This window comes from Homo sapiens, chromosome 17 (genome assembly GCF_000001405.40).
Source record: "Homo sapiens chromosome 17, GRCh38.p14 Primary Assembly".
In the NCBI taxonomy this organism is placed as follows: domain Eukaryota; kingdom Metazoa; phylum Chordata; class Mammalia; order Primates; family Hominidae; genus Homo; species Homo sapiens.
In genome coordinates, this window is record NC_000017.11 from 67,065,627 (window position 1) to 67,313,416 (window position 247,790).

Genomic DNA, 247,790 nt, shown 5'->3' on the forward strand with positions numbered 1-247,790 from the left:
TGTTCTCAGGACCTCCTGAGGGCTGTGTCATGGGCCATGGTCACTCAAATTTGGCTCAGAATAAATCTCTTCAAATATTTTACAGAGTTTGACTCTTTTTGTCGACAGGGAGGGTTCCTTTTTGTTGTTGTTGTTGTTTTGGAGACGGAGTATCGCTCTATCGCCAGGCTGGAGTGCACTGATGCGATCTCGGCTCACTGCAACCTCCATCTCCCGGGTTCAAGCGATTCTCCTGCCTCAGCCTCCCGAGTAGCTGAGATTACAGGCACGTGCCACCACGCCTAGCTAATTTTTGTATTTTTAGTAGATACAGGGTTTCACCATGTTGGCCAGGCTGGTCTCGATCTCTTGACCTCGTGATCCTCCCGCCTTGGCCTCCCAAAGTGCTGGGATTACAGGGGTGAGCCACCGCGCCCAGCCTCAGGAGGGTTCCTTGGAAGCATAGAAGGGGCATGTGGCCTGGCACTCTCTACCCTACTTGTTCTGCAGGGCCCAGCTCAGACATTATAAGGTGAGATGTTCTCCATCTCCTCAGGGCAAAATTCATGCTTCTCTCCTATTTGACACTTTGTTCATATTTCTAATACTTACCTCATTGTAGTATAGCTCATTGGGCCACATGCTTTGTTGATTATAAATTCTTTGAAAGTAAGGCCTGTATTTTCTGCAGAATCATCCTGCCAGCTAGAATCACCCCCTCCCCACAATCCTTTTGCCAAATCCTCTGCACAGCAGCACACGGTGGCCTCAGGACATGCTAATGCAGTGAATAAGCTCATGAACTAAAGTGCTGTCAGAGAGGGAATGGGCAGGAGGGACGCATGCAATGATGCTACAAAAAAGAATCGGCGCTGGATGCATGGCTCACGCCTGTCATCCCAGCACTTTGGGAAGCCAAGGCAAGAGGATCACTTGATCCCAGGAGTTCAAGACTAGCCTGGGTAACATAGCAGGACTCCATCTCTACCAAAAACAACAACAACAAAAAAAATAGCCAGGCATGGTGGTACACACCTTTGGTCCCAGCTACTCAGGAGGCTGAGGTGGGAGGATTGCTTCAGCCCGGGAGGTGGAGGCTGCAGTGAGCTATAATTGCACCACTAAACTCTAGCCTGGATGACAGAGTGAGACCCTGTCTCAAAACAAAAACAAACAAACAAAAAATAAAAGGTCGTGGGGGAATCCACACCATAAGAATACTTCAAGAAGCAAGAAAAGAGTACACAAGAGCTCATTCACAATCCAGGTCCCTGACCTCAGGTGTTGGCAGCCAGAGTGGCTTGTCCCTGAGTTTTGCTTAAGTCAGATCAATGTGACTGAGCCAGCTGTATTTGGTACAGCAGAGCCCACAGCTGCACATCTCTGAGATGAGACGATTTTATGAGCTAGAACACATCAGCTGACAGCCTTTAAGAACAGAGAGATTTCAGGCAAGGTGCAGTGGCTCACATCTATAATCCTAGCACTTTGGGAGGCTGAGGCAGGCAGATTGCCTGAGCTCAGGAGTTCGAGACCAGCCTGGGCAACACGGTGAAACCCTGTCTCTACTAAAATACAAAAAATTAGCCAGGCGTGGCAGCGTGCACCTGCTGAGGCGCACTCGGAAGGCTGAGGCAGGAGAATTGCTTGAACCCAGGAGGCGGAGGTTGTAGTGAGCCGAGATCGTGCCACTGCACTCCAGCCTAGGCGACAGAGTAATACTCCATCTCCAAAAAAAAAATAAATAAATAATAAGATTTCTAGAAGTATAATTACACTAGATCACAGTTTATTTTTTTCCAAAAAAGTTGACCTTCCACTCTGTTAGCTGAGCCAGCCCAGCAGGAATTGTCTGTGGTCCTCGACAGCCACACTGAGACTTGATTCGTCAAGATGAAGCCTATTCCCTCACCCATCTCCCAATCATCTTCTGTTAATTTTGTCCCAAGTTATACAACTTGCTTTAAACCTGGTTCTAAGTCTAAGAGGATTGAATCTGCAAAACTTCGTCTAAGAAAAGGAGCCTAGAGCACCCACGTCTGTTTAGCTTTGGAAAATCACGCACATCCCTGAATTCTAAACAGATGGAAGACTTAACCAGCAGGTGGGTTTGGGGACCAGGCATGAAGACAAGGCCACCTACTGCTGTGACTTCCGGACCTTCCATTTAGGCTCCCGTGTATCTTTTGCCTATAAAGGAAACAAAACTCAGAAGACTAATTGGAACATTTCCGAGTTTCCTTTGCAAGGTCTCCAAAACTTTCAGGCACTCCCCTCCTACATCCAAAATGGCTTGTCATCAGTGTTTCTGTTCAATCTGGGAGCAAATGACATCAAAACTCCATCCTCCCACGGCTCCGTGTGCAGGGGAGCATAGCATGTGAGCCGAGTGTCCAGCTGGCCATGCCTACCTTCAGAGTCCTTCACTGGCTCCTCCAGATCACCTCGCCAGCACCACTTTGTTCTCAGGGAATTGCAGCACAATTTCCTGAAACAAAGGTTCAAATCAATTTGCAGAGCAGCAGTTTTAATGAGCTAAGAGTGGGATAATACCATAGGTTTTGCAAGCTGCAGCTTCTATTCAATTTAATTACCTTCCCTTGTGGATTTCAAATCAACCAGAGCTTCAGACAAAGGGGGAATTTCATCACATTCCCAGAACACTGCATGGCAGGTATATGCCTACAGACCAGAATGTGCTAAAGTAGGCAGCATCCATCAAAACTGACATAACCATGGTGAAGCTGTCAGGTGAAGGGTTCTAACAGTGATACCAGGCAAGACAGAAAATACTCATGAATGCTAACGCTTTGTCACTGCTCGGAGAACCATGTGGAATGGGCAGAGACAACACCGGACAAGACAGCTTACTCCTCCTTCATCCCAAGCCATCACTCTCCTGCCAAGTGTTGTCATAAGGCCACACTGTGTGGGCAAAGAATGTCAGGCAAATAATGTCAACGGGGAGGGGAGAGCATCTTTAAGCTCTTCTCTCGATCAAACCCCCAGATCCAGTTCAGCAAGCGTTCATCGAAAGCCTGCCATATAACAGGCACAGAGCTGGTGCTGGTGGTTTAGAGGTCTGAGGACATTATCTCTGCTTCCCAAGAGCTCTTAGACTCCCAACTATAACACAAAAATGGTGATAAGGGAGATATAAAGCTTAATTGCAAGCACAGAGACAAAAGGGCTAATTCCACCTGGGTAGTGTGGGAGGTGACATTGGGTCTCGACTAATCAGTATCCCTGAGGAGTGGGAGTCTGAGAGCTGATGGGCATGCTCCAAACAAAATTGAGAGGCCGGAAGATCAAGGGTTTGTTCAGAAAGTGACGGTGACTGATCTGCTACAACCTGGTATGTGCAATGCTCAGGAACATGCCTTGGGTGCCTCGAAATCCAGCTAAAAAATGTAGGATGTGATGGAGAGCCACTGAAGGCTTTTCAGCAAAAGAGTGGTACAGTCTATTTCAGAAAGGGAAATGGCTGCAGTTGGTAGCATGAACTGAAAGTGAGGCAATGCAATCAACACAGGGCTCTTCAAATCTTAAGAGGATTTCCACCCATTAGGGAATTGATTTGTTAGGACAATACTATGTAACTCGAGCAGCAGAGTCAATTTCAGACTAAGTGCTCTTTGGCTGTTCAGAGCTAACCACAGGAATATCTGGATGCTCCAGTTTAAAAACGGCTGGGATGCCAGCACTGCTTCTGCTAACCAGCTTTTGCTCTTCATACTTGACCTGCACTCCACATCGAATTTCCCATCTTGCAGTTTTGATGAAAGGAAGTGATTGTTTTATCAATTACATTTTCACACGAACTTTCATACCAATACCATTCTCAGAAAAATGCTTCAAATAGCATCAATATGGCATAGGGCTAACACCTGCGGCAGTCACATCTGCATTTTCCCAGTGACAGTGGAGCCTTGGGGTTATTTCATCTAGAGCAGGGAACAGCTCAAGGAGTCCCCCAAATCCATTTGATTTATATGGAGAGAAGTTTTTATTTCTTAAGTCCAGATTTGATTGTCATATCAAATCATCTCAAAGCGAGATACCTAGCTTAAAATGGATTCACCGCAATGAGTACAAATGGTACATTGTCCTTAGGAAAGGCTGACCGTCCCATCTACTTACATTTACAAACTTGAAGCACAGTACATTCAAGCTAGATTTATGGTGCCACATTAATAGGATGTTAAAAATAAAATAGCCAGGGCACACAAAGCCTTCTGTGACCTGCTAATGCTTCTCAAAATCACATCATGGCAGATGCAAAGAATTATTTCCCCAAGAAAAACAAGACCTTGACTCAGGGCAATTTTCTGCACAACCAGCATTTTTTTTTTTTTTTGGATTGTTGAATTAATGTTTGGCACGCATTACTGTGAAGTGCATGATTATACCTACATAATATATCACTACAAACTAGGTTTATGAGTTCTCAAATAAATTCTGGGCCGCATTAACAACTAAGTGACTTGTTAAGAGTAATTCAGGATAATTTTCTTAAATTTGTAAGATATTTGTTGAATGACTGTTTGAAAAGGGCTTATTTTCTCACTGACCACTGGAGATCTTTAAACTTTCAGGTAACACGTTTAAGTCTTAAAAGCATTACTGCTGAAGTTAGGGGATTTAAGCCAAGTCACAAATGTCTGGAAAGTAGAGTTAGAACTTTACAAATTCACACTGAGTTCTCAGTTACATTCGTTTTACCATTTACTATTAGGAATAAAATCAAAGGGCTGTGCTTAACTTCAGTCAGACCTTTGACCTTAAGGGCAGAAGGAAGCAGAGAATTATAGTTCACACATAATAAACACATCTCCAAATTATTAAAAAGGCATTTTATTATAAATACATTTTAGTTGTAGCAGTAAAATACATTTTGTTACCATGAATCTTTGAAAACAAAAGAACTTCACTGAGACAATGAGCACACTGTAGGAACTGTAGACCCCAAGTTGAAAACTTGTTCTATGGAACCAAAGTAGCTAACGTAATTCCAAAACTAAGTTAGAAAAGATAAAGACAAAGAAAGAAGAAAATAAAAACCCTAGAGAGTGGCTTTGGGGTTATTTTATGGTACAAAGTCACTTTTACTTTTAAGGATAAACTCTTTAGGTATTAGAGCCTCTTAGATGAGGTATCATTTACTGCAAAGAAAAAAAATTGTTATAATTTTGCCATAAGTTATGCCTATTTAGATGGCTGTATAACTGGTACTTTGAAGAGATGAACCTGACCACCTCAGTTTTGTACAGCTTCCCTCAGGAAGACTTCCCAAAATAAGACTCAGTATGAATTTGCTAAGTAACTGATCTATGAAGTTAGCTGAACAAGTTTAGATAAGAACTATATGTATGAAGCATTAAAAAAAAATCCTGTGTCACTAATAACAGGACCCTTTAATAAAATGCAAAACTCATTATCTTTATAATTTAGAAGAGAAGTATTTTAATCACCATATTTACCTAGGATACAACTACTACATATAGCCAGTACCTTTATGGGGTTTAAAGAATCAGGTCAGATGACTGGCACAGAAATCAGATACAGTACAATGTCATATACATGGATTTATAGGAAGCAGGCATGGTCTGGATTTATGAAAATCCAGGACCCTTCCTCTGTAAAGGGGGAGGCTGAGAAACATTCTCAGCTGCACTGACACTTTGGGACTTCAACCAGGACAAAGAGCCCTCTGACCTACTGAAAGATATAAAGAGGTCTTCGCATACAAGTTATCGTGCAAAGCAAAGTGTAAATAAACCGAAGCTCCCCTCTAAGTTGGGACTGCATAAAGGAACCCAGGCTGAAAATATAAACAATCCTCTCCAAAGGTGAGCAAGCCTTTTCAGTAGGAAGGACTGTGTCTTAAGAAAACTCCAAAGCTGTATATTCTACGATGGTCTTCACGTGTACTTTTACACCTAAGTCATTCTGTATTCTATTACCATAAAAATAGCTTTTTTTTGTCTTTCTAGTAGCTCAGTAAATTCAAAGGCAAACTAAAAACCAGAAGCAGAGCCCAGTACCCCCCAAGATGCAGTCCAGATAAAACAGCAACAACACACAAATTAAACAATACCCAAAGACCTGACAGGTTTATTATATTATAGGCAGTTTCTTTCTCAAAAATAACTTGCTCATACATGTGCACCTATGACTTATGAATAATTCATGCTGTGTAGGTGGTAGATCCCCCTAGGCTGTTTTGCAAACACATATAGATTTTTTTAAAGGTAGCAAAGTAATCAGAGACATTTATTTTCTGCCATATGTAACACTTCAGGCTCTCTCTAACACCTGCTGGCATGGCAGAGAATCTAAAATAACTTTGTTAACCTGAGAAACACATAATTTGAAAAACAAATCCTTTGCCCTCACCACCCTCCCCCACAAAAAAAAAAAATAATAATAACCATAAAAACTAAAACATTTGCCAGGCGCAGTGGCTCATGCCTGTAATCCCAACACTTTGGGAGCCCGAGGCGGGCAGATCATGAGGTCAAGAGATGGAGACCATCCTGGCCAACACGGTGAAACCCCGTCTCTACTAAAAAATACAAAAATTAGCTGGGCGTGGTGGCGCATGCCTGTAGTCCCAACTACTTGGGAGGCTGAGGCAGGAGAATCACTTGAAGCCGGGAGGCGGAGGTTGCAGTGAGCCGAGATCATGCCACTGTACTCCAGCCAGGGCAACAGAGCGAGACTCTGCCCCGAAGAAAAAAAAACAAAACTATTATTTTATTATTTAAGGATTATCTGTGGTTTTCGATGCTCCATGTCACTGCCATCTTAGGACAGGGACTCCTGCACTTAGTGCCTCGATACATGCTAGGTGCACTCTCATGGCATTCTGATGGCTTCTTTCCAGGATTCTCACTTCCATGCATGTGGATCAAGATTGACCCTAAGCACACCAAACAAATGCACAGCTTCCAGACTGATGTCCAGGCAGCAGCGTACACAAAAGCAAACTCACCCTAAAACCAAAGAGCTCCTTCACCCTACTGCGGAAGAGCAGTGCAGACCCCAGCAGGGGTGAGAGTGAGGAGGGGTGGTGGCCAATCCAAAGGGCCTGTCGCTCCATGGAGACCTTTCTCCACAAATGTTCCAGTCATGGCACCAGATTTATAAAAATGTCTCCAGAGATCAGTTTTTTACACTGAGTAAATAAATACATGGTTGAAAAGACGTTCAGACTCTGAAGGTCTCTGAGACTTTCAAACTGCGAGAATCAGACCCAGTGATTTTCAAAGTGTGGTTCCTGGACTGGCAGCATCAGCATCGCCTGGAAACTTGTTGGAAATGCAAATCATCAGGCTCCAGACCAAAATCAGAAATGCTGGGGGTGGGTCCAGCTATCTGAATTTTAACAAGACCTCGAGGCAATTCTGATACTGGCTGAAGTTTGAGAACCATTGCTCCATCCTGTTCACAATTCTCAAATCTTAAAACAGGACAGATCTGTAAATAGTACTATGTGACTTCTACTCTGTGTTGCAACCTATGTAATTTGCCACCCTTTCCCCTTTACTTCTCAAACATTAAAAAAGTATTAATGAAAACACTTCATAAAATCAAAAATTTCTTAAAAGGTAATATCGATTTCCCCTCCTCTACATAGTTCTAAGGCAGGCAATCACATGCTAGTATGCAAAGTAAAATACAGAAGAGACCTCATATATGAGGTAGAAACAGTTAAAAAGACTCCCCACGAACATAATGAAAATTTCATAATATTGTTTAATGAACTCATAGAATTATATAAAACTTACTATGCTTTATGCTTAATATCTGTATCAAAATAAAATCTCTCTGTTGAACAAATTGCAAATAAAGTCTGGTCTAATACTCTGATAACTGAAACTATATGAATGTCTCTGGGTTTTCTTAACACTCCAGTTTTAGACGCTTTAGACGACCACTGCGGAACTGGGTTTGGTATTTAACCACAGTTCACATTTCTAAGTCTAGATTCTTCTATTAGGTACCTCCCTCCAAAAAATTTTTAGAAACTCTGGTGACTGTTTCCTTAAACTTCACTCCAAAGTAGACATTCTCAATTGGTTCAAAAATTTTAAACGTTACATTAAAATTGTTTTTAAATCTCTTGAATCTCATATTCTAGTTTAAAGTAATAACAGGATGTGTTTAGTAAGATTCACTCCTTGCAACAATGGTCTTGACATTACTGATTAAAAAGGTATGAAAGTAGAAAGTGTGAATTTAGCAGCTTTAAAGTCTCAGCTAATAAATGTCCATCCTCAAGCAGATGGGAAATGTGAGGAGCATATCATAATGAGCATTTTCAAGACTAACATGCCAGTTACTCTTTCAAGATGGAGATGGTGTCTTTGTAAGTGATTGGCACCACTACGTGATATTTTGAACAAGAAATCGTAGATAGAACATTACCTATTCTTTCTAATTTCTAGGCGGTTTGAATGTGGATCAGATGGCAAAGAGTGGAGACAAATCAGATCCATTAAGACATTTATACCTTGAGATTCAGGAAGACATATAGCGCGGCAGTAGAAATTAAGGATTTTCATATGTTAAGGGGATGGTGAGCAAGAAATAATGTACGGTAAATCATAAAAGACAAATTACTACCATTGAGGAGCTGGAGGGAAAAAAAAAAACACAATGGCTAGCTTACATGACATTTGAAAGCACCAATTTGTATCTTTCAATACATTTAAAGTTTTAACCTTGTATTTTTATAGATTCTTTCTGGGATTCCCTTTTTAAAAATAACTCCACTATAAAACAATGCTATAGAAGGTGTCTGTTTTTAAATGAGTATTTCAGTAAGTCTAATTTTCTTAATAACAATGGTTGAAATACTAAAATTTATCTTGAAATTGTTCTTCACACCCTGACTCTTAACAAAGGTGGCTCGCTCTAGCTAAGGGGGCTAGAGAAACATCTTTTACGTCTGCAGCTTTGCTCTTGACATGAAAAATATTAAACACATAAAATCAACTACACTAGAGCAACACAATACTATATATTAATTATCCCAAAGTTGGGAAATTCATTAGCTTTCTCAGCAGCTCCAATGCCTCCATAAAAAAGGAGAGTATTTTCATAAATTGGTCTTAGATGTTGCTATGTTTAATTAGGTAATGCTTATTCAGTGGGAATTCTGCTTATTTTACTTATTCTGCAGTTCTCTGAACTGAAAAGACCAGTTGATGTTTACATTAAACCTAAACTTATTCTAAAATCTGATGATTTAAAAAAAAAAAAAATCTACACAAAGCAGTTTGTTATTTCACGTGTAAAAAATGACCTGGATAGAAAGCACATCTGTGTGAGGAAAGGAAAATTAAGGTCATGTTAGTTTAAATGGTCAATAATTAACTACTGATTAATCAAAAACAAAGTTCTGCTATAACAATTTGGCAAAGCATATGCCCAAATGACAACCAAAACCCCCTTTAAAGACACACAAGAAAATATCCATGTTACACGGAATGAGGTTCTTCAAATCGTAACAAAAGACCATTTTTAGATCATGAAAAGAATTTTTTCAGCATGAAGGCTCACTTTACAAACTCTATCATCCAAAATATCGTCTTTCAGGTTAAAAAAAAAGAAAATCTCAAGTAGCACTGAAATTAAAAAGTGAAACAAATATTCTGGCAAGAAAAAGAAAACTTCAGAGTGATACAAAGGACAAAGATGTAAAAAGACATTATGTGAACAATTAACCTCACTTAGAAAAAAATCTGCTCTGAAGAAATGGAAGCTGGTAATACTTGGTATTATCTGAGAGCTATCATCAAGTTTTCTGGAAAAAAATTTTATATACATATACTATACATATATATGCATATATAAGGGTTGAACCTAGCATATAAGTTATGTTTCATAAATCTGATTTATGGGTACTTGCTACTACTACTCAAGTAATACCCAAAGAACATCAGCTGTACTCAGAAGACACGCCTCATTTTGATGGAAACTTGCAATGATTCTTACACAAGACGTGTTCAAAATGTTATAAGATACTATGCGTAAAGAGCAGGTTCTTTAAAGCATGGTTGGAAAGATGGCATTATGTAATGCTGAGGAAGAGTAAGCTTGTTGTAAGTCAAAATAAGCATTTGATGCAGAATCTAAGAAGAGTATCAGATGGAAGCAGCGTTAGAATCCTTGACTGGCTATGGAAATAAGGAATGAGAAGTACTCATATACTCACAGCAGAGCGGTGGGCCAATAAGTAGCTATTATTTTTAGTTTTTAGAAATAACTGCTTAGAACAAGGATGTCATGACAACTTAATAGCTTCCTTATCCAAAGCTTCCATCATCAACATATTTATATAAGGTGATGGGGTGCATACACGACCCCATGACCCTTAACTAAATATAAATATAAATAATTTAAAAACTGATATTTTTTAAAGATTCAAGTATAGAAAACAGAAAATTAGGCAATAACCTCATGACAAGGGGTCAACTGAAAGCCCTGACTTGACAATTCTGTCTTCATATTATCAGATTGCTTTTGAACATTTATCTAGCTTGCGTTGTAGTCCTGTATATGGGGGCTGGGGGGTGGATAATCACTGATGGGAAAATTATTTTCCATAACATCCTCACATCAGAGAGATCTAATTTTCATTCGGATATGTCTTGAGTTTTGTCACAGACTTAAAAGCACATAGCTACGTGGCAAAACTTTTTCTTCTTTTCTTCCTACTAAAGAATGTTGAGTAAAATTTGACATTGCTAAATGTGGTGATCTGACATCATACAGAGAAAGAGTGGTGCTGTAACTTGCCGGCTCAGTTTTCCAGCTGTGATTTATGCTAACCATTAACACGTCTGCAGTTTACAAGTCTATGTCTGCCACCTTACACAGAGACCCACAGCCTGGAACGCAAAGCCACACACAAATGAACCGCACTCTTAGCAGAAAGGTAGAGCTGAATACAAGAGGCACGCAGCGCTTATCCTGGAGCTTGCTAACCATTAACCAAAGGCACTCTTTTATCCCAAACTGTCTGAGGATTAAAAGGGGTTGTAGCTGGCCAACATAAACTAAACTCCAATCATAGAAGAAATGTCAGTAATTTTTCTTTACCTTTGCCATTTTACAACCTGATTTTAAAAATGTACTTTGATTATAGGATTGCCTATCGAAAGTGGTCTTCCAAAAACCTGTTTTTGAATGGATCATCAGGAAGATTGGGTTCATTCGAAAGGTTCCCCAGCCTCATCTTATTTTTTTTTAAAAGTTTATATTGTAGTTTCGAGATACCTCTGAAATATAAAAGTAGTATTACAAGGTCAGGAAAATAAGGACATATATTGCTTTAAATGTGTGACAAGACCATAAGTTTCAAGAGGGTAAACATCTTCCTTTGGATTTTACCAAAATTCATTCAAAGCAATTTTTAGATGGTAGAATATTTAAGATGGCTATTTAAATTTTATATTGTGTACAAGTTCAATAAGGGGTATTTTAGAAGAATTGAAAGACATGAAAAACAAGGGTAGTTTTCTGCCCCAGATTCTGATGAATTTTGATACATTTTTGACAAACATTATATTTCTTCTTTAATGGTGTTCCTCAAACAAGACAGCTAGCAAAATATTTGAATTGCCACGTATAATGTCACATTTTAATGTAAACATCAAATAAGGTACCAAAATTTTTACTGGAGAGAAAAAAACCCAAACCTTAAAGCGGCACAATTCTTTATACCACTGGAGAAGAGGGAAGCCAGGTTACAAACATTTACACATGCATAGTGAGAAAAAAAGAATTTTACTAAATTCACGCATTTTTAAAATAGTTATCAAGTCTACTAAGCACCAACAATCCTAAAAATTTTTCAGCTTCTTGATTTGTTTAAAAAAAAAAACACACACTATCAAATTAACATTAAAAACAAGCTTGAAGTGTAGCTTGTCCAAAAAATAACTAAGTATGCCAACGTTTTTTTCACATTTCAAAAAACAGTGGCATACAAAATATGCCTGCAAAGAATGCCTTTAACTCTATCCTATGGTGGATGGAGATTACAACAACACATCATACATAGTCTAAAACTATAAAAGTTTTAGAATGCAGCATCGTGTCACCAAAAAAAAAAAAAAAGCTGATAAAACTTATTTAGAAGATGCTGCCCCTTTATTTTAAAAAAAATTTAAATGAATTTAAGCAAAAATAACATACATTTGTACATCAACTGGCCATTTCTGGTACAGAAACCCAGCATGTGGTAATATTATTGAATAAATGTAAATGCTACTTACAATTTTTTTTTCTTTTTAAATACATTTTAGACAAACTTTTCTTTTTTTTTTTTTTTTTATAGTTGCACAATTAACCTCTTGGCTGCTAGCTTGATGCAAACATATGTAACAATACACAAATTTAAAAATTTTTTTATTCTACATAAAAGCTGTCAAAGTTTTGACACATCAAAAATGCAAAATAATGGAATATACTTTAAAAAAATTAGTTGCAAGTCTAGCAGCAAAGCAATTAAGTGAGAACATATTTAATATTAAAACAAAGGGAACTGTGCATCTATAGATGAAGTCCAACTACCTTAATTCTACTGATACAAACAGAAATTAAAACATTCTCCCTTGAGGGAAAAAAAAAGTGATTATTTAAAATATGAGTAAAAGCCATTGCTGCCAGATGAGCTCCCTAGGCTCAGTTCCTGGAAGAGAGACAGAGGGTCGCTACTCTTCTTGGCCTGCTCAGGAGGGGGCCTGGGCTTTGGAGGGGCCCGCAGAGCGCTGGCATAGGACATGGCGGGCTTGCCCCCCGCAGAGCTCTGGGGGCTACTGCTATTGGCCGACTCCGCGATCTGCTTGTTAGGCATAAGGGGTGGAAACTGGCCAAGATGCTGCAGCACACTGTAGTTGAAGGAACTGGACACCTCGAGGTTCTCCGACTTCAGTTGATCCTCAGGGGGTTTGACAGTCTTGGGTGGCGCTAAAAGCAGAGAACAGTGACACAGATTTAAGGATGAGCCCAGCAATGTTCATGTGCCTCATTCACTCAGTGTGTCAGAACTGGCTCTCATCTCCAGGAACTCAAGGACAGTATAGCCACAAGGACAGACACCTTCTGCCATAGAATGCTGAAATCACAACACATCCAACCAAACGTCCCTATCTTATAGACACATAAAACAGCCATGAGAAGTGGAATAGCTAACATATAAAAACTAAAGTTCAAATCTGAAGGCTTGCTGAAAAATAAAAAACTAGTTTGTGTAACTGTACACTTTGATATTTATTCTAGTAACTGCTCATAGTTTGTAAACAGGCACATGCTCTCTCTTAAATAAAAAGGAGCTGCATATCCAGACTCTTGGTCAAAACAGCTTTTATTACTGAGCTAAGTAATAGTGCCATGGGATTCCATTTGTTTACAATGCTACCCTTCCTTGTATTATATACTGAGTAACATGGAATAAGGGGTGCGTGTGGAGACTGTAAATGACTTCACATTTCCTATAATGTGCCTGACTTTCAAGGTCCCTTAAAATTTGACTCCATCCTTCCTAACCAATTTTATTGCTCACTAAACCATAGCTTGCTTTCAAATAACTGCTTTTCTTTTCAATCTTTTAAAACTTTATGTAACATTGTACTGGATTATAAACATAATACAAATTCACTGAGGACAATTGGAAAATTTCAGAAAAGTCCAAAGAAGAAAGTCATTCATACTTCTAAATACCAGAGATAAGCCTTAAGTTGTTGTTTTATTTTTCCCTAAGTACTTGATTTAGAGTATTTCATAACTTACTTATGTAATGTCTCATTTTTAGAAATTTTCATTATCACCAATTTTTCTCTTCTCTAGACCGTGATGTTCCAGGTCAATATTTCTAAATATTCACGGCTCCTTCCTCAGGATAAGTGCCTAGGTGTACAATGGGATGTACGAGCCATACAAATTCATGTATTTCACAGCTATTTCCTCAGGATAAATCCCTAGGTGTACAAAGCTTCTGACAACTGTGGCCAAACCACTCTGCAGGAAGATGCTGCCCATGTGTACTCAGCCAGCCATATTTGCCCATTGCCTTACCCAATCACAGCACTGGCATGATAACTGTTTAAAAGCTTAGCCTATTTTATTAAGTAAATAATTATCTTGTTGTGGTTACAGTTTGCATTTCCTTGATAGCTGGTGTGTATGAACAGTTTTCCTTGTTTATTACCTATTTGCAGACTACCTCTGTCCATTATTCTATTGGACATACTATTCTATTGTTTTTTCCTATTATTTTGTAGGCACTTTTTACATATGAAGAATACTATTCTTTTGTCATATGTTGCAAATATTTTTACCTGTTTTGTGATTTCCCTTTTAATGTTATTTATAATGCTTCCACTTTGTCAGCAAATGTTTTAGATTTTACTAAGCAAATCCATGAACTAGTTTCTATGCGAAGTCAGATATTTACATCTTTTTGTGAATCTTTAAGGGTTTCCTGTTTTAAGTTAAAATTTTATAATCTATCTGCAATTTATTTTATTATGTGGCATAAGGTAAAGATATAACTGTTCATTTATTTTTCCCTTGAATGGTTAATTAATCATTTATTGAATAATCCATCCCTTCTATACTGATCATACTTTTATTATTACTAAATTCTTTTGTGCATTGAAATCTGTATCTGGGCTTTCTAGTCTTCCTGTTCCACTGAACCGTGTTTCTATTTCTGTATCAGTATTAAGTTTTTTGTGGCCCTATAATAAATTGTGTTCTCTGCTCTTTGAAGTCCTCCTTCTTTACTTTCCTCCTCTACCTCTTTTCAGATAAATTCTGGATATTCTCACAGACCTTCTATTTAATTAAACAGGCAGGTGAGCCATGCTCAGTCTGCTCTTCCTGCTTTCTCACAGGTTGCTTCTCATATCTGGAATTTGCCCATTTACCCATCCAAAACCTTAAACTGCCTTCTCAATCCAATAAATATTTATTGGGCACTTACTATGTATTCACTGCTGTGCTAGACCCATGAAAGTATACAGTTGGTTAGAGCAGCCCTTTGTAAACTTATCATTTTATTGTGGAAATAATATATAATATTCAGTCATGGCATGGCTAAATAACAATAGAAGTGGAACAATGAAGGCTGATATGTCCTAAGGGAGTTCTGGGAGAGCCAGGAGGGAATCTACATAGAGAAGATGAAACCTGGGATGAGTCCTGAAGGATTTAAACAGGTGGGGAAAGACTAGGAGGGCACAGGAGAGACTAGTAACAATCTCTCGGTTTCTGTGCTTTCCCTGCTTCCTTTTAGGTACAGAAACCCCACCCATCACACTAAGCTTAAATTGGACACGTAGTTGCTCAGCTAGTGACTACATTTCCCAGCTTCCCTTGTAGCTGAGTATGGCTAAGTAACTAAATTTGGCTTAATTAGATATGAGCAAAAGTGTGCATGCAATTTCTGTGTCATCTCTAGCTTGAAGATAAGCCACTTGCCTTGAAACACTGTCATGGCAGAAACCTAGCTTTGACTATGCAACAAAGACAATCCTTCAGAGGACAGTGGGACACAGTAGAAGGACCTTGGGCCCTTCAATGACTTTGTGAAGCAAAGCTACTCAGATAGTGTGAACTACCCAATTAGGTAAAAGAAAAATAAGTTTCTATCTTATTTAAGGCACTGTACTTTGGGGTCTCTTTGGGACAACAGCTTAGCCCTTACCCTAACTGATACAGGTAGAAGAGGACAAGAATGGGAAGCATTTCCTCATTAGTCTCCTCTGAACACGGTAAAAGGTTAATATTAGACAACAGAGGGCAATAACAACAGAGAGGTGAGTTAGTTCCTCTTGTACAAAGTTTTCTCCCAACTATTCCACCATCTTTAAGGGTACAGTGTCTAAACTGCACATTTAGCACTTGGTTTTATGTCCTTTAATATTGATTGTTATTGCTTTATGTATGTTAATCTTATTTCCCAAACTAGATAGCTCCTTGAGGGAGAGGACCATGCCATCTTTTTCACTGAGCTCTATGAGTATGGCACTCTGCTTCTTGATGGCCCTGTGGTTAGTGGGCCACAGAAACTGTCTCTTCCTTCCTTGTGTTCATGTCTAGAAGGAAGTGTCCCATTGGAACATACCTGATTTAGATTGGGCTGGATTTCTTTTCCCAGAAATTTCTGTATGTGTATGTGGGGCGGGGCAGGGGGGTGCAGGTACAGACAGAGAGGGAAAGTGAGACCTTTAGCTAGATTACTTTGGAAACCAAAAGACACTTAAAAATACATAGAAGAGCAGAGTGATCAGAAGACCAAGAGCAGAGTGATCAGAAGACCAATTTACAAGGAAAAGCAGGACGAAGGAGCAGGTACACAGAGGAAGCCATAGGCCCTGGAGGGAGATGCTGAGACCATCACATCTAGTGGCTATTTACCATGGGCCAGGCACTTTGTGCTATGCACCTTCCATGGATTAAACACAGTGACCAGAAAACTATCCGGCTCCCCTCATCAACCCAGCTGGCTCCCTGGATCTTATTTCCAGTAAAACTGTTTTTACCTGAGCTACTTTGGGTTGGTTTCTGTTTCTTGCAATCAGATGTAGCTTAAGACAATCATCAAATAGAATGAACTCAGACATTTGATCTTCAGATATTTAGTGAGGTAGCTCTATCCTTGAGTTCAAAATAAGTAAAAAACTGAAACCACAAGAAACCCCACTAATATTTCTTTTTAAAACCCAAACCACAATGGTTCATTTCCTCTAAAACACACTAGTGACACCTGATGGAAGCTACTTCACACTCCATATGACAAAGTTTCAAAACCATGTTAACATCAGCAATACAGCTGTCCAATATAACATAAAACTAGAATTCAGAAGGTGAAAATATTTCACGTTTTAGCTTTAGTATTTTATTTATTCAATATGCTAATTTTATAGTACTATTTAAAAATTTTAAAAATTCATAAAATTCTTCAAAATGATTTTAAAGCATTTAATATCTTTCTAGTATATTTATCACTTTTCCCTTTAAATGTCACTGATTTTGTGAATAAAACAATGGCTTTCAAGAACAATTAGTTTAACAAATATTTCAATATAAGTGTTTTTTGCTGTCTAAAATAATATATAAAATAAACATGGCTTTCATTGTTCAAGAACTTACTATTTTTATTTACTTTATTAAGACTTATTTAACCATGTTCTCAGTTTTATAGCAATGTAATTAGTTTTAACTGTTTTTTTTTTTTGTTTTTTTTTTTTTTGAGATGGAGTCTTGCTCTGTCGCCCAGGCTGGAGTGCAGTGGTGTGATCTCGGCTTACTGCCACCACCACCTCCTGGGTTCAAGTGATTCTCCTGCCTCAGCCTCCCAAGTAGCTGGGATTACAGGCATGCATCATCACAACTGGCTAATTTTTGTATTTTTAGCAAAGAAGGGGTTTCACCATGTTGGCCAAGCTGGTCTCAAACTCCTGACCTCAGGTGATCCACTCGCTTCGGCCTCCCAAAGTGCTGGGATTACAGGTGTGAGCCACCATGTCTGGCCCAGTTTTAAATGTTTTTAATTAAATAAATACTTAGAAAATAATAGTTTAGAGGCAGTTTAACCTAATGCCTACATCCTTGTCTAACCATGAATACAAGATTGCTACTAATTAATCATGTATATATTCCCAATAAGAGAAAACATTCTCTGAAACTATGAATTTCACTAGTCTTACAACTAATATTTTTCAAAATACATATCTCAGCCGGGCACAGTGGCTCACGCCTGTAATCCCAGCACTTTGGGAGGCTGAGGCGGACAGATCATGAGGTCAGGAGTTCTAGACCAGCCTGGCCAACATGGTGAAACCCTGTCTCTACTAAAAACACAAAAATTAGGCGGGCGCCTGTAATCCCAGCTACTCAGGAGGCTGAGGCAGGATAATTGCTTGATCCCAGGAGGCGGAGGCTGCAGTGAGCCAAGATGGTGCCATTGCACTCCAGTCTGGGTGTCAAGAGCAAGACTGTGTCTCAAAAACAAAACAAAACAAACAAACAAAAAACACATCTCTAATCTAAAATTTTCAACCCATGCATTAAAAGAAAATGTCTGCTAAAGTATGTCTTGTCACCAGGTAAGTGAACAGAAACCAAACATACCTGTGTTGGAGGAGGGATTCCCCACCCTCTGCAGTGCAACTGGGTCACCCCCTTAATTGCACAGAATCTAGTTTCATTATCTCCTTTCTCCACAAGCATTTACTAAGAGCCTAAAGTGTATTCAGTGTCAAAACGGGAAATTCAAAGTTTAAAAAGGCCAAAGATGGGGTTTCTATTTTAGGCTTACAGTTTAATTGTAAACTGATATCCATATCAAACACAATCATCTTTTTAAAATTTCAAACCAATATAATATAAACAGTTTTCTTCAAGCTCAAGAAATAAATCTCTAACTTCAGTAAGAAGTCTCTCATGTGATTATTTTATGTCTGATACCACTACTACAATTCTCTAAAAATAAAAAATTGATAAACAAGAAGTTGTGCTTCAGGACACTCGTGATTTGAATTAATTTTTTAATGCTAAACTAAGTGATACTTTCAATTTAAAAATACTACACTCTGTCTCCAAGCAATGAAGAAAATAATGACTTTATATTTGCAGAAAAGATACCACAAATGACATGAGCATTTGCTCAGGAACTTTCTACCTTATCAGCTTGGGTCAGCTTTTTATTAATTTCAGCAAAAAGCTATCCTAAAACTTAGGTTAAAAAAAAGAAAGAGGCCGGGCGCGGTGGCTCACGCCTGTAATCCCAGCACTTTGGGAGGCCGAGGCGGGCGGATCACAAGGTCAGGAGATCGAGACCATCCTGGCTAACACAGTGAAACCCCGTCTCTACTAAAAAACACAAAAAATTAGCCGGGCGTGGTGGCGGGCGCCTGTAGTCCCAGCTACGCGGGAGGCTGAGGCAGAAGAATGACGTGAACCCGGGAGGCGGAGCTTGCAGTGAGCCGAGATCGCGCCACTGCACTCCAGCCTGGGCGACAGAGCGAGACTCCGTCTCAAAAAAAAAAAAAAAGAAAGAAAAAGAAGAAGAGAAATGATGTTATCGTAAAAAAATTATAATAAACAAAACCACCAAAAAAGTAACAAATTATTATCACTGATTTGTAATGTAGATGTTTGCCAGGAAATTCAAATATGATAACATGAGTGAGTGTATTTATCCTAGACCCTGAAAGTGACAAGGCAGGCTCACACCTGTAATCTCAGAACTTTGGGAGGCCAAGGCGGATGGATCACTTGAGGTCAGCCTGGCCAACACGATGTAGCCCCGCCTCTACTAAAAATACACAAATTAGCTGGGCATGGTGGCAGATGCCTGTAATCTCAGCTACTCGGGAGGCTGAGGCAGGAGGAATCGCTTCAGCCCGGATGGCGGAGGTTGCAGTGAGCTGAGAATGCACCACTACACTCTAGCCACGGTGACAGAGCGAGACTCTGTCTCAAAAACAAACAAACAAAAAAGTGACAAAGCAGCCAGGCATGGTGGCTCATGCCTGTAATCCCAGCACTTTGGGAGGCTGAGGTGGGCAGATCGCTTGAGTCCAGGAGTTTGAGACCAGCCTGGGAAACATGGCGAAACCCCATTTCTACAAAAATAAACACGAAAATTAGCCAGGCATAGTGGCACATGCCTATAGTCCCAGCTACTTGGGAGGCTGAGGCAGGAGGATCATTTGAGCCTGGGGTGTGAAGGTTGCAGTGAGCCGAGATTGCACTACTGCACTCCAGTCTGGGTGACAGAGCAAGACCCTGTCTCAAAAACAACAACAAAAAGACAAAGCAACCCGAGGCAAAATACAGCGGTTTACTCCTAAAAGGTACCAAAGAATGTTTAAAGATTAAAATGACAATGTCTTTTGCCAGGAAATAAAAGCAAAAGCTTTTAAATGTTTTTTTTTAATTTTTTTTACCATGTCTATTGTTCTAAAAATATGCTAGCATGGCACATACTCAAAAATGGGCCAGTTACAGAAACAACAGATTCACATTCTAAAGATGAACAAAATTTGTTTCAAATAAAAAAGTTGATGTTACTGGGCAAAAATTCACCACACAAAGATCTCAGACTTGTTCACAAAGATCAACGTCTACAGCATACAAAGAGAAGGAATTAGAGAATTCAAGCAGTATAATTAGTTTCTTTACATTCAATATAAAAAAGAGAACAGAGGAAAGATCAAAGCGCATTCATCTTTAAGGCTAAAGAGGAAGACTCTAGATTTTCCATCATACAAGTTTAGAGTGTCTTATCCATTCCGATCCCTTTCTATGCCTTTTTTGTTTTTTAGCCATGAAGTTCTACAGTTTATTAGAATAAAGGAATAAACAAGGATTCTTAAATCTCAAAATGTCAGACTTTACTGGTCTCTCTCGTGGCCAAACTCTATTATATAGCAAATTGTCAACACTTTACTGACAACAAATCCTTGAAAACATTCATCTAACCAGCTCCCACTCACCCCCCTCAGCCCTGAAGGAAAAAAACCAAAAAGCAGAAAACAAACTTTTCCCAAACAAAGGTGATTCTATCTATTCAGAAACATGTTTTAAGCTCCATTTCTTCTTTCAATCACAGGTCAAAATGATCAGTTTCCAAATATGGATATATCTACTAACCTTCTGGACATAAAATATGGAACTGGCCAGGTGCGGTGGCTCACGCCTATAATCACATTTTGGGAGGTCGAGGCGGGTCGATCACCTGAGGTCAGGAGTTCGAAACCAGCCTAGCCAACACGGTGAAACCCCATCTCTAGATACAAAAAATTAGCCAGGCGTGGGTGTGTGTGCCTGTAACCCCAGCTACTTGGGGGGCTGAGGCAGGAGAATCACTTGAACCCAGGAGGTGGAGGTTGCAATGAGCCGAGATCACACCATTGTACTCTAGCCTGGGCGACAAGAGTGAAACTGCATCTCAAATATATATACATATATTAATATATATATATAAATAAATATAAATATAAATATATATATATATATATATATATATATATATAGAATCAATATAGTCCTAAATTGCACACCTATGAGCTATTAGCATCATTAAATATTGTTCAAAGATGATAATGCAAATTGGGGGCAGGTGGTATAGAAGAAAAACTCCACAGATATCCGGGAGCTGAGGAGTACAGATTAGTTTTAGCCACCAACTCTGTCTTACCTATCAACTCTCTGGGCTGAGCTGTCCTGCTGGATCCATTGCACGGAATGTTCTGATAAGGAGTAGATGAGGTGGTGTTTACCCAGGACTCCGGGGATGAAAAGTTGAAAGAAGATTGGTTACTGTGGTCCTGAAGCTCTTTACACTGAGCCAGACTGTCTTGAGGAGTGCTTACTTCTTCAGAACAAGGTTGAACTGAGCTAGATGAGATTCTTCTTTGGTACAAGGGCCGACCAGGTCCTCTGGGCTCATACTACACAAAGAAAAAGAACATTTCATAAATCAGTGCACCTTGTGCCATAGTCCTCTCTCTTTTCACTCCATAGCAATATCTCACTATATAAAGTAAAAATTGTCAAGAATATACTGTGACTGTGAAACCCTCCCTCCACCCTACTCCCACCAAAAAGAAAAAGGGCGGGGAAGGGTACAGGCTAGGCTCTGGACATGGTGTCAGAAGACCTGGGCTCAAAACTCAGTTGTGTTCCTCACTGCATAGTCCTGACAATATATGTCTGATTTCTGATTCTGTTTTCTTATCTGTAGAATATGGGAATTGAAGTAGTTGTTTTCAGTTCTAAAATTCTATTGACATTTTAGATAATAGTAGATTAAGAAAAAGCACGAAGGAGCAAATCCGCTCAAAATTAAATGGGTAAAGTATAGGCAGTTGAGTCATGGCCCTCTTGAGCAGAGTCAGCTATTCTACACTTATCTCTTGGGCCCTTCCTTCATAACATCATAATTTATTTTTCTTTAGACCTGATGGCAAGATGTGATTCCTCCTGTCCAACGTAAGTACTCTTGACTGGACTCCACTGCATTTCTTTTAGTCAAACGTCAAATGACACAGCATACTCATTCATTTAGTCAAAAAATATTTTATATGTTTGAAACCCAATTAACTTAGTATATTTTCTCCTCCCTAAACTCCCTGTATTTGCACAACCCAAATTCCTTTAACCCTTCCGACAAGATCTATGTGGCAGCCATGTCAAGATTTTTTTATAGTTACCCAAGTGCTGTTCAATTTGTTCTTGCCAGATACTTGTGATCAATATTCAGAGTCAATTCTAATGGCAAGGCAGTGTAGAGCAGTGGTTAGGTATCAGCCTCCATCTAAGGCTAGACTGTCTGGGTTAGACTTCAGGCTCTGACTTTTATTGGCAGTGTCACCTTGGGCAACTGATTTAACTTCTTTGTAACATGAATTACCCACAGTCCCCATATCTTGGGATTGTTGGGAGAATTAAATAAGGATGCATAGCATGTACAGCAGTTCTTGGCACACAGGAAGGGTTCATTGCTATATAATTATTTTAATGTAATATATAAAGATAAGATTCCACGTTCCGTCTCAAATGACAGAATGGGATTGGTGTTTCATTGCCCCTTTCTTTTTCCTCTTTTCTTTTTTGGATAGCAAATGATAAATCTGCTGTTCAGTCTGTGGTCAGTTATGACTCTCAGAAATTGTACTTTCACCACTGTTGTTAGCAATAATTGGAAATCAGGAACTGGAGGCTGGATTAAAAAGAAGGCAGAGAGATGAACTGGCATAACAATAACAGGATGGCTTCTGGAAATATAAAATAGCACAAGCAGACATTATCAAGCCAATTAAATGTGAAAATTGTGGGGGTAAGCACTGAGAGTATTAAGTTAAAGTAAATGGAACCACTAGGATGTAAACTAGGGAAGAAAATGGGTCTGGACTGGCTGCCCTTGTGCGGAGAGGCAGGAAAGCCGTGACGAGAGCAATTCTCTCGCTATTAAGTTTTGAGTGCCTCCATTTCCACAGTCTTAGCTATTGAATGGAGGAAGGCAAGAGGTAGTACTGCCATCTGGTTAATTTCTTTTTTCATATAATTTTATAGATCTGTTTCTAAGCACAGTATCTCAATTCATCTTTAATTTTACTCTGCTTTAAAGGCAATTGTTTTCAATGGTCAAATCATTATGAATTTGATTTGGTTTTCTAGAATGTTAACCATCCAAATTAATTTAGTGTCAACTAGGAATGTAATCAGCACAATTGAAATTTCTTTGTCTAAGGCATTCAATTACGGTAGTGAGTAGAATAAGTAACCTTTCTAAACTGCACTGTGTGCTCTATGCCTGACAACCCTGGATCACAATGGCTGCGCAGCGTGTCTTTTTTTTTAAATCAAGGTTTGTAATGAAGACAATTAGCTCTTAAAATTGAAATGTAGTATTTCTTTCTATGACTATCCCGAGTGTTTAGTCACAATCTTCAGGGGATTACATTCTAAAGTTTTCATATGTGAATACTAAAGTACAAAACTAACGTTGGGTATGGGCTCAGAAAGAGCAGATTATGATAACCATGTCTCCTGGTGATACAGAACACTAAATATACTCTCATGAATTTCAGGCGTTAACTTTATAAGCCCCTTTTCATTAAATAACGAACATACACAAACCAGTAGTATAAACGATAACCTTTTTACAATGAATAGACATATGAACCAGAAAGCTTAAAGGAAGAAAACGAAAACTCAGAAAGAAATGGAAGGCTGATATAAGAGAGAATATTCAATTAAACTTTACAGAAAATTTATATCATTTGTATCTTCCAAACTGAAATCCAAAATAATCACTCAGTTGACATGCACAGCAGGCTCCGGGGAAGTATTGTATAACCTATCTACAGCTATTGACAGAGATAAACATGTAGATAAAATATGAAATTCAATTTCAAATTATGTTATGAATATGATTAATTTTTTATGTCAGAAAAGCAAAACCGAAACTGGAAAATTTTTTAATGCTTTTAAAATTAGATCTATTGGAGATTTTATATATATATATATATATATAGAGAGAGAGAGAGAGAGAGAGAGAGAGAGAGACAGAGAGACAGAGAGAGAGACAGAGACAGAGAGATTGATTGATTTTTGTGTGTTGACCTTGTATCTTGTGACCTTGCTAAATTCACATTAGTTACAGGAATCTCCCAAGGAATTGGGAGATTCCTTGGGCTTTTTCTATACTGACAACCATGTCATCTGTGAATGGAGACAGCTTCATTTCTTCCCTCCCAATCCCTAATGCCATTTATTTTCTTGCCTTATTGCACTGGCTAAGACTTCCAGCACAGTGTTGAAGAGGAATGTTGAGAACAAATGTCTTGCCTTATTCCTAATCTTAGAAGCACTAAATCTCTCACCATTAAGTATGATGGTAGCTGCAGAATTGTTATAGATGCCCTTTAACAGGGTGAAGAAGTTCCTTTCCATTTCTAGTTTACCAAGAGTTTCATCCTGAGTGGACCATGCATTTTGTCAAATGCATGTGGTTTCTATGTCTATTGATATGATTGTGTGATTTTTCTCTTTAGATTGTTAGAATGGTGTATTACATTAATTTATTTTCAAATACCACACCAGCCTTGCATTCTAGAGATAAGCCCCCCATGATCATAGTATATTCTTTTCATATATTGCTAAATTCAAATGGCTAATGTCTTGCTGAGGATGCTTACATTGATATTCATGGAAGTGGATCTGTGATTTTCTCTGTTTGTATTGCCTTTATCTAGTTTTGGTATCAGAGTAATGCTGGCCATATACAATAAATTGAGAAGTGTTCTATTCTCTGGAAAAGATTGTGTAAGTTGGTGGTTTTCTTCTTCACATTTTTGGAGGAATTCCATGCTAAAACCATTTGGGCCTAGAGATGTCTTTTTTGGAAGGTTTTAATTACAAATTCAATTTCTTTAACAGTTATAAGACTGTCCATATGCCATCTATTTCATCTTTGGTGAGGTTTTAAGGAAGTGGTTCATTTTATCTATGTTGCTGAATGTATGTGCACAGAGTTGTTTGTAGTGCTCCCTTATTACCATCCTTTCAATGTCTACTGGGTCTGTAGTGACCCAGTCTCCTTCCTAATATAGGTAGTTTGTATCCTCTTTTTGTCTTTGTCAATCTTGCTAAAGGTTTATCAATTTTACTAATCTTTCCGAACAACTAACTGGGTTTTATTGATTTTCCTTTATTGCTTTTCTGTTTTGAATTGTATTGAATTCTGTTCTCATCTTTGAAATTCCCTTCCCTCTGCTTGATTTGAATTTATTTTGCTCTTCCTTTTCTAATTTCTTGGGGTATAAGTTTTGATTATTGATCTGAGATCTTACTTCTTTTCTAATAAAGCTTTTATTAAATTCTAATACAAGCTATAAATTTAAATTCTAATATAAGCTATAAATTTCCCTCTGACATGGCTTGAGCTGCATTACACAAATTAGGACAGGCTATATTTCCATTTTCACTCAATGTAAAACATTTCTAATATTTCTAATGAAGAACCTTCCATTGGTCAAAGATAGGGGACAAGGTGTGAAAATGTATAAGGACTACAATAAAGTAAAAATTCAAATACATAATGATATCAAATAATAATATTCAAAGTGAAAAAAGAAGGGGAAAAAAGCCTCAATGGTCATCCTGAGGCCTGCTAAGGCCTCAATTCATTACTCTGAAAATTGACTAATAAAGGGCAAGGATTAAACATTTATCCTTCCCTTTCTACATAGACTATATTTTAGGTAGTAATTAAATATTCAATGAGGAAAAGTTCTCCTTTATAAAAGAAAAATAAATACAAAAGAAATTCAAAGAAGTTTTAAATAATCATTTTGCCATTCTAATGAAACAATAGATCTAAGCAACAACCATCAACAGCTGCTAAAATCTGAAAGGTTGCTAGAAATTTTAACGTCAATAGATCAGAATGACATCATCTGATCACTGAAACATACTGATCAACTTAACATAGCTAAAGTGGGAAAACTGGATATTATGTACATCTTTAAACATATAATTTAAAATGAGACATTACATACTGCCTGGTAATTTTTCACTGAAATATCATAGGTATCTTTCCATGTCATGGACACTCTTATAATATCAGATTTAATAAGCTGCATTTTTTTTCTTCATTTACTTAAAACTAATCTATTTAATTTCCCCAAGATTTGAGGAAGAAATCCTTGATTATAGAACACTTAGGGTCTACTAACTTATTTCAATTTAGCTCCCCCTCAAATTATCATTTTCTGCTTAAAGCAAATACGCTACAGTTTGGTGGATCAGTACAGTTCCCTAGAGAGAAAAAACTAGATGGAGCAAGGAGAGGACTATCACTATAAGACTAAAAATAATCAATTTATTAACAAGCCAGATAACGTGTGATGAATAAACTGTAGTTTACAACAGTAATATCTGTGGGTTCATATCTATGGGTTCATGTGATGTAATCTATTGAAAAGCACTTGATAAATTACAAAATCATTTTTTAAAAGCATGATTCCCAGTTAATGGTGGCAACTGGCCCAAGACTCCACTAAAATAATAATAAATGAATATTATAGATATACAACAATCAAGACCATGAGCCTCGTCATCAATAGAGGACACATTTCCAGAATACATGGAGACTGGATGGAGGAATGGTGTCTGTGGAAGAAGAATGAAATTATAGCTACCCCCCAAGAAGGGAAACGATTCACCTAGCAGAATTCCACAGAGGCTTGCCAACTAATATAAAATGAAAGGAAGATGAAGGGATAAAATTAGGGGGGTTAAATGAAAGTCTATACAGGAAACAGCTGGACTCATACTCCTCCCCGCAACAACAGTGGGACACAGCCAGCCAGGTACCTACAATACAGACAAAAAGATAAGGAGACAGACAAGCAAAAATCCGGGAAAAACGAAGGGCTCCACATGGATTCAAGCACTAAAAAGTCCCCAGTGAAAGGCCTGCCAGGCAATACATCCTGTGATATACACAAAACTCCCAAGTTGCTTTTTAGTGAAAGATAATCAAGCGGCCAGGCGCAGTGGTTCACGCCTGTAATCCCAGCACTTTGGGAGGCCGAGGTGGGTGGATCACCTGAGGTCAGGAGTTTGAGACCGGCTGGCCAACATGGTGAAACCCCATCTCTACTAAAAATATAAGAATTAGCCGGGAGTGGTGGCGGGTGACTGTAATCCCAGCTACTTGAGAGGCTGAGGCAAGAGAACTGCTTGAAACCGGCGGGGGGGGGAAGTTGCAGTGAGCCAAGATTGTGCCACTGCACTCCCACCTGGGTGACAGAGCAAAACTCTGTCTCATAAAAAAAAAGATAATCAAGGATTACCAGACTTTTAAGGAAGGTCTCCAGCATAAAAGATAGTCCCAGATGAACAAGTTGAAAAAAGGGAGGCCCGGAAAGAAACAATAGTGATGTTTTAAAAATATTTTAGAACATTGTTTTAGTTCTTATTAAAAATCAAAAACAAAACAACAACAAACCCTCTAACTGGTGTTCTCAGAAAAGGCACTGCAGAAAACAAGATGTTATGAAAAAGGAAAAAGCTCAGAATAAAGAACTCTTGTGAGTTTAAAACCTGAGGGCTCAAATATTAAATGCAATAGTTCTTGCAGATAAAATCAAGGAAATCTTCCTGAAAGTAAGAAAAAGTACAAAGGTATCAAAGTATGACAGGAAATAAAGATTTGGAGAATCTAGGAGGCCCAACATCTTATCAAAAGAAGTTTCAGAAAGTGAGACATGGAGAAAAATAATGCTAGAAAATTATCAAAAAAGATTAATAATAATAGACAATTTCACACAGTTGAAGGATATGAGTCCTTCTCTAAAGCAATGCTGTCCAAAAACTATTTCCTGTGACGATGGGAATGTTCTGTGTCTGTACTGTTCCATAAGGCAGCGCCTTGCCATGGGAGCTCCTGGTCAGTCAAAATGAGCCTACTAGGACTGAGGAACTCAATTTTAAATCTTATTTCATTCCTAATCATAACCTATCCATCAAGAATTCCTCTAGGTTCTACCTGCAAAGTAGATCCTGAATTTATTTCTTACCATTTCCACTGCTACCCCACAGTCCAAGCCACAATCACCTCTTGCCTAGATAACTATGACATCCTTCACTATTTATATTATTTTTAAAACTCTAAACAAATAAATTGCATTATTTTCATACAATTTCTAAAGTAATTTTAATGTCATTTTAGCCTTATAAAACTCAATCATAATGACAGAAGCAAAAATTTATCTTAGTTCCCAAAACTATAGTAGATTTATTTCTAGGTTTTGTTGTTTCCCTTAAAAGATACAGACCAAACTCCCGCAACATGTAATTTACCCATATAACAAACCTGCACGCATACTCCACTGAACCTAAGATAAAAGCTGGAAACAGCATGTAGTCCCAGCACTTTTGGAGGCCGAGGTGGGCAGAGTGCTTAAGTTCAAGAGTTCAAGACCAGCTGGGTGACACAGGAAAACCCCATCTCCACCAAAAAATACAAAATTTAGCTGGGTGTGGTGGCATGCATCTGTAGTCCCAGCTACTTAGGGGGCTGAGGTGGGATGATCGCTTGAGCCTGGAAGGCAGAGGTTGCAGTGAGCTGAGATCATATACTGCACCTTGCGCCTGGGTGACAGAGGGAGACCTGGTCTTGAAAAAAAAAAAAGAGAGAGAGAGAGAGAGAGATACAGGCATACCTTGGAGATATTGCAGGTTTGGTGAGAGAGAGAGAGAGAGAGATACAGACATACCTTGGAGATATTGCAGGTTTGGTGAGAGAGACAGAGAGATACAGACACACCTTGGAGATATTGCAGGTTTGGTTCCAAACTACTGCAATACAGCTAATACTGCAATAATGTGAGTCACGTAAATTTTTTGGTTTTCCAGTGCATATAAAAATTATATTTATACTATACTATAATCTATTAAGTGTGCAATAGCATTGTATGTTTAAAAAAACACAATGTATAAAGGCAAGCATGGTGTCACATGCCTGTAGGCCCAGCTACTTGGGAGGCTGAAGAGGGAGGATCATTTGAGCCCATGAGTTTGAGGCTTAAGTGAGTTATGATCACACCCATGAATAGCCACTGCATTCCAGCCTGTGCAACATAGTGAGACACTCTTTAAGACATTTTTTAAAATGTATATGGCTTAATTTTAAAATAATGTATTGCTTGTGATTCTCTGGCTAAAAAACTTAATCACAAAAAATACATACTGTATTGCTAAAAAATGCTCACTGACCAGGGTGGTGGTTGCTGAAGGCTGAGGTGGCTGTGGCAATTTCTTAAAATAAGACAATAATAAAGTTTGCCGCATCAGTTGACTCTTCTTTTCACAAAAGATTTCCTTATAGCACACAAAGTTGTTTGATGGTATTTTACTCACAGAACTTCTTTCAAAATGGGAGTCAATCTTCTTAAGCCCTTCCAGTATTTTATCAACTAAATTTATGGAATATTCTAAATCCTTTGAACTCCTTTGTTGTCATTTCAACAATGTTCACAGCATCTTCCCAGGAGTAGATTCCATCACAAAAAAACACTTTCTTTGTTCACCCATAACAAGAAATTTCTCACTGGGCTCAGTGGTTCACGCCTGTAATCCCAAAACTTTGGGAGGCCAAGGTGGGAGGATCACTTGAGGCCAGGAGTTCAAGTCCAGCCTGGGTAACATAGTGAGATACAAACAAACAAACACCAAAAACAAAACAAAACAAAAAAATTAGCCAGGCATGGTGGTATGTGCCTGTAGCCCCAGATACTGAGGAGGCTGAGGTGGGAGGATTGCCAGGGTCCAGGAGGTCAAGGCTGCAGTGAGTCATGATTGCACCACTGCACTCCAACCTGGGTGACGAAGCAAGACCCTTCTCTTCAAAACAAAAGGGAAGAAATTCCTCATCTACCCAAGTTCAATCATAAGATTACAGCAAGTTAGTCATATCAGGCTCCACTTCTAATTCTAGTTCTCTTGCTATTTCCACCACATCTGCAAGTTACTTCCTCCACTGACTTCTTGAACCCCTCAAAGGCATCCATGGTGATGGAATCAACTTCTTCCAAACTCCCGTTCATATTGATATTTTGACCTCTTCCCAACAATCACAACAAGAAAGCGTTTTTTAGCAATACAGTATATATTTTTTGTTCTTAAATTTTTTAGCCAGAGAATCATTAATGGCATCTAGAATGGTGAATCCTTTCCAGAAGGTTTTTAATTTACTTTGTCCAGATCCATCAGAGGAATCACTGTCTGTGGCAGCTATAGCCTTACAAAATGTATTTCTTAAATAAGACTTGAAAGTCAGAATGACTCATTGATCCATGGGCTGCAGAATGGATGTGTTAGCAGGCATGAAAACAACATTCATGTCCTTGCACAGCTCCATCAGAGTTCTTGGATGACCAACTGCATTGTCAATGAGCAGTAATATTTTGAAAGGAATCTTTTTAAAAAATCCCACCCCCCCTCCCCCGCCCACCAGCAAAGCAGTAGGTCTCAATAGTGGGTTTAAAACATGGGTTAAACCATGCTGTAAATGGATATGCTGTCATCCAGGCTTTATTGTTCCATTTATAGAGCACAGGCAGCATGGATTCAGCATCATTCTTCAAAGCCTTAGGATTTTTGGAATGGTAAACAAGCACTGGTTTCAACTTAAAGTTCACCAGCTGCATTAGTTCCTAACAAGACAGTCAGCCTGTTCCTCGAAGCTTTGAAGCCAGGTATTGACTTCTTCCTCTCTACCTGAGAAAGTCCTAGACAGCATCTTCTTCCAATAAGAGGCTGTTTTGTCTACACAGAAAATCTGTAGTTTGGTGTAGCCATCTTCATCAATGATCTTAGCTAGATCTTCTGGGTAACTTGCTGCAGCTTCTATATTAGCACTTGCTGTTTCACCTTGCACTTTTATGTTATGGGGATGGCTTCTTTCCTTAAACCTCATGAACCAACCTCTGCTAGCTTCCAACTTTTCTTCTCCAGCTTCTTCATCTATCTCCAGCCTTCACAGAATTGAAGAGAGTGAGGGTCTTGCTCTGGATTACGCTTTGGCTTAAGGGAATGTTGTGGCTGGTTTGATCTTCTAACCAGATCACTCAAACTTTCTCCACATCACTCAAACTTTCTCCACATCAGCCATAAGGCTGTTTCATTACATTCTTATCATCTGTATATTCACTGAAGTAGCACTTTTAATTTCCTTCAAGAACTTTTCCTTTGCATTCCCAGCTTGGCTAACTGTTATAAGAGGCCTAGTTTTTGGCCAGTCTTAGCTTTTGACATGCCATTTTCACTAAGCTTAACCATTTCTAGTTTTTGATTTAAAGTGAGAGGCATGCAACTTGTCCTTTTACTTAAATAGAGGCCATGGTAGCATTGTTAACTGGCCTGATTTCAATACTGTTGTGTCTCAGGGAATAGGGAGACCCAAGGAGACTAAGTGATGGGGGAACAGCAAGTCAATGGAGCAGTCAGAATACACATAACACTGATTGCTCAAAAACAATCACAATAGCAACATCAAAGATTATTGATCACAACAGATAAAGAAATAATGAAAAAGTTTAAAATACTGTGAGAATTGTCAAAATGTGATACAGAGGCACAAAGTGAGCACGTGCTGTCAGAAAAATGGCGCTTATAGACTTGCTCAACATGGGGTTACCATAAACCTTCAATTTGTAAAAACTATAATATCTGTGAAATGCAATAAAGCAAAGTACAATAAAACAAGGCATGCCCATATACTGAAATAAATGTGACTTTGCAACACAGTGCATCAAAATCAATTTGGGTCTAAATTTTAAAAAATGCCATTTGAAGCATCTCAGAGGCAAGGGCACTTATAATTTACAAATAGTATTTTCCTACCAAGCAATATTATTTTCCTATACATCCATATACAAGGTCATAGAAGGGATACCAGAACGAATACAATATTACATCTCAGAGAAAAACGTCAGGTTCACTGCTGTGACATTTGGAGCTACCTTGAATCTATCTGACTCTTGTTTACTGTTCTTGAATATGAAACAGTGAATTAACAATTATAGAGCACAACAGCTCTTACAATGAGCAAATGTTGGGGTGGATAGGAAATAAAATAGTTTGCAGTAAAAGTTTACTCTTTGACCCACAACTATTTGAATTTTCTCTGAAGATTCATAATTATTAAAACTAAATAAATTTTCCAGCTTTTGGAAAAAATGTAATGCTGGAGAATGTGTTTTATTCTTAAAGAATGTGGAGAAATTAAGTACATTTCTGATATTTGAGATCTCTAAATTAATCATTTGAGCAGTCAAACATTTAGCAGCTACAACTGGATACAATTCAAGAAATCAAGAATTCTAAAATGAACTAGCTCCCTTTCTCCCCACCACCCAGAAAAAATAAAAGGCAAATTTTACACAACTGAAGATTGAATTCTTCACAAGAACATAATTTTGCTTTTCCCCCACATCTAGTTCTGTGTAATTGCAATCATTTCTCATTTTCTAAGAATAAACCTTACTCATGGAATAGAGATCTGAAGAGCAGTGTGATGCTTCAGAAACAGCATGGGACTGTCAGGAGTCTCCACTCCCTTGAGTTAATAACTGCTTAAGTTACAAGTCCTTTAATATCTTTGTGCCTCGGTTTCCTTTTAAAAGGGGGGAGTTAAATGATCTTTAAGGCCTGACTAGTTCCAAAGTTACAAGATTTAAAGTCTTTGATAAATCAAAGTCTTTTTCAATAAGAATATATTTTAACTTTTAATTAAAAATGTCCAAACAAAGCCAGGCGTGGTGGCTCACGCCTGTAATCCCAGCCCTTTGGGAAGCCAAGGTGGGCGGATCACCTCAGGTCAGGAGTTTGAGACCAGCCTGGCCAACGTGGTGAAATCCCGTCTCTACTAAAAAAAAAAAAAAAAGAAAAATTAGCTGGGCATGGTGGTGGGTGCCTGTAATCCCAGCTACTTGGGAGGCTGACACAGGAGAATTGCTTGAACCTGGCAGGCGGAGGTTGCAGTGAGCCGAGACTGCACCACTGCACTCCGGCCTGGGTGACAGAGCGAGACTCCATCTCAAAAAGTAAAAATAAAAATGTCCAAACAACATCTATCATCTTTAACAACCATCAACAATTTGATAGACTCGCTAAAATATTCCAAGTGTGATGACAAATCCAAGCCTATTTATGTGATTTAAATCCAGAAAACTATAGGACATGCTAACTGACTGCAATGAAATGGATTCTGGGCAACAAGTTTAAAATGTCCTTTTTTCCTCTGCCAGAGGGTACTTCCTATACAGTAAAGGCCCCCAAACCAAAATTTTAGAAAAACATCTGTAGCCTACAAAAGAAAAATATTTCTGACAGAGAAATCCCTTTACATCTCTATCAACACTGTAGCTTTGTGGGCCCCTAGGCTGTTTAAACATACTTTCCTTCCTTTCTGTTCTCATTTCTTATTTATTCTTGTTTCTATTCTTATCTTTTATTTTCTTTTCTTATTTCTTGACTTTGTTTCCTATTGCTTTCGCCCAGTTCTGTTTCGGGAAGTGAGTATTCCTTCTACATACATCTTCAGCCAATCAGATTGTTCCTTTATTTTCGGATGGCAACCCTACCAATGACTGATGCTCAGGTTTAATTTTAGAGTCCTCAGGTCTTAAATAATTTCATTAATGTTGTTTAAAGGCTCATTTACCCTGCCAGAGAGATTCTTAAAGAGATTCTGTGAAGTTCAGTATCAACTCCATATATGATTGTGTGTTTATAAATATGCTTCATGTTTTACTGTGAGATTATGGTACTACACATATAATCACGATTTTCAAATTCTGCTAATATTTCTTTCCAAATATTAAAATGTAATGCTAACATTTCAAAAGCCATTTAATACAGGAAATCTAAGAAAGAAGGAAAAAACTAAACTACAAAACTCATGTATAAATTTTTACTGTTAAAGATAGTTTTAGTTTGAGTAAAAACTCCTAATTTGCTTACCACTGTCTTATAAGATATACCTCTAATATATGACGTTATCAAGCCATTTCACCTGTGTGTATATAAATAGATAACTGGGGAAAGGTCAGCAACTTAATTAATAAGGGCTCTATTTATAATTATGCCATCAAAGCTAATCACCAAGTAAGAGCTAAATACACTAGTTGAAATTCTAAGTCTCATTAACGATGGTGCCAGAAATTTTAATTAAAATAGAACATCTCATTTAAATGATTAGCTTTGATAATTTAAGCATGAATAGAGGTCTAATTTATTAATTTGCTGATCACTGTTACATGCATTAGATGGTTTATTAGATATCATACATTAATGATCTCTTTGAGAAGCTATGTCAGAGAAGACAGCAATATTTCTACCTCGTTATACAACACAAGTCATAAGCTATCACCATCTATTCCTAAAGTGAGAATAGGCAATAATCAACCAAGATTATAATCTTCAAGATACATCTGTACAATACTTTCCTCTAAAAAAGAGAAATTGGGGGAGTCACGATGATTAGACAACAGTATGTTGAAATTAAAATTATCAACTAATTTAAAACAAGAGTTGTTTGAAAGAAAAAATGAAAATAGATGGCTCAAAGTGTCTCTGTTGAAAAACCAACACACAGAACAAGAAATAGTTCAAAGCAGACACATCACTGAAACATGTATGTCATCTCTAAGATGATGTAAGTAAATGTCGATTTACTGAAAGCTGATCAAAGTAAGTGACTTACTAGCATTCCATTTTTATCAGAAAGCCATTACAATATCACAACACAAAAATGAGCCATTTCACAAGCCAACTCCGAGACTTTTACAAAGATGCCTTCAAAAAGGATTTTCTATTTATTCCTTATGAGCACTTTTAATCAAACTACTCCATAGTGAAGCACATCTTAAATGGCAAAAGCTTTCCTTTGCACCAGTATCAACATTGCTACATAATCGTTTTGAGAATTTGTCCCTGAAGATAAAATGACTGAAAAGTATAATGGAAAAAAAAGGTCCCATTAATAACAAAAACAAAACAAAACACATCACTCTAAGAATATTGGAAATACTCAAGATTTAAATGAAGATGCTACAGATTTTTGAAGAGGAACATTCAAAAAATAAGAGAGAGAGAGAAAGAAAGAAGAGAGAGGCCAGGCATGGTGGCTCACACCTGTAATCCCAGCACTTTGGGAGGCTGAGGCAGGCGGATCACGAGGTCAGGAGATTGAGACCATCCTGGCTAACATGGTGAACCCCCGTCTCTACTAAAAATATTAAAAATATTAAAAAATTAGCTGGGCGCAGTGGTGGGTACCTGTAGTCCCAGCTACTCGGGAGGCTGAGGCAGGAGAATGGCATGAACCCGGGAGGCGGAGCTTGCAGTGAGCCCAGATAGCGCCACTGCACTGCAGCCTGGGTGACAGAGCGAGACTCCGTCTCAGAAAAAAAAAAAAAAAAGGAAAAATAGAAGAAGAGAGAAAAAGGGAGGGAGGAAAGAAGGAAATAAATTAAATGAGAAGTATTTGTAAAGATAAAATTTCCCTCAATTTAAGCTACAAGTTTAATGTATTTCAAATAAAAAGCCAAGAAGGGTGTGTAGAGGTGGGACAGAGGAGGAGGAAAGAGTTCATAAAGTTATTTTAAATTTTTTTTTAGTAGTAAAACCACAGAATGACCCTCCTCCCCCATCCACTCCATGCCCCACATATAGAAACTGGAAGGGAAAAAGTAATAAGGGAGACTTTAAACTACTGGGTTAGAATGCCACAAAATCTCAAAACTTAAAACAGTATAATTCTAGCACAGAAACTTATAGATGAAGAAAAACACAAAGTCCAGAAATAGATCACAATATGTAATGAAGAAATACATCTTACTCAGAGGTTAGAGTATTAAATTATCATGCAAAGTGAAAAATCCCACACAGATAAAAATTACCTTTGAAAAATCCTTAATCATGCCAAAATTACTAAAAACTGAACTTTTGGAAGCTCAGAGGTCAAGAATTAACTTCTGTTGTTTCTCTCTGCATTTCATTTTGCACTACCCCCACCCCTCGGAGCAAGTATGATACAGTGCTATTGCAAAGAATTTGGAAAGTGACATCTCTTTAGTGAGAATGTAATAATTCCAAAAAGACAGGAAGACAACTGGCTAAACGTCTAGAGAAAATGTAAACACTAATCCCAAGCTTACACTGGCATTTAAAATCAAATTGGAGCAATTTATCAATCTATTGGCAATTGGGGATGGTCTACTGCCTGGCTCAGGAGAAGATGGCACTTTGCCCTTTGTTGTCCTCCTCATCCCATCACACCTGTAAGGACCGGAAGTGGGAAAGGATGCAGGCAGTACTGCCAGACCACAATGTCCAGCCTTAGCCAAGCAGCCAAGGGCCATGGCTTTTGCTGCGTTTGAGGTGGGGAAGGAAAATCCATGGAGTTAAGCCTAATTATCTACATGAGAATAGTCTAAAAATTGAAAGTAGCAAAAAATGTTACAGAATGGGACCAAGATCCCATTCAGTGGTGATATAGGTGGGCATAGCAATTGGGGGAAGGGCAGAGAGAAATTGTTTCAAGTTTTCCCAACAAATAATCTCCCTCCATTAATGGATCATACATTCACATCTATAAATGCTAGGAAAGGCTAAATGTTATAGTAGGTATCTTTGTCTAGTTAAATTATAAATAATTTCTCTAACTTCTACATTTTCTGTGCTGGCCATGTATTTCATTTGTCACAAGAAAATCAAAATTACTATAAAAAGAAAAAACAAGTGAAACATAATGTAACCAACCATTTCCATTTAAATGAACTGTTACACTAACATCCAGATATCATCCCACAAGATTAATCTACTAAGTTTTCTGGGAATAAAAGGATCCATAGTGGGAGGGAAAAGCCTTTTCTTTGTTGTTAACGTTAAAGAAATTATTTTAAAAGGTTGGAAATAAACAGCAAGCACATCAATCATTCACTTTGTGAGATGATTCATGCAAAAGCATTTTGAACAGACTAAAGTTACCCTAATACACTGAAAATGTGAAAATCTGCAATGTGCTAAAAAAATATTATCTTTGTCAAATAAATTTTTCAGTGTTGTCAGTAAATCACTCATTTGTGAATCTCATGCAACAAAATAAAACTGACCAAATGTTTTTGCAAAAGTAAATTTCACTCTAAGAACCCACTGACAATGAAAGGTACTTATTCACACACAAACAAAGATAACAGAAATATCAGACATTAAGAGCACCAAGGTACAAAAAGCTTAAATTCCAAAATTAAGGCCCATTTAAAAAGATCAATGACTAAAGTAGATTATTCAATATGAAGTATTATTTAGTAAAGTACAAAACTTCATAAAACCTATAAAAACTTTGGCACACAGTTCCCCCTCATATCATGAACTCATTTGGCAGGTTAAATAAAAACATCATAAGTGATATCAGCAAAAATGGCAGAGTGAGAAACTCCAAAGTCCATCCCTCCATAAAAACAGAAAAAAATTGGCAAAAGCTGTCATAATCCATTTTTTGGGAACCTAGAAACCTAATTAAAAGCTTGTGGCAACCAGAAAAACAATCAAGAATTAAGCAAGAAAAAGAAATAAAAGGCATTCAGATTGGAAAGGAAGAATGAAACTATTTTTATTTGTAGATGACATTATCTTCCATATAAAAAAGCCTAAGATATCTACAAAAAAATCTGTTAATAGAGTTCAGCAAGATTGCAGATACACAATCAATATATCATCATGTGGTTAAACACTAGCAATGAACAATCAAAAAATGAAATTAAGAAAACAATTCCATTTATGATAGCATGAGAAAGAATAAAATGCTTAGGAATAAATTTAACAAAAGAAGTGCAAGACTTATACTTGGAAAATTACAAAATACTGTTGAAAGAAATGTTAAGCGTCCTGAACAAATAGAAAGATGTCCATGTTCAGGTACTCGAAGACTTAATATTGTTAAGGTTGCAATACTCCCCAAATTAATCTAGAGATTTAAAGCAATTCTTTTTTTAAATGTCAGCTGGCTTTTTTTCTGAAGAAATTAGTAAGCTGATCCTAAACCTCACATGAGAAAATTCAAGGAACCCAGAATAGCCAAAACAATCTTCCAAAAGAACAAAATATAAGGACTCATACTTCCAATTCCAAAACTTACTACAATACTACAGTGTACAATACAGTGTGGTACTGGCAGAAAGACAGACACACAGATAAATGAAATACAATGGAGAATCCACAAATAAACCCAGCATCTACAGTCAACTGATTTTTGACAATGTTGCCAAGACTATTCAATGGGGGAAAGGAGTCTTTTCAAAAGCGGTGCTGAGAAAACTGTATGGCCACATGCAAAAGAATGAATTTGATACCCACCTCACACAATATACAAAAATTAACTCAAAATGGACCAAAGAACTAAGAACCAAGTGTAAGAGGTAAAACTATAAAACTATAAAAAGGGGCCGGGTGCGGTGGCTCAAGCCTGTAATCCCAGCACTTTGGGAGGCCGAGGCGAGCAGATCACGAGGTCAGGAGATTGAGACTATCCTGGCTAACATGGTGAAACCCCGTATCTACTAAAAAAAATACAAAAAAAATTAGCCGGGTGTGGTGGTGGACACCTGTAGTTCCAGCTATTCCGGAGGGTGAGGCAGCAGAATGGCGTGAACCCGGGAGGCGGAGCTTGCAGTGAGCCGAGATGGCGCCACTGCACTCCAGCCTGTGCAACAGAGCGAGACGCCATTTCAAAAAAAAAAACAAACAACTATAAAAAGGAAATGTAAAAGTACATCTTTGCCATCTTGGATTAGGCCAGGGTTTCTTGGATATGACACCAAAAGCATAAGCAGCCAAAGAAAAAAATAGATAAATTGTAGTTTAGCATCAAAGGACACTATCAAGAAAGTGAAAAGACAACCCACACAGTGAGAGAAATAATTGCAAATCATATATGAGATTAAGAGTCTGTACCAGAATACATTAAAAAAAACCTCTTATAACTAAGTAACAAAAAAATAACCATTTTTTTAAATGGCTGAAGCATATGAATAGACATTTCTCCAAAAAAGATACAAATGACCAAGAAGCACATGCAAAGATGTCAACATCATCAGTAAATAGGGAAATGCAAATCAAAACTACAGTGAGGGCTGGGCGCGGTGGCTTACGCCTGTAATCCCAGCACTTTGGGAGGCTGGGGGCGGATCACCTGAGGTCAGGAGTTTGAGACCAGCCTGGCCAATATCGTGAAACCCCGTCTCTACTAAAAATACAACAACAACAACAACAAAATTAGCTGGGTGTGGTGGTGGGCGCCTGTAGTCCCAGCTACTCAGGAGCCTGAGGCAAGAGAATTGCTTGAACCTAGAAGGCAGAGGTTGCAGTGAGCCAAGATCATGCCACTGCGCTCCAGCCTGGGCGACTGAGTGCGACTCCGTGTCAAAAAACAAACAAACAACACTACAATGAGATCCTACTACACACCCATTAGGATGGTTATAATTTTTTTTACAAAGCGAGTATATAGAGAAATTGGAATCCTCATACATAGCTGTGGGAATATAAATGTGCAGAGAACACAGTTTGCAGTTCCTCAAAAAGTTAAACATAGACTTACTACATCACCCAAGAACTCCACTCCTAAGTTACAGTGTGGATGCACTTCAAAAGCCAGATATAAAAGGCCACATAATGTATGACTCAATTTTTATGAAATGTCTCCATAGACACAGAAAGTAGATTAGTGGTTACTAATCTGAGAGTGGGGAAATTGGGGTGTAATTGCTTAACAGTTATGGGGTTTCTTTTATGGGTGATGAAATGTTCTGGAATTAGACAGTAGTGATGACTGTATAACATTGTGAATACACTAAAATCCACCAAATTGTACAATTTAAAATGGCTAAAATGGTGACTTTTATGTGAATTTTATTATAAATAGCTAAAACATCACTTAACTGAAAATTACATTACTGATCAGTTGTAAAACTACTGTTCATTATAATCTGAAAGACTGTCAGATGTGTGCCAAATTTTTGTAAAGTATGGTTCCAAAATTCTAGATCCTCACAATACATATATGTAGATACCAATTCATCTTTATTGTGCTTCTAACTTACTTTAAGAGCCTAAAATCACAGTAAGTTGTTTTAATGACAGCTATACAGAATGAGCCAATCAATGAATACTGGGACAATTTGAACAGACTGCCTCTAAATCCCTACAAATAAGACATACAGCTTTCCCTATGAATCTTGACTTTTAATTAGCATCTATAGCAGGCAACTTGTAAAATGTGAATCAATTATTTCTAATGGCCTTTAGATATCATTCTGAAACTGCCAAAATGAAGCTAATATCAAAAAAGTATTTTTCATATATCAAAATTAGAAATCTTTATCCTGATTTAAGATGTCTCTGTCTGATATGACTACAACCGGCTTTACACATTTTTATCTTTAATCACTGCAAATTTAATGGGATCAGCTAGACATTTTTGTAGCCTACACCACATGGTACTGCTTTGGAAGTTTTATAACCTGGAATTACTAAGTTTTTCATAGGAAAAAAAAGTCCATAAAGATGCTCTTTAGAAATATCTAAGTATTTTACTTTATTTATTTATTTTTTTTTTTGAGACAGAGTCTTGCTCTGTCGCCCACGCTGGAGTGCAGTGGCATATCTTGGCTCACTGCAAGCTCAGCCTCCCGGGTTCACGCCATTCTCCTGCCTCAGCCTCCCGAGTAGCTGGGACTACAGGCGCCCGCCACCACGCCCAGCTAATTTTTTCTATTTTTAGTAGAGACGGGGTTTCACCGTGTTAGCCAGGATGGTCTCGATCTCCTGACCTCGTGATCTGCCCGCCTCGGCCTCCCCAAGTGCTGGGATTACAAGCGTGAGCCACTGCACCCGGCAGAAATATCTAAGTATTTTAAGATAAAATTCAGTTTAACTTAAAATGCTTAGTTTAGCACAGTCAATTTTATGTTAAAAATCTGCAAATTCTGATATTTGGGAATCAGAGTCCCTGGGTCTAACAAAGCACCAGGCTGAGTGGCAGGAGAAGGAGCACAGCACTTGGAGCTGGCACTGGCTGAAAAGCCAGCATCTTTGGAAAGTTCTCATTAACAAATTTATAATTAACACATGTAACTTAAAGCGAAAAGAAGAATCACTAAAAGCCATTTCCTCAGATTAAAAAAAGACAAAGCTCCTTGAATAGAGTCCTCAGATATTCAATATTTTCTTTAAACAGCAATAAAAGACTTTTAAGGGGCTTCATGTTTCAACAAAAGTGTCCACTTTACAAAACCTGAAATACAATAGGAGGGTGGCAATTAAAATAATTCCCAAGAAAGGATTATCTTTAATACGCTGTTAAATTCAATAAGATCTGTGCCTTCCTATTATCAAATCAATAAATACTGATATTTTTCACAATCAGCTAATAACAAAAGGAAAATAAGAAGACATTTACCTCTTCTAAGCTAGGGAGCGAAGAAGAAGATACTGTTCGAGATGACAATGGGTGAAATGGCTCTTGACCAATAGCATGTTGATGATTCTGTATTTGTACAAAAGGGTTCTGCGGTGGCCTGTGAGGCAATGGAGGTAGGCCATAGGGAAAACCTGGCCCCATTAGGTGATTCTGTTGCAAGTTAGCAAAAGTCCATGCTCCATCAGGTGCCAGGTATTTCAAGGGAGGAGGGGCAAGGTGTTCAGATGGCAACGAGAAAGGTGAGTTGAATATCTGGGGTGGGAGGCGCTGTGGAAATGCTGGGTTGCTGGCTACTTCAATGTCTCTGCTGTTATCATTAAAGTTAGAAAAGTGGCTACTGTGGTCTGTACTGGATGGGGGAGATGGGACTGCTGGTGGGCTTCTACTCTGTACTTGTCTATATTGCAAAAGTCTTGATTGAGGTGGTGGCATTTCAGCTAGTTCCCGTGTTTCACTTTGATCACGATGAGACAGTTCTCTGATTAAGTCTTGAAACCTACATGAAAACAATAAAATATGAGGAGAAAACAAAAGGCTCCATCACATTAAGGAAAGCTTAGTCAACTACACATGTATTTTCAACAAACAAAATCATAGTACTAATAACTAGAACTGGCATTAATTCATCTCAGATGTAAGCATTAACACTCAATAGATGCTGAGGTGAAGAAATTAAATATGCTCAATTACCTGATTTCTTTCTGTTCCCATTGTATTAAAAACATCTGTCCTTGTCTCTATACAGCTTTGACAACTGGAAGTTATAAAAGGTCACCATGATGGTGGACCTTATTCAGAAGGGATTAGGAAACACTTCAGAGCATTCATGTGACACTGGCCACAAAAACAAGCTTAGAGTTAGGACCAAATACTCATATGTAGCTGGAATTATAGGAATGTAGAATTCTGTGCCACCATAAAAATAATTAATGATATAATTTTTAGCTTTTAACCACGAATTTACTCCTGTCTTTATTCATTCTTTGCAAGTATTACTACTAAATAAAAAAAGCTGCTCACAGTGATGGTATGTTTCTCTCGCAGAAAAGACCACAAAGTAAGGGAACAAGTTAATTTCCAACCCATAGTAGATCATCCATGCCTAAATTTGTAGAAGAGTTACTTCTAAATGAGTTTTCTGTATTTTAGAGTCAACAAGAGAACTGTGTAGCGTGTGCTTGGAAGGCCAGCATCCAATTTCTCTGAGGCAATATTCCAGCTTGAAGCTAAAAGGACTACAGTCAAAAAAGAGAACAGTGAGGGGGTCGCATTCCAGGGGCTATTTTCAGTCCGCTGGAATACCTTGAGTATGTGGTCTCCACTTCATCTTCGGCACTGCTGGTGAGCTTCCAGTCTGCCCTCACTGGCGGCTGATGTAATCCCAGGGGCGGCTGAGGAAGATGCTGGAGGTGAGGATGGTGATGGTGTGGGTATGGAGCGCTGCCCTGACTGAGAAAGGCATGATGCTCGCTCCACTGCTGGAACCGTGCCTGCTGCTGCCTTAATGTTTCCAGAGCGACACTCCCATGTATACGATCTGCAAAAATATTTGTGAAAAATTTTTTATGAATTTGGGGTTTCAAGTTCATTATTTAAAGTTTTTTACTAACATATTTTCTCCACAAAGACAAAGGACGTAGCTACAAATTTGGTTTTGGTAAGAAGTAAATGTTTTCTAAATTTGCCAGAAATCAGTTATGGTGATGATGATGACAACTCTTCCTCACTTACATAATGATGATCCTGACATCCACTGGATACTATCATACAGCATTTAGAACTAGTTTCTGATTATCACACTAAATGGGGGGGTTTTGCTAGCATTATTTGAAGAAACAATTCAATCTTAACCCAAAATGATATTATACAGTCCAAGTCATGTTAAGTAATCTCTGAATTTTCACATCTGGCAGTAATAGAACTTACCTAAAGCCTCCCCTATAGGTAATCCCGAGGGGTTCTCATCAATGAAGCTATTCAGATGTGAAGGAAGAATGGGGCCGGGTTGTGCAATGGCTCTCAGAGGACTGTGGCCTTCTTGCAGCATGGGAGGGGGCTGCTGCTCCGGAATTACAGCTTCTGCAGGAGGAGACTGTGGCCGATGAGCAACTGCACTATTAAAAAAAGCATTGTTGGGTCCCGCCTGATATGCAGGAGAAAGCTGAGGAGGTGGCTGCTGAGGCTGCTGATTCAACTGACTTTGCTGCTGGACTACCTGATTTGGCTGAGGTGGTATCTGATTTGGTTGTTCAGGCAAATTATTCTGCTGCTGATTTAACAAGGTGTGCTGCTGTGGAATTGGAAAGGGTGGTCTTGGTAGCTGGGGAAGGGGATGAAAGTGGCGATTAGGGATTGCATACTGTGCGTGGGGAGCAGGAAGGGGAAGATTTATGTGTCTTGGGTTGAGATTATCTTTGCGAGGAAATTTGGTACTGGGATAAACAACACTAGGACGTGATTCAGGACTTCTGTTCTGTGGATTTGATTCCAAATCAACCTAGAAAAAAAGAAGAAGCCTTTTTTAACTGCAGAAGATTCAAATTCAGTTGCTCTCCACCTTTTCCCAACCCTAACACATCTAAAGGATATGATACATTGATATCTTCCAGCAGGAGAGCTGAGTGCTCAATTATTTACTTTCTCACAATCAAATAAAGGAAATTTTTTTTTAATTTAAAAAGATGACAGAAAAAAAACAGCATATTAAATGTGAGTCATAAGAAAAGATACTGCCATTTTATTAGCATATCTACTTTAATTCCTTTCAGGGCATTATTTTTAATTTCACACTTTCTTCCTTAGAAAGATGGCCATTTATTTCATTCTGATATAAATCATTAAAATGTGTTTTCCTTCTGATTTCAGGGTGGGTTTGGGTTTTGTTTTGTTTTTTTTTGAGACAGAGTCTAACTCTGTCTCCCAGGCTGCAGTGCAGTGGCACCATCTTGGCTCACTGCAATTTCTGCCTCCTGGATTCAAGCAATTCTCCTGCCTCAGTCTCCCAAGTAGCTGGGATTACAGGCATGCACCACCACGCCCAACTAATTTTTGTATTTTTAGTAGAGATGGAGTTTCACCATGTTGGCCAGGCCTGGTCTCAAACTCCTGACCTCAGGTGATCCGCCTGCCTCGGCCTCCCAAAGTGCTAGGATTACAGGTGTGAGCCATCACACCCAGCCTGATTTTATTGTTTTTATATATCTAATATATTTCCTCAAAAATATCTATGTTAATAAAAAGATGTATCTCAATTTAAACAACTTTGAAATGAACAAACAAGTACTATATCACCTTTGTATATAACTAGTTTGGTTGTCAATTTTTCCATTACATATTGACATTCTTTCTTTAACATTTATTGTGGCCAAACAATACACTGTGCCTGGTGTTGGAAATTAAACAGGCAATAAGAAGACTCAGCCTACACATCAAGAGCCTAGTGCAGGCGTCTATATACCATGCCCCCACTCCAATGCCATTTCCGGCTCACCAGGTTTTGTAAATAAGGTTTTCTTGGAACACAGTCACACTCATTTGTTTACATGTTGTCTGTAGCTGCTTGTGCACTATAATGATAGAGCAGAACAGCTCCAACAGAGACCATGTGGTCCCCAAGGCTAAGATTTACTATCTGGCTTTTTACAGAAGAAGGTTGCTGACCCCTGGCCTAGAGTTCAGTAGAAGATAACAATATGTAAACATATCACTAGAGGTACTGTAAGAGGATGCAACTGTAGTGCCTGAGAAAATTAAGGAAGGTTTCACAGAGGTCATGACATTCGAGTTGAATCTTACAAAAAGAGGTGGAATATTCCAAGGAGAGAAGGACATGCTAGGTAAAGGTAACAGTTTATGCAAAGGTTGAAGAAAGGAAAAGTATGGCAGATTCGGACAGCATGGGAAGTTTTGTGTACGCAGAGCTATAACTTCACTTGTTTATATATTAGTTTTCCCTTTTCAATATCAGAGGAAACTACAAGAGCCCAATCACATGAGACCCTGAATTATTCAATACTGAGTAATTGTTTTTAATTCCATAAACTGTGATAACTACAAAAAGTTTTTAAGCTGGGGAGTGTTGTCATCCTTCTGAAATGTAAATTTGATCATAAGTGATGACAATGTGAAAAATAAAATATAAGATGGAAAGAGGCAATTTTTCTTTTCCGGCTCTGTCAAAACACTCCATGCATTACTTGGAGTGTAAATAAATTTGGCACGTCAATCTCCTTACAAGTTTCACTGATGAGCTAGTGACTGAGGATTGCAGAGCACTTGCCTCACCCTAGGCTCTTAAATTAGCCATAGAACTGACCACTCCCCAAAAACAGAACAAGCAGCTTGTTCCTGAGTTGCAGCTGGGGTACACTTGGTGACCAACCTGTTGCAACAAATGGTTGTGATGCAAATTGTGTGCCAAGTGCATCCTCATCTCTAATCATCTAGCTCAAATGGATTGCCATTAAATTTGGCCAATTTTAGGCCCTTAAGATTACTGAGTATGTATAAATTATCTACAAAAAGAAGTGAGAAGCACGACAATTCTATCTCAGTTTTCCCAAGTATGCAATGCCTGCTCTTCAGATGTCTCAGAACCTGATTAAGGTTCTTCATAAACAAACATTTTCCTCCATAAATCTCCATCTTTTCAATGACTAAAATTATATTCAGCTGGGATATACTTTTTTCCAGAAGATATTGTTGATATGCATAGTTTGGTCACATGAAGGAGGTCATAATCAGGTGTCAAGGTTGTTTATGAATAAGTTGCTATCTTAATTGTCTCTATCACTTCTGACCCTGACATTGAAAGGAAGCTAGGTCTGCGTCACAGAAATTTAGATAAGGACTGTGCTATTCTACAATACTACAATTGGCTCCCTAAGCAAGGTAGAGAATGGTAAGAGCTGAAGAAGCCTGCATCTGCTACTATCAGAATCAGATTCTCCTCTATCATTTTCCTCTTAATACTGAGGAGGCACTGAGTCAAAAGAACCAGGACTAGTTCTTTTATTTTTCCTGGGCCCCAAGACAAAGCATCAGGGTGGGAGAGAAAACAAAACATGTCTTCAGGTTGCCTAGTTCTCTAACAGAGAAGAATCCTAACAGAAATTTTAAAACAAGGACATGAGAGACACTTAGATATCTTGGCTTCAGTTGCTCTGAGAGCACCTAAGACTCGTGCGATTGGTTTCGTCCCAAGCTGCCTCTGACTATATGTGCTGCTGGTGCAGGTGCACCATCCTGACATGCCACTCGTTCTCTCTCTGCACCACTTCCCAAACACGTACCACTTCAGCTTTCACTGCAGCCCCCACTTATCTATCAGGAGGTTCCCTTGGCTGCCTCATTTGTACTGCAGCCCCTCCAGTGGGTACTGAATCCTTCCATATATAGAAGCTGTGAGTAAGAGATGCTTATGTGATATAAGTAACTGAATAAAGAGAATAGCTGCTTAAATAAAACTAGGCTGAGGTTGGAGATACAGATTTGGAAGTCGGTATCATGAAGTGGATACTTAAAATTATGGATTGCACTGGTTTATAGTAAGAAACCATAGAATGCAAGACAGGTGGGACTAGGACAGAACTCTGAGAAATCCCAGCTTAAGGACTAGAGACAGATGCTTGGGGAGGCTGAGCAGGAACTTTTTAAAAAAGACGGAGGTCATGTTAGAGAGATTGTGAAAAGTAAAAATGTGTCAAAGAAAACGAAAGAAACAAGATGGTCAAAGACAGAAGTAGAAAACAGTGCCTAATACCAAGAAAAGTCAAGTAAGACTACATTTGAAGTATGTTCGTAAGAGCACAATAGTTTTAGTGAAATGTAGACTATGTGGATTAAAGAGCAAATAAGAGGTGAGGAAGAAAGGAGAAATGAGGCAGTAGCTATAAAGGAGATGAAGGTTAAAGAAATTATCTTTTTAAAAAAATATATCAAGCAATTTGCTTACTTTAGGCTAAAAGAGATCTAAATATGCTATAGGCTGACAGGGAAGAACGAACAGCTGGAAAGAATCCAAAGATAAATGAGGAGAAGGGACAAGGTCTATGTGGTAGTTGAAGAGGAGAGATTAATTTTTTTTTTTTAGACAGAGTCTCGCTCTGTCGCCCTGGTTGGAGTGCAGTGGCGTGATCTTGGCTCACTGCAAGCTCCGCCTCCTGGGTTCACGCCATTCTCCTGCCTCAGCCTCCCGAGTAGCTGGGACTACAGGCGCCCGCCACCACGCCCGGCTAATTTTTTTGTATTTTTAGTAGAGACGGGGTTTCACCGTGTTAGCCTGGATAGTCTCAATCTCCTGATCTCATGATCCACCCGCCTTGGCCTCTCAAAGTGCTGGGATTACAGGCGTGAGCAACCGCCAAGTAGAGATTAATCTTAACGGGAACTCTTCCTCTGAGACTGGTGATCAGGAAGTAAGGGTGCTCAGGGCTATGGTAAAAGTGCTAAATTTAAGGTTACAAATTAACAAGAGCAAATCCTGATGAGGTCAGTCTGAGGCAAGCCATCCAATAGGATAATAGAATGTGGAAGGTAATCAGGCTTGAGAAGAGTCACTGAGACAACTGGGCAAAGGAAGTGAGATACGTGTGAAAGAAATGCAGGGGAGCCCTGATGGTTCCATTCAAATTAGAAAACAAGAACTTCCAGTGGCACTAATTCAACCAGTGACTTGATTTTCTCTAAGTAGTTTATAAGCACAGAAGCAGAGAAAATAGATGAATGGACAGATAAAGAATTAAGGGCTTAGTGGGTATGATGAGAGAATAAGGTGAGGGACCTGAGTAAGTCTTCCCCTCTCTGAGGAAGAAGTTCTCCTTCTTCACGATAATGACACACTTGTAATGACACACCTGTAGCTCTGTCTTCATTTACTACCTTATCATAGAAAATCTCTAAATTCAATTTTATCACTGAATAACAGAATTTGAGAAAAGTATACTGATACATGAAATAGCACAGCCAAAGAAAAGATGAAGAAAGAGAAGGCAATATGGCTCACTATATCCCTGTGAAAAAATAAACATAAAGGATAAGTGTACAAAGGGAGGTATTTTTCTTTAAAACATCAAGATTCCAAGATGACCAATCAGACTAAATCCACTAGGACAACACAGTAACTAAGCAGCATACCTGTTTTGGTTCTGTTGGCTTTTTCTCTGGTGTTCGAATCTTATTAATTTCAGGTCCGGAATTATTTGTATCACTTTTACCTAAGAAAATATTTAAAAATCCTTATAAGTTTTCTCCAGTGGATATGACACTTCCAATGCTTATCCAATATTAGAGAAAGAGGCAGAATACTTTAAACACTTTTCACCCATTATGATCAGTGTATGACTACTTGGGTTTTGTTCTTAAATTTTCAGAGTTACAGTTTCTCTGCAAGAAAGAAAACTTACAAATGAAGCAAACTTCATTGACAAGGCAAAGCCTAATAAGGGAAAAACCTTAAAGCATCAAATAATCCCAAAGGAAACTACCCAATCTCCAGGAATTACAGCCTCATTTGCTTAAACTAGATGTGTTAAAGGCCTTCGCCTTCTTGCCTATTTATAAAGGCTCAATGCTTTGGTCACTTATAAATGCAATTAAGCAAAAATCTAAATAACGCCTCAATCTAATTTAGTAAAGGAATCTAAACATAATAAAGATATTCAGAAAGTAATGTAGTTATACTGCTTAAAAGTAATAGATATCAAACCGTGTATAAGTGGGTGATAAATAGTAGAGCAGGCAAAATTAAGGTTTTAAAAAAGCACAGTTATAATAGACAATTCATACATGGGAAAGGCTTTTAATCTACAAAAGAATTAACCACTGGATAGTTTAAGTTCCTTGAAGGAATCCTTGATTTAGGTTCTTGTTCCAAAACATTCTTTTTGGAATTCCACTGGAACTTTGTAAAATGAATTATCATGCCAGAATTACCTTACCATTAAGCTTCAAGAAATGAAAACTATAGTATCGGAGATGAAGAAAGCACTGAATGGAATTACCAGCAGAATAGACATTACAGAAGAAAAATCTGGCAAATTTGAAGGCACAGAAATAGAAACTACCCAAAATGAAACATGAAGAGAAAAAAGAATGTTAAAAAAATTAGCACCCATAAACTGTGCAAAAACTTTAAGCATCCTAATATATGGGTAATTAGAATCTCTGAAGAACAGTGGTAGGGGCAACACAGAAAAAAATATCTGAAAAGATATAAAGTTTAAAAATTTACATACTTGATAAAAATTATAAACTCAGAGATCTGAGCAACTCAACAAACCTCAAACACAAGAAACAGGAAGAAAACTACATCAAGGCATATCATAATCAAACTGATAAAACCAGTATAAAAAGAAAATCTATAATGCAGCCAGGGAGAAAAAGACTTGTTACATACAGAAAAACACAGATAAGGATGGCATCAGATTTCTCACTGGAAAAAACGCAAGTGAGAAAATGGTAGAACAACACCATTAAAGTATCAAATGATAAAAACTGCCAACCAAGAATTCTCCACCCTACAAAAATATCTTTTAAAAATGAAAGTGAAATAAAGACATTTTCAGGCACACAAAAGCTGAAAGAACTCATCACCAGGAGACCTGCAATACAACAAATATTTTTAAAAAGTCTTTCAGGCAAAAGAAAAATTGTATCAGCTGGAATCGTCAATATACAGAAAGAAAAATTACTAGAAATGGTAACACATGGGTAAATACTTAAGACTATTTTTCTTATAATTTAGAACTCTTTTACTTGGCTGTTTAAACAAAAATAACAATTATGTTTTGGGGATTTGTAACTTATGTAAAAGTAAAATACATGATAACAATAGCATACAGGCTAGGAGAGAAAAAATAGCATACTTTAAGCTTCCTTTACTGTAAATGAAGTGGTAAAATATAAATTGGAAAGTAGTCTGTGATAGGTTAAAGATTTATACTATAAACCCTAAAGCAACTAGCAAAATAATAAAACAAAGAGTTGTCACTGATAAGCCAATGGAGACAAAAAGGAGTCATTAAAAAAAAAAATACTCTACCAATCCAGAAGAGGGCAGAATAAAAGGAGAAGGCGGAAAAATCAATTGGACAAATTGAAAACAAATAGCAAGATGATAGAATCAAACTTAACTGTATCAACAATCACATTAAATGCAAATGGTCTAAACACCCCAATTAAAAGGCAGAGACTGTCACATTAGATTGAAAAATATCAAGAGCCACCTATATGTTATCTAAAATAAACAAACTTTAAATATAAAGACACAAATAGATTAAAAGTAAAAGGTAAAAATACACACACACACACACACACACACACACCATGCTATCACTTGATAAGAGAAAGCTGAAGAGGCTACACTGATATCACACAAAGTAGATCTCAAACCAGAGAATATTTTCAGGGACAAAGAAGGTCATTCCATAACGATAAACGAGTTAATTAATCAAGAGTATGCAATCCTAAACATTTATCTCCTAATAATAGAACTTCAAAATTCATCAAGAACTCACAGAACTTAGAAACCTGAACATTGAAAATTAGACAAATACCAATTATATTGGGAGATTTCAATACCCCTCCTCAGTAATTGATAGAAAGAGTAGAATCAGCAAGGATACAATAGACCTGAACAACTCTACCAACCAACTTGACCTAATTAACATTTGTTTTTCTTTTTTCAAACAGAGTTTCGCTCTTGTTGCCCAGGCTGGAGTGCAATGGCATGAATCTCGGCTCACTGCAATCTCCACCTCCCAGGTTCAAGCAATTCTTCTGCCTCAGCCTCCCGAGTAGCTGGGATTACAGGCGTGCACCACCACACCCGGCTAATCTTGTATTTTTAATAGAGATAGGTTTCACCATGTTAGCCAGGCTGGTCTCAAACTCCTGACCTCAGGTGATCCGCTCACCTCAGCCTCCCAAAGGGCTGGGATTACAGGCATGAGCCACCATGCCCGGCCCCTGATTAACATTTACAGAGCAATCTATTCTTCTCAAGTACACACAGAACATTTACCAAAATAAACCACATTCTGGGCTGTGAAACAAATCTCATTCAAAAGCATTCAAGTCATACAAAATATGTTCTCTTAACACAATGGAATTAAAGTACAAATCAGTAACAGAAAAATTTCTAGAAAATCACCAATAATCAGCAACTAAAGCACCTTTCTAAATAATCCATGGGTCTAATTTCAAGAGAAATTAGGAAGCATACTGAACTAAATGAAAATAAAAATACAACATACTGGTCTTTTTGGAATGTATTACTGAAGAGAAAAATTATAAATTAAATACTTATATTCATTTAAGCTTTCACTTTAACAAAATATGTGCAAAGACTGTATATACTGAAAACTTTTTTTTTTTTTTTGAGACAGAGTCTTGCTCTGTCACCCAGGCTGGAGTGCAGTGGTGTGATCTCGGCTCACTGCAACCTCTGCCTCCCAGGTTCAAGCGATTCTCCTGCCTCAGCCTCTCAAGTACCTGGGATTACAGGCATGTGCCACCATGCCCGGATCATTTTTATACTTTTAGTAGAGACAGGGTTTTTCCATGTTGGCCACGCCTGGTCTCGAACTCTTGACCTCAGGTAATCTGCCCACCTTGGCCTCCCAAAGTGCTGGAATTACAGGCATGAGCCACCGTGCTCGGCCTGAAAACTTTTTTTAATGCTGAAAAAAAAATAAAGACCTAATAGAAAAAAATGGAGAGATATATACTCCGTTCAAAGATCAAAAGAATCAGTATTGTTAAGATGTTAATTCTCCCCAAAGTGACCTAAAGATTAAACACAATGTCAATCCAAATCCCGGAAGGCTTTTTAGTAGGAATTGACAAGCTGATTCTAAAATACATAGAAATGCAAAAGACCTGGAATAGACACTTTTGAAAAAGAACAACGTTGGAGGACTTACACTACCTGACTTAAAGACTTTTACAAAGCTATAATAATCAAGACAGCATATTTGGTGTAAACATAAACATATGCATTAATAAAAAGTATCCACATATAGGATCAACTGATTTTCAACAAAGGTGCCAAGGCAGTTCAATGAAGGAAGGACAGAGTTTTCAACAAATAGTGCTGGAATCACTGAACATACATATACAAAACTAAAACAAAATAACAACAAAATCTCAGTCCTTACCCTTACACTATATATAAAATTTAACTCAAAATGGACCTAATTAATGTAAGAGCTAAAAACTATAAAACTTCTAGAAGAAAACATAAAAGAAGATCTTGGGTTAGATATATTTTTTTTAAGACACAACACCCAAAACATGATCCATAGAAGAAAAAATGGATAAAATGGACTTCAACAAAAATAAAAGCTGCTGCTCTTTGAAAGATACTGTTAAGAAAATGAAAGCTAGACACAGTGGCGTGTGCCTGTAGTCCCAGATACTCAGGAGGCTGAGGTGAGAGGATTGCTTGAGCCCAGGAGTTCAAGGTCAGACTGCCCAACACAGCAAGACTCTGTCTTTAAAAGGCAAAAAAAAAAAAAAAAAAAAAAAGGCAAGCCATATCCTGGGAGAAAATATTTTCTAAATATATATCTCATTAAAGATTAGTATCCAGAATGTATAAAGAACTCTTATAACTGAAGACAATCAACCCAATAAAAAAGTGGGCAATAGATATAAATAGAGGTTTCATCAAACAAGATACACACATGGCAAATAAGCACAATAAAAAGATACTCAACATCACTCATTATTAGGGACATGCAAACATGTAAATTAATACCACAATGAGATATGATTAGACATCCACTAACAAGAGTAAAATTTAAAAAAAGACTGAGCATACCAAGTGCAAATGGTAATCTGGAACAACTGGAAATCTCATACATTACTAGTAGAAATGAAAAATGGTTCAGCCACTTTTGAAAAATAATATGGCAGTTTCTTATAAAGTTAAATATATATTTATAATATGCCCAGCAATCTCACTCCCAGGTATTTACCCAAGGGAAATAAAAACATGTTCACATGTATGTTCACAGCAGCTCTATTCATAAGGGCCAAAAATTAGATACAACTAATAGGTGTATCAAATGATGGATGAATAAACATATTGCGGTACATCCATACAACTGAATACTAACGGTAAAAAGGAACAAACAACTGACACATATAATCTGGTGGAACAGCAAAAGCATTAAGCTAAGTGAACAAAGCTGGACACAAATAATTATAGAATTCCATTTTTATGACATACTAGAGAGTATGGGACAAAAGTCAGATCAGTGGTTGCTCAGGGCTGGGAGCTGGAGGATGGGATTGCAAAGGGTGGAAAGAAACTTTTTGTAAATATGTAAATATCTTGTATCTTGATTTTGGTGGAAGTTAACAACTCTGGATATTGTTAAAACTCATCAATGTACGTTTTAAAAGGGTGAATTTTACTGTATATAACTCATACCTCAATAAACTTGAATAAAAAATACAGTAATTTTTCCTTGTAATTCTAGCAGACTTGTAGTAAAAATAACCTTTATATCAACAATCCCACAAGATTAATGCTTAGTACACCACAAAAATATTTCGAGTTAACAAAAATGTTTAACAGGAGAGGACCTTCCATCTCAATTTTAAATGACTACCATTTTAAAGTACTCTAAATATTCAAATTTAATATTTTTTTCAGAAACTCAGTGACACCAATCATAAGTGGTAGGATTTAACCTAAAGGACCCTCTGAGGTTACATCTCAATTTTGTGTCTGTGTACATAATTTGTATCTTCTGGAGAGAGGATCCATAGTTTATATGTTAGATTCTCTCCCTTTTCTTTTTTTTTTTTTTTTTTTTTTTTTTTTGAGATGGAGTCTCACTCTATCGCCCAGGCTGGAGTACAGTGGCGTGATCTCAGCTCACTGCAAACTCCGCCTCCCAGGTTCATGCCATTCTCCTGCCTCAGCCTCCCAAGTAGCTGGGACTACAGGCACCCGCCACCATGCCCGGCTAATTTTTTTGTATTTTTAGTAGAGATGGGATTTCACCGTGTTAGCCAGGATGGTCTCGATCTCCTGACCTCATGATCTGCCCGCCTCGGCCTCCCAAAGTGCTGGTAGATTCTCTCTCAAAGAGGTCTATAATCCATGAAAAAGTTAACAATCATACTGTTAAAGGAACTTTCTATGTGGCTAAAACTTTACCTGTCATCAGTTTATGAACAGGAGAACAGCGAAGTACAACTTACCATTTCGATTTTGCTCATGTTGATCCTTCTCCTGATGCTGATTTTGTGGCTGGCCTATGGTGACAGGTGGGTGATGTCCAAGGCCATAAGGAATAGGAGATCCTCGTCCATGTGTCTGTAATAGGTTCATGTTATAGGCCATTGCTGCCTGATGTGTAATAATTCGAGGATCAACTGCAAACCTACCCTGGTATCCTGTCCATGGTACCTAGGTTATTAAAAAATAAAATACATGCATTAAGTATATTTTGGAAGGCAAACTGCTAGAGTGCTGCTGATTAGGGAAAAGCAAACATACAAAGACATACAAACACACACACACACAGATGTTAATTTTCTCAAAATAAATAACTACAAAGTTGATGCTAATACTAACAATTGTGTCTTAACTGGCTAAAAAACAGCTCCCTGCACCTTTAGTATGTAATGGAAAATAGATCATTTTTCAGATTAGGAAGAAACTGAGGGCTTAAAATTGGTAATTATTCCTTGAGGCATTAAATCATTTTATAGTATTTACTTGTTTCCCCTCCATATGAATGTATACATGTCAGATTACCATAAAAATAATCTTTTAAAGTCATAATTGCATAGAAACATAGTTTAATAGACAGGGGGAAAAGTTAAGGAAGAACTTAGCCTAAGGAGTCTCAACTCAAAAAACTGGTATTCCAACTTAATATGAGTAACCACATCATTTAATGTTCATTTATTATAGGTAAAATTCAAATAGGTCATCTGTGCTTTTAATTCAACTCCACCTTAAAATACAAAAACAGAAAACTTGTTTAAGTGTGTCTAGATATATAATCTCTGCATATTAACACAAAAGGAATAAATACAATGACATCTGAGCTACTGCTCCTATTATTTTATTATAACTGTTAAATGCAAACTCTCAGAAATCTTACAAAATAGAAGTCTCTTTGACCTAGTAAAGTGAAATAAAAATCCTAAGGGACTTACTATTTAAAGCAGATGATGTATAGTGTTGCCAAGCTGTCTGGAAGAAATAACTGCTAAAATCCAAAGTCTGAAGTCTATGGGGAGTGGGCATGAATTACGTATTTCTCATTTACAGTCATTCTCCTTGGCTGTCATGATTGTGAACTATCCTGACCAACGTGGCTGAGAAATGTTTGCAGCTAAGCATTTTCCCATTCTGGAGTGTGGGCAAGGTTGCCAAAAACCTTTGGCAATGATCATCTCAGCCTGAAATTACAGTGCTTGCCTTAAATGAAAGAAATTGTTTCCAAGGCTAAAACTCCTGAATTGAAAATACTCGTGTCAGCAAATTAACAAAATATTCAAAAATTCTAAAGAAAGAGAAAATGGGTTTATATACAAGACGGACGGCCTCTAAAAATCTATAGTCTTACAAAGGATAGAGTAATGTTTTTAAGTAGTAGTTAAGATTTCACAAGATGTGGAATTTCTCAAATCAATTTAGATCCAAGTGAACTAGACTAATCCAAGCCTGTGTCCTGTATTTCTTGGGAACAGTTTTTGACTTATACAAAAATAAAAAGATAAAATGAAAACATCACTTTACAAAATGAGACCAATTCATTAGCTCCGTTAACTTTTAGCTCAATTTTCCTCAATAAAATATTTTAAAAGATTACAAATTAAATATTTAGATTTACAAATTAAATTTTAAAGATTACAAATTACAAATTAAGATTACAATTAAATATTTTAAAAGATTACAAAGGTGGCCAGGCACAGTGGCTCATGCCTGTAATCCCAGTGCTTTGGGAGGCCAAGTCGGGTGGATCACCTGAGGTCAGGAGTTTGAGACCAGCCTGACCAACATGGGGAAACCCTGTCTCTACCAATACAAAAAATTAGCCGGGCATGGCCAGGTGCAGTGGCTCACACCTGTAATCCCAGCACTTTGGGAGGCCAAGACAGGCGGATCACAAGGTCAGGAGATCGAGACCATCCTGGCTAACATGGTGAAACCCCGCGTCTACTAAAAATACAAAAAAATTAGCCAGGCGTGGTGGCAGGCACCTGCAGTCCCAGCTACTAGGGAGGCTGAGTCAAGAGAATGGCGTGAACCTGGGAGGCGGAGCTTGCAGTGAGCCAAGATCACGCCACAGCACTCCAGCCGGGGCAACAGAGTGAGACCCCGTCTCAAAAAAAAAAAAATTAGCCGGACGTAGTGGTGCATGCCTGTAATCCCAGCTACTCGGGAGGCTGAGGCAGGAGAATCGCTTGAACCCAGGAGGCAAAGGTCACAGTGAGTCAAGATTACACCACTGCACTCCAGCCTAGGCAACAAGAGCAAAACTCTATCTCAAAAAAAAAACAAAACAAAATAGTACAAAGGTTTCTAAATTGAATTATAATTTCTTCACAGTCACTAGTAACCTAATAACAAATTGTAAGCAACAATTCGTAATTTCAAGGTTAGAGGTAACATTTGCTTTAAAAGAAGATTATCAGCACTGAAAATTTTTTTTAAAAAAGAAGTTGGTAGAATGCTATTTGGGATTAGAACCATTTTAGTGAAACCTATTTTACTTGATTCAATAGAAAGTATTTCGAATGTCCACTTACAGGTAAAGGCACCGACATAACTACATTCCCTCCATAGACAGCAGGTACATAAAGAATACTTGTCCCAGTGTGAGGATCTATTCTTTGAACAGGGCTTGGAGATTTTCCCAAATTTGGGTGAGGTCCAAGAGGGGGTGGAGGAGTATATGCTCTAATAGGATTGCCAATAAGTACAGAAGGATTGGGCTGAACTGAAAAATAAACAGAAAAAGGATGCACTCAACAGCTGTACATAGTCATCCAGAAAAAATAATTTAAATCATTCAACAGCAAAATATATTTCCCAGGTTTGCCTAAGATATCTTATCATCAAAGAATTATCAGTGTGGAAAAGTAAAGCATATTACAAAAAAAAAAAATTTTTATAATGCTCCCTAAAATTAACTTGAATTATACAAAGCATTCCTTTTATAAACTAGCATAATTTTAAATATTTTCTGAGGAACTCAGGATGTGTCTTTCAAGAGAGAAAGCTATGCACACACTCCTAGTAAACAGTCTTCTATCTAAAAAATTATACAACTCTTCAGAATAAAGTTTTGACTTACAACTGTAACAGAACCACATACAATATGAAAGTTAAGGAATTATTTTAAAAGCACGACTATGCAATATTTAAAATAATTTAAGTACATTTTTTATCTTGAAATATTTATGATCTGATATTTGTAGGACATAAATATTTTCTGAAAATTTATGTTGCATAAAAGGCTTAAATGTTTTTCCTCAAAACCTCTGGATATGTACATGAATACCTACAAAATTGCCCCTTTTCAGAAATAACATATCAATGCACTGATAAAACCCTAAGTGTTGAATAAAAAAATTGAGAGGTTCCAAAGTGACTGTGTGTGTGTGTGTGTGTGTGTGTGTGTGTCAGAGAGAAAGAGAGAGAGAAACCATCTCCCCACCCTCCTCTTTCTTGTGGTGAAATTTGGGGAAAATCTCTTACATCATAAAAGCAAGTTTTCATAGGGTAATTTTTCCACTTACCAATTCCATCATTCTGGAAGTGATCATTCTGGGTATGATGAAGACTTTTCCCCTTTAAAGAAAAACACAAATGTATAATAATTTAAGCATGTTTAGTATTAGAAAACAATAACCATTTTCCTAATCATATGTAAATTAATGTACACATCAATAATTAAAATCTAAAAACTGTGAGTCTATAATTAATAACCATTAGACTGCTTTGAGCCAATTTTCTTTTTAAACATTATGTCACAGCCATCTCAAATAATATTGCTGGGCCTCAAGTTTTCTCAGTTTCAAATTAAGGGTATCTAAAATTCCTTTTTTATGAATATTTTTCATTAAAATGAAATACGCAATCAACATGATTTAAATTTTATTCCTTTGCAGAAATAGAATTGCAGTTTCTCTATACATTTTCTAACAAATCACGAAACACAGAGGTTGTTTTTCAAAGTAAAAATGTTAATCTTCAAGATGAGAACCTTTAACGGAATAAAAAGAATGCAAATATGGCTTAGGATTTATGACGTTTTGAGTATAATTCATGCTGTGTTAAAGTATAAAATTTACTTTAAAAAAACAAAAACAGGAAAAGGGGAACTGTCATTATTTGCTTGTGAGATAATCTAGCTAACTGCTAGACAGCAATATGGCAATACATATCAACAGCATCAAAAATGTACATACGTTAACCCAGTAAGTGCACTTCCAGAAATTTATCCAAATGAAGTAATCATGCATTTGGGCACAGAGAGCATGGTTTATGTGTGTAATAAATGTTAACAATCTACATGCCCATCAGTGCAGGATTTATTAAATAAGCAATAGCAAATTCACATAATGGTATATTTAGTCTACCATTAAAAATGATGACATTTGGGCAGAAACAGTATTTGAAGAGACAATGGTTCTGAATTTCTGGATTAAAAAAAAAATTCTCTCTTCCCATGGGCTAAAAGTAACACGTATCAAGCCAATTGAGGAAAAGTAGCACATTGCGCAACTTACCTTTAGACACACACAAATTTGTAAATTTGTAAATTACATCTGAAAACTAAAGAGGGGATTATGTCTACAGCAGGAAAAAAAAATCATTCTTGACAAAAGCAAAAATACAATGATGTTTGATTTACCTACCTATCTAACTGTTGGAAAGAGCAAATATTCAGATCAGCAGTAAACACAGAAGGTTTAAGGTCAATTGGTTATGAGTGAGGAAGGGCAGCTGAAGTCAGAAAGTCATAAAAAAGCCTCATGAAGTCAGAAAAAGACCCCCTAAAAAATCATAGTTGGTCCATTAACCTCAAGAGAAAGCATGTTCACAGTGATTGGCACCAACTATATATATATATATATATATATATATATATATATATATATATATATATATATATATATACTTGTGAGGAATAGAGACGTGATAAGAAAAGCATACAGAAAAAAGGAGAAAAAGGCAAACATCAAGATGGCAAAAGTATAAGATGAGAAGCAGGAGCAATTAGAAGAGACAAGATCAGCCAGTAGCACACACACTGACAGAAGAAAGGAGAGCCAGTGACACAAACAGCAGATAAGACAGTTCCAAAACGGTGACAAACCATTTAGATTTCTTATCCTCCAGACCTATCACTAATTTGCTAATGACTCAACAACCAGGGACAACTGCTTAGCATGTGGAGGAAACACAGCAATTTAATCAGAGTGTGGCAGGCAGAATAGCCCCTGCAAAGAGGCCCACATCCTAATCCCTGGATCCTGTGAATATGTTATGTGGCAAAAGGGACTCTGTGAATATTAATTAAAGTTATAAATTTAAAACAGGGAGATTATCCTGGATTATGTGGGTGAGCCCAATCTAATCCCATGAGCCCTAAAAGCAGAGAAATTTCTCTGGCTGGAATAAGGGAGACGCAGCGGAAGAGGAAGTAAGAGAGATTCCCAGGGAAAGGAGGATTCAATGCACCACTGCTGGCTATGAGATGTAGGGGACACAGTTGAGAACTGGTAAAAAGCCTCTAGAAGTTAAGAATGATTCCCAGCTGACAGTCACCAAGGAAACAAGAACATCAGTCCTATAACCACAGGGAACTGGATTCTACCAACAACCTGCATGATCTTGGAAGCAGATTCTTTCCAGAGCTTCCAGGTAAGGGCCCAGAAAGCCAATATCTTGATGCTGGCCTTGAGAAGCCCAGAGCAAAGAAACCAACCAAGCCAATTCAGACATCTGACTCATATAATTGCCAGGTAATCCATTTGTGTTGTCACTATGTTTGTGCTTATTCATTACAGTAGCAATAGGAAACTAATAAATAGTAACCATAATCTAGGGTAATCCTACATTGTAAAGCTGGAAGAACGCTAGACAATATATATCAGCACTATGGGTACTGTGTAGTATACTAAATTAAAAAAGCAAATTCGGGCCTATGGAGTAAAAAGATAGTGGCATGTCTACAAGTATAACTCAGCATTCCACATGGTTCAATACAGGATACAATCCTCCAGTCACTGTATTTTGTATTTTGACTTAGCAAGAAACCATAGAACAGTAAATTTACTTAGTTTATATAAAATATACAGTGTTTGGTAGCTTATTAACAAAATAATAATGTAGCAGGCTGGACACAGTGGCTCAAGCCTGTAATCCCAGCACTTTGGGAGGTCAAGGCAGGCGGATCACTTGAGGTCAGGAGTTTGAGACCAGCCTGGCCAACGTGATGAAACCCTGTCCTGCTAAAACACACACACACACACACACAAAACTACTGGGCATGGTGGCGCTTGGCTATAGTCCCAGCTAGTTGGGAGGCTGAGGCAGAAGAATTGCCTAAACCCGGGAGGCGGAGGCTGCAGTAAAAGTCAGATTGCACCACTGCACTCCAGCCCGGGCAACAGAGCAAGACTGTCTCAAAAAATAATAATAGTAATAATAATGTAGCACTAAGCTAGAGCTAGCTATGTATGAAAGTCATGTCCCCTGTTCTCTTATACCGGGAGTCTTTTGTAAAAGCTCTCTTAAGCTTTACTCATTCATTTAAAAAATACTTCTAAGTACCTATTATGAGCCAGATTTTGCTCTAGGCACAGAGGTGAGAGCAACAAATAATACAGGCAAAAATCTCTGCCTTAAGTGAGCTTATCTTCCAGTTTTTGACATGTTTCCCCAATCTCCCACTACCTCCACCCACCCAATAAACTTCTGAACAAGATCTCCTTGGTAGAAATTGCCTTCAATTTACTTCCTCTTCCTCTCACTTCCTCTCACTTCTCCAACATGGCCACAGGCGGACTCGGGGGCTAATTTGCTACTGTGCTCCTTTAGCACCTACAATAACATCTGGCACATAGAAGTAACTTAACTGATAAATAAACAGCTAATACATTAATAGTATAAGCTTGAGAAATCTACAAGATTCATTTATGTACAATGTGTGATACCCTAAAAATGCCAAATCACAAGTATTATTGCACATTAGGTCCATTTTTATTAAACTAAGAATATACAACAGTATATTAACACAGAGAATAGTTCTCAGCTGAATACCTATTTAGCTAAAAGATTTTCAAAATATTAAACTCTTAATTACTGCTTACACATTAAGATTTACATTTTTTGGCCTGGTGCGGTGGCTCATGCCTTTAATCCCAGCACTTTGGGAAGCCAAGGCGTGCAGATCACCTGAGCCCCGGAGTTTGAGACCAGCCTGGGCAACATGCTAAACCTTGTCTCTACGAAAAATACAAAAGTTAGCCAGGCGTGGTGGATGCGCCTATAGTCCCAGCTACTCCAGAGGCTGAGGCAGGAGGATTGCTTGAGCCTAGGAGGCGGAGGTTGCAGTGAGCCCAGAATGTGCCACTGCACTCCAGCCTGGGTGACAGAGATCCCCTCTCAAAAAAAAAAAAAAGATTTACATTTTTTAAAGGAAGTGCAAAACTGACATACTCTTTTAATTCTTATTGGTAACTTTAATATGCTGATGATTATAAATATCAAAGAAAAAAAACAGAACAAATACTAAACATGCCAGTCTCAGAACCTTCTTTTCTAGATGGTAAGTGCAAGCATCTTTTTCAGGCACTCTAGCAAATAAGCCGGCTGTCTCTGTCCAAAATAACTATAGTTCAAAAGTGGAAATAGCCTTGACTCCCCTGCTCCACTCCCTCTGACTGGAATGCTTCTATACAAAAAATATGTGTCAAAATCAATTAAAGTCATCTTCAAGAAGTCAGCCAAATTTTTTTACTCTGTCAAATACCACCTCAAATAAATTGGTCATCAGTAAAGGTTCAGAATTATTTGCTTTATACAAATATCGTTATTATAACATTATTCCTTATAAAGAATATAAGGACATGTTTTAGTAAGTGTGATAATCTTTTAAACTTCTTTGTTTTATTCACATCTCACTAAAACAACTCTATCAGTAGAGAGGATTAGAAGGTTATTTTATATAAATGATACCAGAAGTTATCAGTATTAAAAATTGTTTGAGAATGATCATAACATTAAGCATGACTAAACACCATACTGTATTTTCACTTACATGTCCACACTAAACAAGCTCCTTGCAGAAACCGCTTGCCGCCAAATGTAACCTTCAATTCCAACACTTAAAGTAACTTGCATCCCAATAAACCTTTGGCACTTCTGCGAAGTTTTCTCCCTTTAACCTCTTCAATTTCATTAACAGAGGCTTTACCTTGGGTGGTGATTGCTGCTGTTTGTTGGTACTTCCTGAATGCTGCAGTCTTAGAGCCCGGGGGATAAATTCAGGTGCCAGCGGATTCAACACATATGTCTTCTTTAGTTCTAAAGCCTCTAACTGGGCTTTGATCTGTTCAAAAGTGATTCCATGTAGGCTACTGTTTTCATGACACAGGGCAATAAACCGTTCCCAAAATTTCCTACAGAAAAGATTTACAAGATCAGATTACAATTCAATGGATGAGATCACAGAAATGAATATAAATAACTAAAGATAATCTCAAATTCCACCCCCAACCTCAAATCCTTAAACCCAATAGTCATCTATGATTGAGATAAAATCTTTCTACCAGATCACAAGACTCCAGAAGTTTGATTTTGAAACTACAGTCATACCTTGTATTATAGTACATATAAAACAGGCTCTCCATTAATTCTGGCTCAACAATGCAAGTAATATGGTCAGTACTCACCTATCCACACTAATTCAAAATGATCTTTTTTATTACCCATATAATAAGTTTTCAAAACTGATGGCAACTCATTTCACACAAAATTTGTACTTCTAGGCATACTTACTACATACATATATATACTATGTATATAAAATTCAATATAATGAATATAAATCACATAATTCTAATTTATATACATACGCATATATACATATACACGCATGTATATGTGTATATATGCACATACATACACATATATACACATACACATATATACACACACATAGATACCACATGTATGTGTAATCTATGTGTGTGTGTATATATTTGAATTATAAGGCCAAAGTAGCCTAGTGTTAGATGACTAAGAAAAGCCAACTCAAGACATAAATTTGAGTCACAAAGTACATAATCCTCATGAGGATTCTTAAGAAATAACCAGCTACTCCGTATTTTTCTCTTAATTAACAGGTGCTTGTTACAAGCACAACTTATACCATTAACTAAGTTATAAGTGTTAAATGAATTATGAAAAATATGGGAAGTTGGAATGCTAATTTTAATGTTGATTATTCATTTCTTAATCAAATTCATAAGTACTAAAGGAGAACAGTACATTCAAAACTTGTTGCATTTACATACCGTTGTTTCTAGGTTTGAAAATTGATTTCTAAATATTAAAATTATTAAATACATATTACAAAAGACAACATATAAAGTTTTTAAATTTTAAATGACTATTATAAATATGCATACCTATGTTTAATATGAGAGGTTCAAATAATGTTTTATTATGCTATAAAAGATATGTGATATGGTTTCTTCCCAAGTTGGTATCCTTGTGTCCAGGTGGACAGCAGGTAATCAAGATGGCTTCAAGAAGCATAAATGAAAAGGTTTATATTATAAAAGTTAGTATATGAATGGGAATTGGGTTATTAATATATTCATAAAACTTTGCAGAGTTTAATTCCAAACCGTGCTTCTCTTACATATGCCTTATATCCATCTTTCCTAGTTTTTTGAAGATGAGTTTAAGAAATCAATTGAGATACTGGAGATTCAGAAGGTAGCGGGGTGGGAGAGGGGTAAGGAATGAAAAACTATCTGTTGGGTACAATGTACACTACTCAGGTGAGGGGTACACTAAAAGTCCAGACTTGATTACTATACAACTTATCCATGTAAACAAAAACCACTTGTACCCATAAAGCTGTCGAAAAAAGAATTTTAATAAAAAAAATTAAAAATTTTAAATGGAATGAATAAATAAAAAATAAGCAAATGGGTTCAGAAAAAATTTTAGACCTATATGTAAACAACAGAAAAAGTAAAAATGCTACAAAATATTAAATATGTACTTCTGACTATAAGACTAAGGCTAATAAGACAGTCATGCAGTTGCTGGAAATGTGTGTTGCCAGGAAATACATGCTGAAAAGCTGTCCTTTATTTTTATTTTTAAGAACACCAATGAAGGAATTGTGCTTTTTTTCTCATCATAACATGAGAAAATATAGGGAAGGACTATCTTATATAGCACTCAGGATCTAAAATCCATCCACTTTCCCACCCTTTTAATAAGAATAGCCACAATATTCAACTGCATATTTATCAATACAATTCTATTACATACTACATTCAAAAGAAAGGTCTTTTTAGTCTAATTGATAAAGTATCAGTTTCACAGAGTGGCATTTCAGGTTTGCGTTGGACTTCAAGACAAAGCAAAACGCTAAGGAAAGAATGGATTGACTTTTACTCTGTCTAGTTCAGTTATTTGTTTTTTCAGAGACAGGGTTGTGCTGTCACTCAGAGTGAAGGGCAGGAGGGCAGTGGCATGATCACAGCTCATTGTAACCTTGAACTCCTGGGCTCAAGCCTCTCGCCTCAGCCTCCAGAGTAGCTGGGACTGTAGTTGTGTGCCACCACACCTGGCTAAATTTTTAAATTTTTTTGTAGAGATGGGGTCTCGCTATGATGCCAGGGCTGGTTTCAAACTCCTGGCCTCAAGTAATCCTCCCACCTTGACCTCTCAAAGTGCTAGGATTATGGGCATGAGCTACTGTACGCAGCCTCTAGCTCAATTTTTAATATCAATTTCTTATTACATTTTTCATTTCCAGCTTTCACAGCCAAAATGCTAGAAGTTGCTCTATTTTTAAGCTACTTTTTAAAACTCCATACCCTGTTCCTATATCACCCTCACTGACCTTGACCGCAATGAACAGAATTTGAAGTAACATTAAGTCAAACAACCTCACACTTCACAAAAAGCTGGAGCTTGGTGACAGTCTTTGCCTACCAGAAGATTCTAGAGATTTCAAAGAAATAGCCTTCGAGTTAACGTGTACCAATTTAAAAGTAACATTAACTACTTACTATAAGTTAATCAAGTTAAACTGGCTCCAAAAGTGACCTGAAATTTGCATGTTAAATCTGACCTTTTTTTTTTTTGACACCATTGATATAGCAAAATGGTAAAGCACATGGATTCTAGAACTAGCCTGAAATCTTGACTCTACCATTCAGTAGCTGTGTGACTTCGTGCAGATTACTTAGCCTCTCTTTATATCTCAGTTTCCTCATGTGCAAAGTGGGGCGCCAGCACTACTATTATTATTATTCCTTACTATTGAAATGACATTTGTGTCTCACTTCTAAACTTTCAGGGAAATGCTTCTTTCCTTCAAAAATTCTTAGTTTTAAAGCTAAAATTTTTCCTTTTTTCTCTTTACACTGGCCCTTGAACTCCCCAATACCTTACCAAACTACTATGCATACAATTATGAAGCATTTCTGAATACAGATAATTGACAGATCACAATAGAATGAGGACAAGAATTCACCACTCTGGTTAAAGATTTCATCAATTCTCAGCCCCCTCCCTAAAACGTTAACATAATATTATGTTACCCATTTTTTTAGTACTATTGGTTTAAAAACCCAAGTGTGTATTACACTGTAATATAATTTTAGGCATTTCAAAGGATGTAACCTTATTTTTAATCACTGCCTGAACACAAAGTTTGATTTTCTTTCTCTGTTAACCTTACTTCTAGGATCACTGATAAAACACTAAAAAATCACTTGGTGTCCTTAGGTCACTGTGTGTGTGTGTGTGTGTGTGTGTGTGTACACAAATATACATATATCTCTACACATACATGAAATATGTTTATATTTTACAGAGTAAATAAAATGTGCTAAATGAAGAAATTCAGTTCAAGGGAAGACCTTCTCCAAACGCCTTGGTTTGAAAAAAGGTTATCACTCTCCTTTTAGCCTCCTGCCATTCCGTGCAGATTTATCTGAGCATATCCATCATTTCTGGGAAAGGCAGCATAACCAGAGAGAAGAATGTGGGTTTTGAAGTCAATCTGACACCTGTTTGAGTGAACCACATAATAGCTATGTGACCCTGGGCAATTTAATCTCTCTGAATCAGGCTGCCCATTTAAAATGCAAATAAAATACCCACATTATAGGGTTGTTAGGAGGAGTGAATGAGGCAATGTGTGCAAAGCACATAAACCAGCACCTGGCTCAAAGAAAGCTGTCAATAAACAGCAGCCACTATTAATACTTCTTAGCTTGGTGAGAGAGGGGGAGGATCTTCACTATATCCATTTTTGATTAACAGAAAAAAATCTGTTTAAAAATACAACAAAAAAGAATATGTAACTGATTGACTTCTGAACTGGTATAATATACACAGTAAGTATTCCTTAAAAACTTGATTGATATTTGGGAATATATTAGTTTTTTTGAAAATATTAAATGAAAAAAGCAGGAAAACAGTCCTAATGAACTCAAACTACAAAGAACTCACTCTTCCATTTTTACAGGACCCAAGAATCATATTATATTCTCTGAGCTTACTTGTACTGTGAGAGTAAATTAATATCTAATTAAATTAGTGAGATTAAAGCTTAAATATCCATATGCCCCAACTATCAATTCTTGGGCTACAGCCATGATTAAACTGTACAAATAAAGCAGACAATCAACATTGCCATGTAACTATGAAATGTATGTTTTTTTTTCACTCAACATAATATATTTACTTCCCTGAAAATATTCTGCTTAGCTTATCAATTAATGTATATACCTTGACACTTCCCAGCTGAGTAGTAAGAAACAGGCAACTGCAGACTCAGCTTTGAAGTTAAAAATTAGCCCTGGATAATTCTGAGAACATGGCCTCAGGAAGAATTATTCACCCATTTGCTCTAAGAAAGTAATGATTTCTGTCAAGACAATGGATGAAAAATGCTGATCTCATGCAATTCACAGTATAATATGATTCTTTAAGAAAGGGGTAATGGTTTCTTTAAAAATATTCAGGTTGGTAAATATATTTGGAGTTATTTATAAGGAGAGCCCAAAACTAATGTGGCTTGACACTATTCTTTTTTTTATTTTCTTTGAGACAGGGTCTTGCTCTGTCACCCAGGCTGGAGTACAGTGGCGTGATCACTAGAGCCTCAACCTCCTGGGCTCAAACGATCCTCCCACCTCAGCCTCCTGAGTAGCTGGGACCACAGGCACATGCCACCACACGCAGCTAAAGTTTGTATTTTTTGTAGAGACAAGGTTTTGCCATGTTGCCCAGGGTGATCTCAAACTCCTGAGCTCAAGCAATCCGCCCACCAGGGCCTCTCAGAGTGCTGGGATTACAGGTGTGAGCCACTGCGCCTGGCCGGAACACTATTCTTAAATCCATTTACTCCCCTAATAGTTTCTAGTTGTTTTCAACATGTGCTTTAATATATTACATTCTAATCAAATTGTATGTGCTGTCTCACTTATCAAATAATAAATACAAGCAAAAGTGGTAAAATACCACAAGCAACATTCTAAACGAAATATACTTACAATGACTAGTAAAGTAATATAAAGTAAAATTCTTAGGATGAAAGCAAAATTAGTAGACTTCTTGATATACCTGGTTCTTCTATTCATTTGTAACTCAGAATTAAGGTATTCTCGACTAGGCGCGGTGGCTCACGCCTGTAATCCTAGCAATTTGGGAAGCTGAGGCAGGCAGATTACCTGAGGTCCGGAGTTTGAGACCAGCCTGACCAACATGGAGAAATCCCATCTCTTCCTAAAACACAAAACATTAGCTGGGCGTGGTGGCGCATGCCTGTAATCCCAGCTACTCGGGAGGCTGAGGTAGGAGAATCACTTGAACCCAAGAGGCAGAGGTTGCGGTGAGCCGAGACTGCACCATTGCATTCCAGCCTGGGCAACAAGAGTGAAACTCTGTCTCAAAAAAAAAAAAAGATACTCTCCCCTCTCCAATTTGTCATTAGTGACTACAAATGCATGGCAATATATTTTTAAAGTATGAAATTAAAGATGTTACAACAGAATTGTTTACAGATAAATAAGTTACAGACCCTTCAAGCTTTGTTTTTTAAAAAAGAAATTTTTTTTTCATAAATTAAAACTCTACTTGATTCCTTTGATGATAGCTTTCCCCTATAAAGGATATTAACTTTTTGAGGGGTCTTAAATTCTAATATATGAAACTTATTCTTAAAGGTCCCAAATAGTCTCCCTTCCCAGAATTTTTCTTCCTGCTAGAACACAAAAATAGATAATAAAGTGCTGTCATTATCTATATTGTAAGAAAAAAAAACCTGATTTAAAGAGTGCCATGTCCTAATAGTTTTGTCTACTTTAATTCTAACATATCAAAAAGAAATAATTACCCAAGGCAGATTCAGGACTACCTACATCTCTTTTTACTATTCTGAACTTCCTATGACAGGTACTAGCACACTTATAAAATTTTAAGTAATCCCTAGTGTATTTCTTTCTTTTTCACAAAAGAATATTATAAATAACTGTTCGACTGCTTTTTTTTTTTTTAATGCTAGCACAGTTCTTCAACACTCAAAAGGCCAAATCTTCTATTACTGGCTTTGTACAGTTAAAATTCCAATTAACTGGTATAAGTCACAAGTGTATAAAGAAAGATTTTGGTGTGTAGGTTGATATTTTAACCATATTTAGTAGAAACTGTTCCTTAAAACTAAAGTCTAATGAATACTAATAATGCTACCGAAAGACAAGTAATGACCACGTCTAACCCCCTAATGTTAAGATCTTCTGGATTAACCAGATACAAAGAATTATCTACATTGAGAAGCCTTGAGAGAGCAAGACTACAGAAGGAAATTCATCAAAAATTAGAACAATTAAGTGAAAAAGTGAGGCACTAAGGGATATAAAAGTTAATATCCATCAAAGACAAACACATGCATGAAACCAGCTCAGGACCCCTGCTCTAGTTGTTGCTTCTTCCTGGAGCACTTTTAACCCAAATAGCTTCTCCCTCACTTCCAAGTCAGCTTCTCAGTGAGGTCTGCTCTCACCACGCTATTTACAATCACAAGCTAGTCTGCACCGTCCTCATCATTCCTAATTCCTCTTAATATTTTCCTTTCCATTCAACTTACCATGTAAAATACTATATAATATTCCTATTTAGTTTACGGTAATCTTCCTCTCCTTACCAGTAAAAAGTAAGCCCCACCAATAAAATGTAAGCCCCACAAGGGCAGAGATCTTTGTCTATTTTGTTCACTCATGTATCTTCAGAAGCTGGAAGAGTGCTTAGAACCTAGAAGTCACTCAGGAAATATCTCTTGAATAATGGCTCAATGAATACACAATTATGCATACAATAAATAGATCCAAAGTAATATGCTTTTGTGTTCCCACTGGATATCAGGCTACAATAAACCTGTTTTTAATTAGCCAGAAGGTCATATGAATAAATATACACATAGGGATACAAATCATGTCACATTTCCCCTTTAATGTCTCAACATTAACACATAATTACCTGCATCTTCCAATAGAGCACAGAGCAATGGGATCACCCACCACAGCAACCAGGGATTGTGCTCTTGTGATGGCAGTATTGAGAAGCTTGTAGTTAGATAAAAAACCATAATCTAAGTCCTCTGTGGAATCTTCCAGAAGTTGCTCTTTCTTTTTAATTGGTGTCTGTTTATGTTTACAAGTATGTCTTGTACGTACTGTGCTAAGAAACAAAACTCTGAATTGCTTTCCTACAAAGAAAATTTTTTAAGAAAAGACTTAAGATTGTCATTCTGAACCACTGATATAATAAAAGCATTGCATTTTTTAAAATGTTATTGCTAAATAACAAACATTGGCGAAGATGTGGAGAAACTGAAACCCTTATGCACTGCTGGTGAGAATGTCCAATGGTACAGCTGCTGTGGAAAACAGTGTGGCAGTTCTTCAAAAATTTAGGCAGAGAACTACCATATGATCCAGCAATTCCATGCTTACATACATACTCAAAAGAACTGAAAGGAGTGACTCAAACAGATATCTGTATATCCACGTTCATAGCAGCATTATTCACAATAGCCAAAAGGTGGAAGCAACACGAGTATCCCTGGACAGAGGAATGGATCAACAGAATGTGGCATATACATACAATAGATTATTCAGCCTTATAAAGGCATGAAATTCTGACACATCTTACAACATGGATGAACCTTGAAGGCATTATGCTAAGTGAAATAAACCAGTCAGGAAAGGACAAATACTATATAATTCCATTTATATGAGGTAGCTAGAACAGTCAAATTCATAGAGAAAGAATGTAGAAGGGTGACTGCCAGGAGGGAAGGAGGAATGGGGGCATTTAATGCATACAGAGTTTCAGTTTGGAAAGATCAAAAAAGTTCTGGAGATGAATGGTGATGACTGTTGCACAATAACGTAAATGAACTTAATGCCACAGAACTTATGTGCATAAAAATGGTTAAAATGGTCAATTTTACATCATACGCATTTTACCACCATAAAAAAATTTTTTTTAATGATACTATTGGAACCAACCTTAAAATTATCTAGTCCCAGGTTCCACCCAATACAAGGACCCTTTGTTGAAGCAGTCATCCAGTCTCTGGCCAACGAGGGCACGCACAGCTGATTTCATAAAGAAGTCTACAGAAAGTCTAGGTGTATATCATTTTTTCTTACGTGCTTCAAATAGTAACATATCTATTCCCTCACCCTATGACAAATCTCAATACAATGCTGATGTCAATCTTTAGTCTTCTCCTCTCCAGGCCAAACAATCCTAGTTTTCTCATGGCAGTGTCTTGATCATTCACTACCCTAAGTCTCCTCTGGGTGCTTTCTAATTTACTCCTAATGTTCTTTCTAAAATGCTCACCTAAATTCTGTATAATCTGGACAACACATGGTACAGTAGAACTATTTTTTGCCCATGCTCTTACTGCTGTATATTACTCTTACTGCTGGATATTACCATAAAACCTAACATTGTATTAGGCTTCAATTAGAGTTCACATCAGAGTGTTGCTTCATATATTTAAAAGCACAGATTTTATAGCAATTAATTAAATGAACATAATTTAAAAGAGTTGCTGTTAACTATAAACTTAGAAAAGTCTATACATAAAAATCTTTATGAAGAAATTCATCCTCAGATACCGTATAACAGCAGAATGTGTTATATACTATTATGACTGTAATTCACAGCATACATATACTATGTGGCATTGATATAATTATGGTCACAGAAAAGGTATATTTGTTAATACTTATTTTATTTGGATATAAAAACTTAATAAACATGTAAATGAATTCAACCTTTAATTGCCAAACCTGGCATTAAAGAACTTGATATGAAATGAACACATAACTTCAGAAAAGAGATCTTGAGTACTAAAAATCCAATGTGAACACACTTTAGATTTAAGCATTTGAATGACTGAATTCATTTCAATTGACACTTACCTTGAACATTTAGCACCCTTTCTACATTAACATCAGATAATCTCTTTTTTCGAAGTTCAGCACGTATTCTAAACACTTGATCAGCATATGGAGTCACCACACCAATACTGCCATCATCTAACTTCCCCCACGCTACTGGCCACTTCCTTCTTAACTCTTCTACACGTTCCACCACTTCAAACACCTTTAAAAACAAACACACACATACATATTAAAGTTATCACCAATGTTTGGAGAAAATAATATCGTAACTAAAACTGATTTATAAAGGATCCCATTTTAGCAGATGTCATTTAAAAAAAAAAAAAAACTACCCCTAAATGGGAGTAATGCTTTGCTGATGTGAACTGAATGAGAATATAAATTTTTCATTTACATTTTAAACAGTAAAATTCTCCAATAATACAACCAGTGAAAACATGAAAATCAGGGACAATGCTATTGGCCCCCAAGTTCCTGTGTAGGGAGGAACAAGCTCAAGTTCCTGTGTGGGAAAAAGACAGGCCATGATTCTAGGGAAGGCAAGTTCTCACAGCCCCAGTAATTCTCAGTCCACTCTCTCCAGATCAGGCCAATGAAACTAACCAACCAACTAGAAGCTTCCTGTCATCAGTGACATCACTAAGTCCCAGCAGTACAAGGTCTAACATTGTCCCCTTCCTCACTGATATAACTAAGCAGACCAGCCAACAGCCACCAATTGACAACAAACCACAGCTGGGACTAGGCCACATTTGGATCACAGAGAAAGACTTTCAGAATTCACTGCCTGCTAGTGGTACAAGTCCAGCCAAGCCATTTCATTAACCTTGCAATAAAGCAATGCCACAGTTTATGCAACTGAATTTTTCAGACCCCAATTACTGGATTATGATAGGGTTTTTAGGATAGTTTGTTCTATTTTAATTCAATGAATTGATCAAACAGTTTCAATGTCTGGCACAGTGGAGAAGGTACAAAAGTTAATAAAACATGTTCCTTGCCCGCTACTTACTGAGAAGAACTTATGGTTTATTTAGAAAAGAGAGTCATAATAAAAAAAATATATAAGGCAAGCACAAATAGAGGGTCAGTCAAGAGTCCAGGGGCATACAGAGGAAGGAGGTGTGTTTTCAAATGTCTTTAAGTACATCGTTTCTTTATTATTTACTAACAGTATCTATTTTAATTTATAATATTAAATATATTTAATAAAAATTGACAATTTTCATCCTTTGAAAAACTTGAGGTTACTGACTACGAAGCAGTTCCCATGTCCAGATACAAATTCAGTGAACTACAGAGGTAAGGACTACAGTCATCCTATCGTTATTATGATACAGCAGCAAGTGTATCACATACACAGACTACCCAGGGAAGGTGAAGAGCAAACTGGACTAAAGACATGGCATTCTCACTATCAGGAAACAGAGTAGACATACTCAGTCTACTGCAATAAGGAATAAGAAAAAGTTATCTTTACCCATGTGGTTAGATGTGGGGATAGATGAGTTGGGAGACACCTCTGCTGCGCCCTCCCACCCCACAGAGTTCCCACCTCTAAGCAACACACAACCATTTCTGCACTTTATCCTCCTGTCATGTAGTCAAAAAACAGACTTAGAATGATGATATGAGTCATTCTGGGAAACCTCTCTCCCAGAAAAACATCTTCTAAGCTGGTCAAAATTAGCAAAGACAATCATTCAAAGTCTCTAAAGACAGATCAAAGAGGTTACAAGAAATTGAGAAGCATCCATCTATTCAACAAAACCTGTAAAAACTCACTGAGAACAGTGGAAGGTTGAGGCCTACAAGCTATGGACTGCCCCCTTTCCCCCACAGCTCTTACAGAACTGTTTTAACGGCCAAGGGGCAATTCCCATCGCCCTAGCTCCCTCCTATTCCAGGTACTTTTGGCAGCTGGTAAACATTGGCAGATTTCATTTTTCACAGCTTTGTGCTGCAGAAGGCCTATGATAAGCAGTTGGTAGTAGTCAGGTGGTACCCAACCCCCATCTCCTGCTACATAGGGAGTGGGACAGTGGGTGGCAGTGCAGTCCCTCTTTCCCACATAGCTCTGCATTGCAGGAGAGCTGATCCAATGGCCTTGGCAGCCCATTGACAGTTTGCATTTTCTCTAGCTTCCTAGGACAGAAGACCTATGCTGGGTAGATTCAGCAGCCAATGAACATCAGCAGATCCCAACCTCCCCTGATGTGCACTGCAGAAGAGCCACACTTGGTAGCGGCACCAGCTGGATGGAAGCACCTGGATGGCAGCATGGATTACACACAAACATACAGCATACACAGAGCTCCTGCTCCACAGGATGGATGCAGGTTGGGAAAAGCAGTGAGGAGCAAGTTCCATGTCCTCCCCCAACAACTGCTCCATAAGTTCTGCCCAGGAGACGGTGAGCGGAAGGCTCACAAACTGGCAAAATTCTGCCTCCGCCAAGAGACCTACGGCAGCTGGATCACACCGTGGAGCAATTTATGCCCCCAGGAAGTGAAAAAGGAAAAACATTGAAATGAAAAATTTATTGCCAGGAGTCAATTGTAGATTTGAAATAACAGAAGCATGAATCAGCAAACGTGAAGATACATAGCGGTTATGCAATCTGAAGAACAGAGAGAAAAAGTAATGCAGAAAAAATAGCCTCAAAGAAGTGTGGAACACCAATTAAGCTCACCAACATGCATCTGATGGGAGAACAGGAGGAGCGCAAAGATGGAAAGGAGCAGAAAAAAGGTTCAAAGAAATAATGGCTAAAAATTTGTCATATTTGATGGAAAACACTAAGCTATACATCCAAGCTCAATGAACTTTGAGTAAGATAAACACAAGGAGACCCACACCCAGACAACCATATTAAAAACTAAAGTCAAAGACAAAAATAAAATCTTGAAAACAGCAGGAGAAAAACAACTCATCACTTACAAAGAAATTCCAGTAAGACTAACAGATTTCTCAACAGAAACAATAGAGGCCAGAAAGCAGTAAGAAAACATATTTCAATGTGCTAAAAGAAAAAATCCAACCAATTCAACCAATAATCTTATATTCTACTTTTCAAAAATGAGGGCAAAATAAAGACATGCCCAGATGAAACATAACCTAAGAGAATTCCTCACTTGCAGACTCCCCTTATAAGAAATACTAAAGGAAGTTCTTCAGGCTGAAAGCAAGTGATACCGGACAATAATTCAAATCCACACAAACAAAGAATCTTGGTAAAGGTAATTATGTGGGTAATTATAAAGACAGTATAATAACATATTTCTTCTTTCTCCTCTTAACTGGTTTAAAAAGCAACTGCAAAAACCCATATGTATATAATTGTATTGTTAGGCTATAATATATAACAACGTAATGTTTGACAGTAACGGCACAAAGGAGGTAGGTAAAAAATGACACCAGATGGTAATTCAAATCCACAAAGAGAAGTGAAGGTTAATACAGCAAACTCCATAAATATGTACTTGCCACCCTTCTCTTAGAATTTTTAAAAAACATAAAATTATATAAAGTAATAATTATAAAAATATATTGAGTTTGTTATATATAGGTATATTATATATAATAGCACAGGTTGATCTCCTGTGTCTTCTTTATTGCCTTCTTTCGTATTAAGTGCATATTTTCTAGTGTCTAGAAATATAACCTTTCTATTCCCTAGAAAGGAAGGGGGAATAGAGCTATGTAGGAGTATAGTTTCTATAGCCCATTGGAATTCATTTAATAAAAATTTGAAGTAGATTCTGATAAATTAAGATATATATTGTAAGCCCTAAAGAAACCACTAAGAAAATAACTCAAAAAATATAATTAAAAAATAATTAAAAGAAATGCCTGGGCATGGTGGTTCACACCTATAATCCCAACACTTTGGGAGGCCAAGGTGGGTGGATCACTTCAAGTAGGAGTTTGAGACCAGCCTGGCCAACATGGTGAAACCCTGCCTCTACTAAAAATATAAAAATTAGCCAGGTGTGGTGGCAGGCACTTGTAATTCCAGCTACTTGGGAGGCTGAGGCATGATAATCACTTGAACCTGGGAGGCGAAGGTTGCAGTGAGCCAAGAACGTACCACTGCACTCCAGCCTGGGCAACAGAGTGAGACTCTGTCTCAAAAAAAAGAAAAAATAATAATTAAAGGAATTAAAATGTGACACTAGAAAATATGCACTTAATACAAAAGAAGGCAATAAAGAAGACACAGGAGATCAAAAACTACATGAGACATAGAGAAAAAAAGGGCTGAGGTAAATCCAACCATATCAGTAACATTAAATGTGAATGGATTAAAAACCCCAATCAAAAGGCAAAGATGGCTGCAATTCCAGAACTTTGGGAGGCTGAGGGAGGTGGATCGCTTGAGCCCAGGAGTTCAAGACCAGCCTGGGCAACATGGCCAAACTCCATCTCTACAAAAAATACAAAAATTAGCTGGGCATTGTGGCATGCATCTGTAGTCCCAGCTACTTAGGAGGCTGAGGTGGGAAGATCACCTGAGCCCAGTGAGCTCACGGCTGCAGTGAGCCATAATCATGTCACTGCCTTCCAGCCTAGGTGACAGAGCAAGACCCTGTCTCAAAAACAAAACAAAACAAACAGGCAGAGATTTTCAAACTTTTTTTAAAAAATCAAGATCCAATAATATGCTGTCTATAGAATATGCACTTTAGATTCAAACATGTAAACAAGATGAAAGTAAAATAATAAAAAAAGATATACCATGCAAACAGCAACTATAAACAAGCTGAAATTGTTATACTAATGTCAGACAAATCAACTTTAAAACAAAAAGCTGTACTAAGATAAAGAGGGATATTTATTTATTTATTTTATTTTATTTTTTTGAGACAGGGTCTAGCTCTGTCACCCAGGCTACAGTGCGGTGGCACAATCTCAGCTCACTGCAACCTCCCCCTCCCAGGTTCAAGCCATCCTCCCACCTCAGCCTCCTGAGTAGCTGGTATTACAGGCACCTGCCACCATGCCCAGCTAATTTTTTTGTATTTTTTTTGTAGAGACGGGGTTTCACCATGTTGCCCAGGCTGGTCTCGAAGTCCTGAGCTCAAGCAATATATCGACCTCAGCCTCCTAATGTGCTGGGATTACAGGCATGAGTCACCGCACCCGGCCAAGGAGGGACATTTAAAAATGATAAAAAGAGGTCATCCTGTTAGGGAGATGTAACAATTATAAATATAGATAATTAATTGCAGATTCTCAAAACATATGAGGCAAAAACCACATTCTCCTCTATGCCTCAGGTCCCACCAAGCCCAATGAATTCATTTTGTATATCTGTACAACTCTGTCTACCTCTCAGATCACACCATCTTACGGTTATTATCCATAGCTCCTCCCTTCCAACTGAATTTTTCAAGGTTAAGAACTATACCTTGGCCCGGTGTGGCTGCTCACACCTCTAGTTTCAGCATTTTGGGAAGCCGAGGTGAGAGGATCGCTTGAGCCCAGGAGTTCAAGACTAGCTTGGGCAACATAGTAAGACCCCATCTCTACAAAATACATTTTTTAAAAAAAATTAACTAGGCGTGGTGGTGCGTACCCATAGTCCCAGTTATTTGGGAGGCTGAAGTTAAAGGATCACCTGACCCCAGGAGGTCAAGGCTGCAGTGATCACACTACTGCACTCCAGCCTGGATGACAAAGAGAGACTCTGTCTCAAAAAAACAAAGAAAAAAAAAAAACATATCTTTGGTGCTTAGTACTTAAATTGTACTTTTTTTTCACCTTGGCATTGAATTGAAACCATTTCATTACTGTGGGATATAAGTTCAGAATCAAGAAAAAAAAGAATGATCTTTCTCAGTCTCCTTCTACAATTTTAAGCATGTGAAAGAAGACACAATTTCAAATGATGTACAAAGCACAAGATACATAAAATAAAAAGCATGTTGTCTAAACAAAGGAGAATTACACACAGCACATATGCTATGAGTATTCCTTCAACTTGAGGTTCTTGAACTTATAATTCCAAACTTTTTTATTTAGGTTCATTTTGATTTTAACTCTATGTAAGACTATCTTATTTTCCTAATAGTGGAATGTAAACTCTTTTCAAATGCCCTCCTAAGTATTAGTCAGAATCTTTATAAAAGATATCATTTTCCCCTACGAATGTAACTGATGCCACTTGGTCTGCTTGTTCTATAACACAAAATAGATTTGAGTTTCACCTTTAAATTACATACCATCAAGAAAAGCCCAGAGCTTCTAAAATCATCTTACTGTCCAAATAAACCTATATTAGTATCCAAATATGCCTATACTGGTATTCAAAAATTCAAAACGCCTACACTGGTATTTAGCTGAGGTGAACAGGGTCAGTCCTTGCCCCTTGCAGGAAGAGTCCTGGAGCAATGTGTCTCAAAATTTTTGACTACAGTAACTTATGGGGCTGAAGACACTGTCTCAACAACCATGCTCTGGTGAAAGTCAAGGTGGTTTGAAATGTCTCTAAAGTTACATGTTTAATATTTAAAGGTCACACGACCTTTAAAGTGAGCTGTCTTTGTGATCTTTTAATACGAACAAATATTAAAAAAAAAAAAAAAACCTTTGAGTAAAACTGACAGTCCATGAACCGGCACCTTATTTATCCTATAGCTTATAGGTTTCCTGGGAAACACACCAGGTCACCGTGAATGAACAAGTAACCCAGGCTGAGAAACTGAGTCTCTGGCAAACATCAATCCCGCCTCAGGATCAAGGATCAGGGCTCAGCTCTGATCCCTGATGTCACCGCAGGGCCACCAAGGCTTCTGGACAGGCCCTGGTTGCCACTTCCTGTCATCCCTCCCACCCATACCATGGCTAATTTCTAGGCCAGTGGTTTCCAACTTGAGTGCAAAAACGATAAAGGAGACCCCTAAAGTTATTTTCAATATTTCAAATATTTAAAGAAAAGTTTACCTTTTCCTAAAATTAAATGGCACAGACTAACCAAAATGTCAAGTTTCTTTGCTTTTGGCTAGGATTTTATCAAGTGAGTACTGATGATTTTTTTGTACTGACTTCTAACTACAGGCCCATGAGCAATGTCTTAACGGAAAAATGAATTCCTACTACATAATAAAAGCCATTTCTTTGTAAATAATATGGGTAAAGCATGGAATTCAAGGGCAGTGTAGACTGGAGATCAAGAGCCATGCCGCCCCTAATGATATGCCATCCTCGGGCTTCCTGAAGTCCAGAACTCAACTCCCTCCTGACGGACAGAACCTTAACTCCAGGGTTTCTGGTTTGTTAGCCCCTGAAGACGTTGCCATTTTTTTGGTCTGCTGCCTGACCTGACCCTTCAAACTACTCACATGCTCTCTGAACCTAAAAAGTCAGAAATTGCAAGAGAATTATATAAGTTGGAGCACATCATGGAATTGCAACATCGCTGTCTGGGTCCCTGTGATCTCTTTGGAGCATAGAATTCTGCAATTCAAGTCTTATTCATTTAAAATGATACACCTCATTTGCATATGCACTATAAAACTTACTCAGAGTCTATTTTAGATACCTAACAATAATGATCTAATTGAGAACAATCTTGGTTTTTCTTTTGAATGAAATCATGTATTTTGTCTTACCATAAGACAAAATGTAAATCAAAGTTTTTGCTTCCCATAGGAGATTCATCTGAACAAATCAATGTTATACAAGAAAGAATAAACTTTACATACTATTTACATGTAAATGAAGTCAATATGCAATACAATGTCAACCCAAAACTTTAAATAAATGCTTAACAAAACTAGACGATGTGACTGAGAAAATGTTAACAATTTACAAAAAGAATTAAGGTACCTCTGCATTATTATAAAAAGCTGTGCTATTTTTTTCTTGTACATCTTCTCCTCGTGCTGTAAAGAAAGTTAGTGGGTAGAAATCTTTGTGTGCTGGCTGCTTCCCACTGGCCATCAGTTTGCCCTCATAGAAAAGCTCAGAGGTATAACTGCAGTAAAAGACAAAAAGAAAAAAGGGGGAAAATCTACATCAAAATTAATTTCACCCATAAGAAAAAAAAAATCAGTCGATTCTAATAATATTGCCTTATGTCCATGATTAATTTTACTCCAATCATCTAATACTTGTGATACCAAGAATTTCTCCATAAATAACAAGAGTAGGGTCCTGGCATAATATTGTTAAATGGAATGATTTTGGTAAGGTACGAAGCCAAAACAGGAAGAAATGATGACAGTTCAATACAAGATGAGACTTTATGAGGAAATTTGCTAGCCTGTATATTTCCTTGGTTAATTTTTTTTTATTTAAATGAGTCACATACAATCATGTACCACATAATGATGATTTAGTCAACAATAGACAGTACATATGATGATGGTCCCATAAGATCATAGTACTGTATTTTAACCATACTTTTTCCATGTTTAGATATACAAATACTTACCATTGTTTTACAATTATCTACAGTATTCAGTACAGTAGCATGCTTTGTACAGGTTTGTAACCTAGGAGCCAACAGGCCATTTACACCATATAACCTGTATGTGTAGTAGGCTATGCCATCTAGGTTAGTGTAAGTTCACTCTGTGATGTTCACACAACAACAAAATCACCTAATGACACATTTCTCAGAATGTGACCCATGATTGTACTAATACATGCAAACACAAAGACATACAGATGCTGGAACAATGTACACAACTGAAAGACAGTCAAGCCGTCAACTGTAAAATGAATTCGCTTTACTGATGAAGACACCATCTAGTACTTGACTCATCAGTGACTGTAGCAAATGACTGAAAATAATAAAAGAATCACATTTTGAGAGATACAATTATATCTATCCAATTGCTTTCAGGGAAACCTAAAAATGGTTTTCACATGGCTGACATAATCAATATTATTAAATTATACTAAACTTTTTTATAGTGTAAGTTTCTGGTCAGGGTAGTGACTGGAAAGGAGCACAAAGGGGCTTTTGGAGCACTGGTCATGTTCTGCTTCCTGATGTGGATTAGGGTTACATGCTGCACGCAGGTGGTGACAATCCACTGAGTTGTTGAGATATATACCTTTATAGATGCATACTATAGCTAACAGAAATACTTTAAAACTTATTAATAAGTTTCATGGTTTTGTCCCTCCCTTTCTTTCCTTTCTTCCTTTCTTTTAAAGCAGATTACTTGTACAACATAGCCAAAGACATAAGCAAACCATCATGCTGTTTGTCAATATATTTATTACAGCATGTAGCTTTTCATATAGATTATATATTTAGTCACAGAAAAACATATGCATAGCTAACAGAATCTAAAGTTTTGGTTTCCAGAATTGCCCCTGTGGTGTTATTTTATTTGTATGTGTAGATATATATAGATATAGATATAGACATAGATATATAGATAGATATATATTCATCCACAGTTCCTGGCTCATAACTACCACAGCTCTTGTTACAGTCTTTTGTTATAATTTGGGTATGTCAGGCCTCAAGAAACAGAATCTCTCTGGCCTTCTCCTGCCTTCCTTTCACCTGCCCCAAAGCAGGACTCTAATCTTCCCCTGCCTTTTTATTCTTATTTTTGTTTTTGAGACAGGGTCTTGCTCTGTCGCCCAGGCTGGAGTGCAACGGCATGATCATGGCTCACTGAAGCCTCAACCTCTTGGGTTCAAGAAACCCTCCCACCTCAGCCTCTCAAGTAGCTGGGACCACAGGTGCATGCCACCATGCCCTGCTAATTTTTTTTTTTTTTTTTGGTAGGAAGGGGGGGTCTTTCTATGTTGCTCAGGCTGGCCTCGAACTCCTGAACTCAAGCAAATCTCCTGCCTCGTCCTCCCAAAGTGATTGTGGGTCTTAAGACCCTCCACAGAGAGGGTTCCACCCTATACTCTGAGGGAAGGAATGCTGACATCACAAAGCTTCCATAAAAACCCAAAGAACTGGGTTCGAAAGCCTCTAGAAAGCTGAACACGTGGAGGTTCTGGATGGTGGCGCACCCAGGGAGGGCATGCCAGCTCTGCGCGCTTTCTCCCATACCATGCCCTAGGCACTCTTCATCTGTATCCTCTGTAATATCCTTGATAATAAACCAGTAAATGTAAATAACTGTTTCCATGCATTCTGTGAGCCACTCCAGCAAATTAAGTGAACCCAAAGACCCAAAAAGAGGGTCGCAGGACCCTCAACTTGAAGCCAGCCGGTCAGAAGTAAGGCTCAGGCTTGTGACTGCTGGGGGGCCGGGAGGGGGGCAGTCTTCTAAGCCCTCAACCTGTGGGATTGGACATTATTTCTGGATAGATGGTGTCAGAAGTGAAATGGAGGACACCCAGCTGGTGTCCCCTGCGGAACTGGTTGCTTATTTGTTGGTGGAAAGGAATTCCCTACATTCGATCATACAAGTCTTCTGTGTTAATTGTTGTGAGAGAGTAAAGGAAGAACATGATTTCAGAGTTTTTCCCAAAATAGCCCTATTCTGTGAAAAATTACAACTCTGACTTCTGAAGTTTTCTTTTAAAGACATAAAATTAAACATAATTTGCAAGACTAGGGACACTATGTAAGTGTGTTGGGAATCATCTGTCCCTAGCAGCAGTGCTGTTTTGAGTTCCCTCCTACTATCAGACCAACGAAAGTATGACACGGAGGGGGCAGTTCACACCTACTTGATGATAGCTTCATGGGAGCGGTAGTTCTCACACAGGAGAATCCTACATGGGAACTCAGCAGGGTAATGCTCATAGAGTCGGTCAAGTAATGAAACGTGAAGGTTTCTCTCCCTGGCAAACTCGCTGTAAACAAAAGGACTGAGCTGTAACAGACAAACATACAGAGAAAGTTTAACTGAACATACAAATAGTATTTTTTAACCTACTTATAAAAAATCCACTATGCTAAAACTTCTTATATACAAAACTTCAACATGCTAAATGCTGGGACAAGCACAATCAGTAATATTTTCTCTGAACCATTACCACTACTAAGAACTTGGCTAAAATTTCTAACTTCTCATTGCAGTTTACCAACACTAACCCAGAGTTTCTTTCTACACCTGACAAAGGGCTCCCCAGCATAATAATGAATAGCTACTACTTCAGTGATTCCAGGCATGCAACCCACTGTATCACTGTGGGAGTCAAACAGTTATTTCACTAAAATTGATTAATTATTTTAAATGATGAGCTGGTAGGACATACAGCCTACCACTAAAAAATCATTGTTAATAATTAACAAAACAACCCTCTTGATCTTATGAAGTATAAGGAGCCATTCATGGTTATGCCTTTTACTACTAAAGAACAAAATTAAACTACTTTAGGCAAAGAAATGAAAACAGAGCTTGTTCCTCTACATTTAACTCTCTCCTTGATGTCCCGACAGCTATATAGTATGATGTAGGTCCAATCTTAACTGCAGCAGGAGACAAAGAGCCCCAAACTGCAACCTTGTAAAACAGGTATCTTCACAGAAAAACTGTATTTCTCTTTCCTACATATAGATATTCAAATATATAAAATCACACTCTTTGACATTTTGGCTGTAATTTAAGCCCTCTATTTCCTAGTTTTCTATTACACCAAAAAAAATTACTCCTTCAGGTAAACAAATAATAGAGACAGGAGCTGGGGAATTACAATTCCCCAGGATCCTACAGGAATGATCATTTAAATTTCACTTCACAAAAAAAAGTAAGAATCAGATATTCATACTATAAAGAACAGAACTTAAATAAATAAACATGAAAATTATAACAGTGACAGACTATCCAAAAAAGAAAAAAGAGTAGCAGAATAGTAATTTTTCTTCAGAAATAACAGTATTTTTCACTATTAGTACAGAACTATTTGAAGTACTAAAGTTATAATGCATGGCATAATGTCATAGGATGTTTTAGAAATAGAATATTAAACATCAAAATATAATTAAAAGTTACTTTCAACACAGCAACTCAGAGGGCACTTACCTGCATGTGATCACCAGCCAAGACAATCCGAGTGTTTTGAGTTGCTAATGCTAGAGGCATAATGGTTTCACACTCCATGGCCTGGGCAGCTTCATCTAATAGAATGTGTGTAAAAAACCCTAGAAAATGCAGCATAAACACAGGATAGCACGCTAGAGCAGCAACAAAGGCAGAAGGACTATAGTTATTTTCTTTTCTGCTAAGTAAAGAGTTTAGTTTGCTAATCTAAGAGTATTGAGTACTTTTATTTATTTATTTTCTTTCTTTTTTTTTTTTTTTTTTTTTTTGAGACAGGGTGTCACTCTGTCTCCCAGGCTGGAGTGCAGTGCTATATGATCACAGCTCACTGTAGCCTCGGGCTCAGGTGATCCTCCAACCTCAGCCTCCCAAGTAGCTGAGACTACGGGCATATGCCATAAGGCCTGGCTAATTTTTGAACTTTTTTGTAGAGATAAGGTTTCACTGTATTTCCCAGTCTGGCTGAACTCCTGGCCTCAAGTGATCCGCCTGCCTCGGCCTCCCAAAGTGCTGGGATTACAAGCATAAGCCACCACGCCTGGCCCCAGATTTGTACTGCTTTTTGATGGTTAAGTTTTGCCATATTTATCAGAACAACTTCTTGACATCTTACATCTGTACTTCACATAACACTAGTTTGATTTTACATGGTTCCTGTACTCAAATATAACAATCTTAATAACATGCCATAATAAAACCTATCATAATTATCATCTCTACAGTATATAATGCAAAAGCATTTTATAACAAAAATCTGAGAAAAGTGTAAAAGAAAAGGAAAACACCAACACTCTCCAAATTGGAATTCTTCATATGATCAATAATAAACATCATCTGACCAACTAGAGAATAAATGGAATAGCAGTCACTAAAATGTCTGAACTAGAGGCTGGCAAATTTTTCTTCAGTAAAGAGCCAAACAGTATATATTTTAGATTTTGTGGACCATATAATGAATCTCTGCTGCAACAACTCAACTCAGCCACTGTAACACAAAAGCATCTATAGACAATAAATAGGTAAATAAATGAGCCAGTAAAACTTTATTTACAAAAACAGTCAGTGAGCCAGATTTGGCCCACACACTGTAGTTTGCCAATCCCAGTCTAAACTGAATTCATAAGCCCTAAACTTGTGAGACTGTGTCTTGAGTCAGCATACCAGGTTCAAGGTCCAACTGACAGAGGTACTGGGAAGTATTCAAGGTAACAACCACCACTCGATGTTTAAGAATATCTTCTTTCTGGGGCATCTGAAAGGTGGAATGTGCGCTTGAGATCAAACAGTACTGATGCACAACTGGGTGGACAGTCTTTACCCAGCGATTTCTGAAATATACCCTGGAAAAGAAGAAAATATTTCTGATTTACATTTACTAATTTCTTAACAGTATCTAGTTATTAAAACACTGACATTGTTATTTTAAGATGGTAATATCTGAAAAGTTACAAATGAATCTGGTAACCGTTAGCACTCTATTGAATTAGAATTTAACACACAATTGCCACTATAACCACTGTGACTCTCTACCAAAAAAATGACAGACATAGAAAGTATATGCAGTACCACAAAATAAACACCTAATTATTTTTAAGTGTTCAGAGTAATCTTGCAACAGAATGGCACATAAACGTAAGATTTATAAGCACTACAATTTTTTAAGTTCAAAACATTCCCATTCTGGAATTATCTTTTTCTAGAACGTTCTTACAAAAATACATTGACTCATATTTTAACTATTTATGCTAACAAAAAACAGTGAATTGCATACTTATAACAGGAATTCAAAGGTTATTTTCATTTTATTTTAGAATATATTCTTATACCTATACTTAAGTAGACCTCTGTCTGAGGTTCTGGAAATTTAAGAATAAATTTAAAGTTTGAACAACTGGAAAGTCTTAAGTACTTCCATTATTTGCAAAAGAAAAATATTAATAGGCCTCACGCAATGGATTATTAAAATGACACAGAAATGACTCATCCATCCATCTACTCATCCACCCACCCATCTCTAACCTACCCATGTAACAAAGATTCATTAGGTATCCACTATGCTCCAGCACACAGGCAGATCACATAGGGCTTGTGAGCAATCCTTGGGTTTACTCTGAGTTTGATGAAAAGCCAACAGAGAGTTCCAACAGGGCAGTGACATGACATGACTTATTTTGTTAAAGGACTATTCTGTTTCTCTGGGCAGAACATATATGGTGGGGGTGGATAGCGGTGTGCTGGTAAATATTTTAACACCCGGCTCCAGGGCTAGGAAGGGGAGAGGATTCCGGTTTGTAGTGTTTGCTGATTTTTGTGGTGTAAAACTGTCATGGTAATTTCAAGCTACCAGCATTTCACTGAACATGAACCTGAGAAGTCGTACACGTGATTAGCTCTAACAAACCAATACAAGTTGGCTCCAACACAACACTGAGCGGCACGGAGGAAGGAGCAGAGGGTAGAAGCAAGGAGACCAGTTACAAGGTTACTGTTAAGAGTGCAGACAAGAGCAGATGGTAGCTTGGATTAGGCCAACAATAGAGATATGAAAATGGTCAGATTCACTAGGCATTTCGAGAGTAACGCCAACAGAATTTACTGATGAACTAGAAGTGGAATTTGAGAGAAGGAATGATTCCACGCCTTTGAAACTGGATAAATGGTGATGGCGTTTGCAAAGGTGGTAAAAAAGAGGAACGGATTTGGGGTGGGAATTCAGAATTTCGTTTTGGGCATATTCAGTAGATATCCAAGTGGATATATCCAGTAAGCAAGGCAATACATAAGTTTGGAGTTCAGGAGAATGCCTGGGGCAAGATAGCTACAATTGGGATAATACTAAACCTTGAGACTAGATGAGATTACCTAGAAAATAAGAGTAGATTTAAAAAAAAAAAAAAAAAACAACTAGTGGAAGGAAGAATGACTGATGGACCTCTCCAACATTCAGAAGCTGGGAAAGGAGCCTGGGAAGGAGCAAAGAAATAGGAGAGAATTCAGGAGAGCATGGGGTATTGGAAGCAAAATGAAGCAAGTGTTTCAGATAGAAATAGGAGTAACTGTGTTAAATGCTGCTAAGAGGCTACGTAAAATGAAGACTGACCACAGGACTTAACAACAAGGAAACCAATATGATGAACCTCAATATGATGGTTTTAGTGTAAAATTACAGATGGAAATCTGATTAGCTTGAGCTCAAGAAAGAAAGAGAAGAGAGGAGGTAGTGCCAGGGAGTATATATAGACAACTGTCTGGATAAGTTTTGCTTAAAGGCTGATGCAGGTCGGGTGAAGGTGAGTTTTTGTTTTGTTTTTTTAAACAAGACACAATAGTATATTTTCATGCTGTACAAAGAAAAAAGTATGCAGGAAAGAAGAAGCTGTGTATCCAGGAAAGGATGAGAGCTCGTTCACAAGAGGAGAGGTTGGCCCCTAGAAAAGAACAGTTTAGAATGGGAGGGAAAGTAGTTACTAAGGAGATGCAAGTCAGATGCTCTATCAAAGGGAAGATGTGGGCATTCTCTTCTGATGGCTTCTACTCCGTCAGTAAAATTACAAAGATCATCAGATGATTGTTATTTTCATCACTATTATTCCTCTTCCCTAGTTAGGAAAACCAAAGCCCAAAGGGCTTACAGCCAGGATTTAAACCTGTTCTTCCCCTCTCTAAGCTTCATTTCTTATTTCCAAAATGAGTATAATAATTCAACTTCTTAAGGATTTGGGGAAATCAAATGAGATAACAGATGTATAATATGTAGCATAATGCCTGGCACCAACAAACAGAAGCCCCCCCACTTCCCTTCACCCACAGCAAAGCTGAAACTAAAATCAGCATTTCTAAACACTCAGTTAATATTCAATGTACACTGCACAAATGCAAAAAGGTAGCATCATGATATGAATATAGGCAATCAAAATAATTATTTAAAAGGTATGTTGTTTACTCCATCTAAAAGCACATATTGTGCAAAGTATTTTATTTAATAAGTCATCATATGGAACAAAAGGATAATTTCTACTCAGCTTCCAAAAAAGTTTAAGAGCAAAATCTGGTGCTTAATTGGCATGCCTTCAGTTAGTCTAAAATTTTGGTAATAATTTCCTTTTCTCAAAGAGCCACCATTTGTTACTAGGCTCTTGTCTCTTACTTTGTATTAATGTTTCTCAATTTTATGGCCTCTGCACATTTTACTAGAGCAAACTTAAATTATTTTTGGAAGCAAACCAAAAAGGTTTTTAAAAAGAGTAATTATTAATATTTTGGCCAGGCGTGATGGCTCACGCCTATAATCCAAGCACTTTGGAAGCCTGAAGTGGGTGGAACACTTGAGGCCAGGAGTTCAAGACCAGCCTGGCCAACATGGCAAAACCCCGTATCTACTAAAAATACAAAAATTAGCCTGGCATGGTGGCAATGCACCTGTAGTCCCAGCTACTTGGGAGGCTGAGGCACAAGAATCACTTGAACCCAGGAGATGGAGTCTGCAGTGAGCTGAAATCACACCACTGCACTCCAGCCTGGGTTACAGAGTGAGACTCTGTCTTAAAAAAAAATAATAATAATTTAAAAAGTAAAATAAAAGAGTAATTCTTTTTATTGTCTGATACTAATTACTAAGTAATTTTTTGTTTCTTTGTTTTTCTTAGACATTGGAATTCTATTATAGTAATAAATCTTGAAAATTGCTATTAAAAGTCAGCTTTAAATATTGATTTCTTAAATAAGAAAAATACAAGCCTGAAGTTGATAATCATTTTTTATTAAAAATCATATCAAAACATGTTTTTAAATTCTTCGAACCAAAATTGAGTTCATTTTTCCATTTTTCATTCAATTCAAGACCATGCTTGTAAGTGGTATTTGGTGAGGGGGAAATTTTACACAATGTAGATAATCTAGACTTGGCAGAAGAATTATAACCTCTATATCATAAGCTATGTATAATCATTTTCTTAAAAGGCAAGCACTGGCTCACATAAAAACATCTCTGGATGCATCAAAGTTAATCATGAAAAAAATCCTAATGATTTCTGATCCTGGCCTACCTGTCTAAATATCAACTTACTGGTAAGCAAATACTAAAGAAAAACTATGCAGTTATGAGCCACATTTTAAAACTAAAATTCCACCCATCCCCCAGATGAGCTATTAAATCTGATAGTAGAATAAAGGCATTTTCAGATATGCAAGAGCTAAAAAACATTACCTCTTACGAACTTTGTCAGAAGGGTTGAAAGCACTAGTTAAGTGTGTGTACAAAAGGATGTGCACCATCAAAACAAGGTAGAAAATCAAGAAAGAGGAAGACCTAAGATCCAGGAAATGGGATCTAATATAGGAGAGAAGAAAAAGAAATTCCAAAATAATGGCAAAGAGAAGTATCAGCATAACAAAGAACAACCAGTTCAGAAAGGAGGAGCAAGTGAAATCCAGAAGGGGAGTTTCCAGGAGAAAAAAACAGCACTGACAAATTATCTAAGAGCTGTAACAATGAAGACTTGTTGTGGCAGGTATTTACAGGGTTACTTAGGGTGTAAAGACCTGATTAGATGTTCAAAGAAAATAAAGCAAATGAAAAACAGTAAGTATTATTAATGCTAGAACAAATCCAAAAATGTATATGAAAGGAAATATGCATATTATTTGTTAGGAGCAAATAACTTACAGGATCATAATAATAAACACTAAAAATGAAGCTACCATACACTTTGGGAGGCCGAGGCGGGCAGATCACCTGAGGCCAGGAGTTCGAGGCCAGCCTGGCCAACATGGCAAAACCCTGTCTCTACTAAAAACACAAAAGTTAACTGGGCGTGGTGGCGTGTGCCTGTAATTCCAGCTACTTGGGAGGCTGAGGCAGGAGAATCGCTTGAACCTGGGAGGCAGAGGTTGCAGTGAGCCCAGATAGCCCCACTGCACTCTATTTTGGGCAACAAAGCAAGACTCTGTCTTAAAAAAGAAAAAAAAAAAAGAAGCTACAATAGAAAGTCAACAAATATCCAAAACCAAATTAAGACATAACAGTTGATATATGTATGTGTGTGTGTATATATTATACATATATACACATATAATTTTTATTTTTATGTATTATATATTCATAATTTGTTATATAATATATACACACATAATTTTTATATATTATATTTATAATTTAGAAAAATGGAAGTATCAAAAGAAACTGCTAAAAAAGTAAAAAATTCCCTTGGGAATGATATTTGGTGAACAATGGCTAGGTTAATTAAAAAAAACAAAACATTTTTTGCTACCAACTTTAAAATACAACATGACCTTTTGTAATAGTGTATGCATGTGATTTTTTAATAAATATAAATACTAATCTAAAACAAAAGCTAATTATTTGAGTCATTATGAGAAAAAAAATTACCAATATTTGAATTTAACCTGTCACTTACAGGTGGCTTTTTAAAATTAAAATTATCTAGTTTCTCCCATATAAAAAGAATATTTACTTAAATCCTCATATTCTCCCAGCCACTGCCCAACCTCTCCCCTCCTTTCACAGCCAGGCTTCTTAGAAGTATTATCCAGATTGTTCTCTCCAGTTACCAACCTCCTATTCACTCCTCTAAACATTCAACATGGCTTACCCTCCATCTAATCAAGGGACATAAACAACTTCTACATCACTAAATCACATCGATGTTTCCAGGCCCAGCGAGTTACCTGACTTGGCAGCATGCAAAGTTCCGCTGTTGCTCCCTCCCAGGAACTCTCCCCTCAGCTTCCATGACTCAAGCTTTCTCTGCTTCCCTTCTAACTCTCCAGCCCTCCTCTCCCCTAACAATCTCATCTATGCTCACGCTTCAATCACCACCAATACCCTAGTGACTCACACATTTTCTCTCTCCAGCCAAGACCTCACCTCTGAGCTCCAATTAATATTTCATTGTAAAATTGAAAAAAAAAAAGTGGTTTTTCAAATTACTCATTTATATAGTATGGATATTTGTTCCCATCAAAATCTCACGTTGAAATGTAATCCCCAGTGTTGGAGGTAGGGCCCAGTGGGAGGTGTCTGAATCATGGCGGCAGATCCCTCATGAAGGGCTTGGGCCATCCCCTTGATGATAAGTAAGCTTTTGCTCTGAAATCTGGTCTTAAAAGTGTGTGGCACCTCCCACACGTACACTCACTCTCACTTGCTCCTGATTTCACCATGTGACATCCTGCTCCCCCTTCGCCTTCCACCACGATTGTAGCTTCCTGAGGCCTCCCTAGAAGCTGAGCAGATGCCAGCACCATGCTTTCTATAAAGCCTGCAGAACCATGAGCCAATTAAACCTCTTTTCTTTATAAATTATCCAGTCTCAGGTATTTCTTTATAGCAATGCAAGAACGGCCTAATACACTCATCAACTAACTCCAAGCACCTGCTTCTTCCTCAAAGAGGGGGGAAAAAAAGAAAGAAACTGAAGTTCTAAGTCTCACTGCTGACGTTTTCACAATTACCTTGGAAAGCTACCTCAAGTTGAAGCTAGTAAGAATACAAAGCTTGATCGCTGAGCCAATTTTCTTGAAAGCATAATATTCTAGTCCCAACTTTTAAAAGATTTTAAAATATTCTCTGTACTTTCATTTTGTGCAACATTTAAGTTAGACACTGTCTAAAAGATTATTTAAAACACAGCCAACATTTTTTTAAAATTGGAGAATTGACGGTAACAAGACAGTTTCAAGTTCACAGTATAAAATATAAGTAATACCAATTAAGGAATTTACATATTTTCCAGAAAGAAACCAATCCACATATCCCACACGAATTATAAGAGAGAGTCTGGTAATATATAATTTTAATTCACTGAAATTTTATTCCTGTAGTAAATTTATATGCAACAAATAACCCCCAAAATGTTATTACTTAAAAGACTATGAATAAGAATGACCTGATCACAGAAGAATATGCTTCTTTGAAGATCAATATAAAACAACAATTACCTTCCATTTTCCCAGAAAGCAGGAAATACACCCCTCCATAGATGACCTCTATCTGCAAAGCCATAAATCTGCCAGAACCAGATACTGATCTTGAGAACCACACACAAAAATATTTTCCCCTCTATTCCATTTTAAAATCTTCTAGTTCTAGTGAAGAAGTAAAAACTGAAACTAAACATGATCTAAAATGGTTTCTAAAATCTCCATCTCCAAATATTTTAAGTTCAGCTCAACTCCTGGCAACTAAAAGAATTTTACAAATTTTAACCATGAAGTATGTATATTTAAGCACATTTACAACTGTATTCACTATGTAATGTTTTGACTATTTTCACACTATAGCACTTTCCAGGGCCTGTTCCAGCCTATATCATGAAGAGAGCAAACTCTTCATGAGCCTTGCTCCCTAGAGACACCCATCTTCATGGTCATGAGCAGACACTTAGTGCCCTCTTGTGTTCTTTCCTCTGCATCCTGGGACAATTCAGATAAAGCTAATCTTCCCAGAGCACTCAGTCATTCTAATCTTCTCTATTCCATTTCACATGCCTCCCATGTTTGTTGTCTATTAGAAAAATTATAAATTAATGAGTTAATGTAATAATAGTGCTAATAAATCTGAACTCAATGCATGAATATTCTTAAGAAATACATTTGCAAGTTAACACCTTTCCCAAAGAGAAAAACTATGGCAAAAATGCAGGACTACATAAAGAAAATATTTGGGAAGTCAGGCTTTTTCTTACTTTATTCCATTTACTAAATGAAATCACATGAAATTTGCATTTGAATATATTTATAAATGTTTTTCCATCTTGGGCTGAACCACTTTCGAGACTTACAGACAGGTGTAAGTCTCTCTGTAAGTTAAAGGGCGAGTCTCGATACTTGGGCCACAACAACTATACATGTACCCTACTGAACATAACTTCTTATTCTGCATATCTAGATGCACCACATGTTTGATTATAACCTCCAAAAAATAATTTTACATGGAAAAAGCTAAATATAAGCTAGTCGAGTGACGGATTTAGTGTTCATCAGCAACAGCTCTACAGCCCCAAGTGTCAAATGACCTATGCTAAGTCGACCGAGATTTGAGGGGGCTTTACTCCACTGTTTTCACACCAAGTACACCACGATAACTGAGAAGGTCACACTTCCTATGTAACACACACATGCTCACTCTACCAACAATATAAGTGAACAAAACAACTTATATCATTAAAGTAAGAACACCTATAGCAAAAATGCTAACTACTCAACTTTCACTTACAAGCTCAGAGATTAGATTCTGAAGCAAACTATTTATTGATGAATGCATCCTTCAATAAATACCATGTTTTCATTTACAGTGATAGTGATTGTATATATGTAATATTTTCTCATTAAATACAACCAGATTCTATTTAAAATAATTACTGCTTCTTAATCTTCCAAAGTAAAAATAAAATATGGCATAAAAACCCGTGTTAATGGGTCACACCACTTTTTTCCTCTTTTGTTTTTTTAATGGAACTCTAAGATCATTCAAACAGCTTTGGTTATGATTACTGAAGAATTAAATAACATAATTTCATTTTTCCATGCTTGAGCTCAAGTAGAAATAAAACGTTAGTGACTTATGATTCAAAAGTGCAGTTAGAAATTAATTTATAAACAATTGTATTCAAACAACCTAGGGCATGACATATTAGTTTGTAAAATGGCAAAACTAAACATTAATTCATATAACAATGAAAGCAAATGGTATAATAAATAACAATTTGATGATTCTTTATTGTTTTCTGAAGAAAAGGATTTTTATTCCCCCATATCCTATATTTAAGTACATTTCATGTCCATATATACTCAGAGGACCTTTCTATATCAACCTTAAATTTTCTTTGACACTTTGTCTCTTAAATGGTAGCAAAAGTTGTTAAATACCAGTCAAGTACATTTTGTTGCAGAAATCATTTCAGTATTTCATGTTTATCTAATGTGTAGCTTCTATGAAATTACCTGCATGATCACAGCCAAAATTTTATTTTCATAAAGAACTGTCCACTGCATGACTAATCTGCCATGCAAAATATGTTAGAATTTTTACTGAACTAGATTTAATTTAAGTTATCATATTTATATTATTTCATCATACTAGCTTTTAGAGGTACATATCAAAATCTACTCAGGTTGAAACAATACACACAAAACTTAAAAAAGGATGTCTTTCTCTTACTTAATGTTTAAGAAATGAATAGTCAAAGATTTTTACATTTTTCCTTAATTTAAACAGTTTCTTCAAAAGACATAACCTCTAAATGTCAATGCATAAAGACTTTGGTATTTCCAAAGTTACTAAAATCTTTACAGACACCTTTTCTTAAGAATAATAAAGTATGATACAGATACATAATAAGCCTTAAAAAAAATACCTGAGAGGTCTTGCCTGGGGATTGCCTGCTTCTACATATGGATGTAAATAATCCTTTATGTAGAGATCAGCAGCACTATTAGAATGGGTGCAAATGAGAATCCTGCTGAAATAAATGGTGCAAATAAAAAGAATGATAAAACACAAAACTATTCAAGCAGTATAATACCAAAAAAAAAAGCAGTGGCCATCCTAATATTATACAATTCCCTTACCCTACTCAGTAATCCCTAGCATTATTCAGTGATACCTTTAGGAAATTACACTACTCTTTAAGTTAAAAAGGAAGTACCCCAAAATTATTTTTAAGTCTATCATATAAAATATACACATATATTTAAACCCAAGTCTTCTGGCTCTAATAGATACCACAATTCCATAGCAAACTTGTTCTGATGGCTATTTAAAAACTATTTTAAAACTTACTGTCTATACTACCAATTCTAAAAACAGTATGTTTTAAGAGAATTCAAATTTTTAGTGCTCTGGGGTTTGGATTTACGGCTTTTCCTTTTCTCTTTTTTTCATGTTTAAGAGCTGCATGAAAACTGTCTTGCTAGCCCTCATTGTGTATTTAAAACAAGAACAGAGGTAGTATCCTACCAGGGAAATATGAGCACGCTTCCCACCCTCTCACCTAGTCTCCTGTTGCTGCAGAATATGTTTGACAGCCTGAGCTAGAGTGAACGTTTTGCCTGTCCCATAGGGTCCGATGATAAGCACAGGCGGCAGCTGGATTGCAAGTGGAGTGGTAATGGCCAGAACAGCCTCTTTCTGTTTTGCATTTAGTCGAGGATCCAACTGTTCATCCCATTGTCTATGGAAAATAAAAATTTATGTTAAACACATGCATCTCGTTAATAAATAGAACATAACACACGAGTATCGTGAATTTCAGTGAACCATTAAAACCACTGAAATAGCATAGCATCTATAAAAACAAATGCTTATTCTAAAGCTACTTTTTATAAAGTTACCCAACAGAGTCAGTGTAGAGTGTTTTAACGTGTAAATCAAAATTAATTTTATCTTGTCCTACACTACGTACAAAAAGATTTTGGTAACTAATCTAAGGAAATCACATACTTCGAATCTAGCTGCTGCCAGGTCTTTAAGTAGAAATGGCAATGTTTCAAAAATGTAATTTCCCTCTGTTACAAAAAAGCATCAGAAAACTTTTTACTGATATTAATTAAGTAGTAGGTTTTTTTGCATAACAAATGAAATGCAATAGGGAAACTATCTGAATTTCAAATTCTAATTATTTAAAAGATCTGTTGGTAAGGTTTAAAACAAGAGGAAAAGAACAAATCTGTATGTCCCTGGTTAAGAGATCCTAATTTTTACAAAGATCTTAATGTAGAAAATATTAAGTTTTTTAAAAAGGCATAAAAAGCCAAACAAAATAAAATGTTTTTTAATATTTTTGCACACACACACAAATAATACACATATTATATTGGTCAAAGTAGAGAACACCTGTCACAGTCGCACAGATGGCTACTGTAATGAGATCTATCTTACTAGTGTCCCTTCTATGACTTGGCTAAGTTTTGAAGATTTAAATGGACAGCAGATACTGAAACACATCAAACTGAGTGGAGAATCAACAGCATTCTTTCTCACAACTACCGTTAAAATACTATACGTCACAACAACTATGGTAAAAATGAGAGGGATGTGAATCAAAATAGTAAGGGTGTGTAAAGAAACTCTTAGAAAATTTAAAATAAAAGTGCCTGCAAAATAACCCTCAAATAGAGGACAGAGTTTAGACAGGAAAATTCTCTCTGTGAGGCTATATTGTACTTAAATCAGAAGGTGGTTATTTTTGAAAAATCTTAACGCTTTCAGTTTTCAAGAAATTATAACCTGGCCAGGCATGGTGGCTCATGCCTATAATCCCAGCATTTTGGGAGGCCAAGGTAGGAGCGTCATCTGAGACCAGCAGTTCAAGACCACCCTGAGCAACACAGCAAGACCCTATCTCTACAATATATATATAACTGTTATATTATGACATATAATCTCAAACCAACAAAATTCTCCTTAAAAAATGTAAAACCTTAGAAAACAAACTTTGACCATGTAATCATGCCAATATTTTTTCTGAAATTTGCCATTTGCTAAATCTCAAACATTTTATTTCAGAGTCCCTCAGCATTAACCGGCTTATTTATTCATAATTCTGCCAGTATCCAGCAATTTTCCATCTTCTATAAATGAAAAAACTGCTTCAGGTGATGGCTAAGTCCAGATCTAATGTATGTAGCATTAGATGAAATGGTTACCCTAAAACCATCCGAGGAGCCTTCTCCCCTGCCTTACTCTACTGTTGAGCCTAGCCAGCTCTAATGCTCCATCTCCCAGCCTCCTTTGCTACAGACCCAATTCTGATCAATTAGATGCAGGAAGAAGTCCTGAGAAGGACTTCTATACCCAATAAAATAAAAGCAAAGCCTTGCTTATTGTTAATTTTTTTTTTTTTTTTAACTAAAGAAAGGCCTTCTTGCTCTTCACTTCCTTCCACAGCTGACCAGGAAAAGTAAATAAACTACAGCAGCCATCTTATATTTTGCATGAGGCAAAACACATCAGGAAGAAAATGAACATGCCCTACATAGTAGAGGAGGGTGAGGTGTCTGTCCATGATGGCCCTGCAGAGCTCCTGCACAGCCCTGGACCACATATCTCTAGGCTGATAACTCCACCTTTTAAAGCCACAATCAGTTCAGTAAACTGCTACTTCAATCTATACCTGACCACTGTGATTCTATGATACCTGCCCCCAATGGTTCCTTTATCTGTGCATGAAGATAATGACATTTGCATCAGATGGTTATTTTAAAGATCAAGTGAGATAATACATGTAAAGCTGTTTAGAAAAATAATTGAGCAACAAAAGCTCAATTAAGGTTAGCTTGTTACTACAATATTTTATAGAGATTACAGAAAAATGAGATATTACTTGACTAGTACATGCTTTCAAAGCAAAAAGTTCTTAAAACATCCTTTCATCTTTCAAATCTGAGGACTTTAATGAACTTAAGAATGAGACAGATATCATGATAAACATTTATAGAAAGCCAATGAGTGGAACAACTTGTATTTATTTATCAAATTCTTAGAGACCCAACTTAGTATCTTTTTCTTTTTTGAGACAGAGTCTCGCTCTGTCGCCCAGGCTGGAGTGCAGTGGCGCGATCTCGGTTCACTGCAAGCTCTGCCTCCAGGGTTCACGCCATTCTCCTGCCTCAGCCTCCCGAGTAGCTGGGACTACAGGTGCCCACCACCACGCTCGGCTAATTTTTTTTTTGTATTTTTAGTAGAGATGGGGCTTCACCATGTTAGCCAGGATGGTCTCGATCTCCTGACCTCGTGATCCACCCACCTCGGCCTCCCAAAGTGCTGGGATTACAGGCGTGACCCACCGCACCCAACCTATTTATTTCTTTATGTATAGAGATGGGGTCTATGTTGCTGAGGCTGGACTCTAACTCCTGAACTTAAGCAATCCTCCCACCTCGGCCTCCCCAAGTGCTGGGATTACAGGTGTGAGCCCATTACCATTACAACTAATAGTTTCTCAGTATGTTCCTAGACCCAGATACCTTTTAATTGCTATTTAAATTACAGTGGTATAAAAATCTTTTCCTGCTTGAAAGTTTGCTTACTTTTGCAGTTAAAACTTACAGTCAGTAGTATTTAAATATACTACATCATATACAATGTAATTTTCAGAAGTGAGCATATCAAGAAAAATGCCTAAAAGCTTACTGGTATGGCCTTACAATTGAAACTTTTCTTCTTTAAACTCGAAATTCTTATGAACTTAAATGTGCCGAATATGAATAATATGTAAAACCCTGTTGGTATTCAAAGAAAAATAAGACGCAGTCTCTTCCTGTACAAAGCTCAGAGTTTACCCAGAAAAACTGTCTAGAAATGTTCACGAATTAATTGATAAACTGAGAGAAATTATGCTTGAAAACACAAAACTGAGCCTAGCGCATGTCAGGCACTCAATAAATAGTTGTTAAAATATTGACATGGAAGGGTCAGGTTCATCTGCTTGAGGAAGAGAGCATATGAGCTGGACTCAATCTTAAAGGATAGAGAGATCTTCAGTGAATTAACATTGGGCAAAGATTATATGAGAGACAGAAAATCACTTAAAGAGGAGGCAAGGCTGCAGGAAGGGGGAAATGAGTTGTCCGATGGGTGTATAGTATCAGTTCTGCAAGACGAAAAAGTTCTGGAGATTGCACAACAGTGTGACTATATTTAACACTATGGAATTGTACACTTAAAATGGTAAAGAGGGTACATTTATGTTATGTGGATTTTACCACAATTAAAAACTTTTTAAAAAGAATAACATAAAGATAAGGAGGCAAATAAGTACAGGGCAAATTAAACAAACTTCAAGGTAATTCAACATTGCTAAAACATGAGAGTTTAGAGGGAGAAAAGGAGTGTCAAGTAGAAAAAAGTAGAAGAAATCTGAAAGGATACTGCTGGAAAGCACAGTCAACGAGGCCATACACAGGCGCTTTGGCTTAGACTGCTCACCCTTTATCTACATATCAAGGAGAAGCCATCAGATTTGTGAGCAGTGAAATGACATGATTATTTTAGAAAACTAACTCTGGGAGAAATATTTGTGATGAGCCAGAAAACAGGGCCACAGACAACAGGACAAAAGGCCAACTAGAAAGCTACTGAAATAGTCCGGGTCTAAAAGCAGCACTGGCTCTGAGAATGAAAAGAAAAGGAAGCATGAAGAGGAGCTGAATCCGAAGAGAACTGGGAGATGTCACTGGATTTTTACAATCAGTAGATCACCAATCACTTTCAGGATAGTACACAAGAGGAAAACAGAGGTTACAGAGTGAATAAGAAAGAATACTGGAAACACGCAGACTATTCCCTCTCAAGAATTTTGGCACTAAAAAGAACAGAGGGGACTGCACAGTAAGAGTAAGCAAAACAAGGGAGAAATGACTGAGGTTTTGTGTTGTAACGCATATTTCGTGTTGTTCTGTTTTTAGGACCAGAAGAAATGGAATGTGAGGGGAAGTGATATATACCACTCCTAGGCCTGGCCCATAAAAGCTTCCCACGTGACCCTCCGTGCTCACTCTTCCCCTGTCGGCCAGCTGAACGTCAACACCCAGGGTGACCCTGGAAACCACTTACTAAAGATCCCAGAGGCTCCATTAGTCTTGGAAAGGGCCATCCTACCATGATTGAATTGACACAGTGATAAATAAACTTCTATTTTGTAGAGCCACTGAGATTAAAAAAGAAACAAAGGTGTTGTGAGTTGAGCATGGGCAGGTGCTAAGGGCATAAAACCCAGTGAAGAGATGAAAAGACAGATGCAGGCATACAGCTCTCACTGTCATCCATGCTTATAACAAAATGGAAGTACCTTCTTCATTACATGTAAAGACATCCCAAAAAAATTTAAGCAGAACAATATTTATACGACCATTAACTGGAGAGCAGTTTCTGAAGTAGTTTCTTCTATCGTACTTCATCCATTTTGATAATTTCTAAAAATCTCTCCTATCTTTAAAAATTATTTTAAATTAGGACATGTGTAGTAGCTCACATCCCAGAACTCTGGCAAGATAAGGCAGGAAGGTCTCTTGAGGCCAGGATTTCGAGACCAGCATGGACAAGACAGCAAGAACCTTGTCTACAAAAAAAAATTTTTTTTAATCAGCCAGACACAGTGGCATGTGTCTATAATCCTAGCTACTCAGAGGCTGAGGCAGGAGAGTTGCTTGAGCCCGGGAGTTCAAGGCTGTAATGAGCAATGATCATGCCACTACACTTCAGCCTGCATGACAGAGCAAGACCCCAACTCTAAATAAATAAATAAAAATTATTTTAAATTAACTACTGGAACCACTTTAGAAAGGCCCTAATTTCCCCATTCAACTTCTACTTGGAAATATTCCTAAATTGCTTGGCATCCTATCAAATTAAGGCTGTTGAGAAAAGCAGTAGAATTCATTTAGACTCTGAGAAAAAGTAATGATGAACCTCAAATGTTTCATTTTAAGTGTTCTTTTACTCTCCTTTCTAAACCAATATCTCCTGAAAAGCAAAGGCAAACTTTCTTATAAAAGTATGCTTGAGTTATTTGATACAGATATTCAATTTAATATTAACCTAACTTCCTTTAATAAGATATCGCCTTTTTGTACCTGTTAGGACTCCATGGTATGGTGGGAGTCATACTGATGTCTGGAAACAAAACCCCATTGTCCTTGATCCTGTCTAGTGCATAGTGCATTTCACAGAGGGGTAATCGATTTAATTGAAACTGAAGTTCAACCTGAAAGACAAAATGAATGTTTTAAAAACTGCATGAAAGCAAACATCAATGCTGGCAGCTCACTAGAATACTTTGGGAGGAATCTGTTTGGGACAGTAAGTTTAGAGATTCTTTTAAAGTATAATCATAGTCTAATCATAATTATGATGAATAATATTTGCTTTGTTCATTTATAACCAGGCACTGTAACAAGTACTTTACTATGGATTATCTCATTTAATAGTACCAATGATATATATATACTATTATTAACATCATTTTACATATTAAGAAATTGACATATTTGTAAGTTACCTAATCTCTAGTTAAAGGCTACTTTATTCTACCATTCCCATGAAAATACTTTTGCAAAAGATCAGAACATGTGAAGTATCCAGTCGTGAGAGATGATTAGCCCTGATACTCTATCAATTTACAATTAATAAATAATGTTCACCAAGTTTTATGTTTAAAAAGAGAAAAGATTAGTCTTCCAGTTAAATATGGCAGACTGAAGACATAATTCACCTAAAAACCCATAAAGATAGAACAGGAACAGATACAACTGCAGATGAGAGATGTCCCAGGAGGTAGCTTACATAGTTTCTTTTCATCTTTTCTTCCATTGCTGATTTAAAACTCTAATCAGAAAGCTCAACCTTGTATAACACTGGAACATTCTAAATGTTACTTATATTTAAAAGAATCACTTTTCTCTGGGAGTTACTACAGGTGCAATTTTCAACCCACCACTGTAGACTTCAAAGTCAGCTTTGCTTTTGTTTACGGCAGAAGAAAAACTAAACCAGAGGAAGACTACGAGCTGATAATGAGGCTACAGACCACTATGGTTAAGCTGCAACCTTCAAACATACCTGTGTGTCACAGTCAGGCCGAAGATTAAGTTCTTCACAGCATTCCCTAGATAGCCTTAAAAATATATATTCCTTTGTTTTTTCTTCAATAGTAGCTTCATAAACCTTCTCTTTGGTTCCCTGGGTCTGTACTAACTTCTGTTTAGGGACTGGTAATAAATAAACAGCATTGACTTTGGTCATCACCAGTCGTCCAGCCAAAGTATCTTCAGAAAGTGTTTCAGTAAGCTTAAAGCGACCAAAAAGTTGTCCATTCTGAGCATACTTTGCACCTCCAGAAACACCAGTGAGCATGAAGCTTGCCAGAATCTGCAATTGCACTTTAAGGTTGAACCTAAACCAGAAGTAGAAAACTAGTTTGAATATTTTACATCAAAAATATATAAAAACTAGAAGAGTGAAACAAAGTAAATCAAATATAAACATACCAAAAATTAAACCATTATATCAATTCCACTTCATTGAGCTAAAAACTGTATTTTTCTGCCTTTAATACAAGCTGGAAACAACAAAAAAAAATTTTTTTTTTTGTTTTTTTGAGACGGAGTCTCACTCTGTCGCCTAGGCTGGAGTACAGTGGCACGATCTTGGCTCACTGCTACCTCTGCCTCCCAGGTTCAAGAATTCTCCTGCCTCAGCCTCCCGAGTAGCTGGGATTACAGATGCCCACCACGCCCGGCTAATTTTTGTATTTTTAGTAGAGACAGAGTTTTGACATGTTGGCCAGGCTGGTCTCAAGCTCTTGATCTCAGGTGATCCACCCACCTCTGCCTCCCAAAGTGCTGCGATTACAGATGTGAGCCACCATGCCTGGTCAACAAAACTTTTTTTTAAGTGAATAAACTCCCATGTAAGTTACATAAAGATACAAGCTAAGTTGTGTTGAAGAATATGCACATTCAAAAAACACCTGAGTATTTAAAATGAAACTAAATGTTGTTTTTTAAGTAACATGAAATATTATATACTAATTAATATAAAAGTCTGAACACACCACTGGGACAATAAAGACTTTAAAATCACCTGGAACCAGAAGGAAACACATTGCATTGAAAATTACAATGGACTTTAAACCAATTACTTTCCAAGTAGATCTTACCAGCAGATTCTAGCCATAAAATATCTCTTTCAATAATGTTAATGAATAACATTTAAAATAAATTTTCATTCATGGCTACATGGAGGCAGGTCTCATGCAGGAATTATGGCAAGAGAAGTTAAGGCCTATCTTATCAGACAATGGTTGGTATACTCCCTCACACTTCCATGTGTGCACGTGAGTATGAGAGAGTATGTGTAAAGGCAGCACAGAGAATCAAGATTAATTTACACAGTCAAGAAATATGGAGCCGGACATGGTGGCTCACGCCTGTAATCCTAGCACTATGGGAGGCTAAGGCGGGCAGATCACCTGAGGGGGGCAGTTCAAGACCAGCCTGGCCAACATGGTGAAACCCTGCATCTACTAAAAATACAAAAATTAGCCAGGTGTGGTGGCAGGCACTTGTAATCCCAGCTACTCAGGAGGCTGAGGCAGGAAAATCACTTGAACCCAGGAGGTGGAGGTTGCAGTAAGCCAATTATCACATCACTGCACTCCAGCCTGGGCAACAGAGTGAGACTCTGTCCCCAAATTAAAAAAAAAGAAAGAGAAATATGAAGTGAAAGAAAGATGTAAACTAATTAACAGTTCTCCTTTGCTGTTCTGAAATGGTGCTGTAAGAGGTAAGACAACATGGTAAGAAATGGTGGCAACATTTTCTCCTTTTTCTTAGGTTTGTCTTAGTCTGTTTTGTGTTGCCGTAACAGAATACCTGAGACTGGATAATTTATAAAGAACAGAGATTTATTTCTTACAGCTCTGGAGAATAGAAAGTCTAAGATCAAGGGGCTGGCATATGGTGATGGTCTTCAGGCTGCATCATCCCATGGTGGAAGGCAGAAGGGCACGAAAGTGTGAGCAAAAGCAATGGCAAGAGAGGACTGAATTCACTCTTCTAACAGCCCACTCTCATGATAAGGAGCCCATTCCTGTATAATCACATTATCCACTCATGAGGGTGGAATCCTCATGGCCTAATCACCTTTTAAGAGTCCCACCTCTTAATACTGTCCCAATGGCAATTACATTTCAACATTAGTTTTGGAGGGGACATTCAAACTACAGCATTCTGCCCATAGCCTCCAAATGCATGTTCTTCTCACATACAGAATACATTCATTCCATCCCAATAGCCCCTAAAAGTTTTAACTCTTTCCAGGATCAACTCTAAAGTCCAAGTCCAGAGTGTGAACTAAATCAGATACGGATAAGACTCAAGGCACAATTCATCCTGATTCAAATTCCTCTCCAGTTGTGCCTGTGAAATTAACGAGTTACATGCTTCCAAAATACAATGGTGGGACAAGCACAGGATAAACATTCCCATTCCCAAAGGGAAAACTAGGCAAGAAGAAAGGAATAAGTGGTTCCAAGTAAGTCCAAAATCCAAAAGGGAAAACAACATTAAGTCTTAAAGCTGAAGAATAATCTCCTTTGCTTCCACATCCCACATCCTGACACACTGGAACAGCAGTTGGGCCCCCAAGGCCTCAGGCAGCCTGGCTTCTTTGGCTTTGCTGGGCTCAGTCCCCCAAGAAGCTCTCACAGATTGAAAGTCTTATATAGCTTTCCCAGACGAGAGCTGCATAATGCTGACCCTTCAGTTCTGGAGTCTCAGGATCTAGCCCACTCCCAGGGCTCCATTAAGCACTGTCCTAGTGGGGACTCTGCACAGTGGCTCTGCCTCTGCACCAAGTCTCCGCCTGGGCCCTCAGACTGTTCAATACATCCTTTGAAGTCTATGTGGAGTGACCATTCTGGCCAACCTGGTGAAACCCCGTCTCTACTAAAAATACAAAAATTAGCTGGGCGTGGTGGCACATGCCTGTAATCCCGGCTACTTGGGAGGCTGAGGCAAAAGAATTGCTTGAACCAGGAGGCGGAGGTTGCAGTGAGCTGAGATCGCGCCACTGCACTCCAGCCTGGGCAACAGAGCGAGATTCTGTCTCTAAACTAAATAAATAAATAAATAGAACAGGAGGCCAGGCATGGGGGCTCACACCTGTAATCCCAGCACTTTGGGAGGCCGAGGCGGGAAGATCACTTGAGGTCAGGAGTTCAAGACCAGCCTAGCCAACATGGTGAAACCCTGTCTCTACTAAAAACACAAAAATTACCTGGGCGTGATGGCCCGGCCTGTAGTCCATAGCTACAAGGGAGGCTGAGGAAGGAGAATCACTTAAACCCAGGAGGTAGAGGCTGCAATGACCTGAGATAGCGACACCGCACTCCAGCCTCAGTGACAGAGTGAGACTCCATCTCAAAAAAAAAAAAAAAGAGCAGGAACCCTTACTTATTTCATGCTTTCTCAAATGAAGTTAAAATTTTACTTTCCTTTTACTACCTATATAATATGCAGAGTTTAGGGGTCATTAAAACTTTCTCAGAGGGAGGAGATTACTTATAGTGCAAGAAATTCTTGATTCACAAAGAATCATAGCAAAAAGAATCTTTTTGCTAAGATGATGTACAGTTTTTTTTTTTTTTCACTATACAGTCAATGTCTTCTACCTTTGAACTCCCTCTTCCAAGGACTTCTGTATGGTAATACTCTCCTAGTTTTCTTCCTACCTCTCCTAGCTGCTCTCCATCTCCCATCTAAGCACCAACTATTTTCTATAAGCTCCAGCCTGCCTTCCTTCTACTCTGTAAGTTCTTGATAGGTCACCCTCTCCCAGATCTCCCAGCTCAGGGCTGTAAATCCAACTGTCAAATGGACACTTTTGATTACATGCCCTTTAAACTCAGTATATGCAAAACTGACTACCTGACCTCCCCAGTGTGACCCAACCCAATCTTCCCATGTATTAACAACTTAGAAAATGGCACTGTCATCCACGTAGGTATCCAAGCCAACCAAAAATCAAGTCATCCTTGACCCTGCCTCTCTTACCAACCTTCATTCACACATCACAGAATCACTGTGCCCTGTTACTTCCTCATAGCCCTGTTAGTTCCCCTCCTTCCTAATTCATCTGCATCCCAACATTTTTAACTTGGATTACTATAATAGACTTCTAACATGACTTCTTGTCTCAAATCTGTTCTCCACACCCCCATCAGAGGATCTCTGAAAAATGCAAATCTGGTAAGTAGCTTTCTATAGCTCTGAGGACAGAGTTTCTCTCTCATTTACCCTGTCCCCACCACACAAGCACCCTCCATTGCAACTATAATAATCAACTGGCAGCTCCCCAAAACTCTATGCTCTTATTCTCACATCCTGTTTCCTTTAACCAAATACTTTTGTCCTCCTTCTTTTGTTTTGTTTTGTTTTTTTTTTTGAGACGGAGTTTCACTCTTGATGCCCCAGCTGGAGTTCAATGGCCCCATCTTGGCTCACTGCTACCTCCACCTCCCGGGTTCAAGCGATTCTCCTGCTTCAGCCTCCCGAGTAGCTGGGATTACAGGTGCCCACCACCACACCAGGCTAATTTTTTGTATTTTTAGCAGAGACAGGGTTTCACCATGTTTGCCAGGCTGGTCTCGAACTCCTGAACTCAGGTGGTCCACCCACCTCGGCCTCCCAAAGTGCTGGGACTACAGGTGTGAGCCACCACACCCAGCCTTGTCTTACTTCTAAACCTGACAAATCTTACCTGTTTTTCAAAGTTCAACTTACATTCCATCTGCTTGAGAAAGCAGATGTGAGCCCCTCCTTGACTACCCTCCTTTTCTCCACTAAGATGAGAAAGTGCCTCTTCCATGGGGCCCTTGTGCATTCCTCCAGTGCAGTGCTGAGCACATTTTATTATAACCCTGTATTTATGAGTCTGCCTCCACTACTGGATTACAAACTTTTGGGGGACAAGGAAACATATTTTGCTTGCCTTAGAAATCAGCAGTGACTAGCATAGAACCTAACACCTTCAACATTCCATAAATTTTGTTCATTGAATTAATTTTATGTTTTTCTAATAATCTGATTTTTCCCAAGCACCATATTCCCACTTTAGCCACTTTATATTATTTCCTAACATATTCTTGAAATCCTGTCATATATTTCTCAACTATCTTGGGCCACATATATTTTTTAATAGTTTTTTGTTTTGTTTTGTTTTTTGAGACAGGGTCTCACTGTCACCCAGGCTGGAGTGCAGTAGCACAATCTTAGCTCACTGCAGCCTTGACCTCCTGAGCTCAAGCGATCCTCCCCTCAGCCTCCTGAGTAGCAGGGACCACAGGTGCACACCATCACGCCCAGCTAATTTTTGTATTTTTTGTAGAGATGGGGTCTCGCCATGTTGCCGAGGCTGGTCTCAAACTCCTGGGCTCAAAAGACCTGCCCACCTGGGCCTCCCGAAGTGCTAAGATTATAGGTGTGAGCCACTGCGCCCAGGCCTTAGGCCATATATTAAAGTTTCACTCATGTCTATTTGAGAATCACCATCCCAAAACACTTGATCACAATTTAGCAGGCATGAAAAGTTAATCTCACAGTTTAGAGCAACAAGAGAATCCTCTTGTGACATTGGTTGTGTCTTGCAACAAAATTCTTGAGGTAGAGGCACCAGAAGTGCTAAGAAATAAAATAAAATAAAAGTCCTAAGAAATGCAGCTTTTCCCACAGAAAATTCATCACATGTTCAAGATGCAGACATTATAGACTTTCTAGTAAAGGTTATAGCTATACTAATAATTAATTTGTATAAAAGATTAACAGGCTAAAACTAAAATTATGTTAGTAATCTTAAATATTAAAATATGTACTTTTTGAAATTTAGTAACTCAGAAATACCTAAACTAGAAAATATATCCTACAATTAAGAAAGATATTTCTTAATAAGAAGAAAAACCATCTTTCCATTGTTGCATGCTACATTTTAAAATCATCCTTAAAGTTTACATAATTCCCTAACCTTTTAGGGAATGACAGAATTACAGCCAACTGAACACTCAATAGACTGAAAAAGATACTTCCATGCTAATGAGAAATATGGCTCTATCAACCTTAGTAACAATTCCATCTCTTGAGTGCAACTTTCAAAAAATTTCAAACCTATATAGGGTTTTCATTTCATGTGATTTCTGACTATATGAACAATAAAAATCTAACAAAGTAATAAAACAATCCCTGAGTTTACTAAAGCAGAGCGACAGAACTGAGGTGTCACCAATAGAAGCAGCACCCATCTAATGATGAAATGTGCACCCCACACTAGACCTGTCACCAACAGAAGCAGCACCCATCTAACGATGAAATGTGCACCCCACACCCATCTAACGATGAAATGTGCACCCCACACTAGGCCTGTCACCAACAGAAGCAGCACCCATCTAACGATGAAATGTGCACCCCATACTAGGCCTGTCATGCCAGCTGTTAGCACTGAGAAGCCAGGCACAATGACCCAATGAGGCATGCACAGTTTAATGGACACAATAGCTTCAGCTAAAGCACATTTCCTTTGAAAATGTATCTCTTAAAATCAAACAGATTTCACTTCAAAGTAGAATCATTATTGAACACACACCAACATGTGACTGAGGATAAGAGAAGTAAAACAAATCTCAAAAGAAAAGCATTTTCTAAAACTTATATGAAATATAGTATTATCTTTATCACGTACACACATCTCACACTAAAACAACCTAAGAAGAAATTTCTGGACTGCTTTGAAAAAAATCATCCTTTAAAAAAAAAAAAAAAAAGATAGATTATTAAATCCAGTCTCAAACCAAAATGTATTTTATCTAATCTTGAGAGCCTTTTTTCAATCTACTTTCTAGGAAGAAATGCTAAAATGACCATGTAAAAGGCACAGTCTGATGGGATCTTGCTCTGTTGCCCAGGCTGGAACACAGTGGTGCAATCACAGCTCACTGCAGCCTCAAATTCATGGGTTCAAGTGATCCTCCTGCCTCAGTCTCTTGCAACCCTTACCATCAAAATGTAAGAAACTAGTATGAAGCCCCTTGATACTACTTTCGTGATTAGAAATATTCTGCTTTGGCCAGGCATGGTAGCTCGCGCCTGTAATCCCAGCACTTTGGTAGGCCGAGGCGGGCAGATCACCTGAGGTCAGGAGTTCAAGACCAGCCTGGCCAACATGGTGAAACCCCATCTCTACCAAAAATACAAAATTAGCTGGGCATGGTGACACTTGCCTGTAATCCCAGCTACTCAGAAGGCTGAGGCAGGAGAATCGCTTGAACCCAGGAGGCGGAGGTTCTGGTGAGCGAGACTGCACCATTGCACTCCAGCCTGGGCAACAAGAACGAAACTCCATTTAAAAGAAAAGAAAAGAAAAAAAGAAATATTCTGCTTAAACTGTCAAAGTTCACAGAGGACTCATACATTCTCGGGACCTTGGGAAATATCCTACTAATTGTGTGGCAGCAGATCTGACCACGATGTCACAAAGAGGCAAACTTCAATGTGTTCAGAACACACTTATTATTGTCAATACATGTCCAAGTCATTTAGAGAGATGAGTCTATATAAGCATACCATTGTCTCCTACCTTTAAATTGGGTCTCAAACCACAACAAAACATTCTTCATGATTCTAATGGTGATTTGGGTTTGCTCTGATGACTGGTATTGATTGAACAGACAAGCAAAATGGCCCAGTCACACACACTAGAGCACAGCCCAAAGATGTGCCCAAAGCCAACCTTCAAACTGTTTCCGTATAGCCCTTAACTGACAGTGGATTTTACAAAAACAAAAAAAGAAGAAGAAATGCAACCAGGCCTGTATGAAATTCTCAAAGCCTAAAATATTTATTATCTGACCCTTTACAGAAAAAGTTACTGAGCCCTGCACTACACCATAGCTTAGTAGCTGCATAGACACCTCCCCCAAAATTTTCAAAAATATATCTTAGTTATTTTATTTATAAAGAATTAACAATCAAATGTAAATTAAATTCAAGGCAACATTAAAATGCATATAAATATTAAGTTTAAAGAGTGAAGAAGAAAACAAAATACTCTTTTAAGCAACATATGAATGTCTGTCACAGACTTTTGAAAATCTTCACAATCTATGTTTACTTGCTTATAGATGCATTCTGAGAACTCTATCTAATTATTATAGGATCTGTTTCTTTGTATGTGTACCAATTCTGCACCACACTTCACTAACATTTATAGGCCTGCCAAATTCAGAAATTTAATTTACCAGCCTTCATATCCAGGGTTACCTTTAGGTGAGAGTATCACCAGAAATTCCAGAATTCTCTAGCACAGTAACTACTTGTCACATGTTAGGCAGGTCGCAATAAATTATCAGTTATATCTTGAAGATCCTTCAAAACTCTTGTGTAGTTGTGTACAGAACACATCAATACTGATCCAGCTGATTTACATTTTGTAAATATCCCTATTTGAGTCAATAAATATGATATAACTTTAAAGATTAAAAAAACAGAAAGCTCAGAAGTTCCTATAAAAACACTCTACACTATCTTACCACTGCCGTACCACAATCTCTTCTTTTCATACCTAAGGGCTTTTTTACACCATGAGCAGCAAGTGTTGCCACTAATGATGTACCAGTTTCCTTTAAATTTTTTTAATTATAGGAGGAATATATGGTCATTATGGAACATTTCAAAAGTAGAGAAAACTATTACAACATAAAAATCAGCTGTTAGTCTACCAACCAGAACATTTTGCTTTCATTCTTTCCAACATTTTTATACACAAATACATACACGTATGTGTATAGGCATCTATAAAAAATTAGAATGGCAATAAGGTATTATAACTAGCATATTTTCTTCCCTAATATTATATCATGAGCATCATCACTGCATTAAAAATTCTTCAAGAACATAATTTCAAGTTGTATAACATTCAATCATATAGCTATATCATAATTAACTTATTCTTCACTACTCTTTGCAAGACATGTGTCCAGACATCTTTGACTCTGATTATTGCTTATGATCCCCCATATGTGGAATTTCCACACCAAAAGATTCAAACTTAAGGTCCTGGATACAAACTGCCAAACAGCTCTCCAGATAGATCACACAAACTGGGCCAGGGGCGGTGGCTCATGCCTGTAATCCCAGCACCTTGGGAGGCCAGAGCGGGTGGATCACTTGAGCCCAGGAGTTCCAGATCTTCCCTGGGCAACATGGCAAAATCCCATCTCTACAAAAAATACAAAATGAAGCCGGTATGGTGATGCACACCTGCAGTCTCAGCCACTCAGCGTCTCCAGTTAGGCTGGAGATGATCACCCCAGCCCGGGAGGTTGAGGCTGCAGTGAGCCAAAACCATGCCACTGCATTCCAGCCTCAGTGACAGAGTGAGACCCTGTCTCAAAATAGTAATAATTTTTTTTAAAAAGATCACACCAACTTAGTTTGCCATCAGTGCTAATATTTTTAAGGCCCTCTCATACTGGCTTTGAAAGCCTTCGCAAGGTACTCATAGAGTGCACTTTCAACTATTCAGTTTCTCTTTTTTTTTTTTTTTGAAACAGGGTCTCTCTTTCTCTCACCCAAGCAGTGATGTAATCATAGCTCACTGAAGCCTAGACCTCCTGGGCTCAAGCGATTCTCCCACCTCAGACCTCAAACTGACCCACATCATGCCTGATTATTTAACTTTTTGTAGAGATGAGGTCTCACTATGTTGCCCAGGCTGGTCTCAAACTCTTGAGCACAAGCAATCCATCCACCTCAGCCTCCCAAAGTGCTACAATTACAGGTGTGAGCCACCACACCCAGCCTTAGTTACTTGATCAGTATTTAACCTCTACAATTTTGTAGGGTTTCTCCTTTTTTCCATCCAGACAAGTTTCCACTTTTAAAAGATTATTTTGAATATAATAATACTAAGCTTTTTAGGCTTCACATGCACATTCTAAAGTAATGGAATGATTTATCAACCTTAATAAAATATTAAACAAATAAAAGTTAATATATAATTTTTTCTGAATTCCTACTATGATACTCAAAAATAGTCTCCAGGATTCTGGTAAGCTTTTAAATTATATTTAATCCCAATATTTACGATTTATCATGGTGTTCTTTCCTAAGAAAAAGGAATCCATGATAATATAAATAATATAGATGATATAACCCACTGTCCTTCTTATTTAACAGCCTACAGACACAATTGATAAAAAAAAAAAGCCTTTTAAGACACCATCAATGGGCCAGGATTTAAAGTCTTAGAGTAATGAAAAATAGATTCCATCTGACTTTGTAAATTTTACATGTATTTAATTTGAAATTAGGTATTTTCAAAAGTTAGATCATAACTAATCTATAAATAGGGTGACCAAAATATCTATAAGTTTTCACTTTCTTTTCCTTTCTGAATATACTCTTAATGAGTGTTCAGTATTTATTAATAATACTAATGATAAGGAACCATAAGGCATCCTGGAGAAGAAAAATATGCTGGTTCAGCTGTATTTAAAAGTAAAACTACTTATAAAAATGTATTCAGGTCTCATAATTGTGGTTCAGTTTTTAAGGCTTGTCTCCAGTTTATCTAAAATATATTAATAGAAAGCTACTACCAAATACAACTATTTCACTAATCTTCCCTCACTCTAACTTTCTTTTCTGAGATTATTTTTCCTAAAATAATTCAAATAAGCTTTTGATTTAAGCACTTGGTCTTAACCTGTGGCATATGGATAAAATGTAAAATATGTTAACGTATTTATAAACTGCTATAAAGCTGTTTTATTAACCCGTTTTCCTGAAAATCTAAATAATTTCATTCCTAAAACAACTTTTCAAAATATGTGGTCTCTTTCGGTTGTTGTATATCTGTTCAACAAATACTCATTCAGTGCTTGCTATGACTACCATTGACTGAAAGCTTCTTAAGAGCAGGAACCACGGATTTATACTCCCGGCATCTGGCAAAGAGCTTGTCCCCTAATAGATGTTTAATAAGGTCTTATAGAAATGAACTATGTGCTAAATAACAGGGATACCATGGTGAGCATGAGACAGTTCTTGCCTTAAGAAGCTCATATTTCCTTTAAAGATAGAATACAGTTATTCAATAACAACCATTTACTACCTGTCTTCACTTAGGCACACTTTCATTTTAAAGATTAGAAATACCATCCAAAGGGGAGATTTTTTGTTTTAAAGTGTTTCTAAAGTAACTTACTTGCTGATTTCTTTATACTGGGCTATCTCCTCAATATAAAGAAGGTCATGTAACCGTGACTGATAGTTGCTCTTGGTCAATGATTTGTCTAAAACGGACTGAGTAAATAGCTGGTCAGCAGAGAGGGGAATTTGGTATCTGATAAGAAGGCTCTTCTCCAAATCAGTAGTTTCATTAGGTTCAAAATCTATAATAGTCTTAGAGGAAGAATCCCAACGTTTAGCTGTGGTTACTAGCTGCTGTTTTGCATGCATCAGGTATTCGAGATCTAAATGGAAACAAAAAACACATTTATAAAGAAACAGAACATTAAAATTTTTAAATAACATTAAAATTCTTAACTATATTACATATTTTTGTATGAGAATTGTATATGCTAGAGCTCAAATTCTTAAAAACAAAACAATGCAAATACCCATTGACTATTTCCCCCATATCAAAAAACAAAACAAAACAAAATAACATTAGTATAAATCCATGTTTAAAAAAAAAACTTTTTATCAGGCTAGGACATACTAGAAATTAACATTTTTAAAATACAGATTAACATTTAGAACTTAACTCTTCAGTCAAGAGAAATTTGAATCTGCGTGAAAAAGATATGATAAATTCTTCATAGGTTTTATCAGATGATAATCACTTTCTCTTCCTACTACCAATACCCATCCCATTATAGAAAGAGAAGATCAAAAACTGTAAAAGGTTAAATCTTTTCTTGTGTGATAAAGCACAATGAAACTACAGTATCTTTAAGTCAACTTACTATAAACAAAAATCTTTTCGAAAATATTAATGTAAAACACTGCTAAGTCCTTATTAAAATGCAGTACAATGCCATTCAAATGTCATTTCCAAAAAATCCAGGTTAGCCTTCGTTAAATTATACTGTAAGTAGGGCACAATGTCAAAACAAATGACTGTTCAAGTTCTGACATACCAGGGGAAAAAAAGTAGCACAATACCAGCACAAGATGAAATCCATAGTAACATAAACTCTGAGCACTGGGTTGGCTCACTCTATATGTAGTGCGTATTACTTTTCTATTGAGTGAAACATACATATACCTAAAAAAGAAAACTTAACCAAAAGAAAAAAAAAATGTAACCTTACTGATACATTACACCAAGACTTTGACATAACATAATTGGAAAAACGGTTTCACAACTCAGATTAAAATTTTAGGAAGAAATAATTAAAAGTTAGACAAAGATCAGTCTCCAAAGTACAAATTATCCTAAACTATCTTTGAAATGACAACATAATGCACAATTGCCATGTCTTTTTTAGTGAGAGATTTGGCAACATTTAAATGTTACATATATATTATAAACATGAGCCTAGTCATTCACCAAGATTAATGTCTCAATAGTGGCAAATAGCTTATCCAAATAATCTTAGTAATTTCTAACCTTTGCTCCTTGAAAAGCCATTTTCACATGCCAGTTTTATTTCTCAAAGGGCAACACAAATACCATTATAACCATCAAATGTAAAGATGGTCTGCTTATTAAAAACTTGCACTTTAAAAATACTCTGGATTGGGGCTGCGCACAGTAGCTCCCGCCTGTAACCCCATCACGTTGGGAGGTCAAGGCAGGAGGATCGCTTGAGGTCAGGAGTTCAAGACTAGATTGAACAACATAGTGAGACCCTGTCTCTAAAAAAATAAAATAAAAATATACGATAAAATTAACTATCATTAAAAAAAATACTCTGGATTGATGGTCTGTTTTTGCAATAGCCTCACAAGCAGAAGTTTCCTAATGTACACTAACCACATTTTCTTCCTAAATCACTTTGACAGCCAGGCACGGTGGCTCACGCCTATAATCCTGGTACTTTAGGAAGCTGAAGCGGGAGGATCACATGAGGTCAGGAGTTCCAGAACAGCATAGCCAACATGGAGAAATCCTGTCCCTACTGAAAATACAAAAATTGCGGGGCACAATGGCTCAAACCTGTAATCCTAGCAGTTTGGGAGGCTGAGGCAGGTGGATTGTCTGAGCTCAGGAGTTCAAGACCAGCCTGAGCAACACGGTGAAACCCAGTCTCTACTAAAATACAAGAAATTAGCTGGGCGTGGTGGCGGGTGCCTGTAGTCCCAGCTACTCGGGAGGCTGAGGCCGGAGAATGGCGTGAACCCGGAAGGCGGAGCTTGCAGTGAGCGGAGATCGCGCCACTGCACTCCAGCCTGGGCGACAGAGTGAGACTCCATCTCAAAAAAAAAAAAAAAAAAAAAAAATTTTAGCCAGGCATGATGGCATGCACGTGTAATCCCAGCTACTTAGGAGACTGAGGCAGGAGAATCACTTGAACCCAAGAGGCAGAGGATGCAGTGAGCCAAGATCGCGCCACTGCACTCCAGCCTGGCGACAGAGCCAGACTCTGTCTCAAAAAATAAATAAATAAATAAATACTAAACTCTACATAATAGTAAGGAATCTATTTAGTATGTAGCTTTTAAAGGAGGTCTAACTACTCTTTGGTGGTGGGGAGATTATATTTCATAATTTTATTTTACATTTCACTTTAAAAAAATTAATTCAGACTGTGCCTAGATTACTATTATGTTCATATACTTTAAAAAGTCACTAGTTATTCCTAACTGATGTTTAAGTAGCTGAGACAAGAACAAACCTAAAATGACAGAGCTTTCCCTGGAAAATGCTTTTTGATTCACCTACCTAATATACAAACAAAATGCAGAAAGCTTTTCTACTCTGGGTTAACAGTATTCAGGCTTTTGGGGAAAAGTGGCATGAGCAATAGCAGTATTTGTTTTTCTCATTATCTATATAGTACCCTGATTCCCACCTGGATTTTATGAAACTCTTAAATGCTTGTATCAAAATATCACACATACTTCATAAATGTATACAACTATTATGTATCCATAAAAATTAAAAATTAAATGTTAAGTGTCTTTAGCAGGTAGCACAGTAATTTCAAAACAATTCTCCAACAATGCTAAATTTTATTCCATTTACTTTTTTTAATGACTTTAAACACAGTGCAGGGGAAAGGAAAACTAGGGGAGCAAAAAGAATCTTGAAAAAAAAATCCACATATTCCAGCAACAAAAAGCCTACAAACTACTGATCTAAGTCTTTAACTCGGATGTCAAAAATGAACTATGGCCAGTGACTACTACTAAGGATACGGTATGCAAAACCCATTTCTCTTTCCCTACTTCATCTGAATTTGAGTCAAACTTCCAGCTCCATTCCTCTCACTTGTACAAAGAAACTTACTAAACTGATTTAATGACCCACCTAACTTACAGTGCTTAAAGGTCACCTCATAAATAGCAGAAGGATGTGGGTCCCTTATGGGGACACTGGGCATGACTCCTACTGGGGCTCTTTGTCATCTCCACCTACAGCACATGCGTACCTGCTAACACCTCAGCACTCAGGGCAGCCTGAGCCAGTGCATCCTTGGCATGCGTTTTCTTCAGCCTAGATTAGGCTAAAGTGAAAAACACTGGAAAATTGAGAAGTGGCCAGGCGCAGTGGCTCATGCCTGTAATCCCAGCATTTTGGGAGGCCAAGGAAGGCAGGTCACCTGAGGTCAGGAGTTCAAGACCAGCCTGGTCAACATGGCGAAACCCCATCTCTACTAAAAATACAAAAAAAAATAGCCGGGTATGATAGCTCGTGCCTGTAGTCCCAGCTACTCCAGAGGCTGAGGCAGGAGAATCGCTTGAACCCAGGAGGTGGAGGTTGCAGTGAGCCAACACTGCACCACTGTATTCTAGCCTGGGTGACAAAGCAAGACTCAGTATCAAAAAAAACAGAAAGATGAGAAGTGAGCAGGTTAGGATCAATATTCATAAAACCATTTAGGAATTTAACTTTAACAGTGACTTATTAACCAATTCTTACAATAATAAATCTCAAAGCAAACCTGACAGAAATTACAGACCTATGGAATGTGTTACCCTGAGATGTGCTAGGCAAAAACTATAAACAGATTTTAATAGAAATCCATAAGTTAAAGATAATTAGAATACACCTAATCTTTTGAAGATAACAGTCTTTTGAAGGGGTTCCGCTATCAAAAATAGAATTCAAGGTTGAAATAACTACTCTAACACAAGATACATTTCCCAACTTCCCTTGGCCTTCTGACCCTGAGAATAGCAGTGCTTGCATTTCAACCACATCTTTACTATTCTAATAAAGCATCCAAAGGGTGGGTTTGTTTCGTCTTGAAGTATATAGTATAGCAGACTTGAAAAATACCTTTAACAGGACCTGGAAGGTAGATAAGAAGAAAATAAGCGGTGGGGAAATCGAGTGTTCTAAGTACCCAGCACAAGGGTTGACATGTAAGAGGCAGGTAATAAATGGGTGTTAAATATGGAATTTATTAAAACCTGCTATATTTATCTAGGACTTAGAGAATGAGATGAAATGCTTCCTAATTCCAAAATCAGATACCACACTCTTCCTTAGAAAATATTTTGGTATGTGGCTTTACAAATCTTGACTGCCCAAATTAACAATAAAATAAAATCCCACAGTAATCCCAAACTACTGCTTCAGTGATCCATTTCTATATCCTTTCTTTCACCCAAACTGCCACATGGAAGCAAGGTGAATCTCTCTCAGCTTGCCTATGTTAACTGTCCCTATTTCTCTCTCTGAAAGAGGCTAACAAAAAGTTAAAACAGCAGAGTAAGAGCATTAAGAAATACCTCATGCTTTTTACATACTTCTATTCAGTTTCTTTTATTGACAAACTATTTAAGTCTATTTTTCTATTACTTTTCTGATCATGTAACAGTATGTAGATATATAATATGTTCTTAACTTACCAACAACTTTGGTAGTTGGGAATACTTTCTAAGATAGACTAAATTTTAATGCTAATGTTAACATAGATAGCTAGACTCAAACTAGAGAAATAAATGATATCAAGTTTCCATATTTAACTCCAAGAGTTCATTTTCAGCATGTTGCTTCCAGATATTCAAAACAGAATTCCAAATCAATTTTGCCAAACAAAAATTTTCCATTAATCAAGTTGTGGTATAAACCATAAGAATGCAGTCTGTTTTCTAAACAGGGGATAACTCACTAGCTTCCTTCCTTTGCAGATGCCTTTGCCACATATTTTTGAAAAGCCTATCCTTAGTCCAGAAGCTTTTTTAGTATATAGTGTCTTTTTCTGAACCCGAATCTCCCCAACAAGGGAAAAAAAAAACTACAAAAAGCAAAACTAAAGTCACTCATATTTCCTAAAGAGTTTTCAGGATTGCCAAAATGACTAGAGAAAAAAAATATTTGTTCATGGCCTACGAATAGAAAAGGTCTGGATGCTTTAGGTACAGTGACAGTAATATTTAAAAAAAAAAAGAAACCCAAAACCTATGTTTATTTTCCTCCAATTCAAATTTGAATTAACTAAAGTAGGATTTTTAGTTCAATACTTAACAATGAACTAGAGAAATATAAACATTTGCTATATAACTTGATTTTAAGTTTCAATGAGTAACACACTAACATAACTAAGTTACATGAACATATCAGTTTGACAGACACTGAGAGCCAATGATTAACTGAGCTACACTGTCTCTAAGAGGGAAATAATGCATGCTGCATTTCTAAACTTATTTGTACATGGCATTCTACACCTTCGGTGTTATTATTAATTTTAGTGGAACATAATTTAGAAAATGCTAAGCTAATAGCCTAGCATGGTCCAAATTTATAAACTTATGCAAGAGAAATACGGTTCCAGCATTCATTTAAGGACAAAAACTTGCTTAAAAACAATGAACACCCAATCAAGTGGAAGATGCAATAAATATTTCCCACTGAGAAGGAGTAATCTCTAAAAAAAAGAACATACTGGCCGGGCATGGTGGCTCATGCCTATAATCTCAGCACTCTGGGAGGCTGAGGTAGAAGGATCACTTGAGCCTAGGACTTCGAGACCAGCCTGAGCAACACAGAGAGACCTTGTCTCTACAAAAAAAGACTTTTTTAATTAACTTTTTTAATTAGCCAGGCATGGTGGTGTGCACTGATAGTCTCAACTGCTTAGGAGGCTGAGGTGGGAAGATCACTTGAGCCTAGGAGTTCAAGGCTGCAGTGAGCTATAATCACACCACTGCACTCCAGCCTGGGCAACAGAGCAAGACTCTGTCTCTAAACAAATAAATAAATAAATAAATAAATAAATAGAGATATTTCCCATTCAAATTCCAGTTTCACAGAATCACTAAGTTTCCTTGTGTATGCAAAAACCAAATTATATTATAATTTATAATATTTTCGAAACCATATGGAAATATGACAGATCCCAGACCTAATTGAATTCCCAATTGCATTTGGCCAACTTATACCTGGAATGACACTTTTCTCCTAATTCCAGGCCAAGGAAGATCCAATGATGAACTGGCTGAGGCTGAAGATCAAATTAGCCAGGCTGTCAGATTGTCACCAATTTAACAAAGCAGTTATCTTGCTCTCAATGTCTCTGAATGTTGTCCACACAAGTATTCCAGGAAAAGATACAAAATAGGACACTGCCATTTTACATTTTTATTGTCTCAGAACATTTTATAAAATTGTAATTTCACATAAACAAATTGTTTGCCCATAAACATATTTTCTGCTGACATGGACTCTCCCGTGATAATCAAAAACACTAACTGTAATAGTACTGAGATAAAAGCAAGAAACAAATATTACACTACTTATATTCTGCTTTTATTTCTTTACAATTCTGTTAGGACTCTCCACATAATCACAATGAAACAAAAGTAGTCACGCAATAAAAATTTCAAGAGTTAACAAAATGGTAAGATATTCAATGACATCAATTTTAAGGGTGGGGAAGTTATCAAAGAGCTAAAAATTAGCATAAGTCATTATGCTGATGACCAAAAAAAGTTAGCCCAATATCATCTAGCTTGCCTAAAACCTAGATCTAAGTTTTCCTTTCCCCAACTTTCAAAATCTTACATAAGAAAATGCATTTTGTAGATTTCATACTGTTTGTTATTTCTCCTTTGTCTTTAAACAAATTTCACTATGTGAAATCATTTTAATGTTTCCAAATTAGTCCAAGAAAATGCTTAAGTTTTTTCAATTATTTTCTATCACATAACTACTTAAAAGTAAAATCTTAAAGGAAAAAAGGCAAAGACATCAAACTACAAAGAAGTCACTAAAAAAAGGATATGGTATTATGAAAAAAGAGGAGGATATCCTTGTCTATATAAATCCTCTCTACCACATCTGAATGAAATGTAAAACTTAATTTTCAAACTAATATGTTAGAAATATCAGAAAGGAGATTCTTTGTTTCTTCCAGCTACCAGGCTCAAAACATCAATCATCTTGGAAAACTACGCTTTCAACTCCTACAATGTGTTCTCTTGCCAACATCTGCAGGCACTGTGGCCTCAAGGGCTCTCTGCTTTTTAAGTCCTCTGCTTGCACCCTAGTCCGAGTCCTCATTTTAAAAAACAAAAACAAAATAAAGAAACAAAAAAAAAACCCAACTCTTCTCTTTTCCTACTTTCTTCCTTTTGTGTATAAGCCAGAAATTATCCTAATCAAGGCTAATTATAAACATAATAGCTACTATTAACTAAACGTCTACTATGAGCCTGATGTCGTACGAGGCTTCAGGTTGTCACAATGATCTATGACAGGTATTACTAGCCCCATTTTACAGATGTTTCCCCGTGAAGCCCAGAGAAGTTAAGTACTCTGCCCAGGCTCACACAGGCAATAAGTCGAAAATCAGGATTCAAATCCTATTCTATTTGACTCTGATTTTTGTCCTCTGCTCTTCTCCAACAAGAAAAGTAACTCGTATCTGAGGCAGAAGTAGTCAAAGTACTTTTACTCTTCTCAAGCCTATGAAAGTACCCTGAGCTCCTTTTCATCACCACCTTTTCTAATTATCATGTTTTAATACTATCGTTCTTTTACATTTTACTGCAGACATTTAACATTTTATATTATTAATTAAATATTTTACTAACTAATAAGAATTCTTGACAGCACTTACAAACATTTCTATGGGTAAAGGAGTCTGAGTTATAAGCCACTAACCTACAAGCAAATTTCTAAAATACAACCCACATGTAAGCCAAGAACATCCTTTACAGTTATATTTGAGAGTAGGAAATGTATGTTGTTCTCTCTTTATGACTTAAATCTCTTTATGATTTAAAAAGGATGCTGCTTAGTGGTTCTCAAGGTCTGGTCTCTAAAAGCAACTTACTAGTTCAGGGGTAGGCAAACTACAACACGAAAGTCAAATGTAGCCATTGTTTTTGAAAATAAAGTTTTATTGGAACACAGTCACACCCATTTGCTTATGCATTGTCTATGGCTGCTTTCTCATTACGACGCAGAGCTGAGTAGTTGCAACAGAGATCACCTGCCCTGCAACACCTAAAATATTAACCGTCTGGCCCTCTGCAGAAAGAATTTGCCAAATACTATGCTAATATATATAAGCCAAATACTTTATTTTTATTTTATCAACTACCATATCTATTTAGCTATGGAAATTAATTTATTCTGATTCCAAAGAGTACTGAAAAGATGACAAAAATACATACTACAGAATAAAAACAAGTAAAAGGGATCAAAGTCAGTGGGAAATAAGGGTAAAGTGAAGTCTGGGTAATCTTAGCACACGTAGAAGAAGATGTCACCTAACTGTTAAATTTGGGCACCATCGTTGTTTCAACCTTACTAGCAGCTAAAGTAAAGAGGAAGACAGACCAATTTCACCTTTTCACTATGTGAAAAAAAATAAAATTCTAGCATTCGCTAATGAGAAAAACTACTTCTAGGTTCTCATGAATGGGACATTATGGTACATAGTAAAAAACGTCCTCCACAATATGGTTAGTTATAGTCAATACAAAAGCAAGTTTCACACAGCTCTGCTTTTTGAAGTGTTTGTTAAATAAAAAGTTTTTGTTAAATAGAATAGAACACCTATAAATCCAACCAAGAGCAAAGGAAATGTGGGCTAACATGTCCTTTCTTTGTCCTGTTGGATCTTGGCATAAAATTTAGATATAGGCAATAAATTGACAATGTACAAAGTAATTCCTTATGTCATGCTTACATGATGAAACCAGGGACCTCTTCCCAAAAACAAAGAGCAGATTTGATTAAAGGCACCCTTGGCCTCCTTAACACTAGTGGATGCACAAACTGATTTATGAAGGCTTATTATACTCAAGACTTTTCATTCAGAAACAATGTACTAACATCAGCAAAGTTAACTAGTCAATAGGACATGAAAATAAACATTGTAGGTATATACACAATTACCATTAAAATGATATTCTACCCAAACTAATATTGAAAGATATTACTGTGCTAAAACCATCTTACTGTGAAATGAAACTGGTAGACCAAAACAGGTCTGATCATCTACTCATACAAGTTTGGGGAACCTCAAAGTTCAAGCTTTACCTGGTGGCTCTGTGAAGAAATCAGGGCACAGTGTGAATCATTATAAGCCCATTACACAGTAAATGAGTCAATTAAGTTGGGATTTTTTTCTTTATTACTATTCTCTTCCTATCCATGGAATATATTCAGGGGCCAATACATATCTTTGAATGTTGCTTTTTAACACATTGTATCGGGGGAAAAAAGTCTAAATATTACCTTCTGTAGAAGCTGCATCAATCATTACTCTTTGCATGAGTACTGGTTCCAATCCAAAGTCGAAAACTATGGTTTGGCGAAAAGTTCCAAATATTTCTGTGTTAAATGCTATCCCGACTTTATACACGTAATGATCTAATCCATTTTGGGCCATCTTTCCTCCTATCCATTCTTGACAGTTTTCTGGGACTTCTTGTGATACCTGGGTAGTACTATCTCCGGCAGATATTGCAATGATACTAAAATGAGGACGATGAGCATCATAAAGCAATGCTACACGATACAGCATTCTTGCAGGCTACAAGGAAGTTAAAATAATTCATTGAGTACAAGGGGGTGAAAAATCCAATTGTAATTGGGCTCTTCAATGAAAATATTTCCATAAGGGACTTTTACTTCCCCAAGCTTCTAAGATACTATAGCCATTTAAGAAAAAAATCAGAATGGTTTTTTAAAATCAGTTGTTAAAATTATTTATTTATGCTATATCGCTAGCCTCCCTTCTCTTCCTGTGACATGTTCATTTTTCACTGTGGCAAAAGCTATCACCCTATATAACCATCAACCTTCAAACTTTCCATACTCTTCACCTACAGAAGTTTCATGTAGCCTCAAGTAGGAAGCCTTCGTAAGAGGGCAGTTACCTCTGAAAGCACTGGATTGGGTTCAAGGCTGAAGCTAACTGTTCTTAGATTTTTCATCTCCAGATACAGAAAGTACAGCAGAAGAAATGCCACAAAAAAGACAAAAACTTTTCCACTGAGCATACTCACAGAAACTTTTTACTTTGCTTCGATCTTAAACTTTGACTACTATAATTTAAGATGGGAAGCACTGCAGAAAATGCCCCATATTAAAAACCCATTATCACAGAATTTGTGACTTCATCATATCAAATATAAAAACAAGTTGTTATGGTTTAAAAATCTTAGAACTACTAGAATAAACAATTTTTAAGTAGTTAATTACAAGCCATGAACCCCATCCTATGTCCCAAGTTTAGAAGACAATATGTCAAAGATCTCTTTACCAAATAAATAAATATGAAAGCACCCTAAATATCTACAAAGATCTCATCTAAAAGTATTTTTAAAATTGTACTTTTAATGATCAAAGTACAGAAATATACTTTAGTACAATATAGAACCTATATATAATGTACTTAGATTAAAATATTTTCAATATTCTTTAACACAGAGATTCAAAGGTCAAAAAAACGTTCAGAAAATTAAACACAACTTTTATGCTTTAACTAGCACAAAATTCATACCTTACAAGTGAGAGCAAAGGTCCATGTCTGGTGGGATTTTTTGGTGCTGACAGTAACTGACAGGTCAGGATTGTGCTCTACCTTTACTCCTTCTATACATTCACTAAGCTGAAAACAGACAGCAATTTATGTTATGTTTTTATTGCTAAGGGCACAAACAAAATCTTTTAGCATGGAAAATAAATGTCAACAGTTAAGATGATGATGGAACTGTTTACAGACCAAAGTATTTTATACCTTCATTTTCAGTAATTTTGACAAGAACAAAATATAGTAAAGCTAAAATAAGAGAGAAAAGAAAATTAACCACCACCACAAAAATGGCACTCAAAAACTGCCTGAATGAAGGTAATTAATACAGTACAGGCAAATCTCCAAACAAGTGGTTTAGTTCTGCTCTTCATTTTAACAAATGGGTCTACTATAGCTACTAAAAACATCATTCTATCAGAATCAAGTTCTTTGCAAAGAAGATAAGGAAATAAACCAAAATAGAGCACACAATAAAGTCAAGACTCAAGTTCATTGTTTAAGACAAACAAAAAATAATGTAGCTTATTTTCCTCACCACTTTCTCAGGAGACAATGAATTCATCCACTTTTCTATCAAGGTTTCCATGTAACTGCCTGAGAGCTGTTTATTCTCATTTTGCTGTTTCAATTTTATCAGCCGTGAAGCATATCTTTTCTGCCATTCTGCTAGTTCTTCCTGGGAATGTGCTGAAGTACACTGGGCACCATACCTACAGATTCCTTGTTCTAAAAATCTAAGTAGAATAGGAAAGACTGTTTTATCATATACTTTGTTGAACCATTTAAAAATAAACTCCCAGCATTTGCCCTCTGATTCTTCAATAAAAACAAAACTTCATGTGCTGAAAGGCCATATTTATCGTACTGTCTTGTACAAAGGAGGGAGAAGAGGTTTAGAGAACATTTACAACAGTTAACCAAAACATCAGCTCCCCATATTATTCACTGACTTTCTCTGGAATTAGGGGATCCTAAGGCATAGGTATTCACGTCGGCCCTCCAAAAGAGGCACTGAAAAGTAGCTTCCTTGGTCATATAAGGACTCTTACTAGACAATTCCTCTTAGTGTAACTGGGTTTTGTTTTTGATTTTTTGTTTTTTGTTTTTGAGACGGAGTCTCACTCCGTTGCCCAGGCTGGAGTGCAGTGGCGTAATCTCGACTCACTGCAACCTCTGCCTCCTGGTTTCAAGCAATTCTCTGCCTCAGCCTCCCGGGTAGCTGGGATTACAGGCGCCCGCCACCACGCCTGGCTAGTTTTTGTATTTTTAGTAGAGACGGGGTTTCATCATCTTGGCCAGGCTGGTCTTGAACTCCTGACTTGGTGATCCACCCGCCTCGGCCTCCCAAAGTGCTGGGATTATAGGCGTGAGCCACCACGCCCAGCCAGAGTAGGATTTTTTTAAGCAATACTGACATCAAGTGGATTTGCTGCTCACACACAGGTATACCCTACTTCCCAAAATGATAAGGACCTTAAAAAAATTTTCTATATATGGGAATTTCATTCTGAAAAAACAGTTAACATATGACTAATTACCATTTTAAGGCTTTTACTTTTCACCTTTAAACATAGTGATTTTACTCTTTTCTACATTACTATTACCTATATTTCAGTGAAAATATATTAACTTGCTTGAAGCTTTAAATAAATTTAGAATCAAAGTTTTATATTACAGAGTCACAAATTTATTCAACAGTCATGTTAAATTCAAGGGAATAAATTATAAATGTTCATTTTAAAGGACAGAGAGTCAATGATTTCTCGACGTTTACAACTCGGAAAATTCAACTGACAATTCAGTGACCAAAAACAGATAAAAATAAAATACTTTGATAATTTTTTTTTTTGGAGATAGTCTCGCTCTGTTGCCCAGGCTAGAGCGCAGTGGCACGATCTCGGCTCACTGCAGCCTCTGCCTCCCGGGTTCAAGGGATGCTCCTGCCTCAGCCTTCAGAGTAGCTGGGATTACAGGTGCCTGCCACCACAATGCCCGGCTAGTTTTTGTATTTTTAGTAGAGATGGGGTTGCATGTTGGCCAGGCTGGTCTCGAACTCCTGACCTCAAGTGATCCACCTGCCTTGGCCTCCCAAAGAGCTGGGATTACAGGCATGAGTCACCATGCCCGGCCCTGATCATTAACTTTTTTTTTTTTTTTTTGAGATGGCATTAACTTTTTAAAAAAGTTTTAAATACCCTGCAAAATTATAGGCAAAGCCAGTTTTTAAATAAAAATAATAAAAACATTGATAAAAGATCTTCTGAGAAAAAATGAAAATTAAACTAGAAATATAATTAAATGGCCGGGCACAGTGGCTCACGCCTGTAATCCCAGCACTTTGGGAGGCCAAGGCAGGCGCATCACCTGAGGTCGGGAGTTCAAGACCAGCCTGACCAACATGCAGAAACCCTGTCTCTACTAAAAATAGAAAATTAGCCGGGGTGGTGGCACATGCCTATAATCCCAGCTACTTGGGAGGCTGAGGCAGGAGAATCGCTTGAACCCGGGAGGCGGAGGTTGCAGTAAGCCGAGATCATGCCATTGCACTCCAGCCTGGGCAACAAGAGCAAAACTCTGTCTCAAAAATAAAAAAAAATACATAATTAAATGTAAATATAATATAAAACTATAAATAGCAAAAGAGAGATGTTATATTACAGACCATTTTTCAATTGGAAAAAATATGGATAGTAAGAAATAAGAAATGAACCACAGCACAATATGAATTTTCAAATGGTTCACCGTATTTGAAAAAATGAGTATATTTAAAACTTTTCCTGATGGTACAACAAAGTACTTGAACTTAAAATTATACTATTTATTAAATTCTCTTACACTTTTGAAGACACATTTAAAATCATTTTATGTTTCTTTTCAATATGTCTTAATGGGCCAAATCTTTGTCTTTCTATTGCTTGGCTTTAAATTATTTCCCTAAAAAGTGAAAGTGTTATATTCTTATCTGTACTTCAAATCTTCTCATATTTCCTTTTCATAGGATTGTGTTCTGTCTCTTCTACAACATAACACCACTAGGATTTTCAATACTTACACATTAGTTTCCTGACTATTCAATAATCAAAACCATGTAGCAAATTTCCTTCGCTATCAAAAGTAATCTAAAGAGGCGGTGAGAATTTATATCTAAAAATCCCACTAGTTACAAGTTCTTACAAAAAGAACCGAAGAGTTTACCATTTTAACTGTAACTTTAATCATTCCTTCCACATTAATAAATAATTATTAAATTTTGAAAGGTTAGCCCTTCATTATGAATTATTCATAAATTCTACATAAGAATTACATGAAGATAATATTTTTCAGAAAGGTTAAAACAATTTAACATTTCTTTATCTATTTTATGCTCTACTTTTTACATAAAGTATTGTCAACTTCAATCACCACAACCTAAGTAAATTTCACATTAACAAATGGCCATGGCCAGGTGTGGTGGCTCACATCTGTAATCCCAGCATTTTGGGAGGCCAAGGCAGGAGGATTGCTTGAGCTCAGGAGTTCAAAACCAGCCTGAGCAACATGGTGAAACCCCATCTCTACAAAAAAAATACAAAAATCAGCCAGGCTTGGTGGCACACGCCTGTAGTCCCAGCTACTTGGGAGGCTGAGGTGAGAGGATCATTTGAGCCTGGGAGGCAGAGATTGCGGTGAGCTGTGATCAAGCCACTGCACTCCCAACTGGGCAACAGAATGAGACTCTGTCTCAAAAAAAAAAAAAAAAAAAGAAAAGAAAAACAAAAGGACAGAAATTAAGTTCAGCCATAATAATACAACTGGTATTATAAAAGACTACTGAGGCCAGGCACAGTGGCTCACGCCTCTAATCCCAGCACTTTGGGAGGCCAAAGTGGGCACATCACAAGATCAGGAGTTCAAGACCAGCCTGGCCAACATAGTGAAACCCTGTCTCTACTAAACATACAAAAAATTAGCCAGTGTGGTGGCACATGCCTGTAATCCCAGATACTCAGGAGGCTGAGGCAGGAGAATCACTTAAAGCCGGGAGGCAGAGGTTGCCGTGAGCCAAGATTGTGCCACTGCATTCTAGCCTGGGCAATAGGGCGAGACTCCATCTCAAAAAAAATAAATAGATAAAAAATAAAAGACTACTGAACAGTCTTAACAACCTGCATTTAGATCATTGCTGTTTAGAATTAAAGGAAGAGAACTCATCAATATGGTTTTGACTTTTATTACTTAATGATAATGACCTTTATGGCTTCTGTTTCAAATTGAAAATAAACCATTTTACTCCATTAGATAAGGAAAATTATCTGTCCTTTCAACAAGACATGTCATTGTTTAAAAACAAAAAAATTCACATTACCTTTTACACAAAGTATATTCCTCGCTGCTTGTGATTCCCCTAGGTGGTGGGCGGAAATGCCAACCATTACAAGACCCTAGGGAGTAATTAGGATATAGTCTTATCATTTGAGGCTAGCCAGTAATTCTGATATTTTAATGTGTAAGAGATACTACAATCCCTCCACATACATCATCCCATATGATGTAAAAAAGAACATGACATACTTGCCTCTACCAAAAAGTAATCTACCAATCAACTACATAAAACATAGGAATCACTGAAGAGGCAGTTTCCCAGCAGTTAGTTAAAATCAAGCTGGTGACTCTGACTCTGTCCTAGCAACTGGTGGACAGGTTTCCAGTGCAATCTCTTCCCTAACAACACAAGGCGGGTGGCTGGCATACTTGTCATTTCTTAGGCATGGGATGTTTGTCTATCAGGAATTCCTTCAGGGATGAAAAAAATCATTGTATCCTGGAAGGAAAGCTTACATAACAAATTCCACTACTGCACAGTGAGAAGAAGTTCCATGTTATCACATTATCACCCATGTTCCTTAAGATTTGTCTGACACGTCACTGTAGAATATAATCCTTTTTTAAAATTGAAATAAAGTTCAAAAAGTTTAATTCTGAGATAGGAGCTAAAAACACAGTATTTACTTACTTGTGAATACAATGAGCTTTGATTTGTTTGGATAGGAGTTTCCAAATAAACCAGGGAAAATAAGGATAATGAGAAAAAAAGGCTAGAACTTTATAGAGGTTGAGCAGCAACAAGTTTCAAGGAACTTATAGCCATTTTCTACTCCCTCACAAGTCACTATGCCCCCCAGAAAAGGAAAAGAAAGATATTCAGCCAGGTTGAGTTTAAAGCTGTGCTTCATCTCTATACTAGCTGTGTGACTTTAGGGCAACTCATAAACCTTAATGTCAGTTTCATCACCTGTCAAAAAGATGCAGAAGGACTCTAAGTCAGTACATGTTTTGTGAAAGCCAATGCCCATAGTACACAGCATTCAGCAGGCACTCAATGAATGTTCTTCTTTTCCCTTTCCTCTGGTGAGAGGAGAGGAGATCACAGAGTTTCATTAGGGCAGGAACAACTCAGCTCACAGATCAAAACTTCCAAAAAGTAATAACTGTACTAGCTTAGGACAGAGAGAGAAGAAAAGTCTTCCCTCTATAGATTGTTAAGAATGATGTTTAAATTTAGTCCTACACGGAGGCAAGAAAATAAACTAAATGACCTCTGAAGTTACCTCCTACCTCCATTACTCCATTATTCTATGAAAAGGTGCCAGGGAGAAAATTGCTTTCAACTACACCTACTTCTTAAAATTAAAATCTTATATTCTCTCCTACATCTCCACTTATATGTACTGTAACTCAGTAAATTTTCTCCCAATAATTAATAAAAGCAAAGCCCTTATTCACAGCTACCAGAAGTTACACAGCATTTGGCACTTACCCTCATCTAAGTCTTCCACGTGATATCCAGAGAGGGCGTTACTAGTTGCTGTCTGCAATTTTCCAAATGAAAGAATTTTTTAAACAAGAATAACGTTGATGCTGAACTAAACTTGAACATTTTCAATATTAAAACAAAGGTGAAGTTGGAATACTCAGAAATTTTTAATAACATTAATATGTTGCCAATGATTTTTGTTTTTTTCTACGTTAAACTATAATTAAATATGGAAAACATATTTGTGAGGCTCTCATTAAGGAAGCTGATAGAGGCCTCCTACATAGAAATTAGCTGGCAGCAGAAGAGAAGTCCAAGTCCCCAGTCTTGAACCTCACAGGCTAGCACCTTCCATCCATTTATTCACTTTACTCTCCTCTTCATAACACCTAGAAAATGTCTGATTACAGAGGTTTCTTTTCCTTTTTTTTTTTTTCTTTTTTTTTTTTTTTTTGGGACAAAGTCTTGCTCTTTTGCCCAGGCTGGAGTGAAGTGGCGCAAACTCAGCTCACTGCAACCTCCACCCCCCGGGTTCAAGTGATTCTCCTGCCTCAGCCTTCTGAGTAGCTGGAATTACAGATGCCCACCACCACGCCTGACTAATTTTTATATTTTTAGTAGAGATGGGGTTTCACCATGTTGGCCAGGCTGGTCTCCAACTCCTGACCTCAGGTGATCCGCCCGCCTCGGCCTCCTAAAGTGCTAGAATTATAGGCGTGAGCCACCACGCCCGGCTAGAGGTTCCTTTTTCTTGCAGCTAATGGCATGCTACCACTTTGGAGCCTGGGAGCACTTACTGCTAGGTACCCCACTCACTCTGAGATGAGCCCTTCTCCCACAGAGGAGTCCAAGGCTAGGGATCCATTCACTCTAACATCCTCAGATAAACCACCAATCAGCGCATTTGGCTCTAACTTTACCCTAAGCTCTACACTTCCAATTTCAACAAAGCGCCAACCATAGCACTTTTTCTAAACTATTCTGTAGTATTTTACATGCTAGATCGTTATCAGCGATATACACATCTGCTGTCAGCAGTCTGTAACTGCCTTTCTATATTCTTGCACCTCTCAAAGTATCTGGCACATAATAATGGGTGCTCAGTAAATGTTGGATGAGTGGGTGGGTGGATAAACAGATAGATGGTTGGTTAGTTGGATGGATGGATGGATGGATGGATGGATGGATGGGTGCATGGGTGGGTGGATGGGAACATGGGTGGGTGGATGGGAACATGGGTAGGTGGTTGGGTGGGTGGGTGGATGGATAAATGGATGATTCACCTAAGCACTTTAAATGCAATGGGCCCAAAGCAAAATTCATCAACTTTATCCTAAAGTTGATCCTTCTTCAGTGCTCCTTATCACAAGTTAATGGATTCTTCTTACCCAAAGAGAGCCAAGCTGAAATTTTCAAAGCCATCTTGAACTCCTCCCTCTTCTATCCTGCTCTGAATATTCTCCAAATCTTGTCCAAACAGGTCTAGAATGTCTCTCATCTCTCTTACATTCTCTCCTCCCACTGCCACTGTCCTAGGTAAAGCCCTCATTACCGCTTGTCTCATTTATCCCTGAACCAACTGACAGCTTGCCAATCTTGCCTTATATCAAGTCACCTGTGGGTCTTTACTAAGTGATATGGTTTGGCTGTGTTCCCACCCAAATCTCATCTTGAATTGTAGCTCCCATAATTCCCTTGTGTTGTGGGAGGGACCCAGTGGGAGATAACTGAATCATGGGGGCAATTTCCCCCATATCGTTCTTGTGGTAGTGAGTAAGTCTGATAACATCTAATGGTTTTATAAGGGGAAACCCCTTTCACTTGACTCTCATTCTTCTCTTGTCTGCCGCCATGTGAGATGTACCTTTCACCTTCTGCTGATTGTGAGCCCTCCCCAGCCACATGGAACTGTGAGTCCATTAAACCTCTCTTTTGTAAATTGCCCAGTCTCAAGTATGTCTTTATTAGCAGCGTGAAAACAGACTAATATACTTAGCTATCCCTATCCTTTAAACTCAGTTCTCACACTTCTGCCCCCCTGATTTCCCTGCAGAGTTTTCCCCTTTCCCTGCCTGTATTTTGTGATAGCACTTACTGACTGCAGGCTGCCCTGTGTGCACATTAGCTGTGTGCATCTCTGACTGACCTGCCAGATTGCTTTTCATGGACATCTCAGCTTTCCAGAGCCTTGAACAGCACAGGTGCTCAGTAAATGTTAAACTGAATCAGAAGGAGTAAACAGTATCCCAAGATGAAATCTGGAATATCTTGTACCATAGAAAGAACGTCAGAATGCTAACGGGTCATAACTGAAACAATACTATCACTATAATTTATATGTGGTTGATTAAATTGTACTTTTTAGGTTGGGCTTGAACTAAACTCTGTAATACTGTTTCCACAGGAAAATGCCTTCTGATTATCAGTAAAGCACTTACTAAGGAGTTTTTAAAAAGCAAGCCATTCTTTTTGTAAAACGAAGGGCTGAATATAAGAATACACAGATTAACAAATCAGGAGTAATTATTCATATTATTAGCATTCTACGCTGCAAAAAAAATTAAAAAAAAGCCATTAAAAGATCTCTTTAAATTCTTCAAGCAAGGTCTATGTGCCACTGTCACAAACTAGCCCTTCAAATGATTCTATTTACATAACATATATAAATAGATAGGCTAAAAATTAACTGCAAGTAGGAAAATTTTAAAGTATCTCCTTTTTAAAACCTATCAAAATAAATTTATCAAATGTGCAAGAAAAATAATGGGAATAAAAATGTTTGATAAACATTATTAAAATGTTTTGGTCATAAAATAAAGCCTAAAACACTTATAAATGTTGGAGAGAACACCACACAGTGCATTTCAGCAGTCAGCACCTGTAAGAATCAGTGACGACCCGCACGGGCCTGTGCTGACACTGAGCTCTAGGTCTCCTGGGGATCTGGGGAGCAGCACATGCTCAGCAGAGAACTGGTAAAGTAAGGCACTCAGCCTGGCTAAGTATTTAGCAGTCCTGGCTTTTAGGTTCCAAAGTGTTGTGTTTGTTTTTTAAACACTCTTTTTATGCACTTATACTCCAAAACAAAAAGGCAACAGTTTATCATCATTAGTCTTTACCGACACCTTCAGGAAAAATGGCCAAAGATTACACTGCTAGAACTATAAATTCAGAATCAAATCTATTAATCAGATATTTTAAATGTTACTAAAGAATATTTACTAAAGAATACTTGTTTTTGTTTTCATAAATCAGTCTTGAGTTCCAGGTCTTTATTCTCATCCATTAGCATTTACAAGTTAAATACCAGCTTAGCCCAATTTTTAAATAACAAATTGTTGCCATTTTTAAATGTGTCATGTGCAATAATAAATAAGGGTAGCACTGTTTGTTAGCTTTTCCTAAACGGTTATCTTTTAATAATATCAATTCACTAACCAAAAAGACTACTACTCTAGTTAGATAGAAAAAAATTACAAAAACTTAAGTCACTTCTTCCAAAAGTATAGTCACAAAATAAGAGTCAAGTGATATATGTGGCCTTACATGCAACAGGATTATAAACATTAAAAATAAAATAAATTGCATGTGATTATCAGATGTAAAGTTGGTAATTCAATTAAGGCAATAAAAGAAGAACAAAGCCAAAAATCTTAACAAAATGAAAGGTCATTTTATGCTGTCATTTTAAAAGTCTAAAACATCTACAACTGCCTTCTGTTACTTCTTAGAAATTAAAACGGCTACATATACACTATTAGGTTGGTGCAAAAGTAATTGCGATTTTGCCATTACTTTTTTTTTTTTTTTTTTTTGAGACAGAGTCTCACTCTGTCGCCCAGGCTGGAATACAGTGGTGCAATCTCAGCTCACTGCAACTTCCGCCTCCTGGGTTCAAGCCATTCTCCTGTCTCAGCCTCCTGAGTAGCTGGGATTACAGGCTCCTGCCACCATGCCTGACTAATTTTTGTATTTTTAGTAGACACAGGGTTTCAACATATTGGTCAGGCTGGTCTCAAACTCCCGACCTCAGGTGATCTGCCCGCCTTGGCCTCCCAAAGTGCTGGGATTATAGGCGTGAAGCACCGCACCGGGACTGTTTTGCCATTACTTTCAAAGGCAAAAACCCCAATTACTTTTGTACCAACCTAATACCTATATATACACATGGCTTTGAAGTTAGTGAGAGCTTACTGATTCTCGGTTGATTCACAATCAGGCAACATAAGACAAAGAAAATGAAATTTAGAAGAAAAAGCCTAATAGTAGCAAAACAGTTATTTTTTCCAGCTTGTATAATCCATGGTGACCACCTTCTTTGCTGTTTTTTGGTATGAACTGGGATACATTACTACATTTGGAATGGAAAGGAACCCACAGGAGTTCAAAGTTGACACCAGGGTCTCTGCACATCCCCTCTGTCTGTCTGAAGCGCCCTCCATCTCACTCTCCGTGAGACAAGCACCTTCTCAACTCTCAGCTCTTGGTTTAACTGTCTCAGTCCTTGGCCACCAAATCCAGTGATTTTTCCAGCAGAAGAGTTCATTCTTTTCCCTCATATCACCTACCTCTCTGTGAATTACACTTACAGTTGTTCAATTTATTTACTTGTTGTCTATCTCCTTCCTAAAACTTTAACCTCCAAGAGGACAAGAACCATGTTCAGTGCTGTATCCCCAGCAACAAGCATAGTACCTAGCACATAGGCAATTTTTGAATAAATAAGCCAATTAATCACTGTACATGGGCTTTTATGACAAAAGCTGACAAAATGGCTATTTTTTAAATAGGACATCTAAAAATAAAAATACTTTTATATGCCTATATGAAGAAGAAAAATTTGAGACTTACAAACCTCAGGGCCTTTTACATGCCACTGTTGTCCCTGACCTTCCATGTGTCCTCCAAGTCCTTCACTGGAGTACTTTTTTGTTCACTATTTATCCTCATACACATTATTTCCATCTCCTAAACACATTCCTTAAAGACAGTCCTTAAATCACAGACTTCCATCAGGTGCTTTAAAAAAGACAAAAAGAAGGCCTGGTGTGGTAGCTCATGCCTGTAATCCCAGCACTTTGGGAGGCAGAGGCAGACGGATCACTTGAGCCCAGGAGACCAGCCTGGGCAACATGGCAAAACTCCATCTCTACCAAAAATTAAAAATAAAAAAATTAGCCAGACGGTGGAGTGTGCCTGTAGTTCCAGCTACTCAGGAGGCTGAGGTGGGAGGATCACCTGAGCCAAGGGAGGTCGAGGTTGCAGTGAGCTGTGATCACACCACTGCACTCCAACCTGGGTAACAGAGCGAGACCCTGTCTCAAATAAACAAATAATAAATAAATAAGGCTTGAGGATATCTCATTTTTAATGATAGCATTTCATTTTCTAGTAGCCAGAAGTAGTTAAAAACTAAAATTTCCCAATCATCTTCCCATTTGTTGTCCAGAGACAGCTAATAAGATACCAGTTCTGTCCACTAGGGACAGAAGATAAGCCCTGGCACACAGAGGAGACATGTGGAGAAGCAGCATTCCCACGATGGGACTGTGGGTTATGGGGGTTACGAGGGAAGGCTGGCAGTCCCACTGCCCCACCTTCACAGCCTCGCCTTCTGGCTGATGCCACAATGGTTTTCCAAATTTTAATACATAATGCTTACTAGACAGATTGAGTCAAACTCTTCCAAACGGATCCACTGAAATGGCCTTACCTCTGTTTCTGAGAGAAGTGTTTTTAGTCTTGTCAAATCCTTTGTTACCATCCCATTCTGAAAGGGTGAATAAAAAAGAGAAGAACCAATTAGTATATTAATTCTTTACTATGGCAACTTAGCTCAATTCCTCTGTTGTTTCTGAGTTTATTTGTAAAAAACAATGTTATCCTCATCCCTCATCACTACTACCATTAACGATGACAATAAAGCAACACATCTATGAGGAAAATTTAAAAGGTTAACAGGAAAAACTATACAGAATGCCTTTTCTGGTAAGTAAAACCACTGTATTCACCTTACATTAATTAAAATTAACTCAAGAAAATATTAACAACAGGTACCACCACAGAACAAGACAGCATAAATGAAAAGGAAAACAACCTATTGCTGTTTTTAACCCTTTTCCTAAGATTAATAAGTTTGTATGTACAAAATGGTGAACCCAGCCATGATTCAGGAAGATTCATATAAGCTGATCACACCACTTTAAAAATGGCTCTTTAATAAAAGGAAAATATCACTCTTCTGAAATCTAAATTTCATTTGAGATTTAAAAGCAAATTACTCTTTACTCGTTTTAAATTTAAAAACAACAGGTAAAACTGTAATATACTTAACTTATACAGAAAAGCCCTTTAATGATAATCTTAATAACAAAGAAGAGATATATTCCTTTATTATCTACTTAGAACTAAATAGCTATATAATTTTTCTATGCTAATACATTTTAGCTTTTAAGTTCATTTATGAATCTGGTGAAATCAAAAGACACTGCTAAACTTAAACATAATTAAACAATTCACTGCACAATAATTCCTTAGAAAATAACTATCCCGAGATGGGCCAATACATTACACTCAACAATATACCAAGTACTTCCCTAACTTCTTTTTTTTTAACCAAATATAATTATTTAATATTTGGAGTAAAAGCACAAATCTGCCCCATAATTTTATCATCTATATCAATTCAGAAGAATAGGAAAGATACAGGGAATTCACACAGCAGAGCAAAGTATACATATACTTTCTTGCTTTCACTGTGTTTCATTATGATTCTTGAAAATTATCAACAAATTTCTTAAGTTACGAACTGGTTTAAAAAAAAAAAGGTTATAGCTCTTTTCTTCCACTTTCTATAGATTATCAAATCCAAAGTTTCAAAAAGTAGCCTTTCAATTATCTCAACCAAAAAAAGCCAAAAAATTAAATATACTTCTGAGCACAGTGGCACATGCCTATTGCCCTAGCTACTGAGGAGGTTGAAACAGGATCACTTGAGCCCAAGAGTTCAAAGCTGTAGCGCACTATGATAACCCCCTGTGAATAGCCACTGCACTCCAGCCTCAGCAATTCAGCAAGACTCCGTAACTTAAAAAAATCAAATGCTATATTTACAAAATTGATTGTAAAGTCTGAATAGAGTTAGCTAGTTCCATCAGAGTGGTTATGGATATTACTTACACACATACAAACAGAAACAGAAGCACTTATTAGTTTAGATAGATTTAAACATTTTATGAAATAAATTGTTGAATTTAAGAACCCTATGAGATCATATGTCCACATCAGCATTTTAAAACTCAGGCTCTGTTAAATCATATCTTCAAAGAAAATCACTTAGTTAACCTAAATTATTTTAAAGTATCTACAATTCTTATATATAATCACAAACTACAAGAATTAATAATTAAATATCATTTTGGTCTCGAAAAAAGAGCAGGGGCTCACACCTATAATCCCAGCACTTTGGGAGGCCAAGGAGGGAGGATTTTTTGAGCCCAGGAGTTCAAGACCAGCCTGGGCAACATAATGAGACCTCGTCTCTACAAAAAGTCAAAAATTAGCAGGGATGGTAGTGCGCATCTGTAGTCCCAGCTACTCAGGAGGCTGAGGCAGGAGGATCGCTTGAGCCCAGGAGGTTGAAGCTGCAGTGTGCAGTGATCACACCACTTTACTCAGCCTAGACAACAGACTGACACCTTGTCTCAAAAAAAAGAAAAAAACAAAAAAAGAAAAGAAAGAAAAGAAAAATGGGTACTATATCTCAGGATACTCATGAATTTTGCTTTCTAATAGAGGAAGAACTAAAAGAAAAAAAGATACACTTTTTTTTCCCCACAATATACCTAAGGAATCAAATAAAAATTTGTTTTCAGGCATACAAAATTAGAGCTTATCAACATACCAGGGACTCTCCTGTGAGTGACTTGGCAAGAATGGTGGATACAGGTTGGAGCTTCCCTTTCAGCTGCATGCAGCAAAGCACTGCCCGAAAGGCATCTTCTCCCTTGGCCAGTCCTTCTCCCAGCACTGCCATGAAAGAACAGCCATCATTAACCATATGACATTTAATGCACATTTTTCTTGATTATAGTATTAACACACTATCACAAGCGTGGCTTTTTATATGCTAAAAGAGTAACTTCAAATACTCTAGAGGGAAGCAGTGGTGTTTCTGTTCTGTCCAAAACAGGCATATAAGAACAAGAAAAAACATGCGGCAATAAACATACCGAACTTACAACCAGTTGAGATCAAAATCACAGGAAGAATCAATCCTTAAGCTCTCGAGGGAAAAATACTGTTCAACCTACGAATTCTGGGTAAATGAGGGCTTTTAAATTGCAGACTTAGCTGAATAAAGTTCTCATGTTTTTTACAGTGACATAAGACTGGGTGCCATTAAAATGAGTAAGAACAGAAACTACAAATCTCACCTAGATATTCCTAAGCAATTAAGAATTAGTCTTTATCAAATCCAACAAGATTTACTAAGAATCCAATTGCCCAGTGGCCACAGAAAATGCTACCCAAATTGTTTGCAAGGGTTTGCAGATTTAATCTAATACAATCATGAGGATCATGTTTCTAACAAAACAGAATATACTCATTTTTATGCCATGTCATTTGAGATGATTTCTCACAGCAACTGCTAATGGTTCAATTAGTAGAGCAATCTATATCCTCTGCATTGCTAAGTCCAAGGTTCTATTATTAGTTTGTACATACTTTAGCTTCCTTTGCAATAATTTGCTAAAATATTTTAGAAATTATTTTTAAAATTATTTCCAAGGAAATGTTTCTTTTTAGTATAACATACCATATATATAAAGTCCACTGGATCTGTTCATATTTTTGTTATGAATATATCTTCTCCTATTATTACACAAACATTATAAAACTAATAAAATTCTACATAAGAGTTCATCATAATCTCACTACTCAACGAAGTTTTCACTTACTCATTTTCTCCTCCAATTCTGATCAATGTTCACAACATTTTTACAATGATTGTAACTGATGCCAACATGACAGTTTGTATTCTTTTTTGCCCTCAGCACATTCAGTATTTTCCATGTGATCAGAGTGCTTATATTTATCTTATTATTGGCTATATAATGTTCTACCAAGTAGATACATCAACTTATTTAACCCTTCCCTTATAAGATAATAATTCCAATTATTAACTATTAAAAATAATGCCATAATAAAAATCTTTACATATACCTTTTATTGAATTTACTAAATTGAAAGTTGCAGTCTCTCTGTATTTGACAGGGTTTTATTCAATTATTTTTAGTTTGGACGAATCTATTGTTTCAATCCATCCATATTACAGATCACTCATCTATTCAACAGTCACTAGATAATTCTGTTATCTAGTGAAACTCCAATAAGGAGTTATCAAGTGAAAAACTCCAATAAGGTATCATTAAGAATGTCTTGAGTGTCTTATAAAGTTCCAAGGTAAGTATTCATCTCCCTCAGATCTTACTATTCCTAAAACTCTTCAAATCTGACCTTGGGCAAGTTACTTATCTCTCTGACCCTCAGTGTGGCCATCTGTAAAACAGAAACACGTATAAATTTGCCATTAAAGATTAAATGAAACAATACAAGTAAAATGCTCTCGCCAGGCATGGTGGCTCATGCCTGTAATCCCAGCATTTTGGGAGGCCGAGGCGGGCAGATCACCTGAGGTCAGGAGTTCAAGACAAGCCTGGCCAACATGGTGAAACCCCGTCTCTACTAAAAATACAAAAATTAGCGGGCATGGTGGCAGGCACCTGTAATCCCAGCTACTCGGGAGGCTGAGGCAGGAGAACCGCTTGAACCCAGGAGACAAAGGTTGCAGTGAGCCAAGATCGTACCACTGCACTCCAGCCTGGGGGACAAGAGCGAAACTGTCTCAAAAAAAAAAAAAAATTGCTCTGAAGAAAAATGACACTCCTACTAAGGTATGGATTAGTTACATCGCTAAGCCTATTTCCTCCCCTATCAAACGGAGGTGACAGTAGCTACTTCATAAGGTTGTGGTAAAGATTAATTATGCTAATTAGAAAAGTAACTAGCAGTCTCCTGCATAAGTAAGAATTCCCTACATATTACCTTCCCCTTCTAAAAATTTTACAGCAGTACTGAGCACTGCTGAGGAAATATCTTAGTTCATTTTTAGTAACTGGGATATTAAGAAACTAGTTGTCAAGAGCTGAAAAATGTTTGCAGGAATGAAAAAGTCTAAGAGTATTTCAACTTCATATGATGATGTCATACTTAAAGAGTATTAAATCACATAACATTTTACAAACAGGTTTCATAGATCTTTGGTTTTGTATGAGGTATTTGCTGAATTTCATTTTGCAAGTTTCTTCCACTACATTGCTGTATGAATATCTTAATATTTGTCAAATTTATGTTTCCCTTTTTTCCATCTCTTTTTCAGACAAGAAGCAGTACTGACATACTTTCTTCCTGTTCCCCTTAAATGAAATTCAATTTATGTATGGGAGGATCCCATATAAAAAACTATGGCATAGAAATAGTCAATAACTATAGATAAAAACCTCTCCTGCTACTGTATCGTATAACAAAATTAAATTGCAATGCTGCCAATCTAGTTCCTTATTACCTTGAAAAAGCTTGGGGGAAAAAAAGTATGGCCTACTGTATTATTAAACTTGTCTCGGCTATAAAAACTGAACTTGCCAAAAGACATGACATTAATAATACAATCTTGAACAATTATAAAAAAGTTACAGCTCCTTGCAGATAAATTCTCTTCCCATCAACTATGTGTGAGAGTGTACTGTGCGCACACAACTGTTCTCAAACTGAATTGTTCCTTTCTGTTCACTAGGAGTTACAAAGGAGGACTTCTGTCAGCTCGCTGTGTATCTTTTTTGTGATATTTTCTAACACTTGAAATATGTCTTACTTAGAATGTTTTGGATTAGAAACTGAGTAGACTTAAAGGAGTAATATTCATTCAACTGTTTTAGCAAAATACATCTTTGCTGGGGTTCCATAGCCTCTGGCTATCACAAGGCAAGGATTAACAATTAAAATGCAATTCCCTTTGCTTGTAAAGAATTACCTAATATAAGGAAAGTAATCTTAAAACAAGCTTATAGTAAATGTTGAGTACATATTCTCTACTGTTTTCAGTAATATGACCATATTAGGACTTTTTTTTTTTTTTTTTAAGACGGAGTTTCACTCTTGTTGCCCAGGCTGGAGTGGAATGGCGCGATCTTGGCTCACCACAACCTCTGCCGCCCAGGTTCAGGCAATTCTCCTGCCTCCAGCCTCCCGAGTAGCTGGGATTACAGGCATGCGCCACCATACTCGGCTAATTTTGTATTTTTAGTAGAGACGGGCTTTCTCCATGTTGGTCAGGCTGGTCTTGAACTCCCGACCTCAGGTGATCCACCCGCCTCAGCCTCCCAAAGAGCTGGGATTACAGGCGTGAGCCACTATGCCGGGTTTTTTTGTTTTTTGTTTTTTTGGGTTTTTTTTGAGACAGAGTTTCGCTCTTGTTGCCCAGGCTGGAGTGCAGTGGTATGATATCAGCGGACTGCAACCTCTGCCTCCCAGGTTCAAGCGACTATCCTACCTCAGCCTCCCAAGTAGCTGGGATTACAGGCATGCGCCACCACCCATGGTTAATTTTGTATTTTTAGTAGAGACGGCGGTTCTCCATGTTGGTCAGGTTGGTCTCGAACTCCTGACCTCAAGTGATCCGCCCGCCTCTGCCTCCCAAAGTGCTGGGATTACAGGCATGAGCCACCACGCCCGGCCTTTTTTTTTTTTTTTTTTTTTTTTTTTGAGATGGAGTCTCGCTTTGTTGCCCAGGCTGGAGTGCAGTGGCATGATTAGGCTCACTGCAACCACCGCCTCCTCAGTTCAAGCGACTCTCCTGCCTCAGCCTCACCAGTAGCTGGTATTACATGCACGTGCTACCACACCTGGCTGATTTTTGCATTTTTAGTAGAGACAGGTCTTCACCATGTTGGCTAGGCTGGTCTCGAACTCCTGACCTCAGGTGATCCACTCACCTCAGTCTCCCCAAGAGCTGGGATTACAGGTGTGAGCCACTACACCCAGCCTAGGTTATTTCTTTTATCAAATCCTTAGTTACTTCTGAAGTGTTTTATTAAAGAGCTTAGCCTAATGAAGGTATTTTTTCCAAAAACTTTCCTAAAAATTTTTTTCATTACCATACAAACTAAATCCTTTAGTCAGTAATGATATAAAATCACTCACTGCTTAGATATAATCATGCTCTCAGAACTAACAATTCAGAAACTGAATTTAAAATGAAAATAAAGGCCGAGCCTATAATCCCAGCACTTTGGGAGCCTGAGGCAGGTGGATCACCTGAGTCCAGGAGTTCGAGACCAGCCTGGCCAACATGGCAAAACCCCATCTCTACTAAAAATACAAAAATTAGCCAGGCATGGCGGCGCATACCCATAATACTAGCTTCTTGGGAGGCTGACTGCTTGTACCCAGGAGGCTGAAGTTGCAGTGAGCTGAGATCACTCCACTGCACTCCAGTCTGGGCGACAGAGCAAGACCCTGTCTCAAAACAAAAACAAAAAACAGCATGGATGGATCTCAAGAGGACCATGGTGAGTGGAAAAAAGCCATCTGAAAAGGTCATATGCTATATGATTCCATTTCTATAACACTCTCAAAGTGGCAAAATTAGGGAGATGAAGAACAGATTAGTGGTTGCCAAGGGTTAGAAAAGGTAGTAAGGAAGGGTGGTTGAGTGTGACTCTAAAGGAATAGTACATTTCCTGAGAAAGAAACAACAAAAAAAGAAGTTTTTCAAAAAAAATTGTAAAAAAAAATTGTAAAAGGTAGGAGGCAGCACAAGGGAGATCTTCACGATGATGGAGCAGTTCTGTATCTTAATTGTATTCGTGGTTAAATCAGTCTACACATGATCAAAATGACACAGAATACACACATTCCTTGTACTAATGTTAATTTCCTTGTTTTGATATGGTGCCAGAGTTATGTAAGACGTAATAACTGGGGGAAAGTAGGTGAAGGGTACGTGGGACCTCTCTGTATTATCTTTGCCACTTCCTGTTAACCTATAATTATTTCAGAATAAAGAGTTTAAAATAAATACATAAAGCTTATATATATATAAATTTTTTAAAAAATAGTTTGTAACTGGATCTAACAATGAATTAAGAAATGTTGTTAAGGCTGGGTGCAGCGGTTCACATATGTAATCCCAACACTTTGGGAGGCCAAGGTAGGAGGATTGCTTGAACCCAGTAGTTCAAGACCAGCCTGGGCAACATGGCAAGACACCATTTCTACAAAACAGAAAACAAAACAAAAAAACAGAAAAAAATTAGCCGGTTGTGGTGGCATGTGCCTATAGTCCCAGCTACTTGGGAGGCTGGGGTGGGAGGATCACCTGAGCCCCAGAAGGTCATCAAAGCTGAGGTGAGCTGTGATCACACCATGGCACTCCAGCCTGGATGACAGAGTGAAACTCTGTCTCAAAAAAAAAGAAAAGAAAAAAGAAAAGAGAAGAGAAGAGAAAAGAAGAGAGGCAGGAAGGCAAAAAGGAAGGAAGGAAGGAAGGAAGGGAGGAAGGGAGGGAGGGAGGGAGGGAGGGAAGGAAGGAAAGAAGGTAGGTTGGTTGTTGAACTGCGTCTCTATTTTAAAAGCCTGGGGAATTAAAAAAAAAAAAAAACAACACTGGCAAGGAGCTTAAATACTGAAATTCTTGTCTCCACCACACTAATATTATAATTATTTTAGTGATCCTGAGGCACAATCTTTTTCATTTCTAGAATAATACAGTTCTTTTTGTGCCTGTTTTCCAAGTTTGTTAGGCTAAAGGAGATAAAAACATCTGCAAAATGCTGAAGTAGGCCGGACGCGGTGGCTCACGCCTGTAATCCCAACACTTTGGGAGGCCGAGGTGGGTGGATCACCTGAGGTCAGGAGTTCAAGACCAGCCTGACCAGCATGGTGAAACCCCGTCACTACTAAAAATACAAAAATTAGCCGGGAATGGTGGTGGGCGCCTGTAATCCCAACTACTTGGGAAGCTGAGGCAGGAGAATCGCTTGAACCCAGAAGGCAGAGGTTGCAGTGAGCTAAGATCACACCATTGTATTCCAGCCTAGGCAACAGAGCGAGACTCTGTCTCAAAAACAAAACAAAACAAAACAAAGCTGAAGTATACACAAGTAGTAGTTGAGGATAAAGCAAAGCAACATGCCCTTTCAGATCAGAAAGACTTCAGTTCAAAACCACACTTCCACTCTGGACTGGCTCTGTGCTCTTAAGCAAGTAACTTAATCTCACAAAGTCTGTTTGCTCATCTGTAAAACTGCAATGATAATACAATTTGACTAAATAACATATTTCAGAGGGCCCAACCCTGTGACAATTTTAAATAAATACTGTTAACTCATTCACTAAATATTTTTTCCAAAAAAATTTTTAACTACCATAGAAACTATTTAATCAAAACTCTTCTGAGGGCCAGGTGCAGTAGCTCACACCTGTAATCTCAACACTTTGGGAGGATGAGGCAAGAGGATCACCTGAAGCCAGGATCACTCAAGACCAGCCTGGGCAACAAAGCAAAACCCCATCTCTACAAAAAATACAAAACAAAAATTAATCAACTATGCTGGCGCACACTTTGTTGTCCCAGCTACTGGGGAGGCTGAAGCAGGAGGATCACTTGAGCTCAGGATTTCAAGGCTGTAGTGAGCTATAATCACGCCACTCTACTTCCAGTCTGGGTGACACCATGACATGCCATCTCCAAATTAACAAACAAATTCTTCTCAGAAGAAAGGTAGTTACAGATATCACTTCCTCCCCCAGAGAGAGTACAGAAGTTTCAACCAATCGCCTATCAATTTGCCTTTTCTAAAAGTCAGCCTCTTTAACAGGGGTTGCTGATTACTGAATCATTTACTTCACAGGCCAAGTCTCACAACAACAAACATCAGTAGATGACCCAAGCCCCTTTGTTTGCAATGATGACTTCTTACATTAACAAAACTCTTAGCTAGGCTTTACAAATCTTACAGCCTCATAAAAAATTTTCATTGATGTTTATGATGGTTAAGTTTAACCTACATATTACAAGTGGTACAATACTCTTAGTTGATAAGATTACGTTCTTTTGATTTTACTTTCTCCATTTACCTCATTCATTTTTTTAGTGTAAAAAAATGGCCGGGCACAGTGACTCACACCTGTAATCCTAGCACCTTGGGAGGCCAAGGCAGGCAGATCACAAGGTCAAGAGATGGAGACCATCCTGGCCAACATGGTGAAACCCTGTCTCTACTAAAAATACAAAAATTAGCTGGGCGTGGTGGCGCATGCCTGTAGTCCCAGCTACTTGGGAGGCTGAGGCAGGAGAATCGCTTGAACCCAGGAGGCAGAGGTTGCAGTGAGCTGTGATCACGCCACTGCATTCTAGCCCAGCAACAGAACAAGACTCAAAAAAAAAAGTAAGTTTCCTATATAATGACTATTCGAAAGGCAAAAATAGAACCATTATTTCATCAAAGTTTTTGTGTTATGCCAAATACAACTGATGTTCAGACAATGAAAAGTGACTTAACTACCTCACTTATCCATTGGTCGCTGGCTTGGCAATCTTCACTATCCAGAATACAACAATGAACTTGGAACTGAAACCCAGGAACTTACAAAGGTGCCCTTGAGTCCTCACTCAGAGTATGTTTACTCTTATTGAAGCAGAATTCCAACTTTAAAATTTTATAACCTTTAATCAGTTCCTGGTTTAAACAAATCAGCTATTTAAAAAAAAAACTTTGGGGACAGAAAAACAGGTAAATTTGATTATGGACTGGACTTTAGATAGGTTAGGGAATTATTAGAGAATTATATCAATTCTATTATGCTAATAATAATATTGTGGTTATGCAGTCTTGATCTTATTTTTTAGAGAGGCATACTGAAGTATTTAGGGATAAATGTCATGATGTCTTTAATTATTCTTAAATATTTCAGAAAAAATGAAGTAAATATGGCAAAACATTAGTTGTTCAACCAAAGTTTTGAGAATATGAATGTTTATTATATCATTTACTCTACTTTCCTGTGTGTCTTACATTTTTCATATTAAAAAAGAAATAATGGGCTGGGCACGGTGGTTCACGCCTATAATCCCAGCACTTTGGGAGGCCAAGGCAGGTGGACCACTTGAGGTCAGGAGTTTGAGACCAGCCTGGCCAACATGGTGAAACCCCTTCTCTACTAAAAATACAAAAATTAGCTGGGCGTGGTAGCAGGCGCCTGTAATCCCAGTTACTCAGGGGGCTGAGACAGGAGAATTGCTTGAGCCCGTAAGGCAGAGGTTGCAGTGAGCCAAGATTACGCCACTGCACTCCAGCCTGAGCGACAGAACAAAACTGTCTCAAAAAAAGAAGAAAAGGGGAAGGGAAGGGGGAAGGTAAGGGAAGGGAAAGAAAAGACTGTTTTTTAATTCCATGATGAAGACTGCTGGTCTGATTTCGTAACCCACAGTAGGTCAGAAGCTGCAAGTGGAGAGGAGAGGAGCTGCAATGAGGCATGTTGAGAGTTGCAAGGAATGCAAATTAATAGCCTGACAGTAAGAGAACAGACATCAAGACTATGCTGTAAGGCCAAGGCGGGCAGATCACCTGAGATCAGGAGTTCAAGACCAGCCTGGCCAACATGGTGAAACCTCATCTCTACAAAAATATAAAAATTAGCTGGGCATGATGGCAGGTGCCTGCAATCCCAGCTACTGGGGAGGCAGGAGAATTGCTTGAACCCAGGAGGCACAGGTTGCAGTGAGCCGAGATCGCACCACTGCACTCCAACCTGGGCGACAGGGAGAGACACCATCTCAAAAAAAAAAAAAAAAAAAAAGGCTACACTGTATATAAAATGCAAACATAAGAAGTCCACGGTCTGGAGTGCTTAAACTATGAGCTATCCATGGCTATCCCTGGAAGCATCTTAGCATTACGAAACTATAATTAACAGAGACTGAGGTTCACATGTTTTTTATTACTGTCTAACCATAGTACTTCATCTTATACAAAAATAATGTTACTAAAAGTTGAAAAGAAAAAAATTACATGTAACAGCAGAACTCTACAACTACTAATATACATGTATAATCTTGGCCAATATTTCCAAATGTCTATTTCAAATAAACAACTCTGGATATACTGCTTTTGGATTTATTTAAAAAATGACCATTTTTCAAGCTCTTACTTATCACATAAAGGGGAACAAGGAATGTGTAGAATGTAATTAATGAACTCCTTCCTTATTGGAAGGTAACCTATTTTTCTCTTTTACACACAGCACTGCAATGAACACCACTCTGCATACAATTTTTTCTCTCTTTTGGATTACTGACTTAGGATAGTATCCCAGAAATGAGATTAGTGGGTCAAAGGGTATGAATATATTACCAAGCTGCATTCCATTCCATACTCCACCAATACCACAAAAGTATACTCATTTCATGACAACTTTATCTTAGGCATCGGTTAAACTTATATTTTAGTGATTCAAAAGTTGTGAAATAGCACCTAATTTTAAAATGCTAAGTAAAACAATTAACAGAATAATGCAACATTTGTCCATATGCTCCTTCAGCATTTACTTTTGTATGACTTTTCCTAAGTCACTGAACTTTCTAAGACTTTTGTTTGTACATCTCCAAAAAAACAAGACTGCATCAATTTCACTAGCACTCAGGGCAATGAAAACTGAAGAAAAAGGAACTATTTCTCACACATGAGATTGGCAAAATTTCAACACTGACAGGTTTCAGTGACAGATTACAGAGACTGGGCAGTCTCGTATATTGCTGTGGGTGTGTGCATCTGAAACTAATCTGACAGTGTCTATTAAAATTATAGGCCGGGCGCAGTGGCTCACGTCTGTAATCCCGGCACTTTGGGACGCCGAGGCAGGCAGGTCACGAGGTCAAGAGATCCAGACCATCCTGGCCAACATGGTGAAACCCTGTCTCTACTAAAAATACAAAAATTAGCCGGGCATGTTGGCGCATGCCTGCAGTCCCAGCTACTCAGGAGGCTGAGGCAGGAGAATCACTTGAACCTGGGAGACGGAGGTCACAGTGACCCGAGATCACGCCACTGCACTCCAGCCTGATGACAGAGCGAGACTCCATCTCAAAAAAAATAAATAAAATAAAATTGTAAGTGTACATACTCCTTAACCCAGAAATCCAACTTTTAAGACTATCCTATAAAAAAAAGGGCAACAATAAGAAAGAACATATGTTTATTACAGGATGGTTTATAATGACAAACCAGAAAACTAGAACCACCTAAATGCCCATCAATACGGGAATGGTTGAATAAATAGCAGCACATCCACGCCATGGAAAATTAAGCAGGAATTGGAGCCAGTGTATTAATTTAGAACAATATTCATGGTATACTGATATGTAAGAAAGCAAGGTGCTAGGTGATGATCACATTATGACTTTTTAATTTTTAAAGGAAAAACTCTACGTATTATAAGCACTTATGTTTGTCACTGTAAAGGCACAGAAGACCTTTCTCATACAGCAAACTAATAACAATAACTTCTTCAGATGGGGGAAGGATAAATTTTTCCTCTATATTATTTGACTTATTACTGTTTGCTCATTGTAATTTTAAAATTCCCATAGATAGCAGGGATTTTTTTAAAAGAAAATTCTACTAGATATCTCTTAATTTCTAGTTAACTCTCAAAGCACACAATTCTATGAAGTGAGGTGAACAAAGGTCACAGAATCTTTAATGAATGGTTAAATTAATATTTCTTTTTTTTTTTTTTTTTTTTTTTTGAGACAGAGTCTCACTCTGTCACCCAGGCTGGAGTGCAGTAGCACATTCTTGGCTCACTGCAGCCTCTGCCTCTCAGGTTCAAATGATTTGCCTGCCTCAGCCTCCCGAGTAGCTGGGATTACAGGCGTGCACCACCATGCCTGGCTAATTTCTGTATTTTTAGTAGAGATGGGGTTTCACCATATTGGCCAGGCTGGTTTCGAACTCCTGACCTCAAGTGATCCACCCACCTCGGCCTCCCCAAGTGCTGGGATTACAGGCGTGAGCCACCACGCCCGGCCTAATACTTTTTAAAATGTTAACACAAAGGAGTAAGCAGGGAAAAAAAAAAAATTAACTCATGTTAAATACCTCAGCACCACTACCCCCAAATTCTGGATGAACAAAACACTGTATTATTCAAACCACTGAGCTCTGCAAACAATTCCACCAAACGTGTGTGAGAATGTACAGTGAACTCTTCTCCCACTCACTCCTAGATTCATTCTAGTAAACAGCAACAACCACAAAGAAAAGGATTCCTATCAGTACTCGAAGAGCAAGAATCTTATTAATCTCAATTTCCAGCCTGAAACAGGAGACCAGGTGCGGTGGCTCATGCCTGTAATCCCAGCACTTTGGGAGGCCAAGGCAGGTGGATCCCTTGAGCCCAGGAGTAAGAGACCAGTCTGAGCAACATGGTAAAACCATCTCTACAAAAAATAAAAACATCAGCTGGGTGTGGTGGCACACATCTGTAATCCCAGCTACTTGCAAGGCTGAGGCAGGAGGACTGCTTGAGCCTGGAAGGTAGAGGCTGCAGTGAGCTGTGATCACCCCACCCCACTCCAGCCCAGGAGACAGAGCAAGACTCTGTCTCAGAGAGGGGAAAAAAAAAACACAGGAAAAATTACTAAAGAGCATTCTAGCTAGTCTCCTCTCTAAGAAAGATCTTCTGATCAAGAAGGAAAGACATTTTAGGAGGGACAGGCCCATCCTTTCAATTTATCTAGCTAAGCTTAACATTTTATTCAATGTGAGTTATGTTTCTTAAACTTTGGCCCTTGTGACTGGAGCTATTCAAACTTTTTTTTTTTTTTTTTGAGACGTAGTCTCACTCTGTCGCCCAAGCTGGAGTGCAGTGCTGTGATATCGGCTCACTGCAACCTCCGCCTCCCGGGTTCAAGCAATTCTCCTGCCCCAGCCTCCCAGGTAGCTGGGACTACAGGCATGCGCCGCCACGCCCAGCTAATTTTTGTAGTTTTAGTAGAGATGGGGTTTCACCATATTGGCCAGGCTGGTCTCAAACTCCAGATCTTGTGATCTGCCCGCCTCAGCCTCCCAAAGTGCTGGGATTACAGGTGTGAGCCACCACACCCGGCCTCACACAAACTTCAAAAGGACACATCATCAATGTTCCCAGGGGAGTGACAAGAACTTAAACATTCATGAGTAAGAGCAATGTTCACAGGTATGCCCAGCTCAGTGGGAATGTCATCATCCAAATCAGTCACTAGCCACCACAGTAAGGTGGGCTTTTCAAACATTATCATCATTTTTGAAATTAGCCAAAAAAAAAAATCAAACCTTAAACATTGTTCAATTCAATAATTCGAGTCTCATTTTTAAACATACCATGTCTACAATCTTCATCAGCTTGCACATAATTTTTCTGCAAAACAAAAATACAAGATAAAATTAAGTATTTCAAGAGCTGCTTTTAACAGAGATGTTGTCAAAGGGAAACTTGGCTTTGTTTCAAAGTTTAATCATTAATGTTGTAAACTTACTATTCACAGAGCAAAGCTAACACATGTGCCCTCTGAGGATTACAGGGCACTCTACAAATAAACGTCACAGTATACTTCCTAGTCCATGGACCCCCACTCCTACTTCTCACCTTCTCTAACCCTAACTCATCAGCACCTCCCTCCCCGCCAAAAGCTTTACTGAGAAAACTGAAGCCACAAGAAGAGAATTTTCATAGACTGTCACCACCACGTCTCCCCACTTCCCAGCATACACTCTGTCTTCCTTCTACCTGTTAACAGACATACTACCATGCTCCTTTCTAAAGTCAACCTACGCCTGTGCAGATCAACTCAGCCGCCTACGCAGGTATGGCACTCCAGCAAGCCTCCTCGACTTGTCCTACATCATTAATTTTTTGCTTTTGATTGGTTCATTTCTATACAGAAATACAGTTATTTCTCCCATCTAAAAAAATATTTCCCTTGACTTTATCTCTCCCACTAGCTACCATTCCTTTTTCTTTTTCCTTTTCCTTTCTCTTTTTTTTCTTTAGTGTCTCTTCATGGCAAAACTCCTCAAGAGTTGTCTATGTTGATGTATTTCAATTCCTTCCCCCAATTCTCTCCTAAGCCCTCTTTTTAAGCAGACTTTCACCCACTACTCCAAGGAAGCCACTCTCAAGAGATCACCAGTGACCTCCACTGCATCCATGTGGACCCACACGATTCACATGTGCCCACTCAGACACATTCTCATGGCTTTCTTGGCAGCTGCTGACACTACTCCTCATTTCCTCACTTGGACACACTTCCTTCCTTCACGCGGCTACCAGGACTCCTTCCTCTCACACTTTCCCCTTTCCTCAGGGTTGCTCTTTAGGTTGCTTTGCTGGTTGTTGCTCTGCTCCCCAACCTCTTGACACTGCAGCAGCCCAAGACTCGGCCCTCAGTCCTCGCCTCTTCTCTATGATGCTCATTTTCCCTTGGTGATTCTACGCTGGCTCAAGACATCATATAGCACTTCTATCCCACAGTCTTCAATGAATCTCTCTCCCAAATTCCATACGTGCATATCTGACTGCTTACTCAGCATCTTCAGCTGGGTATCTGAATGACATCTCAAACTCAGTACGTCCAAAACTGAACTCCCACCTTCCCCCACAAAACCTCCTCCCCAGCTGTAGCCTTCTAACCTCAGTTGAAGGAAACATCATTCTTCCAATTGCTCAGACAAAAAGTATCGAGGTAAGTAACTGCGACTGCTCCCCCTCATTCCCTGCATTCAATACATTAGGAAACCTGATTGCTTCTATTTTCAATGTATAAACCAAAACCTAGTTACTTCTCACTATCTCCACTGCTACCATTTTGATCTGAGCCACTCTGGCCTGGATTATTCTAATAGTCTCCAATCTAGTCTCCTTGCATCAACGCTTATCCCTTTACAGTTTATTCTCAGCACAAAAGTCAAACAATTTCTGTTAAATTAGATCACACCACTCCTCTGCCCAAAGCCCTGCAATAGCTCCCCAACTCACAGAGAATAAAAACCAAAGTCTTTATCACGAGCCAGCAGGCCCCACAGGCTTTGGTCCTCCCACCTCTCCACCGCGTGCACTCTACTCTGGCCACACTAACTCCTAGCTGCTACTCAAGCACAGCAGGCATGCTTCTGCTGCTGGGTCTGTTTCCATTGCCTGCAATGCTCTTCCTCCAGTTTTACACATGGCTCACCCCCTTGCCTCTGGTTATCACCTTCTCAATGAGGCCTGCCTTGACCACTCTATTTAAAATTGTAACCACATCTCTAACCCCAATATTCCCAATCTCCCCTGCCCTGTTCTCCTTTTTTCATGCGGTTACTACCTTTTAACAATCTATGGTGGGGTTTTTTTTTTGGTTTTTGTTTTTTGTTGTTTTTTTTTTTTTTAAGACGGAGTCTCGGAGTCTCGCCCTGTTGCCCAGGCTGGAGGGCAGTGGTGCAACCTCGGCTCCCTGCAACCTCTGCCTCCTGGGTTCAAGCGATCCTCCTGGCTCAGCCTCCTGAGTAGCTGGGATTATAGGCACGCGCTACCACGCCTGGCTAATTTTTGTATTTTTAGTAGAGACAGGGTTTCACCATGTTGGTTAGGCCAACTCAAACTCCTGACCTCATGATCCACCTGGCTTGGCCTCCCAAAGTGCTGGGATTACAGGTATGAGCCACCACGCCCAGCCGGTGTTTATTTTTTATAATGCTTATTGTTTATTTTCTGTTCCCCTACTAGAAAAAGTATCATAAAGAAGAGACTTTTCTTTCTCTTTCATCAATATATATAACAAGAACCTAGAACAGTGTCTAGTACACAGTACATACTCAATAAATACTTGTTGAGTGAGTGCATAATCCAAAATGCCCTAAAGTAGAACAGTTTTCAAGGTTCAAAAACGTAGTTACCTTGCCATCAAATATATTCAGCAATCACCAGCCACTTCACTCACATCTCTTTGGCCCAGAATTAGCTATTTGTATCGTCACCCCTCAATGAAAAAGGCCATTTTACATAGTTCAGCATTGGCTTATTGACAGTGTTTACTCACCAGTTGCAAAAATGAGGCAATTCTGTAGAGAAGACTCTCGATTTTGATGCGTTCTATTTCCAATGGACAAGGCCCTGTGAAGTCTGCCATGGAGTACTGGCCAAGAGAAAGAAGGGCCTCTGTGCAGTGCTTGAGGGCCATTTCATAGTCCTGCCTCTTAAGTGATTCACATGCTTGTTCACATGACTTTTCAGCTCTTCTGTCTTCCATGACTCAGGGACAAAAATCCTACAGACAGGGAGAAAGAACAAGAGAAGGTTTTTTAAACTTATTAATTATAAATTCTAGCCCCATTCCTATCTCAGCTGGCTTAATTATCTATCTGAATACTCTCAGCTAGCCTTTTGATCAAGGTCACAGCTAAGCAGCAGCTATTGATGCTACAAAATCTATACTTCTCTTTGATATTTTATGAAGTCTTTACTAAGATTCAAGCAAAATGTCAATCATAAGCCAGGATCATACCAACAATATAACAAATTTATAAATGAGGCAAATTTAGAAATGAAACATGACTGTGAATACCGCAAAGTATACAACAAACCATAAAGGATCCCCTTTCTTAACCAAAGGGACAGAAACGTTTCATATCCAAATCTCCAAATTTCAGTTTCCTAATTTCAGTCTCACAGTTCTGTGACCATGATTGCAAAAAACCAAAATCTATACCATGCAGGATTATTTCCCACCAATTAAAAAACTGGTTGGAACTGTATGAACTGTCCATTAATTCAATTCAACAAACATTTCTCGAGGGCCAGGCCCTGTGCTAGCAGCAATGAATGCAAAGACAGGGCATGTCATCTCTGCTTTCAAGAAACTCAGATTCTAGCAAGACAGGCAAAGCACAAATGAACAATTACAAAAAAGACTTATTCCATCTGCCTAAAGGCATGAGCTGATTGCAAAAGGTGAACAGGAGTTCACCATACAGATGACAGGGAGAGCAAATGTGAGCTTTTCAGAGAGACGAGTTCAAGTGAAATCACCAAGGGGAGAAAATACACAGCCTAAACTCAAGGTACATCAGAGGAGTAAGAGAAGCTATGAATGACCTCAAATGCCACAACAAGAAGCAAGGGTTTTATTCCACAGGCAATGGAACACGATGAAATTTTTTAAATACGGAAGGAATCTATCAAACATAAGTCCTACCAGTTCTATAAAGAACTGGTTAGAAATAGAAGAAATCACAGCTTGCCACAGGGGAAGAAATGGCAAACATTGCCATTAGTAAGAGATCACTAAAATAGTCCAAGTAAGAAATAGCAGGAGTTTACACGTTGTTTCTCCCTAGCTATAACACTCATGGCAGGGGTGGAAAACTTGGACACAGAAGACCGACATCCTTTGACCTGACATTCACAATACTGCTCCAAAGAGTCACTCTTGCTGACCATCTCTGTCAAACTTACAGATTGCTTTCCGTGCCTGCATCCACCTTCTCTCTCTCCTGCTCCTCCCTACCTTCCACCTTAACCGCTGGCCTTACGGTACTTCTTTGTCCCTTCCGCCTGCCTCCAGCCTACATATATGTTCTCTGCCAGCCTTCTCGGCTTTTATAATGACACATGGGCCCTGCCCTCTCCTCGCTGTGCTGTAACCATCTGCTGCCAATAAACTGCAGTGCAAGATGAGGGGAGAAAAGTCATTGATGGGCAGCTCATAGAGAGCAGCAGGAGGCAAGATGACAGACATCTGAAGAGGTCTAAGCCCCTTCAGCTTTTGAGATTCTTGGTCTACCAAAACAGTAGAAATAGCTAGGGAATGAGATAAGGGAGAGTTCAAAAAGGACTTCAACAGTATTTGTCAGCATTTGTTCAATATTGGGGATTTACACATGTGGTACAATATAACATTCCCTACTTTTCTCAGTTTGGAATTTTTAATTTTAACACTTTTTTTTGAGACAGGGTCTCACTCTGTTACCTAGGCTCGAGTAGAGTGGCACAATCACTGCTCACTGCAGCCTCGACTTGCCAGGCTCAAGCAATCCTTCTAACTCAGCATCTTGAGTAGCTGGGACTACAGGCATGCACCACCATGTCCCGCTAAATCGTTATTTTATTTTATTTTTGTATTGACAGGGTCTCCCTATGTTGCCCAGCCTGGTATCAAAACTCCTGGGCTCAAGCTGTCCTCCCGCTTCAGCCAACCAAAGTGCTAGGATTACAGGTGTGAGCCACTGCACCAAGCCTAAACTAACACTTTTAATATAAAAAAAGAAGAAATTTAATTGTGTTATTAAGATAACTCCCCCCCCCCCAAAAAAAAAGAGTACTGTATTCTTGGTCTTTTACATGGTTTCCCTTTAAACTTCCTCAGCTTTCCTTCAGGGAGGCTGTAATTCCCAGTTTAGTTTAAGGGTAAGGGGATTTAAATAAGACACAGTTGGTATGCATGCCTGTTACACAAACATACATTGATGTGGGTGAAATCAATTGTTCAATAAAAGTCAAAAATAATTTCTGTATCACTACAGCAATGTTGCCCATTAGACAAAGAGTGGCATTACAAAATTACTAACTCATGATATAGTCCAGATATAAAATATCAACACTATTAACATTTTGGGCTCAATAATTTTTTGCTGTGGGCCATTCTGTGCATTGTAGGTTATTGAGCAGTCATTATCCCTAGTCCTCACCAGCAGATGTCAGTAGCACGTCCCCTGACTTGTGACAACCAAATATGTCTCCAGTAAATGTCTGGAGAAGGCAAAATCAGCTCTAGTTGAGAACTACTAATATAGACAAGCATACACTGCTTGCCAGATAACAGCAACACAAGATTCATAAAGTCCATGGATACCAGAGGCCCTAGAATTAGCAAATCTTCCCTACAGAACTCCCAGCCCACATCCAGACCAATAATACAAAAAGAAGTCGTAAGAAAACAAAGCTAATAATGCACCAGCTAAAATCTTTCTTAGGAATGAGTATAGCACAGTGATCCAGAGCACAGACTGGGAACCAGAATTCACCAGCTGCACCACTCTCCAGCTGCATAGCCTGGGGCAAGTGGCTTTACATGGATTATTTCAACTTGCTCACCTCTAAACTGGGAAGACAACTAATACCTACCTCCTAGGGTTACTGCAAGGATTAAGTGAAATAATACCTATAAAGTACTTAAAAGAATGCCTGGGACATAAGTGCTCAATAAGTGTTAGCTATTATAATGTCTCTAAAATTCCTTATTTTCACTTTATATAAAGTTTTTTGTTGTTGTTGTTGCTGTTTTTTGTGTTTTTTTTTTTTTTTTTAAGAGACAGAGTCTCGCTGCGCAGCCCATGCTGGGAGTGTAGTCGTGCAATCATAGCTCCTGCTGCCACACACTTGGGAATCATCCTCCTTCCTTGGCCTCCCAAAAAGCTGGGACTACAAGTGCATGCCACCACAACCGGCTAATTTTTTTTTTATTTTTTTGTAGAGACAGGGTTTCAATGTGTGGCCTAGCCTAGTCTTAAACTCTTGGCCTCAAAAGATCATCCCAACTTGGCCTCCCAAATGCTGGGATTACAGGCGTGAGCCACTGTACCCAGCCTACATAAAGCTGAAATCACTTTACTGATCTCAACATACAATACGGTATAGACAATGAAGTATTATTCTATGTAATTACTTTACCTACTTGACAGAGGATTTTCACCTATTTTCTCCATCTCAATACACTGGTAATGATTATCCAAAGAATAGCCATTGGAGAAAAAAGTATATCTGCAAGTCACTGACAAGGACTAGCTAAACCGTAAATCTGGCTATGAGGGATGATCACAAAGATTAATATCAACAATGATTCCCAAACATATTAGCCAGGGAGAGCTCGGTAACATTAATATGTAAGTAGAGATTAAGCGCAGAACTATGAATTTCAGGAGCTTTGAGAGGAAATGACTCAATTTACGACCCTTCCTCAGAAGTGGATATCTACCCCAATTACCTTTGTTAATCAGGGCCTGATGACTAGTTTCCAAGATCTACCTGAATCACAGTAGGGTCACTTAGCTGTAGTGTGGAACTCAATACAACGCATGCTCCGTTCAGCTGTTTTGTCGAGCTTTTCAGAAAACAGCATGACCTTACTGCACCCACTCCTTCTGAAGAAGCTAAAGTGGTTTATCAAGCATAAAAGCAAAACTGTCTGTCAAAGTCAAAATGAGAAAACATCTCAGGCCATGCTAAAATGGACTATGGATAATACGCAGTGAGAGATCTAGAAGTACTTCTAAATGAGGCCAGCTCCCAGATACACTTCAAGAGTGTAGCTGACACCCCTGCCTAGGACACATCGATACATCTGTATCTATTGTATGTGATCCTGCTACCTGAACGTAACAGCCAGATCCAAGGGCAGATACTGACTAAGTGAGGCCGGGCACGGTGGCTCACGCCTGTAATCCCAGCACTTTGGGAGGCCGAGGCGAGTGGATCATGAGGTCAGGAGATCGAGCCCATCCTGGCTAACACGGTGAAACCCCATCTCTACTAAAAATACAAAAAAAAAAAAAAAAAAATTAGCCTGGCATGGTTGCGGGCGCCTGTAGTCCCAGCTACTCGGGAGGCTGAGGAAGGAGAATGGCATGAACCCGGGAGGCAGAGCTTGCAGTGAGCCGAGATCGCGCCACTGCACTCCAGCCTGGGCAACAGAGCGAGATTCCGTCTCAAAAAAGAAAAAAAGAAGATACTAAGTTGGGTCTCTAAGGATTTTTCCCACAGGGACAGAGTGGCCCAGGGAATGGAAGTCGCTGGAGCTGAGTCACATTAAGCACATTAAGCACACCAATGTAGGAAGAAGCATCACATTCGCCCATTGCTGAGGTCCGCCCCATCTGTCTTGACTCTTTCTCTTCCTGTTAAAAATTATCCAAACTTGGCCGGGCGTGGTGGCTCACGCCTGTAATCCCAGCACTTTGGGAGGCTGAGGCGGACAGATCACCTGAGCTCAGGAGTTTGAGACCATCCTGGCTAACAAAGTGAAACCCCGTCTCTATTAAAAATACAAAAAATTAGCCGGATGTGGTAGCACATGCCTGTAGTCCCAGCTACTCGGGAGGCTGAGGCAGGAGAATCACTTGAACCCAGGAGGCGAAGGTTGCAGTGAGCTGAGATTGCGCCATTGCACTCCAGCCTGGGCGACAGAGCAAGACTCCCTCTCAAAGAAAAAAAAAATATCCAAACTTTTATCAAAGGAACATAAAACACTAATTTCCTTTAAACTCCTATCCCTGTGAGAAACACTGACTTGGAGGATGTGACTTCACAAGCAAGAAAGCTGAAATCAGAAACCAGGACTCTAATCCAAATCCACTAACTCCTCTGATCTGTTGCTGACCTATAAAAAGAGACTAATACCATGCAATGAACGTTAGTTGTTCTGCCACCAAATACCCATTCCCTTCCCTGGTAATAAAAGCCCACGATTTCCCTTCGAGAATTCACCTCTCCCCATCTCTCAGACCATGTGGTTCCTGAAGAGCTAACTCCACCAGGGATGTGGGGTGGCATGTGACACTAACTGGCCAATCCGAGCCTCACAGCCCTGAACACAGGGATTGGCTCAGGGTAGGCCATATGACCCTGTAAGAGCCAATGAGACACCATGAGACTCGCTGAGGCTTCTGGGAAAGAAACTGAAGCTCCTTGCAGCTGAATCTAAATTCTGAGAAACTACAGGGGGTTGAATATACCGCAGCCATTTTTCTTACAGTGTCAGCAACTGAAGTCTATACAGGAAAAGGCAGAGCTGATTCACAGGGAGAAACTAAGTCCTGATGACATCACCTGACCCCTGAATCCAGCTCTGGCTAGCTGTGCCTGGACTTCGAAGTTAGGTAAGCCAAGAAACTTTTTTCCAGCTTAAGTCAGTTTAGGTTGATATTTCAGGCAGTTGGAACCAAGACAGTCTTAATTTAGATAATCTGATCAGTACCAAATGAGCTGATAATTGTCTTGTAAAATAGTGTATACACGATTATTAATAACAATGATCATGTTATTTATTACTAATAACAGTAAGTGTAAAGAGAAAAAATAAGTGAGCATGGGAGACAAATGGCTTAGTGTGATATATGATTCTTCTGTGTCTTAAAAATATAAGCCTAGGTTTCCATGCCCATAGTGCTCATGCAAACATGGTGAACGTTGCTAAAACCCGCCGGACTTTCTGTAAGAAGTGTGGCAAGCACCAACCCCACAAAACGACACAGTACAAGGGCAAGGATTCTCTGTATGCCCAGGGAAAGCAGCGTTATGACATGAAACAGAGTGGCTATGGTGGGCAAACTAAGCCGATCTTCCGGAAGAAGGCTAAAACTACAAAGACGACTGTGCTAAGACTTGAGTGCGTTGAGCCCAAACAGATCTAAGAGAATGCTGGCTATTAAAAAGATGCAAGCATTTTGAACTGGAAGGAGATAAGAGAAAGGGTCAAGTGATCCAGTTCTATGTGTCATCTTTTATTATGAAGACAATAAAATCTTGAGTTTATGTTTAAAAAATTACATATATATATAAGCCCAAAGCATTTGTTTTAACAACTTATAAAGTTACTTCAGTAATAACAAGAAGCTTTTACTGAAGGTTCATCGTGTGCCAGATGTTTAAAAGATTATATGTACGTAATCTAATTTAATCCTCACAATGACCCTATAAAGTAGATATTAGAATTGTTATTATCATTCCCATTCACAGATGAGGAAACTGAAGCACAGAGTTAACTTATCCAGTTACACTGTAAACGACAGAGGCAGGATTCAAATCCAGGCAGCCCGACAACTCCTACTTTTACCACGACACTGATTCTGAGCCCACAAGCAACTAAGGTTCTAATGCTATTCCAACAGAGTAAAAACTCAAAGTCCAGCACTCCCAAAAGCACCAAATGTGACAGTGAAATATCACCTTTTAATTCTGAAACAGGGTTAACATAGTTCTGCATTATAAAAAGTATGTCTGTGTTAGTAACCGCAATGTTAGTGATTACCATTTTAAAAAATGTAAAACACACACACACCCCTAAGCCAATTATCTCCTTGGTTAAGCAAAAATCCTAAGTGTCCCAAGACAAAGGAGTGTATTAATTAGCACCATCTTTCCATAAAATGGTAACATTTGCATCCTTCCACAAAAGTCAACTTTCAGACAGTATCCCATCCCTAACTTACTTTTTGCCACTTTTATAAAACAGAAACTTGTTCTAAAATTGATTCATCTTAGCACAATCTGACAAAAGAGCAAAATCGATAAATTTTATCAAAATTAAACATTTTTGTACCATGAAAAAGACACTGTTAAAAGAATAAAAGACAAGTTAGAGACTGGGAGAAATTTTGTGCAAATCACTTATTTGAAAAAGGATTCAGATCTGAAATATAAAGAACTCCCTGACGGGCGTGGTGGCTCACACCTGTAATCCCAGCACTTTGGGAGGCTGAGGCGAGTGAATCACAAGGTCAAGCGATCAAGACCATCCTGGCCAACATGGTGAAACCCCATCTTTCCTAAAAATACAAAAATTATCTGGGTGTGGTGGCGTGCACCTGTAGTCCCAGCTACTCGGGAGGCTGAGGCAGGAGATCGCTTGAACACAGGAGGCGGAGGTTGCAGTGAGCCGAGATCGCACCACTGCACTCCAGCCTAGCAACAGGGTGAGACTCCATCTCAAAAAAAAAAAAAAGAAAAAAGGAAAAAAAAAAAGAACTCCCAACAGTCAACAATAAGAAAACTAACCAAATAAAAACTGAGCAACAGATTTCAACAGATACTCCCAAACAGGATATAATGATAACAAATAAGCACATAAAAGATGTTCAGTGTTATTAGCCATTAGGGAAATGCAAACTAAAGCCATGATTAGATTCCACTACATACCTATTAGAATGGCTAAATTAAAAATATTGATAACACCAAGGGATGTACAGTAACTGGAACCCTCATACATGGCTAGTAGGAATATAAAATGATTTAGCCACTCTGGAAAAAGGGTTTGCAGCTTCTTATAAAATCAAATACACACACTACACTATATGACCCAGCAATCCCCTTCGCCCCTCAGATACCACAGAGAAATGAAAACTATGTTCACACAAAGATCTGAACACAAATGTTCATAACAGTTCTATTCATAATTGCTAAAAGTGGAAACAACTCAAACGTCCTTTAATGAGTGAATAAACAGACCTCTTTGTGATATAAAACTACTCAGCAACAAAAAGGAACAAGTATTCAATATATGCAATAACTTGAATTAATCTCAAAAACATTATGCCACATAAAAGACCCCAGTCTCAAAAGCTGACATACTGTATGATTCCATTTATACAATCTTATTCTCAAAAATATAAAACTATAAAAATGAAGAACAAGATCAGTGGTTGTGAGCAGGTATGGGGTGGGTAGGGGTAACTATAAAAGAATAGCATGAGGGAGTTTTTAGGGTGATGACACTGCCCTGTATCCTGATTGTGGTGATGGCTGCACAAACTAGACATGTGTTAAATTAGTAAAACTGTATAGCAAAAAACATCAATTTTACTATATGCTAATTTTTATAAAATTGTAAGAATTATTTTTAAAATATGACCTAAATGTCACATTTGACTTTTTTTTTTTTTTTAAGATGGAGTCTCACTCTGTCGCCCAGGTTGGAGTGCAGTGGCGTGACCTCAGCTCACTGCAACCTCCACCTCCCAGGTTCAAGCAATTTTCCTGCCTCAGCCTCCCCAGTAGCTGGGACTACAGGCACACACCACCACACCCAGCTAATTTTTGTATTTTCAGTAGACGGTTTCGCCATGTTGGCCAGGATGATCTTGATCTCTTGACCTCATGATCTGCCCACCTCGGCCTCCCAAAGTGCTGGGATTACAGGTGTGAGCCACCACACCCAACCGACATGATTTTTTAAAACTACAAAGAAGAAAATGCAGCAGGATAAGTGTGCTGTGAATAAACAGAAAACCCATGCACTTCCCTTCCTGCATATGTAGGTTTTAGAGACAAGAATGGAGCCTCAAAAAGAACCTCTCCAAATGGAACAATGATTGAGCTCTCTTGGCAAAAAATGTAGAATACTTTTGAAGAATTGCATCATAGCTAGATGGTTGGTCCAGGACCAAAAGTAAATGCTGGAAGAAAAACAAAATCAATCTTTCCACTCTGAACCTCTGTCTGTGACAGTATGAGAAGAACCACCAGACCACCTTGAAATCAAGTCATGAAATATGCTTTTATTTTAAAAATCAGCTATATTCCTCAAATTAACTTCTCTTGTTAATGTAGTTATGGTCTTCTTTGATCTCAAAAGACCAAATCCTTTGTTAACAGAGAGACTTTAAGCAAAAGTAAACTGATCAAATAGCAAGAGGCCACAGTAGTAACTAAAATTTCTTCTATCTAAATTCAAGATGATTTCTGCATCTCTGTCTTATACATTTGCCTATTAGAAAAAAAATATGTATCTACCACATAATTAACTTAGGTGCAATGAATCAGACTGCATTTCTAAAGGTTTTAGAAGACTGATGAGTTATGTTAACCATAATCACTATCTCCTTTGATAGAAATTACTAACATCCGTAATTGGTTCTTAATCAGACCCCAAGATATCTTTACTTACTAGGCTATATAAACAATAAAACTTAAAGGACAAATATAATAAAATGCACGTTTCATTATATAACAAAACAAAAATTTGTATCAGAAGAATTGCTAGAAAAAATTGGATATCCACATTTTTTAAGTTAGTTATTTGCCATTAATTCTTCTAATTGCTTTCCTTGTGGAAATTCGGTTACTAACCTGAAACTAGAAAGTAAATACACTTTGGGAGGCCCAGGCCAGCAGATTGCTGAGCTTAGGAGTTCGAGACCAGCCAGGGCAACATGGCGAAACCCCGCCTCTACCAAAAATACAAAAAATTAGCTGGGAGTGGTGGCACAAGCCTGTAGTCCCAGCTACTTGGAAGCTGAGACATGAGAATTGCTTGAACCCGGGAGGCAGAGGTTGCAGTGAGCAGAGATCACCCCACTGAACTCCAGCCAGGATGACAGAGGAGACTTTGTCTCAAAAAAAAAAAAAATTTATTGTGACGAAAGAAAAGCCAAATTGATACATTATTATTATTATTATTATTATTATTAGAGACAGAGTTTCACTCTTGTTGCCCAGGCTGGAGTGCAATAACGCAATCTCGGCTCACTGCAACCTCCACCTCCCAGGTTCAAGAGATTCCCCTGCCCGAGCCTCCCAAGTAGCTGGTATTACAGGCATACGCCACCACACCAGGCTAATTTTGTATTTTTAGTGGAGTCAGGGTGTCTCTGTGTTGGTGAGGCTGGTCTCAAACTCCCAACCTCAGGTGATCCGCCCGCCTCGGCCACCCAAAGTGCTGGGATTACAGGCATGAGCCACTGCACCCAGCTGATACATAATTAAAGTAACCCAAGTGAAGAGGAAGAAAGCCTATCAGAATGTGCCCCTTTCCCCACTGAGCAGCAAGGCCCTGGTAAGCCAGTGTGGCTAAAGTGTATCATGCTTCCTGAGGGAGAAAAAGTATACTTTAGAGATGGCACAATAACTCTGAAATGCCTATAAAATAATGTCAAAGCTCATTAACAGATATCCGGGCCACCACCAATCTGGCTACAACCTCACTTGCCCATCACCCCAACACAGGCCCCAAGTACACAGTCAGGCCTCTGAGACTCTGATAACATTGTTCCCTCTGCCCAGAACATCCTTTCCTCGCCTCTCTCTGGACCTAAATCCTACCCAGATTTTAACGAATGCTTCAACATCTACTTCTCTAAGATGCTCTCCTCCCAAAACTAAAATAGCATTACTTCCTATAGAATTAATTGGCCTCTGAATCATCTATTATCTTGAGTTAAATGCATCGTGTAAAATGCCTTATCTGCCCAACACAACTATCTTATAAATTAGAATCCATTTTATACCATCTTTATCCCCATGACAACCATTCAATTCACTAAAACCATTCCATAAATAATTAAATTTCCCAAAGATGACCTAAATGCCAAGCATACCAAGAACTGTCCTGTACCAAATTCAGTTCTCATTAGCATGTCAAGTCACAAAGAGGCATGTTTTATTACCTTTTAGTTCATCTGCATTTTTCCAAAACTGGAATCTATATAGTCCTATAGTATACACAGGCAAAATAGTCTGCAAAGTAGTTTTACTCATTGTACTGTACTTAATATTCAGCCAGACTTGCATTTTTCTCTAAAACATAAAATCACTGAGTATGCAAGAAGCATTAGAAGAGAGACTAAGCCTACAGAGAAGAAAACTAGAAACTAAGATCATCAACCGTGGTCTCTTTTGAATAATCATTTTCATAAAGAGGTAAATTCTCTTAAATTTTAGAATAAGTGGAATTTAGTAGAGTATAGAATGTTTTAAATACATAAAAGAAATATCCTGATGGGCCTTCTGCCATCTGTTTTAATGACTGAGATAAACTGAATTTTCTAAAAATTATATCAACAGCTAAAATTGAGATTTTTTTTCCATCTATTACTTTGATTTTTCCTGATCCATTTTTCAGGGTTTCCAGCAATTCTGGAGCTAGCCTTCTTAGTTTCAAGAATTCCAAATTGTTTCTTGAAGAGTTTGAGCCTCTTCCCAAATCACTTAACATGCTTATTAATTTAAAAGATATGAAGAAACAAAAAACCCATACTTAAGAAGCAAGCAAGGCTGGGCACAGTGGCTCATGCCTGTAATCCCAGCACTTTGGGAGGCCGAGGCAGGCGGATCACGAGGTCAAGAGATGGAGACCATCCTGGCCAACATGGTGAAACCCTGTCTCTACTAAAAACACAAAAAATTAGCTGGGGTTGGTGGTGCATTCCTGTAATCCCAGCTACTTGGGAAGCTGAGGCAGGAGAATCGCTTGAACCTGGGAGGCAGAGGTTGCAGTGAGCTAAGATCGCGGCATTGTACTCCAGCCTGGTGGCAGAGTGAGACTCCATCTCAAAAAAAAAAAAAAAAAAGCAAGCAAATTATACTAAAAGGCTGACTTCTAGAAAAGGTTACTGCTTGCCAAGAAAATTATATTACTATAAAACATTGTCTATTCTTTTTGTTTCTTGATTTTTGCTTCCAGATTATCTGTGTAGACACAGAATCACATTACTACTACCACCAGTACTATCACAGCCCCTTAAAAGCCATCTTCAATTTACCAACAGATTATGTTCTAATGCTGTATTTTCAAATCAGACTTTAAAACTGAGAACAGAGTTTTCTATACAGTGTTAACAATAAGGTTACTGGGAAGATTTAAAGTGACAAAAGCAAGTTACAAAATAATATATATGGTATAATCCCATTTTGTAAGTAAAAAACAGATTATAAATAATGGTCATCTCATTTTTGTGAAATATGTAAGTATTGAATATTTTGCATAAGAAAATCAGGAAGGATAAGACACAGTCTAATCATGAAGAAAATACCAGAGAAACCCAAATTGAGGACCATTCTATTAAATATCCAAATAGTACTCCTGAAAACTGTCATGAAAAACAAAGTCTGAGAGGCTATCACAGCCCAAAAAAGACTAAGAAGACAAAACTGCTACATTCATTGCAGGATTCTGGATAGATTCTGGAACAGAAAAAGGGTATTAGTGGGAAAACTGGTGAAATCCAAATAAAGTCTAAAAATTAGTTAATAGAAATGTACCAACAATGGCTGGGTGTGGTGGCTCACGCATGTAATCCCAGCACTTTGGGAGGCCAAGCCAAGTGGATCACAAGGTCAGGAGATCGAGACCATCCTGGCTAACATGGTGAAACCCCATCTCTACTAAAAATGGAAACAATTAGCCAGGCGTGGTGGCAGGCGCCTGTAGTCCTAGCTACTCGGGAGGTTGAGGAAGGAGAATGGCGTGAACCCGGGAGGCGGAGCTTGCAGTGAGCCGAGATCATGCCACTGAACTCCACCCTGGGTGACAGAGCCAGACTCTGTCGGAAAAAAAAAAAAAAAAAGAAATGTACCAACAATGGTTTCTTACATTTGACAAACGTGCCGTGGAAACCTAAGACATTAACAATGGGGAAAACTGGGTAAAGAGTTTATGAGAACTCTGACCTATACTTCTTAATTTTCTGTAAATCTAAAATTATTACAAAATGAAAAGTTTATTACAGGCCAGGTGCGGTGGCTCACACCTGTAATCCTAGCACTTTGGGAGGCGGAGATGGGTGGATCACCTGAGATCAGGAGTTCAAGACCAGCCTGGCCGATATGGTGAAACCCTGTCTCTACTAAAAATACAAAACTTAACCAGGCGTGGTGGCAGGCGCCTGTAATCCCAGCTACTCAGGAGGCTGAGGCAGGAGAATTGCTTGAACTCGGGAGGGGGAAGTTGCAGTGAGCCAAGATCACACCATTGTACTCTAGCCTGGGACAAAGAGCAAGACTCCATCTCAAAAAAAAAAAAAAAAAAAAAAAGTTTACTACAAAAATAAAACTGGGTATCTCCAGGTGATGCTATTACAGCTTTTTTATTCATCTGTATTTTATAATTTTTTTTTTTCGAGATAGAGCCTCGCTCTGTCACCCAGGCTAGAGTGCAGTGGCACAATCTCAGCTCACTGCAACCTCCGCCTCCCAGGTTCAAGCGATTCTCCTTCCTCAACCTCCTGAGTAGCTGAGATTACAGGCACACACCACCATAACCGGCTATGCCCGGCTAATTTTTGTATTTTTAGTAGAGACGGGGTTTCACCATGTCGGCCAGGCCGGTCTCCAACTCTTGACCTCATGATCCGCCCGCCTCAGCCTCCCAAAATGTTGGGATTACAGGCGTGAGCCCCTGTGTCTGGCATTGTATTTTAAAATTTTTAACAAGCAATAAGTTTTCATTGTCATGGAAAACAAGACTTAGTCCCAGAAGACTTAAGTTAATTCGCCCAAAGACACAAAATTGCGGCAGCATAGGAATTCTGGAATTAATTCTCTTTACTCTAGACCCCATGCAGAGACCTAAGAACATACCCTATTAAACTTTTTGACTCTTCTTACTTGCTAATACACAAAATTTAAGGTCACCAGATTACTTTTGCTTCACTATAATTGATGCAGAGGGAGGAAACAGATGAAACAATACTGAGAGCTGTTGAAGTTGGACAATGGGTACATGGGCATTGATTACACTCTTCTTTCTACTTTTGTATGTCTGAAAATGTCCATAATAAAAAACTTTTAATTAAAAAATAACCAGCCTGGGCTTGGCGCAGTGGCTCACGCCTGTAATCCCAGCACTTTGGGAGGCCAAGGTAGGTGGATCACTTGAGTTCAGGAGTTCGAGATCAGACTGGCCAACTGAGTGAAACCCTGTCTCTACTACAAATACAAAAATTAGCTGGGCATGGTGGCACATGACTGTAATCCCAGCTACTGGGAAGGCTGAGGCAGGAGAATTGCTCGAACCTGGGAGGCAGAGGTTGCAGTGAGTCGAGATCGAGCCATTGCACTCCAGCTTAGGCGAAGAAGCGAGACTCCGTCTCAAAAAAATAAAATAAACATAACCAGCCTGGCCAACATGGTGAAACCCCATATCCACTAAAAACACAAAAATTAGCCGGGTGTGATGGCATGCCCCTGTGATCCCAGCTACTTGGGAAGCTGAGGTGGGAGAATCGCTTAAACCTGGGATGCGGAGGCTGCAGTGAGCTGAGATCGCACCACTGCACTCCAGGCTGGGTGACAGAGCAAGACCCTGTCTCAAAAAATTTAAAAATAAAATTAAAAGATAGAAAATAAAGTCCTCACTCCCCAACATAACTATGGCACTTCCTACTCTCTATTGAGCACTGCTGCCTGGGTGAGGAGACACCACCGCTAAGAACCTTCAGCATTTCTCAGTGTGAAGCAGAGAGAAAAGTCATGGACTGGGAATCTTGAAGCTTCCATGTTGGTTCTACTTTAACTAATTGTGAGACCTCACTGAGTCCTCTTAACTTTTCAGGGCCCTAAACTTCCTTAGCTGTTGCCCCAATAATCTCTGAAGTTCCTTCTAGGATTAAAATTCTGATTTCAACTTTCTACAAGCTCCTTAAACTCAACACAATCAAAACCAAATTCATCTTCATTCTAAACTCCTAAGAGCCATTCTCCCTCCTGACTTCCCTATTCTTTTTTTTCTTTAATGTCCCATTCTTCCAGCCACCCAACCATAAAAACCACAGCCTCATCTCTGACTTGAGACATAGAACTCAAGTTCTGTATACATAGAAACCCCCACCCCCGTCTCTACTAAAAATACAAAAATTAGCCAGGTGTGGTGTCGGGCACCTGTAATCCCAGCTACTCGGGAGGCTGAGGCACGAGAATCGCTTGAACCCGGGAGGCAGAGGTTGCAGTGAGCTGAGATAGCACCATGGCACTCCAGCCTGGGCGACAGACAGACTCCATCTCAAAAAAAAAAAAAAAAAGAGAGAGAGAGAGAGAACTTTGGGAGGCCAAGGTAGGTGGATGGCTTGAGCTCAGGAGTTCAAGACCAGCTGGGCAACGTGGGAGACCCCCATCTCTACAAAAAATACAAAAATTAGGTGGGCGTGGTAGCTTGTGCCTCTAATCCCAGCTACTAGGGAGGCTGAAGCAGGAAAATTGCTTGAACCTAGGAGGCAGAGGTTACAAAGAGCCGAGATGGAGCCACTGTACTCCAAAAAAAAAAAAAAAAGAAAGAAAAAAGAAAAAAAAAAACACAGAGATACAGAATTAATTGTTCCCACCCTACCCCATCTAATTAGTCACCACATCTCTCCATTCAACCTCCAAGATAACTCTTGAATCCTTTCCATGGCCACCAACTCAATTCAGGTTCTCATCGCCCTCACTTAGACTACTATGAACCCAACTAAAGGCCCTGTCTCTCAGTTCTCTTCCCTACAATCCATCATACTCATCCTTACTCTAACATTCAAGAAATTCCAAGGCCAAGCGTGGTGGCTCAGGCCTGTAATCCCAGCACTTTGGGAGGCCAAGTGCTTCAGGCCAGGAGTTCAAGACAGCCTGGGGAACATAGCAAGACCCCTAACTTTATAAAAAATAAAAATAACAAAAAGTTAAATATTAAAAAAAAAACTCCCCAAAACCCAGTCCTGACCTATTGGCAGTCTTACCTTCCATTATATTCCTTTATGTATCCTAGGACCCAGGAAACTTGGATATGCAATTTCCTGACACCCACATTTCTGACATAACCCCCAGACTTCCCTCCAGAATGCCCTCTTCCCTTTGCTTCTCGGCTTCCTGGTGGTGTGATTTAAATGCCACCTCTTCAGTGGAAGTGTTCCCTGATATCCCCAAGAAGGCAGTATCGCTCCCTCCACTTAATCCCGAAGTACCTTGTATGGCCCCCTTCAATGGCACCTATGAAATTCCTATTAGTCCTTTCATTTTGGGGTGCCCCATTCTCTCTACAGATAATTAGTTCCTTGTCAACGGAACAATGTTTCCTTCATGTTTGGATCCCTCAGAACAGAGCTTCTCAAAGGGTGTGCCATGGCACACTGGTATGCCCTGAATGAGTTAAAGATGGCCTAGACAGTGGTGGTCTTCTCAGCAATCCAAGCAGCCACAAAGAGACAACAGAAGGCCGGGCGCGGTGGCTCACACCTGTAATCCCAGCACTTTGGGAGGCCAAGGCGGGTGGATCACGAGGTCAGAAGTTCAAGACCAGCCTGAACAACATGGTGAAACCCCGTCTCTACTAAAAATACAAAAATTAGCAGGGCATGGTAGTGCGCACCTGTAATCCCAGATACTCAGGAGGCTGAGGCAGGAAAATCACTTGAACCAGGGAGGCGGAGGCTGCAGTGAGTCGAGATCGTGTCACTGTACTCCAGCCTGGGCAACAGAGCGAGACTCCCTCACAAAAAAAAAAAAAAGAGAGAGACAACAGAAGCCAGAACCCACAAATGGTCAAGCCTCAAGCAGTGTCCTGCTTCAACCCAGCACATGCCATCACAAGAACTTGAGAACCACTCAGAGGAGCAGTGATACAAAGGGGCTCACAGCAGATGCCCAATAAATACTTGCTGAACTGAATCCTGGAATAATCCATCTGTTCCCCTTCAAACACTCTTCCCAAGATCATTTACCATTTTGACCACACACTCTTTTTTTTTTTTTTTTTTTTTTTTGAGACGGAGTCTCCCTCTTTTGCCCAGGCTGTACGCAGTGGTGCTATCTCTATCTCGGCTCACTGCAAGCTCCACCTCCCGGGTTCACACCATTCTCCTGCCTCAGACTCCCGAGTAGCTGGGACTACAGGCACCTGCCACCACGCCCGGCTAATTTTTTGTATTTTTAGAAGAGACGGGGTTTCATCGTGTTAGCCAGGATGGTCTCGATCTCCTGACCTCCTGATCCGCCCGCCTTGGCCTCCCAAAGTGCTGGGATTACAGGCGTGAGCCACTGCACCCAGCCTCGACCACACACTCTTGTGAACAATTTTTACTGACCATATTATACCAGCCTTACCATTCAAAGCCTACAATAGTTAATTGCATAATATAGCAACTGATATCAACAAACAGTTCACCATAAAGAGGCTCAAATAGTTAAATTCAACATTATATAACAAAGAAATGAAAGTGCCATTTTACACTATTAAATTCACAAAAACTTCTGAAGAAAAATGGTTTTCTCTACTACTTATGGTAAAACAGGTATATCCATATATCTGTTAGGAGCACAAACTGGTATAACACCCTTGAAAACAGTAGGACAATATATGTGAGGAGCCATAAAAACACTGATACCCCTTAACATAATAACACACTCCAAAATTTATCCTTAAGATATCATTAGAAAAAATGCAACAGTATCTACAATGATGTAGATTAAAGTGTTAACTGAAAACCACCCAGACAGCAGTATAAATACTTCACATAAAAAGACTTAGGTAAATTGTAGCATGACTTGATGAAATTATTTTTGCAGCCTTTCAATATATAAAGTTAAATTATAAAATCTATAAGATGTAAATGTTTCATGATATAGTAAGTTTTTAAAAATCAAACTATAATGTATCATAATTTAAAATGAATTTTAAAATGTATATTTTGAAATGAAATGCCAAAAAGAAAATCAATTGTCTTAGGATAATAACCCAACATTTAACAATTTATTTATTATCAATTTATTCAACATTAAATAATAAAGTTCTACCCTACCAAGGAAATGAAGGGGTTCCAGGACACAAGCTTGATAAAGTCTCAAAAGGACCACCCCTCCCTTCTACTGCTCACTTTGGCCTTGACTGAGTGTTTTCATACTCTCCTTGGTCATGATGACCTATACTAACCCAAACCCCAGTTTTTCAAGGACCAGCCAACTGCCTCAATTGGTCCTCTGATCATCCCTATGAACCCGTGGGAGACAAATCATGCAAAACAAGCGAACACTCAAGAAACAAAGAACCTGGCCGGGCGTAGTGGTTCACGCCTGTAATCCCAGCACTTTGGGAGGCCAAGGCGGGTGGATCACCTGAGGTCAGGAATTCGAGACCAGTCTGACCAACATGGCAAAGTCCCAAGCTACTAGGGAGGCTGAGGCAAGAGAATCGCTTGAACCCAGGAGGCAGAGGTTGCAGTGAGCCGAGATCCCACCAGTGTACTCCAGCCTGGGCGACAGAGTGAGACTCTGTCTCGAAAAAAAACAATTTTTTTGATTTATTTATTAGTTTAACATTTATTACTTTAACAATTTACTTATTTATTACTTTAACCAATCAGCAAGTAGTCAGCCCAAGTTTCACTGTAAACCCTAAAAATATACAATATTGCCACATTAAAGTCTCTGGGATTCTCAAGGCTAACTTGCTGACTTAGCAGTGGACTGTATCAGTTAAAAGGCAGTGTGGACTCAGACAATCAAAGAACCAGGGGCCAGGAGACCTGAGAACAATTAAAAGCAAAATGTAGATAGATTTTTTTTTTAACTACAAAAAACACAAAGCTAAAAAGTCCAGCTTAAACCAGATGAGTAAAAAAATAGCTGGAGATATTCTTTTAAGTCTTAGCCAGAGTGCAAAAGGGAGGATGGAAAGTCATTTTATTAAGAGCTGAAGCTAGCCCGGCACAGTGGCTCACACCTGTAATCCCAGCTCTTTGGGAGGCCAAGGCGGGTGGATCACTTGAGGTCAGGAGTTCGAGACCAGCCTGACCAACATGGTGAACCCCCATCTCCAGTAAAAATACAAAATTAGTCAGGCGTGGTAGCGCACACCTATAGTCCCAGCTACTTGGGAGGCTGAGGCAGGAGAATCACTTGAACCCAAGAGGCAGAGGTTACAGTGAGCTGAGATCGCCCCATTGCACTCCAGCCTGGGCAACAAAAGCAAGACTCCATCTCAAAAAAAAAAAAAAAAAGACCTGAAGCTTTTTGCGGATGAAGATATCTCACAAAAGACAAGTACTGAAAATTCATGGCCAGGCATGGTGGCTCACACCTGTAATTCCAGCACTTTGGGAGGCCAAGGCAGGTGGATCATGAGGTCAGGAGTTTGAGACCAGCCTGGCCAACATAATGAAACCCCGTCTTTACTAAAAATACAAAAAAATTAGCCAGGCATGGTGGCAGGCACCTATAATTCCAGCTACTTGGGAGGCTAAGGTAAGGAGAATCGCTTGAACCTGGGAGGCAGAGGTTGCAGTGAGCTGAGATTGCACCACTGCACTCCAGCCTGGGCGACACTGCCAAGACTCTGTCTCTCAAAAAAAAAAAAAAAAAAAAAGGAAGAAAATTAATTTAAAAATAATTTTAGGTCGGGTGCGGTGGCTCACGCCTGTAATCCTGACACTTTGGGAGGCCGAAGCGAGTGGATCACCTGAGGTCAGGGGTTTGAGGCCAGCCTGGCCAACATGGTAAAGCCCTGGCTCTACTAAAAATACAAAAAGTAGCTGGGCATGGTGGCGGGCGCCTGTAATCCCAGCTACTCAGGAGGCTGAGGCAGGAGAATTGCTTGAACCCAGGAGGCGGAGGTTGCAGTGAGCCGAGATCGTGCCATTCATTGCACTCCAGCCTAGGTGACAAAAGCGAAACTCCGTCTCAAAAAAATAATAATAATTTTAACTCTGATGCCTCATAAGGAAAGTATTAAAAGCCTTCTAATTTATTTCTGTAGTATTACCATTTTCTAAGTGTAATAATGAAAGACGAAGACACCATAGCTGACCAAGAAGATTAATTACTGTGAAATAATAAATACTCAAGACTAAACTGTTTTTAATTAACAGGTATTTCAGCAAAAAGTAAATAATCTGAAAGACTAATAGTATCAATAGAGGTAGTACAACCACTAGGAAAAAAAGTTCAACCTTTTGTTTCTATTGATATGTTCTCCATATTTAGATCCTCAAAACTGCAGATATATACAGTCATTCATGACACTATGTAAATAGCAGATAACAGGAAAAACAATTCAATACTTAACCAAGTTCACTGGAGCACAAAGTAATCGCCACTCAAGAATGCTGACACAAAAACTGAAGGACCTCTCAAGTTCCAATAGCACGCAGATAAGCTGAGCCCCTATGCAGTTACTCATCTGAACAGAAGTGGAAGATTAACCTACCCTCACTCATTTCACACACTAACCTGACAAGGCAGCAGGCAGTCTCTTCGGAGCTTGTTCATCATTCAGTCTGTTCCAGAAGTAACCGATTCCGTTAGGATCTGTGCCTTCAGGTTACCACTGTTTCACTACAGCCCTGTATCACTTCACCCTTGTCCCACCTTATTCTTTCAGGCATTATAAAATTCTTGTTTTCTAAATAAAGTTCTAAACCTTACTCACCTGCAGTTCACTGCACTGGGTATCACCCAAATAGCCCATCAGAGCTCTTTATAATTTCTGAAAGACAAAGAAGAAAGTTTTTTTAATACATAGTAGAAAACACCATTCACCAAGATATCAGTTCCAAAGCATTTGTATCCAATATTCCCAGCATATGGTCTTTTGGTCCACACTAGTTCAATAAAATGTAGCATGACCAGCACTAGACCAAGAGTCTTGAGATAAGCCTCCAAAGATTAAAAACAAGCTTGGTTTAATGTTGCTACTACTGAGCTGTGTGACCTTGAGCAACTCATTTAATTTCTTCAGGCCTATATTTCCTTATCTGGAAAATAAGTCACTTAGACTAGCTAGAGAAAGAAGAGCACAGGCTTTCCAGGAAGAACACCAGCTCCACTACTTTACTGGTCTCGTGACGTTACATTAGTTGAGTCACACTTAAGCCTGAATTTCTTCCTTTGTAAAATGGAAATAACTATCTCGTGAGTTGCTATGAGAATTAAAGGAGATGATGAGTTATAAAAAGCCTATAGTAAATATACTGTGCAGCTTATCCTAAAATTCAACAGATGGTAATTCATTACTACCATTAACCCCCACCAGCCCTAACATTACATGAATTCAATTCATGCATATTTCTTTTAAAAGATCAACAAATCAAAACTTTACCAACCTGACTAAAGAACTAACTGTTTTCATGTTTCACAATTCAAATTACAGTTATCTTAAGCTGATGGTAGTTTATCATTATTACTTATCACAGAAAATAAGAACAGAATAGTCCCTGCACAACATCCAAACTCTGGTTCAATGACCATGCCTTTTCTGACTTCTCACTCTACTTCCACACTGCCAGAATATCTCAGGAATAGAGAGGTCTTCCAAAAGCTAAATGACACCCAGCTGTTTGCCAGATTCAGCTCAAGGGAGCAGGACTAGAGACAGAAGAAGAACAGAGGCTTTTCTTTTTTTTAACCTTTTTTACTTTACATAAGTACTGCTCAAATTTGTTTACCATAAGCATACAGGAGTTTTGCATAAAAGTAAATAATTTTTTAAAACTGTATTAGTTAAACACGTTGCCTACTGACAGGAAGCTCGCATTATAGGACATTTTCATCACAACAAAGATAATTTCTGCAGAAGGAAGCAAAAAGGCAAATTCAGATGTGACAAGAACACCTAAAATATAGCACAGAAATGACAAAAATCACAAACATTCACACTTCAGAATAGTTCAGTCAACAAAGATGCCATGCATTCTTTGAAGAACCTGACGATGAATCAAGTTCTTTTTTGTTCAAAGACAAGATATATGTATACACTCTGCTTTACCAAACAACTTCCTGCTCTTACTTGGAGAAACTGACCCAGTACAATTCACAAAAGTAAACAAGTTGGTATGACTGTTGGTATTAGTTGAAAAACTTTCCATTTCTTTTGAATAATTAAAAGTTGACCAAAATAGTTATTACATGTATATATAAATAAAATTCTTCCTGTTACATCTACAGTGGTCTTTTAAAAAGAGGAATATTCACTTCTAACAGATTCAAGATTACTGAAAACTATTATCCCAGCCACCCTCAAAGCAATAAACCATCATGTTATATGCTGCTTCTAGCCAATGCTACAGAAGTAACCCTGACTGCACTCATCAACTGAAATGAATGGTAAGATAGTATGGCATACTCTCCACTTGTATCACTTTTCTTCTAGAAAACATTTCAAAACATTACTTAGAAATCCAATTACATCTGCATGTATATTCACCTAAGTTTATGAAAATTAAACCTAAAAATTTGCTTATAATTTTTTAAGTAGTTCCTCCCCATCTCTTGGATAACTGTTGTTGATACACCTGGCCCGAAATCTTCTATACATTTGAAACAACAGGCAAAGGTCCTTATTTCTTGTATGGGGCCTGTATTTGGATCTTAGGGTCTCTGACAGACAATTATAGACTAATCTACATTCAATATTAATGCCAAGCCTACTGCTTAAATAGAGAACACATGCATCTGTAAGATCTGGGCTACTTACTTGTAGGTCCCTCTGCACTATTCTTAGCCTTTCATGAATATGCTGTAGATTTTTTAATTACACGAGGCCCTTTGCAAGTAAAAATGACTTTTCCTGTTGTTTTGGCATCACTCCTCTTCCAGTGAAAACTGGACAGTCTATAAATATATACCAACTTTAAGACAATGCATTTTAATATCTATGGCATTAGAAAATAAAACTTCTTGTTAACAAATGCAATAATCAAGTTTACCAGCTAATAGAAAGGTACTTACTCCCAAAAACTACAGCCTTACCTAAAAATAGTGTCCTAGCTTCCCAGCCAAAAGGACAGACTAAAAAAGCTCTGTCTTTATTCAGCTCAGAGACACAGACTTCTACCTCACCACAACCTTCAATACTATGGCATTTCCCATTTTAGAATACTTTGTGTAACAAGTTGTTCAGTGGCCAACCACTAACTTCGCTTTGAAATGAATACTAACACTTCACAGAGTCTACATGTGTGAGAACTGTGGAAAATGTCTTGACACAATTCAGGTCAAACAACACTAGCCACACAAGATTACCTACTTCTAAGTATTCCATTTTAGACTACAAACAAACATCTCCACAGTCAAAAAGCAGACCACTGGCTCCTTTCCACAAAATTATCTGTAGGCTTCAAGAAAAAAGATAAGGCCAGGCATGGTGGCTCACGCTTGTAATCCCAGCACTTTGGGAGGCCAAGGCGGGCAGATCACCTGAGGTCAGGAGCTCGAGACCAGCCTGACCAACATGGTGAAACCCTCTCTCTACTAAAAATACAAAATTAGCCGGGTGTGGTGGCGTAAGCCTGTAATCCCTACTCGGGAAGCTGAGGCAGGAGAATTGCTTGAACCTGGAAGGTAGAGGTTGCAGTGAGCTGAGATCGCGTCATTGCACTCCAGCCTGGGCAACAAGAGTGAAACTCTGTCTCAAAAAAAAAAAAAAAGAAAAAAAATCTATCTATCTATATACATAGATACACACATATATACACATATATACATATATACACACATATCTATACACACATATATGTATATATACACACATATATGTATATATACACACATATATGTATATATACACACATATATGTATATATACACACATATATAAAGTTCAAATTGGGAGGTCTAAGGCAGGAATATGCCTCCATCTGCAAAATAAAAATAAATTTAAAAATCCATATTTGCTCTGCCAAAAATAAAAATTATATGAAATAAACATAAGCACTGCTGAGTTTCAAACACAAGAAAATGCAGTATGTGCACTTACAAAAGAATCTTGGTTTATGTCCACCTTCCTTTCCTAAGTTTTTATTTTTTTAAGGCAAAATGTCAATTACATGCCTCAATCTAGAAAAAAAAAAAAGGATAGCTTATTCTTCTTAAACAGATGTTGTGATAGACACGAAAAATTTGTGAGAGGATTTCAAAATCCAGAGGCCCAGATGTGTGGAGAAACAACAAAAAAAAAACTACAGTAACCAATCGACCACAATTACTTATTATTTTTCTAAAAAAAAACTTAGTAAAACATTTTAAGTTGAGAAAACTCGTGAAAAATGTAAAAGTAGCAAACTTCTCTTCCTCTCTATAGCACAGAAAACTATTCACTAACACTGTATCAATAATATCCTTTAAATCCAAAGCATTACAAATTAGATTAAATAAAGCACTTTGAATAAATTCACACACCGTGTGTGATCAGGACATAATGACAAACTAGTCTATTTCCTAATAAGCTAAACAGATCTCAACACTATCATCTTTATTTCAAAATAATTATTAAAGAGAAAAGTACTACTCCATTTTTCAGAAAATAAAAGCAGGAGTGATTGACCTGCCTAATTCTTTCTAACGGAAAGGGTATACTTTACGAGTCCCACAAACCAGGTACACACAAAATCCATATACATAATCACCGGGACTAAACGTACAGTAGGTGATAGACACCAAAACACAAATAAAATTAAGACATCCAAGTAAAGTTACGCAAGAAAATTTGAATAGGCAAACTATAATTATCCCTGGTGAAGATACTGATCAAGAATAGCTGCAAGTAACATTTGGCTCTTAGTTAAGTACCACTATGTTTGAGTATGTTGGAGCAACTGAAAAGATTGGTACATTCAACATATTTTTCCTTTCTAAATCTAGCCCTGCCCATAGACCCACTGACTGAGTGATACATTTGGAAAACAAAGATGGCCCCATCAAATTACTCAGTTTCAGCCTTACTCTTACCAGTTGATTAAAATAAAGAAGGAAAAAAAGGAAATCATTTTTAACTGCAGTCTCACCTTACACATCTCACCAGCACTGTAGTTCATTAGTGATCCATTACTTCATCCAAATCCTGAGGCAAATAGAAAAGATGTTTCCATACAACACCAGTAACAGACATTATCAGTAGCAAACATTTTATCAGCCTGAAGTGAAAGGGCATCTACATTTAAAATGGAAAAAGTTACAAAAATGGTACAGTGTGCAGCTTTGCAAATGAGTCTGGTTTTTGACCTTAAAACATTTCCTTTCAGTAAGGTAAAAGAATAGATTATACAATGCTCTTAAAACTCAAAAACATAATAAAATCATCTTTTTCAACACAGACTGACCTTACTTTCAAAAACATAAAGAAATGAAGGAGAGGAAATTTCATTAATATGAGTTTAAGAGAGAGCAAAATTAAGAACAAACTAGGCAAGACAGACAACTCCTCCCTCCTTCCCCCGCTCCAGGAATCCACTGTCTCTGAAGTTACACTTTTTATTATATTAATGATTTGCCTGAGAAGTGTTAAGTTGTGAGGGAGAAGGAATGACAATTTTTGAACTGCAAACAAAACCTGAGGATCCCGATCCAAGAACAATCAGAGGACCCTGGCTTCCAGCCCTGTCTGAAGATTTCTCAGCAAAGGCGAGGGTGCAGAAGGCTCCAATAATTTAGGGGAGAGGAATCGAAGTTCCCTAGGTAAGACTGCAGTCTGTGAGCCCTTGAAAAGGGTACTGGAGTACTCTCAAGGAATCTCCAGGAAAAGAGAGCCTATCTTTATTTTTGTTGATGTGCTTGTGGGCCAAAGAGCATTTCCGAGGAGGGGGCGGGGAAAGGGGGGAAGAAAGTGAATCTCGGGCCGAGAGCCCTCCGCGGGGGAGGGAGGGGGCGCACGCCTGACCCACTTTTCCCCACGCCCCCGCTCCAGCCCCCACCCCACCCGGTGGAAGTCCGAGGCCTGAGGGGGGGCATCGAGCGGGGCGTGGGAGGCCCGCACGCTCCCCACCCCCAGCCGCGACCCGGAGGAGGGGAACGTGCCGGGAGGCTCGAGTCCCCCTCCCAGAGTGCTCTGGGCCGGAGAAACCTCCCGCAGGCTCCCGGGCCAGGCGTGCAAGGCCCCCTCTCCTGCCAGGGCCCAGGACGCTGCGGGCCCCAGCGGAGGGGAAGGGGACTAAGTAGGGGAAGAAGCTGTAAACAGCCCCAGCGTCCGGGCCTCGCCTCGAAGAGCCGCGCTTCCCAGGCCCAGCCGCGGGCCGCCCAGGCCCCCAGCCTGCCCCGGGGCCGCCGCGCCCGGGGTCCGGGACACCGGAGGGGAGTCGGGTCCCCTCCCCGGAGAGCTCCGGGAGCTCGCGGAGCGGCCCCAGGAGCAGAGAAGGGGGAAGTCAGGACTTACCTGTCATTACTTTCTACGCCATCTTGGATCCACTTGTCAACGTCCCCACAAAGCATTATGGGTAAGAAAGAGCCTTTAAAGTGACTCCCCCCGGCCCCCGACTCCCGCCTCCCGCCGCCGGCGCCGCCCCCTCCGGCCGCGCCTCCCGCCCGGAAAGTTGCCCCGGGTGGACTGCCGACCCCGGCGCCCGCAGCTGGCCCCTTCCCCTCCCCCGGGCTGACGGCATTGAAAATTCACCCGCATTTTTAAAACGTGGCTTTGGGGTTTTCTCCCTTTCTCCTGCCCCGGCCTCCCTGCCCCCACGCCCGGTCCTCTCGCCTCGCCGCGTTCCTGCCCGGGCAGACGCCCCGCGTCTGCATTGAATCAACCCGAGGTTTCCTTGCCGCCCGCGGCGCGGCGCGGAGCTGCTCGCGGATTTATTTGTGCGCGTGGATGTGAGCGTTTCTGCTCCTGCGGCCGCGCTTCCAGGAAGCCCGCGAGCGGCCGGGGTCGCCTTCAGAGGCCGCGCAGACCAGCTCCGCACCCGCCGCCCGGAGAGGTGCCTCTGCCCTGGGAAACCGCCCCGGGGCCGTTGGGCTCCGGGAACTGGGAGGACGCCGTGTCCCCGAGTCCACCAGCGTCGAAGCACGATTTAAAAAAAAAAATTGAGCCAAATGCAACTTTTTACCCCTTGTTTACTCTGTGTCCCGCGGTCTCCTCCTCCGGGCGGGTAACGTGATCCGCGACCCTCTAGGTGGGGACCCCTCCCCTAGGAATGTGGCTCCAGGCTCCGCGGAGCCACCCTGGGAGCGTCCGGGCTGCGGACTGTGACTCCGGGGCAGGTAATCCGGGGCGCCGGCTGCGGGCTCCGGGCGGGGCGGGGCGCGGAGGCAGCCAGGGCTCGGGGGAGGGTCCCGGGCGGAAAGCAGGGTGCGCCAGTCCGGGTCCACCTGGCGGGTCGGGGGAGAACCGCGGGCGCCGCTGCAGCTCGGGAGGCTGGAGGTGGGGACGCCCGGCGTCTCCGGGCTGCGACCCGCTGCGCTGGAAAGTGTGGGGCGCCTTGGCGCGGGCTGAGGTCTCTGACCCGGGCGAGTACCCCCAGCCCGCCGGCCACACTGCTGCCGGGCATCCTCTCCCCGCGACACCACGCCCGCTTTCGGCTGCGCGGGGCGAGCAGCGTACTGACCCCGGCGTCCAGCCGCCCAGGTCCCCCCAGCAACGGAGGCCCCTTGGTCAGCCTCCTCCCGCGCTCTCCGCAGAGCCTCTGGTCCCTGCTTTGCTGTCTTTGGAGGCCTGCTCCAGTTGCTTTTTTTTTTTTCCAAGCAAGTTTTTACAACAAGGAGATACCCAAAAGAAAATTCTCCAAGACAGGAATGCTTGCGAATTGTATTCGGTACAAAATGCTGTTGAACGGCTCTACCTTTAGAAGACCGCAGAAGCACTGGCATTAAAACCCTCTTTCGGTGCACGGGGAGGGCCTGGGGCCTTGGATCTACCCGAGGATTTTACGCTCCTCCAGACCCTATCAACAGCCTCACTAGGAACGTGAACGGTGGCAGACAGGAGCCCTGCCCCTGGGGAGCCAAAAACTCCACCAGGCAATTGTCCCGGTCTGATGAGAAGGTGTAGACACATTAAGGGATTGGCCCCGGGTCACTCGTGAAGGAGGGAACGAGGTAGTGAGTCATTCCCAGCCAAGAACGCAGCGTGCTGGGGAGCAACCTCCCCTGAGTCACCTGCTTCTCACCTCGGAATAAGTGGAGAAACTGGAGCCTGGAGCCAGGTTCTTAGACGGCCCAGCAAGGTAGCCACCAAGGGCATGGGCTAGGCTGGGGGGAGGCAGCGCCCCTCCTGCTGGAAAAGGGAATGCTTGGCCCGTCTGAAGAAGGCTCCAATGTCTCTTTCCAGGGTACCCCAGGTGCTTCTTTTCCAATTCCTCTTTTGCACTTATTTAGCCACTGGTATGCACTGGCTTAATGGTGGTTTTGTTTGCATGGCACCTTTAGGTATGTGGTCTGAGTTTATGCAAAAGTAATGACAAAAGCCGCAGTGACTTTTGCACCCACCTAATATAAGTAAACAGGAAATAAGTTGAGGGCAAGGACTGTGTCTCCCAAACACGTTTCTTTGATAAGCAGCCTTTCTTTGCCTTGTATAGGCATTGACCCAAATAAGTGTTCAGTTTGTGTGACTGCCCAACCCATTCACTGCCTCCAGTGTGTGCATCCAAGCCCAACCTTGTCAAATACACCGCCTGTTGCCTGAGCTGGGACGGCCTGCCGACTCTTCTCCCTGCCCCTCCTGGATACCTACAATGCATCCTCCACCTGACCAACCCTGTGATATTTTATGAATGTAAATCAGATCGAGACTTCTCTGCTGAAACCTTGGAATAAAACCCAGATTCCCAACCCTGGCCTACAAGCTCCTGTGTGAGGTGGTCCCACCTTCCCTCACCAGCAGTGGTCCAGGCTGGCCTTCTCTCTTTCCCTGCAGCGCCCCAAGCTTCCTTCCAGTGAGAACCCTATTCCCCCAGATCTTCTGATTATCTTTTCTTTGACAGAGTCTTGTTCTGTCGACCAGGCTAGAGTGCAGTAGCGCGATCTCAATTCACTGCAACCTCCGCCTTCTAGGTTCAAGCTGTTCTCTGCCTCAACCTCCTGAGTAGCTGGGATTACAGGCGTCCGCCACCGCGCCCGGCTCATTTTTGTATTTTTAGTAGAGACAGGGTTTCACCATCTTGGCCAGGGTGATCTTGAACTACTGACCTCGTGATCCATGCGCCTTGGCCTCCCAAAGTGCTGGGATTACAGGCGTGAGCCACCACGCCCGACCCATCATCTTTTCATCATATTTAGGTCCCCTCAAAGAGGACTTTTGTGATCCCCCTACCCAGACCAAGTCACTCTGAACACTTGACCTGTGTTAGAAGTTCTCTTGTTTAGGTCGGACGCTGTGGCTCATGCCTGTAATCCCAGCACTTTGGGAGGCCAAGGTGGGTGGATCACAAGGTCAGGAGTTCAAGACCAGCCTGGCCAAGATGGTGAAACCCTGTCTCTACTAAAGGTACAAAAATTACAGCGCGCCTGTAATCCCAGCTACTCGGGAGGCTGAGGCAGGAGAATTGCTTGAACCTGGGGGGCCAAGGTTGCAGTGAGCCAAGATCGTGCCACTGCCCTCCAGCCTGGGTGACAGAGTGAGAATTCCATCTCAAAAAAAAAGTTCTCTTGTTTGCCTGTTGTTAGTTGTTTCTTATCTGCCCCGCCCCCATTTGATCATATGCTCCCTCTGGGCACAGGCTCTGTCTGGCTTATTTGCCTCAGTGACTAGACCAGGGCCTGGCACATACATAGACGCTCACCAAGTATTAGTCGAGTACATGACCAAACTTCTCTCAGGGATGGGCGTGTTGATGAAAAGGAGTGCTAAAGTGTGAAGTGAGATGCTGAGGGCCCTGCCTCGCATCTCTTCAGACCACTGACCACACACAGCTAGAGGCAGGCAGAAAGGAACAGTGTTGAGGGAAAACAGGTCCCTTGGCCACCACTGATTTAGCTCAATTCTGATTCTGATCTCATGAACACACACAGCCCTAACTAACTGATCCCCCCGACATCACATCCCTCTTCCTTCCCACATTTTTTCTTTCTCCTCTGCTCCCACTGGCCGTGGCTTCTTTTCTTTTCTTTTTTTTTTTTTTTTTTGAAACAGTGTCTTTCTCTGTCACCCAGGCCGGAGTGCAGTGGCGCGATCTTGGCTCACTGCAACCTCCACCTCCTGGGTTCAAGCGATTCTCCTGCCTCAGCCTCCCGAATGCTGGCACCACAGGCACACACCACCACGCCCAGGTAATTTTTGTATTTTTAGTAGAGACAGGGTTTCACCATGTTAACTAGGCTGGTCTCGAACTCCTAGCCTGAAGTGACCCACCCGCCTCGGCTTCTCAAAGTGCTGGGATTACAGGTGTGAGCCACTGTGCCCGGCCGCAGTGCCTTCATTTTCTGCTTGGAGAGTCCCAAGTCTCAGTCCTTGGGTTTCTCTTCTACAACTACACTCCCTGGTCATTTGCCTTAGTACAAAAATTAGCTGGGCGTGGTGGTGGGCGCCTGTAATCCCAGCTACTCCAGAGGCCAGGGCAGGAGAAACGCTAGAACCTGGGAGGCAGAGGTTGCAGTGAGTTGAGATCGTGCCACTGCACTCTAGCCTGGGTGACAAGAGTGAGACTTCATCTCAAAAAAAAAAAGAGAAATAATTATAATGGACTGCCCACGGTGGCTCACGCCTGTAATCTCAGCACTTTGAGAGGCCGAGGCCAGGAGTTCGATCACTTGAGACCAGGAGTTCGGGACCATCCTGGCCAACATGGCAAACCCTATCTCTACAAAAAATACAAAATTTAGCTGTGCATGGTGGCTCATGCCTGTCATCTGATCCCAGCTACTCGGGAGGCTGAGGCAGGAGAATCAAGAATCGCTTGAACCTGAGGGGCGGAGGTTGCAGTGAGCTGAGATAGCGCCACTGCACTCCAGTCTGGGTGACAGAGTGAGACTGTCTCAAAAAAAAAAAAATTATAATGCCTTGAGGAATGTAAAGTACATCTAGAATTGAAATATTTGATAACAGTGAGTATAAATCTGAGAAGGGCGGTGGTTGCAGTTAGTGGAGTTAAAATGGTCCAAAGTAGGCCGGGCGCGGTGGCTCATGCCTGTAATCCCAGCACTTTGGGAGGCTGAGGAGGACGGATCACAAGGTCAGGAGATCAAGACCATCCTGGCTAACACAGTGAAACCCCATCTCTACTAAAAATACAAAATATCAGCTGGGTATGGTGGCGGGCGCCTATACTCGCAGCTACTTGGGAGGCTAAGGCAGGAGAATGGCGTTAACCTGGGAGGCGGAGCTTGCAGTGAGCAGAGATCCCGTCACTGCACTCCAGCCTAGGTGACAGACTGAGACTCCGTCTCAAAAAAGCAAAAAACAAACAAAAAAAAGGTCCAAAGTATTTACATTATCCAGCAATACGACTAAAGTACCAGTTAAGACTAGACATTGACAAAGGCAAAGATGCATGTTGTAACATCTAAGTTAATCACTAGACCTGTAAAAGAATGAATAATTTCCAAGCTAACATAGAGGGAAGACAATAATAAATTCAAAAGAAGGCAAATACTGATTAAAAAGACCACAAAAGGCCAGGCAGGGTGGCTCACGCCTGTAATCCCAACACTTAGGGAGGCTGAGGCGAGCGGATCACAAGGTCAAGAGATCGAGACCATCCTGGCCAACATGGTGAAACCCCGTCTCTACTAAAAATACAAAAATTAGCCGGGCGTGGTGGCGGGTGCTTGTAATCCCAGCTACTTGGGAGGCTGAGGCAGGAGAATCGCTTGAACCCGGGAGGCAGAGGTTGCAATGAGCTGAGATCGCACCACTGCACTCCAGCGTGGCAACAGAGTGAGACTCCATTTCAAAAAAAAAAAAAACAAAAAAAAAACACGCAAAGTAGGTGGGATTTAAACAAATTATATCAGTAATTACTTTAAATGTATTAATAAACTAATTGCTCTAGTTATAAAACTAATTATATGCTGTTATCAAGAAGTAAACCTAAAAGATATGGATTTTAAAAATTTAAAATAGTATAGGCTGGGCGCGGTGGCTCATTCCTGTAATCGCAGCACTTTGGGAGGCTGAGGCAGGTGGATCACTTGAGGTCAGGAGTTCAAGACCAGCCTGGCCAACATGGTGAAACTCCGTCTCTACTAAAAATACAAAAAATAGCTGGGCGTGGTGGCGCACACCTGTAATCTCAGCTAGTCAGAAGGCTACCGCAGGGGAATTGCTTGAACCTGGGAGGCGGAGGTTGCAGGGAGCCGAGACTGTGCCATTGCACTCCAGCCTGGGTGACAGAGTGAGACTCCGTCTCAAAAAAAAAAAAAAGAAGTAACCATATAGACAAAGACAAGCCATGCAAACAGAGTGAAAAGCAACCTACGGTGACTCACGCCTGTAATCCCAGCAGTTTGGGAGGCTGAGGAGGGTGGATCCCTTGAGGCCAGAAGTTCAAGACCAGCCTGGTCAACATGGCGAAAGCCTGTCTCTACTAAAAATACAAAAATTAGCTGGGTGTGATGGTGCACACCTGTAATCCCAGCTACTCAGCAGACTGAGAATCGCTTGAATCCAGGAGGCGGAGGTTACAGTGAGCCAGGATCACACCACTGCACTCCAGCCTGGGCAACAAAGTGAGAGTTACTGTCCCCAAAAAAACACACAAAATGAAAGGCAACCTACAGAATGAGAGAAATGGGAGAAAATATTTATAAATCATATATCTGGTAAGGGGTTAACATCCAGAATAGACAAAGAATGCCTACAAGTCAACAACGACCAAAAAAAAAAAAAAAAAAAACCCAATCTGATTTTAAAATGGGCAAAGAATACCACCTCACACCCATTAAGATGGTCACTATCAGGAAAAAAAAAAAAAAAGAACAGAAAATAACAAGTGTTGTCAAAGATGCACCCTTGCGCATTGCTAATGGGAATGTAAAATGGTACAGCTGCTAAAGAAAACAGTATAGCAGGCCCTCAAAAATTAAACGTAGAGGCCAGGTGCAGTGGCTCACGCCTGTAATCCCAGTGCTTTGGGAGGCTGAGGTGGGCGGATCACTTGAGGTCAGGAGTTCAAGGCCAGCCAGGCCAACATGGCAAAACCTCATTTCTACTAAAAATAACAAAAATTAGCCTGGTGTGGTGGCACATGCCTGTAATCTCAGCTATTCAGGAAGCTGAGGCACAAGAATCACTTGAACCTGGGAGGTGGAGGTTGCAGTGAGCTGAGACCATGCCATTGCACTCTAGCCTGGGCGACAAAGCAAGACTCCATCTCAAAATAATAATAATAATAATAATTAAACATAGAATCACCATGTAATCCAGCAGTTTTAATTCTGGGTATATGCCCAAAGGAATTGAAAGCAGGATCTCAAACAAATATTTGTACAGCCACATTCATAATATTATTCATCACAGCCAAAAGATGAAAACAACACAAGTGCCCACTGATGGACGAATGGATAAATACAATGTGGTACATACACACAGTGAAATACTAATTTTTGTTTTGAGACAGGGTCTCACTCTGTCGCCCAGGCTGGAGTACAGTGGCACGAACAAGGCTCACTGCAGCCTCAACCTCCTGTGCTCAAGCAATCCTACCACCTCAGCGTCCTGAGTAGGTGGCACACCTATAGGCACGTGCCACCATACCCAGCTAATTTTTTAATTTTTTTGTAGAGTTGGGGTCTCCCTATGTTGCCTCGGTTGGTCTCCTTCCACCTCTGCCTCCCAAAGTGCTGGATTACAGGTGTGAGCCATCATATCTGGCCTTAAGTCTTAAAAAGGAAGAAAATTCTGACACATGCTACCACAAGGATGAACCTTGAGGACATTAGGTTAGTAAAATAAAGCAGATAAGCAGACAGAAAAGTACACATACTGTATGACTCCACTTATATGAGGTTCCTACAGGAGTCAAATTTATACAGAGAGTAGAAGGGTGATTGCCAGGGGCTGGGGTAGGAGAGAATGGGAAGTTGTTATTTAATGGACATAGTTTTAATTTTGCAAGATGAAAAGAGTTCTAGAGATCAGCTGGCAAAATAGGTCAAATGTACTTTACTGACCTGTATACTTAAAAACTCTTAGATGGGAAATTTTCTATTACACATATTTTACCGCAGTTTACAAAATTAAAACATTTGAAGCTGGGTGCGGTGCCTCACGCCTGTAATCCCAGAACTTCGGGAGGCCAAGGTGGGCGGATCACCTGACATCAGGAGTTGAAGACCAGCCTGGCCAACATGGTGAAACCCCGTCTCTACTAAAAATACAAAAAAAAATTAGCCGTCATGGTGGCGCGTGCCTGTAATCCCAGCTATTTGGGAGGCTGAGGCAGGAGAATCACTTCAACCTGGGAGGCAGAGGTTGCAGTGAGCCGAGATCATGCCACTGTACTCCAGCCCGGGAGACATACTGAGACTCAGTCTCAAAAAAAAAAAAAAAAAAAATTTAAACACCAACCATGCAAAGACTGATCAAAATAAAGTAGGCTTTAGGGCAAGCAGCATTACTAGAAATAAGGAAAGACACTGGGTAACGTTAATATTCTCAATTCGCCAAGAAGATATAACAATTCTAAGTTTGTGTGTTGCTGATAAACATAGGCTCAAAATATATAAAGCAAAAAATAGTCCGAATTCCAAGGAGACAAATCTATGATTATAGCAGAAGTTATGTCTGTCAGTAACTGTTAAAAGAAGCATATGCAAAATTAGTAAGCAATAGATCTGAACCACTGGATAAGCAAACTTTAACCAAATGGACATATATAGAATAGTGCACCCACAACTGCAGATCCCAGATTCTTTTCAAGTATACATGGAATGTTTATGAAATGCTCGGCAATATAGCAAGTTCCAACAAATTTCAAGTGATGTAAATCATACAGAGTACATTCTCAGACAATGATGCAATTAAGCTGGAAAATAAGAATTTTAAAAATTAGGAAATATCTACATGTTCAGAAACTATACATATACTTGTAAATAACTCACATTTTTTAAAAAGATCACAATGGGAATTAGAAAATATTTTAAACTGATAGTTCATAAAAATATTACATCCTCAAAAATGAGATGCAGCTAAAGCCATACTTCAATGGAAGGTTTTTAATTAAAGTATTTTTAATGCCTGTATTAGAAAATAAGAGAGACTGAAATAAGAATAAACAAAGTACTCTTGTTGAGAAATTAGAAAAAACATCTAATTAAGCACAAAGAAATGAAAACATAGGCTAAAGTTAATTCTTTGAGAAGCCCAATAAAATTAAGCCCCTGGTAAGTCTATTTTTTTTTTCTTTATGGAGATGGAATCTCTCTGTGTCGCCCAGGCTGGGGTGCAGTGGCACAATCTTGGCTCCCTGCAACCTCTGCCTTCCAGGTTCAGGCGATTCTCCTGACTCAGCCTCCCGAGTAGCTGGGACTACAGGCACGTGCCAACACATCTGGCTAATTTTTTGTATTTTTAGTAGAGATGGGGTTTCTTTTTTTTCTCTCTTTTTTTTTTTTTTTTTTTTTTTGAGAAGGAGTCTCGCTGTGTCCCCCAGGTTGGAGTGTAGTGGCGCGATCTCAGCTCACTGCAAGCTCCACCTCCCGGGTTCACGCCATTCTCCTGCCTCAGCCTCCCAAGTAGCTGGGACTACAGGTGCCCGCCAACACGCCCGGCTAATTTTTTGTATTTTTAGTAGAAATGGGGTTTCACCGTGTTAGCCAGGATGGTCTCGATTTTCTGACCTCATGATCCGCCCATCTCGGCCTCCCAAAGTGCTGGGATTACAGGCGTGAGCCACCGCGCCCGGCTAGACGGGGTTTCACCATGTTAGCCAGGATGGTCTTGATCTCCTGACGTCGTGTTCCGCCCGCTTCGGCCTCTCAAAGTGCTGGTACTGGCGTGAGCCACCGTACCTGGCTTTTTTTTTTTTTTTTTTGACACAGTTTCACTGTGTTGCCCAGGCTGGAATGCAGTGGTGCGATCTTGGCTCACTGCAGCCTCCGCCTCCCAGGTTCAAGTGATTCTCATGCCTCAGCTTCCCAAGTAGCTGGGATTACAGGCGTGTGCCACTATGCCCAGCTAATTTTTGGTGAAATCCCGTCTCTGCTAAACATACAAAAAATTAGCTGGGCGTGGTGGTGCATGCCAGTGGTCCCAGCTACGGCGGAGGCTGAGGCACAAGAATTGCTTGAATCCGGGAGGCAGAGGTTGCATTAAGCAGAGATCACTCCCCTGCACTCCAGCCAGGGGCAAAAGAGTGAGACTTTGTCTCCAAAAAAAAGAAGAAAGACACCTAACCTCTACAAAGAAAAATTAATTCCAGGTGGGTTGTAGATTTAAATATGTAAGAAAAAAATATAAAGCTCCTAAAACAGTACAAATCAAGAGAAAATGAAAGTATTCTATGATCTGTGCTTTAATACAGGCAACTGAGGAATTTTTTAATTTTTTTTTAAAGACAGAGTCTTGCTCTGTTGCCAGGCTGGAGTGCAGTGGCGCAATCTCGGCTCACTGCGACCTCCACCACCCGGGTTCAAGCGATTCTCCTGCCTCAGCCTCCTGAGTAGCTGGGACTACAAGCACACGCCACCATGCCCAGCTAATTTTTGTGTTTTTAGTAGAGACGGGGTTTCACCATGTTGGCCAGGATGGTCTCGATCTCTTGACCTCGTGATCCGCCCCCCCCCCCCCATCCCCCTGCCATGGCCTCCCAAAGTGCTGGGATTACAGGCGTGCACCACTGCACCTGGCTTTTGTTTCATTTTAATTCATTTCTGTTTAAGTAGTCACAGATGGCCACCATATTGGGTACCACAGAACTAGGAGATAATATTAAAATATCTTTGTGACCTGAAGGTAGGAAAGAATTATTAAACAGGACACAAAAATCAATAACCAAAAAGAAGAAAAAAATTAAGAAGTTTGACTGCATTAAAATTAAGAAATTGTGTACACTACAAAACATTAAAAGAGTGCAATGTCATGTCACAAGTGGAAAAGGATATTTACAGCATGAATAACAAAGGACTGAGATCTAGAATATATAAAGGATTCTTACATATCAATAAGGAAAAAAAAGAACCCAAAAGAAAACCAGATAAAAGCCATTAACAGGCAATGCACCAGAAAAGATATCCAAATGACCGATAAAGGTGTTTGAAACTGCTCAACCTCACTCATAAGCAAATAAATACAAATTAAAATCGTGATGAGATAGCAGCACACACCCAGCAGAAGGGCTTAAATTAAAAAGGCTGACAATACAGAGAGATGGTTAGGATGTAGGGCAATGGAATCTCAAATACAGCTGGGTCAAGTTTGGATTGGTATAACCACTTTGGAAAACTGTTTGGCAGTATCTACTGACGTTGAACATCCTCTGTAACCCAGCAATTTCACTCCAGGAAATATATGAACTTGTACCTCAAAAGACATGAGTATTTGTATTAGAATATTCTATAAGTATTTGTAGCAGTATGAATCATAATAGCCAAAAGTTGGGGGCAGACCCAGATGTACCTCAGCAGTGGAATGAGCAAACTTCTACATTCATACTGTGAATTACCCCACAGCAGGCAAGGAATAGTGGCTCAGGCCTGTAATCCCAGCACTTTGGGAGGCCTAGATGGGCCAATCACTTGAGGCCAGGGGTTCAAGCCCAGCGTGGCCAACATGGCAAAACCCCATCTCTACACAAAAATTAGCCAGGCATGGTGGCGCACACCATGCTAATCCCAGCTACTCAGGAAGCTGACACAGCAGAATTGCTTGAACCCAGGAGGTGGAGGCTGCAATGATCTGAGATCACACCACTGCACTCCAGCCTGGACAACAGAGCAAGACCCCGTCTCAAAAAACAAAAGGCAAACAAAATTAAACTACAGCATTGACAGACACATGCTTAGCAAGGAGACAATTGCCATAAAATTTAGGACTGTGGTTGCCTCTAAAAGGAGGTGGGAAGCATGAGTGAGGGTTCGAGTTGCTCATGATGGTACATGTCTTGACCTGATGTTCTGTGACATGGCTCTTTGCTGTGTGATAAAACAATGAGCTATCTCTGTTTCATACACTTTTCTGTAGTGTGTTATATTTCACAATAAGAAAAGGCTAAAAGAAAACAGACTGGCACGGTGGCTCACACCTGTAATCCCAGCACTTTGGGAGGCCGAGGCAGATGGATCATGAGGTCAGGAGTTGAAGACCAGCCTGGCCAAGGTGATGAAACCCTGTCTCTACTAAAAATGCAAAAATTAGCCGGGCGTGTTGGCGGGCACCTGTAATCCCAGCTACCCGAGAGGCTGAGGCAGAGAATTGCTTGAACCCCGGAGGCAGAGGTTGCAGTGAGCCAAGATCTCACCACTGCACTCCAGCCTGGGTGACAGCGAGACTCCATCTCAATAAATAAATAAATAAATAAATAAATAAATAAATAAATATTCAGCTGGGCGCGGTGGTTCACGCCCGTAACCCCAGCACTTTGGGAGGCCAACGCGGGGTTGGCCAAGGTTAGGAGATCAAGAACATCCTGACTAACACCACTGAAACCCATCTCTACTAAAAATACAAAAAACTAGCTGGGCATGGTGGCACGTGCCTGTAGTCCCAGCTACTCGGGAGGCTGAGGCAGGAGAATAGCTTCAACCCAGGAGGCAGAGGTTGCAGTGAGCTGAGATCAAACAACTGCACTTCAGCCTAGGTGACAGAGCAAGACTCTGTCTCAAAAAAAAAAAAAAAAATAAAAATTTAAAACTCAGTGGATATGTTTGACAAAAAAGCAGCTCTGTATTTTTCTCCTTCCTAATGAAAGCAGGAACCTTTCTAAAAGGAAGTAGTAGAAGTTTGCAGCATTTCTGGCCTCCCAAACATATCCAGTGGCTGTTTCTGGCTTCTCAGTTCACTTTTGAATCCCCTACTTTTCCTTCTCTCTCCTAGTCAGATGTGTTCTGTGTGTGTGTGTGTGTGTGTGCATGAGTGTGTGAATGCATGAGTGTGTGAATGCATGTATGTGTGAACGTGTATTTGTGTGTGGATGAGTGTGTGTGAATGTTTACGTCTGTGTGTTTGCGTGTGTTTGTGAACATGTATGTGCTAACGTGCTTGTGTTTGTGAACATGAGAGTATGTGAGACTGTGTGTGTGTGTGTGAATGAGTGTGTATGTGTGTGTGCGCACAGGCGCCTGTGTGGCTCAGCCTTGGCCCTTGGCTCTCTGGCTTCTGCAGGCTCTCCCACGGAGCACCCTCTGCTGACTCTGCAGCCCCGCAGGCCTTCCTCGAACAGTCCATGACAGGAAGCCAGGCTTCCTGGGGTCCTGAGTCAGCAGAGCAGGAAGGAAACAAAGGCCTCAGAACCGCAGAAGAGAAAGAAGGCAGCCTGAAGACAGAAGGCGACCCTCTGAAGACAGGTCTAGAGACTTAACGTATGATGTTCCTGGAGTCCTGTTGCCTGTAAGGGAAGCACAAACCCTGAGTTGCACTGTGTCCTCTGACCTGTCTGATCCCAGGCAAGCTCCTCGGCCTCTCTCTGCTACAGTTTCTTTGCCTGTGAAACAGGGATAATAAAATAGCCTTTCCATGGGCTGAGCACGGTGGTTCACACCTGTAATCCCAGCACTTTGGGAGGCCAAGGCGGGTGGATCACGAGGTCAGGAGTTCAAGACCATCCTGGCCAACACAGTGAAACCCCGTCTGTATTAAAAATACAAAAACTAGCTGTGCATGGTGGTGCGTGCCTGTAGTGCCAGCTACTCAAGAGGCTGAGGCAGGAGAATTGCTTGAACCCGGGAGGTAGAGGTTGCAGTGAGCCGAGATCGCGCCACTGCACTCCAGCCTGAGCAACAGAGTGAGGCTTCGTCCCAAAAAAAAAAAAAAAAAAAAAAAAAACAATAGCCTTTCCAGGGACTGTGGGATTACAGGCTTCTCAAACCTCAGCTTGGATAGAGTAAGTCTACAGAAGATTAGCTCTTACTACTTCAACGGTTTTAAAACAGGGAATGTTAAATACCCACTTATTTTCTTCCTGCCTTTTAGCTCCCACGTTTCAATTGAAACTAATATCGAACAAGCAAACAAAACAAATCAGAAACCCCCTGGTAGCCAGGGTTTGGCATTTGTGATTAATCTACAGGAGATCAGTACTAAAATAGGATATTATGTCTGAGGACATTTTCATCCTAGGTCCTACTGCAACTCGAATGGCACTTAGGCTCCACAAGACCAACTTCCTATTTCTACATCAGTGAAGGTTCGGAGTGGAGCTTTTCATTCAGCAAAGACAGCAGGAAGCACAGGGTTCGGTGATGAATTCTCACGTGGTGAGCGTGGTCTCCAGAGGTGTTAAGATGTTGTGGGAAAGCAGAAAGCACCAGGTTTAGAGGTGACTTAGACCTTGGTCCACGAGACCTTTGGCTAACTACTGAATCTGGCCCTTCTTATCCATCAAAGGGAAACACTGGACTACATGGTCTAAATTTCCTTCACCTCAATAAGTAAGGGTTTCACTCTTCTAACAAAAGAAAGAAAGAGGGTCAGGTGCAGTGGCTCACACCTGCAATCCTAGCACTTTGGGAGGACGAGGCAGGCGATCACCTGAGGTCAGGAGTTCAAGACCAGCCTGGCCAACATGGTGAAACCCCATCTCTACTAAAAATACACAAATTAGCTGAGCGTGGTGGCGGGTGCCTGTAGTCACAGCTACTCGGGAGGCTGAAGCAGGAGAATGGCTTGAACCCAGGAGGCGAAGGTTGCAGTGAGCCAAGATCACACCACTGCACTCCAGCCTGGGTGACAGAGCAAGACTCCCTCTCAAAAAAAGAGAGAGGGAAGGAGGGGTAGAGGGAAGGAGGGGTAGAGGGAGGGAGGGAGGGAAAGAGAGAAAAAGAAGGAAAGAGAGAGGCCAGGCATGGTGGCGCACACCTGTAATCCCAGCACTTCGGGAGGCCGAGGCAGGTGGATCACAAGGTCAGGAGTTCGGGACCAGCATGGCCACTATGGTGAAACCCCATCTCTACTAAAAATACAAAAAAACAAATTAGCCGGGCGTGATGGCGCATGCCTGTAATCCCAACTACTCGGGAGGCTGAAGCAGGAGAATTGCTTGAACCCAGGAGGCAGAGGTTGCAGTGAGCCGAGATCGCGCCACTGCACTCCATCCTGAGGGACAGAGCGAGACTCTGTCTCAAAAAAAAAAAAAAGAAAAGAAAAGAAAAAAGGAGGAGGGAGAGAAGAAAGGAGAGCGAGTGATGAAGATTTTGGCTAAGAACCAGCTATGAAGAAAAAAAAAAAAGTATCCCCTAAAGTCTTTCTTCTTACAAAACAAAGTGTGTTTTAATTATAAGTCAAATTTCACTTTAAAGGAAGAAAATAACCCTTAGGCATTTTCTGTTCTAGTTAATTTAACTTTAATTTTTGTCTCCAGCAGGTACCTCTTCAGTAGAAAAATTCAATAAGGTTTCTGACACTTTCTACCTATGGGCCAGTTACATACAGAAGAGAAAACTGAAACTGAAAACTGGTTTGTCATTTTTACAGAAAGTCACTGCAAAGAAGGAGAATTCCAAGTGCAAATGACTTGAGTACGTAATTCTTTTGTGCCATTTCTGTTACTATAGGGTTAATCCAGTATGAAGAAAGTGACAAAGGGCAGCATTTATTTTTATGGATTCCACATTATAACCAAGTACTTGGCAACCTGCCCTCTCATATGTTGCGAAACAAAAATGTTGCTTTCAGTGTGTTTTTAATAGGCCAAGCAGTTTGTTTGATCACAGTGGTCGGGTATACACTCAGAGACGCCAGAACATTCTCATTGCGTTTTCACTGCTTTGGTTAACATCTTGGTCTCCTGTCCGCACTCTAAAGAACCATTTGAGGACTCAGGGGAGTCATGTCCTGGGAGTGACTATGGGTCCTAGGCCACAGCCCCCACTCTCTCAGCCTAAACCACTCAAAGGCACTCAGATCCGGATTTGCAAAATATTTTGCAAAACTTGCAAAAACCCCACCAGTTTTAGATTTTGAAATTGTTGGCACAGGCAACCGTCTACAATCATGAAATTCTCATGAGTGAGGTGGAACAGATTTCTGTAAACAAAGCAAACTCCAGTCTCTCCAGCCTGCTGTAGAAATATTTATACCCGGCCGGGTGCAGTGGCTCACACCTGTGATCTCAGCACTTTGGGAGGCCGAGGCGGGTGGATCACCTGAGGTCAGGCGTTCGAGACCAGCCTGGCCAACATGGTGAAACCCCACCAGTACTAAAAATACAAAAATTGGCCAGGCGCGGTGGCTCACGCCTGTAATCCCAGCACTTTGGGAGGCCAAGGCAGGTGGATCACCTGAGGTCAGGAGTTTGAGACCAGCCTGGCCAACATGGCAAAAACCCACCTCTACTAAAAATACAAAATTAGCTGAGCATGGTGACAGATGCCTGTAATCCCAGCTACTCGGGAGGCTGAGGCAGGAGAATTGCTTGAACCCGATAGACGGAGGTTTCAGTGAGCCGAGATCACGCCACTGCACTCCAGCCTGGGCGACAGTGAGACCCCATCTCAAAAAAAAAAAAAAAAAAAAAAAAAAAAAAAAAGTCAGGTGCGGTGGCTCATGCCTATAATCCCAGCACTTTGGGAGGCCAAGGTAGGTGGATAACCTGAGGTCGGGAGTTCAAGACCAGCCTGACCAACATGGAGAAACTCCATCTCTACTAAAACTACAAAATTAGCCAGGCATGGTGGCACATGCCTGTAATCCCAGCTACTCGGGAGGCTGAGGCAGGAAAATTGGTTGAACCTGGGAGGTGGAGGTTGCAGTGAGCTGAGATCGCACCATTGCACTCCAGCCTGGGCAAACAAGAGCGAAACTCTGTCTCTAAAAAAGAAAAGTACAAAAAGTAGTTGGGTGTGGTGGTGTGCACCTGTAATCTCAGCTATTTGGGAGACTGAGGCATGAGAATAGCTTGAACCCAGGAAGCAGAGGTTGCAGTGAGCCAAGATTGCACCAGTGCACTCCAGCCTGGGCGACAGAGCAAGGATCTGTCTCAAAAAAAAAAAAAAAAAAAACCAGAAAAGAAAAAGAAATATTTATACCCAAAGAAAAGGGTCCCTTCCAGCTCAAGGATGTGTTAATGTAATTTTTTTTTTAACTATAAATGAAGTGCTTTGAGCAAACCTCAGAACCTTCAGGTGCACATTTTACCCTAACTCATCTCTTTGCCCCATAGGCTTGACGGAAAGGTAAAAATATCCCTATGATTCTCTTCACAAGAAGGTAGCCAAGTATTTATTGGATGCAAGACAGTTTGTTTAAGGAGCCTAAAAAAGCAAAGATGCAGCGGTGAGAAAGAACAAGATCATGACCTTTGCAGGAACATGGATGGAGCTGGAGGCCATTATCCTTAGCAAACTAACACAGGAACAGAAAACCAAGTACCGCATGTTCTCACTTAAAAGTGGGAGCTACATGATGAGAACACACAGACACATAGAAGGGAACAGCACACACTGGGGACTTTCGGAGGGTGGAGGGTGGGAGGAAGGAGAGGATTGGGAAAAATAACTAATGGCTACTAGGCTTAAAACTTGGGGGACAAAATAATATGTACAACAAAACCCCATGACACAAGTTTACCTAGTAACAAACCTGCACTTGTACCCCAGAACTTAAAAGTTAAAAAAAAATCTATTGACTCAAAAGCCTGGTAAGCAGCTTTCACTGTTTTCACCAAACCTCATCAGACCCAAAACAATAGACCTTCCATTGTCTTGACCAAAGGTAAAGATCCGCCTCACAAGAAAGGAGCCAGCTGTTTATTGCACGTAAGGCAGTTTTTTAAAGAACTCCTTTAAAAAACAATCTGTTGACTCAAAAGCCTCGTGACCAGCTTTCACAGTATTCACCAGACCTCGTCAGAGCCACAATAAACTTTCCCATAATAGCTTCGGTGTCCCAGAAGACAGCAGCAAAGCTATGGGTTGATTTATCAGTCATTATTAACATACGTATCTGCACACAGTTGGATTTCTTTTAAATGGGGCCTAATTTTTTTTTCTGACCCTTGTACCATGTTTGCCCACCTGATTTTGTTATCTAAAGGCTTTATGTGAAGTCAGGAGAGTTTCCAACACTAAGATGATAGGAAGTGGATGATGGTTCTTTACACCAAATAAAGCTACCCTCACTGGAATTCTTACAAAGTGAGAGGCCACAGTTCCAGGGACCAAAGAGCCAGCATCAAGCAGGGCAGAGCAGGGCTGAAATTGAGCCTCCTGTTATTCCCATTCTATCCCTCACTGGGTCCTCTATTTCTTTCTTCCTGTTTTTTGTTTGTTTGTTTGTTTGTTTGTTTGTTTTTTGTGACAGTCTCCCTCTGTCGCCCAGGCTGCAGTGCATTAGTGTGATCTTGGCTCACTGCAACCTCCGCCTCCCAGGTTCAAGCAATTCTCCCACCTCAGCCTCCCAAGTAGCTGGGACTACAGGCGTGCACCACCATGCCCAGCTAATTTTTGTATTTTTAGTATAGATGGGGTTTCACCATGTTGTCCAGGCTGGTCTCAAACTCCTGACCTCAGGTGATCCGCCCACCTTGGCCTCCCAAAGTACTGGGACTACAGGCGTGAACCACCACGCCCGGCCACTTTCTTCCTTGTCTCTTACTTATCCTGTTTTCCTTCTCTTCCCTCTCTCCCTATTCAGCTACAGTTTTTTTTGTTTTTGTTTTTGTTTTTAATGAGACAGGGTCTAACTCTGTTGCCCAGGCTGGAGTGCAGTGGTGTGATGTCAGCTCACTGCACCTTCCACCTCCCAGTCTCAAGCAATCCTCCTGCCTCAGCTTCCTGAGTAGCTGGGACTAGGCGCATGCCACCACACCCAGTTGATTTTTGTATTTTTTGTAGAGACAGGGTTTTGCCATGTTGCCCAGGACGTTCTTGAACTCTGGGCTCAGGCGATCCTCCCGCCTCAGCCTCCCAAAGTACCTGGATTACAGGCATGAACCACCTCACCCAGCTCTTCTAAAGTCTTAATCACTTACTGAATTACAGCTCTTACCCAGAACTCTCACCTGTCTTTTGTTACTACCTTCCAGGGCATCTTTAGGGTTGTTCCCATTTTCTTCTCTTTGAAAACATCTCCTGTCTCTGATCACATGTCCTAGACCACCCACCTCCAAATCTCCTTTATGCCACCAGGTGATCTCAATACTGTCACTTCAGTCATAATTGCAAGATTTTTCTTACTGATTCCTTTTATCTTGCGTTGGAACACAGGTTTGTTACACACCCCAATATCCATTCTCTCCCTCCTTGATTTTCAGATGGAACATGGCTGCTCAGACTACAATTCACAGCCTCTCTTGCAGTTAGAAATTGTCCTGGAACAGGCTGGGCACAGTGGCTCACACCAGTAATCCTAGCACTTTGGGAGGCTGAGGCAGGCAGATCACCTGAGGTCAGGAGTTCAAGACCAGCCTGACCAACATGGAGAAATGCCATCTCTACTAAAAATACAAAATTAGCCTAGCGTGGTGGCACATGCCTGTAATCCCGGCTACTCCGGAGGCTGAGGCAGGATAATCGCTTGAACTTGGGAGGTGGAGGTTGCAGTGAGCCAAAGATCGCACCATTGCACTCCAGCCTGGGCAACAAGGAAGCAAAACTCTGTCTCAAAAACAAAGACAAAAGAAAAAGAAATTGTCCTGGAACAAAGAGTTGCAATCAAAATTATTGTGTGCATTGTCCAGAAAATGTCCTTTAAAAAGGGTTATAGGCACTCTTTTTTGCTCCATCCTATTTCCTGCTGGGTAGAATATGGATGTGCAGCCTGGAGCTTGAGCAACCAGCTTGGATCATGAGGCCGTGTGCTAAGCACATCAGAGCATTAAAACTAGAGGTGTCAGCTGGGTGTGGTGGCTCACGCCTGTAATCCCAGCACTTTGGGAGGCCAAGGTGGGTGGATCACCTGAGGTCAGGAGTTTGAGACCACCCTGGCCAACGTGGTGAAACGCTGTCTCTACTAAAAATACAAAAAATTAACTGGGCATGGTGGTACGCGCCTGTAGTCCCAGCTACTTGGGAGGCTGAGGCAGGAGAATCGCTTGAACCCGGGAGACAGAGGCTGCAGTGAGCTGAGATCGCACCATTGCACTCTAGCCTGGGCAACAAAAGCAAGACTCCTTCTCAAAAAAAAAAAACTAGAGGTGTCGGGGACAGTGGCTCACACCTATAATCCCAGCACTTTGGAAGGCTGAGGCAGGCAGGTCACTTGAGGCCAGGAGTTCAATACCAGCATGGCCAACATAGTGAAACCCCATCTCTACTAAAAAATAATAATAATACAAAATACAAAAATTAGCCAGGGGGGTTGGCACACACCTGTAATCCCAGCTAGTGGGGAGGCAAAGGTGGGAGGATCACTTGAGCCTGGGAGGTGGAGGTTGCAGTGAGCCAAGATCACGCTACTGCACTCCAGCCTTGGCAACAGAGCAAGACTCTGTCTCTAAAAACAAGAAGAAAATTAGAGGCGTCTTGAGTCTCTGATGATTAGGGGACCCCATACCAGCCCTGGAATGACCATCTGAATTCTGTTATTTGAGTGAGAAACTAAACTTCTATCACATTTAAGCCTTTTTTTTTTTTTTTTTTTTTTTTTGAGACAGAGTCTCACTCTTGCCCAGGCCGGAGTGCAGTGGCACGGTCTCAGCTCACTGCAATCTCTGTCTCCAGGGTTCAAGGGATTCTCCTGCCTCAGCCTCCCAGGTAGCTGGGATTACAGGCACCTGCCACCACGCCCAGCTAATTTTTTTTGTAATTTTAGTAGAGATGGGGTTTCACCATGTTGCCCAAGCTGGTCTCAAACTCCTTACCTCATGATCCACCCACCTTGGCCTCCCAAAGCACTAGGATTACAGTCATGAGTCACTGCACCCAGCCTCCGCACTATTATTTTTTTAAATGTATGTAGCCAGATATACATTCTAACATATGGAATTTATAAAGTCATGTTGCATATAAATCTAATTTACCTAGACCCATGCAAAAGTCATTAGGCCCAGGGTGGGCCTTGCAGAGAGAACAGATAAAGGGTAGGGAATTCTACTGACTCAAAACCCTTCTGACCGGCTTTCACGGGCTTACCAGATTCCCCTAGTGCCACAGAAAACATCTCATAATAGCTTTAGTGTCCAGAGGCAGAAGATATTATAATATTTTGTAACTTTTTTGCATAATTGTACTATTCTTGCAAGAACTTGCAAGAATAGTAGAGGGAGTTCCCATACAACCTTCACCCACATTCCCCAAATGTTAACATTTTATCACATTTGCTTTATCATTCTCACTATATCTATATTTTTTTCTGAAACATTTGAGAGTAAGCTGCAGAAACACTGCCCCTTTACCTCCAAACACTTTTTTTTTTCTTGAGATAGGGTCTTGCTCTGTTGCCCAGGCTTGAGTATAATGGTGTGATCATGGCTCACTGCAGCCTCAACCTCCTGGGCCCCCACAATTTTCCCACCTCAGCCTCCCAAGAAGCTGGGAGTACGGGTGTGTGCAACCACACCCAGGTAAGTTTTGTTTTTTGTGTGTTTTTTTTTGCATAGAAGAAGTCTCACTATATTGCCCTAGCTGGTCTCGAGCTCCCGAGCTCTCAAACTCCTGCCTTGACTTCCCAAAGCACTGGGATTATAGGCATGAGCCACCACACCCAGCCTCTAAACACTTTGCATGTGTTTCCTAAAAACAAGGAATTATGTGGGAACATAACCACAGTAAGACGATTAAAATCAGAAAATTCACCTTCATACAATACTATTAGCTAACCTCGCCCGGCCTAGCCTTGACATTTTTGAGGAGTCGGTTCTGCAGAATGTCCCTCAGTTTGGGAACATCTGTTGCTTTTCTCAGGACTAGATTCAGTTTGTGCATTTGTGGCAGGAATACCCCGGAAGTGATGCTGTGCTATTCTTAGTGCATCATAGCAGGAGACCTATGATGTCAGTGTGTTACTGGGGATGTTAATTTTGATCATTGGTTGAGATGGTGTCCACCAGCTGTCTTCACAGCAAAGTTAGTATTTTCTCTTTGTAAAATAAGTATTATGTAGCCGGGCACAGTGGCTTAGGCCTGTAATTCCAGCACTTTGGGAGGCCAAGGCGGGCAGATCACCTGAGGTCAGGAGTTGGAGACCACCTTGGCCAACATAGTGAAACCCCATCTCTACTAAAAAATACAAAAATTAGCATGGCGTGGTGGCTGGTGCCTGTAATCCCAGTGACTCAGGAGGCCGAGGTGGGAAACTCATTTGAACCCAGGAGGCAGAGGTTGCAGTGAGCAGAGATGGTGCCGTTGCATTCCAGCCGGGCGACAAGAGCGAAACTCCTTCTCAAAAAATAAAATATAATAAGTATTATGTGTGAAGCACTTTGAGACTGTGTCAATAACTGTGTAATCCTCCAACTTTCATTCAAACCTCTTAGCATTTATTGATGATTCTCTCTCTTTTTTTTTTTTTTTTTGTGGGGGGCTACTGAGTCTTGTTCTGTCGCCCAGGCTGGAGTGCAATGGCGGGATCTCCGCTCACTGCAAGCTCCGCCTCCTGGGTTCACACCATTCTCCTGCCTCAGCCTCCCGAGTAGCTGGGACCACAGGTGCCCGCCACCACGCCCGGCTAATTTTTTTGTATTTTTAGTAGAGACAGGGTTTCACCATGTTAGCCAGGATGGTCTCGATATCCTGACCTCGTGATCCGCCCGCCTTGGCCTCCCAAAGTGCTGGGATTACAGGCGTGAGCCACCGTGCCCGGCCTAATGATTCTTGCATAAATCAATTATTACTACGATGATTGGCCAATAGTGATATTGTAACACTTTTATTTTCTTTTCCAAGGAGGATTGTAAATTAGAATGACATGAAAACAAAAACCCAAGGACATGGTGCTTATCTCCATGAACAGTATATAAATAAAAATAATTTACCAATTAAGAAATCTCGTCTTGGCCTTGTGCAGTGGCTCACGCCTGTAATCCCAGCACTTTGGGAGGCCGAGGCGGGCGGATCACAAGGTCAGGAGTTCGAGACCAGCCTGGCCAATATGATGAAACCTCGTCTCTACTAAAAATACAAAAAATTAGCTGGGCGTGGTGGCAGGCGTCTGTATTCCCAGTTACTTGGGAAGCTGAGGCAGGAGAATCGCTTGAACCCAGGAGACGGAGCTTGCAGTGAGCTGAGATCGCACCACTGCACTCCAGCCTGGGCGACAGAGCAAGACTCTGTCTCAAAATAAATAAATAAATAAGAAAAGAAAAAAGAAATCTCTTTTTGAACACAGAGCATGTGTCTGGAGTTGTGCCAGACCTTAAGATTCAAAAGTAAATGAGTCCATGGGCCTACCACTGTGAACACGCCTGATCTCATCTGATCTCAGAAGTTAACCCGGGTCAGGCCTGGTTAGTACTTGGATGAGAGGCCAACAGGGAATACCACATGCTGTAACCTTAAAAAAAAAAAAAAAAAAAGAGAGTAAATGAGATATCCCAGTTCTCAGGGAGCACAGTTGTTTAATAGGGGACATGTGAATAAATACAACACAGTAAGTGCTACTTCTAGAACCAGGCTCCTTGTATGGTAGGGTCTAGGGCTCCTCTATGGAGTGGTGTAAGATGACACACTTTCTTTGTCATCCAGCTATTTGCATACACTGAGAAAGATGTTGCTTTCTGGGAGGCAAAAACTTCAACACTATCTATTATTGATGTATCTGAGGATCTTGGGTGCCCAGGCAAGAGCAAGATTGCCAGAAAGGACTATAGAAGCCTTAAGAAAGATCTCACTTTAAAGAAAGGAAGAATTGGCTGGGTGGGGCAGCTATCCTAGCCTATGACCTTCATAGTCCTGGCTTGTGGAAGTCTCACCTGATATCCTGTCAAACATGAAATATGCCCACATCTCATACTATATTAATCTATGTGTATATATATTAGTTTTATATGAGATGAGTTTGCTTGTTTTTTTGAGATGGAGTCTCACTCTGTTGCCCGGGTCTGGAGCAGTGGCTTGACCTTGGCTCACTGCAACCTCTGCCTCCTGGGTTCAGGCGATTCTCCTGCCTCAGCCTCCCGAGTAGCTGGGATTACAGTTGCCCACCACCACGCCCAGCTAATTTTTGTATTTTTATTAGAGACGGGGTTTCACCATGTTGGCCAGGCTGGTCTCAAACTCCTGACCTCAGGTGATCCACCTGCCTTGGCCTCCCAAAGTACTGGGATTACAGGCATGAGTCACCACACTCAGCCAAATTTTATATGAGATGAGTTTTATCAGTTGGTTGACATACCATTATAATTTGTTAGCATTTTATTAATTTTAATTGTTAAGTTTTTATAGTTTAAAACAAATACATATTGGCCAGGTGCAGTGGCTCATGCCTATAAAACCCGCACTTTGGGAGGCCGAGGCAGGAGATCACCTGAGGTCAGGAGTTCAAGACCAGCCTGGCCAACATGGTGAAACCTCATCTCTACTAAAAATACAAAAATTAGCCGGGCGTGGTGGCAGGTGCCTGTAATCCCAGCTACTCGGGAGGCTGAGGCAAGAGAATTGCTTGAACCAGCGAGGCGGAGGTAGCAGTCAGCTGAGATCGCCCCATTGTACTCCAGCCTGGGTGACAAGAACGAGACGACTTCTCAAAAACACAAACAAACAACAAAAAAAATACATTTTCTTAGGTCTCCAACCAGAAACCTTTTTGTAGGCTTTTACGTAGCTCATAGGCATTAGCAAGCATGCCTGACATGGCTAATAAGTTTTGTTAAGTTGAAAGAAGTTTCGTTTACTTTATCAAATATCCTTGAGCTAGTAAAATTTTATTATTTTTGTTTGTTTGTTTTTTGAGACGGAGCCCACTCTGTAGCCCAGGCTGGAGTGCAGTGGTGCGATCTCAGCTCACTGCAACCTTCTCCCTCCGGGTTCCAGAGATTCTCCTGCCTCAGCATCCTGAGTAGCTGGGACTATAGGCGTACACCACCACACTCGGCTAATTTTTTTTGTATTTTTGGTAGAGACGGGGTTTCACCATGTTGGCCGGGATGGTCTCAATCTCCTGACCTCATGATCCACCCACCTCGGCCTCCCAAAGTGCTGGGATTACAGGTGTGAGCCACCCCGCCTGGCCAGATTTAGTTCTTTTTTTTTTTTAAATAAATAAATAAATAAATAAATAAATAAATAAATAAATCCATCTTGTGTTTGTTTTTGTTTTTGAGACAGAGTCTTACTCTGTTGCCCAGGCTGGAGTAAAGTGGCATAATCATAGCTCACTGCAGCCTGAAGCTCCTGGCCTCAGATGATCCTCCTACCTCAGCCTCCCTAGTAGCTAGGTCTACAGGTGTGTGCCACCACGCCCAGCTAATTTTTTGTATTTTTTGTAGAGAGGAGGTTAGGAGGTTTCACCATGTTACCTAGGCTGGAACCCTTTTTTTTTTTTTTTTTTTGAGATGTAGTCTTGCTCTGTTGCCCAGGCTGGAGTGCAGTAGCATGATCCTGGCTCACTGCAACCTCCACCTTCTGGGTTCAAGCAATTCTTCTGCCTCAGCCTCCCGAGTAGCTGGGACTACAGGCTTGCGCTACCACACCCGGCTAATTTTTGTATTTTTAGCAGAGATGGAGGTTTCACCATTTTGGCCAGTCTGGTCTCGAACTCCTGACCTCGTGATCTGCCCACCTCAGCCTCCCAAAGTGATGGAATTACAGGCATGAGGCACCGTGCCCGGCCAGAACCCACCTTTTTATTGAGATATAATTTATATACCACAAGATTTTCCCATTTAAAGTGCACAACTGAATGGTCTTCAGTACAAAGAATTGTGCAACCATCACCACTATCTAATTTTAGAACATTTCATCGCTTCAGGAAGGAACTTTATGCCCATTTAAAGTCTCTCCCCATCCTTCCTCCAGCCCCTGACACCCACTAGTCTACTTTTTGTCTCTATGGATTAGCCTTTTATCGACATTTTATCTAAATGGAATCATACAATATGTGGTCTTTTGAGATTTCTTTCAACTTAGCCTAATGTTTTGAGGTTCATCCATGTTGTAGCATGTATCAGTGCTCCATTCTTTTTTTTGAGACAAGAGTTCCAGTCTGTTACCCAGGCTTGAGTGCAGTGGCAAGATTGACTCACTGCAACCTCCACCTCCTGGGCTCAGACGATTCTCCTGCCTCAGCCTCCCGAGTAGCTGGGATTACAGGCATGTGCCAACACGTCCAGCTAATGTTGTATTTTTAGTAGAGACGGGGTTTTACCATGTTGGCCAGGCTGGTATTGAACTCCTGGCCTCAAGTGATCCACCTGCCTCGGCCTCCCAAAGTGCTAGGATTACATGTGTGAGCCACTGCACCTAGCCAGAAGCTGGAATTTTAGATCAAAGATCATAGATAGGCCAGGTGAAGTGGCTCATGCCTGTAATCCCAACACTTTGGGAGGCCGTGGCAGGAGGATCACTTGAGGCCAGGAGTTCAAGACCAGCCTGGGCAACACAAGGAGACCCTGTCTCTACAAATTAGCTGAATATGGTGGCATATGGCTGTGGTTCCAGCTACTTGGGAGGCTGAGAGGTGGGAGGATCGCTTGAGCCTGGGAGGTCAAGGCTGCAGTGAGCCATTATCATGCCACTGCAATCCAGCCTGGGCAACAGAGCAAGACCCTGTTTCAAAAAAAAAAAAAAAAAAGATCTTGCACTGCATGGCATCTGCACCCAGCAGTTTACTCTTGCTAAGGTGTTCAAAGGTCAGTGCTATAGAAATTCAGTATCTGGCATCATTGGTTTTCTTGACTTTGTGCTTGTTAAACCTAGTATTTCTATTGATACAGTATTTGTATAGATTTCACAGAGTGCTTAGTTTGATATACTCTATAACAGTAAGCAATGCCTTTCTTCTTCCAGGGTGTTGAATTGAGAACCAGGCAGATCCACCACCTACAGTAAAGATGACCCTAAAGTGAATTGGTTGAAGAAATTAGATCCCAAAGATTCTTGGTGAATTTTCAAGTCTTCATCAGTATATCCATATTAAAAGGAGATGACAGAAGCCAAAATAAAAGAATTATGGGCTGACGGGACAACTGGATTAAAATAAGCATCAGTTTCGTTAAAAAGGGCTAACTTGAAGATAAATCTTTTGACTCCAGCTCTTTAGAGGATCTAAAGTGACCCTGATGGACAGTGGAAAAAATCACAACATGGAATCCCTTGGATAAAAATCTATTGACTTTGAATAATTTTGCCTAATGTTACATAATACACAATTAAAAAAAAAAAAAACCTTGGCCAGGCATGGTGGCTCACACCTGTAATCCCAGCACTTTGGGAGGCCGAGGTGGGCAGATCACAAAGTCAAGAGATCGAGACCATCCTGGCCAATATGGTGAAACCCTGTCTGTACTAAAAATAACTTACCTGGGCATGGTGGCACTCGCCTGTAGTCCCAGCTACTCGGGAGGCTGAGGCAGGAGAGTGGCGTGAACCCAGGAGGCGGAGGTTGCAGTGAGCCGAGATTGCACCACTGCACTCCAGCCTGGGCGAAAAGAGTGAGACTCCGTCTAAAAAAAAAAGATTATAGATAGGCCAAAGCCAAAACCAGGGGTGCAAAAGGGAAATAAATCAGGAGCCAAGTACCAAGTGTCAGGATCAGGATCCAGAAAGGCAGGATACAGCAGAGACACTAAAACCAGGACCATGGTAAAAGTGAGACACTGGAGAAAGAAACCAAAGAGAACACTGTAACCGGGAGCCTAGCTAATCTTGCAGTTGGATTGAGAGGCAAACTGGGTGATTTTTCCACTGGCTGACCTTTTAGAAGTTCCAGACATGTTCTCCCAAAGGCACTAAGTTCTGGGTCCCAGAGAAGTGGGCTCATGGCACGGCTGATCTCAGAGTTGGTGCTTGTGCAGCTCCTGACACAAGGTGCCCCTCTAAATGAAGAGCCAAGGAGCACACGTTTATCGAAGGTCTACTTTGCGCCCCTTGTGGCAACACTCATACTTGGAGGCAGAGGCTACCATCAGAATATAAATTTTATCCTCAGGAAGATGAGAAGACAACTGGCTTAGAAACTAGCTTAGAACATTTCCAAGTTTGACACAGGGCCAGGGGCTGTCAAGCCTCAACCACAATGCAATCAACCACCAGCTCTATTCCACAGGCGCATGTCCAGGTCGGCTAATAAATGGAAAAGCCAGGATTAAGATTCAAGTTTCGTCCGGTCACGGTGGCTCACTCCTGTAATCCCAGCACCTTGGGAGGCCAAGGCGGGCAGATCATGAGGTCAAGAAATCGAGATCATCCTGGCCAACATGGTGAAACCCCGTCTCTACTAAAAATATAAAAATTAGCTGGGCACAGTGGTGCACGCCTGTAATCCCAGCTACTTGGGAGGCAGAAGCAGGAGAATCGCTTGAACCTGGGAGGTGGAGGTTGCAGTGAGCCGAGATCTCGCCACTGCACTTCAGTCTGGGTGACAGAATGAGACTCCGTCTCAAAAAAAAAAAAAAAAAAGATTCAAGTTTCTTAGCCTGGGCAACAACGACGACAAAAAATTCGGAGCTTATGGTGGTGCAGGCCTGTAGTCCTAGCTACTCAGCAGGCTGTGGCAGGGGGTGTCACTTGGAGGCTGCAGTGAGCTATGATTGCACCACTGCACTCCAGCCTGGGCCACAGAGCAAGATTCCGTTTCAGAAAAAAAATAAATAAATTTGGGCCGGTCTCGGTGGCTCACGCCTGTAATCCCAGCACTTTGGGAGACTGAGGCCGGTGGATCACCTGAGATCGGGAGTTCGAGGCCAGTCTGACCAACATGGAGAAATCCCCGTCTCTACTAAAAATACAAAATTAGCTAGGTGTGGTGGCGTATGCCTGTAGTCCCAGCTACTCAAGAGGCTGAGGCTTGAACCCGGGAGGCAGAGGTTGCGGTGAGCCAAAATCGCGCCATTGCACTCCAGCCTGGGCAACAAGAGCGAAACTCCGTCTCAAAAAAATAAAATAAATAAAATAAATAAATTTTATCAATCATGGTGGTGTTTTTTGTTGTTGTTGTTGCTGTTTGACAGGGTCTTAAAAATAAATAATTTAAGTAAATAAAAATAAATAATTTCCTGATTTTCCAGCTTGCAGATAGCATATTGAGTAAGCCAGCTCCCCTAACAAACCTTCTATGGCTCTCTAAATATATCGTATTGGTTCTGTTTCTCTGGAGAACTCTGACTAAATACATCGGTCTAGAACCTAACTCTATTCTGCATATAAGCACTGAGTATTGTAGCACATTGTTTATTTTACTTTATTTTATTTTTATTTATTTATTTATTTATTTATTTATTTATTTATTTATTTATTTTTGAGATGGAGTGCAGTAGTGTGATCAGCAATCCTCCCAAGTAGTTGGGACCACTGGTACACACCACCACACCTGGCTAATTTTTTCTTGTATTTTTTGTAGAGATGGGGTTTTGCCATGTTGCTCCAGCTGGTCTGAAACTCCTGGGCTCAAGGGATCCACCTGCCTTGGCCTCCCAAAGTGCAGGGATTACAGGCAAAAGACATGGCACCGGGCCTCATGTAGGTGTTTATAATGATCTCGGTTGTGATGGTTAATTTTATGTGTCAGCTGGACTGGCTTGAGGGATGCCCAGATAGCTAGTAAAACAGTATTTCTGGGTGTCTCTGGGAGGTGTCTCTGGAAGAGATGAACATTTGACTCAGTAGACCAAGAAAAGAAGATCCAGCTTCAACGAACGTGGCGGTGTGTGGGGGCATTATCTAATATATACAGGGCCCTGAATAAAACAAAAGGGTCAAGGATGTGAGAATCCTCTCTTCTTCAACTAGGACATTCATCATTCTCCTGCCCTTGGACATCGTAGCTCCTGGTTCCTGGTTCTTAGACCTTTGGCCTTGGACTGGGACTGAATTACACCACGAGCTTTCCTGATTTTCCAGCTTGCAGATAGCATATTTAGTGAGCCAGCTCCCCTAATAAACCTTCTATGGCTCTCTAAATATATCCTATTGGTTCTGTTTCTCTGGAGAACTCTGACTAAATATATCAGTCTAGAACCTAACTCTACTCTGCATATAAGCATTGAGTATTGTAGCACATTTTTTATTTTACTTTATTTTTTATTTATTTATTTATTTTTGAGATGGAGTCTTGCTCTGTCACCCAGGCTGGAGTGCAGTGGCACGATATCAGCTTACTACAACCTCTGTCTCCTGGGTTCGAGCGATTCTCCTGCCTCAACTCCTGAGTAGCTGGGACTACAGGTGCACGCCACCACGCCCAGCTAATTTTTGTAATTTTAGTAGAGACAGAGTTTCACCATATTGGTCAGGCTGGTCTCGAACTCCTGACCTCAGGTGATCCACCCACCTTGGCCTCTCAAAGTGCTGGGATTACAGACATCAGCCACCACGCCCAGACTTATTTTATTTTATTTATGTATTTATTTGAGACAGGGTCTTGCTCTGTTGCCCAGGGTGGAGTGCAGTGGTGCACCTCGGCTCACTGCAACCTCCGCCTCCCAGGTTCAAGTGATTCTCCTGCCTCAGCCTCCAGAGTAACTGGGACTACAGGCGTGCTCCACCACACCAGGCTAAATTTTTATATTTTTAGTAGAGACGGGGTTTCACCATATTGGCCAGGTTGGTCTCCAACTCCTGACCTCGTGATCTGCCTGCCTGGGCCCCCCAAAGTGCTGGGATTACAGGTGTGAGCCACCGCACCCAGCCTTATTTTATTTTATTTATGTATTTATTTGAGACAGGGTTTCACTCTGTTACCCAGGCTGGAGTGCAGCGGTGCAATCATGGTTCACTGCAACCTCTAGCTTCCAAGCTCAAGTGATCCTCCCACCTCAGCCTCCTAAGTAGCTGGGACTGTAGGCATGTGCCACCACACCCAGCTAATTTTTTTTTTTTTGAGAGGGAGTCTTGCTCTGTTGCCCAGGCTGGAGTGCAGTGGCACAATCTCGGCTCATTGCAACCTCTGCCTCCCAGGTTCAAGCAATTCTCCTTCCTCAGCCTCCCAAACAGCTGGGATGACAAGGATGTGCCAACACGCCCAGCTAATTTCTGTATTTTTAGTAGAGACGGGGTTTCACCATGTTGGCCAGGCTGGTCTTGAACTCCTGACATCAGGTGATCTGCCCACCTCAGTCTCCGAAAGTGCTGAGATTACAGGCGTGTGCCAGTGCACCCAGCCAGACCCAGATAATTTTTGTATTATTTGTAGAGATGGAGTTTCTCTCTTTCTCTTTTTTTTTATTTTTACCTTTCACCTTTTTATTGGCCTCCTGCTCCTCAAAGTGTACCCTGTTTCTTCTGGCTTAATGTCTCAGAACTTTGGTGTCGTTGGTCTCACACACCTCTTTACCATCCACTATCTGGGGGGTGGTGGTCTTATGGATGGTTTGCATGGAGTTGCTGCTGTCCAGGGCATCACAAAGATTGAAGTCCTCGTCGTCGTCTAGCAGGTGGCGATAGGTGGCGATCTCAGCCTCCTGATTGACCTTGATGTTTAGCAAGGACCCGTTCTCCTGGTCCTGGCGCTGCCCCTCTGCCTGGGAGATGGAGTTTTACAATGTTGCCCAGGGTGATCTCGAAATCCTGATCTCAAGTGATCCACCTGCCTCAGCCTCCCAAAGTGTTGGGATTACAGGCGTGAGCCACCATGCCCAGCTGCACTTTTTTTTTTTTTTTTTTTTGAGATAGTTTCTCTCTTGTTGCCCAGGCTGGAGTGCAATGGCTCAATCTTGGTTCACTGCAGCCTCCATCTGCCCAGTTCAAGCGATTCTCCTGCCTCATCCTCCCAAGTAGCTGGAACTACAGGTGTGCGCCACCACGCCCAGCTAATTTTTGTATTTTTAGTAGAGACAGGTTTCACCATGTTGGCCAGGATGGTCTCGATCTCTTGACCTCGTGATCTGCCTGCCTTGGCCTCCCAAAGTGCTGGGATTACACGTGTGAGCCACCGCGCCTGGCCCCAGCTAATTTTTTGTATTTTTAGTAGAGACGGGGTTTTGCCATGTTGGCCAGGCTGGTCTCGAACTCCTGGCCTCAGGTGATCCACCCACCTTGGCCTCCCAAAGGGCTGGTATTACAGGCGTGAGCCACCACTCCCAGCCCCAGCCACCCATTTTAAATAATCGTGAAAGTTTTAGGGATTCGACTATCATATAAATTCTGTGCTTCGTTTTGTGCAGGGCCCTCCCAAAAGTTATTTCCTCTTTTGGAAAGGATGTCACTACTGGCCACAGTACCCCTGGTATTTAAGTCAATGATGTTGTCCACCCATCCCAGTCTGTCTTTGTAGTGTGCCAGTTGGGATGACTCCATAGCTACGCACAGGCATCTGGTTACTTCCTTATGTCTTCTAGTGTAGCCATGCCCAAGCATTTACATATTGAAATTTTGTATCTTATTTACCTTATTTTATTATAAATTAAATGCCATTTATTTCTCCTTTATATTAGGTCATTGTATTGTGGAGTTTCATTTTTGGAATTATGTGCATAAGTGGGTTATTTTCTATATTAATTTCTTTTTTTATCTTCAACTTTTAAGTTCTGGGGTGCATGTGCAGGATGTTTAGGTTTGTTACATAGGTAAACATGTGCTACGCTGGTTTGCTGCACAGATCATCCCATCGTCTGGGTATTAAGCCCAGCATCCATTAACTGTTCTTCCTGATGCTCTCCCTCCCCCCTCAACCTCCCCGCTCCCATGAATTTCATTTCAGGAGAACAGAGAGAGTATTACAAAATGTTTGGTTAAAAGGAGGGTAATGGGCACGATCCAGTTGAAAATGACTGAGCAGACAAGGATATGGCCCTAATCACCATCCCCTTCACATTTGGTGTGGCTTTGCATGAGATCTTAAACTCTTTAGGAAAGAGCTGCTTTTTTTTTTTTTTTTTTTTTGAGACGGAGTCTCGCTCTGTCGCCCAGGCTGGAGTGCAGTGGCGCCATCTCGGCTCACTGCAAGCTCCGCCTCTCGGGTTCACGCCATTCTCCCACCTCAGCCTCCCGAGTAGCTGGGACTACAGGCACCCGCCACCATGCCCAGCTAATTTTTTCTATTTTTAGTAGAGACCGGGTTTCACTGTGTTAGCCAGGATGGTCTCAATCTCCTGACCTCATGATCCGCCCGCCTCGGCCTCCCAAAGTGCTGGGATTACAGGCGTGAGCCACCGCGCCCGGCCGAAAGAGCTGCTTTTACACACTAGTTAGCATTCAGTGTGTATTTGGTTTAGAGAAAGGCCAGCAAAAAAATCATCCAGGAACCAGGCACGGTGGCTCACGCCTGTAATCCCAGCACTTTGGAAGGTCGAGGTGGGAGGATTGCTTGAGCCCAGGAATTCGAGACCAGCCTGGGCAACATGGTGAAACTCTTTCTCTACAAAATAAATACAAAAGCTAGCCGGGCATGGTGGTGCACTCCTGTAGTCCCAGCTGCTTAGGAGGCTGAGGTGGGAGGATGGTTTATGCCTGGGAGGTTGCATTGAGCCTGAGATCGTGCCAATGTACTCCAGCCTGGGTGACAGAGGGAGACCTGGTCTCAAAAAAAAAAAAAAAAAAAAAAAAAAGCAAAAACAGCAAAGGGATTATCCAGAGCAGGCAGAGGATAGCTCCTTTGTCCCAGATCCCTTGCGGGTATAAGCAACCTCCACTTCCTGGATCATAAGTAGCAAGGAACACCCAGCCACAAAAACCTGCCCAGTTACTCAGTGTGTCAGAGGCGTTTAAACCAGAGCGACTCCATCTTGAATAGGGGCTGGGTAAAAAGAGGCTGAGACCTACAGGGCTGCATTCCCAGGAGGTTAGGCATTCTAAGTCACAGGATGAGATGGGAGGTCTGCACAAGATACGGATCACAAAGACCTTGCTGATAGAACAGGTTGCGGTAAAGAAGCTGGCCAAATCCCACCATAACCAAGATGGCGACGAGAGCGACCTCTGGTCGTCCTCGCTGCTCATGATACGCTAATTATAATTCATTGGCATGCTAAAAGACACTCCCAGCGGCAGCATGACAATTTACAAATGCCATGGGAATGTCAGGAGGCTACCCTACATGGTCTAAAAGAGGGAAGAACCCTTGATTCCGAGACTTGCCCACCCCTTTCCCAGAAAACTCATGAATAATCCACCCCTTGTTTACCATATAATCAAGAAATAACTATAAGTATCCTTAGTCCAGCAGCCCAAGCTGCTGCTCTGCCTATGGAGTAGCCGTTCTTTATTCTTTTACTTTCTTAATAAACTTGCTTTCACTTTATGGATTCGCCTCTAATTTTTTCTTGTGCAAGATCCAAGAACCCTCTCTTGAGGTCTCGATTGGGACCCCTTTCCGGTGTTAAAGCAAACTAAATATGGCCTGAGAAGGACTCCGTATTTCTATATTTGAATCCTTGTGGGTGAACCAAAACCTAGCTTAATAGGTAGACAATATTGAAAACCTAACCTAGAAGTATGCACCTGTAACAATAGCTAGGTCTTGGCCAATGCCTGTGGCCATACTTCAGCCATTCATACACTGCTGAGTGTTCAAAGTCTGTTCAAATAAGGGAAACAACGAGGTGTAACCAATCCAGCTGTTCTTTACCTTACTTCCAAATTCTGTACGTCATTTCCCATTTTTTGTCTATAAACCTTCTTCCACCACGTGGCTACGCTGGAATCTCTGAATCTGCTGTGATTCTGGGGGCTACCCAATTTGCAAATTGTCATTGCTTAATTAAACGCCATTAAATTTAATTCGGCTGAAGTTTTTCTTTTATCACCGGTAACAACTGCGCAGAGAACAGCTGCAGACACTAAATGGAACTGAAGAGCACAAGCCCTGCCTGGGAAGGTCCGGAGGGTGGGAGGATGCTGAGTGGGGAGGAGGGGGTGCAGGGGCGCGGGGGTGTCTCTGAATGCAAATAGACATTGCCAGGCTAGGTGCAGTGGTTCATGCCTGTAATCGCAACACTTTGGGAGGCCAAGGCGGGCGGATCATTTGAGGTCAGGAGTTCAAGACCAGCCTGGCCAATATGGTGAAACCCTGTCTCTACTAAAAAATACAAAAATTAGCCGGGCATGGTGGTGGGCGCCTGCAATCCCAGCTACTCAGGAAGCTAAGGCAGGAGAATCGCTTAAACCCGGGAGGGAGAGGTTGCAGTGAGCTGAGATCGTGCCATTGCACTCCAGCCTGGGTGACAGAGCAAGACTCCGTCTCAAAAAAAAAAAAAAAAATATATATATATATATAGCAAATAGACATTGCCCTCCCCCTTTTCCCTGGAAAGTATCTCAGAAGATTCATCTTTTCTGTTTGGCATTCATTATGGTTTTCCAAGGCCCACAGGAGGTCCTCCCTTCTTCAGTCCTATGATGATGAGGACTTCTCAACAGTCCTATCCATTCCACTCCATAAAAGTTCTTGCCTATGTAAATTTTCCTCTGGGGATCGTCAGGCCTCCCCTCTTCTTGCCAATTCAGGACTGCCAACCCACCCTTTCAAATCCTGGCTTTGGACTTGATGTTTCAAAGCTTTCCTTCCTTCTTTGTTTGCCCTTTCCCGAGACTCAATACCAGTTCGCCTTTGCACCATGACCCAGAGCACAGGCCTAACCCACCCTCACTGGAGAATCAATTTCGGTATTTTCCATTGCCTCATAACTGCTGACCGATCATGTCCTCTTTCAAGCCCAGACCTGACTCCCAAGCTCCTGGCCTGGGCTAGAATCCAAGGCCCTATTTGCCAAGGAGAAGAGGTTGGACAGTTTTTCCAGCTGCTGCCTTGCTGAAACCAGAGCCTCATACCCGGTACCCTGACCTCATCAGTCCCATAGTTTGCATTACTCGTCTCTCAGAGGTGAGGAAGGGCTTTCACCACCAATATAACATTTTTTTTTCACTTTTGGAAAAGAAATTAAGAGCATCCAGTGTCCAGTGTCTACCTCCAAGAGGAATAGCCCTGTTGGAAAACCTAAATTAGCCATTTGGGCAGCTCTCCTATGTATTCTGCAAAGTCCTATTCTTTAGGGCATTTCTTGGGTTTGTACTGACCCACTGAATTTAAATGCTAGTGATAGAATCCAAGATTATATTCGAGATATCACTCCTTCCTTACACCTCAAACACAAACCAACAAAAACCCAGACATTTGCTAGGTGTAAAAGTCCATTAGAATTCTGAATACAATTTGATTTTTTTTCTTTTGATTATTTAGAAAGTATCTAGAGTATTGTGTCATGCAGTGGATTTTCTGGCAAATAAGAAGTCCATTCTGACTTGCCTTTAAGCCGCCTTCTACTTTGGATTCCTTTCCTCCTCTTTCTTCCCCATTGGTCACCTTTCCCTACAAAAATGATCAAGCTCCAATTCCCATCCTTCTCCCTGTCTGTGTCTTGCAAATTTCACAAGCCTCTGGTGTCAAAAGCATGTTGATGGCCCAGTCACTGCTGCTCCTGCAAAGCAGTCAACTAGGTTCCTGGAGCTCCAGCCTTCCTGGCTTCCCCAGGGAGATGAGAGTAAGCTCTGGTTTCAACAATGTGGGGGATGTCTTAGGGTAGGGAGAGGCTCAACTTCGAGTTGCAGCTGGTTTGTCCTAGGGTATTTAAAATCAAACATATGTGGCTGGGCAAGGTGGCTCACGCCTGTAATCCCAGTACTTTTTAGGAGGCCGAAGCAGGTGGATTACCTGAGGTTGGGAGTTTGAGACGTGCCTGACCAACATGGAGAAACTCCGTCTCTACTAAAAATACAAAATTAGCGGGGCGTGGTGGCACATGCCTGTAATCCCAGCTACTCGGGAAGCTGAGGCAAGAGAATCCCTTGAACCCGGGAGGCAGAGGTTGCGGTGAGCTAAGATCGCACCATTGCACTCTAGCCTGGGCAACAAGAGTGAAACTCCATCTCAAAAAAAAAAATCAAACATATGTTGCCTTGATTAATTTTCTCCCAAAACCCTCTCCTGTCTGGACTGCATAGGAGATTCATATTCCTTCTATTAACACAGCGTTCATCCTGTTTCTTATAAACGAATCTGTTTTGCCCCGTGCTTAGCACGTGAGCCTGCCCATGTTCCTTGCTCACAGTTGCATGACAAAGCATCCTACCTCAACTGACAACCATTGCTGGCAGGCCCAAATTGCCGGGAGGTTTCTTGGCGCCTCAGGGGATGGGAGCAGGATGAAAATTCAGCTCACCCAGCCTCATTACAATTAGGATTATTACTCGTGTCTCCATGCCCAGCCTGTCAGGCTGGGAGTGCCCGAGGAAGTGAGATTTGCTAATTCTTTAAATATTGAGTCAGCAAGGTATGACCTAAATAGTAACTCTCTATTAAATAGAACTTTAATTACAAAACAACAGCAATAACAATAAGAGCAAATCTGTTTTTCCAGTCTAGATATTATTATCTAGGTCAGGCCAGATAACCAGATTTACTGTACAGACTTCATGGGGCTGCTTTTGGAATATGTACAGCACCATAACCACCCTGATGTTCCTGTTTCCAGGCCATCAAGTTCAAATCGAAATCTGAGAATTCCTATCAGGAAAGCTCATGACCGCCCTTTGAGAGATTTTGTAAAATTGAGCAAAGCACATCCTGACAGATATTTAGATATAGTGCTACAGGCCATTTTGACAAAAGCAGATCATGAAACTATATTTTAAAAATCAATTTTTTTTTGAGACAGAGTCTCATTCTGTCACTCAGGCTGGAGTGCAGTGCCACAATCTCAGCTCACCGCAACCTCTGCCTCCCAGGTTCAAGCGATTCTCCTGCCTCAGCCGCCCAAGTAGCTGGGACTACAGGCCTCTGCCACTATGCCCGGCTAATTTTGTATTTTCAGTAGAGATAGGGGTTTCACCATGTTGGCCAAGCTGGTCTGGAACTCCTGACTTCAAGTGATCTGCCTGCCTCAAAGTCAGGAGTTCAAGACCAGCCTGGCCAACATGATGAAACCCCATCTCTACCAAAAATACAAAAAATTAGCCAGGTGTGGTGGCCTGCACCTGTAGTTCCAGTTAATTGGGAGGCTGAGGCAGGAATTGCCTGAACTCAGGAGACAGAGGTTGCAGTGAGCTGAGATTGCGCCACTGCACTCCAGCCTGGGCGACAGAGCAAGACTCCATCTCAAACCCAAACAAACAAACAAACAAACAAACCAAAAGACCTTTGAAGGGAAAATGATAATATGATAATATGAAGGGCAAAATTGTGATCCATCTGGCTTGGTTTATTATGTTTTTTCCCCCAGAATCCAGTCCCAATCAAAGTGTGTAAACAGCACATAAGACTGTGTTACCTGGGTCGGGCACATTGGCTCACGCCTGTAATCCTAGCACTTTGGGAGGCTGAGGTGGGCAGATCACCTGAGGTCAGGAGTTCGAGACCAGCCTGGCTAATATGGTGAAACCCTGTCTCTACTAAAAATACAAAAATTAGCTGGGCATGATGGTGGGCGCCTGTAATCCCAGCTACTTGGGAGGCTGAGGCAGGAGAATCACTTGAACTCAGGAGGCGGAGGTTGCAGTGAGCCGAGATCGTACCACTGCACTCCAGCCTGGGCGACAGAGCAAGACTCCGTCAAAAAGAATAAATAAATAAAGACTGTGTTACCTGCACTTCTGCCATTCACCATTCCAAGGAACTGCCTGTTGGGCCCAGGCGTTTCCAGAAAAAAAGTGAAGTGCAGATGACTAGGTGAAGCTCAGGATTTTGGGGAGGGTGAAACTACTCTGTATGATATTATAATGCAGATACATGCACGTCATTTTACATTTGTCCAAGCCCATAACGTACGATACCAAGAGTGAACCTTAATATAAACTATGGGCTTTGAGTGATGATGTTGTACAGGCCCATTGATGGTAATGTTACTGGAAAGGGGTCCCAGTTCTGACCCCGACAGAGGGTTCTTGGATCTCGCACAAGAAAGAATTTGAAGCCAAGCCATAGAGGAAAGTGAAAGCAAGTTTATTAGGAAAGTAAAGGAATAAAGAATGGCTGTTCCATAGGCAGAACAGCCCCGAGGTCTGCTAGCTGGCAACTTTTATGGTCATTTCCTGATTATATGCTAAACCAGGGATGGATTATTCATGAGTTTTCTGGAAAGGAGTGGGCAATTCCTGGAACTGAGGGTTCCTTCCTTTTTTAGACCATATAGGGTAACTTCTGGACATTGCCATGGCATTTGTAAGCTGTCATGCCACTGATGGGAGTGTCTTTTAGCATGCTAATACATTATAATGAGCATGTAATGAGCAATGAGGATGACCAGAGATCACTTTCATCCCCATCTTGGTTTTGGTGGGATTTGACCAGCTTCTTTACCACATCATTTTATCAGCAAGGTCTTTGTGACCTGTATCTTGTGCCGACCTCCTATCTCATCCTGTGATTAAGAATGCCTTAACCTCCTGGGAATATAGCCAGTAGGTCTCAGCCAGCAGGTCTCAGCCTTATTTTACCCAGCTCCTGTTCAAGATGGAGTAGCTCTCGTTCAAATGCCTCTGACAGTAACAAAGGTACCACTCGGGCGGGGGATATTGATAATGGGGGAGGCTGTCCTATATGGGGGCAATAGGTATATGAGAAGTCTCTGTATCTTCCTCAGTTTTGATGCAAACTTAAAACTGTTCTAAATTATTAAAGTCTATTGGAATAAAGAAAAATGCAAAGTGCTGGTACTAGTGCCTTAATTATAAAATGCCTTACCTACATTTCTCATAGCCCCAAAGTACTATCTCTCCATTGAGGACGATCAGATAACCTTCTAATTAAAAGGTTGGGCCGGGCACGGTTGCTCATGCCTGTAATCCCAGCACTTTAGGAGGCTGAGGCGAGAGGATCACCTTAGGTCGGGAGTTCAAGATCAGCCTGGCCAACATAGCGAAACCCCGTCTCTACTAAAATACAAAAATTAGCCAGGCATGGTGCTGGGTGCCTGTAATCCCAGCTATTCAGGAGACAGAAGCTAAAGAATTGCCTGAACCCGGGAGGTGGAGGTTGCAGTGAGCCGAGATTGTGCCACTGCACTGCACTCCAGCCTGAACGACAGAGCAGGACTCTGTTCAAAAAACAAACAAACAAACAAACAAAAAAAGTTGCTGAAGAAACTAAAATACATCACAAAAAGCTCCCCCCACCTTTTTTTTTTTTTGAGATGAGGCCTTGCTCTGTCGCCCAGGCTGGAGTACAGTGGCATGACCTCGGCTCACTGTAGCCTCCACCTCCTGGGTTCAAATAATTCTCCTGCTTCAGCCTCCCAAGTAGCTGGGATTAAAGGTATCTGCCCAGCTAGTTTTTGTATTTTTAGTAGAGACAGTGTTTCTCCGTGTTGGCCAGGCTGGTCCTGAACTCCTGACCTCGGATGATCCGCCTGCCTCGGCCTTCCAAAGTGCTAGGATTACAGGCGTCAGCCACTGCACCCAGCCTGCCCCGCTAATTTTTGTATTTTTAGTAGAGACAGGGTTTCGCCATGTTGGTCTGGGGCCAGGCTGGTCTTGAACTCCTGGCCTCAAGTGATTCCCCCAAAGTGCTAGGAAAACAGGCATGAGCTACCATGCCCAGCCCAAATCACTTATTTTTCATATAAATTAGAGTGTATTCTAGATTATCTTTATATCATCACTCACATTCGTTGACTCATTCAACAAACATTTATGGAGTGCCCACACACATGAACAAAGCAAAGCACCTGCCCTTGGAAAGCTTATGCTCTTAAACAACAGACTGGTAAACAAATATATAACCTAGTGCAGGGTAGCAGTAAGTGCAAGGTAAGGAGACAGTTACCCAGGTGACCCAAGATAGTTTTACTAAGGAATGTAAATAGTACATTTTGGGTGGAGACTTTATGGAGTAAGAGGGAGTCATGCAAAAATCAGAAGGAAGGCCAGGTGTTGTGGCTCAAGCCTGTAATCCCAGAAGTTTGGGAGGCCAAGGCAAGTGGACCACTTGAGGCCAGGAGTTCGAGACCAGCCTGGCCAACACAGTGAAACCCCGTATCTACTTAACATACAAAATTTAGCTGGGCATGGTGGTGGGCAACTCTAATCCCAACTACTTGGGAGGCTGAGGCATGAGAATTACTTGAACCCGGGAGGTGGAGGGTGCTGTGAGCTGAGATCACGCCACTGCACTCCAGCCACAGCGACAGAGTGAGATCATCTTAAAACACAACAAACAAACAAAAAAATCTAAAGGAAGGGAACCAGCACACCAACCCTGAGGTGGTGTATGAGTTAGGAGGATTTTTGCCCTTGGCAGTACAATATCCACTGAAGGATGGCTTAGGCCATACATCCACCTACTAGGTACCACAAAAATAATAAATAAAATAAAATAAAATAAAGAATGGGTTAGGCCAGCAGTTCTCAAAATGTCATCTGGGGACCCCCTGGGAATATCCATGACCTCTTCTCAAAGCCTCCACCAGGTTAAAGTTTTTTTTGTTTGTTTTTTGAGATGGAGTTTCGCTCTTTCACCCAGGCAGGAGTGAAGTAGCACAATCTTGGCTCACTGCAACCTCCACCCCCGCAAAGTTCAAGCGATTTTCCTGCCTCAGCCTCCCAAGTAGCTGGGATTATAGGCCCGCACCACCACGCCTAGCTCATTTTTGTATTTTTAGTAGAGACAAGTTTTCACCATGTTGACCACGCTGGTCTCGAACTCCTGACCTCAGGTGATCCACCCAACTCGGCCTCCCATAGTGCTAGGATTACAGATGTGAGCCACTGCATCCAGCCAGTTAAAGTATTTTTATAATAATCCCAAGATCACAGTCATTCTTTTTTTTTTTTTTTTTTAAGATGGAGTCTCACTCTGTTGCCCAAGCTAGAGTGCAGTGGCATGATCTTGGCTAACTGCAACCTCAGCTTCCTGGGTTCAAGCAACAATTCTCTGCCTTAACCTCCCGAGTAGCTGGGATTACAGGGGCCTCCCACCACGCCTGGCTAATTTTTTTGTATTTTTAGCAGAGATGGGGTTTCACCGTCTTGGCCAGGCTGGTCTTGAACAACTGACCTCGTGATCCACCCGCCTCAGCCTCCCAAAGTGCTGGGATTATAGGCATGAGCCACTGCACTAGACCCACACTCATTCTTTTATACATGTAAACTGGAGTAGCTGTGTATCATGTGTGATACACAACAGATTGAATACAGAAACTACTATGAGGCCCTAGCTACCTAGAGTTATTTCAGACATTAAAGAGATTTGCAGGCCAGGTGTGGTGACTCACACCTGTAATCCCAACACTGGGAGGCCAAGGTGGGCGGATCAAGAGGTCAGGATTTTGAGACCAGCCTGGCTATCATAGTGAAACCCCATCTCCACTAAAAATAGAAAAATTAGCTGGGCATGGTGGCACATGCCTGTAATCCCAACTACTCAGGTGGCTGAGGCAAGAGAATCGCTTGAACCTGGGAGGCGGAGGTTGCAGTGAGCTGAGATTGCACCACTGCACTCCAGCCTGGGCGACAAAGCGAACTCCATCTCGAAAAAAAAAAAGAGATTTGCAAAAATGTAAAACGACTGCTCTTTTACTAATCTCTTTTTCTTTTGGAAAATATGATAATTTTTTATAAAAACATGTTGTTTATATTAACAAAAAGACAGCACTCATAAACAAAAGCTTCTTGGGGTCTTCAATAATTTTTAAGTGCTTAAAGAGGTCCTGAGACCGGAAGTTTGACAGCCGCTGGCTTAACCAGTAAGGATATGTATGACTTCACATAATCAGAGGTTCAAAGGCAGAGGCATGGGTTCCGGGTTAAACGCAGGGGCTCAACCATGCCACTGAAGACCGAGGTACTTTCCAGCTTTCCAACTGTCCATTTGGCCACACTCAGCATGTCAGCAGCATCCCTCGCTGTGGTCAAAAGATGGCTGAGCAGTTCCAGGCATCACAGATAAGCATGCAGCTAGCCAAGAAAGGCATTTCCTCCCATGAGTGTCCTTGCACTAGGGGAGCTAAAAATACAAAAATACAGGCCGGGCGTGGTGGCTCACGCCTGTAATCCCAGCACTTTGGGAGGCCGAGGTGGGCGGATCTCCTGAGGTCAGGAGTTCGAGACCAGCCTGGCCAACATGGCGAAACACTGTCTCTACTAAAAATACACACATACACACAAACACACACACACACAGACACACACACACACAAATTAGTTGGGCATGGTGGCGTGTGCCTGTAATCCCAGCTACCCAGGAGGCTGAGGCAGGAGAATCACTGGAACCTGGGAGGCAGAGGCTGCAGTGAGCCAAGATCACGCCACTGCACTCTATCCTGGGTGACAGAGCAAGACTCTATCTCAAAAAAGACAAAAAACAAACAAAAAAACCCAAAAATATCATCTCTACTAAAAACACAAAAAATTAGCCAGGCATGGTGACATGCGCCTGTAATCCCAGCTACTTGGGAGGCTGAGGCAGGAGAATTGCTTGAACCTGGCAGGCGGAAGTTGCAGTGAGCTGAGACCATGCCACTGCACTCCAGCCTTGGCAACAGAGTGAGACTCCGTCTCAAAAAAAAAAAAATGATTTGCCAGACAGTAGAATGGCAGTTGACAGGAGCTGAAAGGTGGGAGGAATGGGGAATTGCATGATGGGTACAGAGTTTCTGTTGGGGATGATAAAAAATGTTCTGGGGCTGGATGGAGATGATGGTCGCACGGCAATGTGAATGTATTTTGTGCTACAGCCTGTACACCTGGTACACCAGACTGTACACTGTACAAGTGGTTGAAATAGTACATTTTCTGTTATGTATGTTTTATCACAATAAAAAAATTAGTCATTTGCAAATGTGGGTACTTGAATCATTACAGGTAACAGATTACCTCTGATATAGCTCAAATGAGAGAGGCTTTTACATCTACTAAGACACTAAGTATTTTCGGGCAGGGCACAGTGGCTCACGCCTGTAATCCCAGCACTTTGGGAGGCTGCAGTGGGAAGATCGCTTGAGCCCAGGAGTTCGAAACCAGATGGGCAACATAGTGAAGCCTTATCTCTACAAAAAAAATGTACAAAAGAATTAGCTGGGGGTGGTGGTGTGTGCACAGAGGTGGGAGGATCCTGGGTAGAGCCTGGGTGGTAGAGGCTGCAGTGAGCCAAGATCATGCCACTGCACTCCAAGGCGAGACCTTATCTTAAAAAAAAAAAAAAAAAAAAAGATGGGAGCCGGCCTGTAATCCCAGCACTTTCGGAGGCCGAGGCAGGTGGATCACTTGAGGTTAGGAGTTCCAGACCAGCCTGGCCAACGTGACAAAACCCCGTGTCTATTAAAAACACAAAAATGAGCTGGGCATGGTAGTGGGTGCCTATAATCCCAGCTACTCAGGAGGCTGAGACGGGAGAATCGCTTGAACCTGGGAGGTGGAGGTTGCAGTGAGCCAAGATCACACCATTGCACTCCAGCTTGAGTGACAGAATGAAACTTTGTCTCAAACAAAAAAAAAAGACACTATTATTTTCATCATCAACAAAGCTCTGGTCCAGCTAATGGTCGAATTCATTTGCAAAAATTTTCATTCACAGTCACTTATTCTTTACAACTAAGTCAGCTAGGGAGGGACAGATCATCTATTTGCATGAAAGCAAGGGGGAAACCAGGGCAGTGCTATGTACTGAACTGTTTCACACTATCACAAATAAAATTGCAGGTTGAGCCTCACTTCACACACACACACACTCACACACACACACACACACACACACACGTGCGCACGCAGAGTATCAGGAAATAGCCTGTCCGTTTTGGCTGCAGACGCAGGGATTTTGGTTTCCTTGGCTTCTGAGCTGTTCTTGGAGCGGGGCCATCTAGGGAAACTGAGCAAGTACACGGGGCCATCAAACTTGGGCTGGATCCATCAGGCACACAAAAAACACTCTCCAGCTCTCTCCCCGAAGTGGAGCAGACAAAAGTGCTGTTGATGCTGAAGCTGCAGAAAGCTTCAGAAGGCCCCGTGGGAGGAAGCTTGGCACGAGAGGCGAGCAGCTCCAACTGACCCTGGAAGGGAGCAGCAGGCTGGGGTGAGATCCAGACTCCGCTCAGATCGGAATGCCTGCACCCTTTGCCTTGCCTCACTGTGAAGGAGAGAAACGGTCTGCCTGGTAGGTTTCCCCTGGTGTCTGAGAAATTTTCTCAAAAAAAAACACCTCCCACCACCCATGGAAAAAATGCTCATGATACAGTGTTGAATGAAAAAGTCAAGATTATATATATACATCTATCTATCTATCTTTTTTTTGGAGACAGTCTTACTCTGTCGCCCAGGCTGGAGTGCAGTGACACCATCTCGGCTCACTGCAACCTCTGCCTCTCTGGGTTCAAGTGATTCTCTTGCCTCAGTCTCCCGAGTAGCTGGGATTACAGGTGCACATCACCATATCCAGCTAATTTTTGTATTTTTTATAGAGATGGGGTTTCACCATGTTGCCCAGGCTGGTCTCAAACTCCTGAGCTCAGGTGATCTGCCCACCTTGGCCTCCCAAAGTGGTAGGATTGCAGGCATGAGCCATCGCGCCTGGCTCTATCTATCTAATACCACCTATGTTAAAAAAAAAATAATAATTTTGCCAGGCATGGTGGTATGTGCCTGTAGTCCCAGCTACTCTGGAGGCTAAGTAGGGAGGATCCCTTGAGCCCAGGAATTTGAGGCCAGCCTGGGCAACATAGCAAGACCCCGTTCCATTAAAAAAAAATTTTTTTAAAGCATGCATTGAAAAACAAGGCCAGAAGGAAATACAATACAATATTATCAGTGATGTTCTCTGGGTGGTTGGATAACAGGTCATTTTGTATTTCTTCTTGACATTTTTCTACAGCTTTTAAATTTTCCTCCAGCTAGGATGTGTTTTTTGATTATCATAAATAGACCTTATAATAATAATGGACACCACCCCAAACTCCACCAACCCAGTGGCCCCTCAGCCTGGGGGAAGGTGTGGGCTGTGGAAAAATGGGTGGGGAATGCTCTTCAGAAATATTTGGCAGTTGCAATATGCTTGCTGCTGAGGGAAAACGCCTGGAAGGCCAGAGCTAGAGTACACCCCCTGCCTCTTTGCCTTTGAGTTTCCCTCCGTGTTACTCCGGTTTCCCAGACTATTGGCTTATTTAGCAAGAAATACAGTAGCAGATATTTTTCCCAGGCAATTGCAGTCCAAACTTCTAGAGCAAAACCAGCTTCTTGCCCCTACTCCCCGCCCCGTATTCCTCACCTGATCTTCTGAAAGACTTTTCTGTTTACTTTCCACAACTTTCGCAGCTGCCTCAACCTGTCTGGCACCTCTGAGAGAGTGGCCCACACTCCTGGGGTCCCGGCTGCTTTCTGGCTCAAGGCTCCTGACACCCATAAGCCCTCCCTCCTGCCTCCCCTGCCATGCTGGGACCACGTGGCTAACACCAGCTGCACTGTGGATAATGACATAGCCAGAGTCTGTCCCTTGGAAACATTTAGCGTGTTCCGCGGAGGAAAAACTTAGCTCATCTCAAGAAAGAGAAGAGAGTTAGGGACAGTGGATTCTACAGGACTCTATTTTTTGGCTGGTTTTTTTTTTTTTTTTTTTTTTTTTTTTTTGAGACGGAGTCTCGCTGTCGCCCAGGCAGTGGTGTCGCCAGTGCAGTGGTGCGATCTCGGCTCACTGCAGGCTCCGCCCCCTGGGGTTCACGCCATTCTCTTGCCTCAGCCTCCCGAGTAGCTGGGACTACAGGCGCCCGCCACCTCGTCCGGCTAATTTTTTGTATTTTTAGTAGAGACGGGGTTTCACCGTGTTAGCCAGGATGGTCTCGATCTCCGACCTCGTGATCCGCCCGCCTCGGCCTCCCAAAGTGCTGGGATTACAGGCATGAGCCACTGCGCCCCGCCTTTTTTTTTTCAGACGGAGTTTCACTCCTGTTGCCCAGGCGGGAGTGCAGTGACACCATCTTGGCTCACCGCAACCTCCGCCTCCTGGGTTCAAGCAATTCTCCTGCTTCAGCCTCCCAAGTAGCTGGGGTTACAGGTGCCCGCCACCACATCCAGCTAATTTTTGTATGTTTTAGCAGAGATGGGGTTTCAATATGTTGGCCAGGCTGGTCTCAAGCTCCTGACCTCAGATGATCCACACATCTTGGCCCATGCTGGGGTTACAGATGTGAGCCACCGTGCCCAGTCCTTTTTTTGTTATTTTAAATATCATTAGATTTTTGCAGCCCTTAATTTCCCAAAGAATGAATTTTCTTCACATGAATGGTGAGGCTGTCTCACAGCCACCTCACAGAAGCAGCATCATGCCTCTTCATAGCTTGGCATTAGTCACTTTCTCTGAATTCTCACTTTGCGGTTGGGGTGGGCTGGATGGAGCCTTAGAATGTGCCTAAGAGGGTGCCCCGGAGCTTTGGGAGAGGGACTCATATTTAAGAATAGAGTGAGGGCCCGGTGCGGCGGCTCACGCCTGTAATCCCAGCACTTTGGGAGGCCAAGACAGGCAGATCACCTGAGGTCAAGAGTTTGAGAAGAGCCCAACTAACGTAGTGAAACCCCGACTCTACTAAAATTACAAAAATTAGCTAGGCATGGTGGCATGTGCCTGTAATCCCAGCTACTCGGGAGGCTGAGGCAGGAGGATCACTTGAACCTGGGAGGTGGAGGTTGCAGTGAGCAGAGATCGCGCCACTGCACTCCAACCTGGGTGACAGAGAGAGACTCTGTCTCAAAAATAAAAATATGGCCAGGCCCGCTGGCTCACATCTGTAATCCCAGCACTTTGGGAGGCTGAGGCAGGTGGATCACCTGAGGTCAGGAATTCGAGACCAGCCTGGCCAACATGGTGGACCCTGTTTCTACTAAAAACACAAAAGTTAGCTGGGTGTGGTGGCGGGCGCCTGTAATCCCAGCTACTCAGGAGGCTGAGGCAGGAGAATCGCTTGAACCTGGGAGGGGGAGGTTGCAGTGAGCCAAGATTGTGCCATTGTACTGCAGCCTGGGCGACAACAGCAAGACTCTGTCTTAAAAAAAAAAAAAAGTTTAAAAAAAAAACAAAAACAAAACAAAAGAATAGAGTGACGACATCTGGGAAGGCTGAGGCTGAGGGGCTGGAAACCTGGCTTGAGAGAAGGATGAGGTGATGAGAGCTAGAAAGTTTGCAGCTGTGGCCACCCTCGGGCACCTCTCCCACTCACACAGAGCAGCCTGCCTCAATGTCTGCCTCCCTCTCAGGTGGGTGGGCTGGGGGCTGTCTGTGGAGGTGGAGGCAGAGCTCCCTGCTGTCCATGAGAAGTTCAAGGCAATGAGGCATGCCCACTCTGAGTTCCTGGCTGGGAGGAGGGTCAGGAGAGGGCCAACCCTCAAGCCCTGTTCTTTGTCTCTTTTTTTTTTTTTTTTTTTTTTTTGTCATCACTCAGGCTGGAGTGCAGTGGCACCATCACAGCTCACTGCAGCCTCAACCATCTGGGCTGAAGCAATCTTCCCACCTCAGCCTCCCGAGTAGCTGGTACCACAGGTACACACCAACACACCTGGATAATTTTTGTATTTATTGTAGAGTAGGGGTTTTGCCATGTTGACCATGGGTGGTCTCGAACTCCTGGGCTCCAGCGATGTGCCCTCCTGGGCCTCCCACAGTGCTGGGATTGCAGGCGTGAGCCATGTGTCCAGCCTCCGCTGCTCTTGTCTTGGAGATGACGCCAACCTTGGGGGAGGAACGTCTATCGTTCTACTTCTTCTTCCCCTTCTCCAACTGGGCTCCTTCCATTGCCCTATCCTCCCGAGTCAGAAAGGAAAATTCCCTAGGGCTCACCCCCTCCCTCTCCTGCAGGCCTGCGTCCCTTCCTGGGGCTGAAGCTTCTGGGCCTGCCCCAGGGTCCTGAACGGCTGACAACACACGGATCAACTGGACCACTGGTGACCACAGAAAGGAGGCTGCAGCTGTTTCTTGCTACGCTTCGAGAGATCAAAGAGCGTGCGGAGCACTGGCCCGCTTCAAAGAACAAGACCCAGGAGAGGAAGGGCCTCGCAGACCTCCTGACTCAAGGCGACCTCCTCCTGATTCAGGGCACCCTCCTGACTTAGGGCACATTTAGGCTCCTGCAAAGGGAGCGCAGCCTGAGGCCGTGAACAGCGCCACCCCCTAGTGGCTTAGAAGGGCCATGCTAGTCTCTCCAGGAAGCCAGGTATCATTCGTTTCTTTAAAAATAAAACCAAACAGGCCGGGCGCGGTGGCTCATGCCAATAATCCCAGCACCTTGGGAGGTCGAGGTGGGCGGATCACCTGGGGTCAGGAGTTCAAGACCAGCCTGGCCAACACGGTGAAACCCTGTCTCTACTAAAAGTACAAAAATTAGTTAAGCGTGGTGGCACACGCCTGTAATCCCAGCTACTCTAGAGGCTGAGGCAGGAGTAATCGCTTGAACCCAGGAGGTGGAAGTTGCAGTGAGCCAAAATCGCACCATTGCACTCCAGCCTGGGCGACAAGAGTGAAGCTCTGTCTCAACAACAACAAAAAACCAAACAATAAAGTATATATATATATAAAGTATATTTTAAAATATATATAACATATAAATATATATTTTTTAATACATATAAATATATTTTATTTGAACTCCTGACCTCAAATGATCCACCCAGCTCAGCCTCCCAAAGTGCTAGGATTACAGGCGTGAGCCACAGCGCATGGCCTTTTTGTTTTATAAAACTTTTTTTTTTTTTCTGAGACAGAGTCTTGTTCTGTTCCCCAGGCTGGGGTGCAGTGGCGCCATCCTTGACTCACTGCATCCTCGACCCCCTGGGCTCAAGTGATCCTCCTGAGAGGTGACAGCGTGCTGGCAGCCCTGGCTCGCTCTCTGCGCCTCCTCTGCCTGGGTCCCACTTTGGCGGCACTTGAGGAGCCCTTCAGCCCGCCGCTGCACTGTGGGAGACCCGTCCTGGGCTGGCCAAGACCGGAGCCGGCTTCCTCAGCTTGCCGGGAGGTGTGGAGGGAGAGGCGCAGGCAGGAACCGGGGCTGCGTGCGGCGCTTGCGGGCCAGCGCGAGTTCCGGGTGTGCGTGGGCTCGGCGGGCCCCGCACTCGGAGCGGCCCCCCAGCCCACAAGCCCCAGGCATTGAGGGGCTTAGCACCTGGGCCAGCAGCTGCTGTGCTCGACTTCTCGCCAGGCCTTAGCTGGCTCCCCGCGGGGCAGGGCTCGGGACCTGCAGCCCGCCATGCCTGAGCCTCCCCTCCCCGCCATGGATGGGTTCCTGCGCGGCTGGAGCCTTCCCAAGGATCGCCGCCCCCTGCTCCAGGGCGCCCAGTCCCATCGACCACCCAAGGGCTGAGGAGTGCGGCGGCACAGCACCGGACTGGTAGGCAGCTCCACCTGCGGCCTTGGTGCAGGATCCACTGGGTGAAGCCAGCTGGGCTCCTGAGTCTGGTGAGGACTTGGAGAACCTTTATGTTTAGCTAAGGGATTGTAAATACACCAGTCGGCACTCTGTATCTAGCTCAAGGTTTGTAAACACACCAATCAGCACCCTGTGTCTAGCTCAGGGTTTGTGAATGCACCAATCCACACTCTGTATGTGGCTTCTCTGGTGGGGACTTGGAGAACCTTTATGTCTAGCTAAGGGATTGTAAATACACCAATCGGCACTCTGTATCTAGCTCAAGGTTTGTAAACACACCAATCAGCACCCTGTGTCTAGCTCAGGGTTTGTGAATGCACCAATCAACACTCTGTATCTAGCTACTCTGGTGGGGACTTGGAGAACTTTTGTGTCCACACCCTGTATCTAGCTAATCTAGTGGGGATGTGGAGAACTTTTGTGTCTAGCTCAGGGATTGTAAACGCACCAATCAGCACCCTGTCAAAACGGACCAATCAGCTCTCTGTAAAATGGACCAATCAGCAGGATGTGGGTGGGGCCAGATAAGGGAATAAAACTGCTTAAAACTGCTTGCCCGAGCCAAAAGTGGCAACCCGCTGGGGTTCGTGTCCATGCTATGGAAGCCTTGTTCTTTCACTCTGCAATAAATATTACTGCTGCTCACTTTTTGGGTCCACTCTGCCTTTATGAGCTGTAACACTCACCGGGAAGATCTACAACTTCACTCCTTGAGCCAGGGAGACCACGAACCCCTCGGGGAAGGAACGAAGAATTCCAGACGCACCGTCTTAAGAGCTGTAACGCTCACCGCGAAGGTCTGCAGCTTCACTTCTGAGCCAGCGAGACCACGAGCCCACCAGATGGAAGAAACTCCAAACACATCCGAACATCAGAAGGAACAAACTCCGGACACACTGCCTTTAAGAACTATAACACTCACCGCGAGGGTCTGCGGCTTCATTCTTTAAGTCAGTGAGACCAAGAACCCACCAATTCTGGACACACTTCCACCTCAGTTTCCTGAGTAGTTGGGACCACAGGTGTGCACCACCACGTCTGGATAATTGTTATATTTGTTTTGCAGAGAAGGTTTCACCGCATTGCCCACGCTGGCTTCAAACTCCTGTGCTCAAGGAATCCACCCACCTCAGCCTCCCAAAGTGCTGAGATTACCATTGTAACCCAGTGCCTGGCCCTAGAAAAGTGTTTTGTAGCTGGGCAACATAGCAAAACCTCGTCTCTATAAAATAAACATTTTAAAACCAGCCACCATGGTGGGACATGCCTGCAATCACAGCTACTAAAGGGGCTCCAGGATCACTTGAGCCTAAGTGTTCGATGCTGCTGCAGCCTAGGTGACAGAGTGAGACCCTGTCTCCAAACCAAATATATATTTATATACATCTATATGTTATATAAAATTACATATTTTTATATATTTTATATATATATATATATATATTTTGAGATGGAGTCTCACCCTGCCGCCCAGGCTGGAGTGAAATGGTGCAATCTCAGCTCACTACAGCCTCCGCCTCCCAGGTTCAAGCAATTCGTCTGCCTCAGCCTCCCAAGTAACGGATTACATGCACCTGCCATCACGTCTGGCTAATTTTTTTTGTATTTTTAGTAGAGACGGGGTTTCACCATATTGGCCAGGCTGGTCTCAAACTCCTGACCTCATGATCCGCCCGCCTCAGCCTTCCAAAGTGCTGGGATTGTAGGCGTGAGCCACCGCACCCGGCCACCCATTCCAATGAACTCACCGCAAATTCAGTCCTTCATGTCTCAGATCCCTCCTGAGACATCGCCGTGACCACCTCCAGTGGCTTTGTAGTGGTTTATCCGTGAGCCTTGGACAAGCCCCTATACCTCCTGGAGCCTATGTCTATCTCATTTGTAAAAGGAGGAGATGGGACAAGGTGAGTCGCTCCTGAGGGCTCTGACACCCTCCAAGCCCATGAGACGCAGAGGGGAGACACAGATGATTTTTGTTTCTCACTATCAATAAGCTCTTTAGTGACCCTCACTCCCTGGGCAAAAGAATAAAAATCATACATGTAATGAAAAAAAGGCCAGAGAAACATTGCCCTATCCTCCGGGGTCACAAAGGAAAATTCCCTAGGGCTCGCCCCCTCCCTCTTCTGCAGGCCTGCGTCCCTTCCTGGGGCTGAAGCTTCTGGGCCTGCCCCAGGGTCCTGAACGGCTAACAACATACGGGTCAACTGGACCACTGGTGACCACAGAAAGGAGGCTGCAGCTGTTTCTTGCTACCCTTTGAGAGATCAAAGAGCGTGCCGAGCACTGGCCCGCTTCGGAGAACAAGACCCAGGAGAGGAAGGGCCTCGCAGACCTCCTGACTCAGGGCGCTTAATGAGCAGAAAAGCTGGGTTATCTCCAAAGATTGAAAACCATCCTCTGCCCCAAGTCATTTAATACAGCCCACTCAAGGGAAATAACTTACCCAGAATTCCACCACACACCATTCATCAACTCAACAGACATGTGCAATCGCACACCCAATACCAATGCTGCTGTTAATGACAGACCACGTATATTATATGGTAGTCCTGTAAGATTATAACGGGGCTGAAAAACTATCACCTAGTGACAGCGTAGACATGTCATAGCACAGACATTATTCACGTTTCTGGTGATGCTGGTATCATGTAAAAATCTAGCACATAGGCCGGGCGCAGTGGCTCATGCTTGTAATCCCAGCACTTTGAGAGGCCAAGGCGGGCAGATTACCTGAGGTCAGGAGTTCAAGACCAGCTTGGCCAACATGGTGAAACCCTGTCTCTACTCAAAATACAAAAATTAGCCTGGCATGATGGCAGGTGCATGTAATCCCAGCTACTTAGGAGGCTGAGGCGGGGGAATCGCCTGAAACCAGGAGGTGGAGGTTGCAGTGAGCTGAGATCCAGCCACTGCACTCCAGCCTGGCACATACAATTATGTAAAATATATAATACTTGATAATAAATGACTATGTTACTGGTTTATGACTATAGTATATTTTTTATTGTTATTTTAGAGTGTATTCTTTCTACTTTTTTTTTTTTTTTTTTGAGACGGAGTCTTGCTCTGTCGCCCAGGCTGGAGTGCAGTGGCGCGATCTCAGCTCACTGCAAGCTCCGCCTCCCAGGTTCATGTCATTCTCCTGTCTCAGCCTCCCAAGTAGCTGGGACTACAGGCGCCTGCCTGCGCCTGGCTAATTTTTTTTTTGTATTTTTAGTAGAGACGGGGTTTCACTGTGTCAGCCAGGATGGTCTTGATCTCTTGACCTCATGATTCGCACCTCGGCCTCCCAAAGTGCTGGGATCACAGGCGTGAGCCACTGCACCCAGCCTATTCTTTCTACTTATTGAAAAAAAGTTGGCCAGGTGCAGTGGCTCACACCCATAATCCCAGCACTTTGGGAGGCCGAGGTGGGTGGATTACTTTGAGGCCAGGAATTCGACACCAGCCTGGCCAACATGGTGAAACCCTCTCTTTACTAAAAATACAAAATCAGCCGGGCGTGGTGGCATGCGTCTGTAATCCCAGCTACTTGGTAGGCTGAAGCCGGAGGATGACTGGAACCCAGGAGTTCGAGGCTGCAGTGATCTGTGATTACCACTGCACTCCAGCCTGGGTGACAGAGTAAGACTCCATCTAAAAAAACAAAACAAAACAAAGGTAACTGTAAAACAGCCTCAGGCAGGTACTCAGGAGGCATTACAGAAGCAGTAATGGTTATCATAGGAGATGACAGCTCCATGCATGTTATTGCCCCTGAAGACCTTCCAGTGGGACAAGACTTGGAGGTGGAAGAGAGTGATGATGATGATCCTGACCCTATGTAGGCTGAGGCTATTTATGTACGGGTTTTTTGTTTGTCTGTTTTGACACAGGGTTTTACTCCTGTTGCCAGGACTAAGTGCAATGGCGTGATCTCTGCTCACTGCAGCCTCCACCTCCTAGGTTCAAGCAATTCTTCTGCCTCAGCCTCCCAAGTAGCTGAGACTACAGGCATGCGTCACCATACCTGGCTAATTTTTGTGTTTTTTGAAGAGACAGGGTTTTGCCATGTTGCCCAGGGTGGTCTCGAAATCCTGGCCTCAAGCGATCCTCTGACCTCGGCCTCCCAAAGTTCTAGGTGTGAGCGGCTGCACCCGACCCGAGTTATGTATGTTTTTAACAAAAAGTTTAAAAACTAAAAATAAAAAATTGTAAAAATAGAAAAAAGTGTATAGAATATGGATATAAAGGAAGATAACATTTTTGTAAGGTGTACAATGTGTTTATTTTTTGTCTTTATTTTTTTGAGACAGAGTGTTGCTCTGTCGCACAGGCTGGAGTGCAGTGGCACAGTCTCGGCTCACCGCAAGCTCTGCCTCCTGGGTTCACGCCATTCTCCTGCCTCAGCCTCCCGAGTAGCTGGGACTACAGGCGCGCACTGCCATGCTCAGCTAGTTTTTTTTGTATTTTTAGTAGTCACTGTGTTAGCCAGGATGGTCTCGATCTCTTGACCTCGTGATATGCCCTCCTCGGCCTCCCAAAGTGCTGGGATTACAGGCGTGAGCCACCACGCCCTGCAGTGTTAATGTTTTAAATGTTATTACTAGGGTCTAAAGGTTCAAAAATTAAATCTTACTAAATGAAAAAAGTTTATAGTAAACTAAGTTTAGTTTATTATTGAAGAAAGAAAAACATTTTAAAATAAATTTAGTGTACTAGGCCGGGCGCGGTGGCTCATGCCTGTAATCCCAGCACTTTGGAAGGCCAAGGTGGGTGGATCACGAGGTCAGGAGTTCAAGACCAGCCTGGCCACATGGTGAAACCCTGTCTCTATTAAAAATACAAAAATTAGCCAGGCATGGTGGCATGGGCCTGTAATCCCAGCTACTCAGGAGGCTGAGGCAGGAGAATCACTTGAATCCGGGAGGCAGAGTTTACAGTGAGCCGAGATCGAGCCACTGCACTCCAGGCTGGGTGACAGAGTGAGACTCTGTCTCAAATAAATAAATAAATAAATAAATGTAGTGTAGCCTAAGTGTCCAGTGTTGATAAAGTCTGCAGTAGAGTACAGTGATGCCCTAGGCCTTCACATTTATTCACCACCCACTCACTGGTTAACCCAGAGCAACTTCCAGTCCTGCAAGCTTTATTATTGTAAATGCTCTATATACCTATACCATTTTTAATCTTTTATTTTTACTGTACCTCTTCTCTTCTCTTCTTTTCTTTTCTTTTTTGAGACAGGGTCTCACCCTGTCACCCAGGTTGGAGTACAGTGGTGTGATCCTGGCTCACTGCAACCTCTGCTTCCCAGGCTCAAGTGATCTCCTCACCTCAGCCTCCAGAGTAGCTGGCACTACAGGCGTGCGCCACCATGCCTGGCTAATTTTTATATTTTTTTGGTAGAGACGGGGTTTCGCCATGTTGCCTAGGCTGGAAAGGGGGTGAGGGATAAAAGACTACAAATAGGGTGCAGTGTATACTGCTTGGGTGATGGGTGCACCAAAATCTCACAAATCACCACTAAAGAACTTACTTGTGTAACCAAACATCACCTGCACCCCAATAACCTATGGGGAAAAAAAAGACTGGGCAACACAGTGAGAGCCGATCTCCACAAAAACAAAAATAAGAATAAATTAGCCAAGCATGGTGGCATGTGCCCATAGTTGCAGCTACTTGGGAGGCTAAGGTGAGAGGATTGCTTGAGCCGGGGAGGTTGAGGCTACAGTGAGCCACGATTGCCCCGCTGCACTCCAGCCTGGGCAACAGAGCAAGATGCTGTCTCAAAATAAATAAATTAATTAATTAAATAAAGCCAGGGGCCCGAATGAGAAGATCTGGGGAGAGGCTGTGGACAAGAAAGAGAAGAGGCCGAGGAGAGTCCCTGGCACCCTGCAACAGCGACAGGTCTGGTGGTGGTGGTGGTGGAGCAGCCATTGCATACGGTGTGGTGGCAACTGGCACAGAAGCCTAGAGAGGAAAGTGTTTCAGGTGGGGCACAGTGGCTCCTGTAATCCCAGCACTTTGGGAGGCCAAGGTGGGTGTGGATCAGCTGAAGTCAGGAGTTTGAGACCAGCCTGGACAACACGGCGAAACCCCCACCTCTACTGAAAATACAAAAATTAGCCGGGCATGGTAGCACATGCCTGTAGTCCCAGCTACTCGGGAGGCTGAGGCAGGAGAATCCCTTGATCCCAGGAGGCAGAGGTTGTAGTGAGCTGAGATCGATCGTGCTATTGCACTCCAGCCTGGGCGACAAGAGTGAAACTCCGTCTCAAAAAAGAAAGAAAGAATTTCAGTAAGGCAGTGGTTAACCAAGACTAGGGCTGCTGAGAGATGGGAATAGGACACCCGGCCACTGGACGTGATTGGATGGAGGGTGTCAGTCCCCTTGAAAGAGTCATTTCAGGCCGGGCACGGTGGCTCACGCCTGTAATCCCAACACTTTGGGAGGCCGAGGCAGGCAGATCACGAGGTCAGGAGATTGAGACCATCCTGGCCAACATGGTGAAACCCCGTCTCTACTAAAAATACAAAAATTAGCTGGGGGTGGTGGTGCGCGACTGTAATCTCAGCTGCTAGGGAGGCTAAGGCAGGAGAATCTCTTGAACCCAGGAGTCAGAGGTTGCAGTGAGCCAAGATCGAGCCACTGCACTGTAGCCTGGTGACAGAGCAAGACTCCATCTCGAAAAAAAAAAAAAACAGTCATTTCATATGAATGGTAGACACCAAAGCTAGTTTGCTTTCTGCAATCTGAAGAGAGGAGGGAGCAGCAGATGTACACCCAGTGAATCTGCCTGTAGAAAATGTTTGTGGCAAAGCCACTGCTACTTCTTGGACTCCTTTATACTCGTATTTATTTATTTATTTATTTATTTATTTTTGAGACAAAGTCTGGCTCTGTCGCCTAGGCTGGAGTGCAGTGGCATGATCTTGGCTCACTGCAACCTCCACCTCCCAGATTCAAGCGATTCTCGTGCCTTAGCCTCCCGAGTAGCTGGGACTACAGGCACCCACCACCACGCCCAGCTGATTTTTGTATTTTTAGTGGAGATGCAGTTTTACCATGTTGGCCAGGCTGGTCTGGAACTCCTGGCCTCAAGCCACCCGCCCTCCTCAGTCTCCCAAAGCGCTGAGATTAGAGGCGTGAGTCACTGTGCCCGACCCACCTTTATACTCTTGATACATCTCTCATCCAGAGGAGTGGGGAGCAGGTCTGCATTTGCTACAATCGGTGTTTGACAATCCCAAGATCTCAGTATTCTATCGATCACTAGGAAGATGTACAGATGGCTTAATTTAAAGACAGTATAATCGTGTGGAAAATAGCAACTGTCTTAGCCTGGATTCTCCAGGAAGCACAGCCTGAGGCAAAAGCTTATGTGCTACTAATTTATTAGGGAGTGGAATTTCAGGGAGCAGGAGCAGGGGACCAAGGGAGAGGGGCCACAAAGGAGGGAGAGTCAACACTAGAAGGAAGGCAAGGCACATTATTATTATTATTATTATTATTATTATTATTATTATTATTTGAGATGGAGTCTCGCACTGTCACACAAGCTGGAGTGCAGTGGTGCCATCTCCACCCACTGCAACCTCCATCTCCTGGGTTCAAGCAATTCTCCTGCCTAAGCCTCCTGAGTAGCTGGGACTACAGGTGCACGCCACCATGCCTGGCTAATTTTTGCATTTTTAGTAGAGATGGGGTTTCACCAGGTTGGCCAGGCTGGTCTCAAACTCTTGACCTCAAGTGATCTGCCCACTTCGCCCTCCCAGAGTTCTGGGATTACAGACGTGAGCCACTGCGGCTGGAAGGTACGTTATTAAACTGGCTGCTACTAAATGTGGCTGACTGCTCAATCCTGGGGGACTGTCCTCCAACAAATCACCTAATCTGCATCTTAGGATAGTCATCTCACTCCAGAGTGAGAAACAGGAAAGAAGCCATCCCCAGCTCCCTTCCCCAATTGGCCAAGGCTTTGCCTCATGGTATGCTAACTCACCCCCCTGCAGTAGCACAGGCTTGCACAAGTGCCAGACTGGGGTCCTGCTCTGTCCTATGTCAACGGGGAAGCCCTAGAGTGGGACGGAAGTGATAATGCAGACCCACGGCAAGACACGGTGTGGCCGTGCAAGCTTTAAGTTGTTTGAAGTCTACGCGGAAGAGGTAGTTGGAAAAGTAACAGATGGGGCTGAAAAGGCCTGAGGTGGTGCATGAGAGGTATTGATGTATCATCTGAACAATAATTGGAACTGTCATTCTAAAGAATACAACAGCCAGAAATGTCAGTAAGACCTTGTGTCTTTCAGAGAACAACGGAACCATGATGTGTGTTCAGGGGTGTTTACAGCAGCACTGCTTGTAATAGGAAAAAAAAAATCACAATCAAGAACAATGGGAAAAAGCATTCAAACAATGGGGACTGGTTAATAAGTGATGGTATTTAATACACTAAAGAATCTAAGCCTTCAGTGAAAAGAAGGATGATGAGGGGTGGGGAGCAAAAAGGAGGGACGGGAAGAAGAGTTTACAAAGGGACACCAGGAAAGTTCTGGGGGTCACAGATATGTCCACTGTTGACATTGGTGAGAGTTTTATGGGTGTATACAGATGTAAAAACTCAAGAAGTGTACACTTTAAATAGTGAAGTTTATTATATGTTTATCATACCCCAAATAAAACTATTAAAATAATAAAAATAAAAATTTTAAAATGATAAAACCTGGAAACCACCATTCAATCAGTAGGGGATTGGTGAATAAATGGTGGTATTTAATACATGAAAAATTTAGGCCAGCCACGGTGGCTCATGCCTATAATCCCAGCACTTTGGGAGGCCGAGGCGGGCACATCACTTGAGGTCAGGAGTTCGAGACCAGCCTGGCCAACAGGAGAAACCCTGTCTCTACTAAAAATGCAAATATCAGCTGGGCGTGGCAATGCACACCTGTAGTCCCAGGTACTCGGGAGGCTGAGGGAGGAGAATCATTTGAGGTTGCAGTGAGCAAAGACCATGCCACTGCACTCCAGCCTTGGTGACAGAGCGAGACTTTGTCTCAAAAAAAAAAAAAAAGAAAAAAAAAGCATCCATTAAGAAGGAGGAAGACGGGTACAAGGAGATTTGGACACATCCCCCAAGACATATTAAATGAAAAAAGCAAAGTACAGAACGATGCATCTAAGATAGTCTCTTTTGTGTTCAGTTTTAGAGATTTACACATGTGGGCAGGCTAGAACATTTGGGGCTAGAACACAACAGAAAACGAGCCAGGCCTGTAATCCCAGCACTTTGGGAGGCCGAGGAGGGCAGATCATGAGGTCAGGAGATCAAGACCAGCCTGGCTAACACGGTGAAACCCCATCTCTACTAAAAATATAAAACATTAGCTGGGTGTGGTGGCAGATGCCTGTAATCCCAGCTACTCGGGAGGCTGAGGCAGGAGAATCGCTTGAACCCGGGAGGCGGAGTTTTCAGTGAGCCGAGATCACTCCATTGCACTCCATTGTTTGTTTGTTTGTTTGTTTGTTTTTGAGATGGAGTCTCGCTCTGCCGCCCAGGCTGGATGGCAGTGGTGTGATCTCGGCTCACTGCAAGCTCCGCCTCCCGGGTTCACGCCATTCTCCTGCCTCAGCCTCCCGAGTAGCTGGGACTACAGGCGCCCGCACCACGCCGGCTAATTTTTTGTATTTTTAGTAGAGGCGGGGTTTCACTGTGTTAGCCAGGATGTCTCGATCTGCTGACCTCATGATCCGCCCGCCTCTGCCTCCCAAAGTGCTGGGATTACAGGCGGGAGCCACCGCGCCCGGCCCATGCTTCCATATTTTTATGCAGCAAGAAGGAGTGAAAAGCTAGCTCCCCAATCATAGAACAGAAACCTTTCCTCTGGGTTTGATTGGACCAACATAGAGTCTAATCTAACTGAAGTCAAACCTGTGATTGAAGGTAGTGTAGCTGGACGAGCCACAGACAAAACTCCTCAGACACACGATTAAAGAAGGAAGAGGTTTATTCAGCCGGGAGCGTCAGCAGGCTTGCGTCTTAAGAGCCGAGCTCCCGGCCGGGCGCGGTGGCTCACGCCTGTAATCCTAGCACTTTGGGAGGCCGAGGCAGGTGGATCACCAGGTTAGGAGATCGCGACCATCCTGGCTAACACGGTGAAACCCCGTCTCTGCTAGAAACACAAAAAATTAGCCGGGCGTGGTGGCGGGCGCCTGTGGTCCCAGCTACTCGGGAGGCTGAGGCAGGAGAATGGCGTGAACCTGGGAGGCGGAGCTTGCAGTGAGCTGAGATGGTGCCACTGCACTCCAGCCTGGGCAACAGAGCGAGACTCTGCCTCAAAAAAAAACAGAGCCGAGCTCCCTGAAAAAGAAATTATTGGCCTTTTAAAAGGTTTATAACTCTAAGGGGTCCACGTGAAAGGGGTGTAATAAATTGAGCAAGCGTGGGGAACGTGACTGAGAGCTACAGGCATCAGCTAACAGAACAGAAAGTTTTGCAGTGCTTTTTCATACAATGTCTGGAATTTACAGATAACACAAGTAATTTAGGTCAGGGGTTGATATTATCATTATTACTTTTTTTAACTCCTAGGGCCGGGTCGTGGTGCAAGCTTGTCTGGCTATTTATCTTACTTCTGTTTCTTCCCAACTTTTTGCTTTCTCTCTTTCCTCCTGTCTTGTGAACTAGGCAAGGTGGGGGGAGGAGGGCAGCAGGAGTAGTAGTGGTCTCCTTCCTTAGTAGGATCCCACTACTTGTGAGAGGAAAAAGAATACCAGGTAGGCAATGAGCAGAATCTACTACTGGTACATTCCTAAAATTTTTTTGTAAAAGATATTTGAGAACTTGGCCAGGTGCAGTGACTCATGTCTATAATCCCAGCACTTTGGGAGGCTGAGCCGGGTGGATCACTTGAGCTCAGGAGTTGAAGATCAGCCTGGGCAACATGGCGAAACCTCATCTCTACAAAATATACAAAAATTAGTCAGGCACAGTGGTGCATGTCTGTGGTCCCAGCTACTTGGGAGGCTGAGGTGGGAGGATTACTTGAGCCTGGGAGGCAGAGGTTGCAGTGAGTACAGATGGCACCGCTGCACTCCAGCCTGGGTGACAGTGCCAGATCCTGTCTCAAAAAAAAAAAAAAAAGATATTTAAGAATTTGGCACTGTGTGCAGTGGCTCACACCTGTAATCCCAGCACTTTGGGAGGCTGAGGCAGGTGGATCACTTGAGGTCAGGAGTTTAAGACCAGCCTGGCCAACATGGTGAAACCCTGTCTCTACTAAAAATACAAAAATTAGCCAGGAGCGGTAGTGGGCGCCTGTAGTCCCAGCTACTCAGGAGGCTGAGGCAGGAGAATTGCTTGAACCCAGGAGGCAGAGGTTGCAGTGAGCCGAGATCACACCACTGCACTCCAGCCTGGGCAACAGAGTGAGACTCCATCTCAAAAAAAAAAAAAAGAAGAAGAACTTGTTAAAGGTGTTTTCCTTTGGGGAGAGGGTTTCAGGTTGAGGGTAATGGATGGAGACTTTATTTTATACAGTCCTGTATAATTCGATTTGTTTTACAGTTTTTTTTAAAATTCAGACTTAACTGTGTGGTAGAATTATAGGCCCTTTTAGTTTTCATTCTTTTATACCATCTGCATTAGAAAAAGAGAGAGAAAAAAATTCCTACAAAAAGAAAAATTGCGAATGGGATTAAAGAAAATGTTTGCAGGTAAGAATTGGTGTGCAGTTATATGAAGATTAGAATTAGAGCTATGTAATAAATGAGTTTATTCAGTAAGTTTAATATTTTAGTTAGTCTCTGCTGTTTAGCGAACTATCCCAACAACTTATTGTTTCAACAACAATTTCTTATTTCTCATTTGATGTGTTGACTGAGAAGTTCTTTTGCTGGTCTGGCCTGGGCTCACTCATGGTTACATTCAGCTGCAGGTCAGATTGGGACCAAGGTCAGGTGGGATGGCTAGACAGTGGGCCTGTCTCTCCGGGTGGCCTTTCCAGCAGGATGGCCTAGACAGCCTTCCAGGAGGACCAGCCCCATACAGAGGCTCTTGTCAAGTCTCTGCTGGCATTCCACTTGCTGTTGTCCCATGGGCCAAGCAAATCACATGGCCAAGCCCAGAGTCACCATGAGAGGGGATTATACCAGGGCATGGGTATTAAGAGGCATGATGCACTGGGGGACGTTATTATTATTATTACTATTACTATTATTACTATTTCTACAACTACAAACTACTTAAAGAACAATGTCTTTAAATAAAGGAGAAACTCAGTTTCGAGAGACATTTTCAACACCCCAAATTATGCACTCTGTGTTATGGATAGACAAATGCTCTGTTCAGACAACATAATTAAACCTGTGTGATAACCAAACACGTGGCATAATGAGGAACTGAAAGCAAATTTGCACAATAAACATCAAAAGAAAAAAAATTAATGTAAATATTAAAACAGGCTAGGCCTAGGCGACAGAGCGAGACTCCGTCTCAAAACAAAATGAAAAAAACAGGCTGGACATGGTGGCTCACGCCTGTAATCCCAGCACTTTGAGAGGCCGTTGTGGGGGGGTGATTTGAGTTCAGGAGTTCAAGACCAGCCTGGGCAACATGGTGAAACCTTGTTTCTACTAAAAATACAAAAATTAGCTGGGCGTGCTGGCATGTGCCTGTAATCCCAGCTACACAAGAAGCTGAGGTGGGAGAATTGCTTGAACCTGGGAGGTGGAGGTTGCAGTGAGACAAGATCGTACCATTGCACTCCAGCCTTGGCAACAAGAGCGTCTCGAATAAATAAGTAAATAAATAAATAGTAAAACAACACTAAATCCAGTGTTTCACAGATGAACAGCTATGACTTCATGATATTCCAGCCCAAAGTCCTACTTTCTCTTCTTTGCTGCTGCCAAGTTGATAGTTTCCTAGATGAACAGTGTGGGGAGTTGGACTGAACAGCTCATCAGAATTCACTCGATGTGAACAGCCAATCTGAATTAATCAGATCTAAACTCATCACTCCCTGTGTTTGATTCCCCTCCAAGAGCACAGTGAAGGAGAAAAAGTGAGTACTAAGTTATTCAGCTAATTCATTTTAAGAAGTGTGGGCAAACATATACATGATATATGTTGTCAGGAAACAAACGAGGCATATGACAGTCCTTTCCCTCAACAAGCGAACAGTCCAATGAGAGGAAATAGACTTAATGCTGGCCGGGCGCGGTGGCTGACGCCTGTAATCGCAACACTTTGGGAGGCCGAGGCAGGTGGATTATCTGAGGTCAGGAGTTCGAGACCAGCCTGGCCAACGTAGTGAAATTCTGTCTCTACTAAAATACAAAAATTAGCCAGGCAGGGTGGCACATGGCTGTAATCTCAGCTACTTGGGAGGCTGAGGCAAGAGACTTACTTGAGCCTGGGAGGCAGAGTTTGCAGTGAGCTGAGATCACACCACTGCACTCCAGGCTTCCAGCCTGAGCAACAGAACTAGACTTAATGCCAAGAGGCCAGGCACTGGTAGATACTGACATGGGGGAAAAGGGAGGGGAACAAGGAGGTGCTGTGGTTCACACCTGTAATCTTAGCACTTTGGGAGACCAGAGCAGGAAGATCACTTGAGGCCAGGAGTTCAAGACCAGACTGGACACCATAGCGAGACCCCATCTCTACAAAAAATTAAAAATAAAAAAATTAGCCAGGTATGATGGCGTGCACCTGTAGTCCCAGCTATTTAGGAAGTTGAGGCAGAAGGGTTGCTTGAGCCAAGGAGTTTGAAGTTGCAGTGAGCCGTGATGACACCACTGCACTCCAGCCTGGGCAACAAGAGTGAGACCCTAACTCTAAAAAAGAAGAGGTGAGGATAGACAGAGACTCCGAAGAGGCACAGGTAGGAAGGCCATGAGAAGACACAGGCAGAGACTAGAGCAATGCAGCCACAAGCCAAGGCGTGTTGGGGTCACCAGAAACTGGAAGAGACAAGGAAGGATCCTCCCCTGGAGGCTTCAGAGGGAGCATGGCACTGCTGACACCTTGATTTTGGACTCTGACCTATAGAACTGTAAGAGGATAAATTTCTGTTGTTTTTATTTATTTTTTTTAATTTTTTTGAGAAGGAGGCTAGCTCTGCCACCCAGGCTGGAGTGCAGTGGCACAATCTCAGCTCACTGCAACTCCTGCCTCCGGGTTCAAGCTATTCTCCTGCCTCACCCTCCTGAGTAGCTGGGATTACAGGCACCCGCCACCACACCTGGCTAGTTTTTTGTATTTTTAGTGGAGACGGGGTTTCACCATGTTGGCCAGGTTGGTTTTGAACTCCTGATCTCAAATGATCCACCCGCCACAGCTTCCCAAAGTGCTAGGATTACAGGTGTGAGCCACCGTGCCCAGCCTAATTTTTGTTGTTTTTAAGTCACCAAGTTTGTGGTAATTTGTTACGGCAGCCCTGGGAAATGAATTCAGTCTGCCTGTGCTGAAACCAGAATGTAGCCCTCTTTTCAATCAAGCTCTCTGACCACAAGAATACAGTTTACTGGGGTTCGAAGGCCTGGTCAAAAGAGTCTAAATGTGAATTAAGGGGTCACATAGCAGGTTTTTAAGTTTGAAAAAAGTACTGCCTTGATGACCCAGAAACTCCGGTTTAAAAAAAAAAATCAAGGCCAGGCGTGGTGGCTCACTCCTGTAATCCCAGCACTTTGGGAGGCTGAGGCAGGCGGATCACCTGAGGTTGGGAGTTTGAGACCAGCCTGACCAACATGCAGAAACCCCATCTCTACTAAAAATACAAAATTAGCCAGGAGTGGTGGCACATGCCTGTAATCCCAGCTACTCGGGAGGCTGAGGCAGGAGAATCGCTTGAACCCAGGAGGCGGTGGTTGTGGTGAGCCGAAATCTTGCCATTGCACTCCAGCCTGGGCAACAAGAGTGAAACTCCGTCTCAAAAAAGAAAAAAAAAAAAATCAAGGGTCCCCAATAATTTGGTAAGCTATTCAGAGAATTCTGAGTCTTAGAGCTAGGAAGGCAGAGATGACCTAGCACAGTCCTTGCCTAATACAGTAGATATAAATTCATTCTCCCATGCTTAGGTCAGAAATCATCCTACAATTTGATTTTTGTTCTAAATCAAATGACATCCCATTAGGCCTCCACTACTTTACAAAGTAAATGAGAAATTCCAAAACTGATTACTCCTGGGGATGCTTTCCCTCTTGTCTGGTTACTGTAAGAATTTAAGCTTGCTCAATTCAAAAACCAGGAAGGCCTCCCCAGCACTTTGGGAGGCCAAGGCGGGTGGATCACCTGAGGTCTGGAGCTCGAGACCAGCCTGACCCATGTGGCGAAACCCCTGTCGCTACTAAAAATGCGAAAATTAGCCTGGCATGGTGGTGCACGCCTGTAATCCCAGTTGCTCGGGAGGCTGAGGCAGGAGAATCCGGGAGACAGAAGCTACATTGAGCCGAGGTAGCACCACTGCACTCCAGCCTGGGCAACAGAGCAAGACTCAAAAAAACAAAAACCAGGAAGGGGCCTGGCCTTCAGGCTGCATGGGCACAGGCCAGCCCTTGGGTGTCTATTAGAAGTGGGTGGCCCCAGCCCCTCTATGCCAAACCTGGTCTGCTGCTTCGGAGGGGCATACATTGATCCCACCATATCTGAAGCTCTCTCACCCCCTTTCTGAACCTAGGGGCTGTGTGGGAGGGCGGCACACATCCCTGATGATGCAGAGTGTGCAGGCACTAACTCCTTCCCCAGGGTTGAGAGTAAGCAATTCCCTCCTTTGCAATGGAGCTCGGCCTCTTCTCTTTCCAGCCTCCCACAACATCTGCCTCCCTTAATAAACTGCTCATTTCACACAACTCCAGGGGTAGAAGACAGAGCCTCCCCATAACTTCACCTCTCTGCCCTTATCATGTACATAACTTCACCTCTCTGCCCATATCACATAGCTCTTTAAGAAAGGGCGATGGGGCACAGAAACATAAAGACTTCTTGGAATGAAAGAGGGAAAAATATGTTTGTTTTATTTCATTTATTTATTTTTTTGAGACGGAGTCTCGTTCTGTTGCCCAGGCTAGAGTGCAGTGGTGCAATCTTGGCTCACTGCAAGCTCCGCCTCCCGGGTTCAAGCGATTCTCCTGCCTCAGACTTTTGAGTAGCTGGGATTACAGGTGCGCACACCCGGCTAATTTTTGCACGTTTAGTAGAGATGGGGTTTCACTATGTTGGCCAGGCTGGTCTCAAACTCCTGATTTCGGGTGATCTGCCTGCCTCGGCCTCCCAAAATGCTGGGATTACAGGCATGAGCCATCGCACCCAGCCTAAAAAAATACCTGTTTGTTCATTTGTTTTTGAGCCATCCATAACAGTAGGAATACCAAACAAACAGCTCAATAAATCATGCTCCACATTATTCAGTGGAAGAGTCCTGAGGTCCTGGTTCTCTGTAGAGGTTCTTTCTTGGATGCATTGATACACAATGGCCTCATCTTGGTTCCGTTTGCCTGCGAGGTCTTTAGATATTTTCTTGCTCAAAGTAACTGGAAATACTCTAGGACTTAACTTTTGAAAACGACAGAATGGTTTGGTGTTTTCAGATGCATCTGGAAAAAGGAAGTGAAGATGGCTCCCAGCAGTTGTCTTCATTTAAATTCTCTTTGAGTAGCAGAGCTGAATGATTCTATTACAAACCCCAGGATTCCAAGGAAACAGCTTTGACAGTCAGTTCATCCCTTTACAGGCAAAACAGGTAGTTCATAAACATACACATTTCAGCATGATACCATCTCAGAATACGCAGTATCTAATGCACCTCCAGCAAATGCTGGTGTAACTACTATAACCGATAGAGGTTTCTGTTTTTATTTTGAGACAGGGTCTCACTCTGTCGCCCAGGTTGGAGTGCACTGGCGCAATCTCGGCTCACTGAAACCTCTCTGCTTCCCGAGTTCAAGCGATTCTCATGCCTCAGCCTCCTGAGTAACTGGGATTATAGGCGCATGCCACCTCCAGCTAATTTTTGTATTTTTAGTAGACACGGGGTTTCACTATTTTGGCCAGGCTGGTCTGGAACTCCTGACTTCAGGTGATCCATCCACCTCGGCCTCCCAAGGTGCTGAGATTACAGGAGTGAGCCACCACGCCCGGCCCCATTACAGCGTTTTAATCCAGATTGGAAATGCTTTCACAGAAGGAGCATTTGACTGTAATACTGGCCAGTGTTTTCCTCCACGCGAAACACTTGCCATAAACATTCACAAATAGCAGGGGAATTTAAAAACCAGGAAGGAAATGAGTGATAATGATCTCATGGGAAGGAACAGAACTTCCTCACAAAGACATAAATGTTCAGTACTCACTTGTATCCCATCCACCCTCTGCCTGGCAACTGAGTGTGCTTAGACTGGTGTCAAATAGTGAACAATTTGCCTGAATAGATCATCAAAGCTTCAGTAGTAACTGGAGTTTAGCAAACTTCTTTCAACGATACAGTGTATCTCAAAAACCAGAGAAGTATGTACATAATTAAACATTTTAGGTTCAAATTCTGAAAAAAAAATGGTCCAGGCCAAAAATGAAGTTAAATTCCAAATAAGAAAAGGGGCCGGGTATGGTGGCTCACGCCTGTAATTCCAAGTTTTGGGAGACCAAGGTGGGCAGATTACTTGAGACCAGGAGTTCAAAAACCAGCCGGGGTAACATGGTGAAACCCTGTCTCTACAAAAAGTACAAAAATTAGCCAAGTGTGGTGGCGCGCACCTGTGGTCCCAGCTACCTGAGAGGTTGAAGTGGGAGGATCACCTGAGCCCCGGAGGTCAAGGGTGCAGTGAGCCATGATCGTGCCACTGCAATCCATCCTGGGTAACAGAGAGAGACCCTGTCTCAAAAAATGGCTGGGCACGGCGGCTCACGCCTCTAATTCCAGAACTTGGGGATATCCCTGTTATGTCTTAAGGTTATCTGTTTTGCCACACAGGAATTATTTGCATCTCTAGTGGAGAAATATCTACAAATGAATCTCAGATTCTACAGAATTTTAAAAAAGCCCAGAGGTGAACAGATCACTTAAGGTCAGGAGTTCAAAACCAGCCTGGCCAACATGGTGAAACCCCGTCTCTAGTAAAAATACAAAAATTAGCTGGGCGCGGTGGTATGTGTCTGCAGTCCCAGCTACTGGGAAGGCTGAGGCAGGAGAATTGCTTAAACCCAGGAGGCAGAGGTTGCAGTGAGCCAAGATCGCACCACTGCATTCTAGCCTGGGTGACAAAGCGAGACTTTCTCA

The 247,790-nt window shown here is 40.7% G+C and overlaps 1 protein-coding gene, 1 long non-coding RNA gene, 1 other non-coding gene and 2 pseudogenes across 12 annotated transcripts, besides 10 other annotated features; 4 read left to right on the forward strand and 1 right to left on the reverse strand.

Annotated features, from left to right (window-relative positions):
• Positions 1-4,817: 4,817 nt before the first annotated feature.
• On the reverse strand, positions 4,818-180,363 carry HELZ (helicase with zinc finger). 10 transcript variants are annotated; one of them, XM_011525544.2, is made up of 34 exons: positions 180,189-180,363; positions 178,158-178,213; positions 173,807-173,863; positions 152,969-153,196; positions 150,273-150,309; positions 137,693-137,817; positions 135,503-135,559; positions 129,793-129,844; positions 128,341-128,416; positions 124,531-124,729; positions 123,963-124,070; positions 122,693-122,990; positions 113,033-113,300; positions 107,377-107,457; positions 101,837-102,170; positions 100,852-100,982; positions 95,271-95,450; positions 94,635-94,739; positions 85,420-85,598; positions 84,241-84,359; positions 82,943-83,088; positions 80,117-80,264; positions 72,305-72,488; positions 70,344-70,572; positions 63,025-63,229; positions 58,337-58,388; positions 57,344-57,534; positions 54,779-54,986; positions 48,698-48,777; positions 43,490-44,060; positions 42,866-43,100; positions 41,543-42,059; positions 21,203-21,455; positions 4,818-12,960 (listed from the first exon to the last, which is right to left on the reverse strand). In XM_011525544.2, exons 4-34 carry the CDS (start codon positions 153,176-153,178, stop codon positions 12,626-12,628), a joined length of 5,913 nt encoding a protein of 1,970 aa, XP_011523846.1. In that variant the 5' UTR covers positions 153,179-153,196; positions 173,807-173,863; positions 178,158-178,213; positions 180,189-180,363; the 3' UTR covers positions 4,818-12,625. The 10 variants fall into 10 exon arrangements, 9 of the variants coding, with proteins under 9 accessions (XP_011523846.1, XP_005257945.1, XP_006722277.1 ...); XM_005257888.6 differs by lacking the exon at positions 180,189-180,363 and adding an exon at positions 179,522-179,570 and having other exon boundaries at positions 94,635-94,736; XM_006722214.5 differs by lacking the exon at positions 180,189-180,363 and adding an exon at positions 179,522-179,570.
• Positions 21,814-22,014: a silencer, noted in NCBI's record as "peak2950 fragment used in MPRA reporter construct". NCBI's record gives its function as "represses an SCP1 promoter by STARR-seq MPRAs in K562 erythroleukemia cells {active_cell/tissue: K562}" and the evidence as "EXISTENCE:reporter gene assay evidence [ECO:0000049][PMID:32103011]".
• Positions 42,182-43,381: an enhancer, noted in NCBI's record as "CDK7 strongly-dependent group 2 enhancer chr17:65103924-65105123 (GRCh37/hg19 assembly coordinates)". NCBI's record gives its function as "activates an origin of replication core promoter dependent on BRD2, BRD4, P300/CBP, MED14 and CDK7 cofactors, with strong dependence on CDK7, by STARR-seq in HCT116 cells {active_cell/tissue: HCT116}" and the evidence as "EXISTENCE:reporter gene assay evidence [ECO:0000049][PMID:35650434]".
• Positions 128,547-128,841: a silencer, noted in NCBI's record as "tiled region #3705; HepG2 Repressive DNase matched - State 14:Gen5'". NCBI's record gives its function as "represses a minimal TATA promoter and a strong SV40 promoter by Sharpr-MPRA in HepG2 cells {active_cell/tissue: HepG2}" and the evidence as "EXISTENCE:reporter gene assay evidence [ECO:0000049][PMID:27701403]".
• Positions 158,387-158,681: an enhancer, noted in NCBI's record as "tiled region #4721; HepG2 Activating DNase unmatched - State 17:Gen3', and K562 Activating DNase matched - State 5:Enh". NCBI's record gives its function as "activates a minimal TATA promoter and a strong SV40 promoter by Sharpr-MPRA in HepG2 and K562 cells {active_cell/tissue: HepG2 | K562}" and the evidence as "EXISTENCE:reporter gene assay evidence [ECO:0000049][PMID:27701403]".
• On the forward strand, positions 159,074-159,460 carry RPL36AP48 (ribosomal protein L36a pseudogene 48; annotated as a pseudogene).
• Positions 178,794-179,781: an enhancer, noted in NCBI's record as "H3K27ac hESC enhancer chr17:65240536-65241523 (GRCh37/hg19 assembly coordinates)". NCBI's record gives its function as "activates a minimal SCP1, AML or CMV promoter by ChIP-STARR-seq in primed H9 embryonic stem cells {active_cell/tissue: H9 hESC(primed)}" and the evidence as "EXISTENCE:reporter gene assay evidence [ECO:0000049][PMID:30033119]".
• Positions 179,098-179,147: a silencer, noted in NCBI's record as "silent region_8865". NCBI's record gives its function as "represses an Ori minimal core promoter by ATAC-STARR-seq in GM12878 lymphoblastoid cells {active_cell/tissue: GM12878}" and the evidence as "EXISTENCE:reporter gene assay evidence [ECO:0000049][PMID:35858748]".
• Positions 179,150-196,454, forward strand: HELZ-AS1 (HELZ antisense RNA 1). Its single transcript, NR_136398.1, has 4 exons — positions 179,150-179,582; positions 193,292-193,428; positions 194,532-194,688; positions 196,332-196,454. It is a non-coding gene; the product is annotated as an HELZ antisense RNA 1 (long non-coding RNA).
• Positions 179,248-179,737: a silencer, noted in NCBI's record as "silent region_8866". NCBI's record gives its function as "represses an Ori minimal core promoter by ATAC-STARR-seq in GM12878 lymphoblastoid cells {active_cell/tissue: GM12878}" and the evidence as "EXISTENCE:reporter gene assay evidence [ECO:0000049][PMID:35858748]".
• Positions 179,782-180,768: an enhancer, noted in NCBI's record as "H3K27ac hESC enhancer chr17:65241524-65242510 (GRCh37/hg19 assembly coordinates)". NCBI's record gives its function as "activates a minimal SCP1, AML or CMV promoter by ChIP-STARR-seq in primed H9 embryonic stem cells {active_cell/tissue: H9 hESC(primed)}" and the evidence as "EXISTENCE:reporter gene assay evidence [ECO:0000049][PMID:30033119]".
• Positions 180,288-180,377: a silencer, noted in NCBI's record as "silent region_8867". NCBI's record gives its function as "represses an Ori minimal core promoter by ATAC-STARR-seq in GM12878 lymphoblastoid cells {active_cell/tissue: GM12878}" and the evidence as "EXISTENCE:reporter gene assay evidence [ECO:0000049][PMID:35858748]".
• Positions 180,388-180,587: a silencer, noted in NCBI's record as "silent region_8868". NCBI's record gives its function as "represses an Ori minimal core promoter by ATAC-STARR-seq in GM12878 lymphoblastoid cells {active_cell/tissue: GM12878}" and the evidence as "EXISTENCE:reporter gene assay evidence [ECO:0000049][PMID:35858748]".
• On the forward strand, positions 202,484-202,602 carry RNA5SP447 (RNA, 5S ribosomal pseudogene 447; annotated as a pseudogene).
• On the forward strand, positions 205,843-205,981 carry LOC124900398 (small nucleolar RNA SNORA8). Its single transcript, XR_007065991.1, has one exon. It is a non-coding gene; the product is annotated as a small nucleolar RNA SNORA8 (small nucleolar RNA).
• The last annotated feature ends 41,809 nt before the right edge of the window (positions 205,982-247,790 follow it).

Coding starts and splice junctions, on each gene's coding strand:
- HELZ (XM_011525544.2), bottom strand. CDS start 153,178: ATGGAAGACAGAAGAGCTGAAAAGTCATGTGAACAAGCATGTGAATCA. Junction 137,818..150,272: donor TGATGAAGATTGTAGACATG/GTATGTTTAAAA, acceptor CTTTCATGGCAG/TGCTGGGAGAAGGACTGGCC. Junction 72,489..80,116: donor CTTTTTATAATAATGCAGAG/GTACCTTAATTC, acceptor TTGTTTTTAAAG/GTGTTTGAAGTGGTGGAACG.